Source organism: Capra hircus, chromosome 8, assembly GCF_001704415.2.
Source record: "Capra hircus breed San Clemente chromosome 8, ASM170441v1, whole genome shotgun sequence".
In the NCBI taxonomy this organism is placed as follows: Eukaryota; Metazoa; Chordata; class Mammalia; order Artiodactyla; family Bovidae; genus Capra; species Capra hircus.
In genome coordinates this window covers 73,530,140-73,746,123 of record NC_030815.1, presented here as the reverse complement: position 1 = coordinate 73,746,123, position 215,984 = coordinate 73,530,140, and the positions used below count along the sequence as shown (strand labels likewise).

At 44.6% G+C, this 215,984-nt stretch overlaps 2 protein-coding genes across 3 annotated transcripts; one reads left to right on the top strand and one right to left on the bottom strand.

Annotated features, from left to right (window-relative positions):
- On the bottom strand, window positions 82,413-198,360 carry DPYSL2 (dihydropyrimidinase like 2). Of its 2 annotated transcripts, none has more exons than XM_005684031.3 (14): window positions 197,911-198,360; window positions 155,402-155,490; window positions 153,464-153,648; window positions 116,399-116,563; window positions 114,186-114,247; window positions 113,147-113,227; window positions 112,101-112,169; window positions 105,976-106,096; window positions 94,705-94,861; window positions 94,098-94,239; window positions 91,730-91,900; window positions 86,267-86,446; window positions 85,006-85,171; window positions 82,413-82,688 (listed from the first exon to the last, which is right to left on the bottom strand). In XM_005684031.3, exons 1-14 carry the CDS (start codon window positions 198,262-198,264, stop codon window positions 82,597-82,599), a joined length of 2,034 nt encoding a protein of 677 aa, XP_005684088.3. In that variant the 5' UTR covers window positions 198,265-198,360; the 3' UTR covers window positions 82,413-82,596. The 2 variants fall into 2 exon arrangements, with proteins under 2 accessions (XP_005684088.3, XP_017907844.1); XM_018052355.1 differs by lacking the exon at window positions 197,911-198,360 and adding an exon at window positions 158,814-159,134.
- Window positions 198,529-205,812, top strand: PNMA2 (paraneoplastic Ma antigen 2). Its single transcript, XM_018052354.1, has 3 exons — window positions 198,529-198,741; window positions 201,947-202,075; window positions 202,354-205,812. Exon 3 carries the CDS (start codon window positions 202,766-202,768, stop codon window positions 203,858-203,860), a length of 1,095 nt encoding a protein of 364 aa, XP_017907843.1. The 5' UTR covers window positions 198,529-198,741; window positions 201,947-202,075; window positions 202,354-202,765; the 3' UTR covers window positions 203,861-205,812.

Genomic DNA, 215,984 nt, shown 5'->3' with positions numbered 1-215,984 from the left:
CCCCCTTCTCTTCCTCTTCTTCATCATTTGTCTCTGGATTTTGTTTCTTCCCCTTTCCTTTCCCTCTTAGGGTCTCCAGGGCCTTGATTAATGCCATAAAGTAAACTTAGTTTCATGTCAGCATGAGGCAGTGGTTATTCCCCCAGAAGGGATGCTATGCTGTGCTAAGTCGCTTCAGTTGTGTCCGATTCTCTGCAGCCCATTGGATAGTAGCCCACCAGGCTCCTCCGTCAGTGGGATTCTCCAGGCAAGAATACTGGAGTGATAGTGTAGGTAGAACTCAACTGGATGCAAGGTGTTCCTTCATTCCTGATGCTCCTATCCCCATCTTTATCCCCCCAGCACATCCATTCCTGGACTGTGTTCCAGGACTCTTTCTCTTCTTTCATCATACCCACCAGGAGCCTTCTTACTGTAAGCAAAGGATCCTCTCCTGCCAAACATGTGCCTACTTTTGCTGACACAGCTCTAAACATTTGTAATCCTTCCATTTGCTAGGGCCATCATAACAAAGGACCACACACTGAGTGACTTAAACAGCAGAAATTTATTCTCTCCGAGTCTAGAGGCTGGAAGTTCAAAATCAAAGTGTCGGCCGAGTTGGTTCTTCTGAAGGCTCTCTCCCTGACTTACAGACAGCCACCTCCTGCTTGTATCTGCACACTGCCTTCCTTCTGGGTGTCTGTGCCCTAGCTTCATCCTCTTAGAAGGACACCAGTCCTATTGGATCAGAGCCCATGCCAATGACCTCAATTAACTGCAGGTACATCTCTTAAGACCATATCTCCAAATACAGTCACATTCTAGGGTACCAGGAATTAGGATTTCAGCATACAAAACTTAAGGGGGAAACAATCCAGCCCATAGCACTTCCCTCCCCACTGTCTTCTTTCTTCACATAAAAATGTATCCATAATTCTTTTCCCAAAGCAGAAGTTCAGATGCAGTCCTTCCCAAAGACCCTCTCCAAGACCCTACAGCAGTTATCTATCACATGTATTTGGCAACTACTTGTGCACTTCGGGGGCTTCCCTGGTGGCTCAGACAGTGAAGAATCTGCCTGCAATGTGGGAGACCCAGGTTCAATCCCTGGGTCAGGAAGATCCCCTAGAGGAGGAAATGGTAACCCACTCCAGTATTCTTGCCTGGAGAATCCCATGGACAGAGGAGCCTAATGGGCTACAGACCATGGAGTCCCAAAGAGTCAGACACGACCGAGTGACAAACACACTTGTGCACTTTATTGTTATCTTTCTGTTGCTCTTTTTAAAATCCATAACTCCTTTTTCACTTTAAAATGTACTTTATACCCTACCTCTTTATTGGTTCCATGTTCTTAACTAGATGGAAACTCTGGGAAAGCAGAAACTGTCATATGATTCCATATGTGTACAGCAGTCCTCAGCACCTAGGTGTCTTCTCTGAAGACAGGCTCTCCTAAGCAGGCCAGGAGAAAGGGGACAGAGAGAAGCCAGGGACCACTAATCCAAGCACTAGTAAGAGGCAGGGGCTGGGAGCTGGGAGACCAGGACCACAGGTGCTGAGGAGCACCAGACAATCCACCAGGAAGGTCCAGGTAATAGTTGATAACAAAAGGCTTCTGAAAATTTACAGCACGAATGTAATCAGAATGCAGAGCCCAGCAGTGGGGAATCCCAGGCTAGTTGTCTCCACACCCACATGCCAACATAGAATCACCCTCAGAGCCACCAATGAATGGGACAGACTCTAGATCCTGAGAAAGGGTGAGACAGAGCAAGATTGGATCAAGAACCAAAGCCTGGACATTCCCTGGTGGTCCAGTGGTTAAGACTTGGCCCTTTAACTGCCAAGGTCTCAGGTTTAATCCTTGGTCAGGGAACTAAGATCCTGCAAGCCCTGCAGTGCAGCCAAAAAATAAAAAATGAACCAAAGGCAGAATGCTTTGATCCTGGGAGTTGGGTCACTGAGAAGCAGCATATAGGAGGCAGTGGTTACCATAGGCCCCCATTCCCAGCAGTGGCTGAGTTAATACTATTTCAATGATGTCTGCCCTACATCAAGATTAGCTTGGAAAACTGGTGCCAACCAGCCTTCAGATAGCCTTTCCTCTTTTGTCTCACAACCCAAGAGTGGAGGAAAGCAAGATACACTGACTTGATTGGCTATGAGGATGTATACAGCCATTCCCCTCTCACAGGCCTTTTAATTCCAACATGAAGACCACCTCCCACCCTCACTGCCCAAACCCTCAGTGACTATATAGTGTCCAATCTCAGCTGCTTCTGCTTCTTCCTCATGGGAACCCCCAGCCCATTCCCTTAGAGGGTGGCCTTAGAGGACCTTGGTCTGGTGCCCTTGCTTCTCTTGAGAAAATCTGATCGCACTTCTGTTTCATCAGTCCACCTAAGTCCTTCATTGTAGACAAATTTATTACCTGCCTGGTGCTTTCCTGACAGCCAAAGAGTGATACCTTCTCTTCTGCCTGGATTTTGCTGAGAAGCACAAGCCTCTATTCTCATTTTGAAGAACCAGCTTAGCATCTGCTGTCATGCTTTCTGGGTGAAGAACCATCCCACTTCAGTTTCCTGGTCCCTTGCCTCCTCTCCAGAGACCCTCATACTGGAAGTGTTTCTGGTTCCGTGCTATCTATCACAACAAGGGAACACTGCTTTGTCCAGAGTACTGTGGTTTGCCAGCTTCAGTCCAACCTAGAAATTATAGGAGGGATAAAATCACATGAAAAGGCAGGTCCTACAAAAGCATTAAAATGTATTTAAACCAAACCCATCCAAAAATAGGTTTGACTGAGTGTGGCAATGGCTTATTGATTAATCCAATAAAAAGAAAGAACTATCTTTCTTCCTCACTCTGGTCCTCATGCCTTTTGCTAAACCCAGCATTATCTTCCTAATGAAAAGATTTCAGCTCTGCAGCTTGGTTAATTGAAGTCTCAAGAGTGGGAGGGTCCTTGGTACATTAATCAAAAGCTGAGCATCAGTATGAATGCATCTTAGTCCCAGCGCCCTCCCCACCCAAGCCCTCTGTTACAGCAGAGGTGACGGTTGTTGAAAAGAGCTGGGACGTGGGAAGCACTGATACTTGAGGAGATGAATGAGCAGATTTAATCATAAATGAAGATATTCAAATTCAATCTGATAAGTAGGAAGGCTATTGAAGAGTAAGCTGTTGAGGGCGAATCTGCCAGCCAATGCAGGGGCCATGGGTTCGATCCCTGGTCCAGGAAGATCCCACATGCAGCAGAGCAGCTAAGCCCATGCATCACAACTAACGAGTCTGCGCTCTAGAGCCAGAGAGTCAACGCTGCTAAGCTCGAGAGCCACGGCCACTGAAGCCTGAGCACAGAGAGCCCAGGCTCTGCATCAAGAGAAGTCACCGCAATGAGAAGCCCGGGTACCGCAACGAGAGACTAGCCCCACTCACCCCAACTAGAGGAGCCCAAGCACAGCAAGACCCAGCGCAGCCAAAAATAAATCTTAAAAAAAAGAAAAGTATGACACATTCTTGAGCAAAACAAACAAAAATTGCAAATATTTAAATAACACATTATGGCTAATTTTCTACACGCTTTCTTAATGTAGTTAAATACCTATCAGGGAGTCATTGAATAAGAAAATAGAGTCCCCTTCTTGCTTTTGCCTCTACTTCCAGTAACTCCTCTGATCCTCTGCTTTCTTATTCCAATCACACGCAACCTTGATCCCTAAACTTCAGCGCACAAGAGCTGCCACTCTGCAACAAAAATTTTGCTTCAGCTTGTAAAGCCTGAGTCAAAACACATGCTTTCTTCATCAGATGTAGAAGGAGGAAAATAGCTATTTTTGTCTCTGGGGTATAAAGCCATAAGCAATCCATTTTCCAGTTATTACCACACCTACTTAACCCAATGTTGCAGACGATGAAATGAGTTTGCTGCCTACAAGGCGCTGTGATGGAGTATGTAGAGATAAAGCTTTAAAGAGTAAAAATTAAAAATTGAAAATTTTTGGAGCATCTCTTATGTGAGAGATGCAGCGAGCAAAGCCCACTGCCCATTTTTTATATGGTAAAGTACAAAATTTACAGTCGCATTACCAAAGAAGCGTTTTCACAGAGAACCAATAGAGTGGTATGGGTATGAGAAGAATAAAAACAGTAGTCATCAGGGAGTTCAGGGAAAAGAGAAAGACTGGAAAAAGCTGAGCATCCTCTGTACCTTTTTCTGGAGCTCACCAGTGTAGGCACCCAGTTTGCTGAACCCTTGGCCTGGCATGGGTAATGTCAGAGCCCATCATAGGAGGGGAACTTGTGGATTAAGTAAGCAGGTACCTGGGAGCCACAAAACCTGGGCTTCTTTTCAAGCCTCAAGCCCTATACCTAACGAGGTTCTTGGACAAGTCATGCAACCTCTCTTGGCCTTATCTCCCTCACCTGTGAAATGGGTAAGCAAATGAAATGATGGAGGTGAAATTATCTCACATGAGGCTAAAACATTTGAAATCACAATAGCCCCTGATAAATGTTAGCCCTCTTTCCATGTCTTCATTTCCCCTCCCAAATGCTATATAAATAAATGACAGTATTATGAATTAGATCCCCTTTACAGTATCTTAACTGGAGGAGGAAATGACAATTCAGTCCAGTATTCTTGCCTGGGAAATCCCATGGATGGTAGAGCCTGGCAGGCTACAGTCCATGGGGTCACAAAAAAGAGTTGGACGCAACTGAGCATGCACACACACAGAGTATCTTAAAGCACTGAAAACTCCACGTTCAGGAAAAGACAGACTAAGTCTTCCTGTTTCCTTTGCTCTTCATCCTAATTCAGTTGATACTTTCTAGAAGTTGGTCATCATCAGTTCAAGACACAAGTGATTCTTTCCCTAGAAAGGAATTCACAAGATGGGTGCTTTACCATCGCCTGGGAGCTGTCATTTGTAAATTTAGAGTGCTTGGCACCAAACTCCAAGTTTCAGTTATTTCTCCACACCCTGCCCCCAACCCGTCATGATGTTATTTTCCTTGGATTGGAAATAAACCCACCAGAACATTTTGTTTTAATTTTTAAAAGTCAGACTCACTAGGCTACTCTAAGGCTTTCCAGCCAACTTTCAGATTATAGACAGCCCAGAACAAGAATATCAGGGCTGGCATTTGTAATCTTTCTCACATTGATGACTTACATGGCAAATAGGAAGTATTTTGTTAGCATCATTATCCTATGAAAGACACTGTATGGGATGCAGACACTATAAGATGTGTGTGTGTTTATACAATCAACATTAAGAGGAAGAGAAGTAATTTTGGCCAGAGCGATTGAAGCAAAGCTTGGGGCTAAAAATCATCTCAGGAAAAAGGGCTGGACACCACTTGGCCTGGGGAACCGTCAGCAGTGTTTACAAGATGCAACAGCAAATTCCGGTCATGACCCACGGAGCTGTTTAGATTTCAGCCGAAATTAAAACCCGCAGCATGGGATCACCACATCATAGTCTTAGCTCTCATTTCAAGTGCTGCTCATGAGAGCCTCACCGTTTCTGTGGAGCCCTTTTAAAGATCTCTGGGACCCCTCGGGCAAGAGGCACGACAGGAAGGTCCACATGCTAGCTCAGCTCACCACGACTGTTTGCCCAGAGCCGTCAGTCGGATCAAAAGTCTGTGCTTGGCAGAGGACCTGCCACCATCTTCCTGCCAAACAGTCTCTCGTGACTCAGACTCTAACTTGTTTTAAAGGGAGGGGGAAAAGTCACTTTCGGGGATGAGGTTCTTGGCCCAACTCTGCTTTGTACGAACACAGTCTTTGTCTATTTTGGTATTCTGAGTTTTTGCAGCAGCTGTTGAGTTGTGGCAAGGGTGACTGGATTGGTGTTGGCCCAAATCAAAAAGAAGAGTTCTCCATCCTTTCAGTGCTGGGAGACGGAAAACTGAGAGTACCGCCTCATACGGGGCAGCAGGGCTGCCCAAAGGGAAATAAGTGTGGACATCAGTTCACAAAGAACCATTTGCAAAAGCCCAAACTTGTACAGATGAATACCTTTGTTAGGAATAAGAATCCTTACTCTACAGAAGGATAAAGTTTTGATCATGTTGACACAGAATGTCTAGTATGTTAAGACTATTCAGTTCAGTTCAGTTCAGTCTATTAACATAATTTATTAAAGGTCGATCTGCCTTGTTTTTGAGGGGACGTGGCTCAGACAGTAAAGAATCTGCCTGCAAAGCGAGAGACCTGGTTTCGATCCCTGTGTCAGGAAGATCCCTGGAGAAGGGAATGGCAACCCACTCCACTATTCTTGTCTGGGAAATTCCATGGACAGAGGAGCCTGGCGTGCTAATAGTCCATGGGGTCGAAAAGTGTTGGAAACAACTAAGCGACTAGCACTTTCACTTTTTTTTTTTTTTTTCACATCCATTGGTAAAGAATCCACCTGCCAGTGTAGGAGACATAGGAAACTCGAGTTGGATCCCCTGGGTCATGAAGATTCCCTGGAGAAAGAAATGGCAACCCACTCCAGTATTCTTGCCTGGGAAATCCATGGAGAGGGGAGCTTGGTGGGCTATAGTCCATGGGATCACAAAGAGTCAAACATGACTTAGCAACTGAGCACGTACACACACCCATTAAATGAAGCCAGCTCCTTGTTCATGAGTGTGATCCTCATAACCTATTGAAGGCCAGGAGTGCAAGGGGGATGGTCTCCAGCCCAACCCCCTTTCCTGGTACCCATTGTCTTTTGAATCCACTTTAGGAGCCTTAAGCCTCCCCTCCCATGTGGACTTCCTTCTTTAACATTTATCTGACTAAGGCACAAATCTAGCATATTACTGTTGTCAATCCTGGGAAATCAGTGATTTAGGAAATGATAATGTAAAGAGAAAAAGGAAAACAAGTATGATGTAAAATAGCTCAGAGACTTCCCTGGTAGTCCAGTGGCTAAGAAGCCACCTTTCAATGCAGGGTATGCAGGTTCAATCCCTGGTTGGGGAACTAAGATCCCGCAAGCAACTGGGCACCTGAGGCCATGCACCTCACCAAGAGAGGAACCTCCTCAATGTTTTGAGGGTCAGCTTAAAACAACTCTCCCTGTTGTGTTCTGAAAAAGTAAACACTGAAGTTCCTTTTGTGTTCTTCAGTTGAGAGCATATCCACAGAGGTAGAAGAAGCCATGCTATAAAACGAAGTCTCCTTCCACCAAGGGAAGCTGCCCATTGCACACATGGCTTTGCCCCTCCTCTATCCACTCTGTTGCATTCACTGAGGCACCTGTGGTCTGTAGAGAGTCCAGGCAAGTCAATGAGAGCAGAGCGTGGTAAGGACTAGTACACGCGCATTCACATGGTACTGTGGGAGTTTGGTTGAAGGCACCCAGTTCAGCCTCACAGTTAAGCTTCTCAAAAATAGTGATGTCTAAGTGGGATCCTGGAGGATGAAGTGGAACTGGGAACAGAAGTACTTGTTCCAAGCCAGGAAGGGACGCAAAGGCCCAGGGGCTGTAAACTCATGCATGGGCCGGACTGCCTGCTCCTCCAATAGACCAGGGCACATGGATGTCAGCCTTGCTTATCATGGTGGCCACTTGGCTCTGCAAATCCCCACCACCTCTCATCCTCTCATTCTCTGCAGGCTTTTCTTCTCACTTTTCAGCCAAGGAAGAACCAAAGAAGAGCCAGTAAATGATGAGTCCAGGGGTTTTCTTATCAGACCTCCTGTGTTTGGTTTGGCTGGAAAGCCTTAGTTTCTCAGTCTTCTGATTATCTTGGTCTCAGGGCTTAGCACAGCATTACAAAGCGATGGCTAAACAGAGAAAATAAAACTCTATGTCTCTTCGTGCAAATAAACATTTGTCCCAACATGAAGTAGCTAATCCATTAGAATAACCAAATGCTTTGGAGGTCTTAACAAGCAAATCTTCATTGATACAACTGAAAAGTTTTTGATTTGTTTAAAAATTGAGGAATTATTTGTAGCAAGAAAATGTTGTGCAATAAGTTTCAAAGAAAGAATTTTTTCTACCCCCTTCCCCCAAAAAATGCAGTATGCCCAGAAGCTGGCTTCCCATTGTCCTTAACAGAGTGTAGGACGTCCATCACGGAGGGTCCATCACTGAAGGGTCAGTATCGTATGTTATATCAGGGCATATTATAATTGAAGAGTGCCTGGGATTTTATTACTCACCAAATGCAGCAGAGGTGGCGGGGGAGAGACAAAAACGTGAAGGTCTTGGAGCTGCATTTTTTACAATTAACTAGCCATAAGGAGGGACTTGACTTTCTGGGACTAAGGAAAACAAATTTGGAGGTTCATTCTGTCTGTGAAAATAAAACTGTACTTTAGGAAATAAAGTTGATGCCATTTAAACAGGAACCCCAGGACATTCCTGGCTTACTGCAGCTTTATGTCTTTTCTCTTCATTCGATCTGTTCAAAATATAAAGACGGCATTTCTGCGTTGCCAGGGAAGCAAATGTGAGTTGATGGGCTGATTTTAGCTGCTGTAGTTTTCCTATAATCCTTACTATTGTTGCAACAAATAAGATCCCTGTAAAGTACAGTTCCACTACGCACTGTTCGTGTACACAACCATCTTCTCCATGTCTTAGTATTTTGTCGATTGAGTTGATCTTACCAACTTTTCCCTCCTTGTAACAAAGTTCATCTGAATCATGCTGGGAGTTCGATCTTTGCTCTGTGCTATAGGAGGGAGGTATACCTCTCTGTTGTCAGGTAAACACGCTCATGTGTATGAATTGTTATACTTGAATTCACTGCAGCATTTTGTATGGATGCTATATATGACCCCCAGGCTGGCTACAATGGCTTCTAAAGTGTTTCACTCTTTTTAAATGGACTCAGTGTCCATGGAATGTGCTGTTTAAGTGTCTCTGAATTTTCTACATGCCATTTTTACAGATCCATTTGTTTATGATGTGATGTGGTGAACGATCATGTTTTTTTAAGAAAACAAATGTATATATTTACTAAGCAGATGAGTAAATTATTATTATTGAACAAATAGACTTTATGAATCATGTAGCCCACTGTTCAAAAGGAATTTATTTGTTGAATAAAGTGACTTCAAATTATAAGCATTTATAATGTCCTTCTAAATATGGATGCCATAATATTTAAATTGTGTTGCTCAATATCAATGTATATTCTCTAATAAAATATTTTAAACCTCTTTCTTTAGATGTGTGGTACACTACTTCCTCAATCATAAGTCATTGTTAATATATCTGTTGAGAATTAGAGTGTGGTATCCTTTTTTTTTTTCATCATAAGGAAACAATGTTCAGGAACACGCTAAATAAAATTTTGCAATCAGATCAGCTATGAAAAGTAAACAAGCATGATAGTATGACTTTTTCCCTTTATTTATAGTGGATAACAAACTTGAAGTTTATTGTATATTAGTAGTCTTCAATTTTGTAATCAAAACAGAACTTTCAAGATAATCCAACAGTGTTTCGGTTAAGACAGCAGATTGAAAACAGTAGGCGAATTTCACCCCAGTTGGAGTCAGTAATAACTCTTAAGAAGGAGAGTTGATGCCTTTGGTCATCTATATAAGATAGATTGTATAGAAGATATGTGAGTTGTCAGTATTCAAGGTAAAAGTTGAATTATAAGTGCATCATCGGGTTTAGAGGAAGAGGAAGGTGATACTGAAGCCAGACACACAAAAATGCTGAGTGTGCCCAACATTTTTGAACCATATGTGTTAAGTGACCCAAAGCCAAGGCAATAGGTTGTAGGGATGAGGGGCTAGTGCTCAGAGATTGTCATGGGAAGCACAGTTCAAAAGAGAGGTCTTTGATGGGGCTTCTTGTCTGACCATGAGCACAGAACTGGGAAACCCCAGGACTACCCTCTAGCTCCATTCCCTCCATGCGCACCTTGGTGACATGATGTCATCATTGGGGATAAGAACTTTTTTATTTAGTGGTTTTTTTTTTAATATTATTTCAGATGAATCACATTTCTCTAAAAATGTTTCAATGTCCAGTTTCAATTGGCAAGTAGTAACGGTCAACTCTCACAAGATCATGAACATTTTACTGGGGGTCAGACACAGATTCTTACTCCTTCAGCCAATCACAATGACCATGTAAGGGGAGAGGTTATCTTTTATTCTAATGGTGTATTTCAAAGGAATAAGCATTTACAGCTTGGCACCAGGTGGCTGAGTGGTAAAGAATCTACCTGCCAAGAAGGAGACTCAGGTTTGATCCCCAGGTTGGGAAGATTCCCTGGAGGAGGAAATGGCAACCCACTCCAGTGTTCTTGCCTGGAGAATTCCACGGACAGAGGAGCCTGGTGGGCTCCATGTGGTCACAAAGAGTCAGACACGACTGAGCACACTACACATACTTTGTTTCCACTGTTCTTTGGTGAAAGGTTTATGAATCAACAAATCCAATGATTTAAAAAAACAAAAACTTCGGTTTTCTCTTAAAATGTTAAGTAGAATTTTCATGGGCTGGTGACGGTTTCCAAATTCCCTCAACCACTTGCCACCTATACGATCTCAAGCTAGTCACTCAACAACTCTAAATCTTAGTTTCCTCTTCTGAAAAATGGGGACAATCATTGTACATCAGAGGGTTGCTAGGATAATCAAATAAAACAATGCATGAAGAAATGCTTAGAAAAATACCTGACATCCAGTCAGCACTCAGCAATTATCCGTTGTTCTTTTATTTACCCATCTGGCTGTTTTTGTTGTGGCTGTTGCTTTTGGCTGCCCACAGAGATGATCATTGTCTTCCTGGTGATGAGAGGTCAGTTTTACCCAAGGCCCTTAGCATCAAAGTCAAATGATGGTACCATATCTCCTATACATGCTGATTCGGGGTTTGCCAAACGATGTCACATTTTGGGGATGCTCTGCGGGTCACAATACAGCTTCAACTGTCATGACAATGGCTTCACTCCCTGGAACCCCACAGAGGGTGTGGAGTGCAGGGCAGAGGCAGAGTGAGAAGATGTTCTAAAGGACACAAAAGTTTGCAATTGTTCAGGCTTTGTTTTCATGGAGCATGGAAGTGGTGAAACTGGTTTGTAATCTCACATCACTGGATTATCCTGATGACTTTCTTCTCAGTTCACTTACTTTTTTGTCCCAGGACATAGACTCTGGAAGAGATGGAAAATGGAGATATGGTCAATTTTGCCATTCATTTGTTCCTAGGAAGGTAGTGAAATAATTTTGAATTGATGACCACAATGATGTCAGTGCAATATTTCTGCTGGGCATTCTTCCATGGCTAACATTTACCATGGGAAGCACTGTTCCAATGAGTTCAAATGCTTCACTTCATTTAACCCTCATTTGTCATTCAGTTGCTCAGTCGTGTCCAACTTTTTGTGACCCCATGGACTGCAGCACACCAGGCTTCCCTGTCCTTTGCTGTCTCTGGGAGCTTGCTCAAACTCATGTCCATTGAGTCAATGATGCTATCGAACCATCTCATCCCCTGTTGCCTCCTTCTCCTCTTCCCCTCAACCTTTCCCAGAATCAGGATCTTTTCCAATGAGTCGGCTTTTCGCATCAAGTGGCCAAATTACTGGAGCTCCAGTTACAGCATCAGTCCTTCCAGTGAATATTCAGGACTGATTTCCTTTAGGATTGACTGATTTGATCTCCTTGCTGACCCTGGGACTCTCAAGAGACTTTGCCAGGACCATAGTTCAAAAGCATCAATTCTTCAGCTCTCAGCCTTCTTTGTGATACAGTTCTCATATCTACTACTGGTACCTGACTACTGGGAAAACCATAGCTTTGACTCTACAGATCTTTGTCGGCAATTTGATGTCTGCTTTTTAATATGCTGTCTAGGTTTGTCATAGCTTTTCTTCTAAGGAGCAAGAGTCTTTTAAGGTTGCAGTCACCATCCTCAGTGATTTTGGAGCCCAAGAAAATTCTCATAACAATGCTATAAGAAAGTGCTAGGAATCGATCTGGATTCATTTGGCTGCAATTAACAGAATGCCCAAATAAAAGTGGCTCATAAAATAAGGATATGTGTAATACTATTATCAATAATTTGGCATGAAAATTTTCATCTTTGCCAAAATGCTCTGGGATCAAACTGCCTGGGTTAGAATCCTATACAATGATGTGTCATAAGTGTTTAGCAACCATATTTCAGAATAAAAAAATAAACCAAACAAAAGACACAATTTACAGCACTTACCAATTCTTGGTGTGTAAATTCTCCCATAGTGACCAATATCAACTTCCCAACATGAGGTCATTGAACATAATGCTGGTGAAAGATGTTTTCATAATCGTCTCTCTGGGGCCATAGAAACCAAGTTTAGCACACCTAGGATCCTCACTTTGCCCCTTAGTATCATGTGACTTAAGCCTACCTGAGTGTTCATCTCCTCAGGTGTAAAATGAGATAAAGACAGTATCTTTTTCATGGGATTTATTACATGTAAAGAATTTCTGTGCTTATTTCACAGTAGACAGTCAGTGGATGTGAGTTATTATTGCTATTGTCATTGTTGTGGGCTTCCGAGGTGGCGCTAGTGGTAAAGAACGTGCCTGCCAGTGCGGGAGATGTAAGAGACACAGGTTCAATCCCTGGCTTAGGAAGATCCCCTAGAGGAGGGAATGGCTACACACTTGCCTGGAGAATTTCATGGACAGAGGAGCCTGGCGGGCTACAGTCCTTAGGGTCGCACAGAATCAGACATGACTGAAACGACTTAGCACCTTGTCATTGTTAATACTACTTCATGTAGACATAAAGCAGGAACCATCTCAGAGTAACAGTGTCCATCCTTACTCAATTCTGGTAGAGCAACTCTTCCGAAATATATGCAAAAATATTGCAATCCCATTTTAGATACAATACAACAACTGACTCCTCACCTCCATCCGCACTGAAAGTGTTAGTGTCTGTTTCAGATACCAGAGCTTTTCAGTGGTAATTCTACTTCTTTGCTCTTTTATCCTAACCGAAGTATTTAATGGTTCTATGAATTCGTTTTCTTAACAAAAGAGCCCCTTAATACTGAATCATTCTGCCAACTAATTATTAGATCTCTTCTGTTTATAAATATAAATTGCTTTCAATATAATTTCTGAAAAATAATTATTCTGCTGTGTAGGTGGACCAAAAGAACATTATTCTTTCTCACTCTGTTATTATCTTGTGATCCATACACTCTTGGATGGATACACTCAAAGACAATATATGCACCGGATAGATCCCTAAATGCCACCACACACCATCCGGCAGTCTCCTCTCCAGAAACTATACAGAAAAACATAACAGCCAAAGCTGGAAGAAAAGTACATTGTTTTTTAAGATTTTTTTATATGGATCATTTTTAAAGTCTCTTACTGAATTTGTTACAATATTGCTTCTGTTCTAAGCTTTGGATTTTTGGCCGCGAGTCCTTGGGATCTCAGTTCCCCCACCAGGGATGGAACCTGCACCCCTTACATTGGAAGGCAAAGTCTTAACCACTGGACCACCTGCGAAGTCCCCAAAGTCCAACTTTTGTTAACCCCCCAAGAAAACTCTGTTCCCACTCAAGTTTTCCTACACAGACTAGCTTGAATCTACTATGTCCAGGTTTAAGGAACAGACTCCAATGTCTACTTCCACCCAACCTCATGAGTGAGGCATCAATAGGAAGCCTGAAATTGAAGAGTATGCTTACGACCATGCTTACTTGCGGAAGTGAGGCCAGATCCTAATAAGACAGGGAATTGGAAGTGGACAAGAAAGAGTGGAATCCTACTCACTAAGAATACGAGAGTAATGAGCTAGACTATACTTTCCTCCTCAGTGTGGTCAGTGTAGGACGTGGGGTCATGAGGGCCAAGGACAGCAGTGGAATGAGGATAGATGTCTCTTCCTCTTCTGTAGGCAGAAATACAAGTAGAGGAGCAGACATGCTTCCCATCATCCCCATTGTAAATTCCATTTGGGGTATAAGCTGAAAAGTAATAGTTCTACCAACTCCTGGTCCTACTCCCCAGAAGCAGTCACCTTTACCACTCAGCACATATCTCAAACATTGGTTGTATGCCAGGATCATCTCGTGATACATTAACAAACAAAGCAGGGGGAAAAAGGCACCCCCATAAAAATTTCCATTCTAAAGCATCTTCCAGGAGCCCTATATGCAACTGTATACCAGCTATCTGTGTGCTCAGTTGCTCAGTCATGCCCAACTCTATGCAACCCCATGGACTATAGCCCACCCAGTCTCCTCTGTCCATGGAATTTTTCAGGCAAGAGTACTGGAGTGGGTTGCTATTTCCTTCTTAGGGGGATCTTCCAGACCCAAGAATCCAACCCAAGTCTCCTGCACCTCCTGCATTGGTAGGCAGAGTCTTTACCACTACGTCACCTGGGAAGCCATACACAAATATATGGATCCTTTAAAAATGCTTATAAGAAGAGAAATAGCTGGATATTCTGATCGGTTATATTAGATACATTTTTACACATCAGGAATTGAGCAGTTGTCATCCTTGACTATCTTAGATCTGTAACGTTCTGCCTTAACAAACACCCCACAAAGTTAAGAAAGCAAAGTCTAGTCTCCTGCCCTTTGGAAAGTTCCAGTTCGATATTTTGAGTTCTCCAAAAAGACTTCAAGAGCTTATTTTAGGGCTTCTAGCATTTTTAGGGGCCATAAACTTATTTCAACAGTGTTGTCACTGTTTAAAATATTTTGGGAACCATTTGGAGAGTGACTTCAAAGTCAATTTATATGTGGTACCTCCTTCTCCTCCTTCTTTCTGTGTCATACATTTGTGACCACAATTAGTACCAGCCTTGACTTGCTAGGTCTCCCTGGAACTCAGAAGATGAGCTTTTCAGCTGGGAAAAAACTGCTGAGGTCCCCTTCAACTGATGCCTATGTGTAACTGGTGCCAATGCCTCGGCCAGATTGCTCTGTCAACTTACTGGCCAAGCACAAGCCAGAAGAAGGGTCGAACACTATAAAAGGCCATTCTGAATAAATTCAGTGGAAAAAATTAGGTCAATGTTGTTCAAACTCTTTTTTAAACAGCACAGTCCTCTCTGTGGATAGAATCCTACACAGAAGGCTGACGTGCAGAAAGAGTAAGGGAAAGCAGAGAAGTTCTGGAATGACATCATCCATCTGCCCTAAGTTGCTTCAGATATGTCTGACTCTTTGAGACCCTATGGACTGTAGCCCTCCAGGCTCCTCTGTCCATGGCATTTCTCAGGCAAGGATACTGGAGTGGGTTGCCAAGCCCTCCTCCAGGGGATCTTTCCAACCCAGGGATCGAACCCACATGTCTTAGATCTCCTGCAATGGCAGGCCGGGTCCTCACTACAACGGCCACCTGGAGAGTGGGGTAAAACCCCAACCACTTAGACAATCCCACTGCACACACACAATCTCTCCCTGATGGCCCCTGAGAAGCCCCTATAGGATCCTTAGACACCCCCAGGAGAGGAGTTTAACACCATTGAACAACACATTCTTCGGGGTCAGTGGGTATCTTCACTTTTCATAGAATTGGCACATAGCAGTCAGCCAATAAAGGTTTCCCAAGGGAGTGAGGGAATCAGCTAGTAAAAAGCTTTGGGGAGCAAAGTGTCTCAGTAAAGAACTTAGGGTTTTTGTTTGTTTGTTTGACCACTCCTCCAGGCATGTGGGATCTTAGTTCGCTGACCAGGAATTCAAACCTGTGCTCCCTGCCTTGGAAGCATTGAGTCTTAACCACTGGACTAGCCAGGGAAGTCCCAAGAATTTAGTTTTTAAAGAAGCCTACTAAAGATCAACAGAGGGCCAGTTAACCAAGGATAATTGCCAAGCAGGGGCTCATATCTGCAAGAACAATTTCCTGAAGGTCGAATTCCAGAGCAAGCAGAAGTTTATGAGGACAGCCAGGTTGGTGGGGCTGGGGTAGGGGGATAGGGGAGGAGATGGGTGTGCTAACGCTCTTTGAATCCACATCCTGGGAGGATGGTGTAGTGATAACTGATGACTGAGAAGATAGACCCTCCAATTTCAGTTTGTTCCCTTCTTTTCCAGAAGAGAGAATAATCCACTTAAACACTAGAAAAGTGACACATGGGTATTAAAGCAGGATTCCTAGGACTCACAGGCAGGGCAGGTGGGTGGCCAGGAGAGGCTAGGGCTCAAGGACAATGGCGATGGTGTGGGGGGCTGGTAGAAGAGCAGGAATGGGGTCTCTGAAGGGCCCAGGGTCCACCATCTGCCTTCCCTGTGCAAATTCTGATTAAACAGCGGACTGTGACTGGGGACTGGCCATTAGGTAGCATTTGTTTATTATTTACTAGGCACAGGTACTGTTATAAATGTTTTTCATATACTAACTCATCTGATGCTCTCGATAAACCTATAAATTAGGTTCTATTATTTTCCCCTTCTTATAGAAGAGAAACTGAGGCCCAACAGGGTTTGTTATTGTTGTTCAGTTGCTAAGTCGTATCCCATGAATTGCAGCACACCAGGCTTCCCCGTCCTTCCCTATCTCCTGGAGTTTGCTCAAACGCACGTCCGTTGAGTTGGTGATGCCGTCCAACCATCTCATCCTCTGTCATCCCCTTCTCTTCCTGCCCTCAATCTTTCCCAGAATCAAGGTCATCAGCAATACGGTTTAAGGATTTGCTCAATATACATATCAGTAAGTGGCAGAGCTAAAATTTGAACCCAGGTACTCTCCAGGTTACAGCCCATGGATCACAAAAGAGTCAGACACTACTAAGCAACAAAACAACAACAGCTCTGACTCCAGAGACGTGTTTCTTAACCAGTATGCTATGCTGCTGCTGCTGCTAAGTCGCCTCAGTCTTGTCCGACTCTGTGCAACCTCATAGACAGCAGCCCACCAGGCTCCTCTGTCCCTGGGATTCTCCAGGCAAGAATCCTGGAGTGGGTTGCCATTTCCAATGTCTCTGGAAACTGGACTGTCAGTTCTATTGCTAATAAAGCTACAAGTTGACTAATAGTCCATTGTATATTTTAATATTACCACATCTTCTTTATCCATTCCTCTGTTGAGACTAGAGAACAAATTCACTGTACCAAGGGGGAAAGGAGGAGGGGTCAGAGGAATTAGGGGGCTGGGATTGACACACATGCACTGTTAATACTATGTATTGAAATAGATAAGGAAACAGAGAACCTGAACCTGCTGTGTAGCACAGGAAACTCTACCTAATGCTCTGTGGTGACCTAAATGGAAAGGAAGTCCAAAAAGGAGGGGATGTATATACATGTGTGGTTGACACAGTAGAAACTAACACAACATTGTAAAGCAACTATACTCCAATAAAAAGTAATTTTTAAAAAAGCTACAAGCTGGAAGGTAAAACTTATACCTTTGGGCAAATGAGCTTTCTGAGGGGCTTCCCGGTTTGCTTTTTCCAAATGGTCCAATCATGAAAACGTCAGGGAAGCAATGCACCCTCAATTCCAGGAAGAAGAAATTTCAGAGCAGTAGGAAAACCTGAAAGAAAGCAAAGCAGAGGACTGACTCCCTACAAATGGTGCCAAGGATAGAGCCCTGGGCTGGGCAAAAGGTCTACAACTTTGAGGGTCATGATGTGGCTTCAGACATCCTCATGTGACAGGTACTTAACACACTTAACCCTTAACACAGCGCAACCTACTCCTTACAGCCAGCTCTTAGAGCAAATATTAAGCTCCTTTTATGGCTTAGACAGTAAAGCGTCCGCCTGCAATGTGGGAGACCCGGGTTCAATCCCTGGGTCGGGAAGATCCCCCGGAGAAGGAAATGGTAACCCACTCTAGTACTCTTGCCTGGAAAATCCCATGGACGGAGAAGTCTGGTGGGCTACAGTCCATGGGGTCACAAAGAGTCAGACACAACTGAGCGACGACACGTTGCAGATAAGGAAACCAAGGCAGGGCAAGAACTAGCACAGCTCACGGATCCCCCAGTTGCTGTGTGCCAGAAGTGTGTTTTCTCTGCCTCTAAAAAAACCCCACTTTTTGGCAAAAAGTAAGAGAAACTTGCTGTAATGCAAAATATTCAAATACTTCCCTAAATTAGAACATTGCTTTTAAAATTCTCCACTGCATATAGTAAAGCTTTTAAAAAAATGTTGACCATGACTTTGCTACAAAAATACATTCTCTACCCAAGGTTGACAAGGTTCTCCCATTCCAACATTTGGACATGTGATTTTCAAACTCAGGCAGAATATTTAGAGGCGGGACATACTGGACAGTCCATGGGGCCGCAGAGAGTTGGACATGACCGAGCAACTGAGTACACACACGCACACATCCCTGGACATATGGTTGCTTAACTACAGTGGTCCCCAGTTCCCTGAGCAAGCATCGTCAGTTTAACACTCTCCTATGTACAGCTATATTAGGCAGCCCTTAAACTAATTTCATAATCCCATGAGTGAGCTGATACAATCTGACTTCCTGACTCTCTGATGAGGAAGTCAAGGAGAGACCCAGCACCAATAAAATGGGACACCAGCACCAAGGCCCTAAAAATGATTATCCCTCTCGCAGCCACATCCGGCCTTCAGCTGGAAGCTTCCCTGAGGACTCTGATCTTGAAATTCTCCAGAGAGTAAATATTGCTTACAGAAAAATTTCCTCCTAGAATTCAACTCAGTAACACTCTTTTTAATTACTTGCAAAAACAGCAGTAGAGTTAATACCCTTGCCCCCAGTTCGCTGGTAATTGGAGAGTTGCTGTCTTAATCACCGTCTGCTACCCTAGATGAAGGGCTTTCTTGGTGCCTCAGGGGTAAAGAATTCACTTGCAATGCAGGAAACTCAGATTCAATTCCTGGGTCAGGAAGACCCCCTGGAGACGGGAACGTAACCCACTCCAGTATTCTTGTCTGGGCATGGACAGAGGAACCTGGTGGGCAACAGTCTGTGGGTTTGCAAAGAGTCAGACACGACTTAGCAACTAAATAACAACCTTTTTATTGCTGAATAGTAGTCCATCACAAATCACTTCACATATAAATTGATTTATAAGTGTCTGTATACATCACATTCTATGTATCTATTCATTTATCAGCAGACATTTAGATTGTTTCCATATATTGACCATTGTGAAAAATGCTAAGATAAACCTGGGCATGCAGATATCTCTTTGTGACAGTGATTTCATTTCCTTCAGACATATACCAAGAAGTGGGATTGCGGGATCATATGGTAGTTCTATTCTTAATTTTTCCAGGAAGCTCCACACTGCTCTCCACAGTGGCTGCATCAATTTGCACTAGCACTGACAGTGCATAATCCTCTCCTGTTTCCACATCCTTCCCAACATTGTTATTTCTTTCTCTTCTGATAATCGCCATTCTGAAAGCTGTGGTTTTGATTTGCGTTTCCCTGGTGATTAGTAATGTTGAGCCTTTTTTCATGTATCTGTTGACCACCTGTATGTTATCCTTGGGAAAATGTCTACTCAGGTCCTCTGCCCACTTTTGAATTGGATTGCTCTCCAGAAAAATGTGTCAGTTTAACTATCTGCCAGGAGTGTTCAAAAGCACAGATGCCCTCATCCTCTCATACCACTCATTCTAGTATTATCCTCCTATCTGATTCTTTTTCAGTCTGATAGACCAAAATGACATCTTGCTTTGTAAGTACATTTGATTCCTAAGAAAGTGCAATCTTACTTCATAAATGTATCAACCATCCACTTATCTTCATTTCTTTTTATATCCTTTGTCTCCTTTTCCACTGTGGTGCCTGCCTTTTTAATTAAATTTCAAATCCCAGCTCTGCTACCTACCAGCTGTGAAGTATCCACTGTGGCCTTATTTTCTTCAACTATGTAATAGAAGTGCATCTACACAGCAGGGTGGTTAAATGAATTAATGAGCTAATATATGTAAAGGGCTGAGACACATAGGCAACCTGACACATTAAGAGGCAGTCTGTGCTAGCTGTCATTTCAGTTACATTCCGAAGTAAACAGCACATCTTAAGACTATCTAAGCTATATGCTGTTTCTGTCCCCAGTGCCTCCAAGCCTGGTCTCGGGGTCTATCAACTATTTCATGCCTGTGTAGATAGCCATGCTGCTCTCTGGGTTCAAGTCCTAGGAGAGACATCATTAGCTTATAGGAAACATAAACATCTATTTCTTTAAATGTCCTTACTAAATAATACCCAACTGAGAGTGGAGGACAGAGGAGCTTGGCATGCTGCAGTCCATGGGGTCGCAAAGAGTCAGACACGACTGGGCGACTGAACAACAGCAAATCTCTTCCTTCCGGGGTGCCACATTAAGGAACTCTCAGTCAGTTTAAAGGATGAGATAAGAAAGAATAAAAACCATTTGCAGAGATGCAGATGGACCTAGAGTGTGTTATACAGAGTGAAGTAAGTCAGAAAGAGAAAAAACAAACATATAATATGGCTTATATGTGGAATCTAGAAAAATCATAGAGATTAACTCATTGGCAAAGCAGAAACAGACAGATGCAGAGACCAAACTTACCATTACCAAGGGGGGAAAGAGGAGTGGGACTAATTGGGAGATTTGGGGTGCCAATCTCCCATATACTGGACATATATAAACTATTGTATATAAAATAGATAGCTAATGAGAACTGACTGTATAGCACAGGGAACCCCTACTCCATGATCTGTGATATGAACGGGAAGGAAATCTAAAAAAGAATGGAGATAGATGTATGTATGTATAACTGATTCACTTTGCTGCACACAAGAACTGACACAACTTCGTAAAGCAACTGCACTCCAATAAAAATCAAGTTAAAAAATAAATAATTTTTTAATAAAGAGACAAATATGATAAATACAAGATCAGGATATATATATAATATATACTATTGTAAAAGAAATAGCTAATAAGGACTTACTGTATAGCACAAGAAACTCTAGTTAATACTCTGTAAAGAGCTATATGGGGAAAGAATCTAAAAAAAGAGTGTGTGTGCATGCTCATGTTCAGTTGTGTCTGACTCTCTGTGATCTCATGGACTGTAGCCCACGAGACTCCTCTGTCCATGGAACTTTCCAAGCAAGAATACTGGAGTGGGTTGCCATTTCCTACCTCAGGGATCTTCCCAACCCAGGGATTGAACCTGCTCTCGTGTGTCTCCTGGGGTCTCCTGCAGGTGGACTCTTAACCACTAGCGCCACCTGGGATTCCTAAAAAAAAGAAAAGAAGATAGGTATGCTGCTAAGTCAGTTCAGTCATGTCCAACTCTGTGCGACCCCATAGACGGCAGACCACCAGGCTCCCCCGTCCCTGGGATTCTCCAGGCAAGAACACTGGAGTGGAGTGCCATTGCCTTCTCCAATGCATGAAAGTGAAAGTGAAAGGGAAGTCGCTCAGTTGTGTCCGACCCTTAGCATGGACTGCAGCCTACCAGGCTTCTCCATCCATGGGATTTTCCAGGGAAGAGTACTGGAGTGGGGTGCCACTGCCTTCTCCAAAAGATAGGTATATCTATATGTAAAACTGATTCACTTTGCTGTATGGCAGAAAGGAGCACAACACTGTAAATCAACTATACTCCAATAGAAATTTTTTAATAAATAAAATAAAATGAGAGTGTCAAGAAACAGTTATAATTGATTAATTTGACATTTCCATATTGAAGAAACTTTTGTATTCATCCCCACTCCACGATCACTTCATATGCAACATTCTGGTAATCTTGTAAATACAGTTTAAAAAAAAAAAAAGAAAGGTGATAAATGCTGAACTATCTCCAATCTGAAAAGCCTACACCCTCCAAGGTCATGTCCCCTTTAAATTCATCTCCCTTTTGCCTGGGGCAAGGTCTCACCTGCTGCAGAGGGGGAATGTCCTGTAGGAAATTACGGCCCAGACTGACTGCTCCGGCCCTCAGATTGTTACCTTGTCTGCAGTAACACCCAGGCCTTCTTCGAGAGCTTCCTCAAGTGCCTGCTCTTTGTGTTCTTGCATTCTCAATCATGTCCGACTCTTTGTGACCCCATGGGCTGCAGCCCACCAGGCTCCATGGGATTCTCCAGGCAAGAATTTTGGAGTGAGTTGCCATGCCCTCCTCCACGGGATCTTCCCGACCCAGGGATCAAACCCGCGTCTGCTGTCTCCTGCACTGCAGGCAGATTCTTTACTGCTGAACCATTAGGGAAGACAACTGTCTACCAACAGGAATTCACCAAAGAGAGGAGTTTCCGGTCTCACCTCCATCCAGTCCCACACTGGAAGGACAATACTGAGCGCATTACAGGTCCCCAGGCAAAGGCTCTGGTCACCCAGCAGTGTGGTTGAGGTTATGATTCTGATGAGAGGGCGGTCAGGATCCAGAAAACTAACAGCTATTTTATTTACAGCTATTCTTGCTAGTTTCTAAGACACTTTGATAAATTTTTTAAAAAAGTGGGGAAGGGGGTGGCAAAATCAGCAGGTGACAACTAATCATTACTAATAAGGATTTGACCCAAATCCCTCTCTGGTCTCATGCCAAATCAATCAGGTCACTCCCTGCTTAAAACCCTCCAAGGACTTCTCATTCCTCCAGGATAAAATCAAAATCCTTAGCAAGTTCCTGGCTAACAGGCCTCCCTTTCCTCTCTGCTCTCCAAACCCTCTGCCTCACAGCCCCTTGAACTTGCGAGCTCTCTCCTGCCTCTGTGAGGAAATGTCCTTCCCTCTCCATTCAGCCTCTTTGTGCCCACCCTTCAGAGGTCACCTTAGGCAACACTGGGGCTTCCCAGGTGGCTCAGTGGTAAAGGTTCCATCTGCCAACGCAAGGAGATGTAGGCTCAACCCCTGGGTCGGGAAGAACTCCTGGAGGAAGAAATGGCAACCCATTCCAGCATTCTTGCCTAGGAAATCCCATGGGCAGAAGAATCTGAAGGGCTACAGTCCACAGGGTCACAAAAAGTCAGACATGACTGAGCCCACACACTCTGCACAGCACCAGCCCCTACCCTGACCCCGCGACTAGCTCAGATCTCCTTTGTATACATTCTCACAGCATCCCACACTTCTTGGTAGCATTTATTAAATTATATAAATGTATGACTAATTTGTCATTATTTGACCAACATCTTCTCCCTGATTGGACTGAGGTCCATGCAGTGGGGACCATGTCTGTCAGAATTCCTGGGACTTCCCTGGTGGTCCAGTGGCTAAGACTCTGCACCCCCAAAGCAGGGGGCCTGGATTCAATCCCTGGTCAGGGAACTAGATTCCACATGCTGCAATTAAGACCTGGTGCAGCCAAATAAATAAATAATCTTTAAAGAAATTTCTATGCTATCTCTGAGCTTAGGTCAGTTCCTAGCACATAGTAACAGCTCAAAAATATCTGTTGACCAGATGAATAAATTAACTGAGATTCCAGTTTTAATATTGACCAAAGAATGCCTGACTTCCTTTCTACTCTGGCTTTAAAATGTTCTTTTCTTCTGGCGAATCAGTCTCCCCAAGTGAGTTGAACATTCTCTTACGTCCTCCCTAACCAGGCTCACACAAAGAAGCAGTGGAATACAGTCAGCCAATCTCGTTATTTTATTCCTCATTGTCATTCTTAATATACCTTTTGTGTTCCAACCCCCATAAATCAATCTGTCCTGTTCTTCCCACCAGGCATCAGCTTTGACCTTTCAAGTGCTGCTATTTTTTCCTAGATATCTCTTAAAAGTGAGTGCCATTAAACCCTCTCCATGCCACACTAGCTTTACCTTTATAAAACTAAAGTGCTGCAATGTCTTCATTGATAAGCCCTTAATCCTGGTCTCCAATCAGGAAAAAAATAAAATAAAATAAAACACTCTAAGGTCTGGGTATGTAAGCAAATCTCACCACTAGACTAGATGATCACTATCAACACTTCCAACACTAGTGCTTTGCAAGCCCATGATCATATGGTCATTCAGGGGGGGATGGGTTGAGATTTACACACTTTTGGAACTGGGCAAACTTAGATTTTCATTCTGACAGGCATTTAGCAGCTGTGAGAGCCTGACCAGTTTTTTTTTATGTCTCAAACCTTGGGGTTTTGGTGAGTAATATGCCTCACAAGATCATTGGAGAAGTAAAATGAAACATTGTCTGCAAATGTTTAGAACAGTTCCTAGTCCTCAAAAAGGTATTTGTTTTAAGATGTCACCAGTTTCATCACCATCCTGAGGGGCTTCCCAGGTTGTGCTAGTGATAAAGAAGCCACCTGCCAATGCAGCAGACGTAGGAGATGCAGTTTCAGTCCCTGGGTCAGGAAGATCCCCTGGAGGAGGGCATGGCAACCCACTCCAGTATTCTTGCCTGGAGAATCCCATGGACAGAGGAGCCTGGTAGGCTGCAGTTCATGGGGTTGCAAAGAGTTGGACACGACTAAAGCAACTTAGCACCTGCACAAACAGAGTTTATGAGAAATCAACACAGGGACACTACAAGGTCTTTGATAAAGTAGAACACATAAAACGATGCACCACTGATCTCTGAAATCAGACTCAGCTACTTGGAACCACTACATCTTCCTGCAGGTCCACTCCAGTTTGAATGAGATGTTTCTCCAGAACCTCCTCCCTGTAATTAGAGACAGTTGCTCTTCCTCTAGTGGCTCCTGAAACAGGGCAAATGAAATAGAGCAATATTTATTAACAAACCACATAATGTAAATATCAGTTGGCCTTTTATCCTCCCAACCCCTACCCCGCATGCAATTAGTTCCGACGATTTATGCTTGAGACAGAAAGAAATGGAGTGCATGGGTTCCAAGAGGAGTATTATAAGATTCCCTTGAGAATCATTACATTTATGCTGATGTAGTATATCTGAAGGGCTTCCCTGGTGGCTCAGTGGTAAAGAGCCTTCAACGCAGGAGCTGCAGGAGATGTGGGTTAGATCCCTGGGTCAGGAAGATCCCCTGGAGAAAGGCACAGCAACCTACTCCAGTATTCTTGCCTGGAGAATCCCATGAACAGAGGAGCCTGGAGGGCTACAGTCCATAGGGTCACAAAGAGTGGGACACAACTGAAGCAACTCAACATTATATCTGAAAGGTCACTTTAGTCTACTTGGAACCTAACAGATAATAAATATTGTTAAATCAATGACTGCCAAATATTCATGTTTATATTTATGCTCACAGCATTAAACTAGTTTTCTCCTATGAATTTTATTCCTATAAAGTCCATACAATTCCATGAAAAGTCCATACAGTCCATGAAATTCTCCAGGCCAGAATGCTGGAGTGGGTAGTCTTTCCCTTCTCCAGGGGATCTTCCCAGCCCAGGGATTGAACCCAGATCTCCCTCATTGCAGGCAGATTCTTACCAGCTGAGCCACAAGGGAAGCCCAGGAATATGATATTGTATTTCATTTCATCATTTGGGGAATTTTATTGATACCATGATTAATACTATGAATGAAAATGTACTGAAAAATCAACCCTTGCCATTCAAAAGCTGTCTTCCACTGCCTCCACCTCTGAGCTATAGGACATAATGCCTTAGCTAACACTTGCTTTTTATACTTCGCATGAAAAAGTTTTCTTGCAACATCCCCTACTATTTTTTTAACATTGGAAAAAAATAAAAAATTATGGCTGTGCTAGGTCTTCGTTGCTGCTCAGGCTTTCTCTATCTGGTTACAGTGAGTAGGGGCTACTCTTCATTGCGCTGTGCAGGCTTCTCATTGAGGTGGCCTCTGTTGTTGTGGAGCACAGGCTCTAGACACTCAGGCTTCAGAAATTGTGGTGTGTGGGCTTTAGGTGCTCTGTGGCATGTGGGATCTTCACGAACCAGGAATCGAGCCCGTGTCTCCCGGATAGGCAGGTGTATTCTTTACCACTGAGCCACCAGGGAAGTCTCCCTTGAGCAGCGTCTTTGATTTCCATCTGTTTTAATAATAGTATCCTGTGTCTGTGTCTATGAACCTCCAGAGATAATCTAGTTCATTTTAATAAGCATTTCTTATTCATGCATTACATGGTGAGCACTAGGCTACACTCACAGGCTTATTAATCAAGAATATACCACCAGAGCTATATCTGTCCAGCTGTCACTGTCCAGCCAGAAAAACGAGCATCACCCTAAACAATTCAATGAGGCATAAAATGCAGGGAACAGGTTTAAAACATGTTATAAAGGCTGGGATGGCAAAAGGAATAGGGTGTGTAAGGGAGGCTAGGAGAACTAGAGAAATAAAGAATCATCACTCAAACGTAAGAGAGCTGGCCTGGAAAACCCAAGTCCACGTTAGGGGCTGAGCCACTAGAGGCATGGCCACTGCTGCTGGGGAAAGTGCTGCAGGCTTGGGTCATTCTCCCCCTGACACTGCTGAAGACACCTCTGAGTGGGAGTCCCCAGAAGCCTGCAGTCCCTTAGACAACTGCCAGTGTTGCTGCCACTGTCCCCAGGGAGCTATCGTGTTCCTGATTGCCTTGCTGGGTGTGCCAAGGAGGCAAGGCTTTCAGCACCAACCAACACAAATATGCTGATGTCTGTGCAATATGTTGTGCCTGGATGGGCCAGATATAGCAAATAAAAATACAGGATGCCCAGTCAAATTTTATTTTTTTATTTTTTTTTCAGCTTTTTTTTTCTTAATTTAAAGATTTTAAAATTAAAAATTTTATTTTTTTAAAAGGAAGGCTTATTTTTAATTTTTTGGAGACAAGGTTTTTATTTTTTTAATTTAATTTGACCATGCCACAGAGTACATAAGATGTTAGTTCCTTGACTAGGGATCAAACCTGCACTCCTTGCAGTGGAAACACAGTCTTAACCACTGAACTACCAAGTAAGTTCCCCCAGTTAAATTTTAATTTCAGATCAACAACAAATAATTTTTTAGTATAAGTATGGGGCCAGAGTGGGGCTTCCCCAGTGGCCCAGTGGTAAATAATCCACCTGCTATGCAGGAGATGCTGGAGATGCTGGTTCAGTTCCTAGGTTGGGAAGATCCTCTGAAGAAGCAGATGGCAACCCACTCCAGTATTCTTTCCGGGAGAACCCCACGGACAGAGGAGCCTGGCAAGCTACAGTCCATGGGGTCACAAAGAATCAGATGTGACTAAGCATGAAGCACAACACGATGACGGGACCAGAGTAATAAAGTCCTTTGTCTCAGACTCAGGAGACTTGTATCTTCTGCCAGATTCCATGAAACAGGGACAGACTTACTTCTTAGCTTGGAAAGAGGGTAAAAATCAAATCCCGGACTTGACCTTGGGAGGCCTGTAGCCCTAGGGCCCTCCAGATCTCCAAGTCTGATCTTCATATTCAAAGATGCAGTATAAATTTCAGAAGTTAAGTCATTAACACGTTCTTCTTACCAATGGCCCAGTTCTCTTGTAGGAGAATCCAGCACCAAGGCTAATGTGAGCAGCGTGTATCTGTATATTCCCAGAGATGCTGTCTACTCTAGAGAGACACCACTTCACACAAACTGGAAACATGAAGGAATTAGTTGGCTCAGGCTCTCATTTCTCAAATGACTGCTGGTCCGTGGTTCAAACAACCTTAGTTGGCAGACTCTATTTTTTCATTAATTTTTATTGGAGTATAGTTGCTTTACAGCTTTGTGTTAGTTTCTGCTGTACAGCAAAGTGAATCAGCCATGTGTATACATAAATTTCCTCTTTTGTTTCTATTTCCTTCCCATTTAGGTCGCCACAGAGCACTGAGGAAAGTTGCCTGTGCTGTTCAGCAGGTTCTCAGTGGCTTAGTTGCTAAGTTGCGTCCAACGCTTGAGACCCCATGGACTGTAGTCCACCAGGCTCCTCTGTCCATGGGATTTCCCAGGCAAGAATACTGGAGTGGGTTGCCATTTTCTTATCCAGGCAATCTTCCAAACCCAGGAATTGAATCCAGGTCTGCTGCATTACAGGCGTACTCCTGCACTGCAGGCGAATTCTTTACCAACTGAACTACGAGGGGAACCCTGGTTCTCATTCAGTTCAGATCAGTCGCTCAGTGGTATCCAAATCTTTGTGACCCCATGGACTGCAGCACACCAGGCTTCCCTGTCCATCACCAATTCCCACAGCTTGCTCAAACTCATGTCCATTGAGTTGGTGATGCCATCCAACCATCTCATCCTCTGTTGTCCCCTTCTCCTCCTGTCTTCAATCTTTACAAGTATCAGGGTATTTCCCAATGAGTCAGTTCTTCACATCAGGTGGCCAAAGCATTGGACCTTCAGCTTCAGCATCAGTCCTTCCAATGAATACTCAGGACTGATTTCCTGTAGGGTTGACTGGTTTGATCTCCTTGCAGCCCAAAGGACTCTCAAGAGTCTTCTCCAACACTGCAGTTCAAAAACATCAATTTTTTGGTGCTCAGCTTTCCTTATAGTCCAAATCTCATGTTCATACACGACTACTGGTAAAACCATAGCTTTGAATAGACAGACCTTTGTTAGTAAAGCAATGTCTCTGCTTTTTAATATGCTGTCTAGGTTTATCATAGCTTTTCTTCCCAGGAGTAAGTATCTTTTCATTTCAAGCCTGCAGTTACCATCGGCAGTGGTTTTAGAACCCAAGAAAATAAAATCTGTCACTGTTTCCATTGTTTCCCCATCTATTTCCCATGAAGTGATGGGACTGGATTCCATGATCTTAGTTTTTTGAATGCTGAGTTTTAAGCCAGCTTTTTCACTCTCCTCTTTAAGTTTCGTCAAGAGGCTCTTTAGTTCCTCTTCACTTTCTGCTATAAGGGTGGTATCATCTGCATATCTGAGGTTATTGATATTTCTCCTGGCAATCTTGATTCCAGCTTGTGCTTCATCCAGTCCAGCATTTCGCATGATGTACCCTGCATGTAAGTTAAATAAGCAAGGTGACAATATACAGCCTTGATATATTCCTTTCCCAATTTAGAACCAGTCCACTGTCCCATGTCGGTTCTAACTGTTGCTTCTTAACCTGTATACAAATTTCTCAGGAGACAGGTCAGGTGGTCTGGTGTACCCTTCTCTTTAAGAATTTTCTACAGTTTGTTGTGATCCACACAGTCAAAGGCTTTAGTGTAGTCAATGAAGCAAAAGTAGATGCTTTTCTGGAACTCTCTTGCTTTTTCATTTTTGGATCATTTCACCCAATAATCCAATGGATGTTGGCAATTTAATCTCTGGTTCCTCTACCTTTTATAAATCCAGCTTCAACATCTGGAAGTTCACTGTTCACACACTGTTGAAGCCTGTCTTGCAGAATTGTGAGCATTAGTTTTCTAGCATGTGAAATAAGTGCAATTGTGTGGTAGTTTGAGCATTCATTGGCATTCTTTGAGATTGGAATGAAAATGGACCTTTTCCAGTCCTGTGGCCACTGCTGAGTTCCCAAATTTGCTGGCATATTGAGTGCAGCACTTTCACAGCATCATCTTTTAGGATTTGAAATAGCTCAACTGGAATTCCATCACCTCCACTAGCTTTGTTCATAGTGATGCTTCCTAAGGCCCACTTGACTTTGCACTCCAGGATGTCTAGCTCTAGGTGAATGATCACACTTCGTAGTTATCTGGGTCATTAAGAGCTTTATTGTCTAGTTCTTCTGTGTATTCTTGCCATTTCTTCTTAATATCTTCTGCTTCTGTTAAGTTTATTCCATTTCTGTCCTTTATTGTGCCCATCTTTGCATGAAATACTTCCTTGGTATCTCTAATTTTCTTGAAGAGATCTCTAGTCTTTCCCATTCTGTTGTTTTCCTCTATTTCTTTGCATTAATCACTGAGGAAGACTTTCTTATCTCTCTTTGCTATTATTTGGAACTCTGCATTCAGATGGATATACCTTTCCTTTTCTCCTTTGCCTTTCACATTTCTTGCCTTCACAGCTATTTGTAAGGCCTCCCCAGACAACCATTTTGCCTTTTTGCATTTCTTCTTCTTGGGGATGGTTTTGAGGACTGCCTCCTGTACAATGTTATGAACCTCCATCCATACTTCTTCAGGCAGTCTATCTTACAGATCCAATCCCTTGAATCTATTTGTCACTTCCACTGTATAATCATAAGGGATTTGATTTAGGTCATACCTGAATGGTCTAGTGGTTTTCCCTACTTTCTTCAATTTAAGTCTGAATTTAGCAACAAGGAGCTCATGATCTGATCCAGAGTCAACTCCCAGTCTTGTTTTTACTGACTGTATAGCAGTTTTCCATCTTTGGCTGCAAAGAATATAATCCATCTGATTTTGGTATTAACCATCTGGTGATGTCCATGTGTAGAGTCATCTCTTGTGTTGTTGAAAGAGGGTGTTTGCTATGATCAGTGGGTTCTCTTGACAAAACTCTGTCAGCCTTTGCCCTGCTTCATTCTGTACTCCAAGGCCAAATTTGCTTGTTACTCCAGGTATCTCTTGACTTCCTACTTTTGCATTCCAGTCCCCTATAATGAAAAGAACATCTTTTTTGGTGTTAGTTCTAGAAGGTCTTGTAGGTCATCATAGAACCATTCAGCTTCAGCTTCTGCGTTAGTGGTTGGGGCATAAGTGATATTGAATGGTTTGCCTTGGAAACCACGGAGATCATTCTGTCATTTTTGAGATTGCACCCAAATACTGCATTTCAGATTCTTTTGTTGACTATGAGAGCTACTCCATTTTTTCTAAAGGATTCTTACCACAGTAGTAGATGTAATGGTCATCTGGATTAAATTCACCCAGTCTGGTCCATTTTGGTTCACTGATTCCTAAAATATCGATACTCACTCTTGCCATCTCTTGTTTACCACTTACAATTTGCCTTGATTTGTGGGCCTAACATTCCAAGTTCCTATGCAATATTGTTCTTTACGGCATTGGAGTTTGCTTCCACTACCAGTCACGTCACATCCACAATTGGGCTTTGTTTTTGCTTTGGCTCCATCTCTTCATTCTTTTTGGAGCTATTTCTCCACTCTTCTCCAGTAGCAGATTTGGCACCTACCAACCTAGGGAGTTCATCTTTCAGTGTCGTATCTTTTGCCTTTTCATTCTGTTCATTAGGTTTTCATTAGGTATCTATTTTGTACATTGTGTATATATGTCAGTTTCAACCTCCCAGTTCACCCTACCCCCCTGCTCTCCTCCACCCTGGTATCAGCCTATGCATTCTCTATGTCTGTGTCTCTATTTCTGCGTTAGTTGGCTTACTCTTTAGCCTGATTTTAGTGCTCTCCATAACCTGACCTCAAGCTTCCAGTAGAGGGCTAGATCATTTGGCTCAAGTCCAAGTACAGTCAGTGCATCTTGATTGAGTTCTGTGTGTACTAGACAGTATCAAATGTAGCATCCAGAATTCTTGACTGCAAGCAACAGAAGCCAATTTTCATGAACTTCAAATTTATTAAAAGGCTATCAACAAGCTGCAGAGGATAACCGGGAGTATACCAATTTGTTTTTTCCAAAATAACAGTTTCAGGAGATTTACTGAGGAAAATTAGGGTTTCACAAATAAACTTGAGAAGGGCTAGTGTATATTTTATTCTATTGAAGCTTTAAACTCTATGTGAACAAAGATTCTATAGTAAACACACCTGTTTAACTTTGTAGAATCCATATTTCCCAATCATTCTGTAATGTAACAGAATGGCAGCCAGTAAAATTAGCATGCTATTGAACACATTTTGGGAACTGCTATATTAGTAAAATTCATAATACAGTTAGACGCTTCTTGAATCCAAGAAAGTGAAAGTGTTAGTCTCTCAGTCATGTCTGACTCTTTGCCAGCCCATGGCCTGTGTGGCCTGTCATGCTCCTCTGTCCCTGGAATTCTCCAAGCAAGAATACTGGAATGGGCTGCCATTCCCTTCTCCAGGAGATTTTCCCTACCCAGGGATCAAACTACGGTCTCCTGCATTGCAGGAAGAATCTTTACTGTCTGAGTCACCAGGTAAGCTGTATTGGACAAACTTTCAAAGATTCCTGAGCTGAGTTGCCATTCACTATAAAAAGTGTAAAGTGGGAACATTGTTTACCTTATTTAATTTATTTTTTATTCACTTTGTTTAAACTACAACAAGCAAAAACGATATTCACCTCTTTCTCCCACCCTTCCCCACCTCCTGTCTCTGGCAGCCACCAATCAGTTCCCTGTATCTATGAGCATGTTTTTTTGTTGGGGGGCAGGACTGTTTGTTTGTTTAAGATTCTGCATATGAAAGAGATCATATAGCAAAAAACAAGCTCAGAAAATTGACAAGAAGGCAGGAGAACCACCTAAGAAAATGAGCAGGATCCAGGAAGAGCTCAGGGAGGAACATAGATGAAATAACAGACAGAATCAATGAGGTGAGGACACCATTCTTGCCTTCAGTTCCTCAGTTGCCACCAACGGTTTTCAGTGGATAACTTTCCAGGTGCTAGACTGGCGATGCTACCAATCATTACCCCAAACAATTTGTCTGCCCCCTCCCCTGCTTTTTTTTTCCAACATGCATCTTTGAAGTACTCTGCAAATTCAAAATTCTACGCTGCCTAAGCTTAGACTGTGTGTCTGCATCCATCCACAAGGCATGGAAAGAAAGAGTAACAGAGTTTCTGATCTCTTCAGACTCTATTGGAGGGACTCTATTCTCCAGCAAGACTCACATAACTTGTGTTTCCTCATAGTAAAAAATAGGAACTGAATCAATTCCCAGATAGGCAAATAGGACAAATGATCACTTTGGAGGAATATCAAAAAAGTAAGACAAGGATCTTGCCCTAAAGTAATTTAGTTCTTCTGCCCATAACAGAACGAAACAAAAAATAGAATAATTAAAACCTGTTTGCAGGGCAGGAACAGATACTCAAACATAGACAACAGATTTGTGGACACAGTGTGGGAAGAAGAGGGTGAGACAAATTGAAAGAGAAGCATTGAAATATATACACTACTATATGTAAAACAGCTAGCTAGGATAACACAGGGAGCTCACCCCAGTGCTCTGCAATGACCTAGAAGGGTGAGATGTGGGGGGTGGGAGGGAGGCTTAGGAGGGAGGGGACATATGCATACGCATGTCTGATTTGTGTTGTTGTACAGCAGAAACTAAAACAACATTCTAAAGCAATTATCCTCCAATTAAAAATATTTTTAATATTTTAAATTTTAAATAATAAAATAATTACGACCTTACCCCTAGAGAACTATATAGAAAGACCTATGAGAAAAAGGAGAGGTTGCTGTCAGATGGAGCAGCCAGGAAAGTCTCATGGAGAAATTCAGTCATTCAGTATTAGAAAAACTGGAAGATTCTTCCAGATAGAGAAGGTGAAAGGAAGGCACTTCATGTGGGGTATGGTAAATAAATGAGCAAATATATAAAAGTGAGGATGAACAGAGTCAGCGTGGGGATAGTGAGATGCCTGGCCTGGCTGGAAGAGAGGATTTCTCTTAGAAATCAGGCAGGGAAAGGTCTAGGAGAGACTCGGGACTTGATGCAGGAGGCAATGGAGAGACAAATACATTTGGTATTTAAAGAAATTTTACACTAAAGAAAACGGTGCTTCAGAAAGATTTTGTTGTTTAGTCACTAAGTCATGTTTGACTCTTTGTGACCCCATGGACTGTAGCCTGCCAGGCTCCTCTATCCATGGAATTTTCCAGGCAAGAATACTGGAGAGGGTTGCCAGTTCCTTCTTCAGGGGATCTTCCCAGCTCAGGGATCAAACCCACATCTCCTGTAGGTGTATTCTTTACCACTGAACCACCTGGCAAGCCCCGCACAAGTGATTACTTACAAGAAAATACTCCACACTTTGAGAAATCTCTATTACAATGACCTCGAGAGTAGGGTGACATCGAGGTTCCTCCTAAGGTACTGGGTCTCCGGTAGTCAGTCATCCTGGGGCAGTTATGGGAGCTCTGGGCCAGAGAGGTGACTCAGATGTAGACCCACCAGGAGTGGCATTCCAGAATCAAGCAGAGCAGTGTGGACTTGTCCAACAGCAGCTGCCTCTGGTCACTATTACAGGTTATTCTCAGCACTTTCAAAAAATTAGCCCTGAATTTTGCATCAGGCTGTGAGTGAAGGCACAGCTTGGCCACAGTTACACTGCAAGGAAACAGGAAACGCATTTCTTTTGTAAAAGACTGGAGTGTGTGGTGTCCAAGATAGTCACAAACAGAAACAGGGCTTCCCAGCAAAAGATGGGCCTAAAAAGCAGCAGTGTGGAAGTGGGATATGAGAAGCCAGAGGGGCCAAGGCACTGATCCTAGACATGCCCAAATCAGTGCCCTCGGAAACCCTCAGAAATCACTCAGGGAGGACGGGATTTGACCCTCTCAGGGGATCATGTTTCCAGAAAGTCAGTCAGTGTATGAACAGTTTATATAATCCCGTTTTATGGGTTCAGCAATCTGAACCCAGGAAGGTGTTAGAGCCAGGCTTTGTCCCAAGCACTTAGTATGCTCTGTCCCATCTGATCCCTACAACAGCACTGTGATCCAGCATTGCTCTTCTCATTTTACAGCTGAGGACGCTGAAGCTTAAAGATGCTAAATAGGGCCGTCCCTTGGCAGTCCAGTGGTTAAGACTTCGTCCTCCAATGCAAGGGAGGCAGTTTTATCCCTGGTCAGAGAACTAAGATCCCATATGTCTCATGGCCAAAAAATTGAAACAGAAATGATATTGCAACAAATTCAATAATGACTTTTAAAATAGTCCTCTTTCAAAAAAAAAAAAAAAAAAAGATGCTAAATAGCTTGCACCAGGTCACAGAACTGCTAGAGGGAATAGTTGGGACCTAAACTCAGATGAGGCGTAGGCAATGGCAACCCACTCCAGCACTCTTGCCTGGAAAATCCCATAGATGGAGGAGCCTGGCAGGCTGCAGCCCACGGGGTCACAAAGAGTCGGACACAAGTGAGCGACTTCACTTTCACTTTTCACTTTCATACAGTGGAGAAGGAAATGGCAACCCACTTAAGTGTTCTTGCCTGGAAAATCCCAGGGACAGCGGAGCCTGGTGGGCTGCCGTCTATGGGGTCGCGTAGAGTTGGACACGACTGAAGTGACTTAGCAGCAGCAGCAGCAGCAGCAAACTCGGATGAGGCTAACAGCAAAATCCACACCCCTAACCAGCATGCTTAATTGTATGCTGAGGTAGGTCTCTCCTCAAAGACTCTAAATGGATTGCAAAGTCAGACCAAAGTTGGATGAACTGCAGAACGGAAATCTGGCCAAAGACCCCAGTCCAGTAAGTTGGAGAGGAAGACTAGGACAATCCATCCAAACTGAAGAGAAATATCTTAGACACTGCCAGCCCACAGAGGCAGGGCTTAGGGAGCCAGTGGGAGGAAGGAGGGTGGGGGCTAGGCGTAGGGTGTCACTGGAAAAGATTGGCGCATGGACCCATAGACTGAGTAAAGCAGATCGCCCTCCCCTATGTGGGTGGACCTCATCCACTGACAACCTGAATAACACAGAAAGGCAGAAGACAGGAGAAGTCACTTTCACCGTCAGACTGCTTAAGCTGGACAGCCATCTCTTCCTGTTCTCTGGCTGGGACTCACACCAAAGGCTCCCTTGGTTCTTGGGCCCTCAGAATCACGCTGCAGTACACCAGCACTTCTCTTGGGCCTCCAGCTTACGGACAGCAGACTGTGGGAGCTCTCACACCTCATAGTCACGTGAGCCAATTCTTCACATCAAATCTACACTGAGAAACCATAACTCAGAAAGACACATGCACCCCAGTGTCTATTGCAGCACTGTTTATAATAGCCAGGACGTGGAAGCAGCCTAGATGTCCACTGACAGATGAATGGATGAAGAGGATGTGGTGCACATACATATATGTAAAAGGAATGAGATGCAGTCAGTAAGTGATATGGATGAACCGAGAATTGGTCATACAGAGTTAAGTAAGTCAGAAGAGCAAAACAAATATCATATATTAGCACATGCATATGGAATCTAGAAAAATGATACTGATGAACCTATTTGTAGGGCAGAAATAGAGGTGCAGACATAGAGAACAGACTTGTAGACACAGTGTGGGGATGAAAGGGAAGGACAAGTGAGAGAAGAGCATTGACATATATACACTATAATGTGTGAAACAGATCCCTAGTGGGAAGCTGCTGCATAGCACAGGAGCCCAGCTCAGCGCTCTGTGACGACCTAGAGGGGTGGGACCAGGGTGGGAGGGAGGCTCAAGAGGGAGAGAATATATGTATATACACGGCTGATTCATGATGTTGTAAGGCAGAAACTAACAGCATTGCAAAGCTATTATATTCTGATAAAAAAAAATCTTTCTTTCCCTCTCTCTTTTTCTGTTTGTCTCTCTCTGTCTCTGCCTGTCTCTCTCTATCTCTTTCTCTCTCTCCATTTAATATATATGTCAAATATATATATATATATATAAGCCCTCCTTATATATAATATATATATATTGAATGCCCAGGCAGAAGTCTTTTTCTCCCATGTTTCCCACTCCTATCCAATAATCTCAGTCCTCAAAAGTTCCATTCACTACATCTCTTTCTGCACTCCACAGTGTACACAGATACACACACACACACGCACATATACATATCTACACACATTTTAAAAGAAAAATCAATCCTACTATTCGAAATTATTGCATCTCACTTTTATGTTGTTTAATAATATATCTGGGATGAATCGAAACATGTAGATCTACTTTGGCCACTTTCAATGGCACACATCACACCTTTTTCAACAATTCTCCCGTAAATGGGCATCTAGGTTTTTTCCACTGTTTTGCTATTACATGCTAGATAATAAATCATCTTATGTACATATGTCTTTACATAATAGTGATATTATTTCTAAAAAATAGATTCTTGAAGTGATACTGCTGAGTCCAAATGTGGATCAATCTTTAACTGTCTACTGCTAAAAATGTGTCAAATAGATTTTTAAAAATAGACAATGTTTATAGGGATATTATGGATATTTTCTTTTTATTTTATATACACCTGAATTGCTTACATCTTTGTAAAGAGCATACAATTTTTATATTAGGTAAGACATCTTTAGGACTTTCCTGGTGGTCCAGTGGTTAAGAATTCACCTGTCAATGAAGGGAACATGGGTTCCATTCCTGATCTGGGAAGACCCCACATGCTGTGTGACAACTAAGCCCGTGCACCTAGAACCTGTGCTCCACAAGAGAAACCACTTCAATAAGCCTGTGTACCACATTTGGAGCGTAGCCCCCACTTACTGTAACTGGAGAAAACCAGCAGGCAGCAACGAAGACCCAGTGTAGTCAAAAAGAAATAAGTAAATAAATAAATAAATCATGTTTTAAAAATTAAAACCTCTTTAAAGAAGATATGGTACAAAATCCTTTGATCACTAGAGTCATTCCTTGTAAATCTTTCTTCCCAGAAATATTCTCTATTTAAACCTGTCAATCAAGGCATTTGGACATGAGTGACAGCAGGGTTTGTCTGGCTGGTTTGTTGACTGGTTCGATCATTGTTTGGCTTGTGAGGTTTGAGGGAGGGGCTTCTACTGTTGTTTCATGGGTAGGTATGCTAACATCTTGCAATCTGATGAGAGATTTCTGCCCAAAACTCCAGGAGGACCTGGGTTATTGAATTCCAAACCCTGTTTTAGAACAGCAGACCCATTTCTTCCTGCTCCAGCTCTTGGTATCAGTCCTTTACCATAGTCAACATGGACATACAGGGCTGCAGCAATACTCGCTCCTTGACACACAAGGGTATAGACCTCAGAGAACAGGAAAGACACTAAAGATCCAGGTTACTGAGCCAAACCTCTGTCTACCCAGGCCTACCATTGACAGTGTGGAGGACCACACAGCCAAGAAGATTGCTGGCATGTCTATGCATATGATTGGTTTTGTTGAAGCAATCCAATTGATGCAACCATTTCACTTATTAATTCATTGCCTAGCACTTGCTCATTATGATAATTTCAAAGCAAATGAATTAAAAATCATTCAGCCTGAACTTCAGTCCAGTGGGAGACTCATGCACTAAAAGAAGGAATTTTATTTCCTAGTGAAGCAGCAATAAGACAATAATAGTCCTTTGACCTTAAATAGAGTTTCAGGAAGGGAAATCAGGTCCTTGAACAGAATGAATAGGCTCCAAACCCTGAAACCTCTTGGTGAAAACCACAACCTGTTTTAATACAATTTGCCTGCACAACTTATTCTGTAATTGATAAACTAGCATCTACTTGAGGGCTTCCCTGGTGGTGCAGTGGTAAAGAGTCTGCCTGCCAATCCAGGAGACTGAAGAGACCCAGGTTTGATGCCTGGGTCAGGAAGATCCCATGGAAAAGGAAATGGCAACTCACTCCAGTGTTCTTGCCAGGACATGACTGAATACACACACACAGTATCTCTTTTGGCAAAAAGATGCCCTCCACCATCTCAGGTCTGCAGTCTGGCTATTTTTAGGTACACCGCTGCAGCATCTCTGACTCCCTGAAGACATTCCACAGACCCGAAAGAAGCAGTTAAATGAGATTATGAAGCTTCGTTGTCTTCTTCCTGGCCTCCTAGCATTACCCAGAGAAGCTTCTACTTCCATTAGAGAATACTCAACCATAAATCTCGCCCCCAAATGCATTTACATGGGGCTCTGTAGACACTGATGGGCCCCAAGGGCTTCCTCAAAATTACCCTCCAGTCTTGTCTCTATCCCACTGCTCTTCCTTCTGCTGTCTAAGGATGCGGCTTGAGAGGACTATCCACAGAAGGGGTGGGAGGAAGGGAACATGGTCCAGGGAAGGAAGGTAATCCTGACCTCACAGCCAGCCCAGAGAAGAAGGAGATGGAGCTATGCTGAAAATGGATAACCAACAAGGCCCCACTGTGCAGCCCCAGGACTCTGCTCCATGTTACACGGCAGCCTGGCTGGGAGCGGGGGGAGAATGGATACACATATGTTTATGGCTGAGTCCCTTTGCTGTGCACCTGTAACTATCACAACATTGTTCATCAGCTATACCCCACTACAAGTTCAAAAGAAAAAAGAAGATGATGGAGGCTGTCATTCCTCCAGGGGAACCCACGCCTAACACACAGGGATGCAGCAAAGACCCGTACATTTTATCCTCAGAGCTTTCTGAGCTTCTCTCCATGGTGAGTTGGCGCCATGGTGGTTGGTGCCTGAATTAGAATTGAGCTGTTGTAATAGTCCTGGTTCAGTGATGATCTGACAAAGAAGTGCCACAAGAAGAGACAGACTTCGTTTGCTTGAAATGGTGCTTGTTTTGCCTAAGGACATCTGGCAGCAATCATCATTTACTCGTTTTGGACTGAATGAATGGTGTCTTATTTCCTGCCCTGTGTGCAAATCCTCAAGTATGGCCATTAGAGGAGGCTGAGTTCTCGCATGTCATCTGAGGCTGCTCTTTGCCAAGAAGGTCTTGTTCCCTATTTTTCAGCTGTAAGAACAAGCCCATTTTAGGATATTTTTATCTGGACTTGCTTTTCAATAATTTGCATCACCTGTTCTCCTTAAAAAAAAAAATGATTTATCTTCTTTCCCCATGGGTTGCCTTTCTGGATCTACTGGTACAATGTTCTTGGGTCTCCATCCAATGTTACTCCTCGTTCAGTTAAGAAGGAAGCAGCTCTCACCCTTATGGAAGGAACAAGTTACAAAGAATGTCAGTGATTCTCGAACTTGGCAGCATGTTAAAATCACTTAAGAAGCATTTAACTCCCCAAACTGCAGTGATGAGGTGCATATAATTTCACTTAAATGACATTCTAAAAAGGGGGCTGAGGCGACTGTAGGGACAGAGAACAGATTCATGGTGGCCAGAGTCTGGAGCTGGGGATGGAGGTGGGGGTCTGATCTCAAAAGCCAAGCCAGAAAAATTGGGAGGGTGATAAAACTGCTCTTTATCCTGACTGTAGCGGATGCTACAAATGGTTTAGATGCACTCATTTACAAAGCAGAAATAGAGACACGAACGTAGACAACACATATATGGATACCAAGGAAGAAGAGAGGGGGTGAATTGGGAGATTGGAATTGACATATATACACCATTGATACTATGTATAAAATAGATAATTAATGAGAACATACTGTATAGTACAGGAAACTACTCAATGTTCCATGGTGACATAAATGGGAAGGAAATCTAAAAAAGAGGGGCTATAAGTATGCTTCACTGTACAGTACAAGCTAACACAACTACACTCCAGTAAAAATTAACCAACACAATTCTGTAAAGCAATTACCCTTTTATTTATTAAAAACAAATAAATTTAAAGTTTAAAAAAATTAAAATAGAAAAAAATTAATTCAAAAAATAAAGCCAAAGTAATACTCCAAAAAGAAGAGTGTAAGCATGTGTTTAAATACGACAGGAGAAAGGGACGGCCAAAAAAAGTGAATACTGCTACACATATTTTATTTTAAATCCCAGTGCCCAGGTCATATCCAGACTAATTAACTCAGGATATGTGGACAGGATCCAGACATTTATATCTTTTAAAAAGCTCTTCAGGGTTTTCCTGTGCATCAGTCAGGCAGTTCAGACACTCATTCATGTCCAACTCTTTGCAACCGCAGGGACTGCAGCACGCCAGGCTTCCCTGTCCATCACCAACTCCAGGAGGTGCCCAAACTCATATCCACTGAGTCAGTGATGCCATCCAACATCTCATCCTCTGTTGTCCCCTCCTCTTCCAGCCTTCAGTCTTTCTAAGCATTAAGGTCTTTCCCATTGAGTCAGTTCTTCCCATCAGGTGGCAAAAGTATTGGAATTTTAGCTTCAACATCAGTCCTTCCAATGAATATTCAGGCCTGATTTCCCTTAGGATTGCTGGTTTGATCTCCTTGCAGTCCAAGGGACTCTCAAGAGTCTTCTCCAACACCACAGTTCAAAAGCATCAATTCTTCAGGGCTCAGCTTTCTTTATGGTCCAACTCTCACATCCATACATGACTACTGGAAAAACATAGCTTTGAATAGACAGACCTTTGTCAGTAAAGCAATGTCTCTGCTTTTTAATACACTATCTAGGTTTTTCATAGCTTTACTTCCCAGGAGCAAGTGTCTTTTAATTTCATGGCTGCAGTCACTTTCTGCAGTGATTTTGGAGCTCAAGAAAATGAAGTCTGTCACTGTTTCCATTGTTTCCCCATCTGTTTGCCACGAAGTGAAGGGACTGGATGCCATGATCTTCATTTTTTGAATGTTGAGTTCCTATGCACAGTCGAGATTAAGAGACTCTAATCTATGTGAGTAACATTTGATTGACATGGACAGTTTCTGCTTTATCAGTAGCTGATTCCCCACCTCGAAGAGGCAAATTCCATCAGTCACATGATAGCTTATGGTGAATGTTGTTGGATTCGTGATCTCTGAAGAAGCAGCTTTAGCTTTGGGACCAGGGCCCAGGCTTGATCACTCAAGAGATTTTGTGTAGCAGAGTTTTATTAAAGTATGAAAAGGGACAGAGAAAGTTTCAGACATAGACCTCAAAAGGGGGACAGAGAGTGCCCCCCTCACTAGTCTAAGCAAGGGAGTTATATACTTTTTTAATTAGTTATTACAGTAAGTCAAAAGAATATCTCAAAGTTGTAAAAGTTTTACCGCAACTTCCATTTTAAGGTAACAGGATTAGAACTTAACAATAGAAAGGTCTTACCAGACCCACTCCCGTAATGTACATTCTAAGATAACAGGATTAGTCAGAAGGGTTTCAAGAAGGAAAAACTATCCTCAAGCAGGATACATTTTTGTTATATAACTCTTAGTACAGAGGTTAAACTGAGTTGTTTGTTGTGTGATTATCAGTTCTGAGCTTAAAGAAAAAAACATATTATGTGACCAAGACTAAGGAATGTAGAAAAAAAGAAAGACGTGTGTTCTTTCCTCCTTCTTGAGAATTCCAGACCCCTATCTCCTCCTTGAGAGCCCCAGGTCCCTTTCTCCTCCTCAGGGAACCCAGGCTTCTTATCAACCTGCCTAAGAACTGACTCTCTCACAGGACCTGCCTGCCTCAGGTTTGGGTAGGAGGCAGGTTTGTATTCTCAAAGAGATGCTTTCCCTCCTGGACAGTGTAAATTTCTGTCTCTGGGGTCCTTTCTCAATGCTCAGAAGTCATCCTATAGGACAAAGGTGGGAGAAGGGTCCTGAGTTTCTGGGCTATTCCCAATTCATTGTGACCCCTTCCCCAACCACAGGACATAAACAACATTAAAAATTGGCATATGTGATCTGAAAGGACTCTGAAATGATTCATTTTGTGTCAACTTGATTGGGCCACAGAGCACCCAGACATTACTTTGGGTGTTTCTGTGTGTCTTTGGCTGAGATGAACCTTTAAACTGGTAGCCTGCGTTCAGCAAGTTTCCTTCCCTAATGTGAGTCTGAGCAAATTCCAGGAGATAGTGAAGGACAGGGAAGCCTGGCATGCTGCAGTCCATGGGGTCACAAAGAGTCAGACACGACTGAGCGACTGAACAACTCCCTAATGTAGGTCCAATCAGTTGAAGACCTGAATAGAACACATAGGCCAACCCTCCCCCCAAGTAAGAATTCCTCCTGCCTGTCTGTCTTCAAACTGCGACACTGTCTTTCTCCTGCCTTCACACTCAAAGCGAAGCATCAGCTCTTCCTGAATCTCAAGTCTGATGGCATGTCGGCCTGCCATTCTAGAACCACACCAATAGAAACCCTGGTTCTCAAGTCTTCAGACTTGGATCGGGATTATACCATTGCCCCCTCCTGGGTTTCCATCTGCTGACTTAGCCTGCAGATATTGGGACTTGTCAGCTTTCATAACTGCATGAACCAAGTATGTCTATATACATACATGTGTGGGCTTCCCTGGTGGCTCAGCAGTAAAGAACCTACCTGCCAATGCATGAGATGTAGGTTTGATCCCTGGGTTGGAAAGATACCCTGGAGGAGGACATGTCAACCCACTCCAGCATTCTTGTCTGAAAAATCCAATGAACAAAGGAGCCTGGCAGACTACAGTCCAAGGAGTTGCAAAAGAGTCTTAGCAACACAACCTAGTAACTAAAACAATAACAATGTATATGTGTATATGTAAATGTGTGTAAGCATACATGTGTCTATGTATATGTATGTGTGTATGTGTGTATGTGTATATAGTGTTCTTGCCTGGAGAATCCCAGGGACGGGAAGCATAGCGGGCTGCTGTCTATGGGGTCGCACAGAGTCGGACACGACTGAAGCGACTTAGCAGTAGCAGCAGCATATCTGTGTGTACATATGTTCATATCCCATTCTATTGATTTTGCTTCCCTGGAGAACCCTGACTCTTCAGTTAGTGTTAGCCGCTCAGTAGTGTCTAACTCTTTGTGACCCCATGGACTGTAACCTGCCAAGCTCCTCTGTCCATGGCAAGAATACTGGAGTTGGGTTGCCATTCCCTTTTGCAGGGGATCTTTCTGACCCAGGGATCGAATCCAGGTCTCCTGCATTGCAGGAGGGTTCTTTACCATCTGAGCTATGAGGTAAGTCTCATGACTCATACAGATTTCTTAAAATTCACAACCACTGGCCAGATAAGCCTAAGCTGCACCAGTTTAAAGGTAACAAGAAACCACTAACCTGGACCTTTCCAGAAAAGCTACAGAAAATTCGTATTCCCTGTCTGTTATGCACTTCTCTTCCAAAGCACCACCTCTGGCCCCTAGAATATGAACCCCACTTCCTTGTACTGCCTTACAGACCACTGCCCCAGAAGGGAGAGCACCAAGAAGAGGAAGGAAGGCTTTTCACGTCCTCTTCCTAGAACATGGTGAACAGATTCTTTTTGGAACAAAGTCAAGAAGGTTGGCTCAAGCATATCTTTGATTATTGCTTCCATTTCCACTGTTTCTTCCTTGGGAATATCTGAAATTCGGAGGTTGGGACTCCTTTTTGTATCTCCAGTAGCTACTATCCACTCCCAGATCATCTGGGTTAAAAGTCCCTGCGCTTTTCCTCTGCATCCTGGGAAGAGACTATGGACGTTTGTTCTCCACTTCAGTGCTTCCATTGTTTTCTATCCATCCCGCAGTTTACTGCCTTCAGTGTAGATAGCAATTCAGCTGTTGCATTGTTAATTCCCTTGCAACGGTTCCTTAATTCATTCAACACCCTCCTTGTCTTATCCTCTTATATTTTCACGCAACACGTTCTCCTTTTATGAATTTCTACCCTCTCATCACCTAAGCTACATCTTCCTGCATCTTGTTATGCAAATGATACCCTAAAACAGGGGCATTCTCCCTCTGGGATCTAACGCCTGAGGTGAAGCCAAAGTAATAATAAAATAAATAAAGTGCACAATAAATTGTAATGTGCTTGAATCATCCCGAAACCGTCTCCCTCACCCCCCAGTCCATGGAAAAAATGTCTTTGATGAAACTGGTCTCTGGTGCCAAAAGGTTGGGTACCACTGCCCTAAAATGTCTTCTACTTCCTGCACTAGGTTATTTCAGACTTTACTTTCTCTCTACATATTCAGGAAATGTACCCTTTCCTTTCTTTTTTGGATTAATTTTTATTTTTTAAATTATGAAAGCATGATAACACACTTATAGGAGAGACCTGGCTAATACAGAACAAGGTTACATATAATTTCACTATATTATGATATATTACAATTATTTTTAAGTAGAAAAATTAATATTTTTAGTTGGAGTTTCAATACCAGATTCTCAAAAGTTAGTAGAATGAACATACAGACAAGTAGAAGGATATAGTAGACCTGAGAAACACTGTGAACCAATTCAACATAATTAAGATTTATACAATTTTCACACAATCAGTTCAGTTCAGTTGCTCAGTCATGTCCAACTCTTTGTGACCCCAGGGACTGCAGCATGCCAGGCTTCCCTGTCCATCACCAACTCCCAGTGCTTGCTCAAACTCATGTTCATCGAGTCAGTGATGCCATCAAGCCATCTCATCCTCTGTTGTCCCCTTCTCCTCCTGCCTTCAGTCTTTCCCAGCATCAGGGTCTTTTCCAATGAGTCAGTTCTTCCCATCAGGTGGCCAACGTTTTAGAATTTCAGCTTCAGCATCAGTCCTTCCAATGAATATTCAGGACTGATTTCTTTAGAATTGACTGGTTTGATCTCCTTGCAGTCCAAGGGACTCTCAAAAGTCTTCTCCAACACCACAGTTCAAAAGCATCAGTTCTTTGCTGCTCAGCTTTCTGTATGGTCCAACTCTCACATCCATACATGACTACTAGATAAACCATAGCTTTGACTAGATGGACTTTTGATGGCAAAGTAATATCTCTGCTTTTTAATATGCTGTCTAGGTTGATCATAGCTTTTCTTCCAAGGAACAAGTATCTCTTAATTTCATGGCTGCAGTCACCATCTGAAGTGATTTTGGAGCCCAAGGAAATAAAGACTGTCACTGTTTCCATTGTTTCCCCATCTAATGCTAAGTCACTTCAGTCGTATCCAATTCTGTGAGACCCCATAGACGGCAGCCCACCAGGCTCCCCCATCCCTGGGATTCTCCAGGCAAGAACACTGAAGTGGGTTGCCATTTCCTTCTCCAATGCATGAAAGTGAAAAGTGAAAGTGAAGTCGCTCAGTCTTGTCCGTCTCTTAGCAACCCCATGGACTGCAACCCACCAGGCTCCTCCATCCATGGAATTTTCCAGGCAAGAGTACTGGAGTGGGGTGCCATTGCCTTCTCCATCCCCATCTAATAGTAGAATACAAATTCTGTTCAAATTCCATAAACTATAAACTAGAAGACACTGGAACATATCTAGGGACATAAAATAAGGTGCAAAAATCTGATGGTCTAAAGGTACTGAAATCATGCAGAATCTATTCTCCTATCACTGTGGAATTATGTTAGAAATCAATATCAAAAGATATTTGAAAATAACCCACATATTTTCAAATGCAAAGTGACATTTACCAAGAGAGATCTTAGACTTAACAATTGAAAGTGTCAATAGAGTTAGACTGAAAAAAAAAAAAAAAAACCACCACAGAGGGTGACTGCAGAGAAGAAAGCATTTAAATGAGAAATTAGTATCAGAATGCCCTCTCCTTTCTTTTGCGGGATTTCATAAGCCCTGTGAGGAAATATTTCTGTTGACTTAACCAATAAAGAGAAGATAACCATCTGGACTCAATATTTACGAAAATTCAAAGTGTGTGGACTGTCCTTGGCCCTGAAATCTCTCCACTAGAGTGATGACTGAATTTTAGTTTCAAATATACAGCCGGAGAGGCAAGTTGATATATTCAGCTTCTGGATCAGTTTTCATGTCCAGAAGCTTTTATACTGATACAATTTTATTAAGCTAAAATGTAATCAAATTTTACTTCCAGCACCTAACTCTCTGATGCTGTGAATAGATGAAGCCCATATAAAACTACAGTCCCCAGAATGTACTACTATGGGGTTCTTTAGTCTCTGGTTCCCATGTAGGGTGCTGAATTGTGGGGAGCAGAAGAGGCAAGTGTTAAATATCTCATGATGCAGTGTGACCTTGCCATGTCCTTCCCTCATCTTTGCACAGGCTGTGAGTGGAGGTAAAGGGAGGATGAAGGTGCCTCTAAAAACAGTAGCCACTCAGGATAATGTTTTTTCATCTTTCCTTCTATCAGCTAGATCAGGGGTCCCCAACTCTCAGGCCATAGACTGGTACCAGTGCCTGTTAGGAACTGGGATACACAGCAGGTGAGCGGTGGGTGAACAAGCAAAGCTTCACATGTATTTACGGCTATTTCCCATTGCTCACATTACTGCCTGAGCTCCACTTCCCGTCAGATCAACGGCAGCACTAGATTCTCATAGGAGCAAGAATCCTACTGCACTTGAATCATCCGGAAACCATCCCCCCAGCCCCAGTCTGTGGGAAAAATGTCTTCCACAGAACCAAGCCCTGGTGCCAAAAGGTTGGGGGATCACTGTACTGGATCATAAACATCCACTCTGAGTTTGGCACTCATGTGGGTGATAAGGCTGCAATAGAAAAAAAGAAGAGTTCCCCTTTCATGCAGTGTACATTCTAGTGGGTGTAGAGTGGATGAGAGCCAAAGAAATTTATCAGATGGGTCTGTGCTAGGAAGAGCATCAGCAGGGTGAGAGGGTAGAAAGGGATGAAGGGCTCAAGGATATAGGGAAGACATTTCATAAATTTATTTTTGTCAGTTTTTTCCTCCAAAATAAATATAGAATATTTTTATATAGAATCCCAGTAACAATATTATATGCAATCAAAAAATACAAAACATCTAGTTAATATGGACTACTCAGCTTCCTCTTGGCTAGCCCTGGATCTCCATGGTATGCCCACACTTTTAATATTTTAGTGTTATTTTTGATTTTTGAAATGATCAATAGCCATTCAGAATGGACCTAATTCCTAAAGTGAATGAAAAATCTGGGGACTATCATTTGTTTCCCCCAAAGTGAGAAAATTTAAATTTAATAAGAACTTTTTTCTTACAAGACTTACAAACTGACTTTTGAATGATAAAAATTGTGAAAAGAAAACTTCAAATTGTATAAATCATGGCTTCATTGTTGGAATAAAAGGATAGACTTCTAAAGTGAATCCTTTGAGAGAAAGCACTTGTTTAAGTGAATAACCTCTGATTTGTTGTTGTTGTTTAGTAACTCAGTCGTGTCTGATCCTTTTGCGACCCCATGGACTGCAGCACACCAGGCTCCTCTGTCCATGGGGTATTCTAGGCAAGAAGACTGGAGTAGGTTGCCATTTCCTCCTCCAGGGGATCTTCCCAATCCAGGGACCAAACACAAGTCTCCTGCACTGCAGGCAGATTCTTTAACGCTGAGCCACTGAGAAATTCCATTAAAAACTAGTCCTATTGCTTAAGGAAATAGTGTTAAGTGGGGAAAACACATGCTGTGTGTTTCAGACACACCTGAGTTTGAAGCCCAGGTCTGCCCATAATACTTATGTCACCATAGGAGAGATACTTAATGTCTTTGATAGTAAGCTTTCGCATCTGTAAAATGGGAATCAAGAAACATTTCATGCAGAAAGAAATATATAGTCAAGGAGCCTGGTGGGCTACAGTCCATGGGGTCACAAAGAGTTGGACATTCCTGAAGCAACTCAGCATGTACACATGCATAATCAAAAAACATGTGAAAATTGTCACCATCTTCTTGCTCAGGGTAATGCAAATCAAGATTACAGTGAAAGGCTGTTTTGCACCAATTTGGCAAGAAATAAACATAAAAGTCTGACAATACCAAACATTAGAGAGCATGGGAAACCACTGCATTTTTTTTTTTAGTATTTATTTGTTTGGCTGCCCTGGGTCTTAGCTGTCGCATGCAGGATCTTTCATCTTCATTGCAGGATGTGGGAGCTTTAGTTGTAGCCTGCAAACTCTTAGTTGTGGTATATGAGATCTACTTCCCTGACCAGAGATCAAACCTGGGCCCCCTGCACCGGGAGCCCAGAGTTGTAGCCACTGGACCACCAGGGAAGTTCCCACTATTGTATTTCTTATAGATTACTCACAGACACAAAAATTGGTGCAACTATATTGAAACACAGTTACCCTCGATATTCTATAGCTGGACATTTGTATACTCTGTGATTCAGAAATCCCACTCCTAATAACACATATGAGAGAAAGATTGCCCCATGTACAACAGGAAACACACACAAAAATGTTCAAGGCCACATCATTCACAAACTTAAAATCCTAGAGACCATTCGAATGCCTACAAGCTGGAGAATGGATAAACAGTGATGTGTTCACACAACAGAATAGAATACAGCAGATAAAATGAAAGAATTATAGTTGACCCAAAATATGGATGAATCTTAGCATAATGATATTGGTTATAAAAAGCCAATTTCAATTGTTTTGAAAAAGACAAGCCACTTTCTAAGGAAGTTGCAATAGTTTAATCAATAGTAAATAAATAAATACTAAGGAAATAAGAAACTAAAAATTCCCATTACACAAAAATTTTCATCTGTGACCAATCAGGAGTATGGAATTAACAGATACACACTACTATATATAAAGCTGGGATTTCTCTGGTGGTCCAGTGGTTGAGACTAAGCGCTCCCAATGGAGGGGGCCTGGCTACAATTCCTGGTGAGGGAACTAAGATAGGCCACATATGTCACACAATGTGGCCAATAATAATAATAATGAAACAGCTAAACAACAAGGACTTACTGTATAGCACAGGGAACTATGTTCAATATCTTGCAGGAAACTAAAATGCAAGAGAATTTGAAAAATAATACGCACACATATGTACATATAAACATATGAAAAGAAGTGAAAGTTTTGTTCGCTCAGTCCTATCCGACTCTTTGTGACCCCATGGACTGTAGCCCACCAGGCTCCTCTATCCATGGATTTCCCGAGGCAAGAATATTGGAGTGGGTTGCCGTTCCCTTCTCCAGGGGATCTTCCCAACCCAGGGATCGAACCTGGGTCTTCTGAATTGCAGACAGATTCTTTATCATTTGAGCCCCCAGGGAAGCCCATACACATATAAAAAGACTGAATCACTTTGCCGTACACCCGAAACTAACACAATATTGTAAATCAACTATACTTTAACTTAAAAAAGCAAGAATTAAATATTCATATCTGTGAATAAGAATTAAATATTCATTTTTGTCATTGTAGCTGAAGAGTTTTAAGATTCAAACAAAGTACACTAAACTACAGCAACTCAAATGGGCTATCAGATCAATTAGTACAGATCAAGACCCATAAAGAGTAGAGTATAGGACGAACTAAAGATAAATGGATACATGTGGAATCAATGGTGATTCAGAGACTAGAAACATTCAGGCACCTGTGAGGAAAGAGGGGAGCCTGGCTTTACTGCAGAAGATGACTGAAATTAGGAAGGAGTGACGCACCCACCGCCCCTCCCCCCCAGCAAAGGGAAGGAGGTGGACCAAAGGACACTGCAGGCCAGAGATGCCGAGTTATCCTTCTGTAAATGGGATGGGGGTGGCCCTGGCCCAGCACCTGCGCCACTGCCATACACACACTCTCTCTCTCTCTCTCTCCTTCTCTCCTTCTCTCCCTCTCTCTCCTTCTCTCCTTCTCTCCGTCTCTCTCTCTCTCACACACACAGACGCTCTCTCTCTCTCTCTCATACACATAATACAACTTTCTAGATGGCCCCCAAGCAGAATAAAGTCTGCCAGAAGAAGTTCACATTTCTGAAAACTAGAAAAGTGTGCTATGATATTTTATTTCTTCAAGATAATCTCCAGTGGATATGGAAACTATTTCAGTCACTATTTCAGTCTCCCAATCAGTTTTGTGATGTGTTTACTGGTTATTTATTATAAAAATATCACTATTCAATGAGATAAAGTAAGACCTATAAGGAAGGGAGTACAGAGCCTGATTCACCATAAATGTAACAACAGATAGAAGGAGAGAGGAGGAGAGGAAGGAATCTTCACATCCTGCTGGTAAAAGAGGAAGCTGATTTAATCTCTTTGGAAGATGGTTTGTCATTATCTAATAAGTTTAAGCTGCACACACCCTATGACCCCAAAATTCCACTCCTAAGTAAACACTCTAAAATGTGCACAATATTCTATATGTGTATCATATTTTACCTTTTTTTTAAAAAGTATTTTTTGCTTTCTAGCTAGCATTGAGAAATTCACAAGCAAATGGAAAACATTGCGTCTGGCATCGAAGGACATAGATGAATGGCTGGGGAGTCATGATAAAATATCTAGATGTCTCCGTGTCATGTTTTCTTCCAGGGACTTATCTTTGATGCTTCTCATTCTCTAAAATCTCAAGTCTCCCTCTGTTGAACCCCCGCCATACTTTATACCGCTTCCTATGTTTTCATGTCTCCTCATTAGACGGTAAGCTCTTTAAGAAAAAGATTTATATCTCTTTCATTTTTGCATCCTCTGTTAAGCACAGTATACTTGCTGGATATCTGTAGGAGTGGGGCAGAGCTTATGAACTGAAAGGAAGAACAAAGCTGGTCAAACACATAGAGCCAGGCAGGAAGACTTGATTCTTGAGGAAATAAGAACCAGTTGTTATTTCCTTATTGGTTTTCATTCTCGTGAAGATCCCAGTTTTAAAAAGGAGAACCTGCAAACTCTAGTTCTCCATGCAGTGGGAATTCTTCCTTACTAAAAGATCTAAATTGTACATTAGTGCAGTTCCAAAACTACTGATAAAAGCTACTCAGACACTTAGATTTGCTCTTTTGCCTGGGGCGGGGGGTGGGGGGAGTGGCGGGGGTGTGTCGCGGGGAGAGGTTCAGCCAAGGAGAAATGTAACTGTTACTAAGGCATCAACAGAGTACTTTAAAATATAGAAATGATCGTCTTAGAAGTACACACTTTGGTTCTGTCATGTAAGCACAGGACCCAAGTTCTTCCATTAAATTATTGGACCCAAGACTCAAAAGGTTAAAAACTCTGGAGACTTCCCTGGTGGTCCAGAGGCTAAGACTCCGTGCTACCAATGCAAGGGTTCAATCCCTGGTCAGAGAACTAAGGTCCCACATACTGCATCGTGCAGCAACCCCCCACCCAGAAAAAAGTTAAAACTTCAGAATTGGTGAGATTGAGTTTTGTTCACAGAACCAGGTAATATTTTTCAGTTATTTAAGTGGTTATTTGGACATCAAGTAGACTTAAGCATTAATAGTTTAGACCTTCTGCAATCTTGAGTTAATGCATTCAGTGTCTAGAAAAACTAATAACTTTAAGCTATTATGCTAATGCCAGTAACACCACAGAGAGACGCCAACCTCTGAGGGATATGCTGACCCATAATTTTGGTCATCTCTATGCCATTGTTCTCTCTGAAAACTTTCTCATTACTTTTCTGTCTCTTTAGATACCTGTGGACTCTTGATGAAGCTTTCTTAACTCTATAGCTTTTTTCTTTTCATTTATTACATTCATAAAAGAAAGATAAAGCAGCCCTCCATAATTAAATCCTGCATTAACAACAACCAAAAAAAGAGATGGAATTAGGAAAAAGCAGAGAAGATGAGAAATAAGAAAAGTGTCTGAACAAATGGTTGAAATCATGGGCAATTTTCCAGTTTGATTTATGCTGCTCTTAATTGCCAGTTCCCAGGAGCCTCTTCTGCTTGTTCTTAAATAGGAGAGAGGATGATCTATGCTTAGACCCAGGGTGAACTTGAAATAATGGATGGTACGGGCATTCAACAACGATGTTCTGTGTGTACGTGAAGGAACGGACTCCTGCCTGGGCTGGAAACTTAGCTCAGTCAGTGTGTAACTTCCATAAAAGCCAGAGCCCATGCTCCATGTGCATTTCAATGCCACAGTGTCACTTCACCTATTTTCGAGGATGAAGTTTGTTGTAAATTCTTTGTCCTAAAATTCATTGAAAATGTTTCCCACTTAAATGCAAAACCAAGGGAGAAACACATTTGGAGGTCATCATTCAACTCTGGGGGCTTCCCAGGTGGCTCAGTGATAAAGAATCCACTTGCCAATGTAGGAGACAGTGGTTCGATTTCTGGGTCAGGAAGATTCCCTAGAGGAGGAAATGACAAACCATTCCAGTATTCTTGCCTGGAAAATCCCATGGACAGAGGAGCTTGGCAGGCTACAGTCCACAGAGTCGTGAAGAGTTAGACACGACTGAACACACGCTGAGTGACCCCATGGACTGTAGCCCACCAGTCTCCTCTGTCCCTGGAATTCTCCAGGCAAGAATACTGGAGTGGGTTGCCATTTCCTTCTCCAGGGGATCTTCCCAAGCCAGGGATCAAACCCAGGTCTCCCACTTTGCAGGCAGACTCTTTACCATCTGAGCCCCCAGGGAAGCTGAGCACACACACAAATTCAACTCTGAGGTGTTGTGGTAGCATGTGTCCTCTTACATAAAAGTTAAATTTCTTATGAAAAAAATTGCACCCAAGTAAAAATGCATCCCCTCTTCTCCTGTGACACAGAGATAGCCACTGTTAACTGGTGCACAAGTGTTATTCCAATGCATTGTAGATGAGGGTGCTGTTATGCACTGAATGTGTATTCTTCCAAAATTCATGTGTTGAAGTCGGCATTCCCAATGTGACGGTATTAGGAGGTGGGCCCTCTGGGAGGGGAATTAGGGTGTGGGGCCCCCACAATGAGATTAGCATCCTCACAAGAAGAGGAGCAGATCATGGCTCTCTTTTCCTCTCTCCTCGTGTTGCACACAAAAGAGATCAGGTGAAGACACAGCAAGAAGGCAGCTGTCTACAAGCCAGGACCCAGGTTTCACCAGGGGCCAAATCAGCCAGAACCTTGATCTTGGACTTTTGGACACCAGAACTGTAAGAAATACATTTCTGTTGTTTAAACCACCCAGTGTATGGTATGTTGTTATAGCAGTCTGAGCAGACTAAAACAGGTATATATTATTTTAATGTGGACCAAAATTTTTCCATCCGTGTTAGTCCCAGCTTTCTTTCTTTGTTGACTTTGCCCAGATAGGAAGTGATCCATAAAGAGAGAAAGATATGTCTGATAGATGCCCCTCTCTATAGCAGAGGGGTTAAAAGAAAGGCTCTAGTCTGTCTGCATTCAAATCTAACATTCACTAGCTCTATGACATTACGCAAGCTACTTAACCTCTCTGTGCCTCAATTTCCTCAACTAAAATACAATGCATGCTGTGCCTTTTTATACTGTTCATACTTTGGCCACCTGATGAGAAGAGCCAACTCATTGGAAAAGACCCTGATGCTGGGAAATATTGAAGGCAAAAGGAGAAGGGGATGGCAGAGGATTAGATGATTAGATAGCGTTACCAACTCAATGGATATGAATTTGAGCGAACTCTGGGAGATAGTGAAGTGCAGGGGAGCCTGGTGTGCTGCAGTCCATGGGGTTGCAAAGAGTCTGATATGATTTAGCCACTGAACAACTGTGCCTACTTCAAAGGGTTCTTGTAGGGATTAAATTAGTAAATTCGTTGTTGTTGTTCAGTTGCTCAGTCATGTCCAACTCTTTGCAGCCCCACGGACTGCAGCACACCAGGCCTCCCTGTCCCTCATCATCTCCCCGAGTTTGCCCAAATTGATGTCCATTCAATTGGCGATGCCACACAATCATCTCATCCTCTGCCACATATTAGTGAATATGCGTATAGTATTCAGAACATCTGTTATATGGCAATCACTCTACAACAATTCATGGCCACTATTCTTATTAACTACAATGGAGTTATTGGATGGAGCACCACCAGCATGAGGCTAAAACTTGAGGAGGAGGTCAGAGAGACAAAGAAGAATACGAGCAGAGGAAAAAAGAGGAAGAAACACTGGGGTCGGGGGTGGGGGGGGGGCGGTGTACTGCAAGGCAGCCACCTGACTCCACAAAGACTAAAAAGCAATGTAAAAGAAAAATTGTCCTAAGTCCAGCCTGGAGCAGGACTTTTTGATATGATGTAATTCAAACTCATTCTGAAAAGAAATTTCTGATCAAATGCTTGAGCAATTTTCTGATAGCCCTTAATGGGATTAAGACTTGTTCTGGGAAACCATGCTTTGCACTATCAGTCAAGAGTCTAGAGGTCACACATCCCTGGGTGCAGGGTAAAGTCCTGGGTTATCTCAGTGTAATCATTAATAGTGTGCCCATGTGCCCTCAAACTATGCCAGCTGGGACAATAAAACCTTTGGACAAGTATTCCTTTCCTTTTATCTAGTATAACATTTTGTGTATAGTTTAACAATGATTAGCTAACCATTCTTTTTTCCTTTAAATGTGTCTCCCAAAAATGAAATCTTAGAATATCTTCATTAACATTTTCCTTTCAGCAAGATTAAAATAAAACTCTGATTCAAGATCTTAACTAAGTTGTCAGAAAAATATATTTACTTAAAGCAACTTGGTAGGTGAGAGAAATGGTGTCTGGTCTCATCCTCCTGTGTGCTTGTGGTCTGTTGGAAATATACTTGTTAATAGCAATGAACAACTGGAATTTGGAATTAAAAATGCAATTGTATTTACATTAGCACTAAAAAAAAGTTAAATACTTAGGCATAATTTAAAATATGTATATATATTAATACAAGACCTATAGAAAAAAAACTGTAAAACTCTGATAAAAGAAATCTCAAAGGAACTAAATATTAACAAATGGAGAGATATTTCATGTTGGTGAATAGATTCACTATCGTCAAGAGGTCAGTTCTTCCTAACTTTATCTATAGATTTATGCAATATCAAGCAAAATCTCAGAAAGCTACTTTGTGAATATTGATGAACTGATTCTCAATTTTATATGGTGAGGCAACAAACATAACATAACCAACACAGGGCTGAAGGAGAAGAACAAAGTTGGAGGGCTGACACTACTTGACTTTATGATTTACTAAAAGCTACAGTAATCCAAACTGGGATGTTGGTGAAAGAACAAATAGATTAATGGAACGGAACAGAGAGCCCAGAAATAGACTCACATAATTATGGTCAATTGGTCTTTGACAAAGAGCAAAGGTAATTCAGTGAAGTAAGATGGTCTTTTCAACAAATGGAGATTAAACTAATGGACTTGCAGATGCAAAAGCAAACAAAAAAAAACACAAAAACTACATCTAGACAGACATCTTTCATAAAAATTAGGTCAATTTCACCTAAATGTGAAACACAAAGCTATAAAACTCCCAGGAAATAACATAGGAGAAGGTCTAAGTGACCTTGGGTTTGGTGATGACTTCTGAGACACAACATAAAAAACACAATCCATGGAAGAAAAACACTGATGATTTGACGTCATTAAAATTAAAAAATTCTGCTCTGTGAAAGGTATTGTTCAGAGACTGAAATAAGTCACAGACTAGGAGAAAATATTTGCAAAAATACACTTGATAAGGGATGTGATCCAAAATACATAAAGAAACCTTAAAACTCAACAGTAAAAAAACAAGCACCAAATTAAGAAATGGGCAACAGACATCTCATCAAAGAAAATATACCGATGGTAAATAATCATATGAAGAGATGCTCAATATCATATGTCATTCAGTTCAGTTCAGTTCAGTCGCTCAGTCGTGTTCGACTCTTTGCTACCCCATGAATCGCAGCACTCCAGGCCTCCCTGTCCATCACCTACTCCCGGAGTTCATTCACATTCATGTCCATCGAGTCAGTGATGCCATCCAGCCATCTCATCCTCTGTCATCCCCTTTTCCTCCTGCCCCCAATCCCTCCCAGCATCAAAGTCTTTTCCAATGAGTCAACTCTTCGCATGAGGTGGCCAAAATACTGGAGTTTCAGCTTTAGCATCATTATTTCCAAAGAAATCCCAGGGTTGATCTCCTTCAGAACGGACTGCTTGGATCTCCTTGCAATCCAAGGGACTCTCAAGAGTCTTCTCCAACACCACAGTTCGAAAGCATCAACCCTTCGGTGCTTAGCCTTCTTCACAGTCCAACTTTCACATCTATACATGACCACTGGAAAAACCATAGCCTTGACTAGACGGACCTTAGTCAGCAAAGTAATGTCTCTGCTTTTGAATATGCTCTCTAGGTTGGTCATAACTTTTCTTCCAAGGAGTAAGCGTCTTTTAATTTCATGGCTGCAGTCACCATCTGCAGTGATTTTGGAGCCCAAAAAAATAAAGTCTGACACTGTTTCCACTGTTTCCCCATCTATTTGCCATGAAGTGATGGGACCAGATGCCATGATCTTCGTTTTCTGAATGTTGAGCTTTAAGTCAACTCTTTCACTCTCCTCTTTTACTTTCATCAAGAGGCTTTTTAGTTCCTCTTCACTTTCTTCCATAAGGGTGGTGCCATCTGCATATCTGAGGTTATTGATATTTCTCCCGGCCATCTTGATTCCAGCTTGTGTTTCTTCCAGTCCAGCATTTCTCATGATGTACTCTGCATATAAGTTAAATGAGCAGGGTGACAATATACAGCCTTGATGTACTCCTTTTCCTATTTGGAACCAGTCTGTTGTTCCATGTCCAGTTCTAACTGTTGCTTCCTGACCTGCATACAGATTTCTCAAGAGGCAGGTCAGGTGGTCTGGTATTCCCATCTCTCTCAGAATTTTCCACAATTTATTGTGATCCACACAGTCAAAGGCTTTGGCATAGTCAATAAAGCAGAAATAGATGTTTTTCGGGAACTCTCTTGCTTTTTCCATGATCCAGCAGATGTTGGCAATTTGATCTCTGGTTCCTCTGCCTTTTCTAAAATCAGCTTGAACATCAGGAAGTTTGCGGTTCATATGTCATTAATGAACTGTAAATCAGTTGGATCAATAAGATACCACTAACATACCTATCAAAGTGGCCAAAATCCAAAACACTAAAACACCATATGCTTGCAAAGATGTGGAGCAACAGGAAATTTCATTCATTGTTGGTGAGAATAAAAATGGTACATACACTTTGGAAGACAGTTTGGTGGTTTCTTACAAAATTAAACACACCCTTACCACACAATATAGTAATCACACTCCTTGATACTTATCCAAATGAGCTGAAAATATGTCTACCCAAAAACCTGCTGAAACTTGGAGTCAACCAAAATGCCCTCCAATAAATGAATGAATAAACAAACTGTGGTATATCCAGACAATGGATTATTATTCAGCAATTAAAAGAAATGAGCTATCAAGCCACAAAAAGACGAGGAAACTTAGATGCATATCGCTAAGTGAAAGAAGCCTCTGTGAAGAGCTACACTGTTGTATGATTACAACTATATGGCATTCTGGAAAAGGCAAAACTATCAAGACAGCAAAAAGATGAGTAATTGCCAGGGGTTCAGGGAGAAGGAGCAAAGGAGGAATAAGTGGAGGATAGGAGATCTGAGGGCAGTGAAGCTATTCTGTATGATACCATAATTACAGACACACGATGTTATAAGTTTGTCAAAACTCATAGACTCTAAACACAAAATGTGAACCCTGTTGTAAGCTATGGATTTTATTTCATAATAAAGTATTAATATTGGCTAATCAATTGTAACAAATGTACCACACTAATGGAAACTATTAATAATAGGGTAAATTGGGGCATTGGGGTGAATGGGCATATGAGAACTCTCTGTGATTTCTATTCATTTTTCTATGAATTAAAAGTACTCTAAAAAATAGTCTAGGGTATTCCCTGGTGATCCACTGGTTAAAATTCAGTACTTTCACTGCTGTGGCCTGGGTTCAATCCCTGGTCGGGGAACTAAGATCCCACAAGCTGCATGGCATGGCAAAATATAAGTTAAAACTTTTTTAAATAAAACAAAAAATAGTCTGTTAATTTATTTTTAAATTTGTTTTCTTTCTCACAATGAACTGTGACTGCACACCCTTCCAGATTTTTTTTTACATAAATGAAAAATTAAGTGAACAACAAAGATTCATGTCATCAACATTCTTTTGTAAAGTTTCTCTTTTTTGTAACTGTTTATTATGAGGATTTTTCCAAGCTACTAAATATTCTACAACATTATTTAAGCTATATTGATTTCCATTTATAACTGCAATAAGTGATTAAACAAATTTCCTATTTTAGATATTTACATTGGTGCCAACAGCTGGTAAAAGAAAAGAAAAGAGTAACACTGTGATTATATTCATTCAAATATGAGTGATTCTTTAGTTAGGATAAGCTCCTAAAAGCAAAATTATTTGAAAAACTCATACACAGAGTTAAGGTCTTTTATATTTATTGCCAAATTTCCCTCCGAAAAGGTCACAGTTTTCACTTCCACCAGTTTGTTGTCTTGCCAGATTGAGTACTATCATTATGTAAAATCAATTAATGTAAATGAGGTAAACATACCTAATTATCATTCATTTTAATTTATATTTTACTACTAATGAGTATCAATATATTTTAATATGTCTTTGGCCATTTAGAAGTCCTTATGATTTTATAGAAAGGTCAATGGTAAAGAATCCACCTGCCAAATAGGGGATGCAGGTCCAATCCCTAGGTCGGGAAGATCCATCCCCTGGAGGAGGAAATGGCAGCCCACTCCAGTATTCTTGCCTGGGAAATTCCATGGACAGAGTAGCCTGGCAGGCTATAGTCAATGGGGTGCAAAGAATCAGACATGTCCTAGCCACTAACCAACAACAAAATTGTTTAATTAGTCAACGTATTAAAGGAAATGAAGGCTAGGGACCCAGTTTTATTAAAAAAGAAAAAAAGTAAATCTCTAAATCTAGAGGCCCACATATTTAACATTGGCAATTAAAGAATGTTTTTAAGTGGAAGAAAATAAGTGATATTAATTTTCTTTAAAAAAAATTTTTATAATTTCCAATTTTGTTAGTAGCTATCTACTGACTGAAAAACAAAGCATAGCACTTGTAAAACTTGTCTGTCTAATTTGGGAATGACTAGAAACAATAATCAATGGGGTCACTCTGTGTGACCCCATGGACTGCCACCTGCCAGGCTCCTCTGTCCATGCAGTTCTCTAGGCAAGAAACTGGAGTGGGCTGCCATGCCCTCCTCCAGGGAATCTTCCTGACTCACAGATCGAACCCGGGTCTCTAGCACTGCAGGCAAATTCTTTACCACTGACTCACCAGGGAAGCTCATATGATGCTTATGAACATTTTAATACAATGCAATGCAATGTGTTTTATATAATTTTAATGAATTTTCTCTTCAGACTGCCAATTATGGACTTAAACCTGTTGTCTCTAATACATATATATATATATGTACACACACATATATATATGGCCACTAACTAGAAGTGGTTAATTTCCCATTTCTTTACTATTCTAACAAGGTTACTAGAAAAATTTTAATTTGTAGCTCACATTATATTTCTCTTCGATAGTGCTGGTTTGAGCTATAAACTCGAAAGTAATACAAGTTGACTAATGAAAGTATAAGCAATTGTATCTATCAACAATTAAAATTACTATTGGAATTTTTTAAAAATTTTGATATCAGATGGAAATTTTTTAAATAAGATTTTGTTATACAGCACATGCGTGCGTGCTCAGTCCCTAAGCCTGACTCTGCAACACTATGGACTATAGCCTGCCAGGCTCATCTGTCCATGGGATTTCCCAGTCAAGAATACTGAAGCGGGTTTCCATTTCCTCCTCCTGACCCAGGGATCAAACCTATATCTCCTGTGTCTCCTGCCTTGGCAAGCAGATTCTTTACCACTGAGTCACCTGGGAAGCCCACATCTGGTCGAAAAGAATCAATATGCAGGAAGACAATAGAACAAAGTGAATGCCCAAAAGCATGAAGGCTACTTCTAAAATCCCACGATTTTCATTCCCCTGTACCACGGTGACGTTGTGCTAATTGATTTGAATCAAGTATGTTTGCTGTAAAAAGCTGGCCTGGATTCCTCAAAGTCTGAAAACCATCACTCGGAATGCAGTAGAATGATAAATCTTTCATTTACTTACTTTGAAACCCACCATCCTGCTGGTAATAGGCTTACTGCCAAATCTGTAAAGTTTATGAAGGGAATGGAAGTTCAGCCGTAGGTAAGAGATTGCCAATACATCTCTGAAAGATGGGGAGTAAACAGAAGTGGGTTGCCAGGGAAGCCGAGCTGAGTGTGGATGACTCGGAACCCAGCCCTGAAAGCCTCAGGCTTGCTCTGCAGACAAGCAGGATGTGACCAGAGACAGAGGCTTTATGGAAGGTTCGTGGACATGAAAGGTCTCCACCCATCCGCCCTGACAACCGACACAGAGCAACCAGAGAAAGTATAAGCAGGTGTCCACAGTCTCCTCCCTAACACACCACCAGAAAAGACAGAAGAAAGAACAAAACATGAACTAGGGATGCTGTTTTTAAAAATGAGGGACTTCTGACACCCAGAGGTTAGGACTCTGCACTTCCACTATAGGGTGGACAGGTTCGACCCCGATCAAAGAACAAAGATCCTGCATGCCACAACTAAAAGCTGGCATGCTGCGGGGTGTGACAAAAAACATTTTAAAAAGATAAAATACACAAGCTGCCTGCTTCTCAGTCAACTAAGAATAAAGACACCATTTGAAGGGCACTTATGTACGACTCACAACTTACCCTCTCACTAGTTAGCAGGTCACCTCCAAATCAGTCATTTTATTGCCTCGTTTAGATGTAAACAAGCAGTCAGGGTTTACCGGGCATTCAAAGAAAACTTACAACATGAAAAAGAGAGACAGACAAAGATAAATGTACTAACGGCAAGATGTCATGGGGCTAGCTTCCTTTTATCACACCTGCTATGAACCATGAGCAAAACTACAAGTTTGCTTGCAAATTTCAGATAAACTACTGGTGTTGCATCTCTAAAGATACACAGAAAGCCAAGATTGACAGTTTCCAGGGGACTTTCCTGGTGATTCAGCGGTGAAGACTCCTCGCTTCCAATGCAAGGGGTGCCGGTTTGATCCCTAGTCAGGAATCTAAGATCCCAAACGCTGGATGGTTCAGCCAAAAAGGAAAAAAAAAAAAAAAAAAAAAGATTGACAGTTACTATATATGAAGCCTGATAATAAACCATGTCAACCGATTAGAGTTTTCTACTAATATCTGTGGGGTTTCCTTGCTGGCACAGTCAGTAAAGAATCCACCTGCAATGCAGGAGACGCAGCTTTGATCCCTGGGTCTGAAAGATCCCCCAGAGGAGGGCATGGCAACCCACTCTAGTATTCTTTCCTGGAGAATCCCTATGGACAGAGCAGCCTGGTAGGATACAGTCCATGGGGTTGTAAGAGCCAGGAGTGACCTAGCAACTAAGCCAGCACTAATATCTGTGACTACTACGACTGGAGAGCATGGTAGTTCACTACATACCTTAACATTCATTTCATCCACTATGGAGTCAGTGTGGTACTTGTGATATGTTTGCAAGAACTGGACTCACGTTCAGTTGCTAGCTGCTGTTCATACTCTGAAGTCTGGGAGAAAACTAAACACTATTATTCAGAACTTGTTAATAGAAAACGAAAGTGGTTTGGATGTACCTGTGTTGATGCTTAACTCTCATTGGAGGAGGAGATGTTGTCTAACAAAGCTTCATTTCCCTTGCCTTAAGGCTCACATGCTGCTACCATTTTAATTACAGGGAATAAACATGAGATGCTGGTGTGTAATCCTTCAAGGTTCAGACAGAATTAAGCCACCACACTCCCATAATTAAATTCATGTCCCAGGCAGGCACCTCAGTGCACATCAGAACTCCTAGAAGAGAACACAGGCAGACCACTCTTTGACATTACTTGTTGAAATAATCCTTTTTGAATTGGTCTTCTAAGGCAAAATAAATAAATTCAAAAATAGTAGGGGGTGGGAGCAAGGTTCACGAGGGAGGGGACATATGTATACTTGTGGTTGATTCATGTTGTTGTATGGCAGAAACCAACACAACATTGTAAAGCAATTATAATCCAATTAAAAATAAACAAGTGGGATCTAATTAAACTTAAAAGTTTTTGCATAGCAAAGGAAATCATTGACAAAATGAAAAGACAACCTACTGAATGGGAGAAAATATTTGCAAGTAATATCACTGATGAGGAGTTAATATCCAAACTGTATAAACACTTCTCACAACTCAGTATATCATAAAAGCAAACAACCCAATTAAATATGCATAGAAGACCTCAGTAGACATTTTTCCAAAGAAGATATATAGATGGGCAACAGGCATGTAAAAAAAAATGCTCCTCAGTACTAATCATCAGAGAAATGCAAATCAAAACGAAAATGAGATAGCATCATACCTGTTAAAATGGCTATCAGCAAAACGTCTACATGTAACAAAATTAACAAGGTTTTGGAGAAAGGGGAACTCTAGTACATTGCTGACGGGTGCATAAATTGGTGGAAAACAATATGGAGGTTCCTCAAAAAATAAAAATTGAACTACTATATGATCTAGCAATTCCACCTCTGGATATTTATCCAAAGAAAACAAAACCACCAATTCAAAAAAGGTATATATGCACTCCAATGTTAATTGCTGCATTATCCAATAGCCAAGATAAGGAAGCAACCTGTGTCCATCAATACATGAATGGATAAAAATATGATATAAATATATATTTTTAATAGACTATACTTAGCTAAAAAAAATCTTGCCATTTTCCACAACATGGATGAACCTAGAAGGTATTATGCTAAATGAAATAAATCAGAGGAAAACAAATACCATATGATTTCACTCATATGTGGAATTAAGTTTTAAAAAAAAAAGGACCGAAAATAAATATACAAACACAACAAAACAGAGCAGAGTAATAGGTACAGAAAACAACCTAGAGGTTGCCACGGAGCCAGAGACAAAATAGGTGATTAAGAGGCACAAACTCCAGTTACAAATATAAGTCATGCTCTGTGTTGCACATCTAAAACTCACATAATATTGTAAACCAACCTTGTTCCCATTTTAAACTGTTTTTTGTCTGTGTCCTCGCCATCAAAAACGACGGCTGGACATTTCTATCAAAGCCCATTATTTTTGAGGAAAGCCAAAAAATGTCATTCTATTGGCTCTTTCAGTTCCTTTTTCCCCCTTTTTAGGAATTTATAAAGCTGCTCTATTTTGCTTTCAAAAATAGAACTTGAAGCAAGTAGCTGGTGTGCTTCTTTGACATTTTATAGAGAACTGTCGCAAACAAAGTCTTGGATTTGCAGTTCAGTCCTGGACATTCCGGAGGTTTCTGCCAGTGCTCAGGATAGCTGTTGTTAAACCACTTTCAATACAATGATGAAAACTTCATTAAGTTGGTGTAAACATCACAATCAGGATACTAATCTGTTTATAGGAAGTGGACTTGTAGCAATTAGAATGAGTTCTCAGAAAGAAGAATTGAAAGGCACAGTCTCCGGGGTCTTGATTCTAATCTTGGAAAGCAAAAGGCACTTTTCAGAGGCTTGAGGCTACCTAAGGCCAGAAGGAAAGCAATTCGTGAGTCACCCCACGCTTGTAATAACTGCTAAGGAGAATATAGTAGTAGCTGTCATATTCTTTAAGAAATATCAGCACCTTAGGGGCATGAATGCATGAGCATAAAACTTGGCTGCATTTCAACCCTAGGCCATACAGCATTGATTGAGAACTTGGCTGACAGTGCTATCAGTGTCAATAATTAGAATCTTTGTGTTTTTAATAGAGTTCTCACAGGAAGGTCATGGAATTCACACCAGACACTCCTTTAACACACAGGAAATCTGCCTAAGAGAAAGTGTGGCTGTCTATATCCTTGACCCTGACCAACACTCATCAAGTTGGAAAGGGCACAGACAGAAATTATTCCCCAAATATTAACATTTGGAAATGACTTCCAAGTCCAAGTCCTACAAGACAAGTGCTACCGGAGGCTTATGTCTATGCAGCAGTGTAATAGTGTATCGTATAGTATGCGTGCATGCATGCTAAGCTGCTGCAGTTTTCAGCTCTATGGACTGTAGCCCACCAGGCCCCTCTGTCCATGGGATTCTCCAGGCAAGAATACTGGAGTGGGTGGCTATGCCCTCCTCCAGGGGATCTTTCCGATCAAGGGATCGAACCCATGTCTCTGAAGTCTGCTGCATTGACAGGTGGGTTCTTTACCACTAGCACTGCCTGGGAAGCCCATATTGTAGTATGCCATACTATAATACACAGCTTATATATTACAGTATAGCTATATTATATATAATTATACTATAACATATAGTATAATATTATTCAGTTCAGTTTAGTTCAGTCGCTCAGTCGTGTTCGACTCTTTGTGACCCCATGAATCGCAGCACGCCAGGCCTCCCTGTCCATCACCAACTCCCGGAGTTCATTCAGACTCACTCCATTGAGTCAGTGATGCCATCCAGCCATCTCATCCTCTGTCGTCCCCTTCTCCTCCTGCCCCCAATCCCTCCCAGCATCACAGTCTTTTCCAATGAGTCAACTCTTCGCATGAGGTGGCCAAAATACTGGAGTTTCAGATTTAGCATCATTCCTTCCAAAGAAATCCCAGGGCTGATCTCCTTCAGAATGGACTGGTTGGATCTCCTTGCAGTCCAAGGGACTCTCAAGAGTCGTCTCCAACACCACAGTTCAAAAATTGGCGCTCAGCCTTCTTCACAGTCCAACTCTCACATCCATACTAAAATATAATATAGAATAATATACTATAAAATATATGTTATAATTATACTATAATATATAATGTAGTATACTGTAATACTATAAATATAATATTATAATGTACTTTAATATTTTGGTATAAATTTCATTGCATTTCAGCTACAACCATATTCATCAAGGATAAAAACTTCCAAACACTGATTTCTCAAATCATTCTTAAGTTATAAGGATTCCATCTCAGATATCCCACATGAATGTACTTCTTAAGAGCTAAGCAGAGATTCATAGCTGATGAGAAGGAAGAATTTGTTCATACACTCTAACCTGAACTTACCGCTGGCTTGTGTTAGTACTCGTGGAAGTTCCCAACATTGGTCTGGATTTCTAAAGCTAGAATTTAAGTTCTGCTTGTAAACTCTGGGAATCTACAGGAGCAAACAATTCAGTGTTAGCTATTTGCCCATTTAAATATCAAAACAAAAGTACCTGGGGCTTCCCAGGTGTCTCAGTGGTAAAGCATTCCACTGCCAATGCAAGAAACGCAGGAGACAAGGGTTCAATTCCTGGATTAGGAGGAGGTTCATTTTCCGTGGAGGAGAAAATGGCAACCCACTCCAGTATTCTTGCCTGGGAAATCCCATGAACAGAGAAGCCTAGTGGGCTACAGTCCGTAGGGTTGCAAAGAGCACACGTACTAATGAATCTAATGTAAAATGCAATGCCTTAGTAAGAAAACAGATGCAAACTAGAGCTGAGAGACAAGCCCTATGGTCTCAACAGAACAGGCTGGGATGTCCTCTCCAAAATGAAAACAAGATGCTGCTCCTCCCATCTCTTAGCACTGACAAAGACATGATAATGCTTGGTGGGTCTTTTTTATTTAAAGGAACATATTATACTGAATATGTTACTCTGACACATCATTTTTCCACTTTTAAGGGAGGCTCAGAGGCCTGTAGGGTACCTGCAGCAGGCTCCAGAGTTAGATGCTGTGTCATTTAGGCCTTGTGACCCAGAAGATCTGTGATGCGTGAGGTTTCTATGGAAACTGACGATGTGGTATGAAGCCTCTGACAAGCTTCAATAGGGGAATCACAGAGCAGAACCTTAAGGTTTAAGAGCAAAGCCTTGCCCTCATCCACAGATTATTCTCCTTTTGAGAATAAGTCCTAGCCTTTTACTGGGCCTGACAGGCACTGAATACTTAGCCATGGGATATCCTAGGGCCATGGGACCCCAGTGTTCTATCATGGACTGATGTTACCTGATGCCCTGTGTCATAATGGCAGGGATGCTTGAGCTCAGAGACGCACATTTCCAGGTGGAAATGGTATCATACAATCGGGCTCAAGCAGGCTCAGAAGGCACAGGTAATTTGCATGAGCAGGTTTCTCAGACTCTCTGACATCTCTTCCTGTTCAGTCCGTGTGCATGGCCTCATAGGGTTGTTTAGGACTCGCTGATGGTGGGGAGAAAAGGCCTTGCCCTTGTCACAGATGATGATGTATTCTGTGTCACACACAAAGCGGAAATGGCATGCTACTTACTAACCCAATCAGGAGTGCCCCTGAAGGACAGCAGGAAGAACTCTAATCAGAACATCTGTTGTTCTCTTCAGAGAGGGAATCAGAGGCACAGGTCTACACTGACTCCTGGGAAGGGGCTGATGGTTTGGCAAGTGGTCAGAGACTTAGGGCCTTCCCAGATGGCACTAGTGGTAAAGAAACTGTCTGCCAATGCAGGAGACATAAGAGTTCGATCCTGAGTTGGGAAGATCCCCTGGAGGAGAGCATGGCAACCCACTCCAGTATTCTTCCCTGGGAAATTCCATGGACAGAGGAGCCTGGTGGGGCTACAGTCCATAGGGTAGCAAAGAGTCAGACACAAGTGACTCAGCACATATGCACGCAGGGACTTAGTGAGAACAGGATTGGAAAACTGGTGACTAGAGTGGTCTGGTGATAATGAGGTATGTGGATAGATCTCTGAGAATAAGGACGGGGTGTGGGGATACATGTGCCTGGTATGAATGTTAACCATAGGACTCACTGCAGTGGAAGTTCTTAATAACTAGGTGTAAGTAACCCAGCCTCTTTCCCTGGGACCCATTTCTCTCTGTGTATGTACCTGTGTGTGGGATTCCCAGTTGGTACAATGTTAAAGAATCCACCTGGGTTTGATCCCCGGGTCGGGAAGATGCCCTGGAGGAGGAATTGGCAACCCACTCCAGTATCCTTGCCTGGAGAATCCCATGGACAGAGGAGAATGGTGAGCTGTGGCCCATGGGGTTGCAAAGAGGTGGACACGACTTACTTGGGCAAGAGTCTCTGGTACTAGGAAGAGGAGCTCTCCTAGTTCAGGCTGCCTCAACAAAACACCATACATGGGGTGGCTTAAACAACAGACATTCATTTTCCACAGTTCTGGAGGCTGGAAGTTCCAAGATCAAGAGGCTGGCTGATTTGCTGTCTAGTGAGGGACCTCTTGCAAGCTGCAGACGGCCACCTTCTTGCCATGTTCTCACATGGTGGAGAGAAAGAGCTCTCCCTCTGACCTCTTGTTGTTTAGTCACTCAGTCATGTCCAGCTCTTTGTGACCCCACGGACTGCAGGCCACCAGGCTCCTCTGTCCATGGGATTCTCTGGGCATGAATACTTCAGTGGGTTGCCCTTTCCTCCTCCAGGGTCTTCCCGACCCAGGGATCGAACCCACATCTCCTGCATTAGCAGGCAGATTGTTTACCGCTGAGCCACCAGGGAAACCCCCTAAGGAGCGGTAGGTAGCTGCTCCCAACAACATCTTTCTCTGTGTTGCCTTTTGGCTTTTCTGAATCCTCCAACTCCTGTTTAGACAATTCTCTATGTTAAATTTTCTCTGTTAAAACAATTTGATTTAGTTCCTGCTTTCCTGCCTATATCCTCACAGATAATGAACAAAATACATAAGCATGTGGCTACGAAACCACAAGGCAAGGTGAAAACAGTTGTTTCAATGTGCCAGGCTCATGGGTGCTTCTGTATCTTTCTCCAAATATTTCTAAAGTCCTGGTATGATTTGGTTTCGTAACTGTGCCCTTCCTGGAGGACAGCATGTACCCTACGTACCAGGGCCAGACACTCCTATGTGTAATGATAGGTAAGGAAACCAATTTATGTAACTCACTGGTAATTGCCAGATGGGAGGGGACAGAAGGCAAGGACTGGGAGAAAGAGCAGACAGAACACGGAAAGAGATGCTGTCTAACAGGGGGGAGAAAAATGCTTTCTGATCACAGGAAAACAGTCCCACAGTTCAGAAAGAGAACATTGTTTTATTACATTAAAAGTTGTTGCTTTTTTTCTTTCCTTGCTATTTGGAAGTAGTTGGGGTAACAAGTGAACCGGGGTACACCCAGGAGAAACAAACTGTGTTTCTGGAAGCATTCTCCTAGAGAGGCTGAAGATCTGGTCATCACTGTCCTGGGAGCTGGACTGCAAGCATTATCGCCCTCTGCTGGACAGGACTCTGCAGATGGGTGGCCAGCACCCTGCCTGTTAGCAACTGGATTGTGCCCCCTTCCGAAATTCATGTGCTGAAGTTCCCACCCCAGTACACGGGAACATGATTTTACTTGTTGATAGGGCCTTTAAAGAGGTAATTAAGGTTAAATGAGGTCATTAGGGTAGACCCTAATCCAACAAGACTTCTGTTCTTAAAAGAAGAGGAGATTAGGGGTTTCCCTGGTGGTCCAGTGACTAAGACTGCGCTCCCAAGGCAGGACGCCCCGGGATCGATCCCTGGTCAGGGCAATAGATCCCACATGGCATAACTAAACACACATACATGTATAAATATCCCTCATGCCTCAACAAAGACCTGACTCATCTAAATAAATAAAAATAATGTGAAGAAAAAAAATTTTTTTAAGAAAGGAGATTAGGACACAGGCACATACAGAAGGAAGAGCATGTGAGGATACATGGAGAAGACGGCTGTCTGCAAGCCAAGGAGAGCATCCTCAGGGGAAACCTCGATACCTCGACCTTGGATTTCTGGTCTCCAGAACAGTGAGGAATAAACATCTGCTATGTAAGACCCCCCCCCCCAACCTGTGTGCATTGTTACAGCAGCCCCATCAAACTAATACTCCTGGTCCTTGACTACCCTGGTCATGGCACACACATCCCCACCCCAGCTTTGGCTCCACTCCAGGAAAGTGCGTGTCTCGTTACTACACAGGCCTGCGACCCCACACCTCCATCATATCCCCTTTACTGGCGAGCTGGGCTGGGCAATGACCTGCAAGAGCTCGTCCATTCCTGGGCTGTCTCAAGGCCGATGCGCACTGGCCTTCTGAAGAATAAGGCACAGAAGGCCGTGTGGCATTGTGGGAAGAACACCAGCTCTAGAGTCAGGTAGGTCTGGTTCCAATCCCAATCGCAGCACTCATTACATGAGAAAGCAAATCAAAGTCCTTACCGTTTCTCTGTAAAATTAGGATAATCATCCCATTGTTATGGACTGAATGTTTCTGTGTCTCAAAGTCATGTGTTGGAGCCATAACCTCCAGGGTGGCTGTATTTGGAACCACTGAGGAAGTAATTAAGGTTTGTTGTTGGCCAGTCACTAACTGGTGTCCAACTCTTTGGGACCCCAAGGACTGCAGCACACCAGGCTTCCCTGTCCTTCGCAGTCTCCGGAGTTTGCTCAAACTCATGTCCATTGAGTCAGTGATGCCATACAACCATCTCACCCTCTGTCATCCCCTTCTCCTCCTGCCCTCAATCTTTCCCAGCATCAAGGTCTTTTCTAATGAATTGGCTGATCGCATCAGGTGGTCAAAGTATTGGAGCTTCAGCTTCAGTATCAGTCCTTCCAATGAATAGTCAGGACTGATTTCCTTTCGGATTGACTGGTTTGATCTCCTTGCTGTGTAAGGGACTCTCAGGAGTCTTCTCCAGCACCACAATTTGAAGGCATCAAGTCTTCAGTGCTCACTCTTTTTATGGACCAGCTCTCACATCTGAACATGACTACTGGAAAAACCATAGCTTTGTCTAGATGGACTTTTGTCAGCAAAATGAGGTCTCTGCTTTTTAATATGCTGTCTAGGCTTGTCACAGATTTCCTTCCTGGAGGTAAGTGTCTTTTAATTTCATGGCTGCAGTCACCATCTGAAGTGATTTTGGAGCCCCCCAAAATAAAATCTGCTGCTGTTAATAAAGATTAAATGAGGACATAAAGGCGGGGCCCTGATCCGCCAGATTACTGTTCTTCTTTGAAGAGACACCAGAGAACACCCTCCCTCCCTGTTCACACACACTGAAAAAGAGCCATGTGACCGCATAGCAGGATGGCCGCCGTCTAAAAACTGGGTGAGAACTCCCAGCAGAAACTGCACAAGCAGAACCTTTACCTTGGACTTCTAGCCTCTCAAACTGTGAGAAAATTAATTTGTTTTTAAGCCACCCAGTCTAAGACCCTTTATAATGGCAGCCGAGTTACCTAATACACCCATAGAGAAGCTTCAGGACAGTGGTCCCCAACCTTCTTGGCACCAGAAACTGGTTTCATGGAAAACAGTTTTCCCATAGACTTGGTGGGTAGAGGGACGGTTTCAAGTGATTCGAGCACACTACGTTTACTGTGCACTTCGTTTCTATTATTACATCAGCTCCACCTCAGATCATGAGTCATTAGAACCCGAAGGCTGAGGACACCTGCTTTAGGGGATAAAATAAAAGAACATCTAACCAGCTCCCAGGGTTCAATAAATACTAGCAGTGATTGCTAAAAATCGGAAACCAGTGGATAGAAATTAACGGTGAGCACCTAAAATGGAGGGGGATGCTTTGGCAGGTATGATGGCCACCACAAGGAAATTCAAGCACGAGTCAGAGAACCTTTGAGTATTGTCACAGAGATAATTCAAGCATCAGAAAATGGTTAGACAGGGAATGGATAAAGACAATGTGGTACATACATACAACGGAATACTACTCAGCCGTAAAAAAGAATGAAATAATTCCATTTGCAGGAGCATGGAGGGATCTAGAGATTATCATACTTAGGTGAAGTAAGTCACACAGAGAAAGACAAATATCCTATTTCACTTAAATGTGATATCTAATAAAAATTATACAAATGAACTTATTTAAAAATAGAAACTTGCTCATAGATTTCAAAATCAAATTTCTAGTTACCAAAGGGGAAATGTAGGGGAAAGTGATAAATTGGGAGACTGGGATTAAACACACACACTACTGTGTATAGAATAGATGATTAATAAGGACTACTGTACAGGACAGGGAATTCTACTCAATACTCTATAATAACTTATATGGGAAGAGGATCTGAAAAAATGGATGTATATATAAATATGTAAATAACTGATTCACTTTGCTGGACACCTGAAACTAACACAACATTTTAAGTCAACTACACTCCAATAAAAATTAAAAAAATGATAAGACATTATTTTTTAAGTGGTTGGAGAACATGCCTTTTCAGCTCCTTTTCGGTCACAAGAGCTTTGGAAATTTTGCCCTGGGATTTTAAAGTCCTTCCAAAATGCCTTAGTATTCATTTTCTCTGGATGATGCATTAACAGACCTACAAAGTGACAGGCAATTCTGTGAAACATTATCAGAAAAAGTGTTCCTGTTGTGCTACCCACTTTTGTACGTGCACATGGTGAAGCGACTTAGCAGCAGCAGCTTGGTGTGTGCATGTGTGTATATATACATGCACTGAAAATTCCCGCCCTTGTGCTTCTCTGACATCAGTGTAGCAGATTTTTCACAAACCACCAGCCAGATGACAGTAAAGTCATATACGCACACACAGGAGGGAAAAAAGCCAACAAAACGGTTGTCTGTGGCTTCCTCAGCTATGTGAGACACGGCAGGCCAGCCCTGGCAGATCCCTCCCTGTCTGGCTTATCAAGAAAGTGTTTTCAGCACAGGAATCAGTGCATGAGCGTCACTGTTGCTATTTAGTCACTCCGTCGTGTCCAGCTGTCTGCAACCCTATGGACTGCAGCCCGCCAGGCTCCTCTGTTCATGGGATTCTCCAGGCAAGAATACTGGAGAGGGTAGCCGTGCCCTTTTCCAGGGGATCTTCCCAACCCAGAGATCATATCCTAGTCTCCTGAATTGGCAGTTGGGTTCTTTACTGCTGAGCCACCAGGGAAGCCTGCATGGGCATTAAGAGCTGATTTTATTAATTAGCAACTCCAGGGTCTCAGTCAAGGGACCCACACTTGGCTCCAAATATGTCCCAACATTTTCCCCTGCAGGGAGACCCCTGCCTGGCCTACATATGTCCCATCACCCCAGCCTGGTGTGTGCCTGTGGAACATAAAGACTGGTCTCTGGTGCTGGGATGTCCCTTACAGGATGTAAGAATCACCATGATTCAGAGACCTATGCCCTTCTTGGTGGTTTCCTCACCTTGAGAAAAGCCACAGGACACGACAGTTAGCAGAGCTCCTTCTGTTTTAGTATTTGGAAGTTAACAATTCCTTTGTGTGTGCTTTGTCAAAGATAGACAACTATGTGGGGCTGGCTACTGATGATGGCATGGACCCGATGTGTTAAAACCACGAGACCGAGAACCCTGAACTCGGGCATTGTGCTGGCAGCGCCCTCTGGTGGACAAAAAGAATGCTGCCTCTTGGTCTCTAAAACTACTAAAAAATTGTAGTGGTGGTGGTGTTTAGCCGCTAAGCAGTGTCCGACTCTTTTACCACCCCATGGACTGTAACCAGCCAGGCTCCTCTGTCCATGGGACTTCCTAGGCAAGAATACTGGAGTGGGTTGCTATTTCCTTTTCCACAGGGTTATCCCAACCGAGGGGACCCATTTCTTCTGATTTCTTTAGCAGTGAGACCCCCTGGGAAGCCCAAAAAATTGTGTTAAACCCATTTGATAACGTTAATAGAGTCAAGCATATTTTCTTGCTTTCCAAAATTAACTGGAAAGGTTGTTTAATGTTATTGATAATTTTTTTCTGGAGAATCACATGGACAGAGGAGCCTGGCTGGTCTATAGTCCATCGTGTTGCACAGACTCGGACACGAGTGAAGCGACTTAGCACACACGTATACGTATATACATTTATAAAACTCATAATCTGTGTAATGAGGGCTTCCCTGCTAGCTCAGTTGGTAGATCATCTGCCGGCAATGCAGGAGATCCAGGGTTTGATTCCTGGGTCAGGAAGATCCGCTGGTGAAGGCAATGGCAACCCACTCCAGTATTCTTGCCTGGAGAATCCCATGGACGGAGGAGCCTAACAGGCTACAGTCCATGGGGTCGTAAGAGTCAGACCCGACTTAGCAACTAAAGCACCAAACCAGTGACAGGAGTGCAGGATTGAAAAGCAGACAGCTTGGGTTAGACTCTCAGCAAAGCTGCTTTCTACCTGTATAGCTTAGGCAGATTATTTTAAGTCTTCATGCTTCAGTATGCTACTCTCCAAAATATCTCATACCATGTTGTAATAATTAAATAGATCCATACATTCAAAGTACTTAGAACAGTGCCTAACATTAAATAAATGCTTATTTTTAATCTTGAAACATGCTGAGAAGTCAAGATTTCTTGGGATGACCCTGATAGTCCAGTGGCTAAGACTCCATGTTCCAATGCAGGGGGCCTGGGTTCAATCCCTGATCAAGAACTAGATATTGTTGCAGTGAAAAGGGAGAAAAAAAAGATCGAGTTTTTTTTCTTTCCCTTTCCTGAGAACAAAGACAATAAAGAGAATAGTGAGCAGGCCTGAACATTCCTAGTTTTCCTAACTCTGCATGTACATAAAAAATAAACCAATTTCAATTACAAAAATTTATCCCAAAAGTTTCAATAAAATTCTTACAAATTGATATCAGCCCTCTGGTAAAAATAATAATAATAATAATATGCCTGAATTAATTGGATCATAGATCAAAAAGGAAAAATCACATAATCACACCAATAGAATTTCTTACAGTCTGGCAACCATTCTTTACAAAAAAAGAGAATGCTTTCTAAAATAGGATTTAAAAAAATACGTTCCTAACGTGATAAAGAATATCTGTGTGAACAGAATATCTGTGTGAACAGCCATATTTGGTATGTTTAAAATGTGTTCTAAATAATTTTAGCTCTGAGGGATTGTATGAGTAAATAAGTGTAGAAATGATACAGCGTCAAATAAGCCTGAGCAATGACTAACCAAATAAAACAGGCTTTTATGTGTTTATGTGTATTCTAACTGTCCATATGTTCCATAGCCCTTTGACCCCGTAGGACACTGTTGACAGAGCATCTCTCCAGACTAGCTTTTTATAGGAAGTCACTTTGGAAAATGTAGTAATGGTCTTCCCACATAATACGGAAAACAAAATAATAGTGTTACTGACTCCACTCTAATGTTGTCCTAAAATTTAGGTCAAAGTGTTCTCAGCTAACATGGGGGCAACCCAGGGATCGAATCTTTGTCTCCTGAGTCTCCTGCATTGGCAGACAAATTCTTCACCACTGAACCACCTGGGAAGCCGGCAGTGAACTGCTTTAGTGACAAAAGAAATCTACACACCCGCTTTGCTTTAATACGTAAAACTCTGCTAACTTGGAGTTATCCATTGATCTTTTCATGGGCAGAGTGCAGTCCATGCGCTGGGGAGCTGGCCGAGTGCTTGTTCAGGAAGGGATTATTCACTGATTCAGTGTTGTATTCCATTCTCTGTGCGAGCTGTTTCAAGGGTTGGGGAACTCGCATTTGCAGAGCTCATGCGCTGCTGCCATCTATTGGAAAATCTGTGCAACCGGCTAGAGCTAAGTTTTAAATAGGCTTCCTTCCAAATTCCTCACCCAATATTTCGTCAGCCGAGATTATCATCTTGTCATAGGCCTGCCATCCAGGAGGGAAAGAGAACAGCAAGAGCCGAAGGGCACTTATTAAAGTGGAGGTAAGCATTTAAAGGCAATCGAGTGAAGGACCATTTTAAGTAAAAACGTGAAAGAGAATGCCCACTCAAACGGGCCGAAGCAGAGTGGCCGAGCAGGGTGTGGAGAAGTGGGAATGAAGAAGAAGAGCAGTAACGATTCCAAAGAAGTACAGGAAGATTTTACATACCTGTGAGTTCCATTCTGAGAGCTCATTCATTAGTGCAACTTGTTTGCCAGTCCAACAAGGTTAGCCTAGGTACCCACCTAACGCAATTGGCTGTATAGTACTGTACCGGTATAGGTTTACAATACTTTTTACACACACAAAAAAAAACATAAAAATAAAGAGAACATTTTTAATCTTACAGTACAGTTCCTTGAAAAGTACGGTAGTCCAGTACAACGGCTGGCATACAGGGGGCTGGCATGGAGTGAACAGGCAAGAAGAGTTACTGACTGGAGGAGGGAGAGGAGATGGGAGGCGGTAGAGCTGAAGGGTCGTCACCAATAGGAAACAGAGGGCAAGCTGCGAGCCTGATGTTGATGGAACACACGTTTGCATCTTTGAAAGTCAGCAACATAAGGGTTCGTGTGTAGGGGTTTACTGTAACCCTTTATGAACATCACAGCTGTCTAGACACCCATACAATTCAGTTAAATGTACACCTAACCTACACAATTGTTTGTCTCTATTCCACCATCAAGAAAAGTTAAAACTAAGAAAAACAGATGCAACAGAACAGTTATCTAGGAGAGCAATAATGGTAGCTGAGATACAAGCAAAGGAGCAGAAAAAGGGATCAGGTTTTCTTTTAAGGCAAAGATGTAGGGGAGAATGTTTAGTGAAGATGGGAGTTTATGGAATCATGTAAGTTTGTTGATCATGAAGTATATGTATATAGAGAGAGTCTGGAAGTGGGAGGCTTGGTCAAGGATAGAAGTTCAGAAGGACAACATGTAGGAAGATGAGGTGCAGTGAACTAGCTTTCCATAGTCCTGTGAAAAATTGACAGAAACCTCAGTTATACACAGTTGGGCCGCCAGAAGGGGGAGCTCTCATGCCCTGAGATAATCACAGAGCCAACAAGAAGAAAAAAGACTTCTTTCCTGGCAAAGGCTCAGCCAATGAAAGCCATGGACTCTTTGTTTACTAGAGTCTCACAATTTCCTTTTCCTCAATCAAGCCAGAACTGGCACATAGCTTGCCCTGGTTGCAGACCCAGTGATGACCTAGAGGGCTGAGATGGGGAGGCGAAGGGTGAAGAGAGGCTCATGAGCGAGGGGATATATGTATACACATGGCTGATTCACTTTGCTGGACGGCAGAAACTAACACAACATTGTAAAGCAACTATACTCCAATAAGAGTATCGCTGTTTGATCTGCCTGCAATGCAGGAGACCTGGGTTCCATCCCTCAGTAAGGAAGATCCCCTGGAGAGGAAATGGCAACCGACTCCTGTATTCTTGCCTAGAGAATCCCATGGACAGAGGAGCCTGGTGAGCTACAGTTAACGGGGTCACAAAGAGTCGGACATTCAGGTCATTAGTAAAGTTATAACCCTCTGGCCTCTGACACCTCCCATGATACCAGAGGAGCATAATTAACATTGTGCTGGGACAGTGGATTTCCACCAAAAAAAGAATGAATTTAGTTGCAAACCCTGAATGGCAATTCTTAGTTGATCCCAAATAAATCTGTTTGCTTAGAGAAATATCAGACAGTCTGTTTCAGGGCAACAGCCCCGTGTTGCACAGTGGCACATAGGTTTCCCAGGACTCAAGCCGGGAGGGAGCCAAGCAGTTAGGAATGAGTCATGAATTTGCATTTCTCTTGATCCGTCGCATGGTGTGGATTGCCGGGGAAGAACTAAGCAATAAGCAGGAAGTCCTGCACCTTGATGGGGCTGTCTGCTCTTCGGAGTTGTTGCTCTGGATCAAGACAGTAGTGCAGGGGACTGCTGGCCGGCAAGGCTGCCGTAGCTGGGGATCCAGAGCTGGGATTGGTTCATCCAGAACAGCTGGAGGACATGCACTCAAGGATGTCGAGGGAGGGACTTCCCTGGTGGTCCAGTAGCTAAGACTCCGCGCTCCCAATGCAGGGAGCTTGGGTTCGATCCCTGGTGAGGGAACTAGATCCCACAGGCTGCAACTAAGACACAAATAAATATTTTTTTAATAAAACACCAAGGGAACTAGTGGGAGAGTTACAACACCCACCATGGAGTATGAGTAGGGTGCTAGGGGGAGGCTAACAGCTGAAGGACAATCAAGCCACGAGGCTGAAGGGGTACGACATCAAAAAGAGAGTGGGGACATCCTTGGTGGTTCAGTGGTTAACAATCCACTTGCCAGTGCAGGGGACATGAGTTTAATTCCTGGTCTGGGAAGATTCCACATGTCACAGGGCAACTAAGCCCGTGTGCTGTGATAGGAGAAAGCCTGCGTGCAGCAACAAAGACTCAGCACAACCAATAAATAAATAAATGAACTTCAAAAAGAGGGCACGGAATGTAAAGCTGGGAGCCCGTCTCCCTACATCTAAGTGGCACCGCCCCTCCCCAGGGCATCCCAGCAGGTGGCCAGCCCATCTCCTCCCTGTTCTCTTGAGAGACAAAGTGGTCTTTGACTACATTCCGTGCTTTCTCACTTCACACCTAAATGGACAGGAAAAGATAAAGGGTGTGTAATCTACAGCTGATGGAGCGCTGCGTCACAGTGAACTGACCTCATTCACCAGGCTTCCCTGGTGGCTCAGACGGTAAAGCATCTGCCCGCAATGCGGGAGACCTGGGTTCGATCCCTGGGTCGAGAAGATCCCCTGGAGAAGGAAATGGCAATCCACTCCAGCACTCTTGCCTGAAGTCCCACGGACGGAGGAGCCTGATAGGCTACAGTCCATGGGGTCGCAAAGAGTCAGACACGACTGAGCGACTTTACTCTCACTTTTCACTAGGTCCCCAGAGGCCTTCTGAATCACTGAGGGATGGAAACAGCAAACCTCTGGAGTGACAGAAACAACCATTAGACATGTAAGCTCAATCAGTCAATCCTAAAGGAAATCAATCCTGAACGTTCATTGAAAAGACTGATGCTGAGGCTGAAGCTCCAATACTTTGGCCTCCTGATGTGAAAAGCCAACTCATTGGAAAAGACGCTGATGCTGGGAAAGATTGAAGGCAAGAGAAGGAGGTGACAGAGGATGAGATGGTTGGATCGCATCACTGAATTGATGGACATGAGTCTGAGCAAACTCTGGGAGATAATGAAGGACAGGGAAGCCTGGCGTGTTGCAGTCTGTGGGGGCACAAAGTCAGACACGATTGAGGGACTGGAAAACAATGTAAGGTCAGGGTGAAGTCCACTGCTCATCCGATCTCCCGAGGGATGGACCCTAGAGACCTGTGAACAGCCAGACAGGCAATTCTCCCATCTTGCCCCCTTCTTCCCTGGGGCATCCACCCTTGGGTGCCAACCGAGGTCCCTGGTGTCCCCAGATCTTGAGATGAAACTTAACATCATCACTGAAGGAGGTCAGGCCATTTCCCTCTTGTTTGTTTGTTCAATACTGGATTTGTAAGTTTGGGGGATCTGCCTTCTCTTACAGGATATGGGTACTACAGGAACTTATCAGACAATATAACCTTCAACTCATATCAACACAAAAATATTTCCCAAAAGACATGCATTCCATATGCTTTTTCTAGATGCTCCAACAGCTGTCTGTGGATTAAATCGCACCACCAGTTATGAACCTGGTCCCATTGTTCAGCCATGTGGCACCCACGGGACGCCCCTCTTTTGAGGACCCACTCTCTGGCCACCCCCTTTCAATTCCCTGGGTGGAACTTGGACACATGGGCAAGCAGGCCTGAGCACTTTACATGGGGTAGAGCCAAGGGGGGGTTAGAGGAAGGGTGGGCTGCGGGCCTGTAGTCTCATACATGTCAGGTGGACATTTCTACCCTTCTCTTCAGGACCGGTTCAGTTCCCCTAGATCTTGGTGCCTTGCCATCAGCCGGCATTGATGGCAGGATGACAGCCAGCCCAGAGACGCAACGCCATGGTCCTTGGACCCGGGACTTGCCCTTGGGGCTGAGCACCAGGAATCTGTATTCCTTTGGAAGGACTTATTTCTCTTTGGGTCACTGTGTTATATGGTCTTCTGCCCATGTTTCCTTTTTTTTCTATTTGTTGCTAGAACATTCAGCATTCCCTCACAAATTTACAACCTCATGACATTGTGCTGTACCAACCGAACTCAGACCTTATCTGATTTTTCCTGCTCTTAATTTCCCTTTACTCAAACACCCTGTTTTTACAAGCTTGGCAGAGTGTGTGTATTTTTGTAAATCACCTCCTATCCTGTTTGGACAGGGCTGGATAGAAGAGGAAGAGTTCATCAACCATACAATGGGCACAGAGGAGCCCCACTCACATACCCGATTCATTCAGTGTTTTGCGAACCAATGAATCAGTAATACCGCTGCTAGTTAATAAGGTAACTGTGAGGACTAAGCATCAGTAGGTGGGAGTGGGCATGGCTCACCATGCCCTCCAGATGTGCATTCTTGGCACCTGCCTGCCAGGGATAAAGGAACGCCTGCTTCATATCCCTGGCTTGTGGGATCTTAGTTCCCCGACCAGGGACTGAATCCAGGCCCTCCCCAGTGAGCACTGAGTCTTAACCACTGGACTATGAGCTCCTTGACTGAGCTTTTGATGCAGGCCCACATATATCAGTCTCTCATCTTCTATACCTTTCTGAGGCTTAAGGATTTTCAAGGGTGAACAAGCTCTAAGGATGAGGAGAGCCCAAGGGGGTCACCACACTAACCCACGTGGTCCCACCAATTTCCACTTCCCAACTTGTGTTTGGAGCTCGATCCGGGAGGCTCCCTTGGCCTGTCTTAGGGTGGAGTCCACGAATTTCTGAGACTCAGGGCTCTGTTCAGAATTAAACCTCAGTGGCCTGGACAAGATTACCAGAAACACGCAGTGAAAACTTCTGAATTAGCACAGTCATCAAAACAAGTCTGAAGACATCCAGAAAGTTCAGGAGAGGGAAGTTTTGAAGGAGGCCTGAGTCAAGCAGCCTGCCTCCTTGAACATCTCAACACAAGACACACCCTGAAACAACCACATTTTGCTTTATTAGGCGTTCCATGGTAATATAACACAGAGTTCTTAAGGAATAATAAACACGAGACTTGTTTTGTTGGGTTTTTTTTACCATAATTATTTTGCCATTGAGACAGTGGTTACAAAAAAAAAGGTACTCTTCTGGCTACACATGTAATGAGCTTTAGCACTGAAAGTTCCTCCACTCGTGGGTCACAATCACAATTCCAAGGATTAAAAACCATCTATGATTAAATCCTACATGGTTGAGAGCATCAAGTCACTGCAGTTACTCAGTTCTGAGACACTGTTGATTTATTTTAGCATTTACACATGACATTCATTTAACAGACACACAAAGCAAGCCAACAGGAAAACATGCTTACACAGCCTGCAGAAATCTTCAGGTTTTAAGTTGTCTCAAGGAAACAATCGAAAGAACCAAGATGAGCATCATGGAAAAACAGGAAGACTCAAGTGAAGAGAAGAGAGCTGCAAGTGTTTCTTAGAATTGAAACAAAAATCTTTCTTTTTTTTTTTTCTGACTGGTTCAATTTCCCTCGCAGTGCAGGTGAGAAAAAAATAAAAAAAACAAATATATTAAGTTAACCAATGATTCTTTAAAAGTGCAATTTCCTTTTAAAATTACAAATAAACAACAACACCAACAAAAAGAAATAAACCCCAACCATAACCCCAAAGGCAAAACGTGTGTGGAGAGATAAGTGTCGTGATGGGATGAGCTATTTTTTGATGTTACGCTTTATGAAAGCAGATTTGGTTTTATAAAAGCCTGCAAACGTAACATGGCTTAGGAGGACCTGTAAACACGTTTGGAAGAAGATGCAACACAGCTCAACAAAGACAGGAACAGCCACAAGGCAGCTAGTGGAAAGAGTGTCTGAGACCAGGAGAGGGTAGGGTGTGGACACAAGGTCGCCTGTGGTCTTTAAGAGGCCACACATCAAATTTACAAGTTTTTTTTCCCCACCACAACTCTGACTCACAAAACAGATTTTTCCTCTTGCAAATTAAAATTGTCTTTTTTTTTAAAACTCTTCATTGAATTTGCCACAATATTGCCTCTGTTTATGTTTTGCTTCTATGGCCCCGAGGCATGTGGGATTCCAGCTCCCTGACCAGGGATCGAACCCACACCACCCACGTTGAAAGGCAAAGTCCCAAAAACTGGACCACCAAGTAAGTTTCCTAAAATGGTCTTTAAGCCAAACTTCCCATGGACTTTCTGAGTTTAGGAGACCTCCGTATATTGCATGGTGTCTTTCTAAATAACTGGACAAGAAAAAAAATTTTTTTTCTCCAAAGTGAGAAGCCCAGTGTACTCTGGTGCCCCCAAAGATATTTAGATGGGAAACAGCAGCCCTCAGAGCCAGCCTCCATCAGCTCAGCACCACTTTGCTGGTGGCTGGCTGGAGATTGGGTGGCTCACAAGTTACAAGATCTGTCAGGAGGCTCGACTGACAGATCTGATTATATCTTTAGCCCAGTTAGCACTGCACAGGGGAAAATCTCTCAGGTCCTAGAGTCTCAGACTTCTCCAACATCTCGGCACCGTTTGAGGTCTATTCTGGGCCCACGTGTGACACCGTGCGTAACTCAGCCCTTCCCTGCATATGGGGAGCGTCTCAAACTCAAAGGCACATCCTGGGGATATGAGTGGGTAGCACGAGTTTTATACAGACTAGGACAGCATCTTACAATGGTTTCGATGACGAAGCTCACATCTTTCCAGGCAGGTTCTTAGGACCACAGTACAATGGCAGACCTGGTCACTGGCAAAGATCATGGGAGGAAAACAAAAACAAAAACAGCATGGCAGAGACAAGCGCTGGAGGAAACACGAAGAAAGAGCAGACATGTGAACCTATCCATGAATGACAAGGCGAGAGGGAGAGAGTGCGGGCAAAAGAGAGGTAAAGAGAGGAGAAGGGAATCCTCAAAAGACTTCATCTGCAGCAAAAATCTAGGCCAGAAAGAAAACCTTTCCTTTATTAACACTTGACCCAGAAGACGATGGAATGGCAGTGTGGATGCTGTGCAGCCTCTTAGGAGGGAGATGGTGAGTCTGCCCACCACCCTGAATCAGCTTGATGGTTACACAATTGCATCATTAGGACGTCCAGTTCAAACCCCTTGTAGTAATAATGAATTAGGCTTTCCAATTTTGTATTTAAAAAAAAAAAAATCTCCCCCCTCCCCTACCCACCCTACCCTAAGCCCCAGAAAGAAAACTCTGCTAAAACTTTTAAAAAGAAAAACGGCAGCTCTGGGCAATTCACTTTATCTTCCCCTCCCCCGATGACCAGGAAGACGATAACAAATACAACACGGGTTGGAGATGAGAAACACCCTCACTGTGATTTGCTTTGTTTCGCATGTCTGAGTGTTGGATGCGGTTCTGTGTACGGGCTTGGTGGACTCAGGGTGTGATATTCCTAGATGTGTAGGGAGGTGGGTGAGCAAAATAGGTGACTCCGGGTGAGGGACGGAGAGTGGGGGCTCGAGAGGGAGCCCCAGGAACTGGCTGCCCCACAGTAACTATCACAGGCTCCTAAAAAAAAAAAAAGGAAGGAAAGAGGAAGGAAGAAAGTCTCAGAAAGTCCTCAGGTGTCCCATCCCCCGCTGACGGCAGCCCTGAACTCTAGCCCAGGCTGGTGATGTTAGCACGGCCACCAGGGGGCGCCACGATGCGCTGGGTGGTGCGGCGAGGGATGTTGTCATCAATCTGGGCACCTGGAGAGGAGACAGAGGGTCAGAGACAGTTACCCAGGTCCCTGCTTTAAACCAAAATAACATGGCTTTTTTAAAAAAATTAATTTTTGTTGAAATAGAGTTGATTTACAATGCTGTGTTAGTTTTAAGTGTACAGCACGGTGATTCAGTTAACGTATATACATATATCGATTCCTTTTAAGACTCTTTTCCTATATAAGTCACTACAGAGTATTGAGTAGCGTTCCCTGCGCTATACAGTAGGTCCTTATTAGTTATCTAATTTATATACAGTAGTGTGTATATGTTAATCCCAATTTTCCAACTTATCCCTCCCCACCTTTCCCCCTTGGTTTCCACATCTGTGACTCTATTTTCTGTTTTGCAATGAAACAACACAGCTTAGGAGAAAACCTGTCCGGCCCATTCATTGTCCTTCTAAAACCTCACTTAAAGGATAAGCCACAAAAAAAGGACGGGCCTCAAGTGGCCTAAGAATCACAGATGGTATAAAGTCGTCCTTGTAAAAGCTAGTTGGATCCATTACCTGAAAAGTAAAACTATATATAAACTAACACCACATTTCAGGCTTTTGAGCAACTCAGACTACATCCTGTCCCTGTTCTCAGTAGGTCAATTAAGTGTGGCTTTTCCAAAGATACACTCTGTCCCCCTAACACTATTCATCTTCTGTGTAATCAAAGATAGGACTCATCACTTAATATAGAATATAGTTAATATATAGTTAACATATAGTTCGCTGTGCTATGCAGTAGGACCTTGTTGCTTATCCATCCTATGTGTAACGCTTTGCATCTGCTAATCCCAAACTCCCAGTCCTTCCCTCTCGCTTGGCAACTGCAAGTCTGTCCTCTACATCTGTGAGTCTGTTTAAGTTTCATACATATAGCACAGGGAATATATTCAATATCCTATGATAAATCATAATGGAAAAAAATATGTAAAAGAATGTGTCTATGTATAACTGAGTCACCTTACTGTACCGCAGAAATTAAACGTAAAGTTGTAAATTGACTACACCTCAATATATATTTTTAGAAAAAGATAGGAGTCATGATGGTCTTTATGTTTTGGGAGGTTTTTTTTGTTTTTGTAATAATTAAATTTATTTTCCACTGAAGGATAATTGCTCTACAATATTGTGCTGGTTTCTGCTGAACATCAACATGAATCAGCCATGGGTACACCCATGTCCCCTTCCTCGAGCCTCCCTCCCACCTCCTTCCCCATCCCACCTGGTCTTTATGTTTGAATGGCCTGGTGAAAGACAGTACAGATAGTATCATGTAACATGGATTACTTTATGGAAAAACTAATGCTCATTATTTTTAAATTCTTTGCAAATGGGTAATCTCTATATGGCACCTTTCTAAAACCCAGTATATCTGACCAAAAAAAGTTTCTAATTCACTGTTTCCTTAACCCATCATAGAGATCCGGGTACACATCTGTGACTCAGGGAGCTGGAAAAATAGAAGATTTCTAATCACTGGCCAAATGAAGGATTGGAAAGAAGTTCAAGTAGGGAAGCTCTAAATCTGGACTCTTTTCCTCTCACCTTTCCTGATGTCACATATTTTATCCAGACTAATAGCTAACAATTATCAAAGGACTCGAGTCTAAGCATTTTATATGTATATTAAATCACCTAATCTTCACAACAACCTTAAGAGATAATTACTACCATTATACCCATTCTACACATGAGAAGACCAAAGCACAGCTTGCATCTGGGCTGCGAAGTTAAGCTGTTTAAACTCTAGACTCCACAAGCTGAACCACTCCAATTTACTGCATTTGTGAGGGAGAGGAGAGTCCTAAAACACCACAATATCCTTTTCCACGATGGACATAATACAATGAAAAAATGTCCTCTGATATCCTGCTCAGTGGTAAAGAACCCGCCTGACAACGCAAGAGACATGGGTTCGATCCCTGGGTCGGCAAGATCCCCCGGAGAAAGAAATGACAACCCACTTCAGTATTCTTGCTTAAAAAATCCCACGGACAGAGGAGCCTGGTGGGCTAGAGTCCACAGGGTCGCAAAGAGTGGGACATGACTTAGTGACGAAACAACAAAAACACTGTCCTGGACATAGTGCAGCCATCAGAACATTATATGTGATACAGACTCATGTCAAGATTCTGAAAGGCAACCCACCATCTGCTGTGAATCACATCTCTAGTGAATTACATCTTTGGGAGAATGGGTCTATCATTCATTTCCACTTCTTCTTCTACAAAAGTGATGCCCACCCCACCAGCAACATGGAGCAAGGCCCTGCAGAAGCAGGCTCTGACCCAGCCATAACCATACCAGACAAGCTGAATCCAGACTGGTGCAGGTTCCGGACAGGTGGGGCCTGCTGCTTGGCCGGAGACGTCTTAGCCGAGGAGGCCGGAGTGACCGTCTTGGGTGTCACCGACACCTCGCACACAGGTCCGTCGTACAGACCGCGGGGAACCCCTCTCAGCTCTGCCAGCTGCAAAACAAAAGAACCCTCAACTCAGGCCACATTCACAGAGGATACCTACCTGGCAACTACCTGCCTGATGGGGAAGTAACAGGTGCCAGGATGGCCCTGTGGGATTTTGGGGTGGAGGGCTCTCTATGGAAGAATATGGCAGGGACAGATATCAGCACGCAGCCAGCACCCCAGCTCCAGTGCAAAGCTTCCTTAACATAGGTCCCATAAAAACTGATGAGGCGCTTCCCTGATGGCTTGGTTGGTAAAGAATCTGCCTGCAATGCAGGAGACCTGGCTTCAATCTCTGGGTTGGGAAGATCCCTTGGAGAAGGGAAGGGCTACCCACTCCAGTATTCTTGCCTGGAGAATTCTAAGTACCCTGGCAGGCTACAGTCCATGTGGTCGCAAAGAGTCAGACACGACTAAGCAATTTAACACACACACACACAGGGAACTTGATCCCACAACTAAGACCAAATGAAGCCAAATAAATATATAAAAAAAATTTTTTTAACTGATGAACAGTTCTTCCCATTTTCTCCCAAGGCACTTGAGCCTAAACTTCGTAGGAATTCTCAAACATGTTGTGAAGAGGGTCTGGTCACATGTTCAAGATCTGGCCCCAGAGCTTCCAATCTTACTCTACCTTTAATTCCAACAGTTCCACCCATTCCCTGCCTCACGGTCCTCAAGCACCAGTGCTGGAGAGCATTCACCACGTCCTAAATACACTCTACATTTTCTATGCTCATAACCTTGTCTCTACCTAATTCCCTTGTTTCCCTTCTTTGACTTGTTCAACTTCTACTTAACCTTCAAGACCCAACTCAAAATGCCCTCTCCCCATGTTACTTTCTCTTATAACTGCAGCAGCAGTTCCCTCCTCTGAGCCTCATCACAGTACACAATGCAGTCTCACATTACTCTGGCTGGCTGCAGACATGCCTGACTCCTCCACTGGCATACTAAATTCCAGGAATAAAAAGACCATGTTTCCCTTCTCCCTAAATCTTCTGTACTCACCTCATCAGTTTGACTCAGGGTGCTCCATGTTAATGGAATTGAACTTTATCCATGAGAGAAACCACTCCTAAGATCAGAGGTACTCACCCTGCTCCTTGCCTTGATACGCTTGTAAACGAAGTCAGGGAAGGGCTTCCGGGGGATGTAGCGCCCAGAGCCTTCGGTGACATGAAGGGTGCCATCCTCCAGGACAATCTTCCCCTGGCTGATGACCACCAGCGGGGAGCCACGGCACTCCATGCCTTCGAAGATGTTGTACTCAAGAGACTAAAAGGGAGGGAACATAGTAAACTTCAGAATTCGCCCTCCGTCCTGGCAAAATCTCATCAATCTGGCAGTACTCACTGCCCAGCCATCACTCAGAAGAAAGAAAAGCCCAGAGGTGGGGTCCCTCTCCAACTGACCACTCACCAGGACTTCATCACTAGGTCTAAATTCTGTCTGAGTTTCAGCACACACACACAAAATTGAGGGGCAAAAATCACAGAAGAGAAAGGTTATATAAAAAAGCAGAGGGGTTTGCAAATGCCACACGAATATAAGAAAATGATTCCTCATATAAGCGGTGACTTTGCTCTCACTAACTCAGGCTCCAATCAGGTTAAAACCCCAAGAAGCCTTCTCTGACCAAGTTCTAAATTTAATCTTGAAATGAGCCATCCACGAGTCGTTTTTCCCACTGGTTCGCTTGGTTTTCCAATCAGTTAGCGATGTGGTTAAACTGAAGTTGCTAAATGAAAGGACTGTGGTAACTCCAGAGACATGCCATCGATAAAATGCTTGAGGTTTAATTTCCCAACAAGGCAGGCATCCTTTCGGTTCCAAGCCTTTCATGGTGAAAGGGGGATGTATCTGTGTGCCCTCTTGGAAAACATTTGGGGTCTCTGTTTGAGTGAGTTTGTTGCTGCGATAACAGTAAAAGCTTCACGTGTCACCGCCCCACCCCACAGCCTCAGCTCCCCCACTGCTCCTTCTCCAGATTCCAGACGCCTGTCCTGCTCACAGGTACAGCTGCCTGGACCTGTAGAATTAACAGGCAGCTCCATGACAACCCACTCGAGTACTCTTGCCTGGGAAATCCCATGGACGGAGGAGCCTGGCAGGCCACAATCTATGGGATTGCAAAGAGTGGGCCACGATTGAGCAACTAACAACAGTTTCCATCCATAAAAAGCAGCTGGGCTTCTGGGGAGATTCGGACCAGGTTATCAGCACTGAAGAGTCAGTCTGTGAAGAGAGCTGATGCACTGCCATTCAGAGCAACATCGCCTGCTTAGTGCAGGGGTGGTGAGCATGGAGAAGCCCCAGGCTGGCCCATCAGCTCACACTGGACCTGTGGGGTTGACTGAAAACAGCAACGAAACAGCCCTGCTCTGTGACTCAAAGGAGTAACGTGAAAGCTTCTGGAGGAATAAGAGGAAGAGACACCTGCGGGAAAGAAGCCAACTCTGCACATGGATTCCCAGGACCACAGTGTGTGCCCCCAAGCCCTTCATCGGTTCTAAGACACTGGTCCCTGAAATGAGCCTGTATCTCACAGCACATGGAGCTGCCCAGTCAATGTCAGCCTAGGCTAAGCTGAACCCTTCCAGGGGATTGGAGTCAGCTTTTCCCACTGGCCTGGGGGGTTCCCAAACCTGTAAAATATAACAGGAAAATCTCACCCTCTGTTTTTTTCTGGACTGCTGCTGGACACAGCTTGCATAAGCCCCAGCTTTCAATTCAGATTCTCCAAGAAGCCAGTATTGCCCTCTCTGCACCAAAACCCGGGATCAAGAAAGGCAAGATTCTTTGCCATCCCTTCTGTACCTGGCAGATCCAGCTCTCATGTATCCCGTGCTCAGCACAAGCTGGCCCTTGGCAGCAAAGCATTTCATTTTAGAGCAGTATCCTATTAGACTCCTCCTTCTGGACGTGTTTTCTTTCATAGCAGTACCTAAACACAGTATCTTAAAATTGGTGGCACCTTAGATCTGTTTGAAATCTAGAAGTTGTATGACTCCGAGCTTTAATCTTGCCTCAGACCTTCAGTGTCTTCACCTGCCTCCTTCGCAAGGCTCATGTAGAGATGATAACACAAGAAGCGTTATATGGGAAAGAATTCTGTCTGCTCTGAAAGGACCTTGAAAAAGGTTATCATTGAAGGGCTGAATCAAGTCCCAGCTCTTTCATGTCCCCCCACAGTTAACTGTCTACACAAGCGCCTCTCATGCCCTCCTGTAGTCACAGAGACAACCCTGGCCATGGGGCCAGCAGCCCCGGGGTCCACATCCCAGGTCTGCCATTTGCCAGCTGTATGACTTTGGACAAATCCCTCACACTTCTCTGAGACTCAGCTGCCTCATCTCTAAGGGGACACAGCCCATTTTACAGGAATGATGCTAGGATCACAAGAAATAAAAGGAACAAAATCATCTAGCCCACTACTCAGCATTATGTAGGCATTTAGAAAATCCCTCATTCACTGTCTGGGTCTTTATTGCACTTTCCCAATAAGATTGCAAGCGGCAAAGACATCCTGAGATGCACATGTTGAGTTTAGCTGCCCAACAATGACTGATCTCATGGGACTTCACTGGTTGTCCAGTGGTTGGGACTTCACCTTCCAATGCACGGGGGCTGAGGGTTCAGTCTCTGGATTGGAAAGCTAAGATCCCATATGCCTCGTGGCCAAAAAACAAAACATGAAACAGAAATGATATTGTAACATTCAGTAAAGACTTTAAAAATGGTTCATATCAAAAAAGAAAAAAAAGATGGATCTCACCACCCAGAAGATCTATGGGTCACCTCCCATTTTTAAAAGATGTGGAAGAAAAAGTCCTATGGCTCTAAGTGACTTAAAATTCACAAGTTCAATGGTCAGTCACAACTTGGGGTGTTCAGAGCCTATATTCTGTCAAGGGCTTCCCTGGTGGCTCAGATGGTAAAAATTTGCCTCCAATGCTGGAGACCCAGGTTCAATCCATGGGTCAGAAAGGTCCCCTGGAGAAGGGAATGGCTGCCCACTCCAGTATTCTTGACTGGAGAATCCCATGGACAGAGGAGCCTGGTGGGCTACGGTCCATGGATTGCAAAGAGTAGGACATGACTTGAGCAGCTAACACACACACATACTCTGTCAAACAATGAGGCAGTGAGACCTGATCGTTTACCAGGTGTAGACCCTTATAACTTCCACCCACACATGCTTCCTAAAATGACTCATCTGGCTGGATGCTGGGCAAATCCAAGCAGAGGCTTAGTAGCAACAGGGCTGTCAACAAGAGTTAGCTAAATACTCCAAATTAAAGCTAATTAGCCCCGTGGTAGGAAATACTGTATTACACGGGGAAAGCCCCCTGCTAGTGTTCTCCTAGATAATTAGTGGTGCACAAACATGCTCTTAAAGAGGTTTGGATGGGCGAGAGGCACTGTTAGAAGTCATGATCTCCAGGACTGCCTGGAGGTAAAGGCAGGGCATTGCTGTTGAATGTCTCGAGGGCGGAATCTGTCTTATTGAATCATCACCCCTCTACATCCTCTCTTTGCAGGGCTAAGAGCTGCCCATGCAGGCGCCCTAGTTAGGCCGTCTGCAGCTTACACGGTGAGTCCAGTCGGCTCTTTCCATTACCTCTGGGAAGGGGACTCTGTAAGGGAGAAACATTTTTCTCCCTCTGACCCTGACCAAGAGGCTGCACACACAGTCTGGCAGGGAAAAGCCCTGGACAATTTTGGGTTCTAATTCTAGCTCTACCGCAAAATAGCTATGTAACGTTAGACTGGTCAGTTAAGCTCTCTAAGCCTCCGTTTTATTTATCTTCCCGATTGAGATAATAATACCATCCCTTTATTGAGAAGGCCAAATGAAAGGGTAAACGGAGCTGTGATGCTGAAGGCTTAAGAAGAGGTAGGTTCACAAGGCAGGACCCTAGGTTGTTGTTGTCGTTGTTGTTCAGTTGCTCAGTCGTGTCTGACTCTTTGCGACCTCATGGACTGCAGCATGCCAGGCTTTCCTCTCCTTCACTATCTCCCAGAGTTTGCTCAAAATCACGTCCAGTGAGTCAGTGATGCTATCTAACTGTCTCATCCTCTGCTGCCTCCTTCTCCTTTTGGACCCTAGGATCCCTGCCCATAAAAAAGCCAATGATGGGCCCCGGGGAGGTCGTGACTTAAGTCACCAGTAGGGGCCGCTGTCAGGCTCCGCTGTGGAGCTAAGCCAGCCAGTGGGGAAGAAGGGAAAATCCACCATTAATACTGAGCTGAGCAGACTTCCTTAAAGGCACCCACCCACCTAGCACCCACAGGTGCCTGTGCAGCCCAAGGCCCTCTGCCCACATAGGAAAGAGGATTAGGATTTAGCTAAGAGTCCAGCAGTGTTCTGGAGAAATGCCAGAAGCCCTCCCTGAGCTGGCCCTTGGAGGAGGCGTCCATACTTGCTGGCCCAGGACACCTGGAGTGAGCAACCTAGAGTCAGATTCCTCACTGAGTCAGCTTTCAGTTAAGAAGTTTACCTCAAAAAGCCTCTTCATTTACTAAGAATTCACTTCAAGAGTCATACAGGGGAATTCCCTGGTGGTCCAGGAGTCACTGCTGGTTAGGATTCACTGCTAAGGATCTGGCATTTAATCCCCGTCACGGAATGAAGATACTATAAGCTGTGATGATCGGCCAAAGAAAAAGTCATAGAGGTTTCTGACATGAAAAACTCTGTCCTATACCTGTTTCTTTTCCAAAGTTTTCCCTTTAGCCGTTTCTATATTATACAGACACACACACAATTTTTTTAATGAAGAACCAATGGTATCTACATCTCCATCTAATGCCCGCTGACTTCACAGAATCCAGGACACTCAGGGGCCTCGTCAAAACCCCTCTTCTAAGCCAACAATCCCAAGACATGCCATGAAGTCACTTTCCCAGGGTCCTATTACCAAGACAGGGCACCCTCAAGCTCTGCCATCTAGACCAAGAGACAAGAGATACCCCAAAACTACAGATCCTAAAATCCTGATCAAAATGCCTTCAGGGGTATTTCTTCTATTTCTTCCAAATCAATTCATGCCTTTAGGACATAAGAGCATCTGCCTTTTAGGCTTCTGTATGGCCACACTGACAATGAGAAAGCAGTGGCCTCAAAGAATGAAAGTGCCCAGTGGGCATCTCGGGAGTGGACATTTGAATGTTTGATTTGAATCCCTTGCACTAGGGGATGCCAGGAGAGATGATGCACCAAACTATTAAAATGGAATGTTCCCTGACTTCTAGAAGCTTCTGCGGTCCAGGCATGATGCTAGAGGCTCTGAAGGTCCAGAGATAGAGACTTTCTAGCCATAGACAGGCCGTTGTACTCCAAAGTGATGATAAAATTAACGGTCATGTTGACCTCACTAAAGAAAAGGAAAGAGCTATTTTTTTCTCAGCAAATTGCAAGTTATAACATATCCTGGGGAAAAGTTCCTTCCGATCACAGCGAGTTCTTTTCATAAATCCTGGGGACTGTTCCTGCCTCTGTCCTTCTCTGAGACTGTTACTGGTCTGGATGGGGTCCATGCCGTGAAGAGGGCTTACGCTGTTGTGGGTCTTGGCAGAGATGGTCTTCACGCTGTCGGGGTCCCAGATGACCAAGTCAGCATCGGACCCCACAGCAATGCGGCCCTTCCGGGGGTACAGGTTGAAGACTTTGGCAGCATTGGTGCTGGTCACAGCCACAAACTGGTTCTCGTCCATCTTCCCAGTGACCTGAGGAGGACAACACACACATGCGTGTAAGAAAAACAAGTTAAAATGTCAAAGGGTGGAACGCTACTTAGCAATACGAAGAGACGCTTTGGATATTAAGGGCCTTATGCTGAGTGGAAAAAAACAATCTCCAGGGACTTCCATGGTCGTCGAGTGGTGGGAACTTTGCACTTCCACTGCGGAGGGCATGGGTTCAATCCCTGGTCAGAGAACTAAGATCCCACAAGCCCTGACATGGCCAAAAAAAAACCAGTCTCCAAAGGTCACATACTGTATGACTTCATTTATAGAACATTCTCAAAATAACCAAGTTAAGAGATGAACACACCAGGGGTGAGACGGAGATTCCTCCCAGGTTAGGGGTGGATGCAACTATAAAGGGGCAGCAGCATGGGGGCCTCTGTGATGACGGAGGACACGTCTATCTGATCGCAGTGATGGTTACATGAATCTACATATGACAAAAGGACACAGAACTAGACACATGCACCACACCACTGTCGTTCTCCAGGTCTGGAAATCACACTCCAAATATACATGAGATGTAACTATTAGCAGGTGAAGGGCACACAGGACCTTTCTGTCCATCCCGTCCTTGCAAAATCCTCTGAAAGTATAATTATTTCAAAGTAAGAAGTATTTTTTTTAAAAAAGCTGAAGGGGCCTCAATGCATCTTTAGGAAACATGATTTGATGTGAATGGTTGTTCTTTCCAAAGATACAGGCACAGACCTCAGCTCCTAGTCCAGCCAACCTAGAAGTCTCAGCACCCCATCCTTGCAGCAAACTCTGGATATCGATCACGCTTCTCACACATCCCTCCCCCCCACTTTCTCATCTCTACCATGTGTACTTCGTGTCCCTTTAAATGTGGGATTTGAAGAGATGAATCCACTGTTAGAAAATCCACTCTAAATCCAATAGAAAAATGGGCAAAGGAAATGAGCGAGTTGTAAGGGAGAAAAAAATAAAAATGGCTGAAAGCATATGAAAGAAATATACATTTTAATCAGTAACTGAAGAGATTCAATGTAAAACAATGAGACAAAATTCACAGTGAAATTGGTGATGCTTTGGGTTTTTTGATGATAAGCCTGATCTGGACCTGGTAGGAGGAACTAGGGAATGCCATCTCCTGCTGGCAGCACACAAATTTGGTGTGATCTTTCTGGAAGGAACTCTGACAAGCAATATCAAAAGCCTTAAAAATATGCACACCCTTTGACCCAAAAATACCACTTTCAGAAGCTTCTCCTATAAGCATCACTAAAGATGTGTCCAAGGATAACCTAAATGGTCAACCAAAGAATTTCAAATGAATTACAGTTCAGCATCAAGATGAAGAGTTAGCTATTGAACACTGAGTTTTTCAAGTCTGTTGAAGGATGTGCAGAATTTTTATACTACATTAACTGTAAAAGATAGGTTACAAAATAGTTTATATGATGCCTGTGTTACACATTCACTTATACACACATCATTTACGCACATGTGCACTCTCTCACTAGCAAAAAATCAAAGACATTCACCAAAATGTTCAGTGTAGTTGGATCTGAATCATGATGTCATAAATAAGTTTTACTTACTTCTTTACTCTTTTTGGAATAAGGATATATATAGTTTACATAACTGAAAAAAATCCATACGAAACAGAAAACCTAAAGTTGTTACATTTTAAGACATTAAAAATAAAAAGCCCCAAAGATTCCTCAAAGTCAATGTATATTCAAAGCAGGCCTGTCAAATCCTGTAGTGAGGACAAATGTTAAATCCAGAGAGTCCAAAAGACCATTTTAAGGAAACTGAGTCTATTTCCAAGAGCAGGAGATTAAGTCACCAGGGTGTGAAGAAAGCTTTCTCTTGAATGATCACAAGAGTCATATTTTAAAGACCATCGTGTTTTTTTTTCCCAGTCTTTCCTGGTCCACAGATAATAATAGTGACAAACATACATGGGTATTTAAAAAGAAAGAACCTATGGGGAGTGACCTTAGACTTCCAAACCTAATATTATCACACAAATACTGGTTTCTAGAATTTTCTCAACTGCCATTTCAAGGCTTGCATGAGACCCAGGGCCCTTGGATGGGGAGGCAGGAGAAAGCTGAGCCCTGTCCACCGCTCAGAGACCACCACTCTTCACCACAGCTTTATCCTACCACTCAGAGACCACCACCATGAGACCATCGCCCCTTACCACAGCCTTATCCCAGATGACAGACATCCGCTCCTCCGTGCCGTTGGTGCCCTCAGGGATCAGGGTGAAGTTGTCCTTTCCAACGGCCTTCTGGGCTGTGTTGAAGGTACAGTGAGCACTGCCGGTCACCTGGAGGTCGCCACTGCAAGGAACACACAGCAACGGCTTTTACCCATCTTTACCTCAGATCGTCCTTGAATTTATTCTTTTTATGTGTCGGGCCACTGAAGGTTTTTAACACAGTCATGCTCCCCGCAGGAGACAGGAAATTCAGGAAGACATGGCCTGACACTAAAGCTTCATTAAATGCTGTGTCTCTAAGCCTCTTCCATGAGGAGTCTTATGAGTGACACTACACACAGTGAAACCCTTTCACTACCTCATTCATCCCCTTTGGGTGACTTTCAAAACGGCCCTGGCTTTTAACCCAGAATCCCCCTGAAAGTATCCAGATGCTAACCCCCTGCTCCCATCCAGCAATCCGAGTTTGGAGGACAAGGTTTCTGTTGGCAAGCCGGCTTCTGCCAGCCATATCGGAACCCACAGGGTCAGCCTAGTCCAAGGAAAGACCAAGAACAGGAGCTGGGAACAAGTCGCTGACACTCACCATGACAGCAAAGAGTTCAGAAAGTCTGGAGTGGTCGGGTCGGGGCTCAGGGGCGGGGAGGTGACAAAAGCAGCAGCCTTGGCCCAGTTCTTGCTCCAGTAGTGAGAGCCATCGGTGCCCAAGCTGGCAGTGATGGGCTCGCCGTACACCACAGTTCCTGACAAAGAGAAGCCAGAGCTGAGCCCGACACAGAGAGGGAGGGAGGGAGCCACCACTGCCAGGAGTCACCGCGTCCCCGGCAGCACACCACAGGTCAGCACCCCTTCAGAGGAGGAGCCAGCCTGTCTCCGAGCTGAGGAAACGGGTGTCTGCGTAAGTCAAATACCCCACCATCCAGTCACCAATAAGTGCTCCTTAAGGTTTCACCTTTGACCCCTGTTCTTCTTTTCTTTTTTTAAAGTTTTTATTTTATATGGGAATATAACTGATTTACCATGTTGTGTTAGTACAGCAAACTGATTCAGTTATACATATACACGTATCTATTCTTTTGATGGCGCTAGCAGTAAAAAAAACCCGCCTGCCAATGAAGGAGACATAAGAGACACAGGTTCGATCCCTGGGTCGGGAAGATCTCCTGGAGGAGGACACAGCAACCCACTCCAGTATTCTTGCCTGGAAAATCCCAGGGACAGAGAATCCCGGCGGGCTACAGTCCAAAAGGTCGCAAAGGGTCGGACATGACTAAAGAGACTTGAGCACGCACACACACGCACACACACTCTCTTTTTCAAATTCTTTTCCCATATAGGTCATTACAGATGGAGCTCTCTGTGCTGCACAGGAGGTCCTTGCCGATTATCTATTTTGTATACAGTAATGTGTATGTGTTAATCCCTGGCTTCCCTTGTGGCTCAGATAGTAAAGAATCTGCTTGCAATGCAAGAGACTCAGGTTCGATCCCTAGTTTGAGAAGATCCGCTGGAGGAGGAAATGGCAACCCACTCCAGTATTCTTGCCTAGAGAATTCCATGGACAGAGGAGACTGGCGGGCCACAGTCCATGAGGTCACAGAGTAGAAGGACATGACTGAGTGACTAACACTTTCATTTCACTTTCATATGTTAATCCCAGCCTCCTAAGTGATTGCCTCCCCAGACCACTGCTCTACTAACTCAACCCACTCTCCCTCGGAGAACCCAAACATTCTACCTTCGGTTCTGTTGATTCCCAAATCTGTTAACAGTCTCCAGCTCAGACTGCATTCAAGCTCCCAATCCCAATCACCACCTACACTCTTATTTTGGGGTGATCCAGGGTACCTCACATTTGACCTCCCTGCTCACCAAACACACCCCCTGGCCTGCTCTCCCAACATCTCCCAGTCCTTTTCTCAGTGTCCAGCTATGATTAATAGGCTGAGACAGGAAATTAGATGTGACATCAGTGGGATGAAGTATTTGCGAGCAAGTATCCAGCCCTCCGCATCTGCCGGGATCCCTGAGTCACCATTCTGAGGGCCCCCAGATTCATAGCAGACTGTCAGTAGCAGAAGTAAAGGACTTTGCACAGTTACATTACTGAGATTTCAAGGTTTGCAGAAGTCTAACCCAACTCAATATACTGTCAGGAAAGAATGCTGATTTCCTGGCACTCAACTCACGTCCTCTTCCCTATCCACTCATGGCCAAGCCAGGAAGCTGGACTCATTTATGGCCATCGAAAGCCAATACTGTAATGCCTTACATACATCCTTTCCTCTCCACTCTGCACGGTGGTGGTTTACTCGCTAAGTCGTGTCGAACTCTCACGACCTCATGGACTGTAGCCTGCCAGGCTCCTCTGTCCACGGACTTCTCCAGGCGAGAATACTGGAGTGGGTTGTCATTTCCTTCTCCAGGGGATCTTCTTGACCCAGTGATCAAACCTGTGTCTCCTGCATTGCAGGCAGATTATTTACCGACTAAGCTACAAGGGAAGCTCCTTTGCATACCTTCCCTTAAATCAGGGCTTCATCATTTCTCCCCAGCTCACTCCAACAGGGAGAAGGCAATGGCACCCCACTCCAGCACTCATGCCTGGAAAATCCCATGGGCAGAGGAGCCTGGTAGACTGCAGTCCATGGGGTCGCTAAGAGTCAGACATGACTGAGTGACTTCACTTTCTCTTTTCACCTTCATGCATTGGAGAAGGAAATGGCAACCCACTCCAGTGTTCTTGCCTGGAGAATCCCAGGGAGAGGGGAGCCTGGTGGGCTGCCACCTATGGGGTCGCACAGAGTCGGACACGACTGAAGTGACTTAGCAGCAGCACTCCAATAGAGGGCTTCCCAGGTGGCGCTAGCAGTAAAGAAACTGCCTGCCAATGCAGGAGACAAAAAAGATGCAGATTCGATCCTTGGGTCACGAAGATCCCCTGGAGGAGGAAATGGCAACCCACTCCAGTATGTGCCTAGAGAATCCCATGGACAGAAGAGCCTGGTGGGCTACAGTCCAGGGGGTTACAAAGAGTCAGACACAACTGAAGTGATTTAGCATGCAGCACGGACCCTCCAATAGAACCTCCCAGTCAGAGTTCAGATTGATTTCTGCTTTCCCCACCTCCTTCCCTGCCTCTGCATCCGTTCTCCATGGCACTTTCAATCTTCATGGGCCATTCTCTTACATAAAGACCTCTGAAGGGATCCTCTGCCTTCAAGGATAGAAATGAACTTCTCACTGAAGCATCTCATGCCTTCCTTACCCGGCCTTACAACAAAGCTGGTCTCTCTTTTAACACTCAAAATTTTAACACTCCAGAAACTCAATCCCATCCTCCACTTCAATAATCCAATAAGCACTCAGTTTTAATTTTTTTTTTCACACAAATATCATATGATATCACTCATATGTGGAATCTAATGCTTTAAAAATGACACAAATGAAGCTATTTACAAAACAGACTCACAGATCTCAAAAACAAGCCTATGGTTACCAAAGGGGAAACATGTAGAGAGAAGAGGGATAAATTGGGAGATTGGGACTAACATGTACACTCTACTACATATAAAATAGATAACCAACAAGAATCTGCCATATATCATAGGGAACTCTACTCAATATTCTATAATAACCTTTATGGGAAAAGAATCTGAAAATGAATGAATGTATATGCTTATCTGAATCACTCTGCTGTACACCCGAAACTAACGCAACACAGTAAATCAACTGCACACCAATACATTTTCTTAAATAATAGATTTGTTTACTTTTCTACTTGATGGAGATACCCTGAGGAAAATGACTCTGCACTCAATAACTGTGTGCTGAACTGATTGAAGGGTGTGATATTTTATTAAGTCAAGGGATCCGAGCTGGAATTTGATCTCAAACCAGCCCCACCACCCCCAGGAATTCACCTCTTCCATCTCTTCCCACCGTGGGGCTCCTGCACCCCCACAGCGGTCCTGCCAACCCGGCCCTTTTCTCCAAACCCAGGGCCCTCAAGGCCAAACACTTCTCAGTCTGGAACATGTCTCCTTTCCTCTGCTCAGCCTTTTCCAAGGCCTTATCTCTTGATAACGCAGCACAACACCCACTCTGGGACAGTGGCTGCCTTGCGAGCTGGCTCTGGGAGCTGCCCCCATCCCTCCCACCCTCCACCCCGGATTCAGGAATCTCACAAAGAACACTCTGTTCCTCTGGGGAGTGTTAGAGGCCTGGCAGGCAGCTCACTTGAGGAAGTCAGTGACAATCCCCAAGCAGGAAGGAGGGCCCCAGAACGTGAGGACAGCCTCACCCTAAAGGAAGCCCCCAGGAAGAGGGGGGCCAATGCTCAGAATCACCTGGAAGGTCCCTGGCATTCCTAACCTACTCAGAGCTTCACAGGCAGGCAGGATGAAGTCCAAGGAGCCGCTGGGCAGGTGCACAGCCTGTTTCAGCTCATCCCAGAGCAGAAAAACCTGCATCTCGAGAAGACCCTGGCTGCCCTAAGGGACATGTGTGAAATGCAAATGCCAGGCAGGCTCCCACGGACTCACAGGCCACGGTTGTGGTTCAAGGATTAGCAGAAGTGGCTGAGCTGAGGGTGGCCCTTCCGACCACCCAGGTCTAGAGGTTCCACTGGCTCTTGCTGTTCAGCTGGTCAGTCCTCTCTGACTCTTTGTGACCCCATGAACTGAAGCACACCAGACTCCTCTGTCCTTCACTATCTCCCAGAGTTTGCTCAGATTCATGTCCATTGAGTTGGTGATGCTATCTAACCATCTCTTCCTCTGTTACCCCCTTCTCTTATCTGAGCATAAAGGTGAGGTCTGGGAGAGACCCTAGGAAAACAGAAGATCTGTAACCTCACAGGTTTCTGAGGACTTCCCTGGCAGTCCAGTGGCTAAGACTCTGTGCTTCCAATGCAGGGGGCCTGGGTTCGATCCCTGGTCAGGGAATTAGATCCCACACGCTGCAACTAAGAGCTTGCATGCCCCAACTAAAAAAATCCCACATGCCACAATTTTAATTAATTTTAAAAATCCAGTTAAGATTAAAATTTTTTAATTAATTTTAAAATTAAAATGTTAAATTAATTTAAAATTAAATTAAAATTAAATTTTTTAATTAATTAATTTTTTTTTTTTTAAGGTTTCCTGGCTTCGTCGATCTGAAACTAATCAAGAGATAGAACTGCCTGGAGAAAAAGAGAGCTGCCGGTCTTTGGAAATCCTTGGACGAGCATCAGCGGTTTCCTGATCTTCCCGTAACTCACTATTGTTCACCCTCTCCTTGCTCTGCACTTCAGTCCTGCTCTAGAAACCTGAGGACTAGGAGGGGCCGGTTCCCGGAATGCATCCTTGCAAGTGTGAGCGCCCTTGACCTCAGCCTTCATCTCACTCCACAAAATACAACTTGGGTGTGGATGGGCGAGCTGCTGAAGGAGCTGAGGCCCATCCTGTCTATGCACAGGCCACACAGCTCGAGACAAGGGAATGAACTCGGCCTTCAGCTTCTACAAAACCCAGAACCAGGTCAGAGTTTCAAGGCCATGGCTGACCAGATCTGCCTCCTTAGCCCGAGGCTGAGCCAGGACTCTTGGGCCAGGGCCAAGTGAAGATGGGTGACTTAAGAGAAAGAGAAAGGCATCTTTGCAGCTCACTCCTGCTTTGCCCTATTCAGGGATTCAGAAGTCCTTGGTGCTTTTGGGTTTTCTCGTCTTTAGTCCTCAAAGACAGGGCAGGAGTTACATCACCCCAGAGGAGGCCTCTACCTCTGCCCATTTTATGAACACTGTACCTGAGACAACCACGGATGGACTTCTGGACCCCAGCCAGGCCACAGACACCACTGCACTGCATGCCGGAAATAATTACCACTAATAATAATAAACCACAAACTAGGCCTCACTGGCCTTTCTACACGCCTCCAAATACACTGCTGATGTTTTCTTGGCGGCAAGTTAGACCTTCATGCTTTTCTTCTCCGGGGAAAATCTAAACTGAAGGAGATGACCCCGGGCCAGCCTTTGGCAGGCTCCCTAGTATAGCCGGGAACAGGAGGGCTCGGGTGGTGTTTATTCACAACGGCCTGAGCGCATTCATGGAGAATAAAAGCAGGCTGGGGGTCAGAGATGTTTGACAGCTCCCGCCCGGATGGTTAGTCATTTCCCATGAACAAGAAGCAGGAGGAGGACAAATCCAGACAGAAACAATGGGAAAATGTATGTGTGTGCGTATTTCAAAACACAGCCTTAAAAGCACAGTGAAAAACTATATAAACACTGGGAATTCCCTGGTGATCCAGCGATTAGTGCTCCGCTCTTCCACCGCAGGGAACCCAGGTTCCATCACTGGTCGTATAACTAAGATACCTCAAGCCACGCAGCCCAGCCAAAAACAAACAAAAAAAACCCCCAAACTACAAAAAAAAAAAAAAAACAAACCCTACCCAAACATATACAAGCTCCAGGAGTTGGTGATGGACAGGGAAGCCTGGCATGCCCCAGTCCATGGGGTCGCAAAGAGTTGGACACGACTGTGCAACTGAACTGAACTGAAACATACACACACACCACTCTCTGTCTTCCCAGAGACTCCAGGCCAGAACTCAACACCCCAGCCCCTGTCCATGGATAACTCTGTACCGAGAGTACAGAGAGATTTTGGTACCCAGAGTAATTCTAAAGGAACAGAATCTTAAGTTTCCTGGATGGGTCCTGGGGTTTCTGGAATTGGTTCTCTAATCTGAGTTAAGGTACCAATAACTCCACTTCAGTAGTTATAAGAGAGCGCTAGCAGTGCACGGGATGATGAGGCAAAAATGCACAAAATACCACATCAAGTGCTTAAAAGAGGCAGAGTTCTGGGTGACTGTGTATTTGATCTTAGAACATTTTTGTCAACCTGAGTATAACAGTATTAGCTGGTTGTTCCTAATTACACTGGACAAAGTGAGGAAAGACAAGGATGACTGAGGGATTCAAATTCCCAGCTCACGGGTCCCATAAATGAGCCAAAAGTTTCTACATCTACCCCAAAATAGATCCTCATGTTCAGCAGCCTCAAAGCCAAGCCGACTGAAAACTGAACCCAGGGTCTCACCCTGCAAGTGGCTGAATTGAATTCCCAATTTGCGAGCACCTGCTATTGAGATGGGGATTGATGGGGGAGGAATTCTGCCTCCAGGTGACTTCTCATTGCAACTTCAATGCTTTCCTGAATCTCCAACCAACCAGCCTACCTGCAGACTTGCCTGCCAGTGCGTACAATGCATGAACCAATTCTTTAAAATGTGTGTGTGTGTGAGAGAGAGAGAGTGAGAGAGAGGTCAGGGGGAGGGAGAGATTGGTTCTGTTTCTCCAGAGCCCTGCCTAACACAAATTTTTGGTGAGATTCATTCACAGCCCAACCAATGGGGCACTCTCTGGGCTCAAGATTACTAGGCTGTGCATTAACTTAATACAAAGGATTCATCCCTAAGTTGGGATGGTCCTCGCAGAGCCCTTGACCATGTGCTTCTCATTACACCCCCGCCATTCCTACTGAACCTCAGGGCACAGGAAGTCTTGTCTCAAGTTTGGGTTGTGAACATTTCTGCATCTGGGTTTGGGGGTGGGGGAGGGATGTGGCTCAGATGAGGTCAGTGGGTACTCCCCATGTGCCACCACTCACACACAGAAGGCATCGGCACCACGCTCAAGTCCACACGTGGATAAAATGCAGTTGGAGGGAGTCTATTCAAGAGAAATCCCTACAGTGGATTCTTCATGAAAAGAGAACCGGCCCAGAGTCTAGATCTAAGGGTTCTATTCCCTACAGGCTGGATGATCTGGGGCAAGATAGTCTATTTTCACATTTCGGTGTCCCTTCTATGACATCGGCCTTTGAAACTGACCACGGTCTGAGTTCTTTGGAAGGGTGAAAATTGCCCCAGGTATTCTGGTGCTGGCTGTCTTCCTTCATTTCCTTGTTTGCAGACTGGGATCGGTGAGAAGCGGTCCTGCTGAATGACGCAGGATGAAGGAGGCAACACGGGCGACACTGGCTCTGTGGGAAGCCTGCGTGAGGTTGCAGCCGGTCGAGCAGCCCCTGAAAACAGTCCTCACTTAGGCTCCATCTTGGGCTTCCCTGGTGGCTCAGACAGTAAAGAACCCACTTGCAACGCAGGAGATCCAGGATCAATCCCTGGGTTGGGAAGATCCCCTGAAAGAGGGCATGGCAACCCACTCCAGTATTCTTGCCTGGAGAATCCCAAGGACAGAGGAGCCTGGCGAGCTACATGCCATGGGGCTGCAAAGAGTCAGACACGACTGAGCAACTAACACATGCTCACTCTTCAATCATCATAGTATTAGGTACAGTTATTATATAGTCCTTGTGTGCATCATCTCATTTTAGCATCATCCTTGCCTTAGGAAATTATCACTGTTACTATCCTCCCCATTTAGATCGGAAAATGGGACCGAAAGATGGTAAGTTATCTGCCCAGCAGCACAAGCTAATGCCTAGTGGAGCTGGGAGTTGTCTCAGGACAGGATGCTGATCTCAGAGCACTAACGTTCAATGCAGCTTTATACTGATTTTCTTCTTGGTCACTGGGGAATCCTGGCTTCCACATTCTCCATGACTTTGCCGAGTGTCAGACTCCAGTTTCTACCCAGTTTAAGGAGCTAAACACCAACAGATACCGAGGAGATAGCACAGCATCTTGCATATTAAAATAATCTCAAAACATGAAGGTGAGTCAGACACTAGTGGGAACCTTCATGGCATGAGGTCAGATGCAGATGATCAAAGCCCAATTCCACATTTCAGCAGCTCTGAGCTCCAGGTTACTCAGCTGCAGAGTAAATCAAGTATAGAAATTCCTGCCCCAGCACCTCCCAAAGTAATTATGAAGTTCCCACAAGATGGAAAGAGCCTACAAGCAGGCTAGGATTTCTCCTTCTTGCTAATTAATACCAGGATGCACCGGAAATTCCTTTCTGGCAGCTCAAGTTCATCTAAAGCAAAGGCTTTCAAGGTCTACGGGGCAAAAGCTGTTGAACGCAAGAGCCACCCTAGGAACCACAAGCAAGCACAGCTGAACTCACCCTGAAGGTTCTGAATGAAGAGACTGAAGTCCCTTCTTGGTGCTCAGACCCCAACACACAAGCAGGTTCTAGATCATAAGGAAAACACGGAAACATCCTGGGGCGCTGAGTCACAGAGTATCAGAAGGGGCCTGGACTCTGATAACACACTCCAGCTTCAAATGGAAGAGCTGAGACCCAGAAAGGAGGAGCCGCAGCACTGCTGGCAGGGCGGGCCCCAAGCCCGGAGCTCTGCAGCCCCACAGCAGGACCAGGGCCACCTGCCCCAGAATTAGACTCTTCCATCTTGCAATTCTGACAAGTGAGAGTTGGAATTGGAAAACACGGCTGTAATGTTTAAATTCTGCTAAAATGAATGCTTAATTATATTGAAACTATATTAAAATTTTTGCTTAACTTTCTGTTTCTTATTTTCATTTGGGTATGGTATGGTTACTAACAAGCTGTGCCCAGCTTCCCCTTTTCAGACACAGTGCCAGCTGTCTCCCCTCTACATGGAAGCAGCAATACTGTGATTAGCGCTGGGTGCTGAGGCTGAATCCCACATTGCAGATGTGTGCCTGGGTGATAAAGGGCCCCGATGAGGGAGAGTCACCAGCAGTAATCATCCACATCTCCTAGAAACACAATTCAAAGCTGATTCTAAGTAAGTGAATAGTGGTGGTGATGGTTTAATCACTAAGTCGTGTCTGACTCTTTGTAACCCCAGGGACTGTAGCCCACTAGGCTCCTCTGTCCATGGGATTTCCCAGGCAAGAATACTGGAGTGGGTTGCCATTTCCTTCTCCAGGGAATCTTCTCCACCCAGGGATCAAAACTGGGTCTCCTGTATTGCAGGTGATCTCCTGCATTGCAGGGAGATACTTTATCAACTCAGCCACTAGAGAATGTTCCACTGCAAAAAGGCAGTTCCTTCTAGCTGCCAGGAGAGGGCAGGGTTCTGAAACACTAGTAAATGCAGCAACCATTTCATGCAGCGCCTGAGGACCGAGACCCCAAGGGAGCTCCAGAGGACAGGGGCCAGGAATTCATTGCTGGGGCCATCTAGAACCTATCAGCTCTTGGGACAAGCTGACTCAGTGGTCATTGAGCAATCTGTTCTAAGTCTTGCACCAACTCACCCACCAGTGAAAAAAAATCCTCCTGATCCATATGGATCACATCCCACTGAGATCCCAGAACAAATCAGAGAGGTGAGATGGCTCCCTTGCTAATGGAGGGAAAAAAGATACATGGAGAGAGATAAAGAAATCAAAAAAGAATGAGAAAGAGAGACAGAGAGACCAAGAAAGTAATGCAGAGACCAGGAGAAAGCCAGAAGAAAGTCAAGAGAGAGAGAGAAATGGAGACGAAGGTGGAGAAATGCAGACAATAGGCTTGGGAAATATAATGGAGGGAGAGAAGGAAGAAAGGAGGGAGAGAGGGAAGGTCCTTCTATGATACTCTTGTCCAGATCCAGCCAAGATCCACCTCAAGTCCACTAAACAGAATCAGTCTCCCTTTCTGTGTACTGAACTACACTCCCAAACAGAGACCACCGTGGTGTGATTACCCGAACTCCTAGTCAAGGTAGCTACCGTAGGGCCGTGTTGCATTCATAATGGATAAGGTGATCAGGGCACATCCCCTGGAACGGTACTTAGTAGATTAGTTTCCAAGAACCTTCGCGCTGGAAATAAGAGCCAGCCTCAGCCCAGAATATATCACCACCATCTACAGGGCGCCACTGGGGCACCAGGAGAACAGGATATGATGGTGGGGTGGGAGGAGGGAAGCCGGGGGGCTGGGCACAACCACGCCCCGACAAGCCTCTCTTACACACGCCAGCGGAAATCACTCCCTGCCACAGAGGGGTACTGCATTTTGCAATGGAAGGTTCCCCAGGATTCTGCCGCAGATAGAAACTGACGTCATCTGTGTATGTGCCTGGTTTATTTAGACGGCATCAAATTAAATCCAACTCTTATACAGAGTGAAGTAAGCCAGAAAGAAAAACACCAATACAGTATACTAACACATATATATGGAATTTAGGAAGATGGCAATGACGACCCTGTATGCAAGACAGGAAAAAGGACACAGATGTGTATAACGGACTTTTGGACTCAGAGGGAGAGGGAGAGGGTGGGATGATTTGGGAGAATGGCATTCTAACATGTACACTATCATGTAAGAATTGAATCGCCAGTCTATGTCTGACGAAGGGTGCAGCATGCTTGGGGCTGGTGCATGGGGATGACCCAGAGGGATGTTGTGGGGAGGGAGGTGGGAGGGGGGTTCATGTTTGGGAACGCATGTAAGAATTAAAGATTTTAAAATTTAAAAAATAAAAAAAATTAATTAAAAAAAATGCATCATACAATTCATACTAATGACTAATTTGTTAAGAATTGCCATTTGCTGATGGGTGAATTATGTTTATATATAAATATAACAGTCTTTGAATTAATAAATATTATAATTTATTGTCAATCTGAAAAAAAATAAATAAATCCAACTCTTGTACAGAAGTGAGGGCAGGAGGCAAAGTGTGTGGCCCACCAACCCTGCGCTGTGCGCAGCTCTAAATAGATACCAACACGGCTGCCTCCCCGGAACAGAGCGAGAAACAGGAGCTGCCTGCCGCACCCAGATGTAATTAGGTTAATGCTGCAAAGTGATGAGAGCACAGCGACCCACTTGGCAGGAGGAGCTGGAAAAGCAGTCCTTGCCCCCACCTACGACCCCTCCAGAACCTGCGCTTACATACACAGTGAGACCGCGAGCAACACTTACCCTTTTTCCGGGCCTGGGCGATAACTTCCGCTGCACTCTTGCTCATCACCTTGGTGATGTACAAGGGGCAGTTGGTCTGGTTGGCAATGGTGATGGAACGGTTCACGGCTTCAGCCTCGACCTGCAGAAGAGCATCCCAGTGTGAGAACTGTGTCTGTCAGTTCCCTGAGCTCATCTCTACCCTCCACCCACAGGGAGGGGCTACAGTGAAGTAGAAACCAATGTGTGCTCAGGGCTCTACCCCCACTGGCACCGAGGGCAAGGGCAGTGACTTGCTGAGCTGACCCTTGTGGATGGTTCTAGGTGTGATAAGCAGCCACCTGGAGTCTGTAAAGGAATGCAGTTTCTCATGAGTCTCAGGCCCTTCCCCCATATCCACAGGGTCAGTAGCTCTGGGGGTGGGACCCGGAAGGGTGGGTCTTACCAACTCTAGGTGATTTTTATGCTTGCTAATGTTTGAGAGCCACCATGCCTGGAAACTGATGGCTCCTAGTTTGGTGCATTCACTCCAAGCATGTGGTCTTTCCAGGCAAGACATCCAATGATGGAATTTTTGTGCTGGGCTTCAGTCCCATGCTCACAAATGAAGCCAACCTCACCCAAGGAACAATGCGATCTCACAGCGCTCTGGGAACAGAGGCAGGCAGATCTGTGTAAACCAAAGGCCCCTCTGTATGGGCAAACCCATCATCACCAGCCATAGACTGGTACGCCCTTCCACATGAGATGGGAGGGCTGCTCTAACCAATAACCTGATTCTTTAAACCTGATGCTCAGTGAATGATATTCCAAAGACCTCAAGGGATGGGGCTTCCCTGGTGGCTCAGATGATAAAGAATCCGCCCACAGTGCGGGAGACCTGGGTTCGATTCTCTGGACAAAGGATAGGCTACCCACTCCAATATTCTGGCCTGGAGAATTCCATGGACAGAAGAGCCGTGCAGGCTACAATCCATGGGATCGCAAAGAGTCAGACCTGACTGAGCAACTTTCACTTTCACTTGTTCACTTTCAGTGAATGATATTCCAAAGACCCAAGAGATTACTGCTAAATACCTGATCAGGAAAGACGAGTTCTTAGGTCATTGTATCAAACAGAGGAATCAGCAGTGTGTGCTGAGCATGGGCAGCTGAAGGAACAAATGCAATGAGACAGAGGACCTCAGGAAGCTTCTTGCTCCCTCCCAAATTCTGGCAAAAGGCTGACTTCCACTAACTCTTCCAGGCGAGGGGCTGGGTCTTCCTTTGCTTCCTCCAGGCAGTTCCCAGCAGGTGCTCAAAAATGTTCACTGAGCAAGTAAGTTACTTCATTTCAGGTTAATGGTTAAAGCTAGGCTGGTTCCATAAAGAGCTGCCACTTTTCATAAGACATGACCAGCTCCAGACGGAATCATCTGAGCTAACCAGTCTCTATGGGAGTTCAGCCAAGAACTGAAGTTCTGCAAACTGCACTAACGGGTGATCTAATTTAATATAAGAGGACAGCATCCTTCATACTTGGTCTCTTGGGCCTCAACTATGTCAAGAGAGATGTCTAGAGACCCACAGGCAAACCAAACAGCCCTTGAAAAGCTCATTAAACAGCCAAGTGTTTTTAATTCCTGGCATAGCTGAATGATCACCCTCCCTTCTCCATGGCTCCAGTTACAACCACAGAAGGGCCTCTGGTCCGGGCAGCATAAAGGAGGGACGTCTTGCATCTCTGCAGTCACCTCAAAAAGTACACAGGGGATGTGCAAACAGGACTCCACTAGAATCTGCGTGCTTTCCAGGGGTGCAGGTGACTGCCTGAATTCACGGTCTCTACCCAAGACTCTTCTGAAAGCGAACAGAGGCGCTATTCATAACTGCCCGGGGCAATGGGTGTGGACCAGGACTGCCCGGGGTGAACCAGAACTCACAGTCAGGCTCATTAGGGAATAAATGGAGCAGAAGTGCCAGTTCCAGGGGGCCCTTACCCAAGAGGAGTGGTTTCTGTTAAGACTGGTTTGGTGGGAAAATCTGGGTCCCAAAGCCCTTTCTGGATTGTCTCATCTACTGTCAGGTGAGTTCTGACCCCTCCCCTTCCCCAGCGGGGCAGTAAGGTCATGTCGTGGAGAGAAAAGGTCATGTAAACCCCACCTCTCCCAAGTTTCACCCAGAACCATGGAAGGATTCATGCATACCCTTCTGCATGTAACATATTATGACCCCATGGACTGTACCCACCAGGCTCCTCTGTCCATGGGATTCTTCAGGCAAGAATACTGGAGTGGGTTGCCATTTCCTTCTCCAGGGGATCTTCCCGACCCAGGGATAAAACCTGGCTCTCCTGCATTGCAGGCAGATTTTTTACCAACTGAGCTACAAGGGAAGCCCGGTACACGTGTATGCCTTCGCTAGAAAACATAAACTGTCTCATGCACACTGAAATCTGGCTTCAGTATTATGACAACAGTTATGTTTAAAAATAAAACTTTGTCTTCGTCTTTTTATAGAGCTGTCAGGGATTTAAGTGGTCACCTAAGTCATGCTTTCTGCTTTTAAAGATGAGCCATCCCATGTAATGACCGTACCCCAGTCATCCCATGCCAGTTAGGGGTTTTCCTTCTCCATCAAAAATTCTGTCACCTTCACCTCCGGGACCCCACTCTCCACCCAGACAACAGGCTCTGTGTGTGTGTGTGTGTGTGTGTGTGCACGCACACGCTTTGTTTTGTTTTTTACTTTTGGCCACACAGCATGGCTTGCAGGATCTCAGTTCCCCAACCTGTGACTGAACCTGGGCCACAGCAGTGAAAGCCCAGAATTCTAACCACTAGACCAACAGGGAACTCCCCCGACACCAGTCTTACATCTCTTACTGGCTCAGAACCCCATCACATGTCACCCCATCTGCTTACTCTGCATCTCCCCCTTTCACCATCCCCCACCCCCCAACTCATCCAAAATCCCCCTCACAAAGGACCACTTTCTTATCTATCTCAACATCCCCTACAGGCTGAGCACTGCCTCCATCATAATATGCTCTTGGGTACCGCTGATGGACAGGAGGTCTCTATTAATAGATTCCTACATCCCTATTTGTCTCCCTTTCAATCTTCTCTGCTGAAAACTGAGGGAAATCCTACCAGCCGTCTCACTCGGTGAGTTGGAAAGAGCAGCCGAAAGAAGAGTATGTTTTGTGTGGTTCAAGTCAAGTTCAAGTTAACCATCAGGATGCTGTCAATGGATCATGAAACCAGGAAGGAATTATGTTATTAACTGTGTTTTTTGCACTGGCAGCATCTCCCTAACTTCATACTAAAGCTCAGTTCCCTCAATATGCAACCATGTTTTATTCTCTTTATTGCTTATGTACAGTATGTGAAAAATAAAAGTGTTAGTCGCTCAGTCGTGTCCGACTCTTTAAGACCCCATGGACTATATAGCCCGCCAGGCTCTTCTGTCCATAGAATTCTCCAGGCAAGAATACTGGAGAGAGTAGCCATTCCTTTCTCCAGGGGATCTTCCTGACCCGGTGATCGAAACTGTGTCTCCTGAACTGCAGGCCCAGCAATCAAACTTGGGTCTCCCTTACCATCTGAGTCACCTGGGGGGCCCTACGTACACTGTAACACACTGTTGTTAACAGATCCCTACCAATAAACTGAAACACCATCCCAGGAGCCGAAGGAGAAGGTGCCACCTGGCACTTGGAGGCTCACACTGCTGTCCTAAGGCTGCACCTGCTCAGGAGCACCACACACTGTGCCTGGCCTCGAGTCAGCGCCTCTGAACCAGCTCAGCAGCACACGCCCCTGGAAAGCAGACAGTCCTAAAAGCAGCCTCTCGTGGGACCACAGGACCCCCCTCAAGGAGCCAGGACCTCCCCATATTGGAGTGCTGCCAGGGCTCCCAGCTCCCAAAGAAGGATTCTAGGGGTCCCAACACAGCAGCAGCTGCAAAAGAAACGTCCCATGCCTCAAGGTGGAAAAACAGATGACGTTTGTGGTCATAATGGCAACCAGGCCCCCTCTTCTCTGATAGCTTTGGCCTGTTTAGTAAACCCAGGGGGAACTGCTTTCTGATGGGGGTGTGCCGGGACCTGGGGAGGCAGTGCAGATGGTGGCAGAGGGAAGACAGAAAGCAAGCCCCCAGGAAGGCTCTGAAATGGAAACCAGCAGGCAGCTCTCACTAGGAGCCCTGGGCCACAGGAGGAAGACAACATCCTCTTCCCCTTCTCTCCTGGAGGGTTGGAACTGGAGGGGAGGGGCTCCCAGCCAGGCTCCCGGATGAAGGTTAAGAGTAAAGATTCTAATGAAGCCCAGCCCCAGGCGTCACCACCTGGTTACACAGGCCACTGGCTTCCCACGGAGCTTGGGCTCCCGGCTGTGTGTGTGTGTGTGTGTGTGTGTGTGAGCTTGGGCTCCTGGCTGTGTGTGTGTGTGTGTGTGTGTGTGAGCTTGGGCTCCTGGCTGTGTGTGTGTGTGTGTGTGTGTGTGTGTGTGTGTACACTGAGTGTGGTCAGGGGGGCAGGCAGGAACTGCACTTGCTAGCTCTCTGATGCTGAACTTCACACCCTTGTGATTTCTTTACACAAGAGACCCAGGTGACAAAGACATAGCCTCCAGGCAGCACCACACACAGGCAAGCAGAGCTGTCCTTCCATCTGAAGGAAACATCCTGAGCCTCAGATGGTAATGAAGGTGCCCTGGTGTGAATGTGCCTAGGTATGCAAATGTGTGTAATTATGTGTGCCTGTGACTGTGTGTGTGTCTGTGACTGTGTGTGTGTATCTGTAGTATGTGTGTCTCTGTGTCTGCGACTCTTGTTTCTGTGACTCTGTATGTGTCTATGACTGTGTATAGAGGTGAGTGTCTGTGACCCTATGAGTCTCTGTATATATGTCTGTGTGTCTGTGATGCTCTCTCTGTGTGTGTGTGTGTGTATCTCTGTATGTGTCTGTGTATGTGTGCACATATGTGGTAAGAATGGCAGAACAAGGATATTAAGCCCTCGGTGCATGCGAAACATTCCAAGTGATTTCCGCTTTTGCTTTTTTCTGCCTCTTTCCTACAATCTTTCTCCTTTTTCAGCCTCATCCCTTCCCACAAAGCCTGGGGAAAAGCCTGATGAGACAAGGCACTTCTCACCCCAGGCAGCCTGTTGATGGCAACTTCAACACCACATGCTCAGAACCCATTTTCTTCTAGCGGGAGCAGAGCCCCTGCACCCATGGGTCCTAACCCAAGTGACCCCTCCCCAGTCTCAGTGGGGGATGTCCTAGCCGTGAAATGCTGTGATTTGGGGGCCCTGGTCCCATCCGTACGCCTCTGACCCAGCATCTTCCACCACCTGTTTCTGGGAGGAAAAATCCTAATTTTAAGTCATCATCCATGTGGCAATTTTATCTGCCTTCTCTGCCTGTCCCTTTTCCCAGGACAGTCTCTTCACTTCCATCAGACTCCCCAGCATCCTCTTTGCTCAGAGCCACCAGGAACTCCAAAGCCTGACCTTGAGCCTTTCCTTAAAGAGCTAGCTCCTGAAAAGTACTGAGGCCACAGATTCTCATTCAGAAAAACAGACTCTTCTGTCATGTAAGATGTAAACCCTCCTTCTCACTCACAAGCTTCGCCATCCAAAGCAGTGACTCTCAACCTCTGGGCCAGCAAGAATCCTGCTCTGAATTCTCCTCCCTCGACTGTGAAAGATTCGGTCTACCACACTTTGCTGATTGTGCTATACCCCGTGTAGACTTATCATGGAAACACTTACAATCTCCCTTCTGTCTTCTAGATACTTATAAGAGCTTTTATGGCAGGATGTTGGAGGCCCTGGGTTATGAACCACAAAACCCCTACTGCTGGATGCTAATAAAAGCTGTTTGTGTTTGTCTACCCAAGGAAGGGCTTGGAGAATTAGAGACAGAAAGAGGAGTCTTTAGGTTAAACAAGCCACACTGCTTTACTCCACAGCACATTCTAACACTTCACTTTGCCTGTGTAGACACTTCTCAGCGGCGGACTGGGACATCTCCAGGGACCAAAATTAGCATCCAAGGGAAAAAACCGACATTCTCAACAGGCAGGAAGTGGGCGCTTTGTGGCTCTGGCGGCGCCCGCCCCAGAACACGGATTCATCCCCTCCATTCAGCAGGCACTCACCTCCTCAGGCCGGCTCAGCACATGTCCCTCAGGGCCCGTGATGCCCAGATCCAGGATCCTCTGCTGCTCCTGCAATGTTTAAAGAAAACCAGGCTGTCAACCCAGTCAATCCGAAAGGAAATCAACTCTGAATATTCATTGGAAGGACAGATGCTGAAGCTGAAGCTCCAGTACGCTGGCCACCTGATATGAAGAGTCAACTTCATTAAAAAAGACCCTGATGCTGGGAAAGATTGAAAGCAGGAGGAGAAGAGGATGACAGACAATGAGAAGGTTGGATGTCATCACCAACTCAATGGACAGCAAACTCTGAGAGATGGTGAAGGACAGGGAAGCCTGGCATGCTGCAGTCCATGGGGTCACAAACAGCTGGACACTAACTGGACAACAACAAGGCTGTCAGGGGGAACTGGATCCCAGACGAGCCTGATTGCCAAGATCTGGGTAAAACTCACTCAGATGAAATATCAAAATGGAACTGCTGGGACTTTCCTGGCGGTTCAGTGGTTACTACTCCACACTTCCAATCCAGGGAGTACGGGTTCGATCCCTGATCAGGGAACTAAGATCCCACATGCTATGCAGCCTGACCAAAAATTAAACTAAAGTGGCACTTTTGACCCTCATCCCAAGACCCCACGAAGAAAGGGCTTGGTACCCCATCCCCGGTCCTGCCTGAGTTATGACACATCAGTTACAGCCTCGCCAACAGTACAGCTATCCCCTAGGATGCTAAAAGCCAACGTATCCCCAGTCCTGGGCTACGGTGTGACATGTCTATATATGGGTGTCCACATCCAGCTCCCTGCAGGCAGCCACATCACAGCGCTGAGAGAAAGGACTTCTCTATGGAAAGGCTGTTTGTCCTGAGAACACATCAAGGGGTGCGCATCTCCAACCTTCATGCTGTCGTAAGACTGTTCCCACGGTCCCCCCGGGTCACTCTGCTTGTCCCCCTGGAGGTGAGCTACGGCAGCCAGTCCACTCCCTCGAGCCTGCCTCTCACCCAGTGGGTCACGTGGCGGTGACACCGCGGAAGCACGCACCTCTGCAATGATGTCGCCGTTTTCTGCGTGGACCTGGGCAATCGCTCCAATATCCCGGATCACGCTCAGGACTTCATAGATCTGAGAGAGGGAGGGTGTGGGATCAGAGACAGGGAACTCAGTGTTCCTGGTCACAAGTACCACCACCTCCCTGACAGCCACCAGGACTAGCACCAGGACCCCTCGATGCTTCTATGAAGGCCAGCTTTTCTGACGTGCCTGAGGGCAGTGTTTCTGGTCACACGTAGCAGAGAAGGACCTCTTAGTAATTAACAGATAATCAACAGAGGCAGTGTAACCTCCAGGGCTTAGACGAGGAGAAGCTGGTGGGTGACACCGGCTCTGCACCAGGTTTGCTGAGAGGGGTCTGAGAACCCCTCTCAGTTATACTGTCCCAGGCAGGTGGCTGATTCCAGAACCTGGGAACACCAGCCCTGGGGGGCCACGGCATGGGCTTCATACCATCCCCTGAAGGGAGTGACATCAGGGACTTTATCCACCAATCATTTCCCGTGAGCATACACTGGAGGCGGCTGTGAAGACAGCAGCAGTCCAGCTGGGTTAATTTTTGTGTGTGCTGTCAGGGAGTGCTCCCATTGCGTTCTTTTACATGTAGCTGTCCAGTTTTCCCAGCACCACTTATTGAAGAGACTGTCTTTTCTCCACTGTATATTCTTGCCTCCTTTGCCATAGATTGGCTGATCATAGGTGCATGGGTTTATCCCTGGGCTTTCTATCTTGCTCCATTGATCTCTATTTCTGTTTTTGTGCCAGTACCATACTGCCAGGTGTAAAACAGATAGCTAGTAGGAAGCTGCAACAGAGCACAGGAAGTTCAGCTCAGTGCTCTGTGATGACCTAGAGGGGTGGGATGGAGGTCCAGGAAAGAGGGGATATATGTGTACATACAGCTGATGCATTCGGTTATATAGCAGAAACTAACGCAACGTTATAAAGCAATTATATGCCAAAAAAAAAAAAGACAACAGCATTAGCCCAAATGTACCAAGTGCCAGAAAGAAAAGCCAGCTTTTCTTACCTGGGAATCTGTGAGCTGGAAGCGATCTTTGAAAGCCATGTACACGAGGAAGGAATTCACCCCTAGAGGACAGACAAAACAGAGGTGGAGACATGACTCACAGATAAACCAAATAATCTGGATGGGAATAAGGAAGTTATAAAATGTATATGTGTGTGGAGAGAGAAACTCAGAAAAAGGAAGAAAGGAAGAGATAAAGGCAGAGACCAAAAGATAAAGCAAATATATGTGATAAAATACAAGCAACTGGCAAATCTGGTATTAGGGTACATAAGGGTTCTTTTTAATATTTTTATGGTTTTCTCTTAATTTAAAACTATATCAAAATTTAAAATTGCTAGTATTTGTACACCCATTTTCACAGCAGCATTGTTCAAAAGGGCCGAAAGGTAAAACCAAAATAAATGTCCATGGATGAAGGGTTAAACAAAATGTCCATCCATACAATGGAATATTATTCAGCCTTAAAATGAAGGGAATTCTAACACAGGCTACAACGTGGATGAGCCTTGAGGACATTCTGCTAAGTGAAATAAGCCAGTCACAAAAGGACAAACGCTGTAGGATTCCACCTATATGCCAAATTCACAGGGACAACAAGTAGAACGGGGGTTGGGGGAAGGGAAAAGTATGGTTTAACGGAGACAGAGTTTTAGTTTGGAAAGATGAAAGAAAGGTCTGGAGACGGATGGCAGTGATGGCTGTACAACAATGGGAATGTCCTTTGTGTCACTGAGCTGTACATTTAAAATGACTGACAGCAAATTTCACATTATGTTGTATTCTAACATAATTAAAAGTTAAACATTAAAAAGAAATTTGCTCCTAACTGTTGTGACTTTAACAAGAAAGTGAATTCAAAGATCTATAACAAATGTCTTTTCTCCAGTAAACTGACTGCCTTCTATGCTGATTTTTCAGAAGTGTTTTAAGTAAGACAAGGTCTGTGGGTGCAACAGCAGATGTCACAGCTCTCACCCTGGCATTTTAGAGTTTTCGCTTCCAAAAGCACCAGACCAAACATCCCTGATCAACATCCATCACAAGGGTAAACAACTGTACTGACAACCTGCTAGCCTTGGAGCTTAATTCAAGCCATGGGGGTGCTGGAAGCTGCCTGTGTTCAATGCCTTGGGACACTTTGGCCCTTCTCTCCTGCTAGGCAACAGTTGCTATGGTAACTCTCCAGGCTGATGAGGAGTAAATTCATTATTAGCATTTAATCCATTTGAGTCTCAGTATTTGCCAAAGTGAGAAAGGTTAAGGATTACCTAGTTTCTTTCATGTGGGAACGAATCTTAGGGTATCTAATCCAATATCCTCATGTGAGACTTTTTGTTAAATTGAGACTCATAAAATTTAAGTGATTTGGCCAAGGTAACACAGCTAGTTTGCGAAAAAGCAGAGAAATAAGCCCCAGACTACAGATTATCATTCTAAGCTTTTTCTGTTATATCTGTAGATATCTACCGTATCTATGCCTAGATTTTACTCTCAGCTCATGGTATTTCTGAGCCTAGAAGTTCAGAACCATAGAGCATAGACGTTTCCTTGATGATTTGGATCCGAAGAGGTCAACATGTGACCCCATGTGATCTCCAGTCTATAGCCAAGGTCAAGAAGACCCCCAAAGATGATGTTGTCTGATAACATCACCCAAATCCCTAAGGCTCCTGTGGATAAGAGGGACCCAGGGGCACCTGGAGGTGGTTAAGATCCCCCCAATATCCCTGGAATATCCCAATATCCCAGGGAATCTTTCAGAACCCAGTCCTTAGAATCTGGCTCCCCCAAATAGTCCTATGGAACAAAAAAAAAGACACCTCATGTGGTTCCAGAGCCTCATCACCCTCAAATCTACCCTGGTTCTCCTGGGTTTGCAAACAGAGGCTGCCAAAGTCCTGTACTCAGGGTCCCGGGCTCTCCTCTAAGATTACCCAGAATCCTCCCTGGGAGGTGCACTCTTCTCCTTTAAGAGCAAATCCCTCTCTCATCCTCAACTCCCCAGCCTGGCTGGCACGCGCACACGGTGTGCTTACACCAATAAGCTGTGACCAGTTGTCTGACCATGGCCATGCCCAGCCCAAGTTGCAGGCCACGCCCTCCCTCCTGGCAAACAAGGCAGGTGCAGAAGGCCCCTAGGAGCACTATTCACGCAGCTCGTGGTCTGAAAAGGAAACACCCCCAGGAAGTGTTGGGTGGGCGCAACCTACCATGGTCCTTCACCAGGGCCTCCATCTCCTCCTGGACGCCCTTGTGCCATTCAGTGATGTCCACATGCAGAGAGTAGTCACAGCAGGACTTGCTGTCGGCCCATTCCCGCCACTGGTCAAAGGCGGCCAGCAGGCTCGTCCCAGGCTCAGGAACCACATGGTCAACTAGAAAGGAACAGAAGTGTCGTCGTCACCAATAGGAGCTTCCAGGTGTGCAAGCCAGAAGCTGTTTCCCCATTTCAACCCTGAACAAGGGCTCAAAATTAAGATGGAACTCTACCACCAGGTTCTAAGAATCCACTTAACCAGCAGACTACCCAAAAAGGAGAAAGCAGAAACTTGGCATGGCATGACTGCTCCAGTGAAACCATGCATGACCTGCCCAGATCTGATTTCCCGGCGCAAAACCCCTGAAAGCACAGACCTCGGGCACATTTCATGGACAATGAGTCCTTTTGGACAATGGCAGTGTCAAATGGCGAGCCGGAGCCACCGAGCCCTTTTCTGTGTTGATAGCTGTTTCGGGGACACCCTCCACCAGACAACAGGGAACTTGAAGATGCTGGACCAGAGCCATGCAGACGGGGTCTTTTAAAAGGTCCCCGGCAACTGCTTCTCCGTCTTTCGGCTAAGATCAAATGTAAAGGTTCCCTGGCATATCCACTATCTCATCACCACTCGGATTTCTGCGGCATAATACCACTTTGTAATTCAAGGGCGATTGTTCATCCTAAGAGTTCAAAGCATTTTAGAACTGCAATTATTGTTATATTATTATTGAAGTAGGCTGATAGGAAGTACAGAGGACTAGTCAGGCTTACGTGGCTTTGTTTCCTGGCTCCACTCCCCACCAGCAAGGTGAGCTACTTCATCTCCACTACCCTAAGTTTCTGGATTGGTTTAAAATAGAGATATGGGCACTTCCCTGGTAGTCCAGTAGTTAAGACTTTGCCTTCCAATGAAGGGGGCACAGGTTTGATCCCTGGTTGGGGAGCTAAGATCCCACATGTCTCGGGGCCAAAAAAACGAAATATAAAACAGAAACAATATTGTAACAAATTCAATAAAGACTTTAAAAAGTGGTCCACATCAAGAAAAGTATTTTTTAAAAAAACAGGGATATTACGTACCACACACGTTGGTTATGAGGATTCAATGACACAGCATATCTATCAACATTATGTGATTTAGTCACTAAATTATGTCCAGTTCTTTGCAGCCCCATGAACCGTAACCCACCAGACTCTCTGCCCAGGGATTTTCCAGGCAAGAATATTGGATTGTGTTGCCATTTCCTTCTCTAGGAGATCTTCTCCACCCAGGGATTAAAGCTGGGTCTCCTGTATCACAGGCAGATTCTTTACCAACTGAGCCACCAGGGAAGTCCAACCTTACGTCCCTCCCCAGTTTAAATCCTCCAATGGTTTCCTCTTACTCTTCAGATAAAAAAAAATTTTTAATATTTATTTGTCTATTTATTTGGCTGTACCAGGTTTTAGTACAGCAGCAGGATCTTCACTGAAGCAGGCAGGATCTTTAGCTGAGGCATGCGAACTCTTAGTAGCAGCATGGAGGATCTAGTTCCCTAATCAGAGATCAATCCCAGGTCCCCTGCCCTGGGAGCGCAGAGTCTTATCCACTGGACCTCCCCGATGGCTCAGTGGTAAAGAATCCACCTGCAATGAGGAGTGTGGGTTTGATCCCTGGGTGGGGAAGATCCACTAGAGGAAGAAATGGCAACCCCCTCCAAGTATTCTTCCCTCGAAAATCCCATGGACAGAGCGGCTACAGTCCATGGGGTTGCAGAGATTCTGACACAACTGAGCACACCCCAGGGAAGTCCCCAGATAAAAATTAAAGTTGCCAACAAGATCCTTGCCTACCTCTAGAAATCACCCTGGACCATTTACCCCGTGCACTCTGCTCACCAGCTGCTCAGTGACTGCCTTTGAGTTACTATAATATTATCAGCCTGCTCCTCTCTGCCACAGGACCTTTGCATGGGCTGTGGTCTCTCTTAGATCTTGAAGAGCTCTTGCCCAATTGCCATGATTATTATTACTCATCTTCTGCCCAGAGACACTCAAATACAAACCAAAGTGACGTGTCCAAGGTCAATTCAAACTTATGCAACCAAGAGGACAAAACCCAAGACTCTTGATGCCTAAAGCAATGAATCATTCTTCTATATATTAGATTTTCTACAGCCAGGTAAGCAGTTCTCAGCTAAGAAAATGCTAGCGCAGGCAACACTAATGAGGTTGAGTTTCTGAACTGGATCAAATCTCACAGACACTGCTCAACTGCAATCAATTGAGCTTGGCATTATATGCCTGGAAAATATGAACATCGAAGCTGAATCTTCTTCTGACAAAATTTACTTTTTATAAGTAGCAGCATATGTAATTAATAGGTAAATATATAGCTGGTATATAACATATAATGTTACCTAATGAAAGCAATGAGGATGTATACTTTTTTTTGGCATATAATTGCCTTACAATGTTGTGTTAGTTTTTTCTGCAGGAGGTACACTTCTAATACAAGTCTGTTCCATCTGCTAACATAGAAACTCTGACAAAGTGATTCCAATTTTTCTTTCTAAATTGGTTCCCCGTGCCCTCAGCAAAAAAAAAAAAAAAAAGGACTAAAATTTGACTTAGTAGCAATCATAGTTTTGGCAGAATCTTCCCTAGTCACACCCTTTGCTTCATCACTTGTCCTCCTCCAAAGCCTCCAGTAGCTGCTCATCATTTATAGAGCAAAACTCTAACTCCTCTTTTTGTTTCTGAAAATCAGCCGCAACTTATCTCTCCAACGTAATCTCTGCTACCTACCCACTGCTCACCACCTTCAGGCCACCCTGGCCAGCCATGTTTCATTCTTTGACCTGCCAACTCCCCCACCCCCAGACCTTTGCAGGGGCAGTGCCCTCTCTTTGGAAATCCACTCACCTTGCTCTTTCCTTGGGCATCTCGGCTTTTTTTCCCCTTCTGATTGGGTCAAATGTCAGCACCCCAGGGTCACATTACCATTTGCAGCAGTTTCTGCATCAGGTTTCCCTACTTTATGGCATGCATGGAGGACTGGAGGGCTACAGTCCATGGGGTCACAAAGAATCAGACACGACTGAGCACACTTTCTCTCTGATTCTAAGCCCCAACTCCACCCCACCCCACCCTCCTCCATGGGATGTAAAGTCTCCAGAGCAGGGTGTGGATGCACTGATACAGGAAGTGCTCAATATGTATTTTCAACAAATGAATGAATGCTCCCTTCCAGCTCATACATAACCCTGCAAGATAGGTCAAGCTCAGGAGGGCATGCCCTCCTGGGAACACAACCAGATTTTCCTGTTCAACCCCAAGGGTATGTCAGATCATCGGGTGCTAGGCTCCTCAAACTTCAGAGAAAATTATCTTGAGAGCTAATTAAAACCCAGTTTCCTGGACATCACTCCCAGACTTTCAGAGTCTGTAGCCTGGGCGGGCACCTGAGAATCCGCACTTTTAATAAGTTCCCCGGGAGCTGAGGAATCTTCCTGGGACCACCCTGATATCACTTGCTGTTACTGTTGTTTAGTCGCTCAGTGTCCTACTCTTTGTGACCCCACAGAAGGTAGCCCACCAGGCTCCTCTGTCCATGGGATTTCCCAGGCAAGAATACTGGAATGGGTTGCCATTTCCTTCTCCAGGGGATCTTTCTGACCCAGGGGTCGAACCCTGTCTCCTTCACTAGCAGGAGGATTCTCTACCACCGAGCCACCAGGGAAGCTGAATGCAAACCTTTTCCCACTGACTCCCCTCGCCAAGGTCATTCACTTGTGCCTTTACCATCAGGGTCCTGTTTTCTACACAACAGCTCTATCACGTACCAAAAATATCCGGTTCCCTCCCTATCCAAAAACAGCTCTTAAGAGTTATGAACCCTTGAAAATTCAGGACACAGGCAAAGCTGAGGACTTTGGGGAATAAACACATTTCCTGCCAGAATGAACGACACTCAGAAACGTGTCCACGAAACGACTCCACATGTTTTCCCACAGTTCTCTTTCCACAGAGGCTCTCCTGGGAAGAGCTGCTCCAGAGAACAGGGCAGAGTGTCACAGTCATTTCCGGAGGGAGCAGAGATGCCCCTCCGAGGAGGACAGAGCCTGGAAACGACTTGCATGGAACCCACAGGCCTTTTCGCTGGTGATTGTCCTAAGCCGTTTGTCCCTGGGAGAGCCTGGCTTCTGTCTCAGAGGGACATCTCATCAACCCAGTCTGGCAGCAGGCAGAGAAAAGAAGATGGCCTTTGGGGTCAGCGAGCTCCAAGTTCTGATGCTGACTCCCACAGCATCACCCTCCTGCTGTGTATATTCCTTGGAACCACCAACTCTTCACATATGAAACATGGGCATCAAGCATCCATGCATGCAGGGCTTCGAGTTCAAGAAAGCATGTGAAAGCTTCCCTAGTGGCTCAGTGGCAAAGAATCCACCTGCCAGTGCAAGAGACCCAGGTTCGATCTCTTGTCTCGGAAGATCCCCATACTGCGGAGCAACTACGCTCAGTTCACAACTGTTGAGCCTGGGCTCTAGAGCCCCAGAGCTGCAACACTGAAGCCCATGTGCTCTAGAGCGTGTGCTCCACAACAAGAAAAGCCACCACAATCAGAAGCCCACACACGGTTACTAGAGAGTATCCCCTGCTGGCTGCAACTAGAGAAAAACCCATGCAGCAACGAAGACCCAGCACAGCTAAAAATAAACAAACAAATTAAATTAATTTTTACAAAAAGAAAGCACATGAAAGCACCTGGCAAAACGTCTGGCACGCCCTGAGTTTCCATACCCTCAGGAGGAGCATCAGAAACACCGCTGTGGTTTCAGTGGGAGGCCTGTGAATCTGGTTTACGAGGGAGCCAAAACATGCCCCAAGACAGTGGCCTGAATTGAGGTGTTCCAACCAGTGTCTGGAAGTGCTTGCACCTAGAGGACACCAGCGATTTCCCAAGGACTTTTATTATTTCTCTTAAAACTGTCAAAGGATGTTACATTTTTTTAACAGTTTTATTGTGATATAATCCACATACCAGCCAATTTACACATTTAAACTGTACAGTTCAATGGTTTTCAGTCTCGTCACAGAGTTCTGCAGCCGTCACCACAATCTAATTGTAGAACATCATCCGCAAAAAGAAACCCCATACTCATCAGCAGCCCCTCCCCAACGCCCCCATCTCTGCAACTCCCAGCCCTAAGCGACCACTAATTTGCTTTCTGTCTATGGATTTGCCTATTCTGGATATTTCAAATAAAAAAAGAATCATACAGCATGTGGTCTCTTGTGTCTGGCTTCCTGCAATTAGCATGGTGTTTTCATGGTTCATCCATTATAGTGCATATCAGCACTTCATTGCCTTTTACTGCCTTGAGTGGTTTTGGTATCCTATTGTTCTATGTTCTGGATATCAGCAAAGTGTTAACGCCATGTAAATACATTGCTGCTCCCGGAAAATTCAAATCTAGGGCCTCTTTGGAGTTTGCAGTATTTAAAAGACCCTATTTAAAGTGCATGGGGCTACAAAGAGTTGGACAGGACTTAGCAACTAAACAACAACAATGATGTTTGTGGCGGACTAGATGGCCCCGCAGGTGAAGAATCCACCTGCAGTGCAGGAGACACAGGAGCTACAGGTTCAATCCCTGGGTCAGGAAGGTCCCCTGGAGGAAATGGCAACCCACTCCCGTATTCTTGCCTGGAGAATCCCATGGACAGAGGAGCCTGGTGGGCTACTGTCCATGGGGTCACAAAGAGTAGGACACAACTGAGTGACTAAGCACAGCATCATGGTAATTAAAGATTCACATGTAGTTGTTGATACAGAGAGAGCCTCAGACCCTCCACTGATACCCCCTCCACAAGGGTAATATCTTGCTACAGTGCATACAACATCACACCTGGGAAGTCAGCCCTGACATAATCTAAGACCCTAGATTTTTAAAAGGCCAGCGGTTAGTGTTTCTAATCAGTTCTTCATATTTAGAACATAGAGAGATGCCAGGAAAGTCACCCCCGCAGTCCTTGTCCTGGAATTGAGGGGGCTGAATAGGAACCATATTCCAAGCCTGCTGGGAGGATAAGCAGATGGAGCAGGAGGAAGATGGGTGTGGGGATTCAGTCCTGCCAGGTCCCACCAAAGGCTCTCTCCCTGCCTCTCTGGAGCCTCAAACACAGACCCCTGTAGTGGCAGGTCTAGAATCTCCTGTAGTCAGTACACACACCGCCCATGCTCCCTGGGGCCTTTACCCTATCAGAATTGCCCCTCTCCAGCCCCCCATTCCAGAATCAGCACTGGGCCTCCTTCTCCAGGCCCTGCGCTTAGCTGTGTGCGCGTTGGCCTCTCCCGTTTCCATCTGAGATAAATTAATGGACCTGAATTAAAAGCAAACCACCAGGGAGATGACAGCACAACCACCGCTGGCTTATCTCTGGAGTTGCTGGGCCGGCGTCTCCTCAGCCAAAGGCCAGGTCACCTATTCAGCAGAGTGTGGCTTTTGTTGCTGGAGAGATAAGAGCCCTTGGGGAGTCCGGGCTGCCAGTCAGGATAACACGGGTTTTGTCCTCAAAAGAGGCAGAAAGGGAAGAGAAAGCACCTGGGCCAGGGAATTAGGAGATGCTAGGGAGGAGAGGTGAGGTCAGATGACTGAGTTCCTGGCCTGTTGTGCTATCTCTTCATCACGTGACTGTGGGTGAGATGGTCAGCCTCTGGGGACTTGACATTCCTCATCTGTAAAATGGGACTGATACTAGTACATAACCCACAGGTTTCAGTGAGGTGAAAATGAGTCAATACAGAAACTACTCTGAAGAGTGCCTGCTATATAAGCATGCTCAAAAAGACCAGCAGGGAAGACAGAGTTATTAATACAACACTTCATAAGGAAAACTCCCTCGTAAATCCCTTTATGAAATATTAAAATGCCTCTAAACCACATGCTTCCAGGGCTAACTTCTCGCCTTGTGCAAATATACTGCTTCTCCTGCCATGCAAGGAAGCATTTTCCTAAAAGCTAGAACTATCTAGAACAATTGCAGGCATACCAACTGCTCGAACTTTGAGGCACCAGGGTCATCCTCTTATTTCTCTCTTTCCCAAGCTTCCTTTAACATTAGCTTGCTTTTAAAACTAAGCGAGTATTCCCCGGTGGCTCAGTGGGTAAAGAATCTGCCTGCAATGCAGGAGACACAGAAGATGAGGGTTTGATCCCTGGGTCGGAAGAATCCCCTGGAGGAGGAAATGGCAACTCACTCCAGCATTCTTGCCTAGGAAATCCCACGGATAGAGGAGCCGGGCGGGTCCATGGGGTCACAGAGTCAGACACAACTGAGCAACTGGGCATACATGTTCATATCAACCATGCCGAGCCATAAGAAACCATTCAGGGTCCAGTGGTCACTGCTAGAATCATTAAGCTAGAGATCTGGTGGGAATAAAGGCAGGAGTCAGTAAAATGCATTTATAAAACAAACAAACAGCCTCTTCATTGATCTGATGAATAGCCAGCTATGGAGCAAACAAACTCCGCTCCTAAAATACTATTTTAGTATTATTTGGGGGAAAAAAATACTGGGTTGGCCAAAAGCTTTATTCGAGTTTTTCCACAGATGTATGAAAAAACCCAAATGAACTTTTGGGCCAACCCAATATACGAAAAGATACACATAAGAATGACACTCTCCATCCTCAGGCTGCTGCTCACGTCCTGCCCTGCCTTTCCTGCCAAGTTCTGGAAAGGAGTGAATGCTGTCAACACCCCATGTTTCCGACCCCCGTCACTCTCGGCCCACTGCACCCTTGCCTCCTCCCGCCTGAACTTACCCCAGGTTCATCCCAGCGCTGCCCATACCATCTTGGTGTGACTCCCCAAAACACCAATACCCCATCTCCCAGACAGAGCAGTCTCCTGTGTCTTGACTCATCCTTGGCCTCAGACTCAGTACTCACTGGGGGATAAATCTGGGGACCTGTGCCTTCTTCAGTCTCAGGCAAATCCCTATGCCAAGCAGCTGGAACCAGGTGGGATCCCAAGTCTATAGCACCTATCAGGGGTGGACCCTGCTGCCCACAGGCATCTGTGCATTCAGAAGCTGTAGGTGGGCACCTGGAGCTCCCCATACCTGCAGCCCGTGCTCTCTGCCTCCCAGACTTCCCTTCCCGTGGCCTGGACCTGCTGGAAGGAGGTTGCTCATTCCTTCCAGGCTGCTAGAAGGCAACCTGGAGAGCCCAGGAATCAGAACTAGAGACAGAGGATGGGAAAGGAAAGGTGGGGAGCAGGACAGAGAGAGGACCCAGATTCCAAATCCAGTATTAGTTCTGATTCTAACAATGATCTTGGAAAGGCCTCTTGGCTTTTCAATCCATTTTCACAATTTAGCACAAGGCATAACCAAAGCTCCCCACTTTAAGAAAACATATCTACTCTTACCTACAGAAATTTTTAAAAATAGGAATAGGACCATTAAATCATTTTATAATGTCATGCCAATGTTTGTTTCACAGCAACAATATCTAACCTCACCTTGGTACAGCTCTATAGCAAGTAGTCCACAAAGTGCTATGGTGTGCCTTATCAGGTGATGCTCAAATCAGGCAGACAGGGCAGTTTCACAATGTTCACATCACAGACAAGGAAACTGGAGGCTATGGGACTCGCCTGCAGTTCTGCAGACACTGTCTCAGGGCTCAGCTCCCAACCTGTCTTGGGAGCCACAACAAACCCCCACCTTCTTGGCATATCTGTCAATAACACACACCTCAACTTTTCAAACCTAAACCCCCTTCCATCATCGAAAACATACACAGGTTCACTAAAGCAGGCAGCAAATGAACTTAACCCGGTGGACAGAGGGGATACAGCCAACCTGAGTCACTGAAATTCAATTTGGGGCACCAGGTAAGAGCTTGTCAATATGTCAGCACCTCGTAAAACCTTTCTCTTTGAGGCTTGGGTATAGTTTGCACACGGCCTCCTTGCATTCATGATCAAAGGCAGAGCTAACGCAATCTTTGTGTGGCAATGAAGGGCCATTTATAATGTGTAAATCCTTGAAGAGGATTTACAAACCAAATGATGCACAGAAATCCTCTCTTTGACTCATCAAAAGCAGCCATGGAGAGTCTGAGAGCCCATCTGCAGGCAACATGGGGTCAACCTTCCAGGAAGGGGCCCACCAGAGGCAACCGGTCAGCATGGGGAGGGAAGGAGATCACCTGCTTCACCAGCAAGAGCTTCAAAACAGCCTCCATGGATTTAAGAGTTTGCTCTCTGCTCACTTGAGGTGGATGTGCATAGTAGCGCCTTCAGGAAAAGCGTCATCAAGCCGTGGATGGTGCCAGCAGATCCCGAGCCACCAAGAGTGCTTAAGGGACTTCACAGTTTGTGCACAATGATGGCACTAACTGCCCACAAGTTGTTTCTTGTTGTTTGTTTTTTTCACAAATTGTTTATTGACATAAGCAGTCCAGCAGACTCCACTTGAAGAGACCATTAGTAGCTACAATCGGGCTCAGATCCAGAGACCCTTGGAAATGGTTCTAGCTTTTTACTGATGAGGAATCTGAGTCCCAGGAAGTTTCAAGAGTCACTAGAGACACATAACGAGATGTAGCAATACCAGAACTAATCCCAGGTCTGAATCCAAAATCTGTACTGTTTCCTTTACTTTTCTTATTAATAGGAGAAAATATTACCTATAATCCCACCATCCTAATCATAAATATTCATCTTTTTTCTAGATCATCTTCCAGTTTCTAGACCATCTTCCAGATCTGGCATGTATATATTGTTTCTTTTTTGTTTTTTTTTCTCTTTCTTTTTTATTTTTTAAATTATGAAATTATGCAACACTTTAAAAGGACACTTGGAAAATACAGAACGAAACTGCATATAGTTCCACTCTATATTACGATTATTTTTTAAGTAGATAAATTAAGATTTTGTATTGGAGTTTCAATATCAAACTCTCAAAAATTAATAGAATGAATATACAGAAAAGTAGGATACAGTAGACCTAAAAAGCACTATGAACAAATTCAACGTAATTAATATTTATACAATTTTCATGTGTATCTGTTTTACGTGGGTATAATCACAGGGCACATTCACTTAACTGTGGCTTTTTTCTTAATACCACGTTGTCTTAGAGTTTTCACAATTCCATTTTTTATGAGAATTATTCTTTGAAGAATCTATTACGACTTTCTTCACCATTCCCCTGTGTTGAACCTAAAGACTGTTTCCAGTTTTCCTCTATTATACATAACGTTCCTATGGACATATTCATGCAAATAACTCCCCCTTCCTTTTTTTTTTTTTCAGCCACTCCGCATAGCTTGTGGGATCTTGGTTCCCCTCCAAGGAATAGAACTCAGACACCAGCAGTAAAAGCCCTAAGTTCAACGACTGGACAGCCAGGGAATTCCCATTTTCCCCTTACTTTAAATGGCTTTCTCTGGAGAGGGTTCTAGCATTGAGTGAGCTTACTGGGTGGGTTACAGTTCTTAATACAGATGAACACATCGCATTCCAGAGCATCATCACTTCATACTGCCTCTAGCCACGCATCAGGATGTCACCCCAGCCAGCGCTGCTATTTTCACTTTATTTGCCTGCTATTTAAGGGAATAAAAACAAAGCTCTTTTCACTATTCTAAGCCGTCTCTGTTTTAGATCAATGGCCACCTTCCAAGACCCAAGTAGGGGACGAAGCAATACATAAGCGAGCAGATCAACCAGCTGGACAAAGAGGTTACTGACAATTTAACCGGAATATGATGAAATGGTGACAGCCGCCATCTTAGCTCTCCAGTCCCCTCATACCTTCTCTTAGCTTTGTCCATCTGAGTCATAAGCTGATCCCCTCAAGGCCGCCTTGTGAGGCCAACAAGCCAAGGCAGCAGCCAGGCACCTGGGCCCCAAGTGCACAGAGCACAGCTGTGCTTTCTCTCAGCTCCGTGAACGCTTACAGACAGATAAGGCACTGAGTAGGAAGTGCCCGCCACACAGCCGCATGATGAAACCACGGCCCGGGGGGAGCAGGTAAGGGAAGCCAGAGGTGAGCATTCCAGCCAGACTCGTTAGAAGCAAAGCCTCCAACTCCAGGTCCATGCAGAATTTCTCCAAGAGATGTTGAAATCATTGACTAACTGTGGAGAGGGCCCTGTTTCCTGTAATTAGACAGGCACGCTGAGTCTCCGTCTGGAGAAAAGCCAACTTTACGGCCCCTCAAATCCATGCATCGGTGGTGGGAGAAACACAGAGAGTGCCTCAGGCTCATGTTTGGATCCTGGAATTCCTCTAAGCCATCTGAACTCCTGAGGATTCTCACATACAGGGACTGCACAGGCCTGCGAGCTGGCTGACTCTCAAATGCCCTGATCAGACAACGGGGCTTCAACTCCACCCATCAAATATGCTCGTGTTTGTGAACGTTAGAGTAGGGACTCGCCGGTACTCCAGTGGTTGGGAGTCTGCCTGTCAGTGCAGGGGACATGAGTTCGATCCCTGGTTCGGGAAGATCCCATACCACAACTACTGAGCCTGTGCTCTAGAGCCCATGCTCCGCAACAAAAAAAGCCACGTGATGAGAAGCCCACGCACTGCAACTAGAGAAATTCCAACAAAAATTAATTTCACAGCCAAAAATTAATGTTAGATTAAAAATTAATCTAAAAAAGTTAGAGCACCAGTTGGCAGCCTGAGCTGGTACCCAGCTCTGCCATCCACTTGCTGTACAACTCTGAATCCTTCACCTTCTCTAGGCCTCAGTTTTCCTATCTGTTAAATGGGGGTAACAGCATCCCCTTGCAGGGTTGTTAGCAACTGGTGTTTATAAAGGGCTTATCCCAGTGTCTGGCAGAGTAGGTCTTACACAACCATTTGGAAAATAAATTGAAAGTAAAATAGGAATGTCTTGAGCCTGTAAGACTGCTTGACCTAATTCCTGGCATGAAGTCAGTCTTCTCCACGCGCTCAATTGGGCTTTGACATAGAATGTGAAGGGGTTGGGGCTTGGGCACTGTGGGGGCACAGAACCCTCCAGCGCTGCTGTGGGCTGGGTGGCAGGGACAGGGCTCAGGGCAGGGGTGCGGGGGGTGGTTACAGGCTCAGGTCGAGGACCCATGAGGGGTAACAATGTAGGAAGGGAGCAGATAAAGACATTATTGAGAGAAGGCCAGAGGCTCCCAGTGCCAGGAGAGAGGCCTAGGACTTTGAGGTATTCATCCAGCCAAACAGTCTCCAGCATAAAACTGAGTAAGACAAAAACAAGCAAAACAAATCTGCCCTGTTTACACAGCAAGTAGGCACGGGTCATAAAATAAAAGATAGTGACTGCTAAAGCAGGAAGGCTCATAGAGACCCTCTGTCAACAGGCATAAATATAGACTCTCCACCACCCCACCCCCCGACCAGGGAACCACCCCCCCACCCTCTTTCTGACCCCAGGACACCATGATGGAAACAATCTTCCTGTCCAGTGGAAAGTCTTAAGCCTGAAGAAATGCATCTATTTGGATTGTGAAGAATTGGCCAAGCAGGGCAGAGAACACAAACTAATCATCATGAAGAAAGTCCACGTAATTCCAATCACAAGCAAAGAGACCTGATCTTACCCTGGAAACATCACTGCAGTGCGAATCTCCGGCAGGCTTTCTGAATATTGAGACTGTTTATATTTTCAAACCCTCCCCCCGCACCCCCCAGGGATACGGTAACTCCAGGCTGCGATGGATGACCTGGTTTTCCCCTTTCCCTCTCCAGGCAGGGAGAAGGAGGTGAGTTTCCTAAATGCTGGAAGCACTGGCAGCCCCAGGATCTGCAGATTTCCTGAGCAGATCCTCCCCTTCCATCAGCACCCTTCACCAGACACAAGGCCCCTGCTACCAAGATGACGACCAAAAGGTATGTGTGTGCATGAGTGTGTGTATATTCGTGTATGCATGTGCATGTGTGCACACACGTGTGTATGCCTGCTTGTGTATGTGTGTGTGTGCACCTATGCATGTGTGCCTGCTTCTCTATGTGTGTGCACATATGTGTGTGTGTGCACATATGTGTGTGTGCCTACAGGCCTGTGATGGAGGCAGAAGGGTAGGAGGCGAGCTCCCTACTCTACTTCCTGTAGCCTCCAGGCTGCTTTAAGAAAATGGAAGAGACTTCCCAGTTGTTTTTTTTTCACTTTTAATTGGAGGATAATTGCTTTACAATGTTGTGTTGGTTTCTGCCATACATCAAAGTGAATCAGCCATTAAGTATACATATGTCCACTTCCTCTTGAACCTACCTCCCACCACCATCCCCCACCCCTCTAGGTCATCACAGAGCATGGGGTTGAGTTCCCTGTGTTACACAGCAGCTTCCCACTAGCTAGCTATTTTACATAGAGCAGTGTATATATTTCAGTGCTTCTCTCTCAATTCATCCCACCCTCTCCATCCTCTGCTGTGTCCAAAAGTCTGTTCTCTACATCTGCGTTCTCTAGTCTTGCCCTGCAAAGAGACTTCCCAGTTTTCACCACAAAGTCTGCCATAAATAAATTCCAGACTACAAACAAATGATGAAAAGCATGCAGGAAACTAATGAGGGACGGGGACCCTAGGGGCTGAGGGGGAGACAACTAAAAGGGACCCCGTGTGGGGCTGGGTCAGACTCAGCTCTCAGGAGCTCCACCTCAAAGAGGGGGTAGCCACTGGCCGTGTCGGGCCAAGATGAGGTGGCGGGGGAAACATGTGAGTAATGACACTTCCTCTGTTTGTCTCAGCCTTTGGTTGCCTGGGACTACGCGACCACAGATTCGGGACGGGCCTGCCAAAAATAAGAGATTACAGGGCTGTGCGGAACATCACGAAAAAATAAAAGTCACACCACAAGGCTTTCACGTGCAAAGACTGCATCTGTCTGTTTTCCTTCCTGCTGGATCCTTGTGGGGAAGGGAACCCGACCAGAAACTCAAGGATTTACAGCTTCCTAATGAAACACACAGAACAACATACGTAATGTGAAGAGCTGTATCGAAACGCTCCGGCCCAAGGTCACTGTCAATAACAGGAAAGGATAGCAAGCCCCTTCATCAAACAGGGTCACATTTACACTCCTATCAAAGGAGATAATCAAACACACCCTAGGATCTAGTGACAGTCATCTTTCTCTGAAAATACAGGCCACAGTAGAGTGAGGGTCACACCTACTGTAATTCAGGACATCACATGTGGATACCCACCAAATAACATAATAAGGACGAGAGCACCTAGTTCAAACAAGAACTGTTGTAAACACAGGGCTGTAATTAGCAACCGAACAATTCCTCCCTTGTACAAAGCTCGTACAAAGAAGGGCACGGCAACCCACTCCAGTATTCTTGCCCGGAGAATCCCATGGACAGAGGAGCCTAGTGAGCTACAATCCATGGGGTCGCAGAGGGTCAGACACGACTGAGCGACTAACACACTTGTACAAAGCTGCTGTGACAACTCGCTGTGTATAATAAAGAAAACAGTGGCAACCAGGCTGGAGTTCAACCCAGAAACAAAAGCACGGGGGATCCATGCTCTATTCTGTTTATTCCAACGTTGCACAATTCTCTTTGCATCCCCTCCAAATAAAGGCGGCCAGGGAAGGAAGAGTTGGTGATGTCATGTGTTGACTGGGATCTATCTAGAGCCAGCATAATTGACGGGTGTTTTCCTCCTAGGAATCTGGACTGGATTCAAAAACATAGCATAACATCTCTGCAGCCGGAACCACGGCCCTTGTACCATGATGTGCTGCCCATCTCGGGCTGAGGGCTGGCAATTCAATGGGTCTTTTTTCTTCTTGTTGACTAAGAAGACTCTGACTAGCAGCCAGTGTATCTGGACAACAAGATCTAAGCTGGATAAGGGACCCAGCTGTTCAGGGAGCTTCCATGACACTTATATAACTGTGTGGATGGTGGAGAGTTTAGGCACTATACAAACACCCCTGCGTGACTATACATAAATTTAAGCACTTCCTCACATTCTATTTTCTTCCTTCCCAGAAATGACAAGGGTAAGAGACAGCAACCCAGATGAAAATGATAACTTCAAGGGAATTTGCTTCTTATAAAATTCCTTTAAGTGTGAAAGCACTTACATGCCAAAAAAATTGAAGGAAAAATTTTATTATTCCATCATTCAAAGAAAATCACTATCAATATGCTGATGTATGCCTATGCAATCTTTTTTCCTACCCACTATACATACATATATATTCTTTATGAAAATAGCATAATTTTATGGTTTAATAAAGCTTCAATAAAGCTTTTCTCTAAAAAAAGGTAAAATCAAATTGGACACGTGATCAAGCCCTGCTTTTTTCCATCAATACACTGTGAACATATTCATATTAATAAATATTTTCTATAATGTTTTTTATGACTCCATACCATTTTGTTCTAGAAGTAGTCATAATTTACTTAATCAATCACTTATTTTGGCCACTTAGGTCGTTTCTAACTTTTTCTCACCATTGCAGTGAACATCCTTATGATTAAATGTTTGCAGATTATCCTGGATCAAGGGGTATGAATATTTTTTCTTCATGAACTTTTTCTTTTTTAAATTTATTTTTTAATTGAGCATAATTGTTTCATAACAATGTGAATCAGCTATATACATACAAATATTCCCTCCCTCTTGAGCTTCTTTCCCACCCACCCCCCATCCCTCCCATCTAGGTCATCACAGATCACCAAGCTGAGTTCCCTGTGCTATACAGCAGCTTCTCACACTGGGAGAAACATCTGAAAATTTAGTAGACAAAAACTTTAGCTCATTGCTAAGTTAACCTGTATTTCTTTCATTACTCATCCAGATGAATATTTCTGCTTAAGTTTAATAGTAGACTTATTTTTCTTTTGTGAATACCTTGTTCATACCCTTTACCTTCACTATTAAAGCATCTTTCATTACAATGTTATGATTTCATATTTTAAATATTATCAACTCTCTGTCGTATATTGCAAATAAAATTTCCTACTTCTTGTTTTTCTTTTAATCATTTTACTGTGACGGAACTCCAGTGTCACCATCTTTTCTGATTTCTACCTTTGATGAAACACCTTCTACGACCCTTTGATTATATTTTTTTTTTTCTGGTTCTCTTTTGACTTTGTTGTTGAAATTTAACTTTAACTCATTTGGAAGATATTTTGGCATATGATTTGAGGTAAGGAGTTTACTTTTCTTTGTTTTTCAAATAGTTGACTATCTCAGCATAATACTGTAACTATGTTATGATTTCACTATGAGTTAGAAGTGTTATTTTTTTCATACATCAAATACTTAAATACAGTTGGCACTTACAGATTTCCTATTGATGTATGTGTCTCTTCTGGAGCTAGTACCATGCCACCTAAATATCTAGTGGTCTCATCCTTTTCATCATTAAGCTTTTTACAAATTTCTCTTAGTTCTTATTATTTATTGATTCTTCCGCCAGAACTTCAGAGTCTGTCAGGTGTCCAAAAAAAGGAAAAGAAACAACACTTTTTAAAGTTTTGGTTGGAATCACATTGAATTTATAATTAATCTCTAAATAATCTGCTTCTTCAGAGTATTAGGTCTTTCTATTCATTAACATAGCACTTTTTAAATTGATTAAAGTCTTTTCTTGGGTCCAAAACATACAAATGTATTCTAGTAATTCTTGGTTACTTTATATTTTGTGTTGCTATTGTGAATGGGATTTTTAAATTATATTTTCCAATTGGTTCTTTCTGGCATATGGCAAAGCCATTCATTTTTAATAATATATTTCTATACTCAGTCATTTATTAATAAACCTTTTTCTTAGAGCCAATTATCTTCTTCAGTTAATTCCTTTGAGTATTTAAGGTAAACCACCTAACAAATATCAATCATTTGGTTTTTGCTTTCCAACAGTGTTACTTCTTATTTTTCCTGTCACATTACATTGACTAAGACTTCCAGGACAATGTTAAATAACAGTGATAAATAGTGGCATTCTGGCCCCTTACTCATCAGGGTAATATATATATATACCCAGCAAAACTGATATACTTGTAAATTCTAAAGCATTCCACACTATTATTCACCAAATGCCACATGCCTCAATCCACTGACCCATGTCTCTCTTCTAATTGGACACCCCTTCCTCATGCCCACCCCACAATCAGACTCCAGGACAGAATCCTGGCCAGCCTTCAGAGCCTTCATCCAAGTCTTGGACCCATCTGGGAAAGCCTTTCCATAACCATCTCTGGCCCATTTTAAAGATTTCTTCTTCTCTGTTGCCCCTGAACCTTAGTCTAAAAATAATCACATTTTGGGAATTCCCTGGAAGTCCAGTGGTTAAGACTCCACACTTTCATTGCTGAGGTCACAGGTTCGATCCCTGGTTAGAGAGTTAAGATCCCATAAGCCATGCAGTACAGCCAAAAAAATTTTTTTTATTTTTTAAATTAAAATGATCACACTTTATTGTAATCCTTTCTTTGTGGGTCTCCCCAGTAAGCAGCAATAGAACAGAATAGAGCCCATATCTGCAGTCCTAATGGATAGACCAGGACCTACCAAGTAGCCTAATAAAGACCACGAATGTGTGAATGACTTGATGGATGAATGAACAGGGTTTCATAGTGGAGGAAACCACAGAGGTTATACAGAGAAATACTGAAATGGCACTGGGAAGGACCACATCCTTCCGGGCTATCTCTCCCTCCACCCACATCAACGCAGCCCCAGCCACCCAGCACCTCCTCAGTTCACAGGTTTATGAGGTGTTTATCACTATGACATCAGAAGCATCCAGAAAGCGATGATGGAGTCATCTGAGATCCAGCACATGCACTGAAACCATGCCTCACACATGATGACCACAGCAACAAGCCAAGCAGGACAGGAGCTGGCCAGAGATCCAGAGGACCAGGGTCTGAGTTGTCATTCAGCCTCATCTTAGTTGGGTGGATTTGGGCAAGTCACCTAACCTCTCTATTCTGCAATTTCCTCAGAAGCGGGGGTCACTTCCCACCCTCTTGATCAAACCAGTCCATCCTAAAGGAAATCAGTCCTGAATATTCATTGGAAGGACTGATGCTGAAGCTGAAGCTCCAATAATTTGGCCACCTAATGTGAAGAGCTGACTCATTAGAAAAGATCTTGATGCTGGGAAAGATAGAAGGCAGAAGGGGACAACAGAGGATAAGATAGTTGGATGTCATCATCGACTCAATGGACCTAAGTTTGAGCAAACTCCAGGAGATGGTGAAGGACAGGGAAGTCTGGCATGCTGCAGTCCGTGGGGTTGCAAAGAATCAGGCATGAATTAGTGACTAAACAGCAACAATTGATCTTACAGAGGTAGAAAGCAACCCTGAGTAAAGACTGCGAGCAACAGATACAGGATGTGATTAGTTTTATTATGCTGGCCTATGGAAAGGGGAGATGTCCATCTGAGGCAGGCACAGACTAGCCTGGGAGATCTCTGGTCCTCAGCAGAGACCGCCCTGGCCTGGCAGTCTACAGAAGGTGTTAGAGAGAAGGACACTGGAGCAAATAGGCCATGAGGCCTCAGCCAAGTTACCTCCTTGGCACAAGACCTCTTACCTGCCCACCCCACCATAAAGCAAAATAAACACTGTGAAATCATTCAGTCGTGTCAGACTCTTTGCAAGCCAGGGACTGCAGCCACCAGGATCCTCTGTCCAAGGGATTTTCCAGGCAAGGATACCGGAGTGGTTTGCCATTTCCTTCTCCAGGGGATCTTCCCGACCCAGTGATCGAACCTGGGTCTCCTGTACTGCAGTGAGATTCTTCACTGACTAAGCCACCAGGAAGTCCAAGCAGAATAAAGGGTACTCGTAAAAGACAGCAAAACAGGACCCACTCTGGGACCAATGGGACACAGCAGTGCATCTGGAGGGGCAAGAAAGTGGCCATTCCAGCCAGCCAGGGACAGTGAGCCCCAGAGTGAGGATTTCTGGGACTGTCAGGGGTGAGGACAGAAAGCCCTGTTTTTCTGCATGCATGCTTGCTTAGTTGCTCAGTCATGTTCGACTCTTTGCGACCTCATGAAGTGCAGCCCACCAGGCTCTGCAGTATATGAGATTCTCCAGGCAAGAATACTGGAGTGGGTTGCCATGGGCTCCTCCAGGAGATCTTCCCGACCCAGGTATCCAATCCACGTCTCCTGCTGAGCCATCAGGGAAGCCTGTTTATCTGAGACATCCCTAATTTCAATTATTCTTTCTTATCTCTAGGAACATCCTTGTATTTTTCACATCTGATGTCCCCATGCAGAGTTAGGAAAACATACTCAAAACCAAGTTCTCACATCGTGGGTCAAGAAAAGTGTGACTAAAGGCTCATGAACAAGTGGACTGGCTTTATAATAAAGCCTAGAGTCAAAACCACGATGAAATACCACCTCACACCCCTAGAGATGGCTGTAATCCTAAAAAGAAAGCAATAGGCATTGGTGAAGATATGGAGAAATTGGGGTCCTTGAATGCTGTTGGTCAAAATGCAAAATGTCACTTTGGGAAAACAGTTTGACAGTTTCTCAAAAAGTTAAAGACAGAATTACCATGTGACCCAGCAATTCTGCTCCTGAATATAAACCCAAGGGAAAGGAAAATGTATGTCCACATAAAAACTTGCTTACAAGCAATAGTATTCATTCAGAAAAGCCAAAAAGTGGAAACAGCCTTAAATCCAACTAATCAATGGATAAGCAAAATGTAGTATATTCTACGACATATTATTTGTCCATAAGAAGGAATAAGGTACTAATACATTCGACAGCATGCATCAGTCTTGAAGACATCATGCTAAGGGAAAGAAGCCAGACGCAAAAGACCACACACTGTGTGATTCCATTTCTATGAAATGTCCAGAGTAGGCAAATCAGCAGAGAACTTTCTGTTTTAGTTTTTGCTGTGGTCTGGGAAATTACAAGTAACTGCTAATTGATATGGAGCTTCTTTAGGGAATAGTAAAAATGTTCTAAGGGGTTCCCTGGTGGCACAGTAGTAAAGAATCTGCTTGCGACACAGGAGACTCAGGTTCAATCCCTGGGTCAGGGAGATCCTCTGGAGAAGGAAATAGCAACCCGCTCCAGTATTCTTGCCTGGGAAATCCCATTGACAGAGGAGCCTGGTGGGTTATAGTCTATGGGGTCACAAAGAGTCAGACATGACTGAGCAACTAAAGAACAACAATAAAGAATGTTTTGAAATTAGATAGGAGTGAAGTTTGCACAATTCTGTAAATACCCTAAAAAAAAAAAATTTGTACACTTTAAAAGAGTGAATTTTATGGTAAATAAATTTTATATATTTTTAATTTTTAAAGAGCCAATATAGTGTGTGTAAGCCAATACATTTATTCATACATAAATAAGGACAGAATAAGTGAATGAAGCCTAAACTGATGAGACTTCAGTCACTGAACATCTCCTCTTGATGCAATTCCTAAGAAGAAACAAGAAGAATAGACTGCCTTTTTGCAAACTGCCTTAAAGACAAAGAGAATGAAGAAAAGACAGGGCCAAGCCAATCCACGAGAAGGGAAGGTAATCAGGAAAATCACATTTTTTGGCAGAATCATGGATGGAAAAGCTATCAGTTGCTAAAGGACATCTTCAATTGGCAAGGAGACAGCGGAAAGAGAGGATTTACGTCAGAAAGGCAGAAATGTCTCATAGCATGTGACTTCTGGATCCCCTGACTCTATCAGAACAAAAACCCATCCACACAAGCCGAAGGACCCAGAAAATACAGATGAGAGAGAGCCTTCCATCTCCTGACGTGGATGGCAGGGGGTGGCAGAACTCGCCAATAAACAGAACTGAATGCTTTCAGGAAGGAAAGAAATGTGGGTGACGGTAAAGAGGTACCTCTGTAATGCCCAAGGAAATGACATGTCAGAGTTACACTGTCCATTTTAATAGAGTCTCAGTGAAAGAAGAGTAAGAGGGGAGGTGTATAATGAAATGAGAAATGACTGCTAAAGCCAGTTGCCACCAGGAAGCAAAGTTAGCCCTTCAAACATCTCAGGATCCAGGTGTCATGACAAAGGGTTTTGACTGGACTTTCCTGGTGGCCCAGTGACTAAGACTCTGGGCTTCCATTACAGGCGGCCTAGGTTCAATCCCTGGTCAGGATACTAGATCTTTCATGCATCCACAAAGATCCTGCATGTTACAGCAAAGACCCAGTGCAGCCAAATAAATGTTCTTAAAAAAAGTTTTGACTCTCAGGAGCAAAACTGGGCTGCAGGGACTTCCTTGGTGGTCCAATGGTTAAGACTCAACGCAGAGTGCACAGCACGGGTTCGATCCCTGGTCAGGAAACGAGATCACGCACACTGCAATTAAAGATCCCACATGCATCAAGTAAGATCCAGCATAGCCAAAATAAAATTAAATTTTAAAAAACTGGACTGCAGGGCCTACTTCCCTCCTATAGAACCTACCCAAGCCGTGTCACACCCGCCATCTCACAAAATCCTTACAGCAACCCTATTAGGCAAGACAGGCTGATCCCGGCCCTTTGCCGGCCCTTTTGACAACTGACAAAACCAAGACAGAAACATGGGGCAACTTGCCTGAGCTAATAAGCAGAGGGTCAAGACCCGAATTAAGGTCTCTTGATTCCTGGCTCTGTGAAGACGTGTCATCAAGAAGTTGAGGCCTCAAATTCTTTCCATTAGACCTCATGCTTCTCTTTAGAGGATCTCCATAAGGGAAAAATAATGCAGAGAGCAGCAACCCCAAGTCTGAGAAACTGTTTGATCTTCCCTGTTCCTGCTCCTCCTCAAAAAATGCCATGTGCCCGAGGTGTTCCCCAGCCAAACTTGTGAAGGGCTGAGCCTTATGACCCTTGCAAGTGGGGGCCGAGCCAAAGTGATTCAGAGAAATGGGGAGAGATGGGGCCCAGGCAAGGGCGAGGAGACCTTTGAAGCGGCTTGCGTGCCGCCATCTGGCTATGCACAGAGAAGGGTTCCTGGGCTCCAGAAGAGGGATTAAGTTCAGTTGATGAATACACAGCATGAGTCACTCCTTCTGGTTGCTCTCCAAATCCCTCCTGGGACGCAGGGGGACATCTAAGGCATCCATCCTGTGCTTCTGTTGGGAGACCAGAGATGCTCGGCACACCACCATCTCAGTAAGCATCTTCCCCTGCTAGACACAGCCTCCTGCTCAGTGACAGACAGTCATTAGCTGATCACTAGTTCCCCTTCATATCACAGAAAAATGACTTCTACATAAAAGCTGGGTCAAAGGATCTTTCTGTTTCTTGGGGACCAGGCAGCCCAAGGCCCCATCACAAACTGCAGGTGGGCACCGCATCCAGGATGTTTGTGCAGCATCCTGGGCACAGAGCAGCATTGATGAGCACACTCTTTGTTTGGGGGAGGGGCTAGATTTTTGGTTTGTTTTCATTTGTTGGTTTAGCCATGCAGTGTAGCTTGCAGGATCTTAGTTTACTGACTAGGGATTGAACTCACACCCTCCACAATGAAAGCGCAGAGTACTAACCACTGGGAGCTTCCCAGGTGCCACTAGTGGTAAAGAACCCACCTGCCGATGCAGGAGACATAACAGATGCAGGTTCAATCCCTGAGTTGGGAAGATCCCCTGGAGGAGGGTATGGCAACCCACTCCAGTATTCTTGCCTTGAGAATCCCGTGGACAGAGGAGCCTGATTGGCAGGCTACAGTGCATTGGGTCAAAAAAGAGTCAGACACAACTGAAGTGACATGCACTAACCACTGGACCTCCAGAGAATCCCCATGAGCACGCTCTTCGACTGTTCAAAAGCAAGCAATGCTCTTTATTCTGTGGCCCAAGAGTGCCAAGAGCCCAGCCCTAACACGTGCAAGCTCCGTGGCTTTAGGCAAGTCACCTGGCTTCTCTGGACTTCCCATTCTTCATTTACAGCATGAGGATGCATACGTGCATGCTCAGTTGCGTCCGACTCTTTGTGACCCCATGGGCTATAGCCCACCAGGCTCCTTTGTCCACGGGATTTCCCAGGCAGGAATACTGGAGTGGGTTGCCATTTCCTCTTCCAGAGGATCTTCCCAACTCAGGGATCGAAACTGCGTCTCCTGCATGTCCTGCACTGGCATTTGAAATCCTTACCACTGAGCCAGCTGGGAAGCCTCACAGCATGAAGACAAACCCAGCTATTTTCAGAGTCGATGTAAGGATTAGAAATGCTTCGGCCATACCACCCTGAACGCGCCTGATCTCGTCTGATCTCGGAAGCTAAGCAGGGTTGGGCTTGGTTAGGACTTGGATGGGAGACCACCTGGGAATACCAGGTGCTGTAGGCTTAATAAAAAAAAAAAGAAAGAAAAGAAATGCTATGTACAGGGTTCGCACTGGGGCACAGACTCCAATAAACAGTATCCCTTTTCTGTTCCTTCCAAATCATCTCACCTTCTACTGTATCTTGTGCTAAGGATGGAACCATATAGCTCCCTGCAACCTCCTTGCAGGTTGATGCCTGGATCCAGAGAGCAGCCAGTGGGTCACTCCCCTTCAGAGGCATTCAGAGGACATGAGAGCTCCATGCAAGCCCCTTGGAGGAAGAGTGGCGCATATTGGGGTATGGGTGTACCTGGGCAGTCTGCTTTACGTTGTTGTCCTGGCATAACAATTGTTGCTGTTCTGTCGCTCAGTCATGTCCTCAGTCATGTCCGACTCTTTGTGACCTCATGGACTGTAGCTCACCAGGCATAACAATTAGTAGCAGCCTTTTCACTCTCAAATGTGCATCCAATTTGGACAATAACTTAAATGTCCGTTCTATACACAGGGCTGAAGCCCCCATCTAATTGTTGGGATACTCTGTAGGACTTGTATTTAACTCTGAAGCAAAAATTACACTGTCTCCAAAATACAAAGTCCACCCCCCTTCACAGGGCTCAGTGAAATGAAGTGAAGTGAAAGTCACTCAGTTATGTCTCACTCTTTGCAACCCCATGGACCATAGCCCGCCAGGCTCTCAGTCCACGGGATTTTCCAGGCAAGGATACTGGAGCGGGTTGCCATTCCCTTCTCCAGGGGATCTTCCTGACCAAGGGATCGAACCTGGGTCTCCTGCACTGCAGGCAGATTCTTTACTGACTGAGCCACTGGGGAACCCACGAGGGATCCGGGCTCAGAGCGACCTCTAAATTATCTGCAGTCCCTCAGGACATAGTTTCTAACTAAACTCTTTTTTTTGCTTTAACTAGGGATCTGTTCTGCCATTTTTTCCTACCTCCGTGATTTGTGGAGCTAACGAGCCAAAGCAAAAAATAAATAAATGACAATAATAAAGATTCCCAGCTGAATGAAAGAAGCAGAAGTGAATGTCAAAGGAAAAGCGTTGTCTGCCTGGACGGACAACATGGACGGATCTAGAGATTATTATACTAAGTGGAGTAAGCCAGATAGAGAAAGACAAAGATCATATGATTTCACTTATATGTGGAATCTTTTTTTAAAAAAAGATACAAATGAATTAATCTCTAAAACAGACATAGATCCACAGACATGGAAAACCAATTCGTGGTTACCAAAGGGGAAAGCGTGGGTAGAGATAAATTAGGAGTTTCGGTTAATATATACACACTGTTGCTGCTGCTGCTGCTGCTGCTAAGGCGCTTCAGTCGTGTCCGACTCTGTGCGACCCCATTGATGGCAGCCTACCAGGCTCCCCCGTTCCTGGGATTCTCCAGGCAAGAACACTGGAGTAGGTTGCCATTTCCTTCTCCAATGCATGAAAGTGAAAATTGAAAGTGAAGTCACTCAGTCATGTCTGACTCTTAGCGACCCCATGGACTGAAGCCTACCAGGCTTCTCCATCCATGAGATTTTCCAGGCAAGAGTATTGGAGTGGGGTGCCATTGCCTTCTCCAATATACACACTGAGATATATAAAACGGGGCTTTCCTAGTGGCTCAGTGGGTAAAGAATTTGCCTGCCAATGCATTAGACGCAGGAGACAAGGGTTCGATCCCTGGGTTGGGAAGATCCCCTAGAGAAGGAATGGCAACCCACTCCAGTATTCCTGCCTGGGAAATCCCATGGATAGAGCAGTCTGGCGGGCAACAGTTGGGCACAACTGAAGCGACTGAGCATGAAAGCACATATATCAAATAGATAAACCAACAAGGACCTATTGTATAGCATAAGGAATGATACTCAATATTTTATAGTGGCCTATAAGGGAAAGAAATCTGAAAAAGAGTGTGTGTGTGTGTGTGTGTGTGTGTGTGTGTGTGTGTGTGTTTATAGCTGAGTCACTGTGCTGTACACTTGAAACTAACAGGTTTGTAAATCAAGTATATTTCAATAAAATACATTTAAAAAAACACATTTTGTGTTTCTTAAATACATTTTAATACATAAAAAAAAAAAAAAAATACCAGGCACTATCCGTCAGGGCCCAACACTGTCACCTCTGAGAGGTCTGACACAGTCCTTTCATTTGATCCCGCACGAGAGGAACGGGTCCCTGGCCAGTCTGCCAGAGAGAAGCAAGCTCTGAGTCCCACAGGACTCTTATGCCACGCGTCTCTGAGTGTGAGGCCCTCTAAGGCTAAAAGCTCCTTTGCCAAAACAGCCCCTGGAGAAGAATTTGTCACCAGCACTGCCAGAGGACTGACCAGAGGCCATGCACTGGAAGCTCGGCCAGCCTCGAGGCTGTGGGAAGCATGACGCTTGTGCAAGAGAATGCAGACCTCCTTGCACGAATCCACCACAAAAAACGAGGGGTCCAGGCGCTCAACAGCACGATAACAACCCATTATAAAACCAGCCCCATTTGAATTCCTTTTTTGGCTAAAAAGTCAAATCTAGCAAGAGTTATTCACTGGATGAGCCACTTGTTGATGACACTGCTTTGCATCTGTGGGGTCAAATGAGTTGTCAAGAAAATTAAGCCCCAAATTCTTTCAGCAATTATTCAGAGGGCACAAAAAAAAGGAAGAAAGTGAAAAAAAATTTTTTTGTATAAGAAATCATTTTAAAGGGCTTTTTATAGATGATGGTTTCTCCTGCTGTGTTGGAAATATGAATTCCATTAACATGGGGTGAAGATTAAGCTTGAATTTTTTCTGATCCCCCCAAGTGGCAAGAAAGGGAAATAACCCATCTGGAATCAGCTGGTACATGACTGAATCCTTGGATCAAGAGAGATGAACAGTAGTAGAGAGACTGTTGTTCAACAGTTAAGTCGTGTCTGACTCTTTGAGACCCCATGGACTGCAGCACATCAGGCTTCCCTGTCCTTCACTATCTCCCAGAGTTTGCTCTAACTCATGTCCTTTGAATCAGTGATGCCATCCAACCATCTCCTCCTGCCCCATGTCGTCCCCTTCTCCTCCTGCCCTCAATCTTTCCCAGCATCAGGGTCTTTTCCATTGAGTCGGCTCTTCACATCAGGTGGCCAAAGTATTGGAGCTTCAGTTTCAGCATCAGTCCTTCCAATGAATATTCAGGATTGACTTCCTTTAGGATTGACTGATTTGATATCCTTGCTGTCCAAGGGACTCTCAAGAGTCTTCTCCAGCACCACAGTTTGAAGCATCAATTCTTTGGCGCTTAGCTTTCTTTATGGTCCAACTCTCACATCCATACATGACTACTAGAAAAACCATAGCTTTGACCTTATGGAGCTTTGTTGGCAAAGTAATGTCTCTGCTTTTTAAAATTCTGTCTAGTTTTGTCATCGCTTTTCTTCTAAGGAGCAAATGTCTTTGAATTTCATGGTTGCAGTCACCCTCTGCAGTGATTTTGGGCCCAAGAAGATAAAATCTGCCACTGTTTCCACTTTTTCCCCATCTATTTGACATGTGATGGAACTGGATGTCATGATCTTGTTTTTTGAATGTTGAGATGTCAGATTAGATAGATGGATTAAACAGATGATATTGATTTATATAGATAAGAAACAGCTAGAAATATGAACTAGATGTATAGGAAAAACGACAAATGATGATAGCTGAGATGCCACGCCATCTGTCTCTCAGTCATGTCTGCCTCTTTGCAACCCAATGGACTGTAGCCCACCAGGCTCTTCTGTCCAAGGGATTCTCCAGGCAAGAATACTAGTGTGGGTTGCCATTTCCTTCTCCAGAGGATCTTTCTGACCCAGGGACCAAACGCATGTCTCCTGCATTGGCAGGCAGATTTTTTACCACTGAACCACCTGGGAAGCCCCAGTTGGTATTGATATTTAGATAGAGAATAGAGATGCTGGCTAAATCATAGATTAAATAGGTAGAAAGATCCATTGAACATTGATCCACTGATTCACACAAGTGCCAAAAGTGTCACAATAATCATTTACAGCACAGTCTCACTTACCTTGCATATAACCCTAAGAAATAGGAATTTATTATCTCCATCTTATAGACATGGAAATTGCCATCTAGAAATATACTGAGTGAGTGAAAGTCACTCAGTTGCCTCTGTGTCTGACTCTTCCCAACCCCATGGACTGTAGCCCACCAGGCTCCTCTGTCCATGGAATTCCCCAGGCAAGAATACCGGAATGGGTAGCTATTCCTTTCTCCAGGAGATCTTCCTGACTCAGAGATCGAACTCAGGTCTCCTGCATTGCACGCAGATTCTTTACCTTCTGAGCCACCAGGAAAGCCATAGAAATTATGAGATCACACTCAAACAGAAAGTACTAGAAAGGGAAAATTAAACTTTGGGCTTCTGATTGCTGGACCTCTCCCTGCCCTGCCTGCCCTGTTCTTTGCAATTTCACCCTCTGCAACATGCTCCAGTTTCTCCCAGCTGAGAGAAAGAGAGAGAGGAGCTGAGACAGACCGTATGAATGCTTGCCTTAAAAATCTCTGAATCTATGTTATTACCAGGCCCCTTTGATTTTTCTCTCACAGGCTCTCCACAGGGAAGGATTCCAGGTCTGACCTATCATTAGAGGGAGATTAGGTCATAAACACTATTGACTCAACCTAAAGACAGTAGGGTTTCCTCAGGAAAACCAGCACAGCAGGTGGTCCACAGGGCTGGGCCTGCCAGTCCATATCCCACCTACACTCTGCCTTCAGCATCCCCTCTCATCCCACGCTGTACCATCTATCATCTCTCACCCACCCTGACTCCAAGTCATGTGCATGAGTATTAAGTCACTTCAGTCATGTCTGATTCTGTGCGATCCTAGGAACTGCAGACTGCCAGATCCTCTGTCCATAGGATTCTGCAAAGTCCTACCAGCGCCCTACTAGGCACCAGCTAAACAGAACCTTCCAGGACACCAAGGACAGCACCCGAAGGAGGAGACCCTTTTCAGTGACCTGAGCTCAGCCCCATCCCGTTTCCTAAGTTTCTGAAGGGCATCCAGTTACAGGATCCACCCACTCCAGGTCACACCACTGGAATCCCTCTCCTTTGGCAAAGAGGCCAGGTTAAAGCAGAGAACTGAGGGCAGAAGGCACCTCTAGCTTTTAAGAAACCTTGGCAGATCTTCATTAAGTTTCAACAGAAATCCAACGGCTGGACTAGGCACCTGGATTTGGCTCTTAAGCCTGGCCACCACTGGAAGCTTTAAAACTACCAACCTACCTACTTAGAGGGCTTTCCTGGTGGTTCAGTGGTAAAGAATCCACCTGCAATGCAGGAGACCCAGGTTTGATCTCTGGGTCAGGAAGATCCCCTGGAGAAGGAAATGGCAACCCACAACAGTATTCTTGCCTGGAAAAATCCCTTGGGAGGAGGAGCCTGGTGGGCTGCAGTCCACAGGGGCGCACAGAGTTGGACATGACTTAGCGACTAAACCACCACCACCACCTACCTAGCACAGTCAAATCAGAAGTTCTGGTCTCTGGGCTTTGGGAAAACTCCCCAGGGGATTCCAGTGTGCAGCCGAGGTTTGCAACTGGCTCATCGCAGAATTTCCCTTCAGAGAATAGTCAGCCTCAGCCACAGGGACCCCACCCCCGCAGCATCCTCCCTATCATTAGGGGAACATTTAGTCACATTCAAAGAGCGCTGGCTCCCATAGGGGTTAACCAGAAAGAACTCTAATTTCTACTCACTGTCATTCCCCTGGGTCATTACCATGGCAGTTCAGACAGACTAAAAGCAAGGAATTTGGGTAAATGGCTTCACCAACAGCAGCCAGTTGAAGGCAGAGCCCTCAAAGCCCCGGGAAAATAATCATTTCCCGAGAAGAAACAGGGAAGTCTTTTCAAACAGGAGAAAGGGGAAAGCCAGGAAAAGGGCCCCCAGTGGAGTGATCAGGGACCAAAGCAATGGATGGCAGGTAGAAAAAGGCAGACCCTTCTGCCTATGACAGTCATTTATCCCTTTAAGACACTGTGTACCATTAATCGTTTAAAGAAGGACAGAATGTTCACCTATTATGAAAAGACACTCTGATGAAAAGCACAGCAGTCCGGGGCCAATCTGGGCAGGGAGATGAAACAGCTGCTCTGTCCTAGTTCCTGTCTTCAACAGGAGGTACCTTCAAGAAAACCACTGAGAACGTACCTCATGGTAGTTTTCCTAAGTGACTAAGTGGATATGTCCCGTCTTATTAATCACTTCTGACTTCTCCCCTACAACTCAGCACTGAGGCTGTCCAGGGACCAGTCACATTGCCAGGCTTTGGAGAGAAGGTAAGCAGGCAGGGTGGGGGGAGTGGTGGAATGCAGGGGGGTGGTTTCCAACTGTGCTTCCCCAAGCCCTAGGATTTCCCAGAGGCAGAGGAGGTGCCAAGACAGAGGGGAAGGAAGGAGTGGAAGAGGATCTGGGCTCTCCCATGGCCCACCAGTGAGCAACAGCTGCTCTCTTTCATCAGTCTCACTTGGAGGGGCTCCCATGTCAGATTTCACATAAGAGGAGAACAATGCTAAAGATCCCAAGAGAAGAAGGAGCCATGGGGTCAAGGCTTTGGTCCAGACTCATGCTGCTGTTTATCAGGCAGCCAGCATGGGCAGCTCCCATGGATGCTGCGGGTCATATAGTAATGGATAGCGCCAGATCCATGCACTCTAGAAATCTCTGCCCAGCTCACTCAGCCAGCACAGGGAACAAGGGTCTCCTTGGACACATATGTGTCAGGCAGGCTCTTACCTAGCCATGCAGAACCCTGAGCCCATGCAATGCTGACTGTCGGAAGCCTGTCCCTCTCATCAAAGTTCAGGAAGACCTTGCTGAAGTCGATCACGGGCATATTCCCAACCACACCCCCTAGTTCTAGCTGTCACTCTGGGCAACAAGACTAACAGGACATTCCCAACCATCAGGATATCCTGCTTCATGGAAAGTCAGAGAATAGGCTCTAGGAGCAAGCAGTAATGAGACTCTGCACCCTCTGTGTACAGGAGTTAGACCTGATCACATAGGATGGAGATGCCTTCTTAAGAGATGAATGTCACCCTTCTGTGGCCTGGGATGACTCCTAAAGCTGTAACTGCCAGCTCTCAGGGCCAGAGGCCAGGCAACACACCCTGAATAGGTTAGGGTAAATGCCACAAGGTCCATGAAATAGGGTCTAGGGACCCAAACAGAACTGTCTCTGCTTCCAAAAGGGCCTCCGTGTGTGTGCTCAGTTGTATCTAACTCTTTGTGATCCTATGGACTGCAGCCCACCAGGCTCATCTGTCCATGGGATTTTCCAGGCAAGAACACTGTAGTGGGTTGCCATTTCCTTTTCCAGGGGATCTTCCTGACGCAGGGATAGAACCCAGGCCTCCTGCATTGCAGGCAGATTCTTTACCGTCTGAGCCACCAGAGAATGCTTGTATGTTAAAGTGCAATTATTTTGGATACACTGTTGTTGTTCAGTCGAACAGTTGTGTCCAACTCTTTGTGACCCGGAAGACTGTAGCCTGCCAGGCTCCTCTGTCCATGGGATTTCCCAGGCAAGAATACCAAAGTGGGTTGCCATTTTCTTCTCCAGGGGATCTTCCCAACCCAGGGATCAAACTCATGTCTCCTGCATCTCCTGCTCTGGTAGGCGGATTCTTAACCACTGAGCCACCTGGTAAACTCCCAGAAGGTGCTAACAGACTTCTAAATCCCAGTGGGCTATGAGCTCAACTCATGAATGGCCTCCTTCATGAGAACAGCATCTATGGATGTGTGTGCTAGCCCTTCAGGAAGTGGGGGTTACATTCCAGAAGGCTTCATCTTTTTCACTCTCTTCCTCTGCTCTGCTTGGCACCAGGTATTAGGTTGTCAGGCCAAAATATCCCAGGGAGTGCATGATTTCTTCCAGTTCCAGCCATTTGTGGCCAAGATTTGCACAGTGACACTTGAGCTGGCCCCATTCTGTGGCGTCAGCTTGCAGAAGGCACTCATGTCCATAGGTGAAACGTACACTTTCACCCACGTGGGGCTTGGGGGAATGCGAGGCGGAGCAGACAGAAAAGAGCCCACGCCCACAACCCATCAGATAATGTGGCTTTCTAACTGCCAGCCCACAGGCAGATGTTGTGGGGACAACTCAGGTCCGGGACCCAGAGACTTTCGTCTGATGTGGTTGGGTTTTCCTGTAAGCACTTTCTAACCCAAGTCAAATGAAATGATGCAAAGGGAATAATCAAAGTATGGATTACAGACGCATTCATATTCCAGTGTATGTTTGTGTTCGAACATGGACCCATCAGAGGCAGGGAGCAAACCCAAGCGCCACGTGGATGAAGAAATGACAAGCAGTGGATGTGCCCCAGGGATGCTCCGAGCCTCACCTGTCCAGGAAGGCCCTTCACCTTGACGTAGGCCTTCTGCCTCCACCAGCACGGCTCTCTAGGAAGAGCTAGATAAGCCAAGGAGCTTCAGAGATGACTGCTGAGTCCTCTGTGGTGCTCAGGGACCACCCTGTGCACTCAGAGAGCAAGCTCCCTCATGAGAGGACCGGCATCCCCACTTCCTTCCAAAAGATGGAAGGAGCACTCCCCATTCATGACCTCAGGCTGATGCTCAGGCTCTGGGTTTTCCCCTCCCACTTCCCTTCCCCAACCATTCCAACAGTTGATCAGACCGCAGTGGCCAGGGATCAGTGAACATTGTTAACACCAGATGCGTAAACCCTCCTCCCCACCCCCAGGATTCTCGGTCCACTGGCATGACACTCAGATGAAGCAGGAAACCAAGTCCCATGAGCAAACAAGCTCATCCCACCATTCATTCATTCATTCAGCCATGCGTCATTGGAACAAGTGTCTCAGGGGTAAGACACTGCTGGGGGCGGGGGGAGGCGGGGGATGAAGATGAAAGAGACAGGGCCTCCCTGGTGGTCCAGTGGTTTGGACTCCACTTGCCAATACAGGGAACACAGATTCCATCTCTGGTCCAGGAAGATCCTACATGCCGCAGAACAACTAAGCTGATGTGCCACAACTACTAAGCCTGTGCTCCAGAGCCGAGAGATGCAACAAGAGAAGCAACCACAATGAGAAGCCTGTGTGCAGCAACAAAGACGCAGAGGGGCCAAAAATAATTTAATTTACTAATTTTTATAAAGACAAAAGAGGCAGAGGAGCCATGATCAAACCGTAACACAGGACAAACGTCCTGAGGGCTAAGGCAAGATCCTTAGCCATCTAGAGTCTGCAGATCTGGCATGGGCCTCCAAGAGCCCAACTTTCCAACAGCTCCCCAAGCGGACAATCACCAGATTCAAACACAGATTCACAGGTCCCCTCAGACCCTCCAGGTCAAGAGGCTGAGTAGGGCTCAGGAAGCTGAATGTTTTAAGAGGCACCCCAGTCACATCAGGGAACCTCGTCTGCTGACCACACTTAGAGAAGCCCCGCTCCCACCAAATGGTCAGGTCGGTCCTCCTGCAGTCAGAGCCTCTTTCCTCTGGTTCTGTAGAGAATAGAGATCCAGAGGGTGTCTCTGTGGAGACGGGAGGTTTCTGGGACCTGATGTGAGATGGAACAATAATAACCACCACAGCTGAGTGCTAACTGAGGGCCGGGTCCTATTCTGTCGATCTCTGTGACAACTATGCCCATTTTGCAGATGAGGCTTAAAGCAGAGGTCACACAGGTAGCAGGTGGTGGAGCCACAGTTGCAGGTATGCACTCCCATACCTGTAACCTGCACTGGTGAATGGGTGAGTGTCCTGCCCTCTGGCCTCGGTCTTCCCCTCTATAAAAAAGAGATAACTGTTCTTGCCTGCTTCCTAAAGACTCTGGGGTCTGAACAACTCTGACAGTCACAGAGCCCCCAGGACACCAGCAGCACTTTCAACAAACAGCACCCTTGCCACCTCCATGACCCCTCAGCTGGTCTGGATGCCGCCTACAGGGTGTGTGTCTAGAGCCTTTGCCCACCCATCACCAGACCAAAAGGGCAAAGGACGTTCCCTCTGCCCCGCATGGAAGGCCCCTGACAAAGATCTCATTGTACATTTCTCAATAACAGCCTCTGTTTCATGGCAATAATATTATTGTCTGCCACTGACGTGTCACCTCCATTTCCAAACTGGCACTGTTTGGCTGCATTTTGCACTGCAGGCTGGGCCTTAGAGACAGAAATGGAGCCTCCAGGTCCCATGACCTGAGAAATGCACAGCAGGTAGCAGGTGAAGACACATCCAGTAACAGGACTCGGAGCAACACAGAAAGATGGGAGAGGGTTACGGGGAGAGTGGCACCAAATTCCTTCAACGGCTTATTTCTATGTTTTCACCTGAAACTCTTCAAAGTGTCTGAAGTATTTAGTGCTGGCCTCAATATTCATTAAAGAATCTACAATCTCATTGAAAGAGCAGGTCACGGGTACCAACGAAGTCTCACTAAGCTAGCTATTATTCCTCTTAGCCAGGCTCCTCTCTGAAGCATACTCTAGCCACTCACTCACTTGAAGCAATACAGAATGCATAATTGGCAAGCAAAAAAAAAAAAAAAAATCTGATTTCCTCATCTGTATTATTACCACGTGTCTCCTAAGGGAAGGGCAGGCAGTGGTAATTCTATACAGGTCAGTAACCATGGGTGGGCACTTGCAGGAGCGGTTAATATTTCTCTAAGGATATACAAGCAGTGGAGTTTGGAGTGTGACAACTTGGGACCACATTCCCACCACCTCTGCTTACTTTCATTCTTTGAGATTCGCTCATTAAATCTCCCCACTTTTTAACTGCGCCAGCAATTCTGCCTTAAAAGATGCTTGCATTCTGCCCAACTGAGTGGGGCAGGCAGTCAGATTTTTCCCCCTCTTCGCTCCGACACACAATAAGGCCATCTGCTGCTTATTCTGGGCCTATGGTCCAGGAAGCAAGACTCTGGAGACATCCCACACCCCTCCACAGAAGGAACCCACCTGAAAGTCAGGGAAAGATGCTCACAGCTGCTGAGAAAGAAGGCCAAAGGGAAGGTCAGGGTGTCAGCAGGAAGGGATGTGCTCATGAGTGAAGGTGGGTGGGGGAGAGAAGGCAGAAAGAGACAAGAGGACGTCCCTGGTGGTCCAGTGATTAAGACTCTGTGCTTCTACTGCAGGGGCACAGGTTCAGCCCTGGTCAGAGAACTAAGATCCCACAAGCCACATAGCATGGCCAAAGAAAGAAAAGGACAAGAAGCAGGAAAGGAACCAAAGAATGGATCAAGTGAGAGGAGTGAAGAGGCAGAATCAAGGAAGCAGGATGGAGTCTTTCAAGTAAGATGGAGAAAAAGCAGAGCGTTGACGGACCTGTGGAGCAAAGTAGGCAAACTCCGTCTCTGAGCTCAGTGAGTTGCCAAATGTGGGAGCTGGAAAGGACATCCAGGAGCCTCTAGTGCAAATCCTTTACTGTGCAGACGAGCAGCCGCAAGAACTGAGGTGATTCACCCAAAGGTCACACAGCAAGTTGGTGCGGCAGGTAGACCAGATCTCCAGAATCCTCGTTGGGTATATTTATACCTCCTAAGGCTGTCCTTTGGCCCAGTGACAGACATCACCGATCACTCCCTTGAAGTGAAATGAAAGTCACTCAGTCGTGTCCGACTCTGTGACCCCATGGACTGTAGCCCGCCAGGCTCCTCTGTCCATGGAATTCTCCAGAATACTGGAGTGGGTTGCCATGCCCTTCTCCAAGGGATCTTTGCAACCTGGGTCTTCTGCATTGCAGGCAAATTCTTTATCATCTGAGCCACTGGGGAACCATTATTTGTGACTTACTAACAATCTGCGACCAAGGCAGGGGCCTACAGGGCCCCGACAGGGACTCCAAACTGAGGCAGATTATAACCTTGACTTGGTCTTCCAGGCTGACACCCAAGGAGTCTGTTTCTCTGAGGTCCAGTGTGGCCCCGCGGCCCGCCCTGGAGGAGGTGTGGAAATTCCCACTGGTGCCGATGTCCTAACAGACACCACTGACAAAGCAGCAGGCATCCACACTAGGCCAGTGTCCCAAAGCGTGTGTGCACACCACCCACAACCACAAGAATGGCACCCTCTAGGTTAAGAGGTAACATGTGCAGTGAGAAAGAAGTAAGGCTTAAAAAAAAAAGCTTTTTCTGGTCAGTGATGACACCCAGAAACCAGAAAGGACACAAGAAGGTGAATGCTTGATTTAAAAAGTCAAAGAGCTCCAACTAGAAGGGGCTGGCAATGTTCTTGACAGGTGGTAGGGAGGACAAGAGGAAGCTCAGAAACAGACTCTGCAATTACACATTAAAAAGAGCATCAATTCAAAAAGTAACCAGTAAGATAGGTTTTTCTAGAGCATAAAGCACTAAGTTCTTTCCACATTGACCCTCTTTTAAACTGAACTATAAGGTTTTAAGACAGACTGTATATTGGCTTTCACTCCTGGATAAAATCTTAAAAAAAGAAAGAAAGAAAGAAAATAATGCCAACTGCAGCAACATGGATGGACCTAGAGATGACCATACTAAGTGAGGAAAGTCAGATGGAAGAAGATAAACATATGATACTGCTTATATGTGGAATCTAAAGACTGATACAAATGAACTTATTTGTAAAATACAGACAGACTTACAGACATAGAAAACAAATTTATGGTTACCAAAGAGGAAAGGAGTAGGGGGAGGGAAAAATTACTAGTTTGACATTCAGAGATACACACTACTATATATATATTAATAAACAGATAAACAAGGACTGACTGTATAACATAGGAAACTATATTTACTATCGTGTAACAACTATAATAGAAAAGAATCTGAAAAAGAATAGACATACACCGATATATAACTGAATCACTTTGCTGTGCACCCGAAACTAACACAGCTTTGTAAATCAACCACACTTCAATAAACAAATAAAAATTTAAAAACTATGGGTCTAGTGGGTCACTGTACAACTTGCCTACCTTCTCAAAATGATATTTGTCAAAAGGACAATAAATAGGCATGCTGGAAACTGACCATTCACAAACAAACACTTCACGTTTGTTAGGAAATATACTTTAGATTTGGCTGACTGAAAAGCATACATCTTACGGAGCAATATTCATGGGGCATCAAGGTGTCCACGGCAGAACAATCTTCATATCTCAACAACTGATATCTGCAGATGCTTCTCTGAGCAGGACTGCCCAACTCCATTTATGTCAAACCCCAAGCAGGAAGTAATCCTTCCATTTGATGTTCTTATCAGTAGAATTAAGTTCCTGGTTCAACAATTCATCTGCTGTACCCTGGCCTCATTCCAAAAATATATACCCTTTGGGAACTCTTTAAAAAATCAAATACTTAGGAGCAAAGGCTAAAAACTGATAGCCCTGAAGATTACTCCAAGGACTGTTGTTTTCAAAGTGATCACAATCAAACCACATTTTCAATCTAAGAAAGACAAAAGCTCTAGAGTAGAGAAAGCAAGAAGCCACTTTTTTTTTTTTTATCCTACTGAAACTCTCAAGTTCAACTGAAGAACCTTAGAACTGGACAGAAAATGAGCCTAAGGCTGGCCTGTCCCCATCACTCCCCTTCTTTGGAAGACCCATCCACTGTTAAGTTTGGCAACCTTAAGAAGGAAAGACTCAACAACACAGACTCATGTTCACATGATAATGATTCTCAGGCACTAAGGATATTCTTTGTAAGCTGTCTTACTGATCATGGTGGTTCCTCCAGCCAGGGCTGCCTTGGTGCCTTGAAAGAAGTCATCAGCAGAGGTCATCCCCTGATCAGGCATCTGGAAGCGGGTATGGACGTCAATCCCTCCAGGGATCACCATTCTGGAATGGGCTTCAATGGTCTTCACCCCTCCTGGCACAATCAGGTTTTCTCCTATTTGCCTAAATAAACAGGGTGGGCAATAATGATCGTAAATGAAATGTCCTAAATCAAACAGCATCTGATAGACACTTTCACCAAGCCCATAAACATTCCTCCTCTATATTCCACAGACTTTTCAGATTACTGGTATTGTTATTATTCATGTCTCTACCCTACTCCCTACCCACAAGAAGCAATGTAGAGCATACTAGAAAACAAAATTAAAATAAGGCATCAGAGGCCAATTCAAGGTTTAGTTATCAGAAAACCCATACGACCAAATGATAACAAAGCCCCAAGGTATTCACATAAAATACCACCATACTTTATAACACACCCAGTTGAGTTACTTATCCTATAACAATTTTCTCCAGACCTGCTTTCACTTTACATTTATTTTCACCATATCCTTTTCAACAAAGGGAAATGAGGATTTAAAGGGTATGAAGTATAACAAAACAAAGCAAAAATAATCACATTATTATTATAAAAAGTAAACACTATGATTGAAACTACTTAAAAATATGATTAGCAACTCAGATAACAGAGGTAGAAAATTATTCATTCACGATGAATAATGAATATAAATTAAATGCATTGATATGCATTAACTAATATTTATTCATGGGTGACATGATTTCCCATTTTTTTAAAAAAATATCTCTGTTACATCTTTCTGTCCGTTTTTTGAAAAGGCAAAACTAATCACCAAGGAGTTGGTCAAGTTCTAAAACAAATTAGTGATGACTAAAAATAGCACATGGGCTTATTCACTCTACCGCCAGAGTCTTACAGACCAGATCATGCTGCTTTCCAGTTGGGGGAAAATGGAACATGAAAGTCATGGTATTTGAGAGCCTGGAGCTGAGACTGTCACAAGCAAACACATGGAGAAAACATTAAATGTTGCAATGTTAAAACCTCTTTTAGGATCATAAATCAGGGTGTGAGTTTCCAGGCAACAGACCCGTTCACTACACTTTTCCACTGCTCTGGACTGGTTTGTTGCTGGCCCTTGATAAATGCTGCTTATTTAAAAGATGTCATTTGCTACAGTGTTTGTCTTTAAACAGATGTGCTATTTCTCCAGAGCCCCGTGAGCTGTCCCAGTTGGAAGGGCATGAGGATACTGGGATGTTCTCAATGCACTTAACCCTCTAGGGTCCAAAAATACCCTAATTCAATCACTGTTCTGTTGTTTTCTCCTTTGAAACACAATACACAGTAAACACAAGGGCAGTCCTATTTGTGTTCATTGACACTTACAGAACGAAACCTAAAGTTGCCTTGAATGAGGCAGTAATTTGTCTCTGTGGCCTAGTAATTAATTGGGTACCCTTTGGCCCCAACAACTTGGATTCTTGATTAAGAAAGCAGATGTGCCATCATAATAGATGAGGCTGTATCTTGCATCTGTGTCCTTTGACTGTCCTACCCTCCCCACACAAAAACTACGTTCTAGGAACACCTTTAATATAGTCAATGGATCATAACCCAAGTATTTGGCAACAAAAAGACGTTGTGTCACATTGGTTAAAAATAGTCAATTACATAACACGTAAGGAAATGGGTGTGCATCTAATTGTAGCTTTGAATTCTCTAAATCTGAGCTTTCAAATTCACTAATAACCAGCAATCAAGCTGTGTTTAAACAGATATTAAGTTAGTCTCTCTTTGAAGTCACTAGAGCTGATACTAGGCATCTGAATTGGAAATAATGCTTAGGAACACTGCAAGGTACCCAAATTTGTCAAGTTGATGAGTTACACTTACTTGATCAACCCATCTTCCATGTATATGTCTGCATAGAATGACTGGTCATCATTAACAATTTTACCTCCTTTGATCAGAAGACGATCACTCTGAAACAAAGAAGTAGTAAAGTCATAATGCATTCCCAACCCAAGATAAGAGAAATGAGCTAAGAACACTTTCACTGTTCCAAAGGGATGCTCAGAATGAGCCAATTTGGGAAAGGCTCACTGACCAAGGTGAACCTGTATGTGGCAACCTATTCATCACTTGATGAGTCAGAACATACTGGCAAAATTCAAAGCTTATCCCAGAGGAAAAAAATCTCTTTCCATTAGACCCAAAAGCAAAAAAGAATTTAAAAAAAAAAAAAAAAAAAAGCCCAACAATCTCTTTAAAGAGCTATTTTAAAACATTTCAGATAAAGAAGACAATTACTTTAAATAGCTTTAGGCCAAACTTCATTTTAAAACAAAATACACCTACACGTAGGGGAAGTCAATTCTTGGCGAGGTTTGTGTGGGGGAAAAATTAACCAAAGTCTGTTGTCATGGGATACTCTACACAAACACATTTGGTTCAGCCATAGCAAGGTTTCAATTCAGTCTGTTCTTTATCTTTGTGGTAAATCACAGCAACTGTAGGTGGGGAGAAAATGCTTCAAAGATGCACCATTTTAACTGTCCAGCTGTTAAGAAAAAGGTAAAGTTTTCAGATAAAGTAGATGAGAAGATAAGTTCTAAAACTCTCACACCATTATTGACTGTACATGTACTTATATTTTAATTGGTGCAAAAATATATATGACAAGCAGCCCATAAGTCACAAGAATGTAACATAAATGTTACATTATGATTCATCTCTATAGCAAATGCTGTTGATGGAATCTTATGCTTAAATCCTGTGTTCAACGGATACACACCTGTATTATTCCACACAAGGGTTAAATGACTGCCCTTTTAATATGGTTTTAATATGGTCCATTTTAACAATAATTAACTCAGAATTCAATTAAAAATAATATTCTCATCAAGTGCAATTTATGTTTAGCACTTAACAAAAAGAGAAAATTAAATCAACTCTTTAAAAAAATATACACGCTGCTTGAGACATAGGGGAAGACTTTTACACATAAACGTACACACACTTGGGTTTAAAAGTATTTATTGTTTCTCTAACGTAATGAAAAACATTAAGATTATTTTAATTGTGTACACTGTGGGGGCTTCGTTCTGCTGTAGACTTTGGAGAGACAGAATAAAGAGGCAGCAACAATTCCTGCATTTACATAAAATAAATGTAAAAACCTTTACAAAATCCTGCCCTGTAAACCATGTCACCCCAGCTGCCAATCCAACCTGTGAAATGGATGGAGCCAGATTATCGTTCCCAGGACACAGATAGAAACTAAGACTCAGAGAGGTCAAACCACTGGGCCAAAGTCACCTGATCCAGTGCATTAACTGTCTACAATGACCTCCCCCACTTCCCCAGTACCCAGCTTTGACAGGATAAACATTCCTGGGGAGGCAAGGAGAAGCCCTGCCCTTCACCACCTGCTCGCTTAGTCACTGCGGTACCTGTCTCAGCCGTCATGTGAATCCCGGAGCCAACATCATGTTAAGAAAAAGAGAGAGAGCGAGAAACATCACAGCCCAGCTCACTCATGTGGCTTCTTACATAAGAGGTTGGCCGTGTTGATGGAGGGAGGGAAACCATGCTATAGGTCCCACTATCCTGCAACCAGATTTTGTTAAAGGATAAAGGGGGCGCTGTTTTGGGGGGAAAAAATCAGTCTTGTTGATTGTTTGCTTTTTAAATTTTTTTCTCCCCACACTGTCAAACCGAAACTGCCTTTTTCATTCACGAAGACAGCGGATTACTTCAGGCTTGCAGCAAATCTGCTCTACACCCGCCCCCCACCCCACGCCCCAGATTCCTTTCTCGGGCGCAATGAACATATAATGTGGTGTGCCCCCGCGCTCGGCCCGTTGGGATTTTGGGTCTCTCGCACTCAAGAAAAAGCTAGCAGCCACCGCCTCTGCTCCAGCAGCTCATCCTCTAAAACCCTCCGGAGCACACGCCCCCTCCCCCGTGCGTTTGCTCCCACATCCCTCTCCTGCGGATGGGTGTGCCCTTGTGCATCCAGTGGAAGCCGGGGTGCCGGTGGCTAAGGAGGAAACCACAGAGAAAGCGCGCCCTCAGACCCAGCCCTAAACACATCGTGACTTTTCAAAGATTCTTTCTTTCCGTCACCGCCTCAGCCCTGGGTTCTACCAGTTGCAATCACGTTATCATTATATAACAATGAATTTCCCTCGCGTTCCTCCCTCCGCGGGATATCATTCGGGGATGCAGAGACCTAGGACAGGCGAGAAGAGAAGATGGGGGCGGGGGAGCAGCGGGAACAAGAACCTGTGTTCATCTCCCAAGCATCGCAGAGTCATCGCTTGCAGCTCCTCCTGATTTACAGACTAAGGACCCCAGGGCCCAGGACTGCGCCCGCATCTCCGGCTGCTGCGATCATTGTCTGGCCGAGGCCGGGCCGGGCCATCTGCTCGGCGCGTCGCGCAGCGCCATTACCTCCCCAAGCCCGGCTCCGTGCTGTCCCCAACGCCCACCCTCCTAGCCCGCTTTGTATAAGCCAACACGGACGCCTCCCTGGCTGCATAAAGACACAAGAAAACGAGCCCAGAGCCCCGCCAGGATCCCAGCCCCAAACCCTGGGGCAAGAAAGCCAATAGGGCCATCAAAAACCGGTCCTGGTCAACAAAAAGCCCACGCCTGTCCGTCTTTACCAACAACCCCCCCCCTCCTCCTCTGCTCATCACCACGTCCCTGTTTCTCCTTCCCGTTTCCCCATGATCCCGGTACACCCAGCCCTTTTCAGCATCTCTCCGCTGTCATTACGCCTCCGGGCTGAAACCGCTCCTTTTTCTGAAGAACCGGAGGAAGGCTCCAGAAAGCCCCTTACGGTGGGGGCGGGAAATGGGGGAGAATCCATTTCCCCGTCTCCCCCATCAGGCTCCAGGAGTCCAGCCCCGCAGCACGCAGCCGGGAGAACAATATCCGAGCTTCAACCATGCATATTCAATCTGGGATCCATTTGCTTACACCCCGCAGGCCGGCACCGCAGCATCTCGCTCTGACAATAAAAGGATACAGCGGATCTGGCGGGCTACCTAAAACGACCTTAATGCACTCACGCTCCTATTTTAATGCCTTAGAAACTATGCGGCTTACAATTCCATAGGATTGCGTCTCCCATCACGATCGCCTTCTTCAGTAACAAGGGGGGAAAGAGAGAGAGAAAAAAAAAAGTTGGGTTCCTCTTCCTCCCCCTGCTTAAAAAAAATACATATATTCTTTAGACCATCTGTGCCACAAAAAAAGGTTGCTGGCCGATCGCATATCGCCCAAGTACCCAACTCACCGTGATGCGTGGAATATTTTTCTTCCCCTGATAAGACATCTCTCTCCTGGGAAAAAAAATTAATTTCAAAAGAGCAGCCTTAAAACAAAAATTGCCAGGAAAGACACTTGGTAATTTTTTTGCAGGACTGAAAAATGTGCAGTCGAATAGCTGGTCTTGCTGACAGCAAATATCAGGAACGTAAGAGATAAATGCAATCCTCTGTCTTTTTCTTCCTCTCCTACAGCACTGCCCCAGCTAGGGCGGAAAAAAAGAAAGAGAGAGAGAGAACAGGAGGGAAGGGGGTGGAAATAAACTACAGCAATAAAAGCCTCGGTTCAAGTCTGCCACCGCGGCGCATGCGCCGCCAGCCACTCCCTTTCCTCTCGGGCCAAAGCCATCCGCTTCGAGAGAGACGAGTCCTGATTGGTCACAATCGTGGGATATGCAAATGAGTGCAGGCGGGGAGGGGAGCGGCGCGAGTGCGCGAATTGCTGCAGTGCAGCCGAGGGCGGCGGTCGGTGCGTGCGCCCGATCGGGGAGCGCGCCTTTCGCGCCTTTTCTTTGGACCAGGGCATCGGCCACCGGGGCTGGCAGAGGCCCCAAATGCAGCATCAGCTATGCAGGGATAGCGGAGGGGTGATCATTACGGACAAGGGGAGTCCAGCCCCTAGACGGTGGGCTTAGATGGGGCCCCGGCGGCATGCACCCGCTCGCGCGCGCCCCGGTGGATGCCCGCCCGCGCGCCAATCCGCGGAGGCCGCCGCTGCAGCCCCGCGTGGGGTGACTGCGCCGAGCCAATGGCTTTGCTGGCGGCGAGCGCGCGACTGCACGGCCGGCCGGCGCCGCGCCGCCCGGGAGGGGCGCCCGAGCCCTCCTCCCGCCGCCCTCGCCTTTCGCGAAGGCTCGCTCGGCCTCCGCCCAGGAGTCGACGGGGGAATTCAGATGGCAGCGAGCGGAGGGAAGGGGAGCAGGGCGGGAAGGCTCCGCGAGGCGCCGCGCCGGCCACGCCCGGCCCTGGAGAGGGGCGGCTGGACGCGGGCCTGTGGGCGGCCGGCGCCCGGCTGGGCTCCCCGGGGGCGGAGAGGCGCGGGCCCGTGGTGAGGCTGCGGAGAAGTGGAGCCGGAGGCCAGGCTTCGGGCATCCTTGGCCTGGCAGCTGGAAAAGAAAGTCTGAAGCCCTCACTGCTCTAAGGGAAGGAAAGCAGCCAGGGAAGACGTAGTTCGCTACTGAGGATGGAAACCCCGCCCTGAAACATCCTTTTGTGCCTTGGGGTCGCCAGGAACTTGGGGGCAAGGGAGGAGCATCAACCGCCTGTTGGGGCCAAAAAAGGCTCAGTGTAGGGCCCGGGTCTCTTTAATAGTCACTCTCATCTACACGACTTAGGGGAATGAAGCAGGAGGCAAGGGGTGGGGGGAGGGCTGGGGAGTACACTTATATGCTGCCTGCAGTTCTCTTGAGAAACTGTTAGGATTAACAGCGCCCAAGGAGCTCAAAGGATGTGCATTGCTATAGACTGGCCGCCCAGTTCACATAATGAAGCCAAAAGCCAGGAGATGAACTGGAGGAGCTGGAGGAATGAAGGAAAGGCGATCTCAAAAAGAAAGGTATCCTGAGTCATGGAGAGAACTACCCAGAATCCGTGCCCAGCCAGAGATCCTACAACACAGGGCTTTTAAGGCCTCTCTTCTTGGGCTAGAAATTGAACAGGTTGGGACCCCTTGGCTCTGTCCAAGTCATTCTCTGATGCTCTTACTTCAGAATCCCTGTAGAAAGAAGAAGCTGAACCACTTGATCATGAGCAGTCTATCAAAGGTTGCCCAGTCAGGTACAATGACTAAAACATCTGGGTTGGCCTTGAACTTCTCTACTAGAGATCAAACAATAGATAGAATCCCCACATAATCTATGCCTGCCAGCAATCATGGAGAAGGGGGAAAAATCTATTTAATTGGCTCACACCTGCTCAGCAAAGATTAGCCAGATAAACGCAAAATAATCCTGAGGCTAGGATGGGCTCACGTTTCAAAGTCTCTCTGCATCTGGCCACTTTGGATGGCTGCCTCTCCAGAAGGTGTAAGTAAGATGCACCCTGTCACTCCTCTTTTTGTAAATTCTAAGGTCGCAGAAAGAGGCTCTGGGGCACCCAGCAAGCTTCCCAGCTGGTTAATTCATTGCAGTTCCAATTAGCTCTGCATCTTAAAAACTGAAAAAAGGAGCACTTCCCCCTCCAACTCTGCGATGTGCTAAGAGCCAAGTGAGTTGAAGTCATCAAGTATTGGTGTCAGCCTGAAAGGGTCAAAGTCACAAGTCTGAGAACGCAGAATATACCTTCCTACCCAGAAAACCCACTGTCATTTCCAACCAGGAGTGGGTGAGGGGCAGCAGGAGAATGAGTATCCTATTAAATCATAAGGAAAATACTACTTGACAAACAAGTAAATATGGGTCAAATTAATTTAAAGCAAAATAACCACTAATGACATTGTTTGTTTATATTCTTGTTCTATGTTCCTGCTCCCAAATTGCTTGATCGTAAAGGCTTTAACTATACCTTGTTATTTATGAGTTTGCCCTTGGATATTTTGCTCCCAAGAGCTTTTATATCCATCTTATTTATATCAGTCTTATTTCTATATCCACTGATACAAGGTTTCTAAACCTAATGTCAGCGGTAACTGACATTACCGCTCATAAATATACAGAGATGTGATGTTTAAATTCATTTGTCTGCTCCGAGTAGAGCCTAAGAGTATTTGGCACATAGAAGGTGCCAAATAGATTTAATTGACCAAGGACAAGAACTGTCAGCAATCTGCATTTCTTACCATACTTACCGCTCAATACAATGCAGAGAAGGAATCGATGTGGGGGAGAATTTTCCACCCACTCTGCATTGATTGACTTGTTAATATACAGTATTTTTACACTGTCTTTGGATGAACACTGAGTGAAAATTGCCTATAAAGTTACAAATCATTGTCCCTGAACCAAATAGTTGAACCGATTCTCAGGCATGATTTTTCTGAATTTTTTTTTTAACTTAAGCATTATAAGCTGGCCTATTCCACATTCACGATCCCTTCACAGTCCTTGCCTTCCCATTTCCCATAGGCCTCCCCCAGCATCTAGAAAGAGCCAGGAGTGATGTGGTTGTTTAGTTGTTATGTCCGACTCTGTGACCCCAGGGACTGTAGTCCACCAAGCTCCTCTGTCCATGGGATGTCCTAGGCAAGAAGACTGGAGTGGGTTGCCATTTCCTACTCCAGGCTATCTTCTCAACCCAGGGATCAAAACTCTGTCTCCTGCGTCGGCAGGCAGATTCTATACGGCCTTTCCACCAAGGAAGCCCTAGCAGTGATGGACAGTGGGTTAATGAAATGGTTCTGCTGCAGACATCCTGGTGTTCTGGAGGAAGGGAGACTCTTCCTCATGATCCGAGAGCAGCAGGAGCGGTATCCTATATCCAGGGATAACCTATATCCGGGTGGTACGTGTGTGCTCAGTCCCTTCAGTCGTGTCCAACTCTGCGACCCCAGGGACTGTAGCCCGCCAGGCTCCTCTGTCCATGGGATTTCCCAGGCAAGAATACTGGAGTGAGTTGCTGTTTCCTCCTCCAAGGGATCTCCCTGATCCAGGGGTCGAACACACATCTCCTTCATCTCTTGCATTACAGGCAAATTCTTTACCGTTGAACCATATCTAAGTGAGCACCAAGTGAAGTTTGAGCTCACAGAGTCTAGGAGCTCTTTCAAGTCTTACTCATCTTTTACCCTAATAAAGAACCTGATGGAGAAAAGGGTACAAGAAGGATGGGGTATATGGAGTGATGACATCCAGTGTGTTTGAGATGTTCCGGTCCTACAACCTGCCAGTAACCAGGGGTGGGAGGTGAATGGGCTGCTTTCGGTTCCTCAGCAGCAGTGTCCCCTCCTGGACCAGCCCCACCTCTGCTCTCAGTTTCTTCTTCCCCCTCTGGGGAGCAGGGTAACCATTTCTGCTTCTGTGACCCCCCCTGCCCCGCGCCTCTGCGGAAGTGAAACCTTCAGGATGTCACCGAGCAGGGAGAGTCCAAATATAAATAGTTGGCAAAGAAGAGAAGATTTCAAGTGCTCACTTTGCTGCAGTACAGACGCCAAGGGCAGTGGCCTCGGATGCAGCCGGCTGCTAAGGTTAAAATGAATGCGGTGGTAAGAGGAAGGACTGGAATTCTGCCTTGCCAAAAACTAAGGGCATTGGCTAGGACACTGAGAGGGAAGTGTTGCCTGCTTCTCTGCAGCTGGAATTGGGCCATGATGGGTGTAACCCCACAGGGGCAGTCTACAGGGGGACAGTTAAGGACCAATGGGTCCCAGCCTGGCCACTGCATTTCCCAGTGGGAGCATCCTTTACCACCGGGGACAGGGTGGGGGCTGACGAGGATCAGAGGGACTGGTCCTCTGAGCCAGATGCTGACTTTACTGGAACTGGAAGTTGGGGCTGTGAAGGGTCCTGAGGAAGTCCTTACTGTATGCAGAAGAAGCAAGTTTCATCGTCCAAATCCTGCCAACATCAGGACAGAGGAAATTATGCACTTCACAGAATCTAGTAGCTTGTCTACATTGGCTTTCTCTTCTTATCTCCAGTTGGCCCACAATCCTCCCAAATGACCCCCCGCTTTATCTGCCTGGCACAGCACCCTCAGTGGGACTACAGATTTTCCCTGGGGTCCCTCAGTCAGAGCCAAGACGGCGTCTCTCTCTGACCATTGTGCCTCAAGCTCGCCATCTGGTGGTGAATGAGGAGAGTGATCTGGTCCCCTTGGTCCTTGTCTAGTGTGATGGATGATGATGACTCAGGACTTGAAAAGGGCCTTGGAGATGCTTATTCCAGCATATCTGAGTCTTAATCACCTAAAGTGATTTTGCCTCTGCGTTTGAACCATCCCGGGCTCCAGCTCAGATCATCTGATTAGAAACTCCAGAGATAAAACCCAGGAATGTTTTTAAACTAGTCTACCTCTGGCCTCTAGACCCAGGGATCCCCAGTCTCTGGGATCTAATGCCTGATGATCTGAGGTGGAGCTGATGTCATAATAATAAAAATAAAATGCACTGTAAATGTAATGCACTTGAATCATCCCCAAACCACCCCCACCTCCACTGTCCACAGAAAAGTTGCCTTCCACAAAACCAATCCCTGTTGCCAGAAAAGGTTGGAGACAGCTGGTCTAGACCACTCCTACCCTCCTTTTACAGGAAAGGAAGCTTGGAGAATATGAACCAAAATGCAATCCCTCCCCAGGACTGCCCCTCCCCAAAGTACATTGATGGTCCCGCTCTTTCTCCAGCAGGAACATCTTATGAAAGAGTAATTAATATCATCATCATGATCTTTTTATTTGTTTGTTTCCTAGTAAAACACTGTTGTGGGTTTACCAGGTGGAACTACTGGTAAAGAACCCACCTGCCAATGCAGGTTACATGTAAGACATGCCGGTTCAGTCCCTGGGTTGGGAAGATCCCCTGGAGAAGGGAATGGCAATCCACTCCAGTATCCTTGCCTGTACAATTCCATGGACAGAGGAGCCTGGTGGGCTACAGTTTATAGTGTCACAAGAGTCAGACACGACTGGAGCAACTTAGCACTGCAGTCAGCATGGAGGAAAATGACATTCACTGAGCACCTACCAGAGTCTAGATATAAGGACTGGGTACTTTAAATACATCTTATTCAATCCTACCCCAAATCTTCCTTGGTAAGTCTCCATATCCTTATTTTCTAGACAGGAGTGTAAAGCTCAAAGAAACCGCTTGTTCAAGGCCTGGGTTCACACGAGAGCAACAGAAGGATTGTTGCAATTGTTGCTGGCTTGTGGGTAACTGGATTTTTGCACACAATCTAGGTCTGTGTGGAGACCCCAGTGCTAGTTATCTGAATGATTAAAGTATTTGTTTAAATGGCAACCCACTCCAGTGTTCCTGCCTGGAGAGTCCCAGGGATGGGGGAGCCTGGTGGGCTGCCGTCTATGGGGTCGCACAGAGTCGGACACGACTGAAGCGACTTAGCAGCAGCAGCAGCAGCAGCAGCAGGACCCACCATGAAAGAAATGAGCATAGGTGGTCTGCAGTCTCTTTCTTCACCCCTTTCACAGTCTCTGGCTGCCACTCGAGGCACCGAGAACTTCCATCAGCCAATCAGGACCTGTGCGTGTTAGACACTTGCCCTTGTCCCCAAATTAATTCTCCATCTCCTTCTTTCTTCATCACCCAGTGAGATTCAGCTTCTCTCAGCGACCCAGCTTTCCTCTCATTGGAAACATGATAGATCAATACCAGAGTTTAAGTGAACAAAGAATCCACACTGCACTGCCCCTGGGCTGAAAGGGGAAGAGCCTGATTGGCTGCTTCCATAAATAAAATGCTAACAGTCACTTCTCCTCTGCAGACTTTCCTGGGTTCCGCCACCCCACCCCCATGGGCAGCCCCTGGTTTCTGCCTGTTTCCTCCTCTTCTCCCATTCACAGCGGAGGTGGCTCCTCCTGACCCTCCAATACTCTCCGCAGGAGGCAGAGAACGGACTTGTGGGCACAGAGGGAGAAGGAGAGCGTGGGACGAACAGAGAGAGTAGCGCTGACATATATACACTACCATGTGTAAGATAGATGGCTGGTGGGAAGCTGCTGTAGAGCCCAGGGAGCTCAGCTCGGTGCTCCGTGAGGACCTAGATGGGGGTGGGGGCAGGAGGGAAGCTCAAGAAGGAGAGGATATATGTATATACATATAGCTGGTTCACTTCATTATACTGCAGAGACTAACACAACAGTGTAAAGCAATTATCCTCCAACTAAAAAAGAAAAAAATTTTTAACTCCCTCTGCAGGAAGCTCCTTCCTGCCCACCCTGTCTGAAGTCAGCCCACAGTCCCCACTCTTCCCTGTCTTAGTATCATCTCCTCAGCACCAGTGACCACAAAGTTGGAAGTATTTTGTGTATTTGCGTACTTCCCTCTCACCTGCAAACTCTCTAAGGGGCCTTATTCTCCACCCCACCCAGCACAGACCTCACAATACTCCATAACACACAAGTTGAATGAGCAAACCAATAGTACGCCCTTCCCAGCAACGACCTTGTGCAGGTGTCCTCGGGCCACCCTGTCCTGCTGAGCCAGCCTGCAGCCTGAGTGACAACCTCTCCTACCCTGATGTGAACCCCAGGTTTTTAAAAGGCCAGGTGGAGAGGGACTCCCCTGGTGGCCCAGTGATAAAGACTGCTTGCTTTCCAATGCACGGGGCACAAGTTTGATCCCTGGTCTGGGAACTAAGATCTCACCCACATGCTTTGGGTTTGTCACAGAAAAAAATAATAATAATATAATATAATAATATACTGTATGATGCAGGGAACTCAAACCCAGTGCTCTGTGACAACCTAGAGGGGTGGGATGGGATGAGAAATAGGAAGGAGGCTCAAGAGGGAGGGGACATATGTACACCTATGGCTGATTCATGTTGATGTATGGCAGAAACCAACACAATATTGTAAAGCAATTAACCTCCAATTAAAAATAAATTTTAAAAAAAGATTAGCTAACAAAAAAGAGGGTAAAAAATAAAGGCAAATATTTTATTAATTTAAAAAAATGATATAATCCTTGCAAAGTGTGTGTTAGTCGCTCAGTTGTGTCAGACTCTTTGCAACTCCGTGGACTGTAAGCCCGCCAGGCTCCTCTGTCTGTGGAATTCTCCAGGCAAGAATACTGGATGGGGTTGCCATTCCCTTCTCCAAATCCTTGCAAAACTTATAAGAAATTCAATTATGCCAGCAGCATTTTAGAATAACTGTTCATTAAGATATAGGTACTATCTTTTCTAATAAAATGCCAGGTGGTGAGAATTCATCTCACTGGATTAGGTCGTGTGTCTGGGCTCCAGTTATCCACCGCAGAGCAGGCAGAGCCCTTTCCCATGGAGATCTTCCCTCCAAAAGCACTCTGCTGCTCAGGTCTATCTGCAGGCCAGCTGTGGGCACTGCAGTCGGCTTCCCTTCCAAGCCCACTCATGCTCCCCAATACCCAGAAACTAACAGCAGATCCTCACCAACCTGGGCCCTCCTTGAATCAGAAGCTGTGTCAGTTTCAAAAAGGACTGAGAGAAATGGAGAACTCTGTGCCCAGAGAGTGTCAGTTTCAGGAGTTTAAGTCCCTTAAAAGAAACCAGCCATGTTCACAGACTGAGATCTACTCGCTGATTCAAATACACTCCATGCCTCTTGCCTATTTGCTCAAACAGGTTCCCAAGAGACCTCTTTGGGGTGATTTGTTAGCTTTAGTCTGTGAATTCTTGGATGTAGTCCAGTTGGATATTGTAAAAATTTCAAAAAATGCAGAATTTCCCCTTAATCAGATTTCTCTGCCTTCCCCTCTTCCTCCCTCCTCTCCTCGACCCACCCACTGTTTGTTTTCAAGTGGGCCAGAGGTTGGGCTTCCCAGGTGGCACAGTGATAAAGAATCCACCTGCCAATGCAGGAGATGTGAGTTTGATCCCTGGGGTGGGAATATTCCATACAGGAGGAAATAGCAACCCACTCCAGTATTCTTGCCTAGAGAATTACATGGACAGAGGAGCCTGGCAGGTTACAGTCCATGGGGTCACGAAGAGTTGGACACGACTGATCAGCTGAGCACTCACATATGGGCCAGAGGTTATTATCCACCGGGGACCAGCCCAAGAAGATCACAAACTCCACACACACAGCCCCTCCTTATACTACAAGGTGCTGTGCCTGGCAAGGCCATCGGGTGAGGCACGTGCACTTGACCAGCTCCAGAAAAGTGTGCCTCTCTGCTCCAAGCCTGGGCTGGGGGCTCTGTGTCCCCAGAGACTTATGGGTCCTCAGAGACCCATCCAAAGACTTATGAGCACAGCTGGCCTCCCTCCAGAAACAGAGTAGGCCGTCACGAGATAGAAGCAGAGAAGAGAGTCAGCAAAGGAGGAACAGCCGACAGGTGCCGTGATGCGAGCAGACGCCCCAAGGAGGACGTGGGCCTTCAGACCAGATGCTATAATCACGGGCAAGGCTGACTTCATGTGGGCGCTGCAGTCCCACTGGGGGAGGAACTGGAGAGCTTGCTCTGGTGTCTACCTAGCTCAGTGGTTCCCCTCTGTTCCTCCAGAACTGAAAAATGGAGTGAGATTGGTAAAATGGCCACTTCAAAGTGAGTGAGCTGAGAGAGGAAGAAGGTAATCCTGGAGGGCTGAGAGAAGGTGGTGTCTTTCCTCTCTCCTCCTGTCTCCTCTCCATCTCAGGCCATGGTGTTCATCTGAGTTGTCACCATCTCTCACAGGTCTAATTAACTGGGACCCTGCTTCTGAGTCTGATTCAGTCCTGATGTCAGAGTACTTTTACAAAAGTGTAAAGTTGGCCGTGTCATTTACACTTCTGCTTATCATGTTGGAATTGCTCACAGTCCCTGTGGGATAAGACCCATAACCCTTAGCATCACATCTACGGCCTGTGACTAGCCCAGCCTCTGCTTCCGCCCTTGCCTTCCTCAGCCCTCTCTGCGGTCCTAGTGCTCACCCCATGCTCCACACTAAACCCTTCACTTCCCTTGCATATAGCCTCAGTGTCTGTACTCACATCTGTGTCTCTCCAAATACACCCATCCCTTTTCTGACCCCTCACACCATCACCCATTCTGGGCATCCATTCCTGAGTAGAACTGACCACTCCACTGTACTCCAGTACAGACGTCTCACAAAGCACCTGAAACAGTTTCCTCTACCTATTTCTTTATACATTGTCTTCTTCTCCTAGACAATAAGCTTCTTGAGGACAGAGATGACACTGTTTTTTCAGCACCCATCATAGTTTCTTGTAGACAATAAACACACAGCAAGTTCTGAAAGAACGGATGGGTGGGTAGATGGGTGGATTATGGGTGGATGAGTGGACACAGGAATGGATGAAAGGATAGATGATGGATTGGTGAGTGGATGGATTGATTGACAGCAGGGTAAATTATGGATACATGAATGACTAAATAAGCTCCTTGAACAAATGTCCCAGTAATGACATACAGTTACACTGGAACTTGAGTCTAAAATGATCTTCTACTGCACACAGTTTACAACCAGGCTCTGTCTTAGGTCCCATCTATTTAGTGAAAGCTGCCAGGAGGACCAGTGGGCACTCAAGACAACCATTTTCTCCCAGTAAAGGAGGCTGTGGAACTGTCACTAAGGCTTGGGCAACTTAACCTGTTACCAGTACCACCCTGTATTCATAGATGGATTATGTCCTCTCTGGGAAAGACACTCTCCACATTGCAGAAACTTCTAGAATCAGTGGATGTATCTCCAGACACTTCTCCTTCATGGGAATGGGATAGGAGAGCTTGAACAAAGAACACCTTGATAGCACTGGCATCCTCTAGTGTGACAAAAATCCTTCTAGGTTGGTATGTGGGAAGTTTAGATAGGCAAAGGCAGGGCAGTCAAGGTCACCTTGTAAAATGTCCTTTCAATGCAGCATTGGGACATAAATTCCTTATCCTGCCCACTCCCATTTGCTATCTTTCCTCTCGTTATGCCATATCAAGTCATTTGGCCATTTTGCCTACAGAATACCAGAAGTGTTCACGATTTGGTGGGTGATCAAGGTTATGATCGGAACAGCAGGAGTCTGAATTCTAAACTCATGACCCCTGGAAAGCCACTGGTTTGAGCCCCTCCCTTTCAGCCTCCTCTGGGGTCAAGGCCAGAGCTGAGAGACATAGTGCAAGCCTCATGCAGATCATGACTCTCCTGAGTCATCATTTGCTGGGGAGACCAAATCTGGGCATTCACACAATGATCTCCGTATCAGAGTGGTGGAGAAGAGCAGTGAGAAAGAGTTCAACAAAGTCACTGTCATTTCTCCTACAAAGATGCAGCGAAATGCTGTCAGGCTGCAAAGTCATAATAAAAATCACAGCATGCAGCGGACTTCCCTGGTGATCCAGTGCTTCAAAATCTGCCTTGCAATACAGGAGACACAGGTTTGATCCCACACACCTCACAGCAACAAAGCCCTGCAGGCCGAAACTTCTGAGCCCAAGCACCACAACTAGAGAGTCCATGTACCACAAGGAAAGATCTCACATTCCACAACTAAGATGCAACACAGCCAAATAAATAAAATAAATAAATAATATTTTTTAAAAAACAAACAAAAGAAAACATAGCATGCAGCAATATCTATATCTTATTGGCCAAAATGCAGCTGGCTTACTTTCACTTTTCGCTTTCATGCATTGGAGAAGGAGATGGCAACCCACTCCAGTGTTCTTGCCTGGAGAATCCCGGGGACAGGGGAGCCTGGTGGGCTGCCGTCTATGGGGTCTCACAGAGTAGGACACGACTGAAGCGACTTAGCAGCAGCAGCAGGCTAATATTCCTGCACTGGCATGGCAACTCACTCCAGTATTCTTGCCTGGAGAATCCCATGGACAGGGGAGCCTGAAGGGCTATATTCCATAGTATCGCGAAGAGTTGGACACAACTGAAGTGACACATGCAGGCTAATACTCAGCAGCAATTCCTACTGCAACAACCCAGGAAGTGTTCCCTACTTGCTTGTGAAGGTTGATTTGGTTCTCAGGATGATAGCGAGAAGCAGGACAGCTGGCCGTGATCCAGCCTCTCTTCTGCATCGCCATGAACAACAGAGAAGTGACTCAGCCTCTCTGTGCTTTCAGAGCTTTTACAACTCAGACAGCAACACCTGACCGAATGCTTGATTCTCCCTTCCCCAGCCATGGCAGGTCCTTCTGATACCTTCCTCCAGGTCTGTCTAAATTACAACCTTGAGTTGCTCTCCTGTGACAACCGCGCCTGCTCGTAGCAGTCTGAGCCCAGCCAGCTCATACATGGCTGAGAGAGACAGTGCCCTTTGGAATATGACAGGCTATGGCTTTCATCAAAGCATGAAGAAGACAGTGGCCCCAGATGACTTCAGGCTGCACTCCACGTGGGTGGATTACTGGTGGGAGGACCTCTTGAAAAATGGCAGCCCTCCCCTGGAATAGCTGCCTGTATCTACCAACTGGTGCTCCTCAGTATCCTACTCTCAGATCCTATCCCAGGGTTAGGCTTAACTGATGAACCACTGGCCTTTGCACCCTACAGTGTGTTGGTCGCTCAGTCATGTCCAATTCTGCAACCCCAGGGACTGTAGCCCACCAGGCTCCTCTGTCCATGGGATTCTCTAGGCAAGAATAATGGAGTGGGTAGTCACTTCCTTCTCCTGGTGATCTTCCCCACCCAGGAGTCGAACCCCCATCTCTTAAGTCTCCTGCATTGCAGCCGGATTCTTTACCATCTGAGCCACTAAGAAAGCCCATTTTACATCCTAGAGATGCCCCCACAAATGCCACCCATTGCCACCATTTTGCCTGAAAAGTGACCCAAAAAAGAGCTGAACTCTTTGATGGATGGTACCTGCCCAACTAAACACCAGTCAATCTCCACATGAGTCAATCCCCTTCCATATCCATCCTGTTGCAGGACCTAGGACAGACCGCAGCCCCTTCCCATTGCAGGAACCAAGAGTTCTGCCTCAAGGTGTTAGCATAAAACTCCTACTCCTCCCAGGGATCAAACCCGGGTCTCCAGCATCGCAGACAGACTATTCACCGTCTGAGTCACCAGGGAAGCCTCCCTACTCCTCACACAGAGGGTGGATGTGATACACTCAGGGTAGAGTGGATAGAAACAGGGCAGAGAGGTGAGATTCTCCATCCACTGTCAAGCCCCCATGACTCACAAAGTTACAGCCCTGAGAAGCCTGAGACAATATGAAACTCTGCCTGAATTGTCCTTCTGACCTCCACCCTGGCTGTATGACAATAGCTAATAAATCAGCAGCTGTGTGTCTGTGTCTAAGAAAGGGAACCACTTCTGACATGACATCGCCTTTCATGCCACTTCTATCCTGATGTTGTTGTCATTGTTCAGTTGCTAAGTTGTGCCTGACTCTTTGTGACTCCATGGACTGTAACCCACCAGGCTCGCCTGTCCATGGGATTTCCCAGGCAAGAATATTGGAGTGGGTAGCCATTCCGTTTTTGAGGGGATCTTCCTGACCCAGGGATTGAACCCAGGTCTCCCACATTGCAGACAGATTTTTCACCGTCTGAGCCACCAGGGAAGCCCCCAAAGCCCTTCAACTTCCCCCAAATGAATCCCCAGACGTTGTGGAGCAAAGACAATATAGTCTGGCTCCATTGTATCCAAATTCCTAACCCACAGAATCCATGAGCATAATAATACCATCCCTTATTTTTGCCACTAAATTTGGGGGTCATTTGTGTCATAGAAATATCTACCTTGTACAGCTGAAGTTAAAGCAATAGGTAAAGGCCACATGCGGAGAACTTTCTAGGCCATGGAAATACATTTGGATTTTACTCTATGTTTACAAAGAAACCATATAAAGGTTTTAATCAGGAGACCAACAAAATCTGATTCATACTTTATCATTCTGGCTGCAGAATGAAAGAATTGAAGGGGAGAGTTGATCATGGCTAATACTGGGGTCGGGGCAGGTAGTACTGAGACAAATGGACAGATGTACCATTTACATTGGAGGTAATTTTTTTTTTTAAGATTTTTTTGATGTGGACCATTTTTGAAGCCTTTACTGAATTTGTTACAACATTGCTTCTATTTCATGTTTGGTTTTCTTGGCCCTGAGGCATGTGGAATCTTAGTTCCCCACCTCCTGCATTGGAAGGGGATTCTTAACCACTGGGCTGACAGGGAAGTCTCTACATTGGTGGAGAAGGAAATGGCAACCCACTCCAGTATTCTTGCCTGCAGAATTCCATGGACAGAGGAGCCTGGCAAGCTACAGTCCATGAGGTCACAAAAGAGTCAGACACGACTGACTGACTAACACACACACACACACACACTAACCCAGGCATTGTTCTAAGTACTTTACATGTATTAGCTCCAGTTAATCCTCATATTACTTGTATTTGATACTCACAAAACCCCTGTGAGGTAGGTGGAAACAGAAAGAGATTAGGGAACTTTCTCCAGGACACAAAACTAGTAAGTGGTTGAGCCAGGAATCGGGATTATATCAGGTACCATTAAATTAAATAACGATGGACAAGTCCTCTCGCCCCTCCTCTGAAAGGTTCTAGTTCAAATTCAAATTCCTCTTTAGAACTGGAGGCCCCATGAACACTCATCATATAATTAATGGTGTTTTTTCCCCTTTCTGGTGAGAAGTAAGTGGGACCAGCAAATTGTGCTGAGCACAGTTATACTTAGATGGATCACTCTAAGGTCCACATGTACTTTATATATACAAAAATGAACTCGAAATGAATCAAAGACCTAAATACAAGAGATTAAACTATAAAACTCTAAGAAGAAAACATAGGGGTATACCTTTATGCCCTCAGATTAGGACACTGGTTTCTTGAATATGATACCAAAAATTCAAGCAACAAAAGAAAGATAGATAAATCGGACTTCGTCAAAATTTGAAATGTTTATGCATCAAAGGGCACTATCCAGAAAGTGAAAAGACACTTCACAGAATAAGAGAAAATATTTGCAAATCCTGTAAGTGATAAGTGTTTAGTATCCAGAATATATAAAGAACTCCTAAACTCAACAACAAAAAAACAATCTGGTTTAAAAATGGATGAAGGACTTAAATAGATCTTTCTCCAATAGATCTTCTCCAAGAAGATATACAAATGACCAATAAGCATACAGAAAAATGCTCAACATCATTAGTCATTGCTGCTGCTGTTTTTCACTTGCTAAGTCATGTCCGACTCTTTGTGACCCCATGAACTGCAGCATGCCAGGCTTCTCTGTCCATCACTATCTCCCATCATTAGCTGTTAGGGAAATGCAAATCAAAACCACATCCAGTAGGCTAGCTATAATTTAAAATACTTAAAAAAAAAGTGAAGGGAAGGGGAACTTCCCTGGTGTTCCTTTAAGAATCCATCTTTCAATGCAGGGGATGTGAGTTTGATCCCTGGTAGGGGAACTAAGATCTCACATGCCCTGAGGCAACTAGCCAAGCTCATGCACAGCCAAAAAAAAAAAAAAAAAGAAACCACTAAAACAAGTGTGCTACTGAGGACGGGTAAAAATTGGAATCCCTCATATATTGCTGATAGGATTGTAAAGTGGGACAGCTGCTGTGGAAAACAGTTTGGCAGGGCCTTAAAAAGTTAAACATAGAGCTACCATATGAACTAGCAATTCAGCTCCTAGACATATATTTAAGAGAACTGAAAACATATGATATGTCCATATAAAAACTTGCACATAAATATTCATAGCAGCATTTTTCATAATAGCCAAAAAATTAAAACAATCCAAATGCCTGTCAACTGATGAAAAAGTAGTATATCCATACAATGAACTGTCATTCAGCCAAGGAAAAAATAAAAGGAATGAAGTAACTAATACATATTACACCTGGATGAACTTTGGAAACATTATGCAAGTTCAGGCTGCGGTACCAAAATGCCACAGACTGAGTGGCTTAAGCAATATTCATTTCTCATAGTTTGGGAGGCCAGAAGTCCAAGATCAGGATGTCGGCATGGTTGGGTTTTGGTGAGAGTTCCCTTCCTGGTTTATAGAGAGCCATCTACTCATTGTATCCTCACATGACAGAGAGAGACAGAGAGAAAAAGGAGGAGGCCTCTTTGTCTTTTTAGAAGGGCACTAATTCTATCATGGGAGTCCCACCCTCGTGACCTAGTGTATTAGTGTTAGTCGCTCAGTCGTGTCCAACTCTTTGCTACTCCACAGACTGTAGCCCACCAGGCTCCACTGTCCATGGGATTTCCCAGGCAAGAATATTGGAGGGGCTTGTCATTTCCTTCTCCAGGGGATCTTCCCCACCCAGGAATCCAACCAGGGTCTCCTGCATTGCAGGCGGATTCTTTACCATCTGAGCCCACCAAGGAACCCCCGCTCTCATGACCTCATCACTTCTCAAACTCTCCACCTCCTAATACCAACCCAATGCTGCTGCTGCTGCTGCTAAGTCGCTTCAGTTGTGTCCGACTCTGTGCGACCCCATAGACGGCAGCCCACCAGGCTCCCCTGTCCCCGGGATTCTCCAGGCAAGAACACTGGAGTGGGTTGCCATTTCCTTCTCCAATGCATGAAAGTGAAAAGTGAAAGTGAAGTCGCTCAGTCGTGACCAACTCTTCGCAACCCCATGGACTGCGGCCCACCAGGCTCCTCCGTCCATGGGATTTTCCAGGCAAGAGTGCTAGAGTGGGGTGCCATTGCCTTCTCCAACCAACCCAAAAGGGGTTAGGAATTCAACACATGAATTTTGAGCGGACACAAACATGCACGCAGTCCATAAATCTAAGGGAAGGAAGCCAATCACCAAGGGCCATACATTGTATGATTTCCTTTATATAAAAGGTCCAGAGTAGGCAAATCCATAAAAATAAAAGCAGATTTATGGTTTCCAGGGGCTGGAGGTGGAAGAAATAGAGAATAACTACTTAATGGGTTTCTCTGGGGAGAATGATAGAAAATGTTTTTATTGGTTGATTTTACGTTTTTGTTTATTTTTGTAACTTTTGGCAGTGCTAGGTCTTCATTGCTGTGCAGGCTTTTCCCCTAGTTGCAATGAGGGGTAGCTACTCTCCAGTTGCAATGCACGGGCCTCTCATTGTGGTGGGTTCTTTTGTGGATCACAGGCTCTAGACCCACATGGGCTTCAGTAGTTGGAGTTCCCAGGCTCTAGAGCACAGGCTCAGTAGTTGTGGCACATGGGCTTAGTTGCTCCACAACATATGGGGTCTTCCCACACCAGGGATCAACTTTGTGATAGTTGTACAATTTGTGAATAAACTTAAGCCACTGAATTGTATATTTTAAAGGGGTAAATTTTTTATGGTATGTGAATTATATCTCAATTTAAAAACCGCTTTTTACCAAAGCTCGCTCCTCTCCTGAAGTCCACTCTGACCTCTTGCCCTTGGAAGATACCCTCCCCTCTTCTTTTACCTAAAACTTGAACCCACCAAAGACAAACTCCATTAAGTGCCTCTCTTCCCCTTCAACTCCATCCCTGGGTTCAAACAAGTCACACCAGTCTCTTCCGTGCTGTAAGGAAAAGCCCTGATCATCCCCCAGGCAACCATATTCACCTTTGTGCTGGAAGCCAACCCCCTCCTCCTTATCAGGGAAACACTCCCAGTCTCTATCAGTCCTGTCCGCCTCCTGGTGCCTTCCTCTCACTAAGATCAAGGTTGCCCATCTTACAAAACAGCCAGTGAACTTACAAACATGCAAGGAGCCCTCCTTGTGCTTGTCCCCCTAGCAAACTTCCTGTCTTTCCCAGGGGCACCAAACTGTGCTTCCCCCACCTACCCCCACCACTTCCCAATATCACCAACCTCATAGCACACAGCCAGTGCTACCTGCCCTCCACCAAGACTGCTCCCACAAAGATCCCAGAACCTAATAGACACTAGTGGCCCCTCCCTTTCAGGCTTCATTGTACTTAAAGCGTCTGTCTACAATGCGGGAGACCCAGGTTCGATCCCTGGGTCGGGAAGATCCCCTAAGGAAGGAAATGGCAACCTACTCCAGTACTATTGCCTGGAAAATCCCATGGATGGAGGAGCCTGGTGGGCTACAGTCCACGGGGTTGCAAAGAGTCGGACACGACTGAGTGACTTCACTTTCACTTTCACTTTCACTAGGGCTTCCCTGCTAGCTCAGTTGGTAAAGAATCTGCCTGCAATGTAGACATGGGTTTGATCCCTGGGTCAGGAAGATCCTCTGGAGTAGGAAATGGCAATCCACTCCAGTATTCTTACCTGAAAAATCTCATGGACAGAGGAGCGGGGCGGGGTACAGTCCATGGGGTTGCAGAGTCAAACAGGACTTAGTGACTAAACCACCATCACTTCAGTTTATTATGCCTTTGACACTATTGACTACCCTGCAATCTTCTGAAATTTCCTTCCCTTCCTTCCCTATCTTAACTTTTATATATTAATTAACGTAATATGGCCATTGCTTAAGCACCTGCTAATACCAGTCATTGTATCTCTACAACCCTTACAGTTAATCAGCTCTGCTATGTAATAGGAATTTGTCTCTGTTTTTCTTATTAGCTCCAGAGCCAGTAGATTTGCTACACTGAGGTCTAGAATTAAATAACTGACTCATCTCCAGCTCTAGATGGCTCCAAAACCAGTGCTTTATCTACCATGCTGCCATTCTTGTCTACAATTTATCCTATTCCTATGGCTGTTGATCCTTAAACTCTTTTAGACACTTGGCAAACAGAATTATTGCACCCTTGATAAATTCTTCACCCTCCTGCTAAGTCACTATAGAATGAATAATGGATCAATTCATCAAAGTGGTATAATTGTTCATATATCCAGCCAACATTGGAGCACCTAAATATATTAAGCAAATACTAACAAATCTGAAGGGGAAAATAGACAACAGTACAGTAATAGTAGGAAACTTCAATACCTCACTTTCAACAATGGATAGGTTACCCACTCAAAATCAACAAGAAAATGTTGCATTGGAACTACACCTTGGACCAAATAGACCTAACCGACACATACAGACCATAATAAAAGCCTTTCATGACAAAGTCACAACTGACATCATATGCAATACCTCCCAGCACTGAAAGACCTATACATAGCAATTAGGCAAGAAAAAAAAGCATCTAAACTGGAAAGGAAAAAAGAAATTTGTCTCAGTTTGTAGATGATACAACTTTATATATGGGAAATCCTAAAGAATCCACCAAAAAATTATAATAACTTATGAAGGAATTCAGTAAAGTTGCAGGATACAAAATTAACATACAAAAATTATTTGTATTTCTATACACCAACAAAAAGTTATCTGAAAAAGAAATAAACAGTCACATTCATAATAGTGTCAAAAAATAATAAAATACTTAGGAATAAATTTAACCAAGGAGGTTAAAAACCTGTACACTAATAACTATACGACTTTGATTAAAGAAACTGGAGAAGACACAAATGGAATGATACCCATATTCACGGAAAGGAAGAATTAATATTGCTAAAATGTCCACACTAAAAAAAATTTTTTAATTAAAAAAATTAAATGTCCATACAACACAAAGTCATCTATAGAATCAATACAATACCTATGAAAATTACTCACATAAATAGAAAAAAAATCATATGGAATGACACAACCTCCCAAAAAGGTAAGACAACCCTGAGACAGAACAAAGCTGGAGGCATCACATGTCCTGAGTTCAAACTATATTACAAAGTTTAGTCCTCTAAACAGTATGGTACTGGCATTAAAAACAGACCAGTGGAAAGGAACCTAAAGCCTGAAAATAAATCCTCTCATATGTGATCACCTAATACTTGCAAGGGAGCAAGAATACTCAATAAGGTAAGAATAATTTCTTCAACAAACAGTGCTGTGGAAAACTGGATAATCACATGCAGAATTTTCTAAAATACTAGGCTTAAATTATAAATATATGTGTTTTCAGAGATTAACTCTTTTCTCAGGACTTCTACTCTGAAGCCACCATCAGTTAGACCTGCTGTAATCTCTGTAGTCTCATGGACATAGTACAAACAGCTATTCTGAAATCTCAAAGTTTTTCTTGAGCCTATGTAGAAACATAACTAACACTAAACATACTTTGATGCTTGTTTTGCAATCATGTTTAAAAATTTCTAAACTATTTTCTAAATTTTATCTCAGACTGTTATAATTTTAAAAAAACATTTTCTTCTAAAATAAAAGAAAATTTATTTATATTACCTTTATTATAATTACAGATGGATTGTTAGCTTTAAAAAAAGATAAGAAGACAATTTCTAACCACATAGCCATATTGTCCACAATTAAAGATCATGAAGAAAATGAAACTGAAATATCAGAAGGTTCTTTGAGTCACCTGTTTCATGCAAAGCATGTTATTTATGCTAACTGGTAATGAGTCTATTATTGCTATTTTTAAATGAATTAATCAATATTTTAAAATTCCAAGCTTTAATTTCTCATATGGTAAATATAGAAAGCTATAATCTACAAAAAGAAAGGCTCCTTGGGATCATCAATACATTTTTAAGAATGTAAGGGCATCCTGAGGGCAAAAAGTTTGAGGAGCACTGATTTAGAGGACAAATATAGTGTGGGTCCAGGCTTCCCTGGTGGCTCAGATGGTAAAGAATCTGCCTGCAATGCAGGAGACCCAAGTGTGATCTCTGGGTTGGGAAGATGCCCTGGAAAAAGGAATGAATACCCACTCCAGTATTCTAGCCTGGAGAATTCCACTGACAGAGAAGCCTGGAGGGCTACAGTCCATAGTGTCGCAAAGAGTCAGACATGTTGAGCAACCAACACTTAACACTAGAGTATGAGTCAGCGAAGAGGATTGAGAAGGAGGCTGGTGATTAGGAGGAAAACGAGAGGCATGCAACATCACAGAAATCAGAAGAGTGCTTCAAAGAAGACAGTATTAAATAAATGGGCTCAAGGTGGCTCCTATATCTTGGCCCTTATGTCATTTACGTCTTCACAGTACACTGGGACTTTTGGCTCAAAGCCCGCCCACACCAAACTCAAATTTTCACACATCCGATTGCTTTAAATATAGCCCCCAATAAACATATTTTTAGCCATTTAAAGCCTGCCTGCTGGAGAAGGAAATGGCAACCCACTTCAGTATTCTTGCCTGGAGAATTCCATGGACAGAGGAGCCTGACGGGCTACAGTCCATGGGATCACAAAGAGTCGGACATGACTGAGAGACTAAAACTTACAGTGACTTACTTACTACTCACATGCAGCAATATCCATGATAAGGGCTGACATATTTTGGAGGTTCTTAAAAAGTTAACTGTCTATGTTGTTTTTATTCATAATGGCCAAAAGCTGGAAGTGTCTAAGATGTCCTTTAGTAGTAGAATGGACTAGCACATCTAGACAATGGAGTAACATTCAGCTGGAGAACATCCACACATTGGAGGAGTATTATTCAGCCTTGAAAAGAATTGTTATGGAGTCATGAAAGGACATGCAGGGAACTTAGATGCATGTTACTATGAAAGACTACATACTGTATGATTCCTGCTATATGTCATTCTGGGAAAGGGAAAACTATGGATACAGTAAAAAGATCAGAGGTCTCCAGGGGTTGAGGGGAAGAATGAATAGGCAGAGTATAGAAGAATTTTAGGGTAGTGAAATGATTATGTACCAAACAGTGGTGGATACACTGTACATTTGTCAAACTCCATAAAATTTCAGCAAGAGTGAACTTTAGCGCAAACTATGGACTTTAAGTGATAATGATACATCAATGAAGGTTCACAGGTTTTTACAAATGTTCCATTGTGGTGAGCTATCAGTAGTGTGAAGAGGTTTTGCCTGTGTAGCTGAAGGAGGTACGTGGATACTCTGTACTTTCTTCTCAACTTTGCTATGAATCTAAAACTGCTATAAAATATAAAGTCTACTTAAAATATGAATTGTTCAGGAGGATTTGATTGGAAAATTTCAGAAGCTGACCGACTGAGTGAGAGTCTGTCTTTACAAATGACAGTTTGTAGAGACCTGGTACTTAAATGCATAAGCACTAGGGATGGTTTTACTTAGGATTTACTATTACTAGATTTGGTTTGGAGTTTGTTCTAAAAATCTAGATGTCATATCACTGCATGTTAAATATATACAGTATTTTTTCCATTTGTATACGATAATGCACTTTAAACAGTACTCTTTTTGTTTCTTACTTAGGTTGACATGTCTTTAATATGAATGAGGGAGGGGAAAACCACTTGTTTTTCTTAGGGCTGTATATGTTTATGTCACTGAAATGAAGGACAACACTTAAATCAAGAAAACTGAAAACAGCCAGGCTCACAAGCGGTCTGAAAACAAAAGCAATAAAGTTAAAAACTTTCCTCTTGGTTTAGAATGGGGACAAATAAAATGATAGCTTTTTAGTATCAAATAATAACCATTATTTATACAAGGATGTTTACACTATTATCTGAGAGAAATAAATACTCAATTTGGATGCTTCCATAAAGTAGATGGGGGTTGGAGGTTTCCTTTCAATCAAAACATGAAAGTGCTAGCAAATTTTGGGGAGACAGAGAAAAAAAATTCAGCTGTCACTTGCCTGCTGGTGACTTAAATGGATTGCCTGAGTAATTTCTTATAATTATTTGACTGACAAACAACAGTGTGTTGCATTTTGAAGGAAGAGTGAGAAAGATCAGGAGCCTGAGAAAGAGATGGCTTTTAAGCAGTTGTTTTTACTAACTCTAATTTAAAGTAATTGTGCAGACAAAAAAAAAAATAAGATAAATATTTTACACATAACTTTAAAATTTTTCCTGATAATATCTAATATTTTTAAAAGTCACTACAAGACAAAAACAACTCATTTTGACAAGATAGCACTTGGTTTACATTAGGTTTTTTTTTTTTCCCTGTCTGCTGCCAGTTAAAACATAGAATTATAAATTTAAGCCTAATTTAAAACAATGTACAAGGCTATAAATGAATGTTTTCAACATTAAAGAGAGGTTTCATTAAAAAATAAAATAAATAAATAAAGCCTGCCTGCTTTGCACATCCTGAAAAACTGCACCCAACATCTGCTAGCCATAGATTTAAAAATTCTTGTGTCTATCGTTGTTGTGCATTTGCTAGGTCATATCCCACTCTTTTTGACCCCATGGACTGGATCACACCAGGCTCCCCTGTCCTCCACTATCTCCCAGAGTTTGCTCAAACTCATATCCATTGAGTTGATGATGCTACCTAACCATCTCATCCTGTATAAAAGGCATTAAAGGATAGCTGCCTTTGACCCAAACACACAACTGTACTACTGAATAACATCATCTAGAGTCGTAAGTTCCCACTCCCACCCTGTAGGACCCCCTTCTCGCTGTCAAGGCCCCTTGCCCTCTTTCCCTTTTTGGTGGCAGCCCACACCTCTGTCCTGGCTAGGGTTCCTGCTGGGAGAGACCCACTCTCTAGCAACTTGTCAAAGTGAAGTGAAGTGAATCTTCATTGCAGGCAGATTCTTTAAGGTCTCCCTGCTGAGGTGACTCAGCGGTAAAGAACCCGCCTGCCAATTCAGAATGCAAGAGATGTGGGTTCAATTTCTGGGTGGGGAAGATCCCCTGGAGGGGGAAATGGCAACCCACTCCAGTATTCTTGCCTGGAAAATCCCAAGCACAGAGCAGCCTGGTGGGCTACAGTCCATGAGATGGCAGGGAAGTCCAACCTGTATAAAAAGTGAAGTCGCTCAGTCGTGTCCAACTCTTTGCAACCCCGTGGACTGTAGCCTACAGGTTCCTCCGTCCATGGGATTTTCCAAGCAAGAATGCTGGAGTGGGTTGCCATTTCCTTCTCCAGGAGATCTTCCCAACCCAGGGTTTGAACCTGGGTCTCCCGCATTGTAGGCAGCCGCTTTACCATCTGAGCCAGCAGGGAACCTGTATAAACTCCGCCCCAAAGAGTTGATTGTGTGCTACTGCCATCTAGTGGTCACATTTGTGCTTTACCAACTTGTGTGTTAGTCGCTCAGTCTTCCCTGACTCTTTGCAACCCCATGGACTGCAGCCCACCAGGCTCCTCTATCCATGGGATTTTCCAGGCAAGGATAATGGGGTGGGTTGCCGTTTCCTTCTCTAGGGGATCCTCCCGACTCAGGGATTGAACCCGGGTCACCTGCACTGCAGGCAGATTCTCTACCGACTGAGTTATGAGGAGCCCTAAACTGTCTTCAAACCCACTAGAATGGGCGCCGTCATAAATCACTGGGCTACAGAGTAAAATGACAGGAAATGGTCCCATTGAATTCACTCCATGGAAAATGCTATCATCTTATGAGTTTCAGTAGATATAGAAGTCATATTGGAGTCGGTTGAAGAGTGAGTTGTGGTATCTCAAATACATGAACAACTCTTAGACACCAAAAAGAATAAGACACACATTCCCAGAGAAAAGTAAGATTATAAACAAGCAGTTTGCAAAAGAAATACTACAGATGACTAGAAACTTTTTGAAAATATGCTCCATCTGCTAGCACTCAAAGTCAAGTGGAAATTATGAGCTAATACGATTTTTAACCTATGTGACTGAAATTGTTTTTTTCTTGGCCACATTGCAGGGCATGTAGGATCTTAGTTCCCTGACCAGGGATCAAACCCGTGTCGCTTGCATTGGAAGCATGGAGTCTTAACCACTGGGCCACCACCAGGGAAGTCCCACAATGTTTTATGACTTCATATCAAGTGTTGGTGAGATCATGGGGAAACAAGATTGCTCCCATAGGGTTGATGGGAGTGTGAAAAGGACAATCCTTTTCAAGGGTGATTTGACAGTATCTATAATAATGTCAGATGTGCTTACCTTGGGCCTCAGAAGTTTCACTATTAAGTGTGTACCACACCGAAACTCATAGGCCCCCACAAACAAGCAAGCCTGTACAGGATGTCACCCAAGCATAGTTTATTGTCAAGAAAAACTGGAAACAACAAGAAACATGGCTAAAATATGACATGGTACATTCATACTATGCTTTCCAGGTGGCTCAATGGTAAAGAATCCACCTGCCAAGCAGGAGACTCCCGTCTGATCCCTGGGTCAGGAAGATCCCCTGGAGGAGGAAATGGCAACCCACTCCAGTATTCTTGCCTGGGAAATCCCACAGACAGATGAGCACGGCAGGTTACAATCCACGGAGTCACAAAGCTTCGGACATAACTTAGTGACTAAACAACAAAAACCCAACAGTATTCATACTAAAGAACAATGTCATAATTAGGAGCACAGACTGGAGCCAAATGCCTGATTTTATATCCTGGTGTCATCACTTCCTGAGCATCTAACCTTAGGCAAAGACCTCTGTCTTTTTCTGCTTCAGTTTCCTTGTTAAAATGAAGACAATAATACCTACTCCCCAGGGGCCATTAAAAGTCCTAAACAGGTAACCTCAGTAAAATAATCGGAAATAGGTCATGGTCAGCACACAATAAATATTAGTAATTATTAGTAGTATCAGCAGTTAAAAGAATGTGAGTCTAAAGGAACTAACAAGGGTCTTCCCTGGTGGGCCAGTGGCTAAGACTCTGTGCTTCCAATGCAAGGGGCCCAGGTTCAATTTCTGGTCAGGAAACTAAATTCCACGTACCACAACTAAAGATCTTGAATGCTGCAATTAAAAAAACTAAAGACAGTACAGCCAAATAAATAAATAATATTTAAAAATTTTAAATGTTTAAAATAAAAGAATTAACATAATTCACATACACTAACATAGACCCCTGAAACACACAGAGAGAAAAGGAACAGGTTGCCAATATAGTGACATCACTTATGTAAAACAAACATACACATGCACACAAATAATACTATGCATTTTCTCCAAGGATATATGCGCAGGTAAATATGCAGGGAAGGGGCTGGAAGGATACAAAGGAATCGATAAACCTTGGTTATCTCTGGTCAGGGGAGGGGCCCAGGATGGGGAGAATGGTCAAAGTGGGTTTTAGCTTTATTTCTGTGTTTACAAATACATTCCTTTGTGTTGTACGGAAAGTTCGTTTTTTAAAAAACAGTGAATGGGACAAGTGGAAACAGCAAATATAGATTAGACTTTAGAAAAGTTTGCTAACAAAGGAGTAGAAAAGTCTCAGGATCCAGAGAGGACTGTGGGGTCAAGAGAGGACTTTGTGGTGGTTACTTCTGTTGTTTTATAATGGAGGTGTTAAAGGCTGTTTATGCTGATGGAAATGATCCAGAAGATGACCATGGGGGTGGAGTTTCCAGAGTATTCAGGGCGTATGTGAGCAGACGGTCATGGGCAGACTAGGGACTTTCCTTCTGCTGTGAGCTTAAGGGAAGGGAGGACTGTTCCAGTGATGACAGGTGACAAAATAAGTGGGTTCCTCCCTGAAGATCTGCTCCCCGCGATACTTCCCAGGGAAGAAAGTGGAGTTGTCCACTGAGAGAAGGCAGAAGTAAACAGTATGTATGGTTTCAGTGGAGAAAAGATGTAGAGCATTTGTCTTTGAAAGGGGTGAATGTCCATTTAATTTGTGGCCATCAATTAAATGAAAATAAACTCTTCCCACTTTGGCGCTTCAAGTAATTTCACACCTTTGCTGTGGACCTCATCAAATGGTGCTCTATTTACACACACCATTAGATGGAGAAACAATGGACAGTGACAGACTTTTTATTTTCTTGGGCTCCAAAACCACTGTGGATGGTGATTCAACCACGAAATTAAAAGATGCTTGCTCCTTGGAAGAAAAGCAATGACAAACCTAGACAGCGTATTAAAAAGCAGAGACATCACTTTGCCTACAAAGGTTCATATAGTCAAAGCTATGGTTTTTCCGGTAGTCATTTATGGATGTGACAGTAAAGAAGGCTGAATGCTGAAGAACTGATGCTTTTGAACTGTGGTGCTAGAGAAGACTCTTGAGAGTCTCTTGGACAGCAAGGAGATCAAACCAATCAATCCTAAAGGAAATCAACTCTGAATATTCATTGGAAGGACTGATGCTGAAGCTGAAGCTCCAATATTTTGGCCACTTGATGCAAAGAGCTGACTCACTGGAAACGACTCTGATGCTGGGAAAGATTGAAGGCAGGAGAAGGGGATGACAGAGGATGAGATGACTGGATGGCATCACCGACTCAATGGACATGAGTTTGAGTAAACTCTGGGAGATGGTGAAGTGACAGGGAAACCTGGCATGCTGTGGTCCATGGGGTTGCAAAGAGCTGGACACAACTGAGTGACTGAACAACAAAAATTTATATGCATGTCCATCTCCTACTCATTTTACAATATGAGTTCAACCTAGGGCCTGATAGGACTCTGGATTGCTTTTAGAACCCTTAAATATTTGATATCAAGGATTGAACCTTATTGAACCCTATCAGGCCCTGGGTTTCCTGCATTGTAGGCAGATTCTTTACCATCTGAGCTATCAGAGATGCCCTTACAAATACAAAAGCACCTAGTAATTCTGTACATTTAAGACCAACAGACACGTAAGGAGGAGAAGGGGACAACAGAGGATAAGGTAGTTAGATTGCATCACTGACTCGATGAAAACGAGTGTAAGCAAGCTCCGGGAGTTGGTGATGGGCAGGGAAGCCTGGTGTACTGCAGTCCATGGGGTCGCAAAGAGCTGGACATGACTTAGCAGCTGAACTGAGCTGACACGTAGGGCCAGAATCTTGTAATAATCTTAGGTCTACTATTACCAGCTAGTATTGTTATGTCTATCATGCTTTCTTTAGGCTCTGTATTGCTGGTCCTTGGACATCTGGGGCCTTGTGGACCCTGGAGAGACTGTCCGCCCAGGGTGAGCCAGTTTCTAGATTTCTAGACTCTCCTGGGAGTATAACTTTCATATGCAAGCCAGTCGATCCAGAAGCCATAATCCTATCTGCTTTCTTTTTATTTTTTGACATTTTTTGCTATAGCTTTGTCATACAGGATCTTAGTTCCCTGACCAGGGATCGAACCTGCATCCCCTGCATTGGAAGGAAGCATGCTGTCTTAACCACTAGACTGCAGGGAAGTCCCCCATCTGCCTCCTTTTTGAAGCTCTTAAACTCAGGGCCACTCCACCATCCCTTAAGCAAATATCAGACAACTAGAGACAGCTCCTATGTGTCAAGGCTGACTGCTGCTGCTGCTAAGTCGCTTCAGTCGTGTCCGACTCTGCGACCCCATAGACAGCAGCCCACCAGGCTCCTCCATCCATGGGATTTTCCAGGCAAGAGTACTGGAGTGGGGTGCCATCTCCTTTTCTGGTCAGGGCTGACTATAATTATCCAAACCAGCCAATCCTGTTGATGATGCCTTGCCTGTTCCTTCCCAGAAACCTGAATAATGGCTCCTATCCACGTCCTCCCCTCACTCTCACTGCCTCCTGACTCGCTCCTGTGCCTCCCCATGTAACCTTGCATTCATGTTCTGTCTCCACCTTCTAGGAATCTGTGAGTATAAAACCTCACAAGTCTTTGCTTCATGACAGTAACTTCCACACCTGTGTGTCTTTCCATACTTGATTGAAACAAATCCCAGGTGCATTTTAAAACAATTGCCCGTGCTGGCCTGGGAGAGGTCATGTCTCTTTATCCAATGGAGATAAACACTTCTAGAAAGAGGCTGTGTGGGAAAGGCCAGACAAGCAGAGGTAAGAGCTATGCCACCTCTCCAAGGGGAAGGGTGTCAGGAGGGATAGTTAGGGAGTTTGGGATGGACATGTACACATCGCTGTATTTAAGATAGGTAACCAACAAGGACCTATTGTATAGCACAGGGAACTCTGCTCAATAAACTGTAGTAACCTAAATGGGAAAAGTGTTTGCAAAACAATGGATACACGTATATGTATATCTGAATCACCTCACTGTAGACCGAAAACTAATACAACCATTGGTAGTATATAAATACTAATATAAATATAAAAACAATATATAAAATAAAAAAATTTTAAGAGATATGCCGCCTCAACCAATGCTGGCCTCGTGGCCGATGCCAGGGTGCCTGGGGGGCAAGGTGTTCACAAATCTAGGTCAAAATGAGAAAAACAAGCATAATACATTAAATTTTTCATAAAACTCAATTTATGCACATGTTTAAATTCTAGAGTCTTTTTTTCTTTTTAATAGTTTTGGTGCTAAAACAGTCTTCATTTGTGAGATGATGCTACAGAGTCATGTTGGGGTTATTTGGAGGATTACTTTTGTTTGCTTGTTTGTTTATTTTAGCATCCTTATTTTGGCAACATAAAAATTTGGCAACCCTTAAGTTGTTCCCCAAATTTGTTTTTGAAATTTAACTACACAGTGAAAGCCAAACTCTGCAACTTTGGCACCAGAAATGGGAGTTGGACAAGGGTTTGGTGTTTGAATCAATCCACAAACTCTAAGCCTAATAAAGAAGATTCCACTAGTATATGTAGTCAGGGAATGAGGCCAAAGACTGTTCACACCCTCCTCCAGTAAAAACATGGATTCTGAAGGGACTTCACCTAAACTGAAGGTAAATATAAAGGAAAAATATCGAGCTTATGAAAAATTACTATGGGACAAAGAATAAGAGATCCCTCTTCCTGGTGGGGAGAAAGGAGGAGTTCAAGAAATGATTTGGCATCTTCAGTGGAGGACAGAAAGATATCTCTAAAATAGAAACAGACATAAAACACTACAAAATAGAGTCTATCACACCAAGTCCTGATTTTAACAGGATGTTGAGAAACAGAAAATGGTTGCCAAGAGCTGGCCTGGCACTCACAGCAAGGCCTGGGCATTCTCTTGTCAAATGTAAATTTCACAGAGCATCAGTATCAGAGAAAGCCACTCAGTGACCATGGTGGATCAAAAACAAAGACAAGACTCCTCCAGAAAATCACAGGGAACAAAATATGAATATGTCTTCTATGCTCTCTGTTTTATTGGCATATAGTTGTTTGCAGTAGTTTCTTATGATCCTCTGTATTTCTATGGTGTCCTCTGTAACTTCTTTTTCATTTCTAATTTTATTGATTTGAGCACTCTCCCTTTTTCTTCTTGATGAGTCTGGCTAAAAGTTTATCTATTTTGTTCATCTCAAAGAACCAGCTTTTAGTTTCATTGATCTTTGCTACTGTTTTCTTCATCATTAGTTATCAGAGAAATGCAAATCAATACCACAATGAAGTATCACCTCACACTGGTCAGGATAGCCATCATCAAAAAGTCTACAAATAAATAATCAATGCTGGAGAGGGTGTGGAGAAAAGGGAACCCTCCTACACTGTTGGTGGGAATGTAAGTTGGTACAGCCACTATGAAGAGCAGTATGAAGTGAAGTGAAGTACAAATTGCTCAGTAGTGTCCGACTCTTTGTGACCCCATGAACTATACAGTCCATGGACTTCTCCAGGCCAGAATACTGGAGTGGGTAGCCTATCCCCTTCTCCAGCGGATCTTCCTGACCCAGGAATCAAACCGGGGTCTCCTGCATTGCAGGTCGATTCTTCACTTCTTTATCAGAGAAGCCCAGAGAGCAATAGGAAGGTTCCTTAGAAAACTAAAAATAGAGTTACCATATGACCCAGCAATCCGACTCCTGGGCATATATCTGCAAAAAAACATAATTTGAAAAGATACATGCATCATGATGTTCATTGCAGCACTATTTACAATAGCCAGACATGGAAGCAACCTAAATGTCCATCAACAGGTAAAGAAGATGTGGTAGTTACATACAATGGAATATTGGCCATAAAAAAAGAATGAAATACCTATGGCTAATTCTTGTTGATGATGGAAAACCACAAAGTTCTGTAAAGCAATTATCCTTCCATTAAAAAATAAAGAAAGACATAAAAAGAATGAAATGTCATTTGCAACAACATAGATGGACCTAGAGATTATCATAGTCAGTGAAGTAAGTCAGAGAGAGAGATAAATACCATCATGCCACATACGTGTGGAGTCTAAAACACAATGATACAAATGAACTTACAAAACAAAAATACAGTCACAGGCGTGGAAAACAAACTATGGCTACCAGGGAGGAAAGGGGCGGGGAGGGATAAATTGGGAGATTAGGATTGATGTATACACACTACTGTATGTAAAATAGATTACTAATAAGGACCTACTGTATAGCACAGGGAACACTTCTCAATACTCTGTAATGGTGTATATAGGATAAGAATCTAAAAAAGACTGGATATGTGCTCTACACTTTGCTCTACACCTGAAACCGACACAACACGGTAAACCAACTGTATTCCAACAAAATTTTTAAATAAATAAATAAGAACATTGTCCAAGTCACAAAATACCAAACAAAATCCCCCCGTTCTAAGTAATATGAGTGCCTGCTGCTCCTTAACCAACCACAGCTTTCAGTTCAGTTCAGTTCAGTTCAGTCTCTCAGTCGTGTCCAGCACGGCAGGCCTCCCTGTCCATCACCAACTCCCAGAGTTCACTCAAACGCATGTCCATTGAGTCAGTGATGCCATCCAGCCATCTCATCCTCTGTCGTCCCCTTCTCCTCCTGCCCCAAATCCCTCCCAGCATCAGAGTCTTTTCCAGTGAGTCAACTCTTCGCATGAGGTGACCGAAGTACTGGAGTTTCAGCTTTACCATCAGTCCTTCCAATCAACACCCAGGACTAATTTCCTTTAGAATGGTCTGGTTGGATCTCCTTGTAGTCCAAGGGACTCTCAAGAGTCTTCTCCAACACCACAATTCAAAAGCATCAATTCTCCGGCACTCAGCTTTCTTCAGAGTCCTCAGTCTAATCTGCCCTTATACAGATAAGGGGTATTGAGATACCTAGTCAAAGAACTGTCATCACTTTATGACAGCACCCAGTCCAAAGAGAATGCTTACTTCCTTGCACTCTCCCCAAAACCACCCCACCACAGCCCAAATCTCTCACCTCCTACAGACACCCTACAGCTCCCTATGGTATGTGGTTTTTCTAACTGCAACAAGTAATAAACCCAACTCACTCAACCTCTCATTAAAGTCAGAAACCACACAGGAAACCCTAACAAAACCACCTCTACCCAACATACCTCTTGTTCAAGCAACGTAATCAGACCAGGAAGAGAAATAATACATAAAAGCATTGGGGAAAAAAAGACATAAAAGCAATATTAAATAATTAAACAGTCCCAAGAGAATCAATTGAAAACTATCAGAACCCAGAGTGAGTTCAATAAAGCAATCTATTATGAATTAACATAAAACTCAGGACTTCCCTGGTAGTCCAGTGGTTAAGAATCTGCCTTCCAACGCCGGGGATGTGGGTTCGATCCATGGTCTAGGAAGATCCCACATGCCGCAGGGCAACTAAGTCCAAGCACCACAACTACTGAGCCCTCCCTCTGGAGCCCATGGGCCACAACTGGAGAAGCCCCCGTGCTGCAGTGAAGACCCTGCGTGCCACAGCTAAGGCCCGGTGCAGCCAAATGAATCAATGCTCTATGTGTTATGAACTCAAGAGTCACCAGAAAGCAAATCACAACATATAGTGGGGAAATTTCCCACTCACAATAGCAACAAAACAACTGGGAATAAATGTAAGAAAAAATTTCAGATGAATAGAACGAAATATCTGAAAAATGGCAATACATACTGTGAGCTGAGATAGAAAGGCTTACTATCTTAAAAATAAATATGATTTATTTATATTCATTATAAATTATAATTTTAATATTTAAATTTACCATAATTCTGGTAAAATCATATCGGGTTTCTGAAACCATCTTTCATGGAAAAAATGAAGAAAAGTAAAGATATTAAAATGTTACAGTATAACACAGGGAATGAAGTCAGTATTTTATAATAACTATAAAAATTTTGAATCACTATGTTGTACACCTGAAACTAATATAACATTGTAAATCAACTATACCTCAATTTTTTAAAAGTTATAGTAAATAAAGTGGTTTTGAATCTTATGAAATTAGAAACACAAATCAATGAAACAGAGCAGGAAGGCAAAAAACATGCAGAGATATATGAAAAGTTGAATATATAAAAAATAAATGGAGAAATATCATTCCAAAAAAATGCCTTTTGGACAACTGACTATTTGGAAAATTAGGTTATACCTTACTTCAAGTTATAGACAAAAATTAATTGCCAGATTTAAATATAAATAAACACAAAACCCAAAATGGTTTTAAAAGACATCCAAGTTAAAAGCAATCATGAAAGGCAAAACACATGTTAAAAAAGATGAACTGACTTAACTATGTAAAAGTTAAATTTGGATGTCAAAAAATAAAGGCAGTAAAAAAAAACTAGATGCAAACTAGGAAATAATGTGTAATAAGCAATTTTAAAATGTATCAATTTTAATATATAATTTTTTACAAATCAGTGTTTAAAATATGACTATATTAGTAGGAAAATCTGTATAAAGCAGTATACTGCTTGTCATCTATAAATTTTGGAAATATCTATAGGAGCTATAATGCCCAGTGACGTCAGGGATGCTGATAAACAATGTTTCTCATTCACTTCTGGAAGGAGTATAAAAACAGGAAAATAATATAGGAAATGCTATCTGGGCTCTGATTTTGAGGCAGTTCTCCAATGAAAAGAGTTCTGGGCTAGGGGTTAGGAAGCCAAGCTTTTAGTCTTCTCTTTGTCTTCACAAGCTTTCTACTTGCAAGAGCACTTATCTGGGTCTATCATCAAAATCAGAGCCCAGGCAAGCTGTTTGTATGTCTCAAATACAAACCTCAAGCCATCTTCAAGACCAGGTGCTTTCCATTCAAGGCACTATCTGTGTGTAGCTCTTGGCCTCTGCTACCAGCCTTGGCCACAGGATGCAACCAACCCAAGTGCCCATCAACACACCTGCCAAGGCTTCTATTGACTCCCTCATTATTTGTTTGTAGTTCATGATTTACATCAAGTGGGAAAATCACATTGTCATCACATTGCTCCAGTCTTAGAAAAGCATGTCATTCATACGGTCAGAGTTGGCCTCTGTCCAGTGATATCTGAAGCCATGTCTTGTGTTTAAGAATATCATCAGTGTAGGACACATTCATAAAAACAGATCAATGATCTTTTTCGTAAATGGCTTCAGAGTACATTTGTACAGAGTACAGAAACCAAAAAAACAGAACTACTCAGAACTATTTTTGCAGCAGTTCAATAGTTAATTCTTTGGAGATAAAATGAGAAAATAATAATTAATATAGAAAACAACTCAATATACCATAATGATTAAGATGTTCTTTAATCACATAGTGAAAGTCAGGGAGCACGGGTTCAATCCCTAGTCAGGGAATAAGATCCTACAAGCCATGCAGCGTAGCCAAAAAATAAAAATAAAAAAAATTAATTTAAATTTTTTAAATTAATTTAATTAAAATTTAAAAAAAAATACAGGATCTAGACTGTAAATGTACATTCTAGGGAGCAATCAAGTTGACAGATTCATAGGACGTGAAGTTCACCTCTTCCCACAAATACATTCTAAAGTTACTTAGTGCTATATAAGTAACAAGGTTTTTGCCATTCCCTTCTCCAGGGTATCTTCCCAAGCCAGGGATCAAACCCAAGTTTGATCCTGCATTGCAGGCATATTCTTTACCCTCTGACCATCAGGGAAGCCCTAAATAACAAGGTTTTACTGGTATAGGACTGCAGCGGGATTGGGCAGTAACAGGTCTTCACCCCCACTGTGGGACTGTCACATGAGTTCCACAGGGTGAAGAGTTGTCTTTCTGGGCATCCAATTCTCCACCTCTAAAATGAGATGATCAGACAATCCTTAGGTCTCTTTCAAGCTTGGACATTCAGTGGTAGTACACATGTGAGTCCATCACCTGACTCTCCTTTCATTCCTAAAGAAGCAGAGAGTGTCACCAAAGAACCCATAAGACCTTGTCTTTACGAAGGATAGGAAATGCCTCTGCCCTGCCTGATTTCCATGGCTCCCAAGTTGGTGAACCATGCAACATTCAAGAGGTCGTGGCCAGACACTGTCACTGGAAGTTCAAGAACAGCAATCGTCCTCTCCACCTTCAAGCTACAGGGCAAGGAAGATGGAAGAGGCTGTTTAGTTGGTAGGAATTTCCATCTGCTCAGGCCTTGGGCCCCAGCCTGGGTGAGTCTACTTCATCCCAACTATTATTCCTACTTCCTCTCACAACGAATTCAGTGTAGACCCACTCATTGAGTAACAAATTTTTCAATCATCAATAACTTTTGAAAATTGAACCAACTCTAGGACTATCATTCAGCCTCAAAAAAGAAAGAAATCTCATCGCAGGTTACCACGTGGATGAAACTTGAGGGCAGGATGCTAAGTGAAATCAGCCAGTCACAAAAGGACAAAAACTATATGAATCCACTTACATGAAGTACCTAGAGGAGTCAAATTCCTGGAGACAGACAGTAGGAGGGTGGTTGTCAGGGGAATGGGGAATTCAAAGTTTAATGGGCATAGAGTTTCAGCTTTGCAAGATGAAAAAATTCTGGATGATTGCATGACAGTATGAATATATTTAACATGACTTAACTGTACCCTTTAAAATGGTTGAGAAAGTTAATGGTATGTTATTTGTATTATACCACAATGACTTTTTAAATTTTAACTAATTATATGATCATGGCTCAGACAGTAAAGCGTCTGTCTACAATGCAGATGACCTGGTTTCAATCCCTGGATGGGGAAGATCCCCTGGAGAAGGAAATGGAAACCCACTCCAGTACTCTTGCCTGGAAAATCCCATGGACGGAGGAGCCTGGTAGGCTACAGTCCATGGGGTCGCAAAGAGTCGGACACGACTGAGTGACTTCAGTTTCACTTTCACTTTCACTTTGGGAAATCAAGAGTAACCGATAATTACAGATCATAATGATTTCCTTTGTCTCCCCAAGTACCCCACCTCCTTCAAACCCAGATGGATCTTAGGGTTTTTGGCACCCTGAACACACGAATGTCCATTTTTGTGTCTCCCTTTTTGAAATGATGTGGCTTCTAAAATATCAAATTAATGCCCTTTTTCTAGGCTCCCAGCCAAATCTCTACCACACAACCCACTATCTAGACATCTATTCTGTTGAACAGGCTAATCTATTATCAAACAAATATCTCCGGGGACAACTTGTGTATTGGTTACATAAGAGATGGATGCCTTCAATCCTTGGGATTTCTTTCCAGCTAAGATTAATACAAGGAAGAGATTTTGAATGGGAGAAGGAGGGGGGCAAAGGAGGAGAGAGTGGTTTCAGAACTCGTTGCTTTTGGAGAAAGATCTAGAAAAAGCACCATCAAGGGATGGTGTTGAAGGCAGGAGAATTACTGGGCACTCAGGGCTGGGAAGATAATTAACACGGGGAGAAGGGATGGGGACACAGAATGGAAGGGAATATCAGAAATCATTATACAGACTAGGGGATTTTGTCGTTGAGCACGCTATTGTTTAGTCCACTCACTGGCACCTTCCCACGGAAGTGGGGAATCACTGTCTAACACTCTAGTACTCTAATCTATGTAGGTTGTTTGCTACTGGGAAAAGACCCTGAAAGCCCTGGCTGAACAGTTGGTTCTGGCTAAACTGTGTCTGAGTGGAAAGAAAGGGATTCCTAAGAGGAAAGGAGGAGGCTGGGGAAACCCTGGGCACCGGCAGGGAGAATTATGCTCTGTTTAAGAGGCTCAGAGTCCTTCATGGGTGGTGATCTATTTAATCTCACTGCAGCCCAAGGTGAACGTCCCCAAGGACACAAAGGAAAAAGAGAGTAATGAGATAGCCTTCCTCACTCACATTCATTATACCACCATTTTCCTTTTACCACAATCTACCAACCCAAACCAAGCCACACCCATTGCTTTCTGCTGCCAACCTGCTCATGCCTGCAAACGCAATTGCAAACACTCAACCTCCCCTCACCTCCCACAAACTACATGGCATCTGGGCTAAGGAAGCCTGTACCCTCCTTTCCCAAAGCCTTACTAGAAAAACAGCAGAACCCGCTAGAGCAAAAAGTGGACAAAGTCACTTTGGATCATACAATAAGGATACGTAAAAATACAGGTTCAGAGGAGGATACAGGTTCAGAGGAGCCCCAGGATCCACTCATTCTAGTTCTCTGCTACCTCTCTCTGTTCCAGGGCATGAGATAAGAATGCCCTGGGATGCTGGCAGTTACCCTGCTCATTATCTGAAAACTGAGTAATGGCTACTCAATTCCATCAAAGTGGTGGGTCCAACCATACTTTTGGAAATAAGCATTACTGCTATATGTGTGTGTGTGTGTGTCCCAATCCCTTTTTCTCTCTTGTATAAATAAGAAATAGTCAAACACTGATCCTGGTAAATGCTCTTAGTCATGAATGAAAAAATTCCCACAGGAACGGCCGTTATGTGATACGGCAACATCGAAAATGAAAATTCAAGGAAGGCTGCTAAAAGATCAAGCCAGAATCACCCTGTTACTAGTAACTGAATACCTACAGCAAATGTGGTTTGCAGAGGCTAAAACTGCCTGGGGTAATGGTTAAGAATCTCCTCTTCAAATCTCCCCCTCCATGTGCCCTAGGTTTACAATTTAGAATTTCTATGAAATTCAAAGAGTGTTCATCAAACACCCAAGCTTCTAAATGGGCAGGAAAAGAGATGTGTTATTCAACCCAGAGAAACTTTGCCTTTCAAACTTGAGTTTTAATTCACTGCCATATTTATCAAGATGGCCACTTTCAACCTTTGCCCTCTGATCTGCCATTTTTAAATGATCTCTTCCTTATCTCCAGGCATTTTTTCTGCTCCCTTTAGGACACAAGAATCTCCATCACAACTAGTTGAAGATGAGGTGATTACACAACCATGATGCCATATAATCAAGGTCTAGTCCTCACTCAGTGTATTTCACATTCCTCAGCTTTCGGTGTAAGTCGCATTATTAGAAACATGTACTTCAATTGTCTGATCCCCTGGAATAACACAAGTTCTTGGATTAAGTTCTTCCGACTGACCCATAGTGATATAGGGGTGGCAAGTATCCCCCGCCATAAAATCATAAATCAGAGAACCGAGCTGGGCAAGGAAGAATCAGTTAAGTAACTAATTGTCATTAAAAAGTGACAGCGAGAGGTTTCTCTCTCCTAGAACTTGTCCTGTATAAGTCAAAGCTGCAAAACTCTGTGCCATATCAGGAAACAGGAACATGTTCAGACTACTGCCATCAACCTTTAGTTGTTCTCTGATGAGTTCACTGTCAGCCTACAACCTGAGTGCCAGATAAATGCTTATCACTCAGTGGATTTGTCTGGAGCACTCCCAACGACTCTAGAAGATCTTTAAGAAGAACTCAACTTGAACTTTTTATAGCTAATCTCCACCCTACCCACACACAATAGGTTGTTAATAAATAATCGATTGTTGACCGATTTCTCATCTTCACCAATGGGCATGGGAGACAAACAGCAAACAAGAGTTGAAACCTTCCACACTATAATTTATCACTTGAGACATTAAGGCTGAGAGAAAAAAATTGTACAAGTATGAAGGTCACCCTGATAAAGGAAAGCACATGTGGTATGCAAAGACAAAACGCACACTGTACTTATTTCCCAGAGATGACATTTTCTGAAATTCGGTTTACCAAATTGGTCTTCTTTGTTTCCTCATTTAACACAGTATGGGGTGGGGAGCGTCTAATTCATCGATGACAATCTATTCAAAATGTGAGGGCTTTTCTCTTTTCTTTTACCCTTTGACTATAATCCACTTAGTCCTCATCCCCAAAGCCCTCCCAAATAGTGGCGGGGTGTGGGGGGAACGCTCTGAGACGCCCTTGCTCAGATACTTAGCGGAACTCTGTTCTCCACATGGGCTATTTAGGAGAGTCGCGGTCTCCTCGCGTGACTCCACTGCCTCCTGGGTTCTTCTCTCGCTGCGAACAGGAGTCAGGGTGATGAGATAGTCTCCCTTGCGGTCCGGGGAGGCGCTGGCCATGGTCCTGACCTCGAGCTCGGGACTCGAGCGCCGAGGGCGCCTAGGAGAGGCGCTGGGAGAGCGCGCAGGGCGCGGCGGGGAGCGGCCGTCGAGGCCCCCGCCCTTCCCGACCCCGGGGGAGCCCGCCGGCCTCCGCGCGAACCCTCCACTGCATGCTCGGAGCTGCATCAAAAAGGGTGGGGCATCCAGCCACAGCTGCAATCGGAAGCCACCCGGGAGGATTGAAGAAGAATGGAAACCCGGCCCGTCCCCTCCCCCTCCAACCATGCTACCCCCTCCCCAGTAGGGGATAGGCCCATCCTTTACCCCCCATCCTCCACCTCCCAGGCCCAGGGAGGCGCGGGCAGCCTTTGTGGACGCACGGCCGCCCACCACAGAGCCCGAGCACAGAGAGGGGTCGGGCAGGGTGGGGTGTGTGTGCACCTGCAAGAAGCGATATTCGAGGCGGGGCAGGACTGTAGGTTATGCTGGGATCCTCGGTTCTCCGCCGAGCTGGAAGGGGGCGAGGGAGGGGCGATCCCCACGCCCTATTCTCGGTCTCCAACACCGCTCCCCCGACCACCACCCATACCAACCTGGTCGTTGATGTTCTGCAGAGCTTCCTTGCCCGAGGCCCGCCGAATCTCCACCTTCCTGCTCGATTCAACAGATGGCTCCCCGCCGGCGCGCCGGCCCTGCCGGGAGTAGGGCGTCTGCGGGTCGGGGCCCAAGTGTGCGACGTCCCGCTGCTGGGCCACCACCTGCCCCGAGCCCCGGCCCACCGTCAACGAGTCGAAGTCGATGGTCTTGTTCTCCGAGGACCCCTCCACCGGGCAGAACATGCCACAGAATTTCTGCCGAGGCTTGGGGCTGCCTGAGCCCAGGTTTTTAAAAAAGGCAGGGACCTCTTCGTCCTCTGCCGCCTTCCCGGATTGCTTCCTCTCAGCCATGGTGTGGGGGCTCGGGGAGGGTCCTTGCCGTTCGTCCGTCCGTCTGCCAGTCCCTACGTCTGCCTGTCTCTAGGCACAAACCCCCTGCCCCGGCTGCCGCCGCGGCTGCCGCTCTCTGCCTACCGCAAGGTGTACAAAAAGGAAGGAGGGCTGGCGAGCGAGCGACCCACCCCTCACGGTCCCTCCCCCTGACCCCGCTTTCTCCCCTCCCTGCCCACGCCCCCCGCCAGCTCCTGCGAGCAGCAAAGTTGGGTCTGGGCGGGTGGCCGCTGCGGCAGCGAGAGCGGAGAGGCTGCCAGTTCCCGGCAGCTGCGGGAGGAGCGAGGCGCGGGCGGGGCGGAGGCGGGGCGCGGCGCGCCGGGGAGGGGAGCGAGGAGCCGGGGAGGCCAGGGAGGGCCTCGCTCCGGAAGTGAAGCTGCCAGACCACCGGCTAATGGATGCGCAGCGGAGAGCCCGCTGACCGCTCTGGGCGCCACGGTGAGTACCCGGCAGGACACGCGGGGACGAAGATCGTAGGGCGCAGTCCCTGGTCCCCGCGCCCCTCTCCCGGACCTGCCCGGCCCAGGCGCCTCTTCCTCACTGCATTGCGGAGGTGGGCCCACAACGAGTGCCCACCGTGGGGAGGGCTCCCTCCCCCTGCCCCGGGTGTGAGCTGATGGGTGGGGAAAGTGGCACACGCTGGCGGGCGCCAGGACACCCGTGGTGGAGGGGCGGGGGAGAGGAGGGGCGGCACTGGGGTTGGAGAAGAGATGGCGCAGGCCGCGCGGAAAAGAGGGGACCGTGAGAGGCGCGGGGACACTAGAGCTTCGGTCTAACCACCGGCCGTGGTGGAACACTGGGAGCAGAAATTGAAACGTGATTCTCACTTACTGCTCCCACAGTGGTGGTGGTTGGGCGCATCGTGGCAGGGAGAGATACAGAGGGGCGTAGCAAATACGAAGTGGGTGGGTGTAGAGACAGGAAATAGATCTACAGTCTGTGCAAGTGTAGCAAGGCGAGGAGTTGGCAGGTACAGCCCAGCTCGGCAACTTAAGGGTATAGTGAGAGGGGATGCCGGTGCGCGGTATTGGCCGAGGGCGCCGTGTACCGTCGCTGCGCCACTGCGCCAAGAGGGGTCCGGCAGAAGGTCTTCATTTGATATCTTCCGCCCCTCCCTCCCGCCAAAGGGGGCAAGATACACATGGAAGCCCACCCCGCCAAATCTCCAGCCCTACCCGGGGCCACTGGCGCCCCGCCTCATTCCACAGCCGCTGTAGCGCACTGCGCCAGAGCCGCGGGGTTTCCTAGGCTGCCAGAAGCCGCGCGCCTGGGCGCTAGTGCGCGCGCGTCCAGTGCAGGATCGGCATGTGGGGCGCGGCTGTGATGGTTGCCTTGAATTGTGTGAGGCCAAGCAGCGGAAAGGTGTATGGGGACGTGGTGTGTGTGCACGGGTAGATCAGCCTCAGCCATGGGATTAGTGGGCATCCAGGGGGCATTTTGATGTGACGCCAGTACATCAGGCCAGTAACACGGCCTCCCAGGACCGTTCATTGCTTACTGCTATTCCCCGTGTCTTTTCCACGTCTCAGTCCCTACCCAGGCTTGATTACAGCCCCGCCCCTCTCTCCACAGTGGCAAAACGCTGCAGAAATGATGCCCATCCTTTGGCAGCTCGAGAAGGAGCTCTGGGCATGCTCAGTGATCAGGGCGGGTTTAGACTGGGAAACTGTTAACCACAGGAGCGTGGTGCCCGGCTGAGCAACCAAAGATTCGGTCCCATTGTCAGCCCTTGCCCTTGGAAGGACTAAATGCGGATACCCAACCCTCCTCCACGATTGCCAGGGAAAGGTGAATGGAGTTAAACTTAGAGGACAACCAATCCCAGCTGGAAGAGAAGCCCACCATGATAGGATGAGGAGGAAGGACAGAGGAACATACCTGTGCAGGGGATGAGAGAAGCAGAGGCGGGCGTTTGGACCTGGCACCAGATGTGCTTTGCATTTGAATAAAGTGCCTCCACATGAATTAAATTTCCTACTCCTAGCAGACCCCTGGGATGAGTGCTTCCTTATCACCACTTCCCAGGGTAGGAAACAGAGTTAGATGCTTTGCCCAAGGTGACTATATAAATGATCCAACAAATCCAGTGGGGTCTTCCACCTGAAAGTCTAGTTCCTTTTCCACTTTATCCTATCTTTATGTGAGATTTTCACATTTTTTCCCCTATCCAAATATTTCCAATCTTGGTCTTATCCTGAAGCATCCAGGTGGCTCAGACCGTAAAGAATCAGCCTGCAATGCAAGAGACCCAGGTTCCATCCCTGGGTGGGGAAGATCCCCTGGAGAAGGAAATGGCAACCCATTCCAGTATTCTTGCCTCAGAAATCCCATGGACAGAGGAGCCTGGAGGGCTATAATCCATGAAGTCACAAAGAGTGGGACATGACCAGTGACTAACACTTTCACTGGCCTTATGGTGTACCAGGGGCGTTTCATTTGCCATCTTTCTATTTGGAAGGCTGCATTGCGGGTTGAGATAGCCTTTGGAAGAAGAAGCCACTCAAAGATAGCTTAACTTGAGTGGGACAGTTATGTAAGAACTTAAGAGGTGTTTCTTCCTGTGTACGCAATGTCTTTTGACATCTCTTGTTTCCTCTAAATATTATAACCGGGAAGGTCACCCCCATATCTTAGAAGAGGGTCATGAGGCATGAGGGAGGAGTCAATGTACTCAGATCCCTGGGGCTGCTGAGCAAGGACTCTCCAGCATTTTGCCCTCCCTGCCCTCTGGCACACGCACCTTTCAGCACCTTCCAGAACTCAGGAAATGTGCCTGCAGCAGGAGCAGCTCCCCTGCTTTAGCTGCAAGTTGGTATCTGTGGCATATGGACCCCATTTGGACTGATGGAGAATTTTAGGGCAAGAATGATCGTAGCCACTTAATACTCCATGACAACTCGAGATAGAAGCTCTTCCCTTTTTAAATCAGCCAGTCTCCACCGCTTCTTCACAGATGTGCCTCCTGTCTTTTCCTTTGCTTTTCAAATGACCCATTCAATTTCAGATACTAGGAAGAAAGCATTGTGTTACTAACTTAACATTTATAGCAAAAGAAAACCCCTAGTTGTGCATTTGCAAAGCATAACCATGCATAACCAAAGAGAATTAATTTATAACTTCAAGTTTATTTGGCTCTGAGTTTTTTGTAGATTATAAAACCTATATTAAGTTGTATCTATGTTATTATGTTAAAGCATATTATGCAAGTTATATTGCTAAACCCGTATTAAGTTGATTTTAAATGTTTGAATGATTCTAATTGGATTTTTAATCAAAGGAATGAAGTAACTCAATATTGTGAAGGATTGACGGGGGGGGGGGGGGGGGGGGATTTTTTTTGGCTGCATGGCAATGCTTGTGAGCCTGGCAGTGAAAGCACCAAGTCTCAACCACTGGACCACCAGAAAATTTCCAAGAATTGCTGTATTTTTGAATAAGTGTATTAACAGTCTTCACACTGGGTATTGTCATTGTTGAGTCTATAAGTCATGTCTGACTCTGCTTCCCCAGGGACTGTAACCTGCCAGGGTCCTTTGTCCATGGGATTTCCCAGGCAAGAATACTGGAGTGAGTTGCCATTTCCTCCTCCAGGGACATTGGATATTATCATCATAAAAATACACTATTTATTATATTTATACAGGGCAGCTTGGCTTGGCTGAAGTGGAGAGACACCCAGACACACCACTGTGCTGAGTGGGTGACATCTTCTTGTACAAGAAGCTGAATACATAAGTGCCTTGGCTGTCACAGAACATTCTGGAACAAACAGGTACCTAACAAACAGCCTCCCGATTTCACTTTTCATGTGGGAAAGATCTTGAGTCCTGTCCATCATTGGAGCTCCATTAACTGGCATGCCTGAGGGGAAGCCCGATTGCAGGAGGGTCCCGAAGAGTAAAAAGTCACTGTAAGCAAAGAAGAGCGATGACTCAACTATAATGTAAGGCAGTCTCCCTGTTCCCCTCTCCCGCTTCCATCCCTCACCAGGTACCCATGCTTCCCAGAAAGGAGAGGGCTGTGTGATAAAACTGAGCCTTGTTTCCCTAGGAGCCCAAGCCACTCTGCTGGGAAACTTCCCTCCAAGAGTTCTGGCTGCCAGAGTGGAGGCATCTCCCCACTGGCTAGAGAGAGGTGAGGCGGCAGAGACCCAGAGAGGGGTGAAAGGAACTGCCACGTGCTTCCTGTGGGGCAGGTCCCCACCCCCACTCCTCAACGAGACTGCAGAGCCTCTGGCCATGGTCCCCTCATAACTGAGATACAACCTGGGGCAGGTCTGGAGACCTCACGGAAAAGGCCAGGTCCTTGCCACTGAGCAGCAAGGGTGATTGGCCCAGGACCTGTTAACTGGTGGGCTATAAGTCTAGAAGCTCATCTGGGATTTTCTCAATTTGAAGTCAGTGCCAGTCTGTCCCATAAGCTAATCAGTAGCCATAGAGTTCCAGCCAGTCAGTATCCGGCAATGGCGCTGGCCCTGTTGGAGGACTGGTGTAGGATTCTGAGTGTGGATGATCAGAAATCACTGATGGTTATGGGGATCCCAGTGGACTGCAGCGAGGATGAGATTCAGGAGGTCCTGCAGGAGACTTTAAAGCCTTTGGGCAGGTATAGACTCCTTGGCAAAATATTCTGGAAGCAGGAAAATGCCAACGCGGTGCTGTTAGAGTTGCTTGAGGACCCTGAGGTCTCTGTGATTCCCAGCGAGGTTCAGGGCAAGGGAGGTGTCTGGAAAGTCATCTTCAAGACCCCTAACCAGGACACGGAATTTCTGGAAAGACTGAACCTCTTTCTAGAAAAAGAGGGACAGACGGTCTCAGGAATGTTCCGGGCACTTGGGCACCAGGGGTTGTCTCCAGCAGCTGTGCCCTGCATCTCACCAGAGTTACTGGCCCATGTGTTGGGACAGGTGGTAGCACATGCCCCTCAGCCTCTGCTCCCCATGAGGTACCGGAAGCTGAGAGTGTTCTCAGGGAGTGCCGTGCCTGCCCCCGAGGAAGAGCCCTTTGAAGTCTGGTTGGAACAGGCCACTGAGATAGTCAAAGAGTGGCCGGTAGCAGAGGCAGAAAAGAAGAGATGGTTGATGGAAAGCCTTCGCGGGCCAGCCCTGGACCTCATGCACATAGTCCAGGCAGACAATCCATCCATCAGCGTGGAGGAGTGTTTGGAAGCATTTAAGCAAGTGTTTGGGAACCTGGAGAGCCGCCGGACCTCCCAGGTGAAGTACCTGAAAACCTATCAGGAAGAAGGAGAGAAAGTCTCAGCCTACGTGTTACGGTTAGAAACCCTGCTGCGGAGAGCGGTGGAGAAGCGGGCGATCCCCAGGAACATCGCCGATCAAATCCGCCTGGAGCAGGTCATGGCCGGGGCAAGCCTCAGTGAGGTACTCTGGTGTCGACTTAGGGAGCTGAAAGACCAGGGCCGGCCTCCCAGCTTCCTGCAGTTAATGAAGGTCATCCGGGAAGAAGAGGAGGAAGAGGCCGCTTTCGAAAATGAGAATACTGAAGAGCCGGAGGGAGGGGATGGCTATGGCCACTGGGGTAACGAGGCCAATGACTAAAAGCCAACTCCAAGGGTGACCCACAGACGGTGGGTGGAGGGACAGCCACGTTATTAGGCTAAGACCTTTTCAGTCTTTTTTTCTCTATAATTTGCACAGTTGAAATCAAAGCATTCAAGCCAGGTTTTATTTTGTTTTTCTTTCATCTTTTTGGCTGCATCCTGGGGCATGTGGGATCTTAGTCCCCCAACCAGGGATTGAACCCATATGTCCTGCAGTGAAAGTGGAGCCTTAACCTCTGAGTGGCCAGGGAAGTCCCTTGGGCAAGGAAGGTCTTGATTCTTCTTCATAAGGAGAAAAAAAAAAAAATCTGAGAGCTTCTTGGACTCTACAAAAATAATTACTAACTCTCTTCAGTTGTGTCTGATTCTGTGCAATCCTGACCTAATGGACTATAGCCTACCAGGCTCCTCTGTTCATGGGATTCTCCAGGTAAGAATACTGAAGTGGGTTGCCATGCCCTCCTTCAGGGGATCTTCCTGATCCAGGGATCAACCCTGCAATTCACAGATGATTGTTAATAAACAAAAACTTAAATTCCAAATAGGAGCTCAGAAGCCTAAAGGAATCTGAACCAGGTGTCCTTTAAATCCCTCCCAATAGACCAAAAGAAAGAAATGATGTGAGAAAAAAAATCTCTTTTGTCATCCATTTTAAAAATCCCAACTGTTTTAATTAATTTGTTTTCCTTTCTCAAATCAGCAAGCTGTCTCTCTGAGTACCATATAAGATAGTGTTCAGAGAGCTAACCATCATAAACCTACCAGCCTGGCCCTGCTCATGGCCTCTGAATATGAAAAGCTAAATAAATAACCTTGTGTGTAAATAAGGAAGCACACACTGGAAGCCAGTAGAAGCCAAGAGAAGTGTCATTGCTGAATGAGTATGACTCCTCCATCCTGGATTCCTCTCTTTCCTTTCTTGGGAAGTACTCCCCACATCTCTGCTGGGTGTCAGATAGATGGTTCCAGGCAGTGTGTTACCCCCGAGGACACAGAAGTCCATAATGTGAGGGACATTCTCAAGAAAGGGTAGACATCACAGGAGGGCCTGGAGGAGCAGGGATGCACTGACCATGTTTTGATTCAGGCCAGTGGTTAGAGATTTTTTAGTGACAACAAAAACAAAGAAGAGAGGAAGTAAGCTGATAATTACTGAGAAAATGCTCTGCACCAGGCATTTTACATGTATCTCATTTCATGTGTACAGCATCCCCAGTGTGGTATAATTACGCTCATTTTAAAAGAGAGGGGGACTTCCCTGATGGTCCAGTGGTTAGGACTCCACAGTTCCAATGCAGGGGTTGAAGATTTGATCCCTGGTTGGGGAGCTAAGATCCCACATTGCCAAATGGCACACCCAAAACTAAACAAATCATAATTTTAAAAAATATTTCCCAATTAAAAATAACTAGATACGTGAGAAAGAAAAAAAGTCCATATGGGTTACATGGTCTGCTCAACATCAAAATGCTAACAGGTGGCAGAGCACAGACGGAAGTTGGGACCTCTGTAACTCTTCCTAATCCGATCTCCACTGGGATCGCAGTTTCCAAACCGTGCTTTGTAGTTCTGCAGGGACATTTCAGCAGTTCCATGTTGAAGTTGTATTTTACACTCTTTAAATCTCTATTAGATAACAGGTAGACAGCACAAGTGTGCTGATATCCAGATTTTAACACACTGGTGTTTGCCAGCAGGCTCACTGTTGTTTTCAGATTGACTCATTTTGTGCAGACCTTGGAAAAAAGATTCCCTGGTGAGATCCAAGCACACAGCTAAACTTCTATTCATTCTTCATAGATTAAGGAAACCATAGCACTTCAGAAGTGTTTCAGTCAGGCTTATGCATGTCCTGTGATGCCAAGTGTGCTTCAAGCATAAATGAGCATCATTCAGTTAAGCACTACACAAGGCTCCAACACAATTGATGTCTCACATCCTGGCAGCTTTGTATATACAATAAACAATTGGCTTCAGCTTCTCTAAGTATCAGTTTTCCTCGTCAGAAAAATGGGAGGACTATAGAATAGGGTTGTTGTTAGGATCAAATGACATAATGCCTTTTAAGCACTTAATGTGATGTCTGGAACACAGAACGCCCTCAGTACATGGGGGCTCTTTCTCTTATCTTTCCCATGCTTATTGTCTGATCAGTGCATGTTCTCTTCTTTTTCTAACAGTCCTGCAATAATGAGTAAATAGGTAATCTGTCTGGTTGTGACAACGTTCCATTAGAAACCATTAAGTGCTTGTGGTAAGTTGGAGCGCTTATTGTCTGTTATCTTTGTGATCAGTTTTCCAGCTATTGTTGACTATTGTTAGTGATTATAAGAAATAAATTATTCTTTCTGATGGTAAATACTTTTAACTGAAGGAATATCCTGAAATTGTAGGAAAAGGCTTTTATTAAAAAAAAAAAAGGTACCACGTGTGAGTACTTATCTTTATAAGTTCAATTTTTCAATACTGTTCAAACAAAGTGATACACCCAGATTTCATGTGTTTTTTGTATTTGTAAAAATGGCCTCATTGTTCTTGTGTATTCTCAGTATATAAAGTGCTATAAATGTGAAGTTATAAAATAAATCCATTCTGTTAAGATTCTGAGTTTTTTGTGCATTGTTTATTGTGGTTCTGTATAAACTTTTGCTTAACAAAGGGATTTAATTGCTAAAAAAAATTTTTTTGAGAGATGAAAATTAGAAAATCAAGCTAAACCACAAAGATCTTGAATTTTTCTAGGGAAAAAAAAAACTGAGAGCGAAATGCTGGGATGGAAATACTTGGACTTGGTCTCCAAAGATGAGAGGGAGCTCAGTTCACCCATCACTGATTTCCCTTTTAACCTACAAGAAATGACAGGTGGAGGCCGGGTCCCTCGGAGACCTCCAGCCCATTTGCTTAGACAAGTAACTACCTTGACATTCACCAGCCTCTATTCTGCCAAAGAGGAAGTGACCCAAAGGTGAAATACTGCATTTCTTGGATGAAGTCATTTTTTGCTGTATAGATATATTGTGCTGGTGCTCCAGTCGTGCCTGACTCTTTGCGACCTCATGGACTAGCCCACCGGGCTTCTCTGTCCATGGGATTTTCCAGGCAAGAATGCTGGAGTGGATTGCTTTTTCTTCTCCAGGGGATCTTCTCGACCCAAGAATTGAACCCGAGTCCCCTGTGTCAGCAAGCAGATGTTTTACCGCTGAGCCACCTGAGAAGCCCTTTATAGATGGATAGAGGGGTTAAAATTTCTCTCGTCTTTAGCCCTCTTGCAAAGAGGAAGAGCATTTCCTCTTTTCTACAGCACAGTGGGGGAGCATTCCTCAAGGGCTGTACATAGTGCAGATCGACCCACTGTAAGTGTTAGGAGGGATGCTCAACACTCTCTCCCAATCACTTGAGCCAAACCTTCCTGGAGATTGGTCTCACCTCTTACTTAATCTGTCTCCAATCCTGACCCTTGGAGGCCAAGGCTTCCAAGATGACATAGTCCAGTGCTGAAGTTAGCTTTTCATTAGGGGCCTCTCAGGCTGTAGGTGTCACCTGACATCTCCCCCTGTACCAGCCAGTCCTGCCAAGCTTCTCTTTTTGTCCATCCTAAACACAAGATCTCTGGGCATCAGTTCCCAACTCTACTTTCATGTCCACACTACACTGTGCCTCCTCCCCAGTGTCTGATCTTTAAGACCCTCCCACATGCCTACTGGGTTTCCACAGTGTCCTGAACAACTAGCCTATATGACCAGAGTCCTTGCTGGATACTCTATGACCGTATTCCTTGATTGAACTCTGGTCCTCCTGAGAGTCTATTGCCCTCAAGCCCCTTGAGGAGAAGCTGCTCATTCTCTCCCACTTCCAGAGAGATTGGAGAAGAGTAATAACATCTCTTTCTCTCACCATCATCACATCTCCCCTTGCACACACCTTTGCTCCCTCCTGGCAAATGCTAATTCACTCTGCCCCACCAGCCACTGTGGATTTGTCCTGACAAGCCTAGACAGAGCATTGGCAAAGAAACTATAAAGTTGGTGGGGGTGGGGGGAGTTTAGGACCAAGTCTGGCTTGGGGTTATCTAAAGAAATAGGAAGAAAAAATTAATGAACACAAGCCATGTCCAAGGGAGACCTACAAGCAGGACAGAGAAAGCAGCGGGGTTGGGGGAGTTGTTTGTTTTACTTTTAATTTGGGCTTCCCTTGTGGCTCAGCTGGTGAAGAATCTGCAGGCAATGCAGGGGACCTGGGTTCGATCCTTGGGTTGGGAGGAACCCCTGGAGAAGGGAAGGGCTACCCACTCTGATAGTCTGGCCTAGAAAATCCCATGAACTCTGTAGTCCATGGGGTTGCAAAGAGTTGGACATGACTGAGTGACTTTCACTTTTTTTCACTTTGCTTTTAATTGGAGGATAATTGCCTTACAATGTTGTCTTGGTTTCTGCTCTACAATGAAGTGAACCAGCTATATGTATACACATATCCCCTCCCTCTTGAACCTCCACCGCCATGCCACCCCTCTAGGTCGTCACAGAGCACTGAGCTGAGCTCCCTGTGCTATGCAGCAGCTTCCCGCTAGCGATCTATCTTACACGTGGTAGTGTGTATATCGGAGAAGGCAATGGCACCCCACTCTAGTACTCTTGTCTGGAAAATCCCATGGACGGAGGAGCCTGGAAGGCTGTAGTCCTTGGGGTCGCTGAGGGTTGGATAAGACTGAGCCCCTTCACTTTCACTTTCATGCACTGGAGAAGGAAACGGCAACCCACTCCAGTGTTCTTGCCTGGAGAATCCCAGGGACAGGGGAGCCTGGTGGGCTGCCGTCTCTGGGGTCACACACAGTCGGACACGACTGAAGCGACTTAGCAGTAGCAGCAGTGTTTATATGTCAATGCTACTCTCTCAGCTCCAAAGCAGTTTTGAAGCTAGATGGTTGAAGGTGGGGTTTTGAGGGAGTGGAGCCTGGGATGAAATATGCAAGTGAGGTATAAGAGGATCTGAGACAAGTATTGTCAAACTCATCCAGGATTGGTTTTGCTGCTGCTGTTGTTGTTGCTGTTGTTTGGCCAGTAGCATAATCTTTGGATGCTCTAAAGGCCCAGGATTAAAGCAGACATCTCTCCCATCCCCCAACTGTTTGGGGGGACCAGGAACTCCTGAGTTTGCCCAGGGAAGACTTAACACTCCTTCAGACAGTCTCTCAGAATGGAAGACAGAGTCCATAGGTGGCTATCTCAAAAGCTAGCCTTCCCACTGAACAGGCCCTGGCGTTGTCCCCATTCAGGATCTGCATTACACAGCTCTCCCCGCCCAAGTGGCCCTTGACATCCCAAATGGACATTTTTTTTTAAAACCAGAGTAATTCCAGAAGCGCATGCCAGAATCAATTCTATCATAGGAGAAAAGCACCGTGTAGGATTTCAGTCTCTCTTTCAGGCCACCAACTGGAGCTGTCCATTAGTCTTAAGAGACAGCTGAGACCTTTCCCCATCTTCCCCACCCCCACCCACCCATGAAGGGAAACGTTCCCAGAGGGAGTTACCCAGACTTTGAGGGGGTGCCACTGCTGGGAGCCATTGCAAAAAGTCCCCAGGGAAGGTCGGGGACGCTCACCCCCACCTCCCATCCCATCCCAGACCTGCCCCTGCTCTGCACGGACTAAAGGCAGAACCCCACTGAGGGCCTTTCCTGGCTTCTTGGCACAACAGTTTTGCCAACAAACTCAATTACTATTATTACTATTAAAGAGTATTACTATTCTTGAAATAATAATGGTCAGAAAAGGAAACTGTATGTATTTCCAGCTTTTCTGAGGTATAATTAACAAATACAAATTGCATATATTTTCAAAGTAGAGTGTAATTTAGAAAATCTCTATTGCTTCATTGTTGCTTGCGCCGGGTCTTCGTTGCTTCGCATGGACTTCCTCTAGCTGTGGCCAGAAGGGGCTGCCCTTTAGCTGCAGTGTGTGAGCTTCCCATTGCGGTGGCTTCTCTTTTTCAAGAGCATGGGCTCTAGGGCACGTGGGCTCAGTAGTTGCTGCTCATGGCTCAGTGGCCCCAAGGTGTGTGGAATCTTCCAGGATCAGAGAGCAAACCCAGGTTGGGCTTCTCAGGTGGCACTAGTGGTAAAGAACCCGCCTGCCATGTGCAGTAGACGTAAGAAAGTCAGGTTCCATCCCTAGGTCAGGAAGATCCCCTGGGGAGGAAATGGCAACCCACTCCAGTATTCTTGCCTGGGAATTCCCATAGACAATGGATCCTGGTGGGTTATGGCCCATAAGCATTGTAAAGAGTTAGACACGACTGAAGCAACTTCAGTTCAGTTCAGTTCAGTTCAGTTCAGTTCAGTTGCTCAGTCATGTCCGACTCTTTGCAACCCCATGAATTGCAGCACACCAGGCCTCCCTATCCATCACCAACTCCTGGAGTTCACTCAGACTCACGTCCATCGAGTCAGTGATGCCATCCAGCCATCTCATCCTCTGTCGTCCCCTTCTCCTCCTGCCCCCAATCCCTCCCAGCATCAGAGTCTTTTCCAATGAGTCAACTCTTCGCATGAGGTGGCCAAAGTACTGAAGCAACTTAGGACAGACAATACATGGTGAAATGATCTCCACAGTCAAGATAATTAACACATCCATCATCTCACACAGGTACCATTGTGTCTGTGGTAAGAACACTTAAGCTGTCTACTCTATCAGTAAATTTCAAGTACACACTGCAGTATTATTAACTATAGTCCCATGTTATATCTTAGCTCTCCAGAATTTATTCATCCTGAGTAAGTGAAAGTTTGTACCTTTTGACCAGTATACTCCCATTTCCACTCCCCACACCCTGATCACCACCATTCTACTGTCTGCTTTGGATTCTACATACGAGTGAGATTATACAGTATTTGTCTTTCTGTGTCTGGCTTATTTCATTTAGGATTATGTCCTCAAGGTACATCCATGTTGCCACAAATGGCAAGATTCTCTTCCACAAGAGCAAACTTTGTATTTCAAATGAACATGTGTAAGACAGTGGAAACCAGGTTGGTGAAGAAAGGATGCTGAGTTCTGCTGACAGGCCATCATAATGCATTCCCTAATAATACCCCATACAAGGGTGTGAGCCTCTGATGACGCCTCCTGAACTTGTTATTGTTGTTTGGTCCAACTCTGCCATACCGTGGACTGCAGCAAGCAGGCTTCCCTGTCCTTCGCTGTCTCCCAGAGTTTGCTCAAACTCATGTCTGCTGAGTCAGTGATGCTATCCAACCATGTCAACCTCTGCCACCGCTTTCTCTTCTTGCCTTCAATCTTTCCCATCATCAGATATACTCCAGTTTTTAAAAATTAATCAAATGGTGGCTAGTGAACATTTTAAAGTTTCTAAATAGAAAGCTGTTATACAGACCTGAGGCAACAGTAAATGTCTAGGTCTCAGTGTGTTGCCATCTTGGGAAAAACACCTACCAACCAATCCAGAATTACCAGGGTTCCAATTTGAAGGTGATTTATGGGTCTAAAACTAAGATAGGGACTTCCCTGGAGCTCTAGTGGTAAGACTCTGCAGTCCAGTGCAGGGGGCGCAGGTTCAATCCCTGGTCAGGGAACTAAGATCCCCCATGCAGCAAAGCACAGCCAAAAATAAATAAATAAGCAAACACAACTAAGATGATGATCCTTTGGACTCCCAAGCCCCATCACAAGTCTGGATTTATGGCCTACAATAGGCAATGTGGGATAAGGACCCGGCGTCAGAGGTTACCCAGGCCATATTCAGCGCCTTAGATGGGCTTTTTGATGATGACTAAGATGGCAATTTGGCAGAACCCCTAGTCTGTTCCTCCCCATGACTGGTAGATTTTAGCAGCAGCAGGAGTATGTGGAAACTAGTCTTTGACCAGAGCCTGGTCAGCTGCTCTTTGATGTTTCGAGTGCTCAGTGGCATCGATCTGAATTGTATTCCACCTGTAACGGGAATGGTTTGGCTTAGAAATCCATCAAAGTTGTGCTACAAGGGGTAAAGGCCAGGCCCTTATACCTTCTCTACCAGGTAGGCTGCCAGGAATGGGCAGGTTAACCTGAACTGAGCAATCTGCTTATGAAGTGGACAAAGTTCTCAGGACATAAGAATGGGCCCTGATGCTCAGGCTCAATTGCTCAGTCCTCTCTGACTCTCCGTTACGCCATGGACTGTAGCCCACCAGGCTCCTCTGTCCATGGAATTCTCCAGGCAAGAATACTGGAGTGGGTTGCCACTCCAGGGGATCCTCTTCACCAGGGGATCTTCCTGACCCAGAGATCAAACCCAGGTCTCTTACACTGCAGGTGAATTTACTGTCTGAGCCACCAGGGAAGCCCCTTTCTATGCAGAGTAATTGCATATAACTTACCTACTTCTTCCCATATACTTTAAATCATTTCTGAATTACCTATAATACCTGCTATAATGTAAATGTTATAATAGTTTTGATTTTTGGAACTGTCTGGATATTTTTTCGGAATATTTCCAATTTGCCTTTGGTTGAATTCACAGATCCAGAACTTGCAAATATGGAGAGCTAACTGTACTCCTGACTTTTCATAAGAAAATAGAAAAGCCAGAAAGGCAATAACATTTAAACCTATAATTTTGGTTTATAATCCTTTAAATATATAAATAACATTTACTTCCCATAATTTTATTATACAATACTCCAAATATTTCATTATCATTTTTTTCATAGACTATCAACTGGATAAATAAACGTTGTTCAGCCACAATTTAGTACAAATTTGTCTTTAAAATCATCTGAACCTAAAAATATTTGAAAGTGGTTAGAAAGATAGAGGGACTGAACTACTGATCAGCTTTATTTAATGGCTATTGAACTACTTGAGTTTTCTGTTCTTCTGAAGTCAATTTTAGTAGCTCAGATTTGTAATTTTTTCCATTTTATCTAAGTTTTTTAAATGCATAGGCATAAATTTGTCAGCATTCTATTCAGATGACTTTAATTATTCTTGTTTCTGTAGTTATGGCTCCTTATTCTATTATTTGTCTTTTGCTCTTTCTTTCTGGGTTAATATTCTCAGAAGTTTAGCTACTCCATTGATTTTCTTCAAAGAATCAGCTTTTGGATTTGTTCAAGCTCTCCATCATTATTTTAGCAATTTCTATCCTTACTTTTTATTATTTCTTTCTTTTCATGTTTAGAATTAATATACTATTTCATTTCCAACTTCTCGAGGATTATTCTTTTCTATGTTTCATGATTGTTTTAAACAAATATATTTAAGCATAGAAATTTATATCTAACACCACCTTAACTACATCCCATAATTTTGTTATATAATACTTATGAATGAAATATTTTCATTATGATTTTTCACATAAACCATGAATTCATTTTGAGGACAGTGCAAAGTAGTTAAAGATATTGTGATTTACAATAGATACGTATTTCAGTCTTCTGGCCACAGTTCATAGCTCACAGCTCCCAAACTCTTGTAATTTCCTGAGAAATAAAAGCAATGGGAGCATCTTTTGTTATAATATTTGTTCTCAGTTCCTGAAATGGCTTCAGAGCCATAAAGGCGAAATAGGAGTCTTGTTATTCACAAGCCCATTTTCACCAGAATTGGGTTTATGTTAATGAGGTAGCTTTTGGAAATCCCCTTTATGAACTGTTTCACCTGCATTCCACAAATTTTTATATTTTCTAATGTTAATCATTTCAAAATATTTCCTTATCTCTTTTATGATCTCTTTTCTGATGCATGAATTATTTAGTAATATGTTGTCCAGTTTCCAATATGTGGGTTTCCAACCATCTTTTCATTACTAACTTCTAACCTAATTCTTTTGTTAGAAAAGAATACACCCTGTATGCTTTCAAAGTCTTGTGATCTAACATATGGTCTGTCTCAATGAATGTTCCATGTGCGCATGAAGATAACGCGGACTCTGCTGTTGTAGGTTGTAAGTTTAAGTCAAGTTGGCTGAAAAGCTGTACACTTTTTTCATTTTCCTTGCTCATTTTCTGCCTACTTGTTTCCTGAATTACTGAAACAAGGATGTTACAATCTGCAATTATAATTGTGGATTTGTCTGTTTCTCTCTTTTGGTTCTTCCAGGTTTTGCTTCTTTTTTTTCTTTTGTACATATGGATATCCAACTGCTCCAGCACCATTTGTTGAAAACACTATCATTTCTCTACTGAATGGTTTCTTTAATCTTTGTCAGAAATCAATTGACCATATATGTGCATGTCTGTTTCTGGACTCCCTTCTGTCCCGTTGATCTATTTGTCTACCTTGGTACCAATGCTAACTCTCTGATTTACTGTAACACTATAATAAGTCTTAACATCAGGTAGCGTAAGTCCTCCAATTTGTTCTTTCTTAGAGTTGTTCTAACTGTGGTCCTTTGCATTTCAATGTGAATTTTACAACAGACTACTCAATCTCTACCAAAAAAATAAAAGCCTTCTGGAATTTCGTTGGAATTGCTTTTAATGTACAGATCAACTTGGAGATAACTAAAATTTTTATAATAGTCAATTATATGATCCATGAACATGGTATCTCTCTCCATTTATTAGATCATGTTTAATTTTTATAGCAAAATTTGGTAGGTTTGAATATCAAGGTCTTACACACATTTTGTCAAATATATTCCCAAGTATTTAATTTTCAATGATGTTGTGAGTCATTTCATCTTTTAATTTGTGCTAGTATATAGAAATAAAATTAATTTTCATATATTGATATGTATCTTACAACCTTGCTAAACTCACTTATAGTTCTAGAACTTTTTTTGATGTTACGAATTATTTTACATAAATGATTGTTTTATATGGGATTAAAGATAGTTTTACTTCTTTCTTTCCAATCTAGATATCATTTATTTCTTTTTCTTGATTTATGGCACTGGCTGAAACCCTCAGTACCATATTAAATAGAAGTGGTGAGCACAAACATCGTTGTCTTGCTCCTGAGCTTAAAGGGAAAACATTCAATCTTTTACCATTATAGTGGATGTTAGCTGTAGGTAGGTTTTTGTAGATACCTGCAATAAGCAGAATTTCTAAATTGGCTCCCCCCAAATATTCCGACTACTCCCTTGAAAGACTGACAAATGGCTAGATCATATATGAAAAAATAGCTCTCTGACTCACAATCTCCACAGCAGCCAGCTCACAAGAGTCAACACTTGATCAGTAACTGCTAGGTTCCCTAATTTTTGCTCCTACTTCCAACTTAGGAACAAAAAGAGAAAGTCAAATATACAACATGGAACAATCACATAGGATGTTCTGCTTACAATTAGCCCACCTCTAGCTTCTGCATGTCAAAAACCTTCCGTAAGAGCATATGTTAAGCCTTTCCTTTTCCCGCTCCTCTCCTGACTTTGAAACTGAGATCTTGCTCCTGTGATTATGTTATACGCCACAGCTGGGGTTTCCCCTGTGGCTCAGTGGTAAAGAAAGACTCCTCCTGCCAAGCAGGAGACGCAGGTACAGTCCTTGGGTTGGAAAGATCCCCTGGAGAAGGAAATGGCTACCCACTCCAGTATTCTTGCCTGGAGAATCTATGGGTAAGAGGAACCTGGAGGGCTACAGTCCACGGGGTCGCAAAGAGTTGGACACGACTAAAAGCAACTGAGCTCATGCGCGTGTGGTGCAGCTGACCGTAAGAGGGAAATTATCTGGATGGGCCTTATCTAATCATGTAAGCCCTTAAAATGAGAGAACTTTAGGGCCAAAATGAGAGAACTTATGAGCCAAGGACATTAATAGACACTTCACCCAGGAAGAAATAGAGACAACAAATAAGTCTATGGAAAGATGCTCCACATCATATGTCAATCAGGGAAATGCAAATTAAAACAGCAATAACATACCACTACACAATTATTTAGGAGAAGGCAATGGCAACCCACTCCAGTACTCTTGCCTGGAAAATCCCGTGGACGGAGGAGCCTGGTAGGCTGCAGTCCACGGGGTCGCACAGAGTCGGACACGACTGAGCGACTTAGCAGCAGCAACACAATTATTGGAATGGTCAGAATTCAGAACCACACCAAATGCTCACAAGGATATGAACTGACAGGAATTCTCATTGATTGCTGGTGGGAATAAAAATGATGCAGCCACTTTGG

Excerpts from the sequence above, each read along its gene's own strand:
- DPYSL2 (XM_005684031.3), bottom strand. The coding sequence starts at position 198,264 with ATGGCTGAGAGGAAGCAATCCGGGAAGGCGGCAGAGGACGAAGAGGTC. Across the intron at positions 112,170-113,146 it reads ACGGCGACATCATTGCAGAG|GAGCAGCAGAGGATCCTGGA; the intron begins GTGCGTGCTTCC and ends TAAACATTGCAG. Across the intron at positions 91,901-94,097 it reads TCATCTGGGATAAGGCTGTG|GTCACTGGGAAGATGGACGA; the intron begins GTAAGGGGCGAT and ends TGTCCTCCTCAG.
- PNMA2 (XM_018052354.1), top strand. The coding sequence starts at position 202,766 with ATGGCGCTGGCCCTGTTGGAGGACTGGTGTAGGATTCTGAGTGTGGAT.